General features: G+C 43.8%; 1 long non-coding RNA gene across 1 annotated transcript; it reads right to left on the minus strand.

Moving 5' to 3' along the window:
- Nucleotides 1-56,058: 56,058 nt before the first annotated feature.
- On the minus strand, nt 56,059-189,460 carry LOC146817948 (uncharacterized). Its single transcript, XR_014963036.1, has 3 exons — nt 189,378-189,460; nt 127,053-127,163; nt 56,059-56,188 (listed from the first exon to the last, which is right to left on the minus strand). It is a non-coding gene; the product is annotated as an uncharacterized LOC146817948 (long non-coding RNA).
- Nucleotides 189,461-288,358: the final 98,898 nt, after the last annotated feature.

Raw genomic sequence — 288,358 nt, forward strand, 5'->3', positions numbered from 1 at the left:
GAACCTGGAACAGACAATCTGCCAAGGCAGAGACAGCTTTGTATTGGTGTGAGGTGCTTCACAAACCAGTGACCTTACTAGCATGGTCTGCAGGCGCAAATGTAAGGCTAGATAATTGGCTAATGTTTTTGTAAATCACTTCCCACTCTGCCTACGATATCAATAGGCTAGAAAATTGAGAAGAGAAGAACATGGCGAAATTCAATGTTTACTGGGGGAAGGAAAGTCCCGGCAGGATAGTGGGTCCATTTAAATGCATGTTCATTCTAAAGAGTTTTCAGATAAATCAGGGGGGAAAACTATTGTAGTCTGGCGGAATGTATGTTTTGGCCCTGAAATTTGATGCTTGCATTACATATTTTTATACCTAATTTGTACTCATAGCAGTTGGGAAGGAAGTTCCTCTTTTCATTTGTTTTACTAGGGTATTTTGTTCAGTGAAAAGACTGCTTTAACATTTCCTTCGGAGCTTCCAGGGAAAAGTTAAGCTATGTACAGTTTACTCCTCCTTCGAAACTTTAAGGCACGGGTTGTTTAAAAATGATGGTGCCTGGAGGCCTTAGGTAGAAGGGAAAATGAGTCTTTAGTCTGCTAAATCCTAAAGTGGAGGGACGTCGTGTGTGTGCGTGTGTGCGTGTGTGTGTGTGTGTGTGGGTGTGTGGGCGCGCACGCTCGTGTGGATGCTGGTGCACGTGCATGCTTGTGTCTATCTATACAGCACATTCTTTGCAGAATGAAACAGTTCTCATCAGAGTTATCTAAACAAACCACACACAGTCTTAATGCCAAAAGCACAAACATTGTGGTAGCTCTCACACGAACCAGCAAGGACATTTGCACAGGATTGTTTGCCTACAATAAGCCCTCACATTATGTTAGATCTAGAATTTGCATCTCATTTAATTTTCAATTTTCATTTAACAGTAAAATACTGACTAATTTTCAATTAGTAAATCTCCTGCCCTCCAAATAGTTCAGTCTTCACCGAAGCACTTTAGCTTCAATTACACCTCTTTAGAGGAACTGAACCTTGTTAGGTGTTGTGAGTGCTGTAGAACAAATGAAATGGTAAAATAGTAAATGCCCAAATTCCTCCTACAGCAAGAGAGCCTCCCCTCTAAATGAAAGTTCATGATCTATTTGCAAATGAGAACATATACCAGATGCGGTTACATTTCCATTTCATGTAGAATTTATCGCAAGGTGCCTTCATCAGGAGAGGAGTTGGCCGAACGGCTAGGGCGGTCGACCTCAAATCTGGGGAACTGGGAGTCTCGGCAATGACGCTGAACATCCTGTGATTCTGAGTAAATAAGTTAGGGGCATATTATCAAGAAACGGCGTTAAAATTATCGCCGCTTTAGCGGCAGAAAACTGCCGCTAAAGCGGTGATAATGGGGCGATAATTTTAACGCCAATCTCCCCGTGCCTAACAAAAATGAGTGTCCTCATGTAACGCAACTGGTGCTATGTAAAGCGCTTTGATACACAATACCGTGTCAAGTTCGCGTTATATAAAAGAATAAAACTCCATAAAAAAAGAAAAATCGTATGCAGTATCTCAGTGTATTGTGAACTGAGCTAGGCACAACTAAACCTGAACTCCGGGGAGGGGGGGAGGCAGAGCCAACACTTCACACAATGAGCAGGGCTATCCTTAGAGCCAGCACAAAAACGTAGAGTGACAAATTGTGCATTTTAAACATATTGGGCAAACCCAATGAGATCACAACAAATATGTTTTAGTGGATTTGACAATGTTTATGTGCTACAGATAGAGATCTTTCAAAAGAGAAATAAGTGATTTGATAACTAACATGTAGCTTCTTCTGATTTCAGTACAAAGCACTTTAGAACCGGTTTTCCAAAAGTTAGCTCACCACACTACCCTTTTTTAACAAAGGGAAAAAAGAGCTCATGAAATATTTTTTATTCCATCTGTAGAAAGACACTTTTGCTTGATTGTACCAAAGGGTCGTTTTCAGTCTGCTCATCAGGATATTTCAAAATATGCTTATTTGAGGCCGTAAAAATTTACTTGTCTCAGAATATTAAACTTACTGATTTCAGGATGTGTGAATGGCAATTCTCAAATTTGATTTTGCATGCATCTTCCCTTCCTCCTGAGATTGAGTAAGTGAGTGCCAATCAGCTGGCAACATTACCACCTGTTAATTACTGTGCTAGGAATATGCGATATTCTAAATAAAAAAATAAATAGTTGTTGGCTCCCCACATTGGGCAGTTCTCATGAGATGGTTGAGCTACCAATATGCAGGAATGCACAAGGCCTAAAGAACTGGGAAAATAGTAGTTGCCTTGAAATAACTTTGCAGCAAATGGTGTTCGAGCATGCAAAGGATGCACGCATTCCTTCAAGCTTCAGAACACAAAGAGAGTGTGGCTGATGAGCAATGACTTGCAAAGAGGACACAGCAACAGGGACAGAAATAGCGCCTCTTAACACGATATGGTATAATAACGACCATATTTTTGAAACCGTCTAAAGCCCACAGCCATACAGCGTCAAATCCACTGAAATATTGATGTTGTTAAATCCTGCAAGGGCAATGCAACATTTGTTATGTATTTCTCCAAAATCCATTTGAGAAGAATGACTATTATTGGTTGTTGCTAAATATCTGTACAGATTAGAGCAATTAGGTAGGCCTGGGAAGAGAAAGGGACAACCTTGAATGGGGCATAAGTGAGACACAAGGCAAAATACACGGTCACCAGCAGTGTAACAAGTAGTGCACAAAGTAGTGTTTTCATTGTGCAATGATTTTACATTGGGGAAATCATTTATACACAACCTCAGAGTGATGCTGCTTTTGACATACCTAGGTTTAAATTGACAGCAGAATAAGGTTTCAGAAGTATTTTGCTGCCAAACTTCACTGATTCAAAGGGGTAGAGCACAGTGAAGCAATGCTTCGACAGCACTCCAGAAAAAAAACACACAAGACATATATCGCAAAGCAAATTCTACATCTGTCTTATAATGCACACTGAAAAACTGATTTTAAAGGTGTTTGCTTTAGGTGGCGGAGGTATGCCTATTTTTTTAGATATAAATGATATGTTCTGGCTTCACATAGCTGAGCTATCTCTTAGTCTACCCGTGAAGCTCAAGCCCTTCCTTGTGGCCTCCACAAACGCAAACGGAACTATTTGTGCCGGACTTGAGAAGGGAACTTGGCAGGAGAACTAATCTGGTCCCTGTACCCCACCCACACTCCATTGTGGGGGCTGAACTTGTGACTTTGACCCAGTCTAGCATGAGCAGATGATCACAAGTGGTACTTTGTGCTTTTAAGGCCTATTTTTTCTAAATCATTTAAAATTGGATTTCTCTGATTCTATTGACTGGATGTTGTCACTCTAGTATTATTTTACTCATTAAAATGTTCACAGTTTTTCTAAATTGGTTTGGAAATTTTCTTGTGCTTAGCTTTCACTTTATTACTGTTTGTGTGCTGCATAAATACTTTATACATTGCCTCCAAATCAAGCCTGACTGCTTTTGTGCCAAGCTATGAGAGGGTTAAACATAGATTAATTTTGTGAGTTTTGTTGTTTACCCTTACACGGATTATGGTTGTTGCCTGAATGGGGCTTCCACCCCCTCAACTAATAACTTGATTTCTTGCAGAGGGCATTCCAAATAGAGGAAGCAACAAAAGAGAGGGAATATGCCCCTAATGCCCACTGCTCCCCAGAGCCTTTCTAAATTGGGAAGAGCCAAAAGGAAGAGATGGCTTATACGTGGAAGCAAACACATAAGCAGCATATGGGTTTCATTATAGGCTCTGTGGGCAAAGCAGAGTACATTATATTGGATCCTTTTAGAAACAGGCTACAAGTGCATCTTACTGCAAGCCTCGAAGAACCAATCACATTTCTTAAAATTCATAACAAGTCACACTGCCATATTCTGAACTCCTTAAAAATACAAACATGATATCCTGTAGGGATCAATCATATAATCAACTTTAGTCACAGTTAAATATTCACTTTTACACTAGGTGAATATAACTATTCAAACAAAGCACTTTATTCACCTATAACTGATAGTCCTTGTAGTATTTCCACTTTACAAGCAAATCCTTGAGAGCACAGGTAGAAATACACAAATATTTTATCAAACCCATCACCACTAAACAAAAACACTAAATGGAAGCTAAAAATACTTTGAAAAATTGTCTCCTTCCTTCCTTATAAACAATCAGGCATGTGGTTCCACCCTTTACTCATTGTGCGATCCACTTGGGGGTAGTCTTAAAACAAACACAGATATGGTACCCTCTCTTTGCTGAAGAGTCTGTTTAATTCCTTAGATGCTTAGATTTGTCAAATGTCTCCACCTATAATTCTTCTCAATGTGTTTTGGCCGGTCTTAATTCACAGGCCTCTTCAAGACTATGATGACCAAAGACCTGAGCACCTAGAAGACATGCCACCTAGCTAGGTCAGCAAACGAGTGCACAGGGCCAGGGAAGACTCTATAGAATGAAAATCAAGCATAGAGACTGCAGGAACCTTTCTCCTTGTATTATGCAAGGCTCAAGAGCCACACAAGTCCGAGGAATAACTCTCCTTTTCGGATGCATCTTGGCTGCTGAGTATGTGCAATCCGTATTACACGCAGGTCCTGGGACTTGTTTCAATCAGAGATAGTGCTGCTTTGCATATCACATTTCCTGGAAAAGCAGCTTGGTCTCTGATTGAAACAAGTCAAATCAAAAAGTTCAGGCCGAACACGAAATAGGGCGGATCGGATACAAGACCAACCATGTCCCGCTGAAAAAGTACCTTGTTGCACCATGGATGGGGCCCAATGTGTGGAGTAGAGAGGCGATGCATCATCGTCGATCCCTCTGGATGTAGGTGAAGCGTTGGTTCCGAGCCACACAAATGCAGATGCTTTGTCATCAACTCCTTCAGTTGTAGGTGAAACGATGGTGATGCGATGTTTTCATCCTTGAGGCAGTGGCGATGCGTCTGCTTTGAGGTTGGTTCTGACAGGCGCAATGACGGAAAATTTTTGGTGGAAACAGCACAGAAAGCCCCTTTCAACGGGCCCAGGACTGGAATGGCACCACTTGGCAATGCAAGACTCACTGTTGGCAATGTCCAGGTGCTGTAGCAGGGTTGTTGGAAGTATTTGATGTCTCTGAAACATCGGAAAAGGAGGCAAGCCAGCAAGCCCTTGAACTCATTTTGGTTCTGGGGTGTAGAGATGCTGGTCCCGTCCTTCTCACTCCAAGGCAAGGAGGGCAACAGGCAGTAGGACATACACAGCAGAGCAGAGCAGGAGTCCAGCAAGGTCCAGATGAGTCCAACAGTGACAGTCCTTTTTCAGCAGCACAGCATTTTTTCTTCCTGGCACAGTATCCTTAGATCCAGAAGGGTACTGAGTTGGTGGTGTCAGAGGTCCAGTACTTATACCAAGGTGTGCCTTTGAAGTGGGGGGGCTTTAATGAGAGTCCTTTGAAGTACACAGGGTCCTTGCCCTTCCTGCCCTGGCTCCAGACTCACTACAGGGGGAATGCAGAGCTCTGTATAGAGACAGACACAGCCTATTAAGGTGTAAGCATAAGCTCCTTCTTCCCATCTGACCCAGGATGGTCCGTCAGGGTGTGGATGGCCCATCAGTCACACCTAAGCTTTGTTTGTGGCTGCCAGGAAGCAATGTACAAAGCCCAGCTGTCACCCACCCCAGATGTGTATTCAGAGACAGGCAGAAAACACGGAATGGTTAAAGTAAGAAAACGCCAACTTTCTAAAAGTGGAATTTTGAGACTTGCAACTTAAAATCCAACTTTATCACAAGTTGTGATTTTAAATTAAGCCCAAGACATCAAACTTGAAAAGTCTATCTGTGCCCAATACCCAATTGGAAATTACACTTATAAATGTCATAAGGTCATTTCACTGTTAACCTATGGGAGAGATAGGCCTTGTCGAAGTGAAAAACTAATGCAGGAGTTGTTCACCACCAGGAAATGTAAATTTAAAAGTATATGTCCATCTTTTTAAATATACTGCACCCTGCCCTTGGGGGTGTACGGGACCTGACTTGTATGTAATAACAAGTAAGGTTTGGGCATGACAATACGGTTAACGTGCCAGGTCGACATGGCAGTTTAAAACTGCATACACAGGCTCTGCAGTGGCAGGCCTGATACATGTTCAAAGGTTTTCTTAAGTGGGTGGCACAATCAGTGCTGCCAACCCACTATTAGAATTTAATTTACGGGCCCTGGGCACATGCAGTGCACTTTACTAGGGACTTATAAGCTAATTCAATATGCCACTTGTTGATACGCCAATGTTACCACCTTTTAGAAAGAGAGCAAATGCACTTTAGCACAGGTTAGCAGTGGTAAACTGCCCAAAGTCCTAAAGCCAGCAAAATATTAAGTGAGCAAAATAGAATGTCAGAAGGCAAACCATACCAAGGATTCCAGGTCTAACAATTAGAATAATTGTTAACAAATGATGAGATAATTATGTTTTTTCTGATTCTCTTTAAATAGTGCCTAATCTTATGAAGGGGTTTAAATGATTAAGAAAATGAAACAAAGGAATATGTCTTTCAGCTATCCACTTTGGTCCGTTAAATGGTTAGGAAAGTGCTATACAAATTTCAACACAATATAATATCACTGCCTCTGTCCATTACCCCTTGATGGAATATTGCATTCTCTGACTTTTGTTGAAACTAAAATGTGGTGAAGTACCCATGGTTCTGTATTTTTAAAAGTGATGAGATGTGATAATGGTACATTTCTTCCCTGTTGAGCTACCCCCAGGCACTTTAAACATCCCACCATGGCTATGAGTACAAGTTGCACTGTATTGGCAGGGTGCAAACACAACACCAGTGGCTTTCCAGTACTGTGCAGTGAAAATCCACCAGTACCATGCAACTATGAATTAAATACCACAGAATGGGAATCACAAGGGGGACCTGGATTTACCAGGTAGTACTTGTCAGGGTATTCCTTTTTCCATGGGGACTGATGCATACATTTAACACCTGCTCTTAGAAGGTGTCAAAAGTGTTCAGGGCTGCTGTAGTAAAAGTGTGTTGGGGAAGATAGTAAGGTGGGGTTGGGGTGAGGGGGTGAGGAGGGTGAATGAAACAGTGGAGAATGTTGGTTGGCGGAGGGGAGAATCTAAGGCAGCGTTTCCACTGTGACTTGTGTGAGATTTGAGCAGAGATCATGGAAGATGCACGCTTTTGCCACATTGATTTTACCTGCTGGATTTTCCAGCCAAAAAAGTAGGGTTAGTTTTTTCTGCAACCAGTAAATCAAGGGGCAGGAATGGTTGATCTCTTATAATTGTGTGAAACAGAATTCCACGGTGGAATTCTGCTCCACACAGTTCTCAGTTGAGCCCATGTCTTTTATGGATACTCTGCAAGTAAGGCTGATTAGGCAGAGAAAGTGTGACACAATGAGGTACGAGAAGAAATAAAAAAAGAAAAACACTGCCTCTTCTACCTGAAGCTAAATATTGAATTACCTCAGCAGTAGGAGCTATTGGGAACTCTGTTCCCATTCATTTTGTTAAAAAAAAACAAGTGGACCTTCATGTATTTCTGACTGAAAAGGAAGGGAGAGGATCTTCTATTCTGTGAAGCCATCGCAGATGCAGACAGCGAAAGATAAAACAAGCCTTCTTGCCAGGGTGTCTGCCACCTGAAAGAAATGGAAATGTGTGCAATTGGTTACTCAACAAATCAGAAGTTTGCTTGTGAACCAGTATAAGCTTTAATTTAAATAGATTCCATCGCTTAGGTCATCCAAAGTCCTTTACCGGTAGAAAAGACACTGTTAAAGTTTTCATCGATTCTCGTGCCTATTGGTGTGTCACACTTCCCCTGCCTAATCAGCCCACTTACAAGGTGTCCATAGAAGACATGGGCCAGATTGGGAACAATGCAGAGTGGAATTTCAATGTGCAATTCTGTTCCGCACAGTTATAGGAGGTCAAGTGTTCCTGCACCCGGATTTACTTGGTGCACGAACAACTTACCTTATTTTACCAGACGGAAAATCCATCAGGTAAAATCACTGTGGGAAAAGTATACATTGCAGCGCCAACCTCTTTCATGACCTCTGCTCAAACCTCACACAAGCCACAGTGGAAGCATTGCATTACATGCTCCCACCTGCAGCCAGCCAACTTCCTCATGCCCTTTCCCGACCACACCTTGCTACAGGTGAGTCAAATGTACGTTTGTTTGAGAGGTAATGTGCTGGTATCGGTTGAGTTCTGGGGTATGTTCTTCTAAGGGAATCTTATGAACAGAGGTTTGCACTAGGCACACTATAATTGCGTATTACGAAACTGTGTATTTTTAACACACATTTTTATCTTAAACACGTTTGACCAGATGTATGAAGCAATGATTTCAAAATCCTGGTAGAAATTTGTGACCAGTAGTTTTGAACCCACTCAAGAATTTTGATAACCAACCTATTTACTAATAGGTTGGATCGCAAAATGCTGATTCCTAGTGGGTCAAAAATGTACCTACCTCATAATAGTAATAAGGTAGGTTGCAATTTGCAACCCACTAGTAACCTCAGGCTTCACAGGAATGTTGGCCTGCTGGGTTCAGCAGACCGCCATGTCTGTGATTATTTTTTAAATTAATATATTTTTTCTCCTCGTTTTCCTTAAAGGAAAACTGGATGTGTTAAAAATAATAAATAAAAATGTAGTTACAATATTTAAGATTAAGCAGCGGTCCATTCGGCCACTGCATTGTCTTATAAAATATTTTTTTCATCATTCTCAAAGAAGGGGTCTCTTGTAGACTCCTTCCCGTTTGCGAATGGCTTACCACTACATGTTTGAATTTGGTAAAGTATTAATGTTTTGCGACCAGACATACTTTTCCGATTCCGTATTTGTTATGTTAAAAGTTATGTTAAAAGAATTTGTATAGCACTCGTACACCATATGGTTTCATGGCGCTTATAGAAGAGGTGATCCGCTGCTCATAAGATCGTTCATTCGTAGACCTGAGAGAACAGCCAGGTTTTTAATTGCCTCTTAAAATAAGAGTAGGATGAAGAAGATCTAATGTTGGAAGGGAGTGCGTTCCAAAAATAGGGGGCCAATTCCGCAAAGGGGGATCCACCAGTTATTTTCTGCTTGAAGGAGGGAATGGCTAATGGAGACTGGTGGGAGGACCGAAGGGTCTGGACAGGGACATACCTCTGGATAAGATTGGAGATAAATTCCGGGCATGTGCCATAGAGCGATTTAAATATCAGGCATCCAACCTTGAATTTGCAGCACTGGGTTACTGGAAGCCAGTGCAGTCTCCTCATAAGGGGAGTGACATGGTGCCATCGTGGCTGATGATAAATAAGTCTTGCTGCCTGATTTTGCACTAGTTTCAGTCTTCTCATTGAGTACCCTGGAAGGCCAAAGTAAGTGGAGTTGGCGTAGTCGAGGTGTGAAATTACCAAGGACAGAATAACTTGGATAACCGCTTCCATTGTGAGGAATCTACTGATTTTCCTGATCTTACGGAGTTGCAAAAAGCAGGTAAAGACCACTTTTCCGATCTAGGTTTTTATCGAGATGTCTCTATCGATTGTGATACCAAGGGTCTTGGCTGAAGAAGAGGGGAGTGGGGACACTCCCAACTCGACTGGCCGGAAGTTCAAAGTCCAAGTGTTTCAAGAGCCACCAGTTAGGATCAGCTCTGTTTTATCAGGGTTTCATTCTAAGTGATTTTTAATCATGCAATTGTGGATGTATAACATAGTGCTCTGAAAATTCAAATTGGAGGCAGGAGTATTATCAATGGTGAAAATCAGTTGCAGATTATCTGCATAGTTGAAGATGCGCACCTTGCCTTCCCCCAGGGACTGAATAAGTGGAAGAAGATACAAATTGAACAGTGGGGAGACTGGGAGGAACCTTGCGGGACCCCACAAGTTAGTTTAACTCTTGGAGCCCTGTATTGGGACAGAAGGACAGATTGTTAGCGATCGTCTAGACAGGGCGTCAGCCATTAAAGGGCGGCTCCCTGATCCCCCTGCGTCCCTGACACGGTAACATTTTATAGTGGACCGTGTCAAAGGCCGCCAAGAGATCAAGGAACACTAATGCCTTGGTGGTTCCTTTATCAGCCTCTTTCTTTATTTCCTCCAGTACACTCACAATTAACATCTCAGTAGAGTGGGAGGGGCGAAAGCCTGCTTGGCGGGATGTAAGAAGTGGGATTGTTCTATAAAGAGCAAAAGCAGTTAGCCACATGGGCTTCTAGCACTTTTGCCAGGTAAGAAGGTAGGAGGGATATGGCCGGTTCGGGATATGCTATAAAGATTTCTCTTGAAATATGTGGAGGGGGAACTGTCAGCTAGAGAGCCTGATTTTCCTTTGGTTAAAAGGTCAGGGAGGGATTCTTTGCTAATGGCTGAAAACTAAAGTAACGAGTAAGGATTTCTGTGTGTCACATCCTAATTATCAGAGATTGGGTGATCCGGAATGCTAGCTTTGATGGAACTGATTTTATCGATGAAGAAAGTATTCAGGGAATCACACAGTGCCTGGGTGGGGGTTAGTTTAGCAGTGATTCTGTCTGGATTGGCCAGCTCATTCACAATCACAAATTTATCTTTAGATTTATTTGTTGAAGTCAGAATCTTGTTCGGAAAATGAGATGTTTTAGTTTGAAGAATGGATTTTTTATATTGCTTAGATGAGTTTGAAAAATATCTTTTTATCAGGACTGTAATTCCATCTCCAAGTGCGTTCAGCCTGATGTAGAGGCAATTTTTGAGTTTTCAAGTCACCAGAAAACCACCTCTGGGCATCATGACACCTGGCCATTTTACCTTTCTTCAGGGGGGCAAAGGTGTTACTGGCAGCTCTCAGCCAGGATCTAATGCCTTCTTCACTTAGATTATTAGAGGACTGATGTGTAGGTGCAGTGGATTTCAACGAGTTACAGAAGGCACTGATGATAATATGGTTCCAGGACCGTGTCATCAGACTCTTTTTAACAGAGGGTTTGGTCATGATCAAAATATAAAGAGAGAAGGTCAAGAGAAAATGATCGGGCCAGGTGCAAGGGGATACCGTCAGATTGGACACAGTAAGATTGGTGGTACAAATTTGTTCAAGAATATGAACTTTTATATGAGTGGGCATTGTCACATGTTGTATCAAATTCATCCCATTAAGGACATCGGTCATTTCTGTTGAGTGTGGGCCGCAGAATTCGTTATTGACCCAATAGTTGAAGTCCCCGATTAACAATATTTTGGCATGGAGGATTACGCCAATAGTTGGGGGAACAGTGGCATGTTGTGAGGGGGTCTATACAGCAATACACAATTCAAGGGGGTAAAAGGGGAGTCACATTTAATGGCAAGGCAGTCCACAGAAGTGATGTCTATCACTGTTAAAGTAGTGAACTTCAACTCTTGGCGAATTATGGCCGCTACCCCCCCTCAGTTTTCCCTAGAGGCTGGTTGGCCTGGATAATTTAATAGTGGCTAGGAAGAGCAGCAAGAATGTCCTAAGTGGGCTCCAGGATCAGCCACGTTTCAGTAAGCAGAAGTATATGTGGTTTGGTAAAGTCTAAGAGGTGAAATATTTCCAATTGATGCTTCACAATGGACCGAGTATTCAAGTATACCAAAGTTAGGTCTTAGGCCCTGTTTTCATGAGTATACTTCTTCTGTGTGGGGTTTCCCTTAAGGGGAGGCAAGTTAAGTTCCGGGCGATTGTTCCTGGGGTTCATGATCCTCAGGTTGGTAAGTCAAGCTTGGATCTCAGGGTTAAGTGAATAGTCTTAGAGTATTGTTGTTTGAGTTGAGATGCAGAGTAAGTAAAAATTGGGCATGGTGGATCGCCCGTCGCGACGGACAGGCGCCGACAGGCGCGGACGTGCTTGCAACCGGCATTGGATGTCCAGAAGCATCCTGTTTTCCTTTAAGGAAAACTGTCTGTGTTTAACCCTCTGTGTGCTCATGACGAGCTGGACTCGTCATGGCACACAGTCGTCGTGTGCTGATGACGAGTCCAGCTCGTCATGACACCCACCCACAGGGGAAGCGCTGGCGCTCCCCCCGTGGGCGGTCGATCTGGGTTTCTTAATCGGGGAAGGCAGGGGAAGACCTTCCCCTGCCTCTACCCGCCCCCTTTTCCGCGTCATCAATGACGTCACCGCGTGAGGTGCACTGACGTCATTGGAGGTTTCCCTTTCATCACCGACGCGCAGGAAGCAATTTGCTTGCTGCGCGTCGGCGTAGAAGAGGTAAGTTTTGGGGCTGGGGAGGGGGGGATTTTTCAAAAGAGACATCGAGGGAAAGGAAAGGGTTTTCCTTTCCCTCGATGCCTCTTTTGTGCATTCCTGCTGCATGATCGTGCGATCGTGCAGCAGGACTGCCCACTAGATGGCAGGGATTTGTTTTTAAAGGGACAATTCCTTACTGTTTGGGGGGAGTGGCCCCTTAGGCAAGGGTCGCTCCCCCTTTTGGGGGCAATAATTTGTGGCTTTGTCTGCCCCCCTGGGGGGGTACAGATTTTTTTTTTTTTTTTAATCGGCCCACTGGGCAATTATAACAGATGTAGTGGGGAGTGGCCCCTTGGGCAAGGGTCACTCCCCTTTGAGTGCCATTTTTTTGAGGCCATATATGTTTGTTTTGTTTGGGGGAGCGGCCCCTTGGGCAAGAGTCACTCCCCTTTGGGGGCTTATGATTTTGGCTGTCTGCCCCCATGGGGGGGGGGGGGCAGATTTCACCATTTTTAGGTTGAGCATTCAAGACCTCTTGTATATTCTTTAGTATTTACTTATATGTTTTTATGGTTTGTGGGCTTTGGAGATCAGCCCTAGGACTTGTCTACTTCCGCTTAGGGACTTTTTTTCTGATCAACTGACTCTATTTAACTTTCTTGATAGAAAACAACCAGCAGAGGTCAGTAAAATACTAGAATCACTTCAGCATTCTCTAGTTTTCAGTCCATAGAAATTGTCTTCCACGAGCACCCATAGAAAAGAATATTTTTTTAAAATCTTGTATTGCCAGTGATATGACCACTGAAGGCCCAGATTTTATATTAAACACAGAGCATTGGACTATACCATTTCCCGCTGAAAGGCAATTTTTCTCCCCGACCCACCAGGGATTTTTTGGTGGAGCGTGGCCCCTTGGGCATGGGTTGCTCCCATTTGGTGAGCATTAATTTGGCTGTTTCTGCCACCCTGAGGGACAGATCGGTTGATTTGTTTTCTTGTGGGGCCACTAGGCCACCCAGGTTTTTTTTATGTTGGGGAGCGGCCCCTTGGACAAGGGTCGCTCCCCTTTATGGGTTGGATGATTGTGGTAATTTCTGTCCTCTTTGGGTGGCAGAATAGCAGTATGATTTTAGGCCCATCTGCCCTCAAGGGGGGCAGAAGCCACTAAACACCTGTTTTTTTGGGGGGGGTTTGGGAGTGGCCTCAAGGGCAAGGGCTGCTCTCCATTTACGGGGGTGAATATTTTATTTATACTCTTAGGCCCACCTACCCCTTAGCTTGGCTGGTGGATTGTGTGTGGACTGGTGCATTATTTGCATATGTAATTGTAATGTTTTTTTCTCCTTTTTATTCTAGTGTAAAGCTTTTGATTCCTGTTTGCGATTTCGACAGTGGTGTTCTGCAATTTTGCGTAGTTGCATTTTTTTGGTAAAAAAAAAATATTTTTGTTGTATTTTCTCCAAATGAGTATTTTTGTCATGTATGAATGAATTTTTTTGTAAATGGTGTCACAATGGCAGCTTATTTAGTTAGTGTTTTGCGCATGGAATTTTTGCGATGTGTTTTGCATTGTCTTATGTGTAAATGTCTTTTCTCTTTCTTTTTTAGTGGGATATTGTTGATCCATACTGTGTCTGTGCAGAGTAGGTGGTGGTGAATGTATCTGCTTCTGGCAAGTGAGTGGTGTCGTTTTGGAGTATATAGGTATTTCTGATAAAGGTGCATTTTGTTTATTACTTATTTTGCAAAGTGTTTGTTGTTGTTGACTTGTTTGACAAGTTATTTTTATTAGTAAGCAGTATGGCTAGCTGTAGAATGACTGCTCAGCAGGTGGTTGGTATGCTTCTTGAATCTTCCTCTGAGCAGGATTATGAGACTGACAGTGCGTCTGAGGGAGAGGAGGGAGGGGAAGATTCAGGCAGTGAGCTTTCTCTCCACATGGAATCATCTGATGATGAAGGTACTCTCAGTGCAGATGAAGCTACTCTCAGTGCGGATGAAGTGCCTGTTTTAGTGGAGGATACTGCTGTGCCAATGGTGCAAGAGGCATCTGGATTGCAGCCTGAGGCTGCTAGGCTTCCTAATGGAAGTGCTGGACTCTGGGTTGATCCAAACATAGTGCAGCCGGTGTTGCCTGCCTTTAGTGGTGATGCAGGGTATAGAGTGGATTGTGACATTTTTTTGCCTATACAGTTTTTTAAGCTGTTTATGGATGATGTATTTTTGGGTGAGATGGTTGAGCAGACTAATTTGTATGTTGAACAGTTTTTGAGGGACAACAGTGACAAACTTAGGCTCCACTCTAGATCTACCCGCTGGACTCCCACAAATTTGGAAGAGATTAAGAAGTTTTTGGGTTTTACTTTATTGATGGGTTTGATAAGGAAGCCGTCCATGGCTTCATATTGGTCTACCAGTCCCTTGATGGCAACGGCCATATTTCCTGCAGTTATGACTTGTGATCGGTATTTACTTTTGCTACAGATGCTGCATTTTGTTGATAATTCTTTGGCGTTGCCACGAGATCACCCTGAATGTGCCGTCTTTTTTAAGATTCGGCCTGTTCTGGATCACTTTGTAGATCGATTTTCAGAGATCTATACTCCAGGGAAAGAAATATCTATTGATGAGTCTTTGGTCTTGTTCAAGGGCCGTTTGGTTTTTAGGCAGTACATCCCTAGCAAGAGGGCACGCTATGGAATTAAGCTGTATATGTTGTCTGAGAGTAGGACAGGATATGTTTTTAATTTCCGTGTGTACACTGGTAGGGATTCCACTATTGACCCCCCTGGTTGTCCGTCCACTTTTGGAGTTTCTGAGAAAATTGCGTGGGATCTTGCTAGAGGACTGTTTAACAGGGGCCACCATGTGTACCTTGATAACTTCTACACTGCTGTGCAATTGTTTAAGGAATTGTTCAAAGTGAACACTTTTGCTTGTGGCACAATCCGCTCTAACCGTAAAGGTTATCCAAAAGAGCTTGATTGCAGAAAACTTCAGAGGGGACAGTGCAGTTCCTTGCGTAGTAATGAACTACTAGCTGTGAAATTTGTGGACAGGAGGGATGTGTACATGCTGACTACCATCCATGATGAGAGTACATCACCTGTGGCTGTTTGGTGCCAGATTTCTAAAGTGCGCAAACCTGTGTGCATTTTAGAATACAATAAGCACATGGGTGGTGTTGATAGAGTAGGTCAGAGGTTGCAACCTTACACTGCTATTCGTAAGGCTTACGTTTGGTATAAGAAGTTGGCCATCCATCTCTTTAATTTAGCAACTTTCAATGCTTTTGTTGTGTTCAAGGAGCGTTCTCCCACATCAAAGTTGACTTTTGTTCAGTTTCAGCAATCTGTGATAGGCAGCCTTGTTGTTGTGGAACAGGCAAGTGTTCCTAGAGTTGGAGTGGTGGAGGATGTGGTTCGAATGAAAGATCGCCACTTTCCTGATTACATTCCTCCCACATTCTCAAAAGACTTTCCCACTAGGAGATGTAGAGTCTGTTGGCAAAGACGTACGCTGAAGGAGACTCGTATGTACTGCCCGAGAGTCCTTCTAACCCTGAGCTGTGTGTCTCTGCTTGTTTTAGAGCGTACCACATGCATTAGAATTTTTGGGAGCATCCATGAGTGGTAAAGTGAACTGCCTGGTCTGTATTCTTTAAAAAAATTGATTCTGTTTCAAGGTTGGCATTAGTGCAATGTATTTAGTTTCAGATTTTGTGTTAGTAGATTTGTATCTATTTGCAATTTGTTTGTGTTTTTATTTTTGTCTAAAAAAAATCCTAAATGTGATGGTGGTGTGTGTAGGCTGGTGCTTGGCTGGTGGTGTGTGTGGACTGGCGCTTGGCTGGCGGTGTGCGTGGACTGGGGCTGGGCTGGCAGTGTGCGTGGCCTGGCGCTTGGCTGGCAGTGTGCGTGGACTGGTGCTTGGCTGGTGGTGTGCATGGACTGGCGCTTGGCTGGTGGTGTGCGTGGATTGGCGCTTGGCTGGCAGTGTGTGTGGATTGGCGCTTGGCTGGCAGTGTGCGTGGATTGGCGCTTGGCTGGTGGTGTGCGTGGATTGGCATTTGGCTGGCAGTGTGCGTGGATTGGCGCTTGGCTGGCGGTGTGCGTCGACTGGCGCTCGGCTGGCGGTGTGTGAGTAGTGACTTGCTGCTGATCACTACACACACTGCTAGCTGAGTGCCACTCCACGCAATCCATCAGCTTGTGTGGTTGCTGTGTCAGGAATGTGGGCTTGTGAAAGTGATGGGCCCTTGAATGGCGCTGTCTGCTGGTGTGAGTGTTGTAATGTGATGGGCCCGCGGCTGGCGGTGTGAATGGTTTTGTATGTGTCACACATATGAAAGGTGTATGAATGGCCTGTAAAGAGGTTGGTGCCTTGTCGTGGCTTTACAGCTCACGAGCTGTGAGTCAATGGTTCAGTTTCTCGCCCTTTCAATTATTAACAGTGCATTTAATTTTTGTGAAATCGCTTGCTAATACAATTGTATATACTGAACCATCACTCACCCTCGTGCCAAATCCAACCAGTATGTGTGTGTGCTAGAGGATTAGATGGCTGTGCAGTAATATTTGTCTTTCTAAAGCAGGGTGTACCTTGTCTCTTTTTGTGAATGTTGTAATGTGTTGTTTTTGTGCCTGGTGGTGTGAATGGTCTTGTGTGTATCACGTATGAAAGGTGTGTGAATGGCCTGTAAAGCGGTTGGTGCCTTGCCGTGGTTTTACAGCTCACAAGCTGCGAGTCACTGGTTCGGTTTTTTGTCCATTGAATTATTGGCAGTGCATTTCATTTTTTTGAAATCTCTTGTTAAAACAATTTTATATACTGAACCATCACTCACCCTCGTGCCAAATCCAACCAGTATGTGTGTGTGTGTCTGAGGAATAGATGGCTGTGCAGGAATCTTTGTCTTTTTAGTCTCTCTGCCAAGGTGTACATTCCATCTAAGAATAACCTACCAACTGTAGATATTGTCGTAAACCCATGGGAGTTCATGGTGATGTCTCTCTTGTGAATTCAAACAAGTTATTTTATCCACAATGTCCTGCAAACCTCAAAATGTCTGTCACATTTTCTTTGCAATATTGTGCCGAAATTCTCACGCTGTAGAAATAAACAACTAATTATGTCAAAACAATCTGGTTTTGCAAGGGGGGGTCACCTGTGTTTTTGGTCCTGTGCTCGGTGGCCATCTAGGGAAACCTAACAAACCCACACATTTCTGAAAACTAGACACCCGGGGGCTTCCTGGGAGGTATGGCTTGCATGGATTCCCCAACGTTTCCTTACCCAGAATCCCATGCAAACCTCATTTTTAGCTTAAAAAAATACTTCTTTCACACATTTTTGTGTGGGAAAGTTGTGGCATCACCGGGCTCACACAAATTTCCCACCACTCAGCGTTCCCCCAGGTCTCCCAGTAAAAATGGTGCCTCACTTGTGTGGGAGGCCCAAGTACCCGCGACAGGGGGAAAATGTGTTTTTTTAACAATTGTTTATGTTTGCAAGGAATTCTGGGTAACAGAACTTGGTGGGAGGCAGCTAAGTCACCCCATCCTGGATTCCCCTGGGTGTCTATTTTTCAAAAATGTATAGGTTTGCTAGCTTTGCCTAGGTGCCGGCAGACCTATGGTTCAAAAACTACAGCTAGGCACTTTGCCAAAAAAGGGTAATTTTTGACTGCGAAATTGAGGTGTGACCATGTTGTGTTTTGCACCGTTTCCTGTCGTGGGCACTAGGCCGACCCACACAAATGAGGTACCATTATTATCGTAAGATTTTGGGGAACACGGGGTGTGTGGAAATTTGTGGATCCACGCAGATTCCAGAACTTTCCATCACAGAAATGTGGAGAAAATGTGTGGTTTTTTTTACAATTATTTAGGTTTGCAAGGGATTCTGGGTAACAGAACCTGGTGGGAGGCAGTCAAGTCACCCCATCCTGGATTCCCCTGGGTGTCTATGTTTCAAAAATGTATAAGTTTGCTAGGATTCCCTAGGTGCTGGCAGAGCTAGGGTTCACAAACTACAGCTAGGCACCTTGCCAAAAAAGGGTAATTTTTCACTGCGAAATTGAGGTGTGACCACGTTGCTTTTGTGCCGTTTCCTGTCGCGGGCACTAGGCCGACCCGCACAAGTGAGGTACCATTTTTCTCGTAAGACTTTGGGGAACGCGGGGTGGGTGGAAATTCGTGGATCCACACAGATTCCAGAACTTTCCACCACAGAAATGTGGGGAAAATTTGTTCTTTTTGGATAATACTTTAGGTTTGCCAGGGATTCTGGGTAACAGACACTGGTGGGAGGCAGTCAAGTTACCCCATCCTGGATTCCCCTGGGTGTCTAGTTTTTGAAAATGTATAGGTTTGCTAGGTTTCCTGTTAGACCTGGCACCATTGGCATGGGTCTCCCTTCTATTTTTGCAGTTGCTCATGTGTTTTTGCTGGTGTTAGATGCTTTGGGCACTGTGCCACTGCTGTCCAGTGCCACAATGCAAGTGCTCCCTACAGTAAATGAATGTATTGATTAGCGATTCCATGATTGACTGATTTGGTTTACTTGTCAGACCCTAGTATAGTGCACTGAGTGTGCCCAGGGCTTGTATATCCAAATGCTGCTGGTGGGCTTGCAGCACTGGTTGTGCCACCCACAGAAGCAACCTTGTAAAATGTGGCTAAGGTCTGCCATTGCAGAGCCTGCGTGCCGTCTGGCTCTGTCATGCTGACTGGGCAAGTGCACCCACTTGCCAGTCCCTAAACCTTCCCTTAACTTCAGATCAGACACCCCTATGGTAGGCCCAAGGGCAGGGTGCATTGTAAGTATAAGGTAGGACATGCTCTGATGTGTGTGGCCTGTCCTAATAGTGAATTATAGCCATTTTCGTTTTTCACTTTTGCAAGGCTACCTGTTCTCCATAGGCCAGAATGGCCTGTTAGATTATTACATGTTTATAATCTTAACTGACTCAGAGAACATGGTAGAAATTCGAGTTTAGTATGCCTGAACTCAAAATGATAAAATACATCTTTTAGTGAAGGTGGTTTTAACATTCTGTGTTTGAAAATACCACTTTTAGAAAGTAGGTATTTTCTTGCCTAAACGTTCAAGCCTGCCTCTGCTAGGTTGTGTATTCCCTTGTCTGGTTTCTGCGAGTGACAGGGCTGGAGGATTCCAAGAGACAGGATGAGTCAACCCAGCGGTGAATAGGGAGATCTGCATCTAGATGAGAGGGAGGGGTTAAACCTGAACCTTGAATAGGGCTGTGCCTGCCTTCCACAATGCTGGCTCCACCTCCTGGGGAGCGGCTGATGTCTCTGCCCTGCACAGTGAATGAAGAGAAGGAATCCTGTCAACAAAGTGCTCCAGGGCTGTACTTGCCTTCCACAATGCTGGCTCCACCTCCTGTGGGGCGTCTGATGTTTCTGCCCTACACGTTGAAAGGAAAGGAGAAGCCTGGTAAACAGAGTGCTCAGGAACTGGTTCGGAATGGGCAAAGGCCCATCTCCCCTTAAAGAACAAAGGATTTTGGGGTATAAGTAGTGGGACCCTGATCCCAAGAATTTAGATGACTTTACTGAGGAGCAGAACCTGAAGAAACTGAGGAGAGACTAGCCTTAAGCTGAAGTGCTGCTTGGGGGATTGGCCTGCAGTGGTTTGCCTGACTGCCAAAGGAAGGAGAAGAGACTTTGTGTGCTTATTTCAACTTGTAAAGGATCTCCAAGGGCTTGGAACAGAGCTTGCCTCCTGCTGAAGTCTCAGGGACAACCGACTTCAACCCCCAGCTCCCCAGATTTATTTGGAAGTGCCTGCTGCTGTTTTGGGCCTTCTGAGGGACTGCGTGTTGCAAGGAGCTGAAAGCGCGACTCAACGAAGCCGAAGCGTGCCGCTGCCGTCGCACTTCTACAAACAAGGGTGTCGTCGCTGGAGTTGTCGCACTGCAGCGCATCGAGAGAAGCGTCTCGCAACGAAGAGGAAGCGTGTCGTCGTAGCTGTTGCTGTCGTTGCACTTCTGAACAAGGGTGTCGCCGCTGGAACTGTCACATTGCACCGCATCGAGGAAAGCGCCTCGCATCCCAAGAGAAGCGCGCCGCCGTCGGAGCTGCTGCCGTCGCATTTCTGAACAAGGATGTCGCCGCTGTAGTTGTCGCATTGTGCGGAAGCTTCACGCAGACTGGGAGAAGAGTGTCGCAGCTGAAGCTGTTGCCGTCGCACTTCTGAACAAGGGTTGTCGCCGCTGCAGTCCACGCATCGAACCGAGAACTTCTCGCATCCCCGGAGAAGCGTGCCACATCTGGAAGATCTTCACGTCTTTATTTCTTTGCACCAGAACTTTGCCGCATTTCCATCGCTGCGACAATGCTTGTCGTGGAAGCGCAACGCATCGTAAGGTATATTGACGCAAAGTGTCGCTGTTAAGAACTGAACTGAACTAAGCTAAAAACTACCATCTTAAAGTGATAGTATTGTGTATTTTTGTCGTTTATGGTCTTGTGGTAAATCTATATATAGTTTTTTTTTTATATAAAACCTGTGTGGTGTCCATTTGTAGTGTTGTCACTGGATTACTGTATGTGGTCACAAATGCTATACACACTGCCTCTGAGATAAGCCTGTCTGTTCGTGCCAAGCTACCAAGGGGGTGAGCAGGGGTTATTTTAGGAGCGTATCCCCCTTACCCTGACTAGAGGCAGGGGTCCCTATTTGTCACAAGTACCTACCTGTGCCAACTAGAGACCCCTGAATCTAACATTTCCCAAGGTGCCCGCAGAGCTAGGGTTAAAAAACAACAGCTAGGCACTTTGCCAAAAAAGGATCGTTTTTCACTGCGAAATTGAGGTGTGACTACGTTGCATTTTGCGCTGTTTCCTGTTGCGGGCACTAGGTCGACCCACACAAGTGAGGTACGATTTTTCTTGGAAGACTTTGGGGACCGCGGCGTTGGTGGAAATTTGTGGATCCACGCAGATTCCAGTACTTTCCACCACAGAAATGTGGGGAAAATGTGTTTTTTTGGACAATTTTGTAGGTTTGCAAGGGATTCTGGGTAACAGAACCTGGTGAGAGGCAGCTAAGTCACCCCATCCTGGATTTCCCTCTGTGTCTTGTTTTAAAAAATGTATAGGTTTTCTATGTTTCCGTAGGTCCCGGCAGACCTATGGTTCAAAAACGACAGCCAGGCACTTTGCCAAAAAAGGGTCAATTTTCACTGCGAAATTGAGGTGTGACCAGGTTGCGTTTTGCACCGTTTCCTGTCGCGGACACTAGGCCGGCCCACACAAGTGAGGTACAATTTTTCTCGTGACTTTGGGGAACGCGGGTTGCATGGAAATTTGTGGATCCACGCAGATTACAGAACTTTCCACCACAGAAATGTGGGGAAAATGTGTTTTTTTTGTCAATTTTTTAGGTTTGCAAGGGATTCTGGGTAACAGAACCTAGTGGGAGGCAGTCAAGTCACCACATCCTGGATTCCCCAGGGTGTCTAGTTTTCAAAAATGTATAGGTTTGGTAGGTTTCCCTAGGTGCCGGCAGAGCTAGGGTTCAAAAACTACAGCTAAGCACTTTATCAAAAAAGGGTCATTTTTCACTGCGAAATTGAGGTGTGACCACGTTGCGTTTTGCGCCGTTTCCTGTCACGGACACCAGGCCGACTCACACAAGTGAGGTACCACTTTTCTTGGAAGACTTTGGGGAATGCGGGGTGGGTGGAAATTTGGGGATCCACGCAGATTCCAGAACTTTCCACCACAGAAATGTGGGGGAAATGTGTTTTTTTTACAATTGTTTAGGTTTGCAAGGGATTCTGGGTAACAGAACCTGGTGGGAGGCAGTCAAGTCACCCCATCCTGGATTCCCCTTTGTGTCTAGTTTTCAAAAATGTATAGGTTTGCTACGTTTCCCTAGGTGCCGGCAGAGCTAGTGTTAAAAAACTACAGCTAGACACTTTGCAAAAAAAGGGTACATTTTCATTGTGAAAATGTGGTGTGTTCACGTTAGATTTTGAGCCATTTCTTGTCGTGGGCACTAAGCCTACCCACACAAGTGAGGTACTATTTTTATCGGGAGACTTAGGGTAATTCAGATTTGTAACGCAACTGTTATTACCTATTGATTTTTGATGCATTTCTTCCTTTCAAATGAAAGACATTGTGTAAAAAAGAAGTCATTTTGAAAAATTACTGATATTTCTCATGCTAGTATGAGTATTCCTAATTTCGAAAATGTGCAAATATGTACTATTTCTAAACTCTATAATTTGTTCCCATTTCAGAAATACATGGTGTCTTTCATACCGATTTTTCCATGTATAAATTTTCCCATAATAATTGCTATATACCCGGAACATAATAAAAAACCATTGCAAATTACTGCTCAGTTTTTGACTCTGGGTTCGTCAGGCTCTTGGTGAACCACAAGTCCTATATATCCCCACAACCAGGAAGGTCCAGCTGATGTAATGGTATATTGTTTCAAAGAGCTGTCATACTTAGAAGAAGTTACAGGTGAAAACGTTTACACAAAAGGCTGTTTTTTTCAACACATTTTTTGGATCTGCACAAATGACCCCTTTCTGAATTCAGAATGTTATCTACTTTTCCAAAATGTATAGCTTTCCAGGATCCATTATCGCTTTCACACCCATTTCTACCATTAACTGGAAGGTGGTTGAAAGCACAAAAAAGCAAAAATAGGCTATGTCCCAGAAAAATGCCAAAACTGTGTAAAAAATGTCGGTGTTCTGACAAAAGTCTGTCATTCCCTAAAAGCTGTGATTTCAGCCCCACAAACCCTTTTTTGATACCATTTGCAGAGAAAAACCCAGACGCTTTCCTTTGCGGACCGTTTTTCCTATTTTTCCAAAAAATAAAATTAAATTTGTTGTATTTTGGCTAATTTCTGGGACCCCTCCAGGGGAATCCACAAACCCTGGGTACCTTTAGAATTCCCATGATTTTGGAAGAAAAAGATGCAAATTTGGCATGGATACCTTATGTGGTCAAAAAGTTACAGGGGCCTAAGCGCGCACTACCCCAAATAGCCACCAAAAGGCTAGGCACAGGGGGGGGGAAAGGCCTAGCAGCGAAGGGGTTAAAAAAAAAGATTGCTTTTTTTTTTTAAAGCAATCACATACATGTGCTAGCTGGGATAGCAGTAAATAGTAGAGGGTCACATATTGCGACCCACCTCATTAATATTCATGAGGTAGGCCTATTTTAATCCACTACAAATTGCTAATGAGAGTTTCTTACATTAGGAATAACAATTTCCTAATTGCAATTAACAAAAAAAAGTAATTAGAAAATCACTATTCCTAACTTTCGTACATCTCGCCCAGTGTGTGCCCTGCTCGCTGCAGCAAAGTGGGCTAAAATGGATGACAGGTATGGCTTGGGGGTGCAGGTAAACCTCTTTTAGGCCAATGGGTGTTTTGCACCTGTGATTGCTGTGACTGTGTCCGTCTGCCTTTATGCTGTTTTGCTGGTGAATGTCTTTCACAGAGTTCTATTGTCCTGTGATTATTTCCTACAAGGATTACTATTCCAGCAATGTGTAATGTGTTTAACTTCTATTCACTTTCATTTATTAGTGCTGAGAAGTGATATCATTTTATTTTCCTGAGTTGAGCACGTACAGGCTAATCGTCTGACTAACATGGTCATTTGGACCCTGGTGGATTTCTCAAAGCTACCACCGACATGTTGGTGCAACCTTTGTAAAGCTGAATACTGGCAATAATTTTTCAGCTTCAGAATTACAAAACTAAAGCAACCATTTGTTTCTGAAAAAGAAAAAAAACTACATTTCCTCGATGCAACATGAAGTTTCCTCCATGTAGGTAGAGGCATTGAGCATTTTTCATACACGGATCCATGGTATCTCGAATAGCCACCTTGGGCAGGAAAAGTGTATATTGCACGGCCTACTCAAAATAGGGGTGGGCTTGAGAAATGCGGACCCATTTATCCGGAAGTGAATGACCTGCCAAGCTGAAACTCTGCCGTTGGAACCCTAGCAATTCCCTTGTTTCTCAATGAGGTGGGGAACTGAGGGTTTGACCAGTCACGGCCGGCATGGCTCACAGGTGAGGTGGCAGGGGGTCGCGCGGGGTGTTAATTTAAAAGTAATTATTTAAAAACATTAAACTTACCTTTCCGCCGGCCGGGTGCCGTGTCTTCACTGCTCCTGCTCTCCTGCTCTTCTGCTCTCCTGCCTCAGGCAGGAACAGGAAGCTGTCAGCCAGGCTCTTTTCCCTAGGTCAATCACAGCGCTGTAAGCAGTGTTGTGATTAGTCGGGACGCCCCCCACACAGCGGCTTATGGACAGGTCATCTTCTCCATGCAGGCTGCAATGCATGGAGAAGGGCAGAGTGAGCATGACTGGTTTGGGCAGCTCCAGGGGGCCCACCAAACAGTCTTTGCACACTCTGGAGTGGGCAGGCACACCACTCCTCCCCTGCTGCGGTTGCAGAGCAACCCAGCCCACCCTCCCACCCTCCCATTTTATGTTATTACCAAACATAAAATGGTAATTACTGGAAGCTATTACCATTTTATGTTTCTGCTTCTCGGACAGTGAGAAAGTAGTGGGGCGATGCTCCTCCGCCCTAGTGGAGGAGCCGCCCCTGGGTTTGACTGTCCACGAGTCACGCTGATTGATGGGGGGATGCCACATCACCAAACAATAGATGAACCCCTTAGTTTCCAGTTTTTTGGGGAGTTATTGTATACTGTGTAGTCATCTACTCCTAATACTTTTCCTCAATATGATCTCTGTGAAAAATCAGAACATTGACTTTCTGCTTCAGCCCTCCGTACTTGATTTTGCTTGATCCGATACACTAAACACAGTTTGAACAGTAGTTAAAGACAGATGTTTATAATTTCCCTTGTTGAATGGTTCCCATGCCAACAAAAATTAGAACAGTTACAGGTAAATAAGTGACTAGGCACACAATCTTCTCATCGACTGTCCAGTATGTCCACAAATTTGGCAACCTCAGTAAAGTCATAACATCCATAAGCTGCATACAAAAATTGTAAGTGTAGTACTTTATTGAAAAAAAGTATCTGTATGGAAATAATTGAACAGCCAGAGTGAGAAAACTGCCAAATTGGCAATCTTACTTTCAAGAGCTATTTTAATTCCATATATACTTTGGCTTTTATCAGCAATCAGGAAGGAAAATCCCCAGGCAAAAGGATGAATGGAGGTTCGATCAGTGTTCAGCTCAGTGGAATCACTTTCCAGTTTTTAAGTTTTCATGAAAAGCCTTTTATGCCTTTTAGTGAATAACCTACCGCTGTGAGTAAGACGGTGAAACACTTCGAATGGCATTTGGGATAATTTACAATTGCACCTGTGCAGAAATCACCGCTGTTATAGATATGGTGCACCGACTATCACAGTGTGTGAATGCCAAACAGTGTCTACAAACTCATTGTGCAATCTGTGTGAAATACATATCATTTGACAACATATTATTGCAATAATAATAGTGTTATTGTGGTTCAAAGAGCAGCCTGTGCAATTTTGTAACTGCACCATGCTTTATAAAAATTCCAATCAACACTTTTGAGTATATCTAAATGTGCCCTTTACTGTATTTAAATTGTTTCAAGGTGACACTTCTATCCAATCACAATGGGTATTAATTTTACCAGTTTCAGAAATTTTGTGTAAACCTAAATGAGATATAGCAACATTTATAGCAAGTCAGTAATTTTATAAACATTTTAATATTAAAAGCATGCTTTTGGAATTGAAGCATCAATCTGTTCCGAGAGAGAGTGAAGCACACACAAAGGAGGAAAAGCTGATAGTACCACCACAGGCTAGCACAAAATGATGAGACTACCAACAACATAGATGAATGAGCCCCCACCCCAAAGACTCCTATATTTCATAGATATTCATAGGCTTTAGGCTCTATAGGGGCCACTCTGCAACACAGGGGCCTGCATTATTCCCCTGTGTCCTGCTCTCTGTTGAATTAGGGGGCAGCGTGAATAAAGGCACAAGTATTTTTGGGGGATGGTTTTGTATAGTGTGAACGTGGCTCATGGGCATTAGCACTGTACACGAGCACCAGATTACATTACACAAGGTAAGATTTATTTTTTATAGGGCATGGGGAGATTAAGTAATTTTCCCAGCATCATAGGATGCAGTGCAGATGACGGTATTCGAACCTGGTACCACAGTTCCAAAGTAGGCAGTGTTGGCTGATAGGCCATATCTCCTCCCCAACTTGTCTTTCTATCTTGTGTAAATCAATGGGTAAGGACTACACTTTGCATCCATCACACACCTCACCAATACCATCTCCTACTTCATTATGCCTCTTTTTTTCTGGCGATGTCCACCCTGCCATTGGCAGGAAAATTATTATGCGTCAACTAATATTGCGAACACTGAGGAAGGAGTTTTGGAGAAAAAACTGCAAATTTTCTGATGTAACATTATATTGGGGATGAAGAGCTTTTCCACAACTAATAATCTAGAACCTAAAACAGATACCACATTCAGACAGTAACTGACACATGAAATAATTGGACTCAAAGACATGGACTCAACAGCATACTGTTAGATCACTTTGTGTATCAGTGTAACCTTTATTAAGTCAACTTGTGGACTTTTCAGTATTGATATGGTTGAAGATAATTCATCTTTTTATAATTGTCTCCCCATTTTAATGCTTTGAGTGTATGGCGTTTTTCTTTACCTTTGCAGAGCCTGCTTCTCCAAAGAAGCACAGTCAGATAATATCCAAATCCTGAATTTGAGCTTCAGTTGCTTTTAAAATTGCCCATTTGAACCAAGACTGGTTTATCACCTCAAAACACTCCAAGGCTATTTAAAACTCCCACATGTGTTATTGTCACACTCAAGAGATTAAAAGAAACTCATATGTGGGTCAATCGTGGGTAGACATATGCTCCTGTGGGAGGAATGCTGAAGAGAGCTGTCAGAACATTTGACAAAACCTATGATGTGAACGGCCTCCCGCCTAGCCTGTAAGAGTGAGGCATCATGCTTTGAAAAGCAATTGCATACAGTTTGACCAAGATCATGTTCTGCGTGGTCTTCAGGTCAGCCATTCAGGATGAGTGAGGTCTGACACCCAGTTATAGAATTCATGGCATGTGCAGATGCTAAAAATATTTGTTTGAGGTGTATTTCCATATGAATTAGGTGTGGATATCTACGACCAAAGGACAAGTACCCAAAATCAGCATTTTGACTCAGCTTGCACAGCAATTGGTTTAGCACCTGAGTGCCTCCAACCTCATTTAAATTTATAAATACCGGGTATCTTACACAATAGAGACATTGAAAAATCACTATATGAGCATGCTTTTGAGTGAAGGGGCTTTAAAAGAATTTAACAATGTATGTACCAATGTGCACAACTGTCGTGCTTGCCGCGACCCCTCTGACGGATGCCGTGGGGACAGAGAGATTCTGGCATAAAGTTGACATCACCAAGGAAAAGAAGCTGCTTGAAGTTCTAATGTTCATGCCTGCCTTGACCGCTGCGCCTGTTTGCCGGTCTCCAGCCTCCAGCTCGGTGCCCGTGCTGGAGCGAGGTTTTCCCTAAGAAACGTATACCTCCTCCATTTCATCATTTTTAATTAATATGAATAATTGATTAACATTAATAGTATTAATTATTTGCTGTGGGTTTAATTAATCAACATTACTAATTAGAAAATACACGCGGGAATCGCATTTGCATGGCTTGATTGATACGTAAACTAATTTTGTACGCATACTAATATCAGATATTTAGAATTTGAATGTTTAATGTTGCTTTTTTGATGTGATTTGTGAATCGTGCTTTAAATTGTGAGTATAAACTGCAATGCGTGTTGCTTTTGCTAGATAAATACACACACATAGTGGGTTTAGTGAGGAAATAACATTTTGATAGTCATTTCCATTTTCCATGCGTGCTATGGTAATGCAAAATCGACTTGCCCTTGACATTCTTTTGGCAAAAGAGGGTGGAGTCTGTGGAATGCTGGAAGTTCAACATTGTTGTACTTACATTCCAGATGAAAGTAAAGATCTAAAAGTTTATATTAAAAATATTACTGAATTGCACGATGAACTTGTACCACTGGAGGTTGAAGATGTATGGACAAAAATGGGAAAGAAAATAGCTGCTATTAAAAATTTCTTAGCTAAAATAGGTAGTACCGTTATAGGTAAAATTCTGTTTCCGTTAACATGTGTGATAGTTGCAGTATTAGTGATAATATTAGGGTGTATGTGTTGCAGGAAAAAGAAAACAAATAATAAAATAAAAAGAGATAAACTTAAGAGAAAAGGAAAGGATCCAGAAAATGATTTTGAAGAAATAGCTTTAGATGAGTGGAAAGATAATATGTACAAGAAAGCAAAAAGAGATGATTATGAAGAAACTGAATTTTGAGCTATGAGTAAGAAGTCATTTCAAATCTTCGTAAAAGGATACTAAATTTGGGTGTTTTGTGGTGATAAAATCACCAAAGGGGGGATTGCTGGAGCGAGGTTTTCCCTAAGAAACGTATACCTCCTCCATTTCATCATTTTTAATTAACATGAATAATTGATTAACATTAATAGTATTAATTGTTTGCTGTGGGTTTAATTAATCAACATTACTAATTAGAAAATACACGCGGGAATCGCATTTGCATGGCTTGATTGATACGTAAACTAATTTCGTACGCATACTAATATCAGATATTTAGAATTTGAATGTTTAATGTTGCTTTTGTGATGTGATTTGTGAATCGTGCTTTAAATTGTGAGTATAAACTTCAATGCGTGTTTCTTTTGCTAGATAAATACACACACATAGTGGGTTTAGTGAGGGAATAACATTTTGATAGTCATTTCCATGTATTAATTACGTTTTATGTTTCTTTGCTTAAGTTGACCTTTCTGGAGTGGCGACAAAATGGCTGCCATCCCTATTCTGACGCCCCGACAAGACAGAGAAGTCACTGAGTGAAGTGCGCCTGCGCTAAAAAAAGAGCAACAATAACCTCGTCCTGACCCCAGGCAGACTGTATCCGTGAAGGTCATCCTGGGAGGAGCGCCAAGAACCAAACAAAGGATTTACTTAAACTATGAACTATTATACTTGACACGACCCTGCATGGGAATAAAACATGCCCTGAATGGACTAGAAACTGTTACAAATGTACTCAAAAATTGAGAAGCTGCATCTAATGCAACATTTGATGTATGAGAAGCAGGAAGAATGGTCCTGGTTAACCAATTAAAATTGTTTTGTAACATGTATTGAAACATTTGCCAATAAAAATGTATTATAAAAGTAGACTAGAGAGGGTAGGAGCTTAGCTTACTTCTTCGCACCCCATCACTTTACCAGATAGCCTGACGTTATGCTGACGGAGAGGACGGTGACACTGCTGGACAGCTGCTGCCAGAGACTCTGATGGACTGATCAGATGCCCAATTAATTAGCGAACTGATTCTTTGATTTATGGGCATAGAGACGAAAGATCTGAAATTGACATAGAGGACGACATTTAGCCAGATTAGGTAAATATGCGAACCAAAATATTGAATGCTATATGTTTTCCTTATGCTTAAAATTAGATAAACATATTGTTTGCATTTAAAGAACTGTGTCGGGTTATTATTTGAAGTATTTCAATGTATATTGTTTAGAAGAATTAAGGGTTGCTATTCCCAGCAACTGGCTGATCCATGGCCAATAGTATGGGAGGAACTGCTAGGTTATCATGTATTGAGATCCTGGTAAGGTAGGGAGGTATAGGTAAACTTGTCGATACTCATCAGGTGATTGGTGCAATCTTCCTCCCATTTGCAGCGAATGGAATAAAGAAAAGACTCCCCTCTCTCGAGGACCATTGATGAATGATTGGTGTTATGGGCCCCACCAGTGAATGAGTGAATGAAATGTGGTCCGGTCTGTAGCGAGGGGATTTGTGGTATTCAGCACTGGAGCAGTTTTCTTGGTAGCAGAATGATGGTTAGCTATTGTTTTGGGTTTAGCGACGAATGCTTGTAAATAGCTTATTGATTATTGATTGGTATTGATTTATGTACTAACACTCTATGTTGAGTTGCATCGAGTTATATGTTGTTTGCACGGCTTCTGGGATGTAGGAAGTCGGAAGTTTAACAGTTCTGTAGTAGAGCAGAGGCAGATGCTGCTCTTGGGAAAGACGGGAGTGTTGTAGCCCTGTAGGTACACAGGGGAAACGTGTGACAAGAGAAGTTGCACGGCGCATTGTCTGGGTTCGATTCGGTGACATCGTCGTGTGTTGCCAATAGAGACATTTTCTGTGTGAGAGAAGTGCGTATGATAGCGAAGGTTACCTGTGAAATTTTGGTCTTTAAGTACCAGGAAACCAATTGGCATACCGATAACGCTTATCACTGAAAAGGTAGCAGGTGTTCTCTGAGCTTGGTAGAAGGACAAAGTAGAGGGAAGCACTGCTTTGTTAACGAGTGTCATAATTCTGTAGTAGGACAGACTGTTCGCTGTTCTCAGGAAAGACAGGATTCTGTGCGTATGTACTACATTTTCATGTATGAACGAGTGTGAATGAAAAGGCATTTGGGTTGATTGCGAAACTCTAGGTTATTTCTAAAATACCAGAGGAACAATTAGCTAATGCTTGCTAGAAGGGTGAAGTAGAGGGATGTGCTACTTTATCAACGGAAGTAACGATTCCGTAGTAGGGCAGAGGTAAGCGCTGCTCTCGGGACAGACGGAATTCTTGTGAGAAAGGTCCTTTGCTGTTCTTTGGTTAGCGAAGCAGACAATGGAGATGTTTTAGTGTTGTTACTAATCGAATCGTAAAAAGTTACAGTAAGAGTTCACGGAGCGGTCTTGTAAAGGAGGGGTAGACGAGAGCAGAGCAGAGCGAGTTGCCGCAGCGGCTGCTGACGTCAGAACGACCGCGCTGGGATTGGATAGTAGGTTAGAGGCGTAAAACCCTCCGGATTGGTGCGTTAGTGTAAAGCCGCGCTAGGAGTGGGAGAAAACAGAGTGACGTAAACGCTCCCTCATTGGTGCGTTAGTGTGAGTCGCGCTGAGACTGGAGGATTGTGCTAGTGACGTAAACACTCCTGATTGGTGCGTTAGTAAGAGTCGCGCTGTAAGTGGACAGAATAGTGGTACCATTGTAAGAAGACTAAACGGTATACGTAAAACGAGAAAATGTTTTACCAACCACCAGAAAAGAAGAAGTCGTGGTTTGGGAAAATTAAAAGATGGTTCAAGAAAGATAAAGTAGTTGAGACTAGGGAAGGACAGTTACTTCCTCTACCGAAAACCCCCACATCTGCAATGATTGCGAAATATGGGTATCATACTTGTATTTGGTTAGACAATTGGGTAAAATACACCAAGGACGATGGAGTCCTGGCGTTTCCATAACATGGTTCCTTTAATTTGGCTGTCTTGAGGAATCTCCGAGACAAGATGATGAACTTAGAACCGAGACCTAGACCGACACAGTTTGAGGCATTGACGGAATGGGAAGATGAAATGCATGAACGAGAGAAACAGAGAAGTGGTAGGGGTTACCGATATATGTTCGGTAGATCATACGGACATGAGACACATGACGACAGGATGAAAAGGTGGCGAAAGTATGACTGATGGTATGTATTCCGTGAGAATGATAGGAGAGAATGAAGGGAGAAAATGTACTGAGAAAAGGCGGAATACGAATTCGAGTGGGTATGAAGTGAATGAATCAGAAGATGATGTTCTTGATGAAGTGTTTTACAAAAATCCACCACCGTATCGACCAGAACCAGAGGCATTGACACCAAGTGCCCCAATGAGAGAAACATTACGAATAATTAAAACAGAGACCATGTCACCAGAATTAGGGAAAAGTAACTCTGCAAGAGAGATAGAAAAACAGACAGGAAGTAGGGTAAATGATGAGAATTCAGTAGAACTAGCCAAAACTACCCTAGAATTAACTGAGAAAATAAGAGAATTGACCAAGAATCTAGAAGCTGTAACCGTTCCAGTAACGATAGGTCCAGTAATGCCCATATTTGAGAAACAAAAAGATACTGAACATTGTTTGACCGTGCCATACAGAAGCCAAAATACAATTGAGAATACTGAACGGAGTCAAATTGACAATCCGTGGGGACCGACAATGAATATGTTTGAACCGAATGTTTCAACTAATCCATTTGTAAATCAGATTTACACTGAAAAGAGCAGAATGACAATGGAAACATTATTAGAACCACAAAAGGCCCCAGAACAAAATAATGTAAATAATTCAGTGGGACCTTCCGTAGATGAGTTAAATGAATGGATCAGAGAATTACAGAAAAAGGATCAAGAATCCCAGTCAATAGATGTGGCAAATTTACGAATGGTATTGGAAGAATTAATAGTAGGAACCATCCCTACTGAGAAATTGAAAAATTACCAGGATGAGGAATTGTTGTTTCTTTGTAAGAGTGCAACCTGGAGAGCGAAAAACCTGCATGAAAGATTAGAGGAAATTGCGAATGAAATGGGAGTAGATTTTGACAAAGTTAAAGCACTGCAAAAATCCTATCAAGTTGATTTCACTGAGAAGGATATAGAGAACATGAATACCGCAGGTAGGATAGGTCAAATTAAAGACATAATTGGTTTATTGAGAAAATGGGGAGATGTTGAGAGATGGAGAAGCAAGTGGTGTAAAAGACATGATAATATCACAGAAAAGACATTTCCAGCATTTCCTGTTAGACAGAAAGAAAAGGTGATGACAGAATACCCCATGAGAGAGATTCCAGGGGGAGGGTATGTTCATGTTCCATGGACAAGGCAGGACATTTTGTCTTTCACAAATGACTTCCCTTGACTACGTGAAAAGCCCGCCGAGTGGTACCGGCAGGTAGACAGATTTGTAAAATTGGCAAAGGTATTATGGATAGATTTGAATAGTCTATTCGATATAATAGTACCAGCAGATTTGTGGACAGAGTGCAAGCTAATGATAAATTGGCCCACTCAAGGGTATCCTAGGGACCCTAAGACAGGAGCTCCAGATCCAGAGGTAATGAAGAAATATGAGCAGGTTATGGCATTCCTGAAAAATAAGGTACCCCCTAAAGAAACCGATTGGGTAAAAATTGACAGGACCCAACAGGAAAGCAAGGAGTCAGTACATGCATATTATGAGAGACTAATTCAGGCTTTTAAACAGTTCAGTGGAGACGAGAACCTGAGTGATAAAGACTTGAGCCATTTCGTATACAGGTTTGTATATGGTTTACGCCCAGAAATTGGTGATATGATAAAGCAGCATACAGTTGATTGGCAAAATAAGAAAATAGATGAAGTTTTGAGACATGCAAAATATTTCAGTGATGAGATTGAAGCAAAACAACGAAAGCTGAAAGAAAAGGCGATGTGGGCACAAGTAAAGGTAGCCGAACGACAGGAAGCTCAATTGGTAGAACAAGCGAACAATCCAGGAGTGAGACCCCGATATGGTACAGGGAAAGGGAAAAGTAATATAGAAGAAGCCAAAAAGAAATTCCCATGTCACAATTGCGGTGAGTTAGGGCATTGGAAATCCGAGTGTAAGAACCCTCCAAATACTAGTATTTAAAATCGATCGTTGAATCCACAGGTGCGGAAAGAGGTGGGTGGTCAACTGCAGCAACAGCAGCAGGTGGTTACTTCCTAGAACCAGGTGCCAAAACCACCTTTTCCACAGAACAGAAACTCACAGTAGTATAGTAAAGAATCTGGATTCTACAATGAAGAACAGGTAAATAAACCATCAAAAGCTCGCACTGTTTCGCAGTATTGGCTGCAACATGATGAGAGTGATTCGGAAATGGATTATTGACGGTGCCGAAGGGAGGAAGAAGAGTGCGTACTTGGCGCAACTCTAGAAGTAGACCTGACAGGACCATTTGTAGATGGGAAGATTAATGATGATAACATTATTTTCCTAGTGGACACTGGCGCTACTCGATCTACTGTTAGATCAACAGATGTTAAGAACCTTCCTCTTTCGGATGAAACAATCCAAGTAGTTGGTGTATCCAACCAACAGCTAAAAACACATCTTACAGAACCTGTAAAGGTTAGTATCGGGAAATTTTCTGACATGCACCGATTTGTGGTGTGTGACACCAGTCCTGTGAACTTGCTAGGTAGGGACCTGCTGTGCAAGATGAACTGCACTATATTTTGTACTTTAGATGGAATAGCTTTTGAAACACCAGATGAGGATGTATTGTACAAAATGACCATAGCTAACAGAGAATGTGAAACTGTTGGAACATATGCAGTATTTAATCCAGATGAATTGCCCAGAGAATTGAAACTGTCTGTTAAAGCAGAGGTTTGGGATTTTACCGGAGAAGATGTAGGGCTAATGAGAAACGTAGACCCAGTAAAAATTACTGTCAAAGATGGAGTTGGTTATCCAAACATTCCTCAGTACAGATTGACACCTGAAATAATTGAAGGAGTAACTCCAATAATTGAGAAAATGATCAAGCAAGGAATTCTGAGAGAAATATTGAGCAGTCCATGTAATTCACCCATTTTTTTTTTTTACAAAGGGACGGTGCACCAAAGAAAAGTCTTTTCAAATATTCCAATTGTTGTTCTTTTATTCTTATTCAACTCTTAGAGATATCAGATGTATAAAATAAAAAAATGGGCTTCATCTTTAGCCTAGATATAAACGCTATGCTCACTTGGTTATTAGAAATTTATTATTTTTTTTTTTATCGGTTTAACAAACCGTTATATCATTCCAAAATGGCGCCTATATGTTCGGGAACTCTGTCTTGATATCGTAATGTCATTCCAAATGCTACCGAGGCGTTCACATTATTCCTCCAGATATAATCTTACTTTATACACCTTTGTAAATAATATAAAAGAATGGGCTTCACTTTTAGCCTAGATCAGACGTTGTGTTCATTTGGTTTTCATAAATTTCTATCGGCTTATCACACCCGTATACCATTCCAAAATGGCGCCTATATGTTTGGAAATTCTGTTTCAATATCGTAATACCTTTTCAAATACTTCCGGGTTCCTTCACCTGACATGAGGGTTGGGCTTACTTAAGAGGCTCGACCAATGAGGCATGGTTTCGCCGCTAACTTGAGGAAGCGCCCGTTTCAAAGGTAAGACGAGAATTATGTAGTGTACTTAGAAAATAACAAACTAATGCGATACCTTTGGGGCTGTGGATGGAAAATTAACGCGATTTTTCCATGTCAAACGGATGAAATAGGTGTTGTTTGTAAAATTATCGGGGACAGAACTTCAACGCAATATTCCTATGTTAAACGGTTGAGATAGGTGTTCTTTGTAGATTTGGGGTCATGTCTTTTTACGCGACAAGAACCGCTGAAAGTCGATTTACAGAGATAGTTTGTTTTTTATGGCGGGATTTAGGTGACTTTTTTGGAGGTAATATGGGGTGAATTTACTCATTGTACAATTTTGATCATAGCGTCTGAATTATCGTGAGGAAAAACTGACGGCTTTCTTCTTTTAAGTATAATTACGGAGGAATCTTATAAAGATGGTCAATGTGAAAAGGAATACTTACAGTCTACTTACAGTCTATAATTTGTTGCATACTACCGCTGCGTCAAAAACATTAGGAACCTGGTTTTTGTCTCTGCTGTTTCCAACAGACAGATATGTTATACGATAGTATCGGTTTTTAGGTTATGGATAAATGCATGATGGGAGATATAGGCTGTCGCATCCGTTAATAGTGGGTCAGAATATTAATATTAGGATATGAGATTAAGAATGAGTGTTTGTGATATGATATGAGATTGAGAATGGGTATTTATGATATTTTCCGTTTCGTTTTTAGAAAAATGGAGCCTACACATTGGTCTTAAATATACAACAACAGGGTTGATCTATTTTTACTCACGCTATCTATGGACTAAACTAAGAGTCCGATCTCTATTTGAACTAACCGGTGATGTACATAGGATCTTAATTGTACATACACCTTTCAGCTACCAGGAGAGGTAAGGTGTTTCTCGCTTTCCTATGGAAATATCTTGTTACCCGCGTTTTTCCTTTGATTCCAATCTATCATGCCCACAAGAGGCTATAATAATTTAACAATTCATTCTTACTAGGTTACATGCCATTTTTTATGAACAAGCATACCAATTGGAAGTCGACCACCTTTGAAATCCCTGGAGGTCGTTTCTTAAAAACAATCTATGGTAAGAATTGGCACATGAAAATATTTTCCTCTATTTGGGTGGTAATCATATGAATCACTGCTATTTGGTACCTATAAAGACCCTTTTTATCATAAACCTATTAGTTCACTTACAGATGAGGTTCCTAGACATATAAATATTAAACTGAACTTTCTGCCTAGAGTATTGGACTACATACATACTTAGGCAGGATATACATGTGTTTTTGGAAAGTTTTAACTCTTGTTTTGTATGTATATCTGACTAATATGTCGAAATTTTGAATATTGTCTGTGATGTATTTATACGTGAAATTCATTTTGTATGTTCTCTGTTGTTTCTTCATTATTTGTATAGAAACATATAGTAATGTCACTTTTTTATGTATTAGTAATAATGTAGTTTGTTGTGTTTTATGTTGTACATGATGTGTTTTATACATATATATGTTTGTATTTGTATTTATTCACAGCCCTGACGAAGTTCGTAAAGAACGAAACGCGTTGGCTGAGTCTGATATCTCTAAGAGTTGAATAAGAATAAAAGAACAACAATTGGAATATTTGAAAAGACTTTTCTTTGGTGCACCGTCCCTTTGTAAAAAAGTTTGTATATCTGGTTCCCAGTAGAGCATAAGTACGGCTCGCTCTGGACGTGTTTTTGCACCTACTAAAAATTTGTATACTGATTTTGGATTTGATGTGCTCAACATTGGTCAGCCGTACGGTTTCTTTTGTTTATATTCCATGTAATTCACCCATAATGGGCCTGAAAAAGCCAAATGGGAAATTCAGAATAGTGCAAGACCTGAGAAAGGTAAACAAGATCGTTGCACCATGCTGTCCTATTGTGCCAAATCCATCAGTGATTTTGTATCAGATTCCCCATGATGCAGAATGGTATACAGTAATTGATTTGTGCCATGCGTTCTTTTCCATTCCATTGCATCAAGACAGTCAGCAAATTTTTGCATTTCGGTTTGGAGACCGTATTTTGGCATGATGCCGAATCCCACAGGGATATACAGAAAGCCCCTCAATATTTAATCAATTGTTGAAAAAGTCATTAGAAAGTCTGCAAATGCCCGAGAGTTCAGTACTAGTGCAGTATATCGACGACCTCCTTGTGGCGTCGAAAACTCGTGAAGCTTGTGAGGTAGACACTATAGCCTTACTAAATCACCTGGCAGATGGAGGATTAAAAGTGTCCCCAGCCAAACTGCAGTATTGTAAGAAGGAAGTACAGTATTTGGGACTTAACATTGAAAAAGGATTGAGGAAAATAACAATAGACAGAATCAGAATCATAAAAGGAATGAGAGCCCCCATGACTCAAAGAGAAGTGAGAATGTTTCTGGGAATGGTAAGGTACTGCCGCCAGTGGATCAGCAACTTTTCGCTGATCGCAAAACCTCTGGTACGGCTAACAAGGAGTGATGTAAAAGATCCCCTTGAATTAAACAAGGAAGAATTGGCAGCATTCAAACGATTGAAAGATGGATTGTGTGAAGCCCCAGCATTGGGTATGCCTGATTATGAAAAAGAATTTGAGCTATATTGCAGTGAAAGAAATGGATGTGCACTTTCTGTGTTAATCCAGAAGCATGGAAGATTGAGGAGACCGATTGCATATTACTCATCGATGCTTGACCCAGTAGCTGTAGGCTTACCTGGATGTCTGAAAGCAGTGGCTGCAACATGTCGAAGTTTGGAGCAGAGTGAAGGAATCGTGATGGGATATCCTTTGAAAGTATTTGTACCTCATGATGTGGCGATTCTTTTAACAAGGAGTTGTACACAGTATATGACACATAGTCAGCTGACTAAGTATGAGAAAGTCATATTAGGTGCAACGAATGTGAGCCTTGCAAGATGTGTGAATGTGAATCCAGCAACGTTGTTACCTGATGGTGAGAATGTGGAAGTGAGAGATGAAGCAGATCATGATTGTTTGGATGTGCTTGAGTATTGTACGAAACCACGACCAGACATAAAAGATGTACCTTTGGCCGAAAATGAGTATGTAATGTTTGTTGATGGGTCATGTTTGAGAACAGATGAAGGAGTGTTGAGTGCAGCATATGCAGTATGTACGGTTTCCACAGTGATGGAAGCATCCTATCTGAAAGGAGTGAAATCTGCCCAAGTAGCAGAGTTAGTAGCTCTGACTCGAGCATGCAAAATTGGGAAAGGTGTGAGAGTGACTGTGATAACTGACAGCCAGTATGGCTTCGGAGTTGTCCACGATTTTGGCCAATTGTGGCTGCAAAGAGGTTTCCTGACCTCAAGTGGAACTCCTATAAAGAATGCTGAAGTGGTTGGGAAATTGATTGAGGCGATACAGCTGCCTAAACAATTGGCTGTGGTGAAATGTGCTGCCCATAACCAAGGGGAGGATTATGTTACTGTCGGCAATCGTTATGCCAATGACATGGCACAGTATTGTGCTAGAAATCATTATTCAGTCAATCGGGCAAAGGAGAAAGAAATGACTTCTTATTCCTTAATGTTTACTAACGTTGTAGGGACATGGGAAGAAGTGAGGCAATTGCAGGAGGAATCAGGAGATGAGGAAACAAGGCAGTGGGTCAAAGCAGGATGTGCACCAAGGGAAAAGGATCATGTGTGGGTCTATCGAGATGGAAGACCAGTCATGCCTGATAGCATGTTGTCTACCATGGCACGGATGTATCATGGCCAGGGACACATAGGGAGAGATGCTATGATCAGGTCATTTAAGCAGACCTGGTACAACCAAAAATTCAGAATCATATCAGAGAGCCTATGTCAGAGGTGTTTAATTTGTCAGCAGTACAATCCTGGGAGAAAGACAGTGGTGAGCCTGGGAACTATAGGTCGAGAAGGAGGGCCTTTTACCAGAATGCAAATAGATTTCATTGAGATGCCAACATGTAACAGATTAAGGTACGTCCTGGTCATAGTCTGCCTATTCTCCAGGTGGGTGGAAGCATACCCGACAAGGAGAAATGATGGATTGACAGTAGCAAAGCTGCTTTTGAGGGAATTTATCCCCAGGTTCGGGTTCCCAGTGACTCCTGAATCAGACAGAGGAGGGTATTTCTATAATGAGATTGTAAAATTGGTCAGTGAAGCATTGAATGTACAACAGAAACTGCACTGTGCCTACCGACCAGAGGCTTCTGGTGTGGTTGAGCAAATGAATGGTACAATCAAGAACAGAATTGGGAAAATGTGTTTGGCCACAGGAATGAAATGGCCTGATGTCTTGCCTCTAGTTTTGATGACCATATGTGCAACCCCAGATAGAACTACAGGGCTAAGTCCTCATGAAATAATCATGGGACGTGCGATGAGGTATGCATACATACCAGTCAACAAGCTGATGACAATTTCTGATGACATGGTGTTGGAGTACTGTAAAGGCCTGGCTGACGCAGTTCATTCTGTGTTTCATCAGTTTGGAGCGGATGCCACCACCCTTGAAAAGAAGCAAGCCCATGATTTAAGCCCAGGAGATTGGGTGAGGATAAAGGTCCACAGAAGAAGAAACTGTTTGGTTCCCAGGTGGGGAAAACCAAGACAAGTCATTCTGACCACGACGACAGCTGTGAAGTGTGCTGGATTGAAAAACTGTATCCATGCCAGCCACACCCTGAGAATACCAAATCCAGTGGATTGCAAGGAGAAAGAGTACTATGACGAATCAGAGTCAAGTACTGAATCAGATCACGAAGAACCAAAGACACGTGAAAATCCTGAAAGGGGGGAAAACGAACCAAAGCAGATTCTGGTCCCCAGAAGTGTCTCTCTGAGAAGAAGATTGCAGATTTCTGAAAGCTCAGATTCTGAAGTAGAGCAGAGAAAGAAAGGTCCCAGTAAAGAACCTAAAAAGAAAGAAGGAAAAGACAAAGAAGAAGCAGTAAAAGAAAGTCAAAGGGAACGGATCCCAGATGAAATTTTGAGAGAAATTCCACCTGAACTAATAGATTTGAATGAAGAAGGGACAGTTACAGAGAGAGAGGGACAGATTGCGGAAGACCCCCGAGGAGGTGTAGGGAACTGCAACATCCAGCTAGGTGAAGGGACAAGTAGTCAGCAGGAAGATTGCGTGCCGGAGATCCGAGGAGGGAAAGAAGTAGGGAAACCAGAACAAGTGGTGGATAAAGAAACTGGTGAAAAGGAAAAGCAAGTTGGGACAGAATCAGAAGAAAGTGGGAACGAAATACCTGAAGGTCGAGTTCTGAGAAAGAGAGCTTGGAGAGAAGAAAAGAATGAAAAGAATGTTAAAGAAAGTAAAGTGAGAAAAACTGTAAAACCAGAAGTTTGGCCGGACAAAATAAAAAGACTAAGATATCGACTGTCTCGAGTGAAATCACCCAGAGCTGAACAGGTGAATGAAGTCACAAGTCAGGAAAAATCAAAGGAGAAAGAAACAGTTGTAACAAAAGAATCTGGAAGAACAAGAAAACCTAACCAGAAGTATAAGTCGCCGGAATGGACGTATGTGGCCCTGCCTGAAGAATCCCAAGAGGCAGATAGTCAAGGAAATCCAGAGGAGGCTTTACTGAAAGTGGTTAAAGAAGAAGAAGAATCAGAAATCCTGAGAGTTCTCTTGTCCGACATTGGAGAAGAAGAAGCGGAGATTCAGGAAATTCTGTATCCTGATTGGGTGAAGGAGGCAAAGGATGATGAGATGCCAAACTGAATAATCAAAGAAGCTGTTGATGTGGAGAGCGATAATAAAAGAGAAAAAGTAGAAAACTAGTAGAACCAAGTAGGAGCTGAGAAGCTTTGGGGTAGAAACTGGTCACAAAGTAGAAGAGGCTAAGTCAAAAGACACGGTCTATTTTAGAAAATGGCTAACACAGATGGTAGTAAAAGTAGATGTACATTCATGAAAAGATGGTGTAAAACATGTTGCTGTTGTACAGGATAATTAATGCTTTTATGGAGCATCCTAGCTCTTGTAATATCATTTAAAGTCACAATAGATACAATAGAAGGAAATGGTCAAAACAAAACTAACATAGGTAAAATTTCAAAGGTAGTAACGACTGTAGCAACAAACATTAATTTGCATAAAGATAGGTCTATTAATGATTTCTCTAATAATGTATTTTCAAAATTATTGTATGAATATGTAAAGACTATGGATGTAAGGGACTGCTACATCTGCATGCAGTTACCTGCTTCTGTGACAGAGGGAGTGACTTATCATCACCTTCCAGCTACTTATGGAATAACATGTAGTGTAATAGCTAGTTTGTTTTATGAGATTGGGAAACTAGAGTATTATTTTTCAGATGTAGATAACATTTTTGCATTAGTGCCTGCTAATAATAAGTTGAATAAGGTAAGACCTGCAAAGGTTTTAGGTGAATGTTTCCTAGAGACTAGTGAACCAACATTAGAAGCTGTGTTTAAATATAATTTGACATGCAGTTTGCAGAAAGAAGAAAAGACATTTTTGAATATGGTTGAGGAAAGAAGGCATAAGATGCACAAAAAGGAAACAGAAGGAAAGGTTGAGAAAACAGCTTGGGACATAGAAATGGAGAAACACCCGACAAAAGGAGAGTCAACACCAACGATAGCTTTAGACAGGCATCAGAAAGGAAAACTTTGTATAAGAAGGAATCAAACTGCATATGATAACTTGTTTGTAGGTAACAGTGAGTGCCATGATACATACCAAATCATGGGTGGATGGGGATTCAAAGGTGGAAGAGATCCGGTATTTCCTGGAATATATATTTATCTGTGGGAACAGGGCATATTATCGTTTGCCAGACCATTGGTATGGCACATGTTATGTAGGCCTGGTATTTCCAAAAATCTTTCACATGGACAGAGAAGATGGTGTAAATAGTTTAAATAGTCATTTAGCGCGAAGAAAGAGAGAATCTTGGGCAGAAATTGTGGGTGACATCTTTTGTGCATTGATACCGGCTGTGGGAATAACTCTGAATGCAAATAAAATTAGAAGATTATCTACAGTAGTGGATCGCTTGTCAACAAGCACTGCTCATGGATTCTTATTGGTAAATACTGAAATGGTTGCCATGCGTGCTATGGTAATGCAAAATCGACTTGCCCTTGACATTCTTTTGGCAAAAGAGGGTGGAGTCTGTGGAATGCTGAAAGTTCAACATTGTTGCACTTACATTCCAGATGAAAGTAAAGATCTAAAAGTTACCTCCTCCATTTCATAATTTTTAATTAACATGAATACTTGATTAACATTAATAGTATTAATTGTTTGCTGTGGGTTTAATTAATCAACATTACTAATTAGAAAATACACGCGGGAATCGCATTTGCATGGCTTGATTGATATGTAAACTAATTTCGTACGCATACTAATATCAGATATTTCGAATTTAAATGTTTAATGTTGCTTTTGTGATGTGATTTGTGAATCATGCTTTAAATTGTGAATATAAACTTCAATGCGTGTTGCTTTTGCTAGATAAATACACACACATAGTGGGTTTAGTGAGGGAATAACATTTTGATAGTCATTTCCATGTATTAATTACGTTTTATGTTTCTTTGCTTAAGTTGACCTTTCTGGAGTGGCCACAAAATGGCTGCCATCCCTATTCTGACGCCCCGACAAGACAGAGAAGTAACTGAGTGAAGTGCGCCTGCGCTAAAAGATGAGCAACAATAACCTCGTCCTGACCCCAGGCAGACTGTATCCGTGAAGGTCATCCTGGGAGGAGCGCCAAGCACCAAACAAAGGATTTACTTAAACTATGAACTATTATACTTGATGACACAAAGGACACGACCCTGCATGGGAATAAAACATGCCCTGAATGGACTAGAAACTGTTACAAATGTACTCAAAAATTGAGAAGCTGCATCTAATGCAACATTTGATGTATGAGAAGCAGGAAGAATGGTCCTGGTTAACCAATTAAAATTGTTTTGTAACATGTATTGAAACATTTGCCGATAAAAATGTATTATAAAAGTAGACTAGAGAGGGTAGGAGCTTAGCTTACTTCTTCGCACCCCATCACTTTACCAGATGGCCTGACGTTATGCTGACGGAGAGGACGGTGACACTGCTGGACAGCTGCTGCCAGAGACTCTGATGGACTGATCAGATGCCCAATTAATTAGCGAACTGATTCTTTGATTTATGGGCATAGAGATGAAAGATCTGAAATTGACATAGAGGACGACATTTAGCCAGATTAGGTAAATATGCGAACCAAAATATTGAATGCTATATATTTTCCTTATGCTTAAAATTAGATAAACATATTGTTTGCATTTAAAGAACTGTGTCGGGTTATTATTTGAAGTATTTCAATGTATATTGTTTAGAAGAATTAAGGGTTGCTATTCCCAGCAACTGGCTGATCCATGGCCAATAGTATGGGAGGAACTGCTAGGTTATCATGTATTGAGATCCTGGTGAGGTAGGGAGGTATAGGTAAACTTGTCGATACTCATCAGGTGATTGGTGCAATCTTTCTCCCATTTCCAGCGCATGGAATAAAGAAAAGACTACCCTCACTCGAGGACCATTGATGAATGATTGGTGTTATGGGCCCCACCAGTGAATGAGTGAATGAAATGTGGTCCGGTCTGTAGCGAGGGGATTTGTGGTATTCAGCGCTGGAGCACCCGTTGTCAGGGTTTGAGCCAGCAGCCTGTCCCTGCGCCGCTGCTCTACCCCTGCAGTTCACCCATTTGTTGGTTTGCTAGAGCCCCCCCCCCCTGTTCCTCATTGTCGCCTTGCGTACCTGGACTTAGTGTAAGTTTGTTTTTTTCTAGTTTTTGGACCTCCCTGTGTGCCTGCTCTGTTTTTCCGAATGCTGCCCCTGTGGCCCCGCCCCCTGATCAGGTCCGCTCCCGCCCCCTACCTCTGAACCCACCCTCCTCCCCTTCATATGGCGACTGCTGTGTGGGGAGCGCGTGTGACTCCTTGACCACTGGGTCAAGGCCAGCACTCTCCCCAGCAGCTCAGCCTGTTTGCCGGTCTCCAGCCTCCAGCTTGGTGCCCGCTGTCAGGGTTCGATCCAGCAGCCCGTCCCAGCGCCGCTGCTCTACCCTTGCAGTTTGCAAATTTTTAGGTCTGCTAGAGCTCCCCGTGTCCCTCATCGTCGCCTTGCATGCCTGGATTCTGTGCCCATTTTTTGTCTTTGTTTTTCTCCTGTTTTTGACTTAGTGAAAGTTTGTTTGTTTCTAGTTTTTTGACCTCCCTGTGGGCCTGCGCTGTTTTTCCTGCCGCTGCTGCCCCTGCAGCCCCACCCCCTCGATCTGGCCCACTCCCGCCCCTTCCTCTGATCCCACTCCCCTCCCCTGCGCGGTTGAGCAGTGGAAGCGTGCAGCAGGTGTGACGCTGGCGTGCCGCTGGCGAGCCTAAGTCAAGTCTGTCCATGCCTGGACTGCGCCCAGTGCCAGACCCCCTGGCGAGCGCAACAACCCCCGACGCCGCTACGACGCTAACACCCTCCACACACTCAACACCGGCTGACACTCCACCTGCTTCCAGGCCACCCTGAAGCTCACCTACGGGCCTTTCACCTGCCGTAACTGCAGCTATACCAGCCAGCGCACACATGCACGTCCTGCCTATCCCACCAAAGCAAACCACAACCATCTCAGATGCATACTACTCAACACCCGCTCAGTCCACAAACACGCTGTCGAACTCTGGGACCTACTTGACTCATCCTGCCCGGACGTCGCCTTCCTGATGGAGACCTGGATGAATGCCTCCTCAGCCCCGGACATAGCCATAGCCATCCCGGATGGCTACAAGATCACCCGCAGGGACTGAATCAACAAACCAGGAGGAGGAATTGCCATCGTCCACAGGAACACCATCAGAATTTCGACCAACACCGAAGATTCCCTCAGCATGGCCGAACACCTACACTTCCAAATCCACATAGATCACAACATCACCCTCAGAGGAACCCTCATCTACAGACCGCCGGGACCCCGAACACAGTTCAGCAACTCCATAACCGACCTCATCAGCACACACGCCCTCGCCTCCACAGACTACATCCTCCTCGGAGACCTGAACTTCCACCTCGAGAACGCAAACGACAGCAACTCCACAACCTTGATCAACAACTTCACCAACCTTGGACTCAGACAGCTCTTCACGACACCCACCCACCACGCCGGACACACCCTCGACCCCATCTTCTCCACCACCAATCACGTCACCTTCAGCCACACCACCGAACTCCATTGGACCGACCACCACTGCATCCACTTCTCCTTCAAGAAACACACTGCGCACAACCAACCGCAACGAAACCCACACCGCAGCTGGAATAAAGTCACCGAAGACCAACTTATCACCACTGAGCCCAAGGCCCTCCACCGAGCCCTCCGACACCAACACAGCAGTCCACAACTTCAGACAATGGATTGACAACTGCCCTAACACCCTTGCCCCGAACCAGGAAACCCTCAAACAGGCGCACCAACACGAGAGCCATCTGGTTCAACGCCGACCTCCAGACTTCCAAGCAAACCTGCCGAAGACTCGAGAAGCAGTGGCACCACGACCAGACACCAGACAACCACGCAGCCCTCAAGAACGCCAAATGCAAGCACCACCAACTCATCCGATCCACCAAAAGGCTCTTTCCAGGAACGCATCTACAACAACGCACACAACAGCAAAAAGATCTTTAACATCGTGAAAGAACTCGCCACCCCCAGCTCCAGCTCCAGTGACATTCCACCATCCCAAGAACTCTGCGACTCCCTGGCCACCTTCTTCTACCGCAAGATCGCAGACATACATGACAGCTTCGAAACCCAGACACCGATGACAGAGGCTGACATCCCCCCACGACTCAACACCCACCAAACACACCGACCTCCTGCCCTCCTGGAACAACATCAACGACAAAGACACTGTCAAAATCATGAGCATCATCCATTCCGGCTCACCTTCCGACCCCTGCCCTCACTACATCTTCAACAAAGCTAACTCCATCATCGCACCTCACCTCTGGAAGATCATCAAGAGCTCCTTAGAGACCGCTACTTTCCCAGAGAGCTGGAAACACGCTGAGATCGACGCCCTACTCAAAAAACCCAAGGCGGACTCAAAGGACCTCAAGAACTTTCGACCCATCTCCCTGCTCCCATTCCCGGTGAAAGTTATTGAGAAGACCGCCAACAGACAACTGGTTCACTTTTTTGAAGAGAACAACATCCTGGACTCCGTCCAATCTGGCTTTTGAAGCAATCACAGCACCAAAATCACCCTTATCGCCGCCACTGACATAAGGGCCATGCTGGACAACGGCAAAACCGTGGCCCTCATCCTCCTGGACCTCTTGGCCGCCTTCGACACCGTCTGCCACCACACCCTGCGCACACGCCTCCACGACGCAGGGATCCGCGACAAAACCCTGAACTGGATCACCTCCTTCCTCACCTGCAGAACCCAGAGAGTCCGCCTCTTCCATTCCGATCCTAAGCCACCACAATCACCTGCGGCGCACCTCTCACAAACATCGTCCGAGCGCACCACCTCAACATCATCTCGTATGACGACGGCAGCCAGCTGATCCTCTCCCTCACCAAGGACCCAGCCACCGCCAAATCCAACCTCCACGAGGTAATGAAGGCCGTCGCAGACTGGATGAAGACCAGCCGCCTGAAACTGAACTCTGATAAGATGGAGGTCCTCATCCTCGGCTCCACCCCCTCCGCATGGGATGACTCTTGGTGGCCTACCGCCCTGGGAGCTGCACCCACACCCACCAATCACGCACGCAACCTGGGGTTCATCCTGGACTCATCGCTCTCAATGACCCAGCAAGTCAACGCTGTCTCCTCCTCCTGCTTCAACTCCCCCTGCATGCTCCACAAGATCTACAGATGGATCACCACCGAAACCAGAAAGACGGTCACCCAAGCCATCATCAGCAGCCGGCTGGACTACGGCAACACCCTCTATGCAGGAACCCACGACCAAACTCCAGAAAAGACTACAATGCATACAAAACGCCTCCACATGCCTCATCCTCGGAATCCCCCGCCGCAACCAGATCACCGCCCAACCGAGTGACCTGCACTGGCTTCCAGTAAACAAGAGGATCACCTTCAAGCTTCTCACCTATGCACACAAAGCACTCCAAAACCACGGTCCAGCATACCGCAACAAACGACTCACCTTCTACACCAAGAACCGCCAGCTTCGCTCCGCTGACCTCGCCACTGTCCTGCGCATCCGCCGAACGACCACCGGTGGCAGATCATTCTCCCACCTCACCGCCAAGACATAGAACACCCCCCCACTCACCTGCGACAGACCCAGGACCTGCTGACCTTCAGGAGACTTCTCAAGACCTGACTGTTCGATCAGTAGCTGCCTCCTCTTCCCCCTCCCCTCTAGCACCTTGAGACCCTCACAGGTGAGTAGCGCACTATACAAATGTTTTGATTGATTGATTGATTGCAGCCTCCTGGCGTCAGACCACTTACTTTCATTTCCAGGTCACAAATCACGCTGCGATTCAGTGTCTTTGTTGGCTTCTCCTGTGGCATATCCCGCTCCTGCTTCAGTTCCCAACATACCTACAAGGGCGATAAAGGGTGAAAACAAGGACAAACTAAAAATTGAAGTTGGCATACATATTGGTGGTAAAGCATGCTACGCTTATGTGATGTATAACACTGGTTTAAAAAGCTGAACTTATCTGCTTTTAGACCTCTGTGTTGAGAGTCCTCCTGTTTGATTCATGGTAGTGTTAAACTAATGGACAAAAGTAAACCCCGTAAATCACTTGTTTTCTGAAAAATTAAGAAAAAAGTTCATAGATGTTTTTCTAAGGATCTATACCTTTTTGTATTTAGTTTTTTTACATTAAAGATTTGACTAGACAATATTTGCGAGTGGGTATTGTATCTATGTTTTCTTTTCCTACATATCTAGTCTGTAGTTGAGCCTTCTATTAGTCACTTGCAGCATAAAGTTACTAGGGATGTGTAACTCCCACACATATATATTATTAATATTTAAGGATTTGTAAAGCGCCTGGTGACCCGAAGGCATCCCCGCGCTGTCAGAGCTGAGTCAGTCAGGAGGGGAGGGGAAACTTACTTTGGGAAGAGCAGAGTTTTAAGATGTTTGCGGAAACGCAGGTGGCAGGGTTCCAGTCGCAGTCTGCGGGGAAGGGAGTTCCAGCGATTGGACGCCTTGACGGAGAAACGACGGCCTCCGGAGCGCACCCTCCTAAACCTGGGAACAGTCACCAGGCCTTCATTGTCCGAGCGCAAAGATCTCTGAGCTTTGTAAGGGGTTATCATGTCTCCCAGGATCAGAGGACCTTGTCCGTAGAGGAGCTTGTGTGTAATGCACATTGCCTTAAACTCGATCCTTTCTCGGACTGGTAGCCAATGCAGAGCCTTAAGCGCAGGTCTGGCAGAGGTTCTGGGGGGGAGACCCATCAGCATCCGGGCTGCTGCGTTTTGGGTTTGTTGAAGCTTGCCCAGAGTGGCTTCTGGGGCTCCTAAATAGACAGCATTGCTGAAGTCCAAACATAGTGTCTGGAGAGTTTACATTTCCTGTTGCCACCTAACCCTTTACCTCTCTATTTACTTCGATAGAATGCATATTACTCCAGTATGTGCAGTCTTTTACCTACATAAACGGAACAGTGGATCTTCTCAGGTATTCTTACACTATGAATAAGTCAAATAAACACACTCTATTCACTGCCTAACTATTATTAGAAGAGTAATTGATTCCCTCTTTCTTTTCTGTTTTACTCAGGAAGCAGATAAGCTATATCTGGGTATCATGTGCATCTCTGCACTGTCTCCGTGGGACCTGCACCATTTCTCTTCCCATCCCCTCTTCCCCCATTTCACCTAGATTTGCTTTGACCACTGTTTGGTTGTCTGGGTGGTGGGTGAAGTTGGGACCTTACCTCGTGGAATTCCTATAACTCCTGCAGAAAATATGGTGGGATCTGACAGAATGCCAAGCCCATGTCGAATTTCTGCCTGAGCGATATGGAAGACCCCAACGTCACACTAGTTGACTTTGCACACATGATAAGCAGCTTACAAAAGGAGACTCAAGCCCTTACTCTTTGGGTAGACACACTACAGCATGGAAGCACCCCCAACTCTACCCCTGGGACTAGTCAGGGGTTTTTGGGAGCACCTTTTTCCTAGTCTATCCTCCTGGGACAGGGGCTCCCTTTATTCATTTCACTACTCCTCCATCCATTTCTTTGCCCCCACCTGAATGGTTCACGAGGGACCCCACGAGATTTGCAACATTCATTAACTAGTGTCAACTGCATTTTATGTACAAGGCTTCGTGTTTCTCTACTAACCAAGCTATGGCATCTTTTATTTTGATCATATTTAGGTGGTGCGGCCACTACACAGTCAATTCTATTAGTAGAATGTAATGATCCTCTGTTGTATGATGATAATGTTTTCAAGAATGAGTTGAGGAGACTTTGGACAGGCATTCATTCATGCAGTTAGTATATACTGAGTTGTTGAATTTGAGGCAAGGAACCAAGGATCTCATGATATACATCCCTATCTTTAATAGCTTAGTAGCAGAGGATGGCTAGCCGGAAGACAAATGTAGTGCCTTATTTTAAAGAGGATTAAAAGATGATTTAAAAGACCTGTGGTCCAAGTAGTGGAACCTCCCACATCTTGCAGTGGTGTCATTGACATAGTTGTAAAACTAGATCATAGCTGTAGAGAGAAAGGGTGTACTGAGAGCAGAATGTTCATTTCTAAAGAGAAAAATGCTGAACCTGAAAGACCGTAAGGATAAGCTGAACCAATGCAAATCAGTAGTGTGCGTGGTCACTTAAGTGATGAGGAGTGTCAAATGCACCGCAATAAGAAACTTTGCAGAAAGCAGGGCCATTTCCTAAGAGACTGTCCTGTAAAACCAAACAAAAGAGGGGACTTGGGAAAGTAGTACTCCTGAAGCCTGTTGAGACACGGGTTTTGGATAGTTCAGCTCTCATAGTCTCATAAACCTTAACTCACATTTCTTCTTTGCCTCCTCTCCAAAACTTCTTTGTATATACTCACATTTTATGGGAGGATCATTCCACATACGTACATATAATGATTGACTCTGGTGTTATGGGAACGTTTACAGACCTGCAGCTAGCCAAGCATTTGGGTATTACTTTTTTCCCTAAAGATTGTATAGACAAAGTAAAAATCATTGAAGGTAGTACCTTCAAGTCAGGTCCTATCACCTATTTTACTGCTGATCTCTGCCTCATACAGAACTCCCATGTGATGTTCATCAGATTCAACCTTATCCGAGCTCCCCAGTTCAAGGCAATACTTGGTATTCCTTGGCTTATGAAACACAATCCAGACATAGATTGGAGGAAATTCTCCATCTTCTTTCGTTCTGATTTTTGTAAACACATTGTAGACAGAAAGATGTACCCCAGAAAGAGATAATGGTTGTAACTGAATCTCTTATCCCTACTTTACCACCATGTTATCAAGACTTAGCAGAAGTATTTGATAAAAAATTAAGGCCTCTGTCCTCCCTCCTCATCAACCATATGACTGTCGAATCAGCATGGTACCAGGAGCTCACATTCCGTGCAGCAGAATATATGCTTTGACGGAAAAAGAAAACATACACCTCCAGGAATATTTTGATGAAATGCTTAGCATTGGTTTTATTAGACTTCTCATTCACCAGCTTCCTCCTCTCTGGTTTTGTATCAAAGAAGGAGGGTGGTCTTCATACTTGCTTTGACTATCGATCAATCAATGAAGTTACAATAAAAAAACGATATCCTTTGCCAATAACACATTTTCTGCTTGTTCAAGTGAAAGCAGCACTAATCTTTACAAAGCTATATTTACGGGGGCATACCATTTGGTACAAGTGCAGGAGGGAGATGAATTGAATACTGCTTTCCATACCAAACTCAGGCTGAATGAGTACTTGGTCATATCCTTCGGCATTTGCAATGCACCAGCCACCTTCCAGTTTTTAATTAATGAAGTTCTATGGGAAAATCTGGATGTCTGTGCAATTGCTTACATTGATAACATCCTTATCTATTCCTCTTCTGTTGCTAAACATACAAACCATATCAGACCCATTTTAGAGAAGTTAAAGGACAATAGAGTCTATGTGAAGGTGGTGAAATGCGAATTTCCTGTACCCAGTGTTCCTGTCTTAGGGTTTGTGTTGTGCACAGAAGAAATAAGCATGGATTTGCAAAGGGTATCGGCAGTCGCAAAATGGACTTTTCACTTGGTTAAAGAGTACAACGCTTCTTGGATTTTGCTATCTTTTGTAGGAGCTTCATTGACAATGTTCTGCATTGGACTCTACCATTACTAAACTTCTGCTCAAGGGAATGAAGTTCCAATGAACTATAGAAGCAGAAAAGTCCTTTCAACATCTTGAAGCAGCCTTCACTAGTTTCCCTATATTGAAACACCCTGCCCCTTAACAACTGTTCATTGTAGAGGCGGATGATTCTCTGGTAGCTGTGGGGGGAGTGTTGCCCCAAAGAGACAAGGAGTTCAGTCAGGTGCATCCTGTAACATTATTTTCCCACAAATGGAGTCCCACAGAGCAGAACTATTCTGTTGGTGATAGAGAGTTGCTGTCCATCAAAAAGGCTTTTGAGGAATGATGGCATTACCTATTGGGAACCCTACACAGGGTTACAGTCCTCACAGATATCTGCAGTTTCTGAAGTCAGCAGGAGCTTTGTCTATGAGACAATTGTGTTTGACTCAGTTTTGGGTGATTTTGATCTTGTTATCCAGATTCAGTAGGGTAGGAAGCACAGGAAAGCTGACGCTCTCTCTCGTTTGGGGTATGACTCCCTCGAAACTCCTAAATAACATCATCCCATAATTTCCAAGGAGCATATTTTAGGGACCTTGTATTCTGAATTAGAGTTCACTAACAATATTTTACACGTTCAACAATCTAAAGAGGTAGAGGACATTGCACAAACACATAATGGACACCTGGGTACAAAATCTGTTGTATGCTCAGGGTGGTTTATTTGTTCCCACAGTTTCATTACAACAACAGGCTCTAAAATGGTGCCATTCCCATATACTGGCCATCCAGGGGGAAAAAAGACCATAGACCATCTTAGATGTCATTTTTGGTGGCCCACTCTTTTTACTGACACTAAACACTACATACAAAAATGTCATACATGTGAACAAAGCAAATATTCACGTCAGGCACCTGCAGGCCTGCTCACTGATCTGCCCACTCGTTCTGCTCCATGGTATACTATTTCTAAGGATCATATTGTGGAACTGCCAAAAACAGAACAGGGATTTACCACCATCCTTGTGGTGGTTGACATGTTAACAAAGATGTCCCATGTATTCTTATGAAAGGACTACCAGCTTCTAAAGACTTGTCCCTTGTGTTTTTACAGTACATTGTTTGTCTACATGGCCCTCCGTCTAATATTATTGCAGACCAGGGTTCTCAATTTGTTTTGAAATTTTGAAGGGAGTTGAGTACCATATTACGGTTGATATCCTCCTATCCTCTAGCCAGCACCCTGAGACACATGGCCAAACCAAAAGGGTGAACAAGTGCCTTGAATAATATCTGCGGTGTCAATTGTTGCATTTGTCTTCAGATTTGTACACATATATATGACCTGCTTACTTTGCTTTTAACAATGGCATGCATTCTTTTACCACGTTTTCCCCTTTCTGTAGTAACTCTGCCTCTCATCCTCATCTTTTGCTTCTGCAATCGTCTCTCACCACAATCATTCCTGCTGCTCAAGACTTAGGTGCCGATTACGATCCTGGAAAAATGTTCCCCGTACGACTCGTATCCGGTCTTTTTACCATACGAATCGTACAAGTGCCGTACAAACTGGCAAGTACGATTCGCATGGGAAAAACTCCATACGAGTCGCATTGGGAATAATTCCCCACACGTCCTCGGGTCGGAAAATGTGTCCGACACTTCCCCGGACGAGTTACCGTACAAACGTGAAAAGTGAAGTCCGACCGCGCAAGTACGATCCATCCCGTGCGTCCGATGTCACAACCTTATGGAAAAAACACCGTCCGCACCGAACTCCCATTGCAACCATGGAGACATGTGCCCGCATACGCGCAGAACCACCCCCCCAGCCCCCGTACGTACGCGCCGAACCACCCCCCCAGCCCCCGTACGTACGTGCCTAACCACCCCCCAGCCCCTGTGAGTACGCGCCGAACCCCCGTGTATGTACACCCGTGTACGTGTCGTACCCCCCCGTGTATGTACACCCGTGTACGTGTCGAACCCCCCGTGTATGTACACCCGTGTACGTTCGAGTCGTACCCCCACCCGTGTATGTATGGTGCGTACCCCCAGCGCAACGCACCATACATACACGGGTGGGGGTACGACTCGAACGTACATGGGTGTACATACACGGGGGTTCGACACGTACACGGGTGTACATACACGGGGGGTTTGACACGTACACGGGTGTACATACACGGGGGTTCGACACGTACACGGGTGTACATACACGGGGGGGTTCTACACGTACACGGGTGTTCATACACAGGGGTTCGACACGTACACGGGTGTACATACACGGGGGGTTCAGCGCGTACTCACGGGGGCTGGGGGGGTGGTTAGGCGCGTACTCACGGGGGCTGGGGGGGTGGCTAGGTGCGTACTCACGGGGGCTGGGGGGGGTACGGCGCGTACCAGGCCCCCTATTCTGGTCGTTTCGCGGCGTACTTCGCTTTTCCTGCACTTTTTGGGTTCCGTGAAAATATTGCCGTCCGGACTGCTGTCGGGTCGAATCGTACTTCCTGGGTCGTGAAACGCTGCCTGAAAGCGTCCCGACGTCACGTCGGAGCATTCCCGGATCACATTCGTATGTATATTTTCGTCGGACGGTGTTTTTTACGATTCGTACGGAAATGGTGTTTCCGTGCGAATCGTACTTCCATGTTTGTAAAGTTTTACAACCGGGTACGAGTCGGATGGAGAAAACGTTCCGACCGACGGTTCGTACCCGGTTTTTCCAGGATCGTAATCGGCACCCGAGTGGATTACATCCATGATGTGCAAAGGACCGCTCAGGTCAACCTAGACAACGCCAAAGCTGTGCACAAAAAACATGTGGATATCCATTGTTGCCTCAGACCTGACTATTCCATTGGAGCTATGGTATGGCTATCCACTCACAACATTGCTTTGAAAGGGATAAGAAAATTCAAGCCTCGTTTCATTGGGCCATATAAAATCATCAAGAAGATTAACCCTGATGCCATGAAACTAGAGCTACCCACCACATTGCACATACACCCTGTCTTTCATGATTCTCTTCTGAAAACTATTACACCTGGTACACAATGCACAGCTAAGCGTTTACCTGTGCTAGTAAATGATGACCCAGAATTTGAGCTGGAAGCTATTTTGGATACCAGAAGGATACAGCACAGACTTCAATACCTGGTTCATTGGAAAGGGTATGGTCCCGATGACTATACTTGGGAGCCTGCTGGTCACCTCTATACTCCCTGCTAATTCAACAGTTGCTACAGAAGCCTAAACCTGTTAAAAGGGTATCATTGGGGAGGTGTACTGTCGTGCCTGCCGTAACGCCTCAGCCAGATGCAGTTGGGGCGGAGCAATCCTGGCATGTAGCCGACCTCAGTGGGCAGGAAGCTGCTTGGTGTTCTAGTGTTCGTGCCTGCAGCTTCCTACCGTCAGACCCATTACCTTTCATTTTCAGCTCACAAATTATGGTGCAAATCGGCATCTTCATTGTCTTCTCCATCAGTTTTCCTTGGCTCATTCTTGGCGTTTTCAGCCTTTGGCATATCCCACTTCTGCTTCAGTTCCCAAGATACCTACAAGGATAATAAAGGAGAAAACAAGGACAATCAAAAAATCAAAGTCAACGTACATACTGGTGGTAATGCATGCTGCACTTGTGTGATACATACCACTGGTTAAAAAGCTGAACTTATCTGATTTTAGACCTCTGTGTTGACAGTCCTCCTGTTTGATTCATGGTGGTGTTAAACCTATGTAAATCATTTGTTTCTGCAAAGTTAAGAAATAAGTACATAGATATTTTTCTAAGGCTCTACACCTTTTTGAATTTAGTTTATTGACCCTAAAGACTTGACTAGAAGATATTTACAAATTGATATTTTATTTTTGTTTACTTTTCCCACATATCTAGTTTCTAGTTGAGTCTTCTATATGTCATTCACAGAATAAAGTTACTAGATATGTGTAACTCTCACACAAATATATATAGTATCTGGGGAGTTTAAATTTCTTGTTGCCACAAAACCTTTTCACTCGATATTTACTTCCTTAGAGTATATATCACTTCAGTATATGCAGTCCTTTACCTACATAAACATAAGAGGGGATTTACTGAGGTATTCTTACACTAGGAATAAGTCATATAAACACATTATATAAGCTGCCTAACAATTAGTACCAGAGTCATTCATTCCCTCTTTCTTTTCTGTTTTGCTTAGGAAGCGGATATAGTTTAGCTGGGTAACACTTACATCTCTGCACTGTCTCTGTGGGACCTGCGTTCTTTCTCTTCTCATCCCCTTTGCTCCCATTTCACCTGGATTGGCTTTGACCACTGTTGGGCTGTCTGGGTGGTGAATAAATTTGGGAGCTTACCTCATGGAACTCCTATCGCTTCTGCAGAATATAGGGTGAGAATTGACAACACTCCTTAGCAGCTCATGGATTCCTTAGACCGTACAGAATTACAGAATTAGCAGATATACATTTGTATTCATAACAACTTTAGTTGGTTTTAGTGAACCATAAAAGTCACACGTAAAAAATCTATAAAATGCATGAAAAACAGAAAACTAGCAAAAAGCTGTGTAGCATAATTGAAATTCATAAAAGCACATCAAGGCTGTCCAATCAAGTCAATAGACGTTTTTTATCATTATTCAGAGACAATGAAACTATTATCATTCGGAGATATATAAATATGCAAATTTAAGAGAGGCATGTAAAAAATTTCGGACACAACACAGAACCATAAATCATTCTTTAAAATTCATAATGCCTTTTGACAGAAACCGGACAGATAGAACAAGAAGATAATCAATCAGGTAATTACAAGTTACTGTGGTACAAGACTTTCCTAAATAACACATGTATTCAGCATAACAAACAACCCTATAAATAAGACATTCTAAAAAAGTGTATAGTGTCTTTTCAAAGTGCCAAGCAGATAGTTATAAGATTGTTCAAGTATTTCCTGGTTTTCTTTGATACAGGGCTAAATAAATCAGGTACAACTTAAGATTTTCAGACACAACATTCCACCTTATGAACAAACAATTTTAAATTGCATAATGCTTTTTGAAAGTGCTGGAAAAATGTAAAATCCTCCAAAGGTTGCAGATGATGAGATTGGTCAAACTAAGAGATTCAGACTCAATACACAATCTTAAAAAGAAGCAGGCGTTTTCCAACTAACCTCCTTAAGCGAATTGCGACAGAAATAAATCTATATATCATTTCGCAGATATATTCTGTTTGAAGTAGTCGAAGGTGGAGCAAAGCTGGCCTACATTTTCTAATGTTCAATGCCCTCAAAAGTAGTAAAATGAATTCCCTTCGTGGTTTATTATATAGCTGACAGAAAAAGAGGAAATGCAGCATATTCTGACTTGAATTACAGTCACAGGGGCCGGGATCAAGATGGACAACGTTATATATATTACTGGGGTACAACACCAATAAATATGTGGTGCAAAGTCTGAATTAAGGGTGAGTGGAATTTGGGAAAGTGCCTTTCGCAAAATATCGCGAAACGGCAAAAATTCTCCGCGATCACACGAAATTTCACGTGATCGCGGAGATTTCGTGCTGATTAATCATGCCAGAATTAATCCTGCCCTGTATATTTATCCAAGAAGATGCCACCGTTTTGTGCAATACCTCTACTCAACTGGAGTGCTTTCTACTGGCTAATCAGTAAGTGCTACCTCGTTGGGTAAATACATGTATAGTGCTTTTCCTACACTACAGCTGCGTAAAGGGCCAGAAGAGTTGTCTCCAGCGACCATGTGTGTCTGTAACTTTGCCACCGTGCCGATGGGCACCGGGGTCTCTCGAGTGAGCTGTCCATCATAGTGGGGAAAGGGTGGGAAGACGTTGCACACCGCCAGTGTTTGGGGCGGGGCTTCTATGCAGTTCACATGCATCTTGTTTATAAAGGGTCAGAGACCGACCAGAGCAGCAGATGAGAAGGCAGAACCTCCTGGTGTCAGGAACTACACAGGGATTGCGCTCGAGAAACCCATAGATGTACAGATCTCCATCAATGATTACAGCAAATTGCTGACGGTAGATATGGGGAGAAAGCACACCTGCCTAGCCTCCACCGTGCGCAAGAATCTTTTGTGCTGATTAATGCGTTACTGAATTTGACCTTCAACTCGGGCACCTACTTTATTTATATCTGTAAGTGCTTCCTGAGGTTTAAAATGACAGGAGCATCGCGCCAGAATGAATCCTGCCCTGCATATTTCCGTTCCCTCGCGGATCGCGGAAGTTTCGTCATTTTCGCGTTCCGTGCGGAACGCGAAAATGTCTAAATTTCGCAATTTCCGCGAGCGGAATGGAAATTGTAGCCCACCCTTAGTCTGAATCTGATAAGATAAAACGTTTTAGGATGGCTAAACGGGTACAGAAGATATGTCTCAATTCCTTCTGTAGTAACCATGGGTAGATAATTGGCTACTGCTTTTTGCTGAACTCCGCATATTCTCTGCGCTCACTTGAAGTGTTTAAAAAAAACTCTTTTTAGTTGAAGTTTCATAACTGAGGTAATAAGATGGGGATCAATAAAACAGTCCTGCCTCCCCAAAATGGCCAGCTGGGTCTTAACATAGCTAAGCCACGGTATTTTGTGTGCATGATCACAATTTAGATAATCTTGGATTATCGCACAATTAAGGACCGGTTCTTCATTTGCATAAATCGAGCGCCTTAACATGATTGGGGCACTATGTATTCTATCTGCCTGGGGGGTTAGCCCCAGTTCCTTAAAACATATAGGGGCCGATTCCAATCCGGGTCGGAAAACACTCCGACCGAGTCGGATCCGGAGTGTTTTCCGACCGAGCTGAACCCTACAGTCCGACCGATCGGACTCGGTTCGGTCGGACTCCCATAGAAGTCAATGGGAGCCATTTGTACGACGCGTACATGCGCTCCCATTGACTGAATGGGTATGTCTCGAACAAGTGCACCCCCTACAGTGGGTACGCGTCGGTGCCATCCGCACTGTACACGCCTGTGTTGGGGAGACCCATAGGTCTCCCCCTGTGTCCGAGTCGTAGGGCTGCAGGTGTCAGTGGGTCCGACGCGGACCCCCGAAGTCCGACTCCGGGAGCTTTTGCGAGCCAGACACAGGCTGTCCGACGCGTGCATCGTACTGGCTCGGTTGTAAATCGCATCCATTGCACGCCACGGTTAGCTTCCGACCGAGACATACGGAGCGGTTCGGACCCGGAAACGACTCGGTCGGTGAATATCACGTAGCTCGCATCGTACTTGCTCGCTCGTACAGCTGTATGAGTTGGCCGGAAAACACGCGTACGGCTCGTAGTTTTTCCAGCGGGATCGCGTTCGGTGCCCTTTCGACCCGGATCGGAATCGGCCCCATAATAGAAGGCAAGCTGGGGGTACAGACATTATTCTTCTATGAAAGACATTTTCAGTAGTTTTTAAAATTGATGAATTACAGAATCCCCACACCCCAACACCGTACAAAATCACAGCACAGCATCAAGCGTTATAGATGTTAATGAGGGTCTTGAAAAGTCTAAAGCCAAGTTTCCTAGAGAACCTGAATAGGGCTTCAAGCGTTCTGTCAAAGCTCCTTGAGCCTTTATGGTCGAATGGGATACCTAGGTAGGAAAAATTTAAAACCTGGAATAATTTTTCATTGTTAATGAAACAAGGTTTTTTTTTTTTTTTACAATGAACTTTCCCCACCACCATAACATGTGTTAGTCTTTAGGCCCAGCTCGCTCATCAATTCATTAAATCTATTGACAAGGGTTTGCTAACCCACACCTGTTCTTGAGATTAATACGCAATCATCTGCATATAATAGTGCGGGAGATTTCTCTGCCCCACCCTTGGCATGTCAATCACCCCTTCATTCAAGAAACTCTCCAGATCATTTATATACAAACAGAACAGGAAAGAATTTAGCGCACACCCCTGTCGGACGCCTCTGTTGACCGGGGATGATACTTCTCTGTCCGCCCCATATCTCACTCTGCCTGACATGTCACTATGCATCTGTGCTAAAAGTGAACCAGGGTAGCATCTATGTCCATTCCCAACATCTTTTGCCATAATCTCCCTCTCACCACGCAATCAAAGGCCGATGTCAGGTCCATGAAGCCCAAATATAGATTAGTGTTTTTTGCCACAGTATATTTACTTATTACTAGGTGGAGATTGAGGCATTTCTCCAGAGTGCCCAGGCCTCTGCTAAAACCATACTGGATGTCTGAAAATGTCCCTTTTCCCGCAATCCAGATTTCAAGGCAGCACATAGTGTCGATCAATGATATTGGGCGATAACATTTAAGGCTCAACCTATCTCTCTTTAAAACATTTTTTGTAAATGTTTCCTTTTTCCCCAGGATTGATATCTGCATCCAAGGGCACAAGGCCACAAAACAGTATGTCACCTACTGTTGCTTCTGAAATTGCCCACTGAATTAGGGTTAATTACCTGAGGCTGGCTCCTCTTTGAAACCCACATATGCCCGGTAATCTTACTGTCAAGAGACCAAAGGAACACAGCACGTGTTGGTCAATTCAGTGTTTGGACAAAATATTGAGTTGCAAATATGGACAGACAAGAATATAGGGTTTAAAATATTGTGACATGGAAATATCAGTGTCAAGAATATCAATGTCAAGAATATCGATCTAAAGGTAAGTAATATTGATTTTTAAAATATAGAAGTCATTAATATCGTTTGCAAAAAATATAGTTGTTTAAAATATAATTTTTAATTAGTCTTATGTATTTTAGAATTTAATTTAAACAAATGTGATGTGATTTTTTTGTATGTGTTTTTTATGATTTTTAAAATATGTGTTAGAATTTTTGCAGTTATTAAATTTATTTAAATACATTTTGTGTTTTTTAGTTCCATAGCAGGTTGTGGGTTTTTAGGGGAATACGGTGGGAATTAATTTAATTCTAATAAATTAATGATTATTTTTTAATTAATACTATTTATTTGATTGATATTTAATTGTGTTAATTGTGCTTTAAATATTTTGGGGATAAAGGTTATGTGTGGTTTGTGGGCTATAGGGGTAAAGGGTGGGAAGTAATTTATTTTTTAATTAATTAATAATTATTTGGTCATTAGGATTAATAATTATTTGATAATTAATTATGTTAATCGTGTGAATTTGTTTTAGGTGCAGGTTGTGGGGTTATAGAAGGGACTGCTCTAGACTGGATTGCGTCCTACCTTTGCTACAGAACTAATGTCATCCGTTCCAAACCCCACCTTTCCCGTCCAAACCGTACTTCCCAAAAGCAGGGATCCCTCAAGGCTCAAATATCTTGCCTATGCTGTTCAACATCTACATGAAGTCATAACCGCCACTGATCAATCAATTTCACCTCACATGCTATAACTATGCAGATGACATGCAAATACTCCTTTAACTGCAAAGGCATTGGAAACTCACAAATGTTCAGTTTTCTCAGAGCCGTGGATCAATGGATGAGGTGGAGCTGTCTCAAATTCTCACAAGTGGCTATTGGAAACTTTATGACACACTTGCTGCGTGGCCTGATGATCTGGGAACACTGCCTAAAATATCAAAGGAAGTAAGAAACCTCAAAATGGCCATGGACTCCAAGCTATTGATGAATGCCCAAGTGGACAAACCAGCAAGATCAAGCTTTGTTACTATAAAAACTAAGTACGAATCTTCCCCCATTTGAGATTTTCACACAAGGTCCAGGCTACCATCTCCCTTGTTTTGTCCAAACTCGATTACACCATTAGCCTCTACCACAGATCACCTTCAACGACCATGAAAAGACTACAACGTATTCGGAACTTGGCTGCCAGACTACTCTTACATATAAAACCTCAAGACCACACCCCCCCATCCTTGAAAGCCCTGCATTGGTTACCGGTTGCCAGAAGATCCACGTTCAAGCTGAATTGTAGTGATACATGGAACAGGCCCCTCTTCAACAGGTGGCTCATCATTCTCTGTTCATGCAGCCAACCTATGGAACTCTTTACCCCCAACATAGGATTCACAGATAACCACCTTATCTTCAGAAAACTACTCAAGAATTGGCTCTTCCCCCTAACCACTAAATGCAAACAGATAGAAATATTATTCTATGTTTTAACATGTATATGAGTGACTGCGTAAACAAGTACATCGTTTTATCATGACTATTTATCTACAATTGCTTCATTATTGATCTACAAAAATATTAGATATAATAAATAAAACTAATTTAAAGTACACTTGAAAGCCAGAGTTTACAAGAAGTCCAGATTGCTGATTATTAGGGACCTCACTGCAATCCGTCTCAGGCAGCACATTTGACAGCGCGCTCATGCCTTTACGTGTTTTCGCTGTTGCCCCCTCAATGATATCCGCATTCAGCTGGTTTTTGGCCTTGCTCGACAAAAACAGGGCAGGAATACTGCACTTACCACCATCTCCATTGTCCGTCCGTTTTTCTTGTGGATTTTCTATCTCCTTTGTATTGCCATTTTTTGTACTTCCCAGAGGCTGGGCGATTTTCCCCAGAAGCGTTGTTTCGACGGGTGTGCGTGTTCTTCCTCGAGCTGCCTTCAGGCGCATTGTGCCTGAGCTCGTGAGCTACTTAGGCTTCCTTGCTCTGCCCCAATGCCAAACCTTCCTTGCTCCGCACACCGCAACGAGGGAAAGCCGCCAGCAGAGACCCGCGGATCGCCGTGTTCTACTCCAGACGACCGCAGTCAGAAGGGGATAACCTCCCGAGCCGCTGGTGAGTCGCGTAATTTTTCCCCGGTAGATTTAACCACAGCTTCACGGCGTAGGTTCAGGGGGGAGAGTTATGTTTGGGAGTGTTCAGCTCATCGGCCGCCTCGTGGCTGCCATCTTGCCTCCTCGGGTAGCTCTTCTTGTAAATAATTTAACAAATGCCATCCCATGTATCCCATGCACAACAGATACTGTGTCCAGTGAAGGTCCAGTGGGGTCACCTGCTATTGAAATTCCCTCATTGGGGGTAAAAGGAATGGCCTCATTGAATACAGGGAAAGTAAAAATGGTAGATGGTGATGGCAACCAGACCATAGATAGAGCAACTGAACAACCTCTTGGGGTAGATGGGGGCAATACCCTGCAAATCCCAGCTAAAGAAATTGATTCTGCTGATTTTTTCTCCCTCTCCGACCCTTTGGACTCGTCAGGCAATGAGGATGATTTGGAGTTTAAAATGGGATCCATGAGGGCATCAGCCAGTAGTCATTCAAGCAACACTAGAACTGCCCTTCGGACAGTCCGAAAAAATATTGGCCATCTAGATAAAGACAATATGGATGAAGGAGATAAAGGGGACAGCGGGGATGGCGCCTCACCATGGGACTGTTCCTTTTCAGCTTCCTTTTCAGCTGGGACAGGAGGAAATGTAAATGTCACAGTGGAGGAAAGGGAACCTGAAGAGATGTCACTGAATGTGATATATGAGACCATCATGACTCACAGGGAGGAAACTCATCTGGAGAGTCAAAGGACTCAAGGAGCATATCGCAAACTCCAAAATTCAATAAGGCGGATAGAAAAAACTTGCTCTGAGTTTGCGGAAAGAGTCACAGAAACGGAAACTCGGATCTCTAAGATTGAGGATGAGCTCGTAGCTCAAAGAACAATGATGGAATTGGCGCAGACATCAAAGGACGACATATCATGGAAGGTTACAGATCTTGAAAATCGCCTACGGCGTAATAATTTAAGAATTTTGGGGGTGGCGGAAGGGGTTGAAGGCCAAGACACAAAAACATTTGTGGTATATGTGTTTTCAGAAGCCTTTCCAGAGTTGGCACAGTGGGATTGGAATCAAGAAATCCAAAGAGCACATAGATTTCCATTTGCTCAGCGAGTGAGACCGGGACAAGATTTGAGCAGACCCAGAGCAATATTGATATCTGTTAATAACTATCCTGCCCAGCAGGCTGTGTATGAGTTAGCACGACCGGATAGAAAAAGAAAAGGGAAAGGATCGGAGTTTTTTGTGAGGCCGGACTTCTGCCACCAGACAGTGGAGAAACGTTGGCAGTTGAGGCAGTTCATCAATCCGTTTCAAAGCAAGGGAGCTCAAGCTTTCTTATTGAACCCAGCCACATTAAAGGTTATTTACAAGGAACAGACACGTTTTTTTACGTCGGAAGTGAAAGCCAACGAACATTTGCAATCCATTGTCTTGGTCTATCAGGGATAGGCATAGGCGAAATTTAAAGCTTCTCCTTTTTTCTTTTTCTTTTTCCCTAAAAAAAAAAAGTATATGACATCCTGTAATCTCCTGGTAGCATTTAATGCATACGGACCTAAAAGTATACAACATACTGTTATATACGGATAGCCTTTAATGTACTAAGACCTTTTTTAAGGTATTATTTGTTGTTTTTGATGTTTTTGTGATTTGTGTGTGATTTAGGGGTATTCACAGGTATATGTTACCAGGGTATATATAAATAGTGATATAAAGAGGTAAAAGATCTAAAGAAACAGGGCTCACAGTTCATAACTTAAAGGTCGTTTCTTATACCCGTAGGCTCACGGTATGAAATTAATACTAGTCCAGTAACTGTTATTTTGTTAGACTTATGGGGGGAGGGGTGTGGGAGAATTCAGTTGTCCATTACCGGGACCATTGGTCCTAAAGCCTTGTTACAGGGAGGGTGGGGGGGTTGTAACCATTTTTTCTGGTTACCATGGGGGGAGGGAATGGTTTGGGAATGGGTGGAGGGTAAAACAGGAGATGCAACTCACAATATTTTGAAGATGAGGATGAGAATATGGATAAGGAGATCAGGAGATAAGGTCATCAAAAGGAGAGGCATGGAAACAACTTCTGATGGGGGATAAAAAGAAGCAGGGCAATTTATGGATATGTTCTTTTAATGTGCGTGGGTTGAATAACAATTTGAAACAGCAAAAAGTAGCTGCGGAAATACAAATGATGCAGCGGATTTAGTTTGTCTCCAAGAGACTCATATCTCATGGGATAAGCGGAAGGTTCTAGGAGAATTGCGGTTTATAGTACTTGCCTGTACACGACAGTCCACCACTACTCGGGGAGTAGCTATTTTAGCAAAAAGGGAGATACAAAGCACTGGTCGAACAATGGTCGATAACCAAGGCCATTGGGTAATCACGGACTGTAAGAGGGGGTATCTAACTTTTACTGTTTGTTCAGTGTATGGGTCTAATTTGGACGAAGCCCTAGTGCTAGAAGGCCTTAATTTAGAGTTATCTTTATGGCCTACCCCTCTGATACTATATGGGGACTTCAATATTCACCTAAATCGGCATGACCTTCAGAATGGATGGGAAAGCTATACGGACAGGAAACCAAGAGTTTTCAAGGGGTTACAACATTTGGTGGAGGATCATAGTTTGAAAGATGGATGGTCTACATTACAGATAACAGACCCAGGCTTTACCTTTTTTTCTTATCCTCACAATAGAGCGGTAAGATTAGATTATTTTTTTATACCACCAGAATTATTAACGGGTGCCAGCATACAAGTTTACCCAACAATCACATCAGATCACGGACCATTAGTGATAGATATCCCAATCCACTGTAATGGTAATGCTTCTTTACGGAGATCTTTTTCGTTTGACCGTAAACTCATAAAAGATATTAATTACTTAAATCATATGAAAGATTGGATTCGGCAATTCCTGGAAATCAATCAGAACTTGACTTCACAACCATTTGTTTGGGATGCACTAAAAGCAGGGTTTAGGGTGGAAACGCTGAGCTATGGGCTCCATAAGCAGAGACAACTTAAAGCTGAGGTACAAGATCTCTATGGGAAGCTTAGGTTGGCAGAGATAGAATTGATGCAAAAGATTGCAACGGGGGGGATATTGTCCAGTCACAAGCAGAGGTCGCTCGATGTAAAGCAAGAATCAACCTTCACTGGAGTAGAGAAATTGCCTTAAAATATAACCAGTTTAAGGGAGAGAGATATGAATTTGGTTAAACTACTGGGCGGTGCTTGGCACAAAGGTTAAGGTCTAAAGAGGTGGCACAGAGAATTTTAAGGATGAGGAATACACAAGGTAATGTAGTGGAAACCCCACAGGAAATACTTGAAACTTTTCACTCGTTTTACAAAGAGTTATATACAGAGGATAATCAAGGAGATGAGTTTTGTAGATACATTCTTTAAAGATATAGATTGTGTCAAACTGGGACAAACAGAGCCACAGATTTTAGATGAATCTATCACCATGGAAGAATTAGAAACGGCAATAAATAATCTTAATAATGGTTAAGCTGCGGGTCCAGACAAGTTACCCCTGGAAGTATATAAAACATTTTTTCAGGAATTAAAAGTTGAATTACTGACCACCCTGCAACAGGCACAGATTGGGGCAGCTCCCGCATCATGGGAAGAAGCAATTATTATTGTTTTAAGAAAGAAGGATAAACCACCAGAGCTCCCAGGGTCATATCGGCCAATTTCTTTACTAAACGCCGATGGCCGAAGGGAAGATATATACAAAACTTTTGGCTACTCGCCTGGCTAATGTTATCACCCCATTAGTATCTCTGAGACAGGTTTATACCTATGAGGGGACGGTAAATCACATTAATAGGGTAGTAGCTTGCTAGATAAGGCTAGCGTACAGGACACCGCCTTCGGGTTAATCTTACTAGATGCTGAGAAAGCTTTTGATCGTGTGTCGTGGAGCTTTCTCTGGGGGACTTTGCAATGTATGGGGTTTGGCCCTGGCTTTGTTCAGGCAATTCAAGCTGTATACAAGAGCCCTAAAGCTCGAGTCTGCATCAGTGGGGTAGAGTCGGCACCGGTGTATATAACAAGAGGAACGAGGCAGGGTTGTCCGTGTTCCCCACTATTATTCGCTTTATATATAAACCCATTCTTAACCATGTTAGAACGCAACCCGAGAATTAAAGCGGTTGAATGTGGATCGGAACAACTGAGAGTATTAGCATATGCGGATGACGTGGCGGTGGTAACATCAGACCCAGTCTCAGCAATCCCAGAGATTGAATTAATGGCACATAAATTTGGAACGATTTCTGGATACAAGCTCAATGCATCTAGAACACAAATATTACGCACTAACCAGACCCCAGAGTGACAGATGAAGTTAGTTATCTCTGGATTAAAATCAGGGTATGCCTGGAAGAATTGGTTAAAATTAATTGGAATGCTATCCTTTCGAGTGTTAAGAAGCAATTAGATAAAATGGAATGTTTATACCTTACAATGGTGGGAAGATGCAATGTTTTAAAGATGGTAATCTTACCTAAAGTTTTATATTACTTTAGGTCTGTCCCATTGGAATTATCTAAGGTGCAGCTACAGCAACTACACAATCGTGTTGTATGAGATTTCTATGGGCCCAAGGGAAATCCCAAAGGGCGATGCACTATATGTCCTTAACAAAAGAGAAAGGTGGATGGGCGGTACCTGATTTCACATTGTACTATTACACATGTATTTTGCAAAACATCAGGATAATGCTTACTGGCGAAGGCATTATTAACCCTGCAGAACACCCCTCCATATATCAGATGGTATATGGGGCAGAAGTAAGAAATTGTTTGTTTAAAAAATTAGACTATAACTATTTTAAGAGGACGCACTTTAAGATAGCAATTGCTGCCTACGAGGTTTGGAGAGCAGTGCGGAAAAAGCTACAAATTGAGGGGCTCTGTTTCTACACTCCAATAAATTCACCCATCTTACTCCCTACTGTCTTCACTGACAGAGTAGCTCAGATATGGAAGGATAAGGGAATTATATCTATAGGTAAATTATATAAGGCTGGAGATCTGCTCTCCTTTCAGATGTTAGCTGATGAATTTAAACTCCGTCAGACGGAATTTTTTTAATTTCTACAGATGAGGGACTTTCCGTTGAAAAAACAAAGGATAATAGAGCCATGTTTATTGGTTGAGGCTGTGAGACAGGAAAAACGAATAGGGGTAATTTATAGATGTCTTTTGGACATACAGAGAGATGATTTGGAAACTCAAAACATAAGATGGAGAAATAGATTGGGAGAGAAGGAAATACACATAGAACAATCAATCGCTATGGCAGGGAGAATTTGAATATCAGCCAATTTAAGAACACAACATTTTAAAACCATCTTTGATCTATATCATACCCCTGCTAAGATGTTGAAATGGGGGGGCTCAATGATGGGAAATGTTTTAGATGTGGGATGGATGGGGCTAATATTATGCATATTTTTTTACATGTAGGAAACTGACTCAACTTTTGGACCATTTTGAAAGGTTTCTCTCAGAAATCACAGGAGTTAAAATTAAAATTACATTGTCTGTTATGTTAATGGGTATGGGGGGATGTAAGGGAAGGACAATCGGCTTTGGATTTTAGATACTTAATCTTCATAGCAGTGGCAGTAGCCCGGCTTTGCATAGCTTCTTTATGGCTTCAAAAAGAGGTTCCAACTTTTGAAATGTGGAGAGCTAAATTTTTGGTTATTTTCAATCTGGAGTATAGTTTATATTAAGCCTGGGCGTTGAACTATGCTCCGTTCGCGGAGCTTGCGAAGTTTAGCAACTTCGCGATTCGCGTAGAGCGCGAAGTTGCAGATTGCTACGCAATCTAGCGCGTAGCGTAGTAGTTTTGCTTCCTCGCGCGCTCAATATTCATTCTCGCACGCGCGGTAACGTCTTACCGTGATTCTGCGATCGCCAACTTGCTTTTCTGTCTGTTCGCGAGCGCCACGAGATATGTAATATGGCTGCCCAAGCCCGCGAGAGTGTGCGAACGCGAACACGTGATTCGGGCGCGCGAGCTGACTTCCGGCGGCTGTCTTGGTAAGATCGCGATCCCGAACATGCAAAAACTACAATCTGGCGAAGAATATCTCTCGAGCTTCATAAAACCTTCTCTAAAATGATCATTTTGCTCAGAAAAACTCCTCAGATTGTAATTTTGCTGTAGTCTTTTGTGTAAGGAGGAGTCCTCTAATTTTTTTAACTCTTTTTTTCAAGGGGAAGGAAGTGTCCCTGAGTCTACAACTTCCTGTTCCTGTCCAGCAGGCTCCTCCCAGTGCTTTGTGCATGTGCTGGTCACTTTCATTTGGATTTGGAGCTGGAAGGATCACTTTTTGTGTCTGTCTGCTGCATCATACCATTGGATTGGATTTATTTGAGGACTATTTGATTTGAGATTTAATTTACTACAAGTAAGTTGGAGAATTGGTGTGTTTGTTTCATTTGGGCTTGTTTGTACCTACATTTTTCTGGGATTTTCATTGTTTTTTAAAAGTATTGTTGTGGTGAGTGGCCTGTACTTTCAATAGGGGCCTAGTTGTTTTTCTCTGCAATTTCAGCCAGTAGGGTACCCATGGGTCCATGTTTCGTGGTGTCTGTAGAATTTTCAACATCATGTAGGGCATGGATGGCATAGGATTGAAATGCTAAATGTGGCTGTGGTGTATTTCACTGTTGGTGTGTGTGTGTGTGAAATACCTTTGTTGGATGTGTGTGCTTGATGTGTAACTTCTTTCCAATCCTTTCGTAGCCCTGTTGATTTTCATTTTTGTATTAAAGCTGTGTTGTTTAGCAGGCCTCCTTTGTCCGGTCATATATTATAGGCCTGCTTCAGTTCATTGTTTTCCATGGCCTGTTGTGACTGTGAGTGCCCATGTGGCTTGTGGCAATTTTGTGGTGGTAGTTTAGTAGTGTGTGCTTCTTTTTCCATAAAGGCCTGCATTTCTTTTCTTTGTTCCCCTTGGCTTATGCTTGTTGTTGTTATGTCCTCCTGGCCATGTGTGTGGCGGCCATTTTGTGAAGGCAGGCATTGTGCTTTTGCCATAGGCTTACATTGACTGTTCCAAGCTTGTGGCCTAGTCTGCCAGTAGGCCCAGAGGTAGTCAGCCTCAAATCTTTGGTGCGTTATTTAAATTTACAGTTTGTGTTGTCTGTTGATTTTTTTTTACACCGTGTATGGCTTTGGATTTCATTGCAAAAGGTGTTTTTTGGGGTGGAATAGCAGTTTTTGGGTGTGTGTTAAATGAATAGGGCTTTTTAGCCAGTAGGTAACCCTAGGGATTCAGCTCGCGTACTTTCGGTAACTCTGCACAGCGCGACAACGCGGACTTACAGTTTTCGTCATTTTCGCGCTCTCAATATGCGTGTTCACGCACGCGATAAAGCCTTTTTGTACAGTTCGCGATCCCGAACACGCAGCATTTGCAATCTGGCAAACAATATCTCACGAGCAACATAAATCCTTCTCGAAAACGCTGATTTTGTGCATTTTGCTAAAAAAACTCCTCAGGTTGTCATTCAGCTGTAGGTTTGGAGCACGGAGAAGCTTTTATTTTTTTCAAAATATTTTTATGAGAGGAAGTAAGTTCCACAGACACTACAACTTTCTGTTCCTGTCCTTTGTAATAACTTTTTGGTTATTATTGTGGTGGGTGGCCTGAGCATGTGTGTGGCGGACATTTTAGGAAGGCAGGCATTGTGCTTTTGCCATAGGCGTACATTGACTGTCTTCCATTTCTTGTTGTTGTGGGTGTGTGGCGGCCATTTTGTGGAGCCATCCAAGCAGTGTGCTTGCTTTTGCCATTCTGTTCCAAGCTTGTGGCCTAGTCTGCCAGTACACCCAGAGGTAGTCATCCTCAAATCTTTGGTGCAATTCAATTCAATTCAAATAGACTTTATTCGGATTTCAACAAACCATCCATAAAAGCACAAACACAGAAATTTTAAAATACACATTAAATATTACAATTTTGGGCCGTTGCTTATTACATATAAGAATATAATTTATAAAAACAGCAATGGAAACACAAATAACCTACTGACTGGGCTGTGCAAAAGAGGCCATCGTACAACAGTATATATGGTTATACATAGAAAATTAGCTCATAAATTTATGATGGCAAAACTAGTATAATATATTAAATTTCAGCAAGACATGCTTTAAAGTGCAAAGTAAATGTCTAAGCAAAACTAATCAATTTTCAACGACCTGCGTGAGCATACAATAGCTTTAAGAAAGCTACTAACTCTAAAAATTAATTCATCTGATCCTAGCATTAAAAAGTGTCTATAGGCAAGGTTGTGGTTAGACAAGTCATATTTCTTACAATATGGTATTAGATAGTGTCTTGTAAATTTCATATAAAAACCACAGCCGAAAATGAAATGGGGCATACTCTGGGTTCCACCGCGGTCACAAGGACAATGTAGTTTTTCCGGGTTTTTAATATAACCCAGTGGAAAGCAGATGAGGTTTATAATGCTCCTATCCCTGAATCTAAATAATAGAAATCTGGTCCATCTACCCAGTTTTTTACATAATAATAGAAATCTGGTCCATCTACCCAGTTTTTGGTGCATTATTTAAATTTACATTTTGTGTTGTGTGTTGAATTATTTTTTTACACCGTGTATGGCTTTGGATTTCATTGCAAAAGGTGTTTTTTGGGGTGGGATAGCAGTTTTTGGGTGTGTGTTAAATAAATAGGGCTTTTCAGCCAGTAGGTAACCCTAGGGATTCAGCTTGCGTACTTTCGGTAACTCTGCACAGTGCGACAACGCGGACTTACAGTTTTCAGCATTTTCGCGCTCCCAATATGCGTGTTCGCGCACGCGATAAAGCCTTTTTGTACAGTTCGCGATCCCGAACATGCAGCATTTGTAATCTGGCAAACAATATCTCGCGAGCAACATATATCCTTCTCGAAAACGCTGATTTTGTGCATTTTGCTAAAAAAACTCCTTAGGTTGTCATTCAGCTGTAGTTTTGGAGCACGGAGAAGCTTTTATTTAATAAAAAATACTTTTGAGAGAGGAAGTAAGTCCCACAGAGACTACAACTTCCTGTTCCTGTCCTTTGTAATCACTTTTTGGTTATTATTTTGGTGGGTGGGCTGAGCATGTGTGGCGGCCATTTTGTGGAGGCAGGCATTGTGCTTTTGCAATAGGCCTGCATTGTCTGTCTTGTATTCCTGACCTTTTCTTGTTTTTGTGAGTGGCCTGGCCATCTGGTGGCGGCCATTTTGTGGTACCAGCCACTGTGCTTTTTCCATAGGCCTCCAAGCTTGTGACCTAGTCGTACAGTAGGCCCAGGGGTACTACTCATCAATCATCACGGGTGCATGGAATTTAAACAACTGTTGTTGTGTTGTGCGTTAAATTTCAACATCATGTATGGCTTTGGATTGAATTGTAAAATGTGGCCTTTACTTTTTTTCGGGGGTAGATTTCACTTTTTGGGTTTTGTAAATAAATGCCTTTAGTTTTTATGTGTATATGTTCGTTGTTGTTGCTCCCTGATGCTGCATCCATCCCATAAGATGCACACATTTTTATTTAGGGCAAACAGGCTAGACTACATTTATGTTTTTGTTCTTTGCTATTTTTCTTCCTGAGTGTACACAGTACAAATACACCAGGATCCCTGGCCTTGTCAGTCTCTTTAATGGCTGGCTATACTGTTGTTGTTCACTGACTTCATAAAATGTAATAATTGTGACCACCCACCAGACACTAAGAAGTTATATATTATATTATTGATCTTTTGACTGATGTTCTTCTGGCTTTTTTGCTTTTAGGTGCACAAAAGACAGAGGAGGTGTGTCATCATCATCCACCGTTGTGGTGCCAGACCGACGTCCTGTTGCTGTACGCGACATGACGTGTGAGTGACCTGACCAGGCATCTCTGCAGCTTGTGCAACTGAGTGCTGTTTTGACATCTGAAGAAGATGCCCCCAAAGAAAGCAGGTAGCAGGTCCTCCGGTACCAAGAAAGTTGCCATGGAGAAGAAGGAACAGAAGAAGAAGGAAGTGTTACTTAAGTCTGGTGTGCCTCCCAAAACCTTTTCTGGGACACCAAAAATGATGCCTGCAGCAGCGGTGTCGGGGGGCCAAGCTGGGGGCAGCACCTCCACATCAGTGGGCCCAACCCACCAATCCAGGCCCAAGCAGATGAGTGTGGAAGAGGTAGCCAGCCTTATGGTGGAATGCAGTGATGTTGAGCCTGAACTAAACTTATCGCTATCTCAAAGTAGTACACAATCAACGCAGGAGGGAACACAGCAGATAAGTGGTCAACAGCCGCAACCACCACCTGCAATAGTAGCTGTAGTTCCTCCCAAAGTAGGGGCAGTTCAGGAAATTGAGCCTCATGCAGAGGAAGAAGAGGAAGCCACTCCTTTAGAAGTTCCATTGGCTTCCAAATCCCCAGCAAGGAAAAGGAGGGTTAGTACATCAAGTTCTTCACCAAGCCCCCCTTCTGATGATCTAGATGCCACTTGGAAGCCACAAACTGAGTCTGAGAGGGAAACACGTCACAAGAGCAGGCATGGGAAAAGGAAGGTTCCAGAAAGCCTTACACTTATGGAGGTTGATATAGAAGAGCAGGAGGATGATGATGATGATGAGCCAGTCATCACGAACATCACTCCCGGGCCTGAGGAGATGGAGACCAACATTTTTACACTATCCAAAATGGCTGCAAGGGATGTAGCACGCATACCTCCAACACAGGTAACACCAACACGACCTCCAGCTTCCATATTTACATTAGCAAAGGGCCGGCAGCGTCCTACATCCAGCACAAGCACCACCTCAGCAGAAGTAGGTAGTGGTACTGCACAGAGTCAAATTCAACACACACCCTCCAGTTCATCCGGCATTGGAAGTGGGAGTGGCACCTCCAGCAGGAGACAAAAGTTAAGCTCCCCAGTGTGGGACTTCATTACGGTTAGCGGAAAGGAGGAGAACATTGCTATATGCTCCATTTGTCATACCTCTGTTAGTCGTGGTAAGCTTGGTACAAACTATGGTACCGGAGGCCAAATGACCCATCTGAAAAAACACCACGCAATCCAGTGGGAGGAGCACCTTAGTCGCATGAAAAACACTGGAACCATTGCTGTTGGGCATAAACGAGTAGAAAGTCCGCTCACGGTGGAACAGGAAGAAGAGGGAGACATTCTCTGTGGTAGTGGTACACAAAGTAGCCCTGTCCCCAACATTGCAGTGGTAACGCCCACATCCTCAGCCACATCTCATTGGCACAAGAGTAAGAGTCAGCCTGAGACACCAAGGAGTACTGCTGGCCCAAAAAGTGCGACGTTGACCACAGGAAGGAATACCATGCATCCTACCATTCTTAGCATGTTTAGTAGGCCGGAGGGGCAGTACGAATGCAACCACCCAATAGCACGTGTGTACAATGCAAAGCTGGCTAAAATGTTAGCACTGGACCTTCTCCCTTTTTTTTTGTTGAAGGGGTGGGTTTTCTTGAATTTGTGACCGCCATCTGCTCAAAATGGAAAGTTCCCAGCCGCTACTATTTCGCAAGAGTTGCTGTTCCAGCACTACATCACGACGTGCTGGAATTGCTTGGAAAAGCCTTAAAACAGAGTGCTGTTCAGAATATACACCTGACAACAGACATGTGGACCAGTTGCCAAGCCACTGATTACATGTGCATCACTGCACACTGGGTCTTTTTTTCGGGTGTTAAAGATAAGATATCTGGAGGTGTTGTTGACACCGCTGAGATTTTTAAAGACACTCGCAAAAATGCAACTGTAGCCATGTTTGCTATGGAGAAATCTCATACTGCTGCAAAAATTTTGGATGAGTTTAACAGCAAGGTGTTTGAGTGGCTGCGACCAAGAGGGCTTACCATTGGTTTTGTTGCCACGGACAATGGCAGTAATGTAGTTGGGGCCATGAATGATGGTGGCTATTTCAGGGTGCCATGTTTGGCACACTGCATTAACATTGTTGTTCAAGACTTTCTGAAAAATGAAAGCAAAGTCAACAGCTTACTGACCACCTGCAGAAGAATATGCACACTTTTCAACCATTCTTTTAAAGCCCGGAAGCAGCTGAGGGTCATTCAACGTGAGCATAAAATGCCAGTCAAAGCACTCATCCAGGAGGTGCCAACACGTTGGAACTCAACGTATTACATGCTTGAGCGTCTGTTTGAGCAGTACATACCACTTAATGCTTATGTCATGAAAAGGTCAGGGGATCCTACTGTGAAAGGCATGACAGTTGAGATGGCCCAATGGGACCTCGTCAAATGCCTGACAGAGATGCTACTTCCTTTTGAGGTCTTCACACGTGAAGTGAGCAGGGAGGACTGTACTATGGGCCAAGCTATCCCATTGTTGTACATGCTAGAGCTAGAGCTGAAGGAGGTGTCAGAAATGTACGCAGGTGTGGATGACAAAGTAGACGCATATTATTTGGCAGACACCTTAGTCGCTCGCTTATCTGACAATATAAGGATTCAAAATAACATTGTGTCACATCCACATTACATTACTGCCTCAATTTTCGATCCACGTTACAAATTATTGCTGCGCAGTAATGAAGTAATTCCGTTTTCAGAAGTGGATGTTGCCCAGTACAAAACTTTGATAGCTGAGGAAGCCACTGACTTTGAAAACGAAAGGATCTTAATTAGAGGCCCGCCCCCCCCAGGGCAGAAAAAGTACTGCAGGGCATCCAGAGTCAAGTTCTACTTCAGAGGCCGAGAGCAGTGCGTTTGCCTCCCAGCAGTCAACAACACTGCCAGCAATCACATCAACAGCACCAACAGGATCATCAGGCACATTTAAAAAAACGGCAGGTGATTGGTTTCTACGGAAAGGGTTTTGTACGTCCATGACTGATGCAAAGGCAAAAGAGGCCAAGCAAATCGGAGCACCCCTGAACATTGAGCGGATGTTTCAGGCCTATATAGATGACACAATAAAGGTCTTCATGGAGCAAAGCCCATTGGTGTATTGGTATGGGAAAATAAGCCAATGGCCAGTGCTCAGCTGGCTGGCGATAAAGTATGTGGCTTGCCCTGTTGCAAGTGTCTCTTCAGAGCGTGTTTTCAGTGCTGCTGGTGCCATTGTTACTGTCAAAAGGACCAGTCTCTCGCCCAAAAGCGTTGAGAGGTTAACCATGATCAAAATGAATCAACACTTTATACCACCGGAGTACATAATACGTGAATCACAGCAGGAAGAGGAGAGCGACTTCGATGACATAAGTAGTGGGTTGTTAGACGTACTTCTGTCCGAACCACCAGAGTTTGAGGATGAGCTCCTCTTCCCTGACAATTAGGCTTTCAAATTGTTCTCCCTTCCTTTATTTGTGTGTGACTGTGTATCTGTTTTTCTGGTTCAAAATCACAGCAAATCCATCAACAGTCTCCTCTTTTTATTTCCCTATTGGAGTTGCACGTCTGTGCATAACTGTCCACTCAACTCCTCAGGGTCCTGCTCCATCTTCCTTACTCTCCCTAAGTACATTTCAAGCAAGCCAGACATTGGATGGAGATGGAAAATAGTACAATACATGTTGCCTCTAACAGTCCCCCCATAAGAAGTGAAACGTGACTCCAGCTATATTCCGTTTTGTTTCCAAGCCGAAAGAAATTCATCACTGACTGTCAGAAGGCTAGGCAGGCATCAGATCTGTCAGCCAAAGAGAACAGCAAGACAGGTAATGAGTGATTATTGTGAATGATGGCATGCATTGCATTGGATGCTGGCTGACTCCGAATAATTGTGCATGAAGTAGAACTATACTAGTTTATCGACAAAGTAAAAGTGACTCAGGTGTGGTGACAGTTAATGTTTCCTTGTTGTTTAATAATAACCACATTGTACTCCTACCACTGCAGGTGCCGGCCAATATCCGTTGCAATTTTGTAATATGGAATATATTATAAACTAAATCAGTCACTACAGACTGAGTTGGTGTTGGAGAATACGTACCACACGGTCATCATCATCATGCTGCTGAGCATGCTATCTTTGCACACAGTCAGTTGGATCGGAGAAAATTGATGGAATAACTGCGTTTCATGGGCTGACTTAAAAGGTAAACAGTTTGAACAAGAACCACAGCAGACCTAGGCTAGATGTCCGTGTAGTGGTGTGGACTGGAGTAGAGTGTAGTAGTATGAGGGACAGTGGCGCATTGATTTAGTCACTTCATTTGGAAAATGCTAGGTTGCTCCAGTGCATATGACATTTCTCTGGCTCGGTCAAAATGTAAGTAAGGGGTAGGGTGCCTGGCCTGTGCCACGGTTCTCATGTTCTGTGGCTGTGCTGGCTCCTGAGTCCTGTCCCGTTGTTGTTGTAGCTTAATGCTGTAGAGTAGACACTATGTATCCTATCCAAGCTGCCTCAGTCTGAAAGTGTTCTCTCCAGAGTCTTGTCTTCTCGTCTTGCACTCCACTGTAATTGAGTTTATTGTTTTAAATGCAGTAATTTTTCAATACCCCATTTGTTTTTCCATCTACACTTACAGGCCGGCCTTTAACCTGTGCTATAGTGGGAGAAACGACTCACACTTACCTTACAAATCCGCATTAAGCAGGCAGTGGTACCCAAGATTGATGTGCGGATTGTCCATGGAAGGGAGGACCAAGAGGAATGACGAGAATGATGAAACTCCACATTTGGACCAGGATAATACAGTAACTTTAGTATCATTCATCATTCGTCTTTAAATTTATTTGATTGGTTTTTTCTCTTCAATCATTACGACTGTGTGTTGTGGTTTGTTTGGTAATGGATCCCTACAACTATTTTTTAATTTGCTATGCTAGCTTGAAAAATAAAAGTAAGCCCGGTACAGCATGTAATTTGGTTCGGTCTGATCTCTGAGGGCGGCAGACAGGCAAGGCAAATTTCAATTTCTTCCCTGTACTGTCTTATTGGGTAATAGTAGTTATAGTAAGTACAACTCATTATCATTAACCATCAAGTTCTCTTCCTCAGCATGCATGCATTTGCTTTTTCTCACTTTATACTTTGATTTCTTTGATAATGGATCATGGTCGTCTTACAAGATTGTGTTTTACTTTTGTTGTGTACATGCATACTGTCTGTTTTTCTTTCTCAAACCTTTCCCAAAACCCCACTTCCCATCCATTCATCAATCCCTAACCCTCTTCCCCCGGGCTGTGTGATTTATATTGAGGTGTGATGTGATGACTACATTAAATGTACACCAACAATTGATCACACGCTTGCTGGGGCAGATGTGGTGAAAGCAACACTAATTGAATTTCAACTAAGGCAGGGCAAGGATTTTCTTCTGCTTGCCCACCCATGCTGTAGTTTACTTTGTGTTCTGTTCTACTACTCCTCCCACAGTCTCTCAGTCAAGTGACTTTCTCTTTCTTTTTTCAAATGCTATTGCCAGTGTCTACTACTACCACCACAATAATGGCATCTTCACCGTTAATTTGGGAAACCAACCATGCAGCCATCAGTGTGCCGAACTTTATCATCAATCACAGGTAAGATAAGTTTGGTGGGAGGTATGGACTAGGAGGAGAGACTGACAGTACTATTATGACAATTAAAAATAACTCAGTGAGGGGTACTGCATCTATCAGTTTGTGTGTTACAAAATCGGCAGATCTTTTAAATCAAACACTGGCTGTGGGCATGCAGCAGCACGGAAACAAAGTAACAAACCATGTAACTTAGATTGAATTTGGAAAACTGCAACCCACCACAAAACATTAGCACCGTATAAGTAAATAGTATAAAATTTAATATCCCCTAACAAAAATAAACTATCCCACTCTGACCTAACCCACCCCCCTCCCTAACCCCAACCAATGTCCAAAACGAAACGAAAGTCCATGAGTCCCAATGTCCGAACGAGTCCCCAACGCCCAAAAACCCACCCACCAACAAAAGGAATTTAAAAGGGGCAAATGACGAGTTCCCCTATTGTCGGCGGGCCTTCAGGTGTTTGTCCACCAGGATCTTTACCCGCTCCTCTAGGTTCTCCTCTAAGCGGGCCATCCGGCGGAGCAGCTGGCGGCGAAATGCCCTGCAGTTACATGCAGGGTGGGGGGCAGCAGTGCTTGAAATGGAGGCACGGCGGCAGGCGGCTGCTGGACCACGGCGCCGTGAAACTGGAGGCAGGGCCTGACTGGGGCCCGGGGCATTGGAGGAGGCTGCAGCTGCAGCCGCCTCCTCCTCCTCCTCTGCCTGAGCCACCAGCCGGCGATAATGTTCGCAGATGGCCTCCAGTTTATGGCACCGGGCCCTAGCGGCCAACTCCTTCTGAGATGGTTTTGTGGATGTGGAAGGAGTATCTATATCAAGAAAGAAAAAGAACATGCTGTAGCCAATACTCTTAGCAAAACAGAAACACTAAAATCATTCTACACATAGTGTCACAGTATCACTAGCAAGCACAGTTCATAACATTTGTGATTTGGTGGTAAGTATCTCTACTCCTACTTCCTTGGACTCTAACATTTGTGGGAGATTCTGACATTATAAATATAATCGTACTAGTATGTACTCCGGTACACCAGTCGTGTTGTTTTTATCTGTAGTTTAGCTCAATTACATAACCTTGTTGTAGCCGGCATGCCAGCTCAGACAGCTAAGCTAAGCTTGCACCCAAGAGAAACAGATATGAGCCACATGATGCAGACTCACGTTAGTTTTATTTACTACTACTGTCTGCAGGTGGGGAAGCTCATATTTTTGTATGACGACTTACGGCCATTGGCACTGGCCATACTCTGTTTGTAGACTGTTACATGAGGGCAAATGCACAATTTCACTTACACCCTGCCCTGGGTACTACAAAAAGGCTGATTATTTATCTGATCCAATGATCATTGCTTATATTCATATTATAGATGCTAATACGATACGACATCAGGTCAGTAGCGGTCGGTGGTGGGAGTGCTGCTGGGTGGTGACGTGGGAAGGTGCAGGGTGGGGATAGTAAACTATGGATTAAGGACAATCACAGGTAATTAAACAATACATAAAAAAAATAATTGTTGCACGCACTGCATCACATTCGGCGGTGCAGTGCGCACATTGAAAATAATTTTATTTATTTTTATGTTGATTACCTGTATTTGGCCGTAATACACAGTTTACTCGCCAGTGCCACCCACCTGTCCCCTCCCCATGTCACCGCCCGCCAGCACTCCCACCACCAACCGCTACTGCAGAGGGTACTTTGCTTTCATTGATTGTGTAACCAATAACCATAAACAACAGATAGGCCACCCTTTGCAGGCTGGCTGACCCAATCGAAAATACATTAATAATAATAGGTAGGGAGTGGCCCCCAGAGTGGGAGGAAGGGGCTTCCGCTTGATAATATATATATATATATATAAATATTTATGACGTGCTTGCAAACTACTGCAAGTCTACTGTATTCTGATAATACTACCTATATTCCCCTACACTTTGCTACTGTCGCGCAGTTTCTTTTACATTTTCTTCAAAGTAAGAATCTCCAGTGACACTTTCCACCTATACTGTCTATTGATGATAGTACATCCAGGCATACATCCATTAAAGTAAACGTTTATCCTTCTTTTTTATATATCTCATACTTAGTTGGTTTCACCAACAACCGCCCATGCTACCGCTCCTTCCTTGCTTGCCTTGGCTTTGAGTTTGAATTTGAACCAAACAACGCTGATTCTTGCTATCTAGCACTATCCACCCATACTGTGTCGCCCACCCAGGAAGGCATTCTCTTTCACCTTCCACCCATCCTTCAACAACCCATGCATCTGATCTGATTACTATCAGCCACCTATGCATGCTTCCAACAACATATCCTTCTCTGCCAGTCAGTCATATTATTTATCTCGCCCGTCCTTCCACCCTTAGTTCTTTCCCTCTTTGTTCAACACATCCATCAAGGTCATCTGATCTGAGTTTGTCTTCTCCATAAAACCTTCACAGCTGATTTTGGAGTCAAATAGAAGAGGCCATTGGTTACTCAACTCACGCTGCTAATGCTAAGTAAAGGGTGTCTTCTTCAACCGTTGTATAATGTTCACTACAACTTAATAAGTCGCACAGTTCAGTGAAATAGTGAACACACTTCCATCTAGCAGTAATGTCAAGAAGTAATGAATATAACTTACCGCCGCCGGCCACTGCTGCTGGCTCCCCCCCTGTCTCTCCTGCAGGTGCCGCCAGTTCTCCTACCCCCTCCGGAATGGCCGCATCGCCGCTGGCCCCGCCGGCACTGGTGGATGGTAGTGTGCCTAGAAAAAAACATCACAACTTTTTAGATGCCTGGAAACCTCCCCCTATTTTAAGTGTTCACTTGGAACATTGAAAAACAAGTTAATACTACATACATCAGCACTAGACAGTAAGTACAGTCAGTAGACAGACACTAGTAGTGATATTGGCGCATATTTAATTATACCTGCCAGCTTATTGACATGTGCAGTAGATGCCTTTGAGGCCACTTGACTGTTGCGTACAAGTGAAGAGGTCGAAAAACAACCCACTTATTGAGTTTGTTTAGTCCATATTTCTTAGCCATCACATACATGTTGCACTTTTTGCCATGATTGCGAAATGCTTGCATTCACCAGTATACTATCTAACGGCTAACGCGCAGCATTTTTCTCATATAATAGGCGGAAGATTCCCTTCTACAAACCAGAGATTTACAGAGCATATTATGATGCAAGATGATGTAACCAGTATTTCTACGTTCTACGGTGAGGGGTCTTCCAGAATTCAAAAGATCTTGGCTCTTGTTCTTGTTGTCATGCACTTGTAAATGTTTACTGTTTTAATCTTTGGCTTTTTGCTGGCTTATTGACTATGGCTGTAGTAAATTAAATTTCATATTAACGATGTACAGAGTTTGATACTTGTTTCAAATAAACCTTTTGAACTTACACATAGACTCTGTGGTATTTGGTGTGGTGGGGTGGACTTACACAAGTGAGTGAGCAAAATGGTGTTATTTTGTTCTGGGTTGTCTGTCTCAGTCATCATCAACATTGTGTATCTTCTTCGTGGGGCGGTCGGGAGTGGGACCCTATTGTGAGACACTATAGCTAGTCGGTCAGGGGATCGTGGGTTCTTCGGACTGAGGTGTGATCAGTAAGGTCCAACCTCCCATCAGCAACAGCCTATTTTGTTGTGCATAGTTCTGTATGTGGCTCTGCAGAATCACTAGACGATAGTAGTATCATGTACTATCCGATCAAAAATACTAGTCAAATATCTGGTTGGCCATTTTGTTTGTGGTAATTGTCAAAGCCTCAACATTGAGAAGACTTGAAGAGGACAACCCAAAGTGGCTAGAGCTATTGGTCAATCAGAGTTTTATTATTCCAAAGAAAACCTTCTATAAAGAGTGGGGAACTGTGCAAGCTTCGCTACAGACAGAGTAATAATAGTAATAATAGTAATAGTAATAGTAGTAGTAGTAGTAGTACAGAGAGTCATAGCAGAGGCAGTTAGAAGCAACTTAGTTAGAGACAGGGATAAACAGAATTTGGAAACAGATATTTAAGGTCAAAGACGTAAGCTTTTGTAAAAAATAGAATTAGAAGGTGGAACCATAATTTATAGTTCGGAAAAAAAAGATGCAGTAAGAGTTGGGGAAATATAAATGTCAATATAACCACTGGAGGACTTACTGGGGCCAGCAGCAGGAGCCTCGGTAGAGGAGCGGTCCTGTAGTTCCCCCGCCGACTCCGACCCCGTCTTCTTGCCCCTGGGTGGTGCTGATGATCATGTAAAATATAATAAAGAAAGAGACAAACATTAAGGAGTGCTGTGAAACAAATAATAATAAATCATTTTGGAAAAATAAGTCAAACAACATTTTAGGAAACAACAATTGCAATAAAATTGACCTATCTAATCAGATGGATCGACTACTGGCTTCTTCCTGTATTCACGGATCGTCTACTTATTTATGAACACTCCAGTGTTCCATAATCATTCTGATTACAATACGAAGCCTAGTAAGTAAGTACCACCTGACCTACACCACCTATTCCAGACGGGCCAATTGTTCACTAAGTCTGCATTTCCATTTTTTTCAGCCATCAAATGCATAGATGAGATGGAGGACACATGCATACATTAGTGCATACATACATACAACAAATTGTGGGTTGGTTGCATGATTCTGATCTAGTTCTGCTACTGACTGACCATGCTAAGCCTACCACTCACTAAACAAAGTACAAAAGGTTCGACGGAGGACTGGGGTAAGCAGCACTCAGTGACAGAGGAGGCGTCACGCAGACCGCATAAAACAATTATTAACTAATACTAACAAACTAAATCTAGTATCCAATATCCATCCACCACTATTTCACAGTACGACATTGGAAGGACTAGAGTCTCTCTAGCAAATCGCATTACCTAACTTCAGTTCTGTAAAATAAACTCTTACATAATCAGCATCAGCACAAGCTAGCAAACTAAGTTGCAAACAAGTAAGAGTACCACCGAGCACCTGGGTCCTTAAATCAAAGAACAATTTGCTTTTTGGAACGTAATTTACCAGCAACGCTTGGCACGCAGCAGTAATCTTGTTGTTCATCAAATTTAATGTACACAATAAGTTACTCACCAAGCCCGACGACCTCGACACCTAGCAGGTCCAACAGGTCCTGCTCCCGGTCCAGGATGTCGGACCACCGGTGGGCTAGCTGATTGTGGGTGCGCCGGACCCCAGAGCACCGGAACACGGCCCGGCGCACCTTCGCCCACCGACGGTGCCGCTCCTGGGTAGCGGAGCCGGGCCTGCCGCTTGCTGCCAAGGTCAAGGGGAGGTGGCGCTGGATGCAAAAAACAAGGGCGGCCACCTCCTCCTCCCCGAACAGTTGCCGGGCCTGCACCCCTGCAGGACGCATTCTGCCGCAAGGCAGGCGGCCCTTCTCTGCTCCTGCAGGTCCCTTGGCCATGGTTCTGGGGTGGGTGGGAGGCGGAAAAGAAAAGTTAGAAGGGGAAAAAAAAGTTAGGGGGAAGAAGATAGAAAGAACTTTATAAAAGTAACAAAAACACAGTAAAAGTAGAAATAAAATGTAAAATATAAACTTAGGCAAAGAGAGAGATAGATAATAACTAAAAAAAAGTCAGAAAAAATGCTTTAAAGACAAAGGATAGCAAAGATAAAGGGAGGATACAAAAGTCGGCCCAGAACCATAGCATAGAGTGAAAAACAAGATGGCCACGCCCATTTGCGACCGTGTGGGTAAGTTTGCGCGATATTTCTCGCGAACATGTACTATTCATCGCGAACATGTAAAATGCGCTCCCGAACACGTCAATGCACATCGCAAACATGCTATCCGCAACCCAGAACAGGAAATAGGCATCGCGAGCGGGCGGGACAATTGAAAAACAAGATGGCCGCGCCCATTGTCGACCGCCTAGGTAAGATCGCGAGATATATCTCCCGAGCATGATAACAGCTCCCCGAACACGCTCACCGCGCTCCCGAACAAGAAAAAGCCATCGCGAACGGGCGCACCAAGCAACTACGCAAGTTTGCGAAGCTACGCGAAGGTCGCGTAGTGCAAGTACATCTTCGCGAAGCTTCGCGGAGCGCGGCTTCGCAAACTATGCCCAGGGTTAGTTTATATGCGTTGAAGGGGATACAGAAACAGAAACTTGGATTGTCAATTTGGGGTCCAATGATTGAATACATGAAGGAATAATATGAAAACAATGTTGTTCTGCCCATCCTCTCTTTTTCTTTTTTCTCTCCTATTTTCTTTTCTTTTTTTTCTTTTATTTATTTTATTCTTTATTTTTTATAATTAGTCTTTCTCCCTTTCTTGTATTTCCCGTGCGCATGTGAGGTATCTTGTCATAAGGAATTGTAAGTTAACCTCGGTAGGAATAATTGGAGTTTTATTTATTTTGGATTCTATATTATATGTGTGTATATGAAATGTGAGATTGCATCAATAAAAAAAAGAAAAAAAAAGAAAGCCAGAGTTTATTTAATGCATCTTTAATCTACATATACTACCTTCCTTTGTGCATCTATATACCTCCCATGTACTTATGGATCTACATCTGTATTACTTTTGGATTTATATATGTACTACTCTTTCCAATGAACTACCCTATTTCTCACCCTATACCTCTATCAATATATCCATAACCTCCACTCTCTCATTCATCCCAAACCTTAAATCCCATACCACTAGCATGATCCCCAAAATAACCCTCTCAAGACTCTTCCCAACTCCACTCCTCCTTGCATCATCTCATACCTCTTTTTACTATTCCGATCCGCCAAAACAAACCTTTCTAAACCCTCCCTCTGACTCTTCCCCCTTCACCTCCCTTTTACTCATCCCATGCCTCATCCTACTTCTATGAGCTCCAAAACAAACAAAAAAATCCTTCCCTTCTATCCCTCCACTATCCTTTTCAATCCAAATAACTGACTAACATGTCCACCACTCAAATTACTTTCATATTTCACTATACTAATTCACCACTAACCCTTACTTGCCGAAAAAGTACTTCAACACCTCATCAGGGGTAGCAAGTGCTACATAAATGACAACCTTTTTACCTCCTTTACCCCTTCGCTATACTTCTCAATCCAAACAACTGACTAACGTATCCACCACTCAAATTACTTTCCTATTACACTATACTAATTCAACACTAACATTGTATGGGTTACAGAGTAGCATGCTACTTGCCGAAAAAGCACTTCAACACCCCATCAGGGGTAGCAAGCGCTATATAAATGCAAGCCTTTTTCCCTTCTCTATCCCTCCACTATCCTTCTCAATCCAAATAACTCTGTAACATATCCACCACTCAAATTAATTTCATATTTTCACCATACTAATTCACCACTAATCATTTATGGGTTCCGGAGTAGCAGGTTACTCTCTGAAAAGGCGCTTTGATGCCTCGTCAGGGGTGGTAAGCGCTATATAAATGCAATTACAATTATAATTACAATTACTGTTGCACTCACTGGAGTGGGAATAGTAATTTTTACCCCTCAGCTATCCAACACTTTCCCTACTGTTACATTTATTGGAGTGGGAATAGTCATTTGTAGCCCTCCGCTATCTAACACTTTCCCTATTATTGCACTCACTGGAGTGGAAATAGTAATTTCTACACCTCCGCTGTCTAACACTTTCCCTACTGTTGCACTGACTGGAGTGGGAATAGTAAATTGTGCCCCTCCCCAATCTAACACTTGTCCTACTGTTGTAGTGATTTGAGAGGGAATAGTAAATGTGTCCCTTTGCACTCACACAGTTTTGCTACTGTTGTGCTGGCTTGAATGGGTACAGTAAATATTACTTAACCACAATCAAACGCTTTTACTACTGTTGCATTTATTGGAGGGCGAATTATACATTTTAACCAGTTTTATTATTTTTGCATTGCTTGAAGTGGGTGTAGTAATTTTTTTATATATTAATTTCACTAGTTTGCGTAGTTTAGTATAAATTGTAGTGGGAACCGTATATGTATTACATTTTATATTTTATAATTTAGTTTATGCTGTTATAATATATATTTTAAGTGGATAAATGTTTCATTTAATGATAACAGTTTGTTTTTTAAATAATTTATGTTCATGATATATATATATATATAAATATATTCATTTTTATATTATTTTTAAGTTTTAATATAAATGAAAGTTATTATTTTTGACAATTTTTTTTGTACGTTGATATATTTAAATATATTCTAATTACTATACCTACGTGTTTAACCTTTTTTAATTAAGTTTATTTGTTATATTTGTTAAGATATATATTAAATCTATATTTTTTTAATTCCTTTTACTATTTAATATATTTATTATTTAATATTTTATTTTATATGTATTTAAATATCAATATTTTATACAACTATATTTACATCGATATTTATTTCTCAATATTTTTGTACTTACCATTATAAGTATAGAATGACGATATTTTTGACATCGATATTTTGGTCATGATATTTTTGTATGGCGATATTTTGATTGTCGATCTTTTGTCAGTGTACCTGTCAATTCTGGGGAAGAATAAGTCTCTGCCCAAGGAGGCTTAATTGAAATCTTATGGCTTGGAAATATTTGCAGAAAATCTGATAAGCTTAATATTCTGCCCAGACCCCATGGACAGCCAATCAAAACAAGTAAGTTCTGGTATCAAGCAATTGAACCCTAAGAAATGCAGGTACGGTAAATCTACAGTTGCAGTAATGTCTCACAAAGATTCAGGGTTTGACATTTGAGGCTAAAAGACAGGTACCACAAACCAACATTTGTGCTTCGGTTACTTTTAGTTCTGAAATGCTAATCCTGCACTTCACCCAATGTATCACTTATATGCATATCAAACAGATTAATATTCAAAGAGGCTTGCTATCCCTCTACTCAGATGACCTAGGAAAACATAAATGCTGTCAAAACATATGCAGGTATGCATTCTTGTGCTAAGGAGGATAAACCTTTAGGGGGATATTCTCAAGAACGTTTGATAAGTATCGCAAAATTAGCTTAACGCAACTTTGCACATCGCAGTCTATCACGGCAAAACAACACCGTGTTAATGTTGTATCCTTAATACGGCAGCACCCTGCGATAGTCTCATGATTATGCTCCAAATGACGCGTTAAAATCAACGCGATGCGGAAAAAATGCGAAACCCCAACGCGAAAAAAGTGGCAATGTGGCCAAACACGATACAATAAATCAGTGATAACCAGAGACAGGCCTGCAATTCCCACGCTTCATGCGTGAAAAAGCACCATAAGAGCATCGAAAAACACAAACAAAATAAATTCAACTGCATAGCACCTTGGAGGAACCAGGAGCAAGCACAGAGGACGACCAGACCCACACAAGCCCCCAGGAGGACCAGCCTGGGACCTTGGGGTCACAGAAGGCCAAGGAGAAGAAGACGAGGAAGGCGAGGTTCAGTCCGCAGGAAAACAGGATCATCATCGCGGAGGTGATAGAACAACACCAACAACTGTTCGACACCCCCAATTTGCCATTGGCAAATAAAAATGTAATATGACAGTCTATCCTGGACAAGTTGAATGCAGTCGGAGGGAGGAGGAGGACAATTGGCGAGCTCAAGAGGCACTGGAATGATGCAAAGCGCAAAACCAAGAGGAAACTCGCTGACAACTATCAGGCAGCAATGCAGACTGGAGGTAGCAGTCCAGCGGAACACCAGGAGCTGAATGAGAGGAGGGACCGGTCTCCACAGTCATCAGTGGGGAGACGGTGGCAGGAGTCGGGGGTCCGGACACTGCTCGACGTGACTGGACACAACAGCAGCAGGGTGAGTACCGAACAGGAACTAGGGATCGGGGGAAATGGGCACAATGGTACGGATGCACAATTAAGTACAGCACACCCACAATGACTCTGAACCATGTACCTGATCCCCTAGGCACACTGCAGCACGCACACATAGCAAACACAGCACATCACCATCGACAACAATGTGGTACAAAGTGCAACACTTTAACCACAGAACAGAGGAGACAACTGGTTTCGCTTGTGCATAGAAACTGGCCAATCACATCTGGTATAGCAGGAAAGTGTGAAATGAAAATGTACGTATACAACCTCACATCCTTCATGTAGTTCAAATGTCCACAGTTCCGCATCAAATAGTCAGCTCCTCCCAAACAGTCACAATGTACGTTGTCATGCACTCAGTATGTAAACTTGAACAGTGCGCCAACATACACGTCAATACTATGTTGAACTGCATCTCCACTTCACATTGCACAGGGACAATCAACACCTCCTGCAGAGCAGACCAGACAACTCATCAGTGATGATGAAGAGGACATCCACACCTTGGACAACGATACCCTACAACAGCTCATGGACATCTACGGCAAACCACCTCTAGGAGCAGGGCAGCCCAGCTGCATCCAGGAGACCCCACCCCCTGCACAGACCACACAGCAGGAAGCACCCATCACCACAGCTGGATCCCAGAACCACACGGAAGAACACATGGCATTCCAAGGACAGGTGATACACTGCCAGGAGGAGGTGGCTGAACAGGTGCGGTGGGGTTTGAACTCATGGCAGCCAAACTAGATGACATACGTGTGTGTCTAAGTCACATCAGGGACCACTTACACTCCCTAATGGACACCCACAGTTCGCTCCATGATGTCCAACAATCCATGCCCGACATCGTTGGAGTCATGACTATGAGACCAGAACAACTGTCTGGTCAGAGCATCCTCAGCGATGTCAGCCGAGAGTTGGCACAAATGCTGAGGACAATGGAGAACATGGATAGGAGGCATGCGGAAAGAATTGCTGCCACGGATGCACACCAGCGAAGACTTCTTGGAATATTCCATGCCCTGCAGATCCTCATCATTGCATTGCTGCCACTAAGGCAGTAGCAAATTAATGCTGCTGATACTGCTACACACACATCTCCAGCCCCTGATGTCTCAGTGGCACACAGTACTGTAGACCAAACACCAGCACCCACATGTCAGCCAGATGACACGGAGGATAACATTGCGGGTGAATCAACCTTTGCATTAAGAAGGAGGCATTAGCATTCATCTCCGCTACATGCCCTGTTTCAGCTTCATTCTGCCCTTCGCATCATGCCTGTAACAACACCTCCCACTGTCCAGAGGAACACTCTGCTACACTCACCTTGGACCTCGACATGCAGAGCCAAATTTTGTTTGTTTACCAATGACACAGCAATCAGACTGCAGACTGTACTCTTCATCTTCCGATGTACCGGTCAAGCCCTAAAGGACTCTGGCTGGCCCTCCACTGGTCTACAAAGTGATGTGCGGTTTGCATGGCCATGTACTATTCCAGCTCCCGCACTCCACCTAATATGAACTAAACATTCAAAATGCACACAGATGTCTCATGTCCATGATAGACCAAGTATGTAAGTATGGATGAATGTAGTGACATTTATTGCAGAAAAAGGCACACCCTGGGAAATTACAACAATGCGCATGTTTGACCGTGACCCACATGGACAATGAGATGACTGGGAAGGTGTGCACTAGCAGTGGCCCCATTGCCATGCAACTGCGCAAATTCACACCTTTGACCCACGCAATGTTTGAAATAGTGCTGTTTATGAAATGTCAAAGTCGTTGGCAGGCCTGAAGTAGTGTCCCCATCACATTCGTCAACAGTAAATCTCTCTGCATGCCTACATGTGTATTCTCCCTCCAGCAGTATTTCAGATTGAGGTACGTTGCCAAGCGCCGCTGTTCACTCACCTTGCACAGGTGTGTGTCAACCAGCGTTGTTGTCCTCTTATGTATTCTGAGTCCAGGCGAATGCAGCCGTGTCCACTGTTGTCGTGGGATATGTGAACAGTTCTCCAGGATGCAACAAGGTGTTGGGACCTGTGCAATGGGCCGGACAGGAGTGCTGCATCCACCCCCTTACACCAATGTGCATCACAGCCCAATAGGGGAGTGTCTCAATGTGGTCACCGCACACGAGGAGTTGTGCAGTCTCCCATGCCCGGCTGCAAGCATGTATGCTAAGGATCTAGGCATCCCATGAACGGGTATCATGGTGACACTCCTGGGCGTAGGCCAATAGGGGGTGCACACACATTTCAGGATCCAGTTCAGCAACCGTCATGTTGGATAGGCAGACATCCATGAGCCACTTGAATATGCTTGATCGACAATGCAACACAGGCTGAAAGCAGGTGACGTTGGCAAGGCGGAAGCTTAGCCGGTGACTGATGCACAACACTGCCAGCGGCAGTTCCCCCAACAAATGCAGCATTCGGTCAAGGTACAGTCCTACCTACGTGAGGGGGGTTTTGCATGTGCCCGGGATGTCCTGCCATTGCGTTGGTGGCTCTCAAAGAACCAGCACACTTCTGACCTGCGTCAGTTATGTGGATGATATGCCACTGCTCGGAACAATGGGTCGTATGAGTGTGCAACGTTTGGACGTATGTGTTGTTGTGTATGTAAGTGTCAAGGGCATTCCATGACAGAGGACCTCGAGCAAGGACATCTGTGTGTGGGGTGTGGATACGTTGGACTATCATTACCGCTGTGCATAGTGTGGGAGTCGTCATCATCTGCCATGGAGGTGCAGATGTCCTTCCGCATTCTGTATTGGGACAAAGGAGCTTCCATCCCTAATGTTTGTCTGACTACTACCTGCATTCTGAAAATATGATGTGTCTCTTGCGCTGCAATTGATGCGAGGCCTTATGCTTATGGTGCACCAATAGCGATACACACACAACAGTTGGCATGTATGAGCCAAGACCCAGAGAGGTCTTGTGCTCCTTGTACAATCCCTTTGTGCGCGTCCACACTCCGTGTGGATGCAACATTGTCAGTGGCGGGCCGTGTGGTGCCGACACTGCAACGGAGACACACGCATCAGTTTCTTTCCTGTGCAGCCCAGATATGGACCACGCCCATAGGCCACGGATAATTATTTACACCCCTACGCTGGCCTGGCATACGCCGAGCCAGCCCACTCGGCATATGTATAAAGGGGACGACGACAACGCAACGCGTCCCAGTTCTTCCCCACTGCCTGAGGTGACATGGCTACGTGCGTCTGGCATATCACGGGACTTAATCATAGAGGGTCCATGAATTGCGTTGCACAGAATTGCTGCCACCGGATACACTGTGTTCGGCAGGGGCCTACCGCCATGTGACGGTGACTTTCCGTGCTGAGCGGGTGTGCAGCCTGCAATGATGCCCCATCCTGGCGGACCGGACTGGTAAGGGTTAGTGTGATCCCTGCTGGACCACAGTGTAGGCCTTAGCCAGCGGTCAGCGCAGGCCTACCGCCACGTGGTGTTGCCTTGCGGTTCCCAGAGTTAGTGGCACCTGTAGGGCTGAGCAGGTGTGCAGCCTGCGATGATGAGGTGTGCACTGATGTTATCTCTGTCATTGCAAAATCAAGACCCAGAATCAAGTGTGCCACCTGGTGGACCGCAGAGCAGGGCTGCATGATGTGGAGGCTGCTAAGGTTGCGGGCCCCGGGCTTTGAGCTTGCACCAGCACGTGGTGGGCCCTCTTGGAGACACGCCGGTGGCAGAAGGTGAGCAGTGAGGCCTGGGTGCGCAGGGACGTGCAATTATCGATGGGCGGTGGGAAGGGCTGGGGTGCATCAGCCTTTGTGCACAGGGGCGGGCAAGCTATGGTGCCGTTTGCAATGAGGTGTACTCTGCCATCATTAACTCCAGGCTCTGTTTCAGATAAGGGACTGGGTGGACTGCAGTGTATGCTGGCACGTGGTTGGGGACACACTGGTGGCAGCAGGTGAGCAGGAAGGCCTGGGTGTGCAGGGGCGGAACTGTCTATCTCACTCTCTTTCTTACACCCTCTCTCTCTCCCTCTCTTTCTTTCCCTGTCTCTCTCTCCCTCTGTTACTCTCTCTCTCTCTCCCTCTCTTTCTTTCACTGTCTCTCTCTCCCTCTGTTAGTCTCTCTCTCTTTCCCGCTCTTTCTTTCTCTGTCTCTCTCTTCCTCTGTTTCTCTCTCCACTTCTCCCTCTCTCCCCCTTTCTCTCTCTTTCTCTCTCTTTCACTCTCTCTCTCTCCATTTTTTTCTCTCTCTCTCTGTCCTCTGATGAGCGCATGACACACCTTCTTATCTTGTTTTTTGTCTTGCAGGCTGTGACTTACAGATTGTCCAGACATGCCCGCCATGACTCTTCAGAATAGTTGTATTGGGTTTATTTTGAAATAAATATTGGTTTTTGGAAATAAACGATGAATGATTGATTCTCCTTTCTCTGGCCACACATGACAGTTGATTGTTGTGTTTGTGCGACATCAGGCAAATTGTTTTGTTAATGAATTTGTAAGGTTGATGTACAATATCTTTTACCGGGGGTGCCTGGGTAGGGCCCAGGGGGGGTGATGAGCCGGGGGTGGTGGCGGTGGGAGTTGTGGCCCTTCTGGGTGTCCGAGCTGCATGATCAGTTGGTCCATGGCATCTGTTGTTCTTCTGGTGTGGCGGTAGGCTGGGTGCATGTTCTCTTACGACTTAACACCAGGTCGGAGCAGGTGTTAAATCCCTGCTGCTAACGTGCCTTATCGCATGTTTAGGGATGTTATCACCGATCTTGTTGGTTGTTGTGAATATTACGAAGTGGTGTTGTTGCGGCTTTTTGCACGGGAACGTCTACTCTGCATATCATTAGCGTTAGTTGCAGGTATCATCCGTGGCGATAATTTCAGCGGCGGCTATTGCAGGTAAACTGGTGTTATCGGCTGTTAGCGCCAGCTTGTGAATGGTGCGATAAATTTATCAAAACACACAAGATGATGGACGGAATGTTGCACATTGGCAAAACATTCACCCCCAGTCACAGATGTGGCAGTTCGGGCTGGACTGTTCCTATGAGGCACAGGGTCAAGACTGATTTGCATATACTCACTACGCCACTGGAGTCAAGCTATCCTAGCTGAAGAGGGGTGAAATCCCGAAACCAGTCCTAGGATGCTTGATTCGGGTCCAGGGAAGACATGGCTTGGCAGTTCGGGCTGGACTGTTCCCATGAGGCACAGGGTCAAGACTGATAGCTATGTCTGAACTCGGGTGGCGCGGTGAGCAAAATAACGATGGATTAAACCCAGATCTGTGACTGGGGTGAATGTTTTGCCAATGTGCAACATTACGTCCATCAACTTGTGAGTTTTGCTGTTTGCCCTATGTGGGAAGGGTATGCCCAGACGTGGGTCCCGTGCTCACTACGCCACTGGAGTCAAGCTATTCTGGCTGAAGAGGGGTGAAACCCCGAAACCGGTCCTAGAATGCTTGATTCCGGTCCAGGGAAGACATGGCTTGGCAGTTCGGTCTGGCCTGTTCCCATGAGGCACAGGGTCTAAACTGATTTGCATATAGCCATGTCTGAACTGGGGTGGCGTGGTGAGAAAAATAACGATGGATTAAACCCAGATCTGTGACTGGGGGTGAATGTTTTGCCAATGTGCAACATTCCGCCCATCATCTTTTGTGTTTTGCTGCTTGCCCTATGTGGGAAGGGTATGCCCAGACGTGGGTCCCATGCTCACTACGCCACTGGAGTCAAGCTATCCTGGCTGAAGAGGGGTGAAACCCTGAAACCGGTCCTAGGATGCTTGATTCTGGTCCAGGGAAGACATGGCTTGGCAGTTCGGGCTGGACTGTTCCCATGAGGCAGAGGGTCAAGACTGATTTACATATTGCCATGTCTGAACTGGGGTGGCATGGTGAGCAAAATAACGATGGATTAAACCCAGATATGTGACTGGGAGTGAATGTTTTGCCAATGTGCAACATTCCCTCCATCATCTTGTGTGTTTTGCTGTTTTCCCTATGTGGGAAGGGTATGCCCAGGCGTGGGTCCCATGCTCACTACGCCACTGGAGTCAAGCTATCCTGGCTGAAGAGGGGTGAAACCCCAAAACCGGTCCTAGGATGCTTGATTCTGGTCCAGGGAAGACATGGCTTGGTAGTTCAGGCTGGACTGTTCCCATGAGGCACAGGGTCAAGACTGATTTGCATATAGCCATGTCTGAACTGGGGTGGCGTGATGAGCAAAATAACGATGGATTAAACCCAGATCTGTGACTGGGGGTGAATGTGTTTCCAATGTGCAACATTCCGTCCATCATCTTGTGTGTTTTGCTGTTTGCCCTATGTGGTAAGGGTATGCCCAGACGTGGGTCCCATGCTCACTACGCCACTGGAGTCAAGCTATCCTGGCTGAAGAGGGGTGAAATCCCGAAACCAGTCCTAGGATGCTTGATTCTGGTCCAGGGAAGACATGGCTTGGCAGTTCGGGCTGGACTGTTCCCATGAGGCACAGGGTCTAAACTGATTTGCATATAGCCATGTCTGAACTGGGGTGGAATGGTGAGCAAAATAACGATGGATTAAACCCAGATCTGTGACTGGGGGTGAATGTTTTGCCAATGTGCAACATTCCGTCCATCAACTTGGGTGTTTTGCTGCTTGCCCTATGTGGGAAGGGTATACCCAGACGTGGGTCCCATGCTCACTACGCCACTGGAGTCAAGCTATCCTGGCTGAAGAGGGGTGAAACCCCGAAACCGGTCCTAGGATGCTTGATTGTGGTCCAGGGAAGACATGGCTTGGCAGTTCGGGCTGGACTGTTCCCATGAGGCAGAGGGTCAAGACTGATTTACATATTGCCATGTCTGAACTGGGATGGCATGGTGAGCAAAATAACAATGGATTAAACCCAGATCTGTGACTGGGAGTGAATGTTTTGCCAATGTGCAACATTCCCTCCATCATCTTGTGTGTTTTGCTGTTTTCCCTATGTGGGAAGGGTATGCCCAGGCGTGGGTCCCATGCTCACTACGCCACTGGAGTCAAGCTATCCTGGCTGAAGAGGGGTGAAACCCCGAAACCGGTCCTAGGATGCTTGATTCTGGTCCAGGGAAGACATGGCTTGGCAGTTCGGGCTGGACTGTTCCCATGAGGCATCGGGTCAAGACTGATTTGCATATAGCCATGTCTGAACTGGGGTGGCGTGGTGAGCAAAATAACGATGGATTAAACCCAGATCTGTGACTGGGGGTGAATGTTTTGCCAATATGCAACATTCAGTCCATCATCTTGTGTGTTTTGCTGCGTTCCCTATGTGGGAAGGGTATGCCCACGGGGTCCCGTGCTCACTACGCCACTGGTGTCAAGCTATCCTGGCTGAAGAGGGGTGAAACCCCGAAACCGGTCCTAGGATGCTTGATTCTGGTCCAGGGAAGACATGGCTTGGTAGTTCAGGCTGGACTGTTCCCATGAGGCACAGGGTCAAGACTGATTTGCATATAGCCATGTCTGAACTGGGGTGGCGTGATGAGAAAAATAACGATGGATTAAACCCAGATCTGTGACTGGGGGTGAATGTGTTGCCAATGTGCAACATTCCGTCCATCATCTTGTGTGTTTTGCTGTTTGCCCTATGTGGTAAGGGTATGCCCAGACGTGGGTCCCATGTTCACTAAGCCACTGGAGTCAAGCTATCCTGGCTGAAGAGGGGTGAAACCCCGAAACCGGTCCTAGGATGCTTGATTCTGGTCCAGGGTAGACATGGCTTGGCAGTTCGGGCTGGACTGTTCCCATGAGGCACAGGGTCAAGACTGATTTGCATATTGCCATGTCTGAACTGGGGTGGCATGGTGAGCAAAATATCTATGGATTAAACCCAGATCTGTGACTGGGGGTGAATGTTTTGCCAATGTGCAACATTCCGTCCATCATCTTGTGTGTTTTGCTTTTTTCCCTATGTGGGAAGGGTATGCCCAGACGTGGGTACCGTGCTCACTACACCACTGGAGTCAAGCTATCCTGGCTGAAGAGGGGTGAAACCCCGAAACCGGTCCTAGGATGCTTGATTCTGGTCCAGGGAAGACATGGCTTGGCCGTTCGGGCTGGACTGTTCCCATGAGGCACAGGGTCAAGACTGATTTGCATATAGCCATGTCGGAACTAGGGTGGCATGGTGAGCAAAATAACGATAGATTAAACCCAGATCTGTGACTGGGGGTGAATGTTTTGCCAATGTACAACATTCCGTCCATCATCTTGTGTGTTTTGCTGTTTGCCCTATGTGGGAAGGGTATGCCCAGACGTGGGTCCCATGCTCACTACGCCACTGGAGTCAAGCTATCCTGGCTGAAGAGGGGTGAAACCCCGAAACCGGTCCTAGGATGCTTGATTCTGGTCCAGGGAAGACATGGCTTGGCAGTTCGGGCTGGACTGTTCCCATGAGGCACAGGGTCAAGACTGATTTGCATATAGCCATTTCTGAACTGGGGTGGCGTGGTGAGCAAAATAACGATGGATTAAACCCAGATCTGTGACTGGGGGTGAATGTTTTGCCAATGTGCAACATTCCGTCCATCATCTTGTGTGGTTTGCGATAAATTTATCACCACTTTGACTGTGGAAAAGTGGTGCTAACTCGGCGATAAGTCCTTGAGAATATCCCCCTTGGTTTGGTAACAATGACAGAAAATCTGAAAACTGTCTTGCTCTATGCAGTCTCCTGCCAAGGCATGCAGGGAGAGAGAGGTTACTCAGTGACTGAATCATTAAGAAGTGCACATTTTTAAAACATAGGGCTGGTGTATGTTTTCCAATAGCCCTCTGTATGTCCACTCTGATTTTAAATTCATTCATACCGGTCACCCTAAGGTTGTGGGCTAATGAAAATCATAATATGTGGGCCCTTTACTGAAAAGCAGGGTCCTATGTGTAGGAGCTGGAAGAGAAATGTCGTATTTGGTATGTCATAGAAAAAGAAAAAAATAACATAGTAACAAAGTGCCACCTTCTTGACATTGCCTTTGGCCACTAATAGATCCATTAGATTCTACAGAATTACAAATGATATAGCTTGTTTAGCTTTTCTACGATTCTGGGGTTAGGTGTCCTTATATTAACAAAACATCTTAGGCGGAGATTGTGCCAAATATACTGGTTTTATTACATAGTTGAGTGTGAAGACCACAGTCTCTTGAAAAGTCCACAGACTGTTGGTATTACAACTAGGGGTGGGCGGAATTTGCGAAATTAACTTTCGCAAATTATTGCGAAAATGTTTAAAATTATCGCAAACAAGCGGAAATATCGCGAAGATGCGGAAGTTTTTTCCGGCATGTTCGCGAGATTTTCTGCATGGTTGCGGGTCGCCAACTTACCCATGTGGTTGCTTGCGGGCGCGGCCATCTTGTTTTGAGTTGTCTCGCGGTGCATGATCGCGAGAAGAAAGACGTGATCGCGCGACGCATGACGTCACTGCGGGCGCGAACTGTCGCGAGACAGCGCAAATGGCTAAAAACAATACAACATCTCATGGAGAACGCGACCGGATCAAGAAAACTTGTCGGCGAACGCAGGGATTCAGGTAAGGCGATCGCGCGCGCGCGAGAATGTATTATTTTACAGCGCGAGCAAGAAACAAATTATCGCCAAGCTGCGGAAACCGGAATTTTTGACATTTTCGCGCTCTCCGCGGAACGCGAAAATGTCAAATTATCGCAATTTCCGCGAACGGAACGAAATTTTCGCCCAGGCCTAATTACAACACTCAGAAAATGAGCGGAATTTTTTTTTATACCTAGTTGTTAGAAACTGGATTATTATTTGGTGTGGGCAACTGACAACCGTGTCAGGGTGAGCCCTCTACGGGGCATATTATCAAGAAACGGCGTTAAAATGAGAGAATTCCCATAGAAGCCCATGTTCTGGTCTCAACATGGGCTTCTATTGGAATTCTCACAGGCATATTATCAAGCCCATTATCGCCACTTTAGCGGCAGTTTGCTGCCGCTAAAGTGGAGATAATTTTAACGCCGTGCTTGATGATTTGCCCCCAAGTCACTAAATGAACCTGAGCTCACACCCTGGTAGTTGTAGCAGGCTTAACTTAGAGGCAATGTGAAAGACGTTTTGCAGTACCGAAACAATAATAAAGTCAGAATATCAAACAATCCAAATCACAAACCCAATTTAAAAATAGAGGCAAATTTACTGAACAAAATGGCAACAAAACAAAACGACAAGGAGAATCAAAGATATGAATTGTTAAAGTTTTAAGTCAAAATGGAACCAATGATGGCTGAAAATAAATATTTTGTTTGAGTGCACAACAAAAAAAAAGATTCATGTGTTTGAACTATGCAATAAAAAATTTTGGGGAACAAATCTGGCACAGGAATGGCCAAACATACGATCAGACAATGGGGTACGGAGACGGCGTCATAGGAGGCAATGGTTCAATGACAAAAGGGCGGGAGTGGAGAAAAAAAGACATCACAGGAGCACCAAAGGGAAGGAGGCAGGGTGGGGTTGGAGGAAGCACTGGGCCACAACAGAAGGAGCACGGCCTGGCATATTGAATGTGGAGGAAGACATACAGAGAATGTTTGTCATTGTACAGTGACTGCTCGAATGGATAGACATTTGTACAATTATATACACATATGAAGTCCATTTGTAGACTGCTCACTGTCAGTCCTGCACCAGGATTCCATTCTTGCAGTGTAGACAAGAAATGGTTGAATTAACTTGAGAGCCATTCCCTTAGAAATACAAGTTCAATGAGGATAGTGCTGTGCCTTCGCGTGATGCATGGAGTCTTGCATTTATTCCAACACAAAGTTTACATGCTCAGACTGACACCAGAGAATATCTGTCAACACCTGATCCTAACATTAATTCTTCCAAAAGCACTGCGTGAGCCTGAGGAGTCCTGGCCTACATGGATGGGCCAATGTTAGGCAGGGCCTGCAGATAGCAGATCCAAAGTAATGTGGCCTTCTGCTCATGGGCCATCTTGCTTTGGTCACATACAAGAACCTAGTAGAACCTTTCAGTATGTGCTGGATAATGTACGCATTTTATATACTTTATGCAAGGACTGTAAGTTGTATTAAAACACTGCATTGGTGAGCCTACCATCATTAGTTTGCAGCATGTGCTGTATTGGTGCAATTAGAGACACTACTGGAAGTTCTGTGAGTAAGTGGTAACTTGAAATACCGGCAAGCTCATGGAATCTAGGATAATTGTTTGAAACTTCTAGTCTAAAATACATTAATCAATCAATCAATCAATATGAACTTTATTCGGATAAAAACAACATATCCATAAAAGTACAGCATAAAATATTATACAAAAATTGCTAAAAATGCCAGAATATACACAAATTTTAAAAAGGTCCATTAATCAGGGTGCATAAAGTTACGTATACGCATCACTGTTTTCAAAAATGATCCAACTCTTAAGCATAATTCGTCATCAGTAATAGCTAGTACCTTTTCGTAAGCCACTTTGTAATCCGTAATATGGCGAGACTTAAAATATGGGATCAGGAATTTTTTAGTGGGGGCTGAGTAGTAACTACAAAAGAACAGGAAATGAAGCATTGACTGCCCATGGGTATTATTACATGGACACAGTAATGAGTTAAGGTTATGTGTAAAACCAATGGGGAATGACAGCAAGTATTTCATGGTGTCTGTCCTTAACCTAAAGAACAGGCCCCTTTCCCAACAACTGATTGGTTTAAGGAGGTATATAGGCATAGCAGGGGATACATCTATCTGCATGTATCTAGCAACTGAGGTTTTATTACACTCAGTTGATGCTCGTGCTACTTTATAGGAATCATACAGAGTCTTTTCCACTTTTTTAATATTGACAGAATTGTGTTCAAGTGGAGTTGAAAAGAGATGTTCCATATTTAAGCTACATAGGCTTTTACAGACCCCTGCTAACCACGGTATGTCCATCCCTTTATCACATTTTAGGCAGTCAGTGATTATTTCCCTAGTCAGCTGCGCGGCCGGATTCTTCCAGATTCTTAACCAAAATAGAATAGGGCGAGCCTTGATGAAGTCCTCCACATAAGGTAAATTAAGTTCACTGTGGACAGCATATGTTGAGGAAGAAAAAGGTGCTCCTAGAATCTTACGGCAGAATCTATTCTCTTCACGTTGTATGGGTACACTAACCGTATTCCCCCATACCTCCGCCCCATATGTTACTGTTGGTATGCATTGCAGTCTATACATTTTGATAATGGATGATACAACCTCTATATTCTTTGGCTTAGGTAACCTGAGTATGGTGTTAATAGAGTTAATAAACTTTCGTTTGCAATACGCTATGTGATCATTCCATAGACCATTTGATGCAAAAGTCAGACCAAGATATGGAAAGGTGCGGGTACTCAATAATTGATTAGAGTTTATTGCTATTGTAAGGTTGGAATATTTCTTAGACCCACACGACATTAAAAAGGATTTTTTAAAATTAGTGCACAGATCCAAAGATGCCATAAACTTTACAAAATCTTGGACCAGGCTGCGTAGGGCTTTAGGGGTGCGCCCCATCAGGACTGCATCGTCAGCATATAACAATGCAGGGATTTTGTTACCACCAATTGTTGGGACGTCTTTTGTTGAGATTGTCAATGATTTAGTTAAGCCATTAATATATAAGATGAATAGGAGAGGGGCCAGTACACAGCCTTGTCTAACCCCTCTGCCTACTTCAATAGCTTTGGAGATCTCACCAGCCATACTAATACGCACCCTGGCTTTTAGGTCTCTGTGCAGGTAAGCTAAAAAAGAAACTAAAGATTCATCCAGCCCGAGATCCGACAAGATTTGCCACAATCGCGATCTGTTTACGAAATCAAAGGCCGAGGTAAGGTCCATAAATGCCAGATACATAGGGACTTTCTTGGCTACATTGTATTTACCAATGATTAAGTTAAGGTTGAGGCACTGTTCCACAGTGCCAACCTTACTCCTGAATCCCAGCTGGCATGGATGGAGTACTTTAGAATCCTCAGCCCATGAACTGATCTTGTTAAACAGCACCCTTCCCAAAATTTTAAGGGTGTTGTCAATCAGCGATATTGGCCTGTAGCAACTCGGATTTGAACGGTCGCCCTTCTTAAAAATTGGGACAATAGTGCTACAGGACCAAGTTTCGGGGATGGATGAATTGGTCAAATTGTTAAAAACATTGGTAAGTAATGGCGCCCAAAATTCAGGGTGGCTCTTAATGAGGTCGATAGGAAGACCGTCTGGGCCGGGGGCTTTTCCTCCCAGACTTTGGCTAATTGCTTCTTCGACTTCAGAGAGATCAATCAAGATGTTAGCAGTGTATGTGAGCTCCCTGGGTTCCCAAACAATGGGGGCGGCATAGATTTTACTAAAGTGAGCCTCCCAAACCTCACTGGAAATGTTGCAGCTGATTGGTGTGGATGTGTTTCCCACAAGTTTCATGTCTTTGACAGTTTTCCAGAAGTTTTTACAATTTTTTAGCTCATTAGCACGCACAAGTTGAGTCCAATGATCATTAGTGATCTCCTCCTTCCTGCGTGTAGTAGCCTTCTTGTAATTATTTCTCAGTGTTGACACAAGAAGACTATCTCTAGGTTTAATTTGGAGAGCCTTTCTTAACGCTCTGTTAGCCGCAGAACACTCTGCATCAAACCACCTAGGATCTAGATTTTTATTCGTAAATGGCTTAGACAATATTTTTCTAATACCGTGGCAGAGCTCAGAAAACGCATGGACTACCTCACTATTATTTTCACTATATGTCAGGCATACATTAATTAGGTTATGGTGCGATTTAACCATTGTTTGGAATAATGCATTATTATCGATGCCACGCCACACAAGTCGGAGGTTATCAGTTGATATCGTTATGTCCCTTGCTCCATGCGTGTATTTATACATTGGACGGCGTGTGAAACTTAAAATGGTACTAATGGGATTATGATCACCGTGTATTGTCGGAATTACTTCTGCCTTTAGCACATAATTAGCGAGGGGTGCTGATACAAAGATATAGTCGATGGTAGATGTTGAACCCCGACTTCTGTAGGTTGGTACAGTGCATCCATCAATAGTTGCTATTTCCATGATATCTGAAAAATTCTGCGAGGTTAGGTGGTTCATTAACTGCTCACCTCTCTTACATAAAGTGCTTATAGTGTTAGACCGATTGTCAGAGTTAATAATTCTAGGGAGCCTGACATTAAAGTCTCCACCTAGACATATGCCTTTATTTAGAGCGCCATATTCTCTTTCTAACTTTGAAATAAAATCAAACAACTTAGAAAAGTTCATATTGGGAACATTTTTAAAATCATTGTTATAAAAATTGATTATATATAGAGAGGCCCCCCGGGTATAAAGGGATACTTGGAATGTATCGCTGTTTGTGGGCACAACCCTAGTGCGACCACCTGCCTTGATGTTTATCCAAGTGGAAAGGCCACCAACGGGCCTTCCTGCAATAGGAATGGGGGATAGGATGTTAAAACACTCAAAACCCTCTATAGACAGCTCCTGGGTTGCCCAGGTCTCTTGAAACATTACAATGTCCTGACCACTTATTAGCTCCCTCCAATCTCGTAGGTTTAACTTGGATGCCAAGCCGGCGACGTTCCAACTCAGAATCTTAAGTGTCGAGTCAGCTACCAATATGACCGGGACAACCTGTGAACTAGCCTGAGTATATGTATCAGTCAATGCTGATGATGAAGCATCGCTTAACACTTCCCTTGTTGACAGGGATGGCAGTCAATCTTGACAATCCAGACCTGACAGCGGTGTGAATCTATTATTAATTGGGATAGTGTTACGCGGGTTGGAAGCGAATGCTTCGAAAGTCGGTTTATAAAAATAGCCTAAGGGTAATGCCCATATACCAGTGCTATAACTGGCCTCTTCTCTCTGTGGCGATAGGATAGCTTTTGCCACTGATTGTCTGCGGAAATTAATAATTATACAATCCCCTTTAATAGATTTGGGGGATGTTCCAAGCCATCCTACCCGTCTGACCATAATAATGTTTTCAATTAAAGATGGCCTAAACCGCTTGTGCTTAGATAACCAGTCAACGCATTTGCAGCGTAGTTGCTCCCAAGATTCTTTCTGATCCTGTCTTAGAAAAGGGACGCCAGCCAGAACCACAACGTATGGACAGGCCTCCGGGGGTAAATCAAGTAACTCTTTATTTCCCTCGGTGGGGATGCTAGGATTTAAATCAGTGCCTACATTGTACTGACTATTGTGTTGCGTATTAACTAGACCATCACCACGATGTAAGGGGATGGAAGCATTAATAGGAATTTGCGAGCTATTTGGTGGATTGGCGATGTTGGTCCCAGTTATACTTTTCAGGGGGATTGTGCCCTCTGTAATTCCCGTAATTCCCTTATTGTCTAGACAGGAACGAATTGTATTACATGTCATGCAATCACTAATTCTCTGATTAGTAATGGGGGGAACAAGAGTATTTTGACATTCTGTAGGGATATTAGCAGTGGATTCATTTTGGGCCGAGTTTCTAGTGTTTGCCAAAGTAGGTGACTTATCTACAACAGGGGGAGCAATATCCGTTGATTGAACAATTGACCGTAGATTTGGAACAGACTGAGCAACTGAAGTACATTCTTTCACTACAGCTAGGAGGTTATCAAACAGGGGTTTAACACAATCAGTAATCAAACCAACCAAAATGTTAATGTCAATAGCCCTAGTATGGTTTCCATTGTCCATGGTGATTGGGAGCAAAAAATCAGTCTCAGTCTGAGTTCCAATTGAGTGAGAGCAGGATTTGGGCAATGCGGTATGCATGGTTGGTGGGTCATGCGTTAGAACCTCCACAGATGTTTGATTTGCGGATGAACGAATCCACGAGTTTAAAGTTGTGCGAGTGGAACATGGGCGTAATGGTTGTTTTCTTTTTACACAAGTGGGCTTCCCGGCTTTCCTTTTACGTTTTGCCCCTAGAGGTGGGACATTAGATGATACGTGATTTAGTTCTGGCGAGTCCACTGTAGTAATTTCGCATGCCTCTTCGCAAGCCACAGTAGGAACAGGAACGTTAGTATTACTTGTGGTGATATCAATAGTGTCAATAGGCAAACCTGAGGATAGAATTGATTTCCCTAAGCCAAGGGACAGGCGCCTCTCAGTAAGTTCGATCTCATTACTTACGATACTAACAGCTCTTTCCAGCATGTTCTCAATGCTTGTAGTGGCAGATTTCATAACAGGTGGGATGGTTCGCTTCCCCATTTGTGAAACTGATCAAACTCTCACAATTAGGCAGCTACACAAGTGTGGTATATTAGAGTCAGTGTATTTCGCTCACCTGGTTGTAGACATGAGGATGGCTGGAATAAAAGAGGGGTGGCCCAGCCCAGTCTCCTCCGGTCGAGGACGGGCAAGGACGGGCCCGCCCTTGGCCCGGGCTTCGCCCGGGCGCTGCCCGCGCGCTTCCCGCGCTGCGAGACTGCTGAGGGCCTTAAATGAGTCCCGGGCGCTGCGTGATGACGTTTGCAGCAAGCGCCGGGTGCTAGGAACTCTGGGGGAGGTAGTCTTTTCAGGGCCGTTCCCCTCACGGCGGCGATGTCAAGAGAAAAGTCGAAAATGCCCCCAACGCTGGCCGTTCCCTTCACGGCAGGTTCATGGACAGCAGAGCAACAGTGAGAGTATCAGCGCGTCCCGCGCTGAGAGACTGCTGAGGACCTTAAATGAGTCCCGGGCGCTGCGTGATGACGTTTGCAGCAAGCGCCGGGTGCTAGGAACTCTGGGGGAGGTAGTCTTTTCAGGGCCGTTCCCCTCACGGCGGCGATGTCAAGAGAAAAGTCGAAAATGCCCCCAACGCTGGCCGTTCCCTTCACGGCAGGTTCATGGACAGCAGAGCAACAGTGAGAGTATCAGCGCGTCCCGCGCTGCGAGACTGCTGAGGGCCTTAAATGAGTTCCGGGCGCTGCGTGATGACGTTTGCAGCAAGCGCCGGGTGCTAGGAACTCTGGGGGAGGTAGTCTTTTCAGGGCCGTTCCCCTCACGGCGGCGATGTCAAGAGAAAAGTCGAAAATGCCCCCAACGCTGGCCGTTCCCTTCACGGCAGGTTCATGGACAGCAGAGCAACAGTGAGAGTATCAGCGCGTCCCGCGCTGCGAGACTGCTGAGGGCCTTAAATGAGTCCCGGGCGCTGCGTGATGACGTTTGCAGCAAGCGCCGGGTGCTAGGAACTCTGGGGGAGGTAGTCTTTTCAGGGCCGTTCCCCTCACGGCGGCGATGTCAAGAGAAAAGTCGAAAATGCCCCCAACGCTGGCCGTTCCCTTCACGGCAGGTTCATGGACAGCAGAGCAACAGTGAGAGTATCAGCGCGTCCCGCGCTGCGAGACTGCTGAGGGCCTTAAATGAGTCTCGGGCGCTGCGTGATGACGTTTGCAGCAAGCGCCGGGTGCTAGGAACTCTGGGGGAGGTAGTCTTTTCAGGGCCGTTCCCCTCACGGCGGCGATGTCAAGAGAAAAGTCGAAAATGCCCCCAACGCTGGCCGTTCCCTTCACGGCAGGTTCATGGACAGCAGAGCAACAGTGAAAGTATCAGCGCGTCCCGCACTGCGAGACTGCTGAGGGCCTTAAATGAGTCTCGGGCGCTGCGTGATGACGTTTGCAGCAAGCGCCGGGTGCTAGGAACTCTGGGGGAGGTAGTCTTTTCAGGGCCGTTCCCCTCACGGCGGCGATGTCAAGAGAAAAGTCGAAAATGCCCCCAACGCTGGCCGTTCCCTTCACGGCAGGTTCATGGACAGCAGAGCAACAGTGAGAGTATCAGCGCGTCCCGCGCTGCGAGACTGCTGAGGGCCTTAAATGAGTCTCGGGCGCTGCGTGATGACGTTTGCAGCAAGCGCCGGGTGCTAGGAACTCTGGGGGAGGTAGTCTTTTCAGGGCCGTTCCCCTCACGGCGGCGATGTCAAGAGAAAAGTCGAAAATGCCCCCAACGCTGGCCGTTCCCTTCACGGCAGGTTCATGGACAGCAGAGCAACAGTGAAAGTATCAGCGCGTCCCGCGCTGCGAGACTGCTGAGGGCCTTAAATGAGTCCCGGGCGCTGCGTGATGACGTTTGCAGCAAGCGCCGGGTGCTAGGAACTCTGGGGGAGGTAGTCTTTTCAGGGCCGTTCCCCTCACGGCGGCGATGTCAAGAGAAAAGTCGAAAATGCCCCCAACGCTGGCCGTTCCCTTCACGGCAGGTTCATGGACAGCAGAGCAACAGTGAGAGTATCAGCGCGTCCCCTTAACTGCTGCCCACCTCCCCCAAAGTGCTGAGCCCTTTTTTGGCTATTTGGGGTAGTTCAAGCTTAGGGCTCCATAACTTGGACCCACATAAGGTATACACACCAAATGTGTGTCCTTTTTTTCCAACATCCTGGGGATTCTAAAAGTACTCAGGGTTTGTGGAGTCCCCTGGAAGGGACAGACAAAATATGCAAAATATGGCTACAGTTTGAGGGCCAGATTAATCAATCTTTCACATAGCGCAATGCAACAAGCCACCTTGCTGCGCAGCTCTGCGTGAAAGGGCAGGAATGCACCGTATTGACCATTATACTGCACATTTCTGCCCTTTCTTAGCACTGGCCCATGTATTGCCAACACAGGCACCCTTGGTTCATGGTGCAAGGGTGCCTGTGTTTTAGGCAGGATTGTTTTTGTGCAGGAAGGTACACCTTCCTTCACAAAAACAATCCTGAAAGGCATTTTTCTCTTCCTATGTGTTCTGCAGAATACAGCACACATAGAGGGGAAAAACAAATAGAAATAAAGATCTTTCTTCTCGTTATACTTCACCTGGGAAGGAGTAGCCTTTTCATGCATTTCAAGGTCTGCCACTAATGGTAAATTTAGGAATGGTCAAAATCCATGGGTGGATGTGTGAGAACACCCACGCTCCACCCATGGAATGACTCTCTGCCATAGAGTAATGCACAGTATCAGCTCCCATTGACCATGGTTTGTCCCGTTCCTGTTGCGGCCACTAGTCCCAGTCATCAAGTAGCACATCATTTTTATTGGCACAAAGGGGGTAACACTGAGTGGTAGGATTTTTGTGGATACCTGCGGATTCCAGAAGTTTCCATCAAGACATGTAAAGAAATTGTTGTGATTTCTGGCACATTTTGAGGTTTGTAGGGCATTGTTTGTAAGAAACATCATGAGATCCATGCATAACACACCACCCTGCAATTCTCTGCTTGTCTAGTTTTCAAAAATGTCTGTGGTTCCTAGGTTTCCATGATTTGCGGTGGAGCATGGCCCCAAATCCTGTAGCCACCCCATCACTGATCTCTCCACGCAGCAATTTAGGACCTTTTGTATCAAGATTTCTTGGCCCACCCACACAAGTGAGGTACCATTGTTAATGGAAGATGATGGGTAATAGGACATTTTTGGCTCCCCACAGACCCCAGAAGAGTTTCTCACAGACATGTAAGGAAAGTGTGCGTTTTTAGTCGAAGTTTGCTGTTTTCAGGGCGTTGTGGGTAAGAAATGGTTGTTGGATCCACACAAAGCACACCACCTGGACTCCCCTGGGGGTCTAGTTCATAGAACTGTCTGTGTCTGCAAGGCGTTCCCAAGTGGCAGCCTACCTAAGCTCGACAAGTGCAACCATTTAACATTGGAGGTGGAATGATATTGAAAGTTTGCCATACTTTACTGGCCCATATCTAAAAACTACACCCAAAGGAATCAAATGTCCTCTTGTTTGCCATTGGAATGGGATATCTTAGTCTGCAGGGGGAGCAGAAAGACTGTTGGTGGCTTTAGGGGTGAGGGTGGGATGTATGTTAGGATGGGTAAGACCCACCCAATTATTTTGCTACACATATAAATTCCTGCATTAGAGTGGACTTTCTGGCCCCATGGGCAAATTTGAGCAAACCTCCTGCCTACCTGGGGGAGGGGGGTAAAAAGACTGGTTTGTTCCATTTTTGGGGGTAGCGGTGTGGCCAGTGCCAGAGTGAAACTGCTGCACCACTTTATGCCACAAAGGCAAATTCCCTGGTGTCAGGTGGACTTTTCACCCCCGGAGCATATTTGAGGCAATCTCCCCAATTGGGACAAAACTTCTAGGGGGGCATAAATGCTATTGGGCCAAAGCGTGGAGGAGAGCATGGGCTCATGCCCAGCAGGGCCGCCCCCCCCCCAAATAATACTGCATAAATGTAGTCCCTGGAGTCCGGTGGGTTTTTTGCCCCCAGGAAGGTCAAATTGGGATAATTTCCCCAATCCACCGGGGGGGGGGGTGCTAAAAGACTGTTTGGCTTCTTAATAGGGTGGGGGTATGGCCATCCCCATGGTGGGAAGCCCACACCTCTATATTTTGAAAAATAAACATTCCCTGGGGTCTAGTGGGATTTTTGCCTCCCCGGTGGACAGATTGGGGGTAATCACCTCATCTTCAAAACCTACAATGACAGAAAGACTCTCATTGTACGTTTTTGGGAGGTGGGGGCATGGCCATGCCCATAGTGGGCTGCCCCCAGCCCTGTATTTTAAAAATTGACCCTGGTGTCTAGTATGCTTTCTGCTCCCGGGGGGGGGGGTGAATTGGGGGAATTAACCCATCCATTCCCCGGGGGGGCAGAAATACCATCTCTCTTTTTGTTGGGATGGGGGCCATGGCCACACCCATGGTGGTCAGTCCCCACACCTATATTTAAAAAAAGAAATCCATGGTGTCTAGTGGGTTTTCTGTCTCGAGGGGGTGTAGATTGGTGGTAATCGCCCCCATCTGCCCTCCTGGGGAAAGACTGTCACTGTAGTTTTGGAGGGGTGGGGCAAGGCTATACCCTAAGTGGGCAGCCCCCACCCCTATATTCTTTTTTAAACATAGACTCTGGCGTCTATAGGGCTTTCTGCCCCCTGGGGGCAGACTGGGATAATTACCCTATCCACTCCAGGGAGGGCACAAAGACTATCTCTTTTGTTGGGCTGGGGACATAGCCATGCCCATGGTGGGCAGCCCCACCCTTACATAAAAAAAATCTATGCTGCCTTGTGGGCTTTCTGCCCCTGGGGCGGCAGATCTGGGTTAATTACCCCATCTGCCCCCTGGGTTTAAATATGGAGGTGGGGGAGTACAAGCCCTTGCCCAAGGGGCCGGTCCCTCAAAATCCCTGATGTCTAATATATGGATCCCAGGTTGGGGATCACTTTCCTATGGCGATCCCCAAGCAGGGATTCACTGGGCAGAGATAATATTGGAAAGGGGAGATTCCCCCCTTTCCACCGATATCTCCCCTCTCTCACTCCAATCAGTGCTCAGAGATCTAAGATATACCCCTGAGCACCGATGCACTGAAAGTAAAACGAGCCCTTCAGCTCCTTTTACTTTCACTATAGTGTAATGGCTGCAGCGCACCCTGCACACTGATCGTCATTACAATAAAGATAAAAGGGCTCGGGCTGCTAGGGAAGCTGTTCCTGAGCAACCCAAGATAAAAAGATTATAAAAGAATCACTGGTGTTCTTCACCAGAGGGGCCTTTGTTTACCTCCCTAAATTTAGCAAAGGGCCGTCAGACACACTGAAGACGTACTGCAGGTATCGGCCATTGCCGGATGAACTAATGGAGTTAAGGTTGAAAATGTACTGACATATTTAGTCTGATATGAACTGTCTATGTATTTCATGTTTTATGTTTTTTTAATTGTCAAACTAAGTCCTAAAAGCTTAGCCCTTGTCATTACTTTAACATTGACCTTGACTTGACATTTCTGCATTGCACAGATTCACTATTATACCCCTATTATACCTCCAATCTAAGTCAATTTGGGTGACAGAGTTCATTTTTGTAATGGAATGTTGTGATACCAGTCACTTCCAAAGGTTATCCGTCAGGGTCTTGTGACACAAACATGGCAAAGTAAACTGTCTGCTGAACTGATTGTCCGCCCTCTCTATTCAAAGTTGGGAGAGCTGTCATGTTTTTGCCATCAGAGCCCCACTGCCAACAGCATTGGAAGCCTTGCACAGACAGCCCGACAGACTTGTGGTCTTCAGTGTTAGCACCTCAGACTGTATGCCTTATTTAGAGCAGCAGTTCTGATTACTTTTTTACTGTTCTGGATTGCCAAGAAAAGCTTGTTGGTTCTAAACAGATAAAAGTAAAATGGCCGTCACACACCAGAGGAACAACTGAAGTATATCAGAATCTTTATCAATTTGTTTTTCAAAGAAAACTCCTGATCCCACCTGTCACACTGTGGTCCACCAACTAAATCTCTAAATAAGGTCTAATGTATGAATTGAAAACTTTTTTTCAAACTTCGGCCCTCAATACAAAATGACCAGGTAAATCAGCAGTGTATTTCAACACTAGGATAAAACCAATATCAGGGGATAGGTACTTTCTTGGATCAAAATTCCAGAGGTATGGTGGATTTTTTTTACAACTTAGCTTCCAGAGAGCTCAATCCTGGGGTCTTCTGTCACTGTTACAAGTGAATAGATAGGTAATGAGTGGTTCTTTACCACCGAGAAATAATAAAGTTGATGGTAGGATATAGCTCAAACGTTTTAAGATTTCAGGGAGGTTATATTTGACACAAAACCATTTCTAGGAAACCCCTCCTTTGTCTTTGTGTGAGAGAATAGATAGTGAAGAGAGAACAAGGCAGCAAAACCAGCGTGGATTTTGAAATTCACACAGGGGCCTATTAGGATGGCAGGCGGAATTACGTCCGACCGTCACCCTAGCGGTGCTGGGACCGGCCGCCAGTGGTGCGGCGGTCCAGCACCGGCAATTATGATGCCACCGATACGGTGGCATCCCCCATCCACATCATTGTGGCGGGTGGTGCACACAGCAGCGCCCGCCACAATGCTGTGGCTGCACCTTGTGCATTTGCCTGCACAATGTGACAGGCACCGCACAGTGCCTGCCAGGTTGTGCATGCAAATGCAGGAGCTACCCCCCCCCCTGGGGGCCCGCAACAGGGCCCCACAGTCATACACCACATGCCTTTCCATGACGGCAACGTCGCCATGGAAAGTCACTAATCTGCCTGTATGCTAATATGGATGGCGGAGTCTTCCAGACACCGCCACCATATCCAGCCCCTTTTCCGCCCGGTCGACTTTTCGACCAGGCGGCAAACCGGCGGACGGTCTTTCCTTCCGCCGGGGTCCTCCCCGCGATAGCAATATGGCGGGGGGGAAATGGGTGATGGGCGGTGGCGATCTGCACAACATTATAATAGACCCCAATGTGTTAGCGGGAGGTAGGAACAAAATGGGAAACAGATTGAACCTGACCTCAGACAACGATTAAAATCCGCTGGACTAGATCATACAGTGACATCAGGGATTTTTTTTATTCCAGTGCTGCTCTACAAGGCCTTCATTTATATTTAATTGTAAATGTTCACCTTGTCAAGATGGGATAACCCCAGGTGTAGGTGCTTTACCCAGTGAATCCCTCAAGATTTTCTACTGTTTTCTACACGCATATTTTGGCAGTTTTTACCAGCCAAAATGTTTGCGATGAAGGAAAACTGGCAGTGCATTTTAAAGTTGCATATTATAATCCAAATGCAGATGGCCTAAATGTTTTCAGACTAACAGCTTAATTTAAAGTTGAGCGGTCCGCTCAGGGTAGTAGAAGCGTTTACCAACCCCTTCTGGTATGGCAAGCTTTCTCCCCAGAATTAGTGACTCCTGTCGACCAATTGGGTCATCTCTATCCTGTATACAATGACAGCTGATGAAGAAGTTGAGGAAGGAAGGTGTCACAGGATAAGGGATAATTACTTTGGCTGCAGCATGCGGAGCTGTCTAAATATGACAGACAGTGGATTAAAAAATGTTCTCATGTTTTAATTTCACGTTCATTCCATTGCAAATCCATATTATGTTGCCTGTGTTATATCAGCCTCTGTATATTAGGAATATAAGGTACAGTACACATTTATACACTGACATAGAAATCTTTCAGAAATCTGCAATTTCCTTTTACTGGGTTTTTTGTACCACACAGATTCTAAAGATGTGCGGCTGGGGAAAACACCATTAATTGTAAGGGACCAATACACCATCTCACAGAAATATAATTGAATAGCAAAACACTTCACGGAAAGCATTCTACACAGTTTACTTTATTCCGAAGCAAATCCAATTATACCATGCGCTCAGTAAATAGCTTATTCTTTGAATACATCTCGAGAAGCCGCGAGCGCTTTGCCCATAAAATGGTTCAACACATTCAAAAGCCAGTGGTTTATGTTGTTCGAAATATATTCTTAAACATAACCTTGTGTTTTTTTTTCATTTGCTGACAAGTCTTGTCTGAGCCAAGGGCTTCTTAGACTGTAAGGTGTGAACTGAAATCCGGGAACCAGAATTCCTTCAGACTGGCCTATTCAATGTGTCTGCTGGACTTAAAATCCCACATGCCCCGAGCGGGCGAGACTGGTAGATGGTAGATCAGTGAGATGAATCCTAAAACTCCAACTAAATGCCCGATGCTGGACTGAGAGATAGAAGCAGTCCTGGGAAGTGTTTTAATATCAGTCCAATATTACCCTGACTTAGCCCAGCCAAATCACTGAGTGTATTAATATGTACAAAAATAAAAGAAATGTAAACAAAAAAGAAAAATTAGTGCCAATGCCCAATATTTTTCTCAGGAGGGTGTCGCATCAACCAGTGCCAGCTTGATTATCACAACCTACTGCTAGTACCATATCTACCTGAAAGAGGTTCACTATTGGTGGTTGGTGTAGAGAGTCGTCTGGGCTCTCCTATACATTGTTGCAACCTCCTCAGGGCGGGCTCGTCCCTAGGAGATAAATAAACGCCGGAAGACCGCTCGGGGTCTTCCTGCTACGTATAGTATATCGAGTGGTGTGTGTTTCTTTCAGCGCTGCGCAGGGCCTATAGACACCAGGCTGTGCCGCGCTACAGTTGGGATGTTGGGAAACACCGTTTGTGTCTGGAACAAGCTGCGCTAAGCTGTCTCATCCTTACACATCTAACTGTCTTCTTCAAACCTGTGCAGGAACCTCACTTCCCTCAAGACAACACGCCTCATTCTCCTCTCGCCACTTGCGCAGCATGCAACTATTTCCTCTCTCCACCTGCCTTGCTGGCTCTACCCATATCTAACCTCACTTTCCTCATTGCTTTTTTACTTTATGTGATTCATGTAACACAGCTCTGAGCTCCTCCTTATGCACCCCATTCACAATTCAGCCATCAAAACTCCTCTGTGCTAATCTATCCCCTTTCACCAGACTTCATTCAACCCCAAATATTTCTCTCTTCCCCTCCTCCAGGTGTCTCCCCAAACCTGCATCCTTATTCATATCCCTTAGTTCTGGGTCGTCAAGACTGTGACCTCTGACCTGAGAAATACTGGTGCTTTAAAAGTATTTAAGCATATCAGAAACTGTTACTGAGTAATGTCCACCAGCTGCTTCCCAACAAAGCACACCTCACTCTTCTAAGTCACCCCAGACTCTATGATCCGCTGGGAAAACCTGTTGATAGTCCTTATCGTGGAGAAATGCAGAACCTTCATAGGATCTCCCTTTATCTGTGAAATAGGCTATCTCTCCCTGTGGAGTACACAATGCCTGTCTTTTTTTAAATAAAGGCTTGAAACCCTGGCATTAAAAACAAGCATTTGCAATGCAATGGGTCTCGCCTTTGACACCATATATGTATTTAGCTATGCACCACATTAGCCTGGGTGCTGAAACATCTTCTGTTCTTTAACATGGAGGGAAAGTAAACAACAAACTGCGTGGCATGCCAGTTATGGGAACACCTGGAGAGAAATAGTGCCTTCCAGCGGGAAATGGTATAGTCCAAAGCTCTGTTTTTAATATAAAAGCAGGGCCTTCGGTGGTCATATCACTGAAAATACAAGATTTGAAAACAATATTATTGTCTACGGGTGCTTGTGGAAGACAATTTCTATGGACTGGAATCTAGAGAATGCTAAAGTGATTCTGGTATTTTACTGACCTCTGCTGGTCGTTTTCTATCAAGAAAGTTAAATATAGGCAATTGCAAGAAAAATAAAAAAAAGAAAGTCCTTCAGCTGAAAGCTATTCTGGTATTTTACTGACCTCTGCTGGTCGTTTTCTATCAAGACAGTTAAATAGAGACAGTTGATCAGAAAAAAAAGTCCATACGCGGAAGCAGACAAGTCCTAGGGCTGATCTCTAGAGCCCACAAAGTACATACACATATAAGTATATACTTAAGTATATATGCTAAAATATATACTAAAGTATATACAAGAGGTCTCAAATGCTCGACCTAAAAAGCTAAGTATGCACTCATCCTCTTTTGTGTTCGACTACCTCACCTGTTCCCACCCCAATCAATCACTAAAATCCCAATTCTTCCAACGGACGAGCATATTTTTTTTTTACATATTGAGAGTTTATACATCTAGAGGTGATTTGGTTCATGAAAAAAGTGAAGGATTGAGTGTTGCACCAACTTGTGTGGGTGGTCAATGTAGCATTAGTAGATAAGGAAGGTGTGCCCTCGGGAAAGTGATTCTCATATTTAGCAGTGGCTATTATCAGTTCTGTTAAACAGATTTTCATTTTTTTAGGGGCAGATTGAGTGTTTGGTGGAGAGGGTACTCTTTCACAATACACTCACAACTAGTGGCAAGTTGGATTATGTTCATACTACTCTACTGAAACTTGTTCTACCTAAGGCTCATCGAGTCCTCGCTTCTACAGGTGCCAAGAATACAAAACCTGGTAGTATGGCTGCGTGTGGATTAGAAAGAAAAGGCAGCGTATCATAGGTATGAATGGCAAAGCATTGTTTGCAGTAAAAAAGAGGGTAGTATTCAAGATCTTATGCTTAATGCATATAGGTTTTTCTTGTATGAAGGAATCATCTGGTACTTATCAACTTAAGCTTCACAAGCCAGCAAGTAATCTCCGCTCAGACACACTGTTACTCTTTACAGTTCCTCGTGCTAGCAAATCTATTCTAGGCAGTAAATATCTCTCCTTACGTGGCCCAAAATTGTGGCATGACCTCACTTTAAGGATCAAATCTATCACTGGACATGCTGATCTTAGGAAAGTGCTAAAAGCAAATCCATTGAGTTTTTGATCCAGGTCTTACTGGGCCTTTCTTTATGTGCTGTTATTTTTTAAAGTGCCAAGATGCCTTGTAGGTGAACGTTGTGCTTAATTTATTCCATTTCATTGTAATTTATTTACACCTGTGCCATTTTAGAGACATTTTCATTCACTTTATTGTAGGTAGTTACAAACGGTAAACCTAGTCCCAGCACAGTTGAGTACTGTACATAGAAGCAGGATAAAATGCACAGATGTGAGTATCCAGAAATGTTCACAATTAGAACTTGAGATAGTAAATGTCCAAAAATGCAGAAGAAACACAGTATTGTAGCGAGATGCGGTAGTGCAGAGGAGTGATGGGATACAGTGTGTTCTAATTAGCACCCTTCTGTAAAGGTGTTTTTTTAAGTTTTAGAAAGTTTTATTTATCAATAACAAGAGCAACTTTGAAGAAATTTGATAGGCATACAATGGCACAGAAAACTGTCACGTAATAAAAAATTGAAATATGAAAAAAGAAAGCTTTTTAAGACTTTGCAAAGGGAGAAAGGAAAGGAAGGGGAGTGAAGAAAGATAAGGGGAATATGAAGCAACCATACCAAGAAGGAAATAAAGTCCTCACAAACTGTCAAACAAATGCAAATAACCTAAAGGCATTATATAAAAAAGAAAAGAAAAAAAAGTAATCAAATACCATACAGAGAGGTAAGTACTTATTGTGGTTGTAATTTTCAGATAGGGTGCTAATAGTAGAAGCAGCATTATCATTGTTTTAAAGAAAGTTAGCCAATGGCAACCACAAAGTATGTCTGTTATGAAAACTTAGCACAATTGAGAGGAATAATAAACAGTCTATGATAAATAAAAATTAACGTTTGCGTTGTACTAACCATATCTTATTCTAAAACCTAATATTCCAATTGATCCCTAATTCACTCTCCAAGAGGAGTTCGCCCCTGCACTGTGTTCACACAGGATTCAGAGGTGAAAGAAACTTATAAATTATGGAAGCCTTTGGCTAGGAAGAGAGGAGATGAGACAAATCAGAAGTATGAGGTACAGAGGGCAAAGTATTCTGTAGAGGGAAAACAGCATCTAGGATAGTGTTTATAAGCAATGAAAAATGAGAGTGAAAGGATTATGTACATTGAAATATGTGCCTGAAATGAAAAAACAAAATAGGAGCATACTCATCAAATAACTTTGATATCCAAATGATACCTTTGTTGCACCAGGACCACCAAAACATAGATCTAGTAAGTATTTTAATTAACTTATTGTACCCTATAGGCATGAGTAAGAGGGTAGTCTGGGACAGAAACGTAGGAGGATAGCCTGATCAAAGTGATGATCAAGTATGAATAATGTGGGGAGAGGCTGTAATGGAAGGTTTAGAAGTGAAATAGAGACTCTTCTGTGGGGTGTAATGATGAAGTAACCTTTTCTCAATACCTAACAAAAGAGGATAAAAAGGAGAATCAGATGAAGAAATCCAAAGAGAAGCTTGACATAATACAAATGCTTTATGATACTGACTAAATCTGCAAAGTTTACACCTCTATCTAGTTAAGACCTTTTGAGTAAAAAGAGAGAGATCCTAGCTTTTTAATTCCCACATACAAATTTTGAGAGGATAGAATCTATTTTCTTCAAAATAAGCTTGGGGACACTCACCGGAATCATTGAGATGATATACAGTTAGAGCTGAGAGAGTATAATTTTAATGGAGTCTATACGCCCCCACCAAGAATGAAATAAAGGGTTCCATAATGAGAGTAAATGTTCAACTTTAGCAAAGCGCTCCATAAAGTTGATAGCGACAGAATCTTAAACTGAGTGTATAAACCATTACCTAAATATTTTATTTTACAGGATGACTACTGAAAACCAGAGTTAACAATAGATTGGTTATTGGTATATTTATTTAAGGGGAGAATTTCAGACTTATCCATATTAACTTTATATCCTGAAACCTCAGAAAAGGATGTAATTTCTCTGAGTGGTGCTGACATTGATTCCTCAGTATGAGAAAGGAAAAGAAGAACAACAAGAGCTTATGCTGCTAATTTTAAATGTTGTTCAACATACTCAAAACTCGATATGCACAAATGATGTTGAATACAAGAGAGGAAGGGTTCAAGTGCCAAAACAAATTATAATGGGGAAAGAGGACAGCCCTGACAAACACCTCGCTGAAGAGGAAAGTATGGGGGAACTATACCGTTAACCAACACTGAGTTCCTTAGGGGGTGATATAAGAGTAAAATTAAAAGTAATAATCTTAGGGGCAAATCCATGGCAAGATAAGGTTTCAGCAGAAATTCCCAGTTGATCCTGTCAAAAGCTTTCTCTGCATCAATGGATATTTCTGCTAGCAGCTGTTTGAGAAGAGGAGCTTTACTCATAACATAAAAAAATAAACGTGTGTTGTCTGATGCTAACCTCCCTTTTAGAAATCCTGATTGTTATTTACCAATAACACTTGGAAGGAAGGATTATATGCGAGTAGCTTGAATTTTTGCAAACAATTTATAATCTACATTGACTAGAGAAATAGTCTATCATTTTTAAAATAAGCAGTGTCCTTGAAATCTTTATGTAAGAGAAATTGTGGCTACTTGAAAAGTACCTGATATGGATCCGACTGAGGTAAAAAATTTAAACAAATGTAATAAGGCGGGTAAGAGAATGTTGGAAAAGTGGAGAAACAATTCAGCAGTAAAGTCATCAGGACCAGGTGACTACCCCAGCTTCATTAATGTAATCGCTTGTGCAATTTCTAACAAAGAGAAATCTGTTTATAAAGAATTTAAATTAAATCTACTGGAGTAGTTTAGGGAGTATGTTGCAAATAAGAATCAATGTATATAGATTATGCTGGAGTTTCAGGAGTATACAAAGTTTCATAGAATTGAACAAATTCCTCCAAGATGTCTCCTTAATCAGTGGAACTCCCTGCAAATTGGGCAACAAATCTATCTTAAAATGCTGTTTTGTAACCTCAAGGTAGGTAACTAGCACCTTACCAACTTTATTTAGGCCACCGTAATAGCGAGCACTGCTTTTGAGCAAAATTGAAGAAGCTTCATTAGTCAATATTTCATGAAATTGTAGTTTAGCTTTGAAGAGATCCTGAAGGGCATTATTTGATTTAGAAGTATGGTATTTATGCTCTAGGCTTTATATGGAGGTCAGCAGCATTTTGTGTTCTCTGGATTGTGTCTTATTCTTCTTTGAGAGGTATCCAATGATAAACCCTTGAGCAGCTGTTTTAAAAGTGTCACATAAAAGTTGAGAATTGCTAGGAGATTCATTGATCAAATAGAAGTCAGAGGCAAGCAATAGAATGGACGAGGATAATTGAGAATCTTTTAAGAAGAAATTATTGAACCTCCATCTATGTATATTAGGTTCAGGGGGAACCAAGTCCAAATCTGTGATGAACATGGAATGATCTGAGTAAGTTAGGGCTAATGGTTAATTGAATAATATTTTGGGATAAAGGTTTAAAGACAAATATATGATCCAATCTAGTAAGTGATCCTTGTATATTAGAATACAAAGTATAATCTTGTGAAGTGTGATTACAGGGTCGCCATGAGTCAATCAAAGCACATTGAGAAATGGTGGAATGAACTTGTCTATGCATTTTATGAGGGAAAAACCTGATCGATTATTGCCTGTCAAGAAAAGGGTCCATCAGTTGGCTTCAATCCCCCCTCAAAATAAAATAGCTAATATTGTATTGTAGACATTTTCAGGAAATTGTGGGGCAAAGGGTATAATCGAATTGGGTAGGGTCATAAACATTAAAGACCCTTAAAGGAATTTTGTTAATAAGTAACTTGGCAATAAGCCGTCTGCCCTCATCTTCGTTTTCTTACATAGAAAAATAACCCCATTCTTCTTATAGCCTACCCTACCACAATTGAGTTTTAATGTTTCAGAGTCCTGAAGATGAGTTTCTTGTAGCACAACTAAATCTGGATTAACCTGGCTAAATGAGATAACACACTCTGACATTTTATAGGGTTCATAAAATCCTTTACATTCCACTAAATGTTACTGAATGTAGCAGGTAAAAAACAAATATAAAGGAGCCAGGAGGACTTTCCAAATGGTAAAATATTCAGAAAAGATTAACAAGATAATATAAAAAACAAGAAAAGTACCATGTAGAAAAGAGTATAAATTGTTTGGGGTAAGGGGAGGGAGAAGAGCGGAAAGAAACACAAGAAAAGGAAACAAGAGATAAAACAAATGAAAATAGTACATGTCAAAACTGATGACTTGAAATATAATAAGACATTTTTTAGGAGGGGTGACAACAACACAGATGAAGATGGTACATCTGACAAGGGCCACACATCAACAACGGAAAAGAGCGAAAGAGGATGAGGGAATATCCTATAACTCGTTTATGCCTGTCAGGAGAAAAGAAAATTAGCGTGCAAACATCTTCAGGAAAACTTTCTTATCAAGAGAATCAATATTGAAAGGTGATATAAACGTTATAAAAGTCACTAGCATTTAGAGGGGCCAGCTGTATCCATAGTATCTACCATGCAACAGTGTCTGCATCTTCTGATTTCAGAGGGGTATTCAAACGTAGTAGTTTTGTTTTGGTAAGTGACCTTGAAGAGGCATGGATGAAAGTCGCCGTAATGAGTCGAAAAGTATGGCGCAAAGGACGAAAGATGAGAAAGTCTTTCCATCTGTTTGCTGTAGCATCTGAAACATCCTGTGCAATAAAATCTTTCTGCCGGACCACGCAACCTGTTTCTTAGATTTAGCAACATTGAGTACTTTCAAAAGGTCAGGAAACTCTAAAAATAACATGATCACTCCTCAAAGATTAGTATGTGTAGTAGAAGTAGAAAGACGTTGACACAGTCTGTGCGCCCGCATAATATTTAAGTTTGTGGAGGGAGGTATATCCACTAATTGTGGCAAAACACATGCAAAGAAGGAGACTGGATCTTCTCCCTCCATACCCTCTAGAAGATCAAAAATATGTATATTGTTGCATCTCTATCTGTTTTCTAAATCTTCTGATCACTTTTTTAATTGGACCTCTTTTTCCAAAACTGCTATTTTAGTAGTCTCATTTTGCAAATCACTTTATTCTACCTCAGACACCCTTGTCTCTGTAATAGACCATTTATCAGCTAGTCTTTGAATGTGTTTGTTGGTTTCTTTGACAAAAGGGCAGAGGGCTCTAATTTCCTCCTGTAAAAACTCCATTGAGATAGGAGAGGATGTCCTCTCAGGAGATGGGGGTCCTGTTGGAGTCATTTGTTTGTAGATGAGGCAGTATGACGTTTCCCTGAGGTAAGAGATGCAGACGAAGAGCGAAGAGCAGCAGACTGTGCCATAGCGTTAGAAGGAAAATAATTTTCTGTGAAAGATTCACTAGAGACCAGGTGTCCATTCATAAGTTAAGATGACTGAACTGTGGTAGATCAATGAGGTTTCTTCCAGCTGTCCATGAAAACTACAAGAGAAATTTTGTGCTTTATGTAAGTAGGAGGGTTTTTTAAAGGTACACAACACATAATGACAAATGAAAGAAAGTGCCCCCAATGGAATTAGCAGAGTAAACAGAATTCATGTAAGTTAGCATGTATAGCACCGAACAAAAAGGGTTGCTGCCTCGGGGTGCGTTTGAAGGATCAAAAATGGCAACCGTAATGTGGAGTGTGATATTGCCTGCATGAGACAAGAAGATTAGGTGTCACCAATATATCTTCTGAAACGTTGTTCCCTTCTTACCAGCACCAGGGAAGGAGAGATATAGATTCCCCAGTTATAACAGTGATAAAACTGCATTACCAGCAGCTAAGGACTTTTGAAGCATGGAGCTCCTCCGACAGGCAGCTATGTTAGGTGGCACTCAAGCCATGCCCACTTAAAAGGTGTTTTTTTAAACCTCTACTCAAGGGCACCAATTAATGTGCAAGTTAGAGTTGTAACGGGTAGTCATTCAAGAGTTTCTGCACATAGGGCAAGAAAGTACCTGTAGGGTGCATTATTCATGAGCTTTGTTTCATTTCCAACCTGAACAGAGCCAAGTTCTGAATTGTGCACACATCATTAGGCATGATCACTCTAGAAGCATGGTTTTCAGGTTTACTCAATAAAGTGCTTTATAGCTCACTGAAAACACTCTGATGTAGATTCTGGCAGAGAGAGACAGCCAATGCTGTTCTTTCAACGTAAGAGATCTATGCATGACCTTTCTTTCACTGGTGATTAGCCCAGCCACTATATGCAGGCCAGCTTTGATTGATGTCATTGAGAACTCTGGACAAGTAGTGAGTAGCATGTTGCCTTCACTGTGACTGAATTGTAAACCAGAAGTTTGTAGGAGGTAGGGCTTGATTTTGTGCAAGAATGTCAGTTGAAACAATGCCAATTATGACTTAATATTTATAGGGTCCTTGTCCACACAGAGAGGTCAACTTATTTAATTAGTAAAACATTTATGAGGGAATATGATTTTAGCATTTTTCCTATGTGGGTGTGGCCTGGGGTTAATCTGAAACCAGCTGCTAGTGAATTCAACATTTTTAAACATTTTGTTTAAGGTTATCTTTTTTATGATAACTTCTGAAAAGTGTGGTGTACAGATGATTCAGAAAGCTAAAAGAGCAGACATAATTTAGGAACGTGTTTTTTTTTACCTGTACCTAGGAGTATGGCAGCCTATAGCTATTTGGGGCAGGCATGTTGTCTTAAAGATTAATCATACTCCAATTGCAAGAGTGAAGGCCTATATAAGGCATATCGCGTCATGTCACCAAATACTTGCTCTACATAATGATCACGTTAATCTATGGCTTGTGAGAATAATGTCATTCTTTGGGAGCACCAACAGCAACACATTCCATTGTCCAAGACACATCAAATTCGAACCTAAAAGACAGTTCATAGACAATCAGAGGCGATTAATTCCTTTATTCTACATAAAATGTGTAGATGGAATTTCTACATGTGTTCTGTGATCTAAATGTTTTGGTGGAAGTTTGAAGTCTAGCATGGACCAAATACATCTGTGTTGGTTATTACGGCGATCATGATTCCATGTGTTGCACATGTGGTGAGCTAGTGGCTGTAGCCCCTAATAACATACATTCTGTGTGTTGTTGGGTCTGTTTCAGATAGCACATGCAGCATCCAGACCTCTACAATCACCACACACTCCATGAAGCTATTTTTGCCTTGTAGTAGTTAGATTTCCTCCACTTTGAATGCAAGGCTGCAGATGAAATTCTATTGAGAATTCATATAGTTATTGAAAAGCTTTGGTCATTATGTGGTTCTCCAGTGTACACTGTAAGGTATTGCTATGAGTTAGAACCCCTCATTGTTGTTTTTGATGAGCAGAGTGGTAATATGTGTGTTTTATTTTATAGAAACATTTCTATTCGTTTTTCCTACCTCTTGTTGATGCCCCTGAGATCTTTCTGGTGGATAACTACTACATCACTAATGAATGAATGTGAGAATGTTGCTGGTATTATTAAGATCTATTAGTGTTGAGTTTTGGTTGCATGTGTGTGGCCATAAGAGCTTGGTCTAAACTTGATGCACCAGCATATATTTGCAGCTTACACTTACGGTAGGAAAAAAAGGAATGGAAGGATAGGATCACAAGCAGCATATACAAACCGGAGAACTGTTGTAACATGAGGGTTCATTGGGTTTAGTATTTTGTAAAAAGCTATAACATCTGCAAAGCAAGGGTGGAAGAAGGATGTTGGTATTAGTCAGCATTTTAATTGGTACTGAGTTTTGGTGTCATGCATCAGGCTCATAATGTGTGTTGCAGCCTTGGTACAGTGGAATGTACATGTATCTTATGCTTACAGATGTAAGAAAAGGAGGGTGGGGAAAGGATAGCAAGCAACACATACTAAAGACTTAATAATTCCTGAATGGATTTGGTTAAATCCAGCATTTGGAAATGGCAAGGTTATTATTTCTCTTCTAAATTCTTGATGATTGTGGATGATTTTCATGATCTTTGTGGGTGTATTCCAGTGCTTGCAGAGCTGTACAGAGAAGACGTTACCATCAAGGAAAGTTTTCTGTTATAGAGAGATTATCATTCTAGGGGTCAATTCATCTAAGGTTTCTCATCTTGTTGAATGACTTGAGTTTTGACAGTACAAAAGTTGGTCCAATCCCTATGGATCACCCGGCAAGGTTTAATTCAGCTAAAGAAAGCTCATAAACCTTCAAATAAATGTCACCTAAAATCATTTGTTAAAGCATCAATCAAGGTTTACTTAGTTTGGTGTTCTTCCACTGAATCTTTCAAGCATAGCCTATTTATTTTATGACATCACAAAAAACTACAGGACTATAATGACTGATATGTAAAAAGCATTTGATATGTGCTTCTCAGTACAAAGTCACCCAAGAGTAGTTTTAGCGTATTTGTACTAAGAAGTTTCTGTAATGGGGAGAGGAATAAAAAGTGCATAATGTCTCATTTCAGTTTTTGCAGTAGCTGCAGATACCTATGTTGTAGTAAAGTTATTTTTGTATTTCTCAATTGCCACTGGCAGGATTACCAATTTACATTATATATACAATCTTTCAGCATGAAAGAGCTCTGACCACTCCATATATGTTTTTTTGCATGCACACCCTACAGGGAACTTGTAACAAAGAGCTATTGCAAGAGCAAACAACGTGTTCTTTGCTGTACTGCCACGGGCAACAATAGAGGTTTAACAGAATGTTTGTTTTGAGAGTTTTGTGAATTGTCTGCTCACATGGTGTGTAAGATAAATGTTCATCCTTTTTGCACTGCTTGTTTAATGGCTGTACATCAAATAAGGAGTCTATCACATTTCAGGGCTCTTCAGCAAACCCTACAAGGAGTGTAAATTGGTTGCTGCAGTACACAAACCCGTTGTGAGCAATTACAAGACCTGCAACAGATTGATCTCTATTCCTTGTTCGAAAGGGGCCATTTGAACATTGCTTCAAAAAAATCAATTCACAGCATGATCCCACTGGTGGCTTCCCAACCCCATTTCAATGTCATCCCATCACGCCACAGTAATTAGTATGAATACCAGAATATCAGAATTTCCTCCTACAGTTCTTCTATAACCCAATCAGAAAAGTGTCCTGGTTTGCCCTTGAATTCAAAACCCTTAAACAAAAAGCCAAAACATAAATTCTGTAGCAAAAAAAGCTGAAAATGTCTGAAAGTAAGTGATCCTTTATTCAACAATGGATTAAATACATTTCTTCTTCATCCCTGTGATTAGGCTTTATTTGTGCAGCAGGTAGATGTATTTTGAAATAATCTTAATGTTTTAAATATATGAACACAAGACATCTGGTCCTATGTGACATATGATATATGAGCATTTAATTTAACATATGGCGATGAGTGAAAAACTACAATTTTCAAACTGAGGTATTTCCTTAGAATTTTCACAGTGATAAAGTCAAAACCATTCTCAAATTATTTTCTTTGTTCACAACCCTCAGTTCAGGGAGCAGGTAAATCTAAGATCCATTGTGACCAGTGAGCTAGAACATCTTTTGTGGGGTTCTGACTAAAGGTTCATTCCTTTTTGTCTCACTGAGGGTATGGGGGTTTTTACATTTCTTATAAATACTTTTAAAATACTCTAGTTTGGTCCTATGTTTAATTACTCTCCTGTAATAAGTTGCAATTGGAAAATTTCTGTCCACCTATGCATTGAATTTTGACCTCTTGCAGCAGAATGTAATTCTAGTGATACGTTTTCCAGATTGTCTAGAAATACAAAATGTGTTATTCTAGACCCCCTGTCACAAATACTTAGCTAATGTGCCTACCCGAGTCAGAAAACACAGCTGTACTGCAACCACCCTACAACCCACTGAGCAATATTTGGGTTTGATGTGTTCCAAGTAACGATTAATCCTATGAGGCATTACAGGGATAGTTGAAGGAACCCCAAACCCTCTTTCATTAAAGAATAACACACTCAGGAACAATGCAATATGAGAGAGATATTTTAAAGATTTATTTTAAAATCAAAATCCTACTCTATGCACACACCTTACAGTCATGACAGACTGCAATGATTTACGCAGTATGTGCCAATAGCCAGCTTCCCCACTGCAGGAAAAAGGCCTGTACCCTATGTTAGAATGGGGATTCCTATATCTCAAACGCCAGGTATAATCATTGTACAAACCCCGCCACTGGTCGTATGGACCTTTGTTCGTCCATGACGGGAGTGTACTAGGAGCTATCATTTCTATTAATTTTCATGGATAGTGAAGACCAATTAGGACTTCACAGGAAACGACAAACAGCTTTGAAGTGAGTTTAAAATGAATTTATTATCAAATTAGTTTAACCCGGATCATTATTTCATTAACTATGTAAATGTTAGTCATCATTATTACAGATTTAAATGGTCTAGAAGTTGATACTTGAAAATAAGGCAAACGAGAACATTAAACAAGAATTACAAATAGAATACAAAATATAGGACAAGTGTTTTATAAAGGAAAAACACTAATCTAAATTAAAGAAGGATAGGTTAAGAAGAGCATTTGCTTTAGGCAAGGCATCAGCTTCAGAAAACCAAATTAAGGTTTCTGATGTGACACTAAGAATGCACAGGCATGAAACCTCAGCACTCAGGCTGTGGAGATTACCAGAGGCAGAAGTGTCTTCTCAGCTCAAAGTCAGCAAGCATCCTCTCTGTAAAGGAGTCTGTGTGCACGCTATCTTGTCTAACGAACATGCTACCATAATTCTACATAACACAAATTGCAACATTTCAGCTTGTTCTCACTCACAGGAACCAATCGGTTTTCTCCAAACACTGGGGACAGGTAAACTCCCATATTTCTTATGTTATTGCAATGGTCCATGCGTTGCTACTTCCTTGAATCGTTGCACTGGACAGAATCTCTGGTTCTTACAAGTCACACTTCCTGGCACCTTATTCTACTCCCATTGGGAACCTCACTATAAGTTATATGATACATAACAAATGCTTATTCACTATTTAGTAGAAGGCTTCTGGAAAAGTATAGCATCCGCAGTTGAAAGAAAAAAACGGGAAAAACTTATTGTGCAAAACAACTATGAAAATAAGTGAGCAGGCCTCTTAGCTTTAAACGTGTAAAGTCAACATTCAAAATGGCATTAACATTAGGCTAACTTTGGGGAATATCAGCAACAACCGGTGATAATTATCGCTAAGCGCACTTAGCGCTAGGATAATTATCGCCAGCTAGCGTGGATTTTTATCGCTGAGATAGCGTGCTATTAGCAACGCTTATCTCAAAAGCGATAAAAATCCTCAAGCTAACTGCCTAACTTGAGCTTATCGCTGGAAACCCAGCGATAATCTCACGCAATGTGGCGTTAGCTTGTTGATAGAGCCCCACAAACTTAGCCATGATATCCACCCTCCATAGGATATCATGGCTAAGTCAGTCCTGAAGCAGGTGTAAGGAAAGTAGCGATAACAGGGGTTAACGCTACTTTTCCTGCTGCTATGCTTCATAGCGTGGGGCTCGATGATAGGAGAAATGTTGCTTAGCGACATTTCTCCTGTCATGTCAGGTCAGGAACGCCCACTTTGCATCTCATTAGAGATGCAAAGCTGGGCGTTAGGAATCCCCACGCTAACGCAAGTTTTCACGCGTTAGCGTGAGCTTGCTAATTAGGTGATAAAGTTATCACCGCTTTTCGGCCGAAAATGGCCGCAAAAGCGGCGATAATTCTATCGCCTCGCCTTGCTGATATGCCCCCTAATTCGTTACAACAAGGTAACTCGAGTGTTCGCTTATAATTGCTAAGTGTGGTTACCTACTACAAATGATATGGTAAATATACACGTTACTTAACGTTGTAAATCACACTTTGTTAATGAATGCGTTAAATTTTGCAAATGAAAAATGACACTCCATCACCTATAACTATGAAACAGCTGCCATCCATGTCATGGCCCCATAATATTCGGACATCACTCACCCATGAAAGAAGGAGCGCCACTTTGATTGTACCCCATCACTGCAGAGTACTCTGCAATCAACATCGAAAAATGTGTAGCGCTCCTCTCAGAGAACTTGTGTCAAAAGTCTCCTGCACAGAAAAAAATACCAGCTTAGTCAGAATGATAAACAGAGGAGCAGGATGGCATGTGACTACTTCACTAGGAAACTTCGATCCTGCGCTAAACAATATTCTTTTACAATATGACATTATTCCGAGAGTTTGGTTCGGATCTTAGAAGACAAAGGTTCCTTGGAGGTAGGCGCGGTGTACAGAAAAAGAAATGGAAAGAGTGTTCAAAAGAAAAGAGAGATGAGATCAAAGAAAATGATTGTAAGAAAAGACAGGAGCGAGGAGAGAAAGGTGATGGCGGAAGGTCCATTCAAAAGAAATCTACAGCGAGAATATAAACTAAAGAAAGGAAGCAGAGAAGAGCCTTTTAACTCAAAATCCACTAATACTGCCCTTCCTTTGCTTTCAGATTCTGTACCTAAAGTGCCTGTAAAGTCAATAACTTCCTATGGTTTCACAGAAAAGCAAAGAGATTAAAACACAGCCTTTGCCTCTTTGAAGATGTGAAAGGTAATAAGCGAGCAAGCTGATTCCTCTTTGAGTTTAAAAGCCTGCGCAGTGCTCTGAAAAGGGTGCCAGGAGTGCCGTCAATCTCCTCTCCTTCAACTCGCTGCCAGGGAGATAAATCTCTCTGCAAAATGCCTTTTCTTATAACGTTCATTTTTGTAAATCTAAAGTAACTACAGCGTGAAAAGAAAATGTGTTCAGCGGAAATGAGGTTGTTTTATGGACACTAAAATAATGCAATCCTCAGAGACGCTCCTTAGGGTCAAATTTCAAATTGCAAAACCACTGGGATGCTGAGACATGAAAGAATATTATTGAAGAAAGGTTGCATAAAAGCAAGAAAGGAGCTATCACCTTTTGAAGTCTCAGCCTTCAGAAGCACTTTCAAACCAAAAGGCTCTTGTTTGACGACGGAAAATGTATCAAGAAAGATTAATGCTGACTTAAGTTAATTATGGCTAGAGTGGAACAGATATGATGCGGCTTAATTGAGCAAACACAGATAAAGAAATGCATTCAACATCGCTCGATGACATATAACATTTAACACAGGGTCTAATGACTCAAAGCAGGAGATTCAGAAGCCATGTTGTAAAATGTGGTCCGTTGGCTTAAACGGCCGACTTTGGTGCAGGAAACCAGGGTTCGAGCCTCGAGGTCCCGTCCACATCCTGTGATTCTGGGCAAATCACTTAGGGGCATATTATCAAGACAGGCGATACAATTATCGCCGCTTTAGCGGCAGAAAACTGGCGATAATAGGCTTGATAATATGCTCTATGGAATTCCAATTGAAGCCCATGTTAAATGTCCTTCACATCTAACATGGGCTTGAATTGGAATTCCATAGAGCATATTATCAAGCCCATTATCACCATTTTAGCGGCAGTTTTCTTAAAGTGGCGATAATGTTATCGCCTGTCTTGATAATATGCCCCTTAATCTCCCCGTGCCTGAATGTGTAATGTAAATAGGTGCTCATGTAAAGCGCTCAAATACCTTCGGGTCGAGTTCGCGCTATATAAATATGCAAAAAATAAAAAAACATGGAGATGAGAGATCTGCACCGCCGAAGCAATGCAGAAATACAGGGACGAACCACGGACCCGTTTCAGGCGCTGTGCATTTCTTTTGTGCGTATTCAGCACATATATTAACTCAAAAAAACAGAAGAGATGGTGCATGGCCTCAAGACAGCAGAGGTCAGAACCACAGTGCAGTAATTGTCTCGTTGTGTTTCTGAACTCTGGAGTCTGCAGCCTAGCAATAACTCGGAGGTTTTTTGAATTAATGCATGCTGTGAGGATGTGAACAAGAAAAGTTCAGACCTCTTCTGCGCTGGATCAACTCAGAAAATGGTATCATGATACAACCCCAGAAAGATGTGGACTCAAAATGAAAGACTGCCATTGAATACAGAGACGTCAACCTAAATGTATCAAGAAGTCACACACTACAGGGCAGCAAGTAAAATTAATAAGGAGGGAGCTGCGCAGCACCGTATTTGTGAAGATGTATGTAGGTGTGCGCCAACGCAGATACCCCTTCGCCATAGTGCAAGGGTGTCAGCTTTGTCTGAAGCCTAGATTTTGTACTGGAATGGCTACCTTCCAGCACAAAGTCTACGCTTTAAGGCTTTTCCCACTTTGAATGTGTGCTGTACAATGCAGCCTGTAACAATGGGGAAAAAATGAGGAAAAATGAAAACATTTCTCCTTGTTGCACCAGCCTCTGAAAGGTGTAGAATTTTGGCATAGTTACTGTTAAAAAAGGCCCTTTCTAGGGTGCTTTCCATGCACTCTTTGCTACTCAAGTTCAAGTTCAAGAAGTCTTTATTTCGAAATTTTTCATCATAAAAGACATTTCCATGCTAAAAACCGCAGTTTAAACATACACCAATATAAAATCTGGATTAAAACAGCAATAAGAAATAAATATTTAAAACCTACAGCAAAAGTGGGATAAAATACCATAATTAATTTCTGGGGTATCAAAGCAGATCGTTAGGTAGACCTACCACTATGTCCTGTTTAGCCCTCAGAATCCACACCCAGCCCAAAAATTTCGATACAGCTATGACATTTGGTTCGCTTGTGTCCGTCTTAAGAAGTCTTAGGGCCTCAGCCCCAACCCTTATTTGCATATTACAACAAAGTGGTTTGAGCCATTTGGCCCGAGGAGCTGCATAGACCGGGCATTCAAAGAATATATGGGCAATCGATTCTTTACGTTCTGGGCAACTGCGACAGCTATCAGACTCCTGACCTTTCCATTTTTTTACAAACAGTCTCGTTGGAAGAGAGCCAACCCTTAGCTGGTGGTAGAGTTTTCTATCACTGGGCTTTGTTACTGTATCCCAATAATCTTCTAAGGCGGAAGTAGATTTGAGATCCAGAAACATTCCTGACAAAGATGTAGATGGAATTTGGCAGGCGTGTTTCTGGTAAACTGTTGCCCAGTAGATATTTTTGTAAACTTTTTTGGGGGGAAACAGGTTTTTGACAGGATCTGACCACAGGTTACCCAAGCCCATTGACTCGAGTGTTAATTTGAGTTTTTTAAACCAAGGGATGTTACCCGAACCCAGGATAGATCTTACGTCCATGGTGGCTTTAGCATAGGCCGCTAGTTCGGGGGTGGTCCATAGCCTCCTCCACAGAGCCACTGGCTTAAAGTCCGCTAAGTTGTCTATTGCATGACAGCCTAGATCCATTAAAAGAGGTAACGTGGGGCTAGAGCGGGGAAGGCCTGTCAATTTTCTTAAAAATTTGTTTTGTGCTTTTACCAGAGCAGACAAGTCAGCAAAACCCCAGAGGTCCGCACCATACAAGATCGCGGAACCTATCTTAGCATTGTAAATCTTCATGGCTGGGCCTATCCTCTTTGTCTCAGACTTTCTCTGTTCTCCTATCAAACATCCCGTAAGCTGTGCACACTTGAGCGACAAGGCTTCAATCTGGGGCCTCCAACTCGTTTTACTCTCCAAAACAATCCCAAGGTAGGTCATAATGTTTGTCTGTTCCAACAAGATGTTGTTCATTGTGATTTGGCCGACCGCAGGTCTGCCCTTTGTAAACACCATAAATTTAGTTTTCGAGATGTTGACCTGCAGATCAGGGTCGTGTCAAAATTTCTCAAATGTGGACAGTGCCGCTTGTAGGCCTACCTGAGTTTGTGATAACAGAAGGGTGTCATCCGCAAACATAAGTAGTGGAAACTTAATACCACCCAAAGAGGGGGCATCAGTCGGAAAGGCTGAGTAATACTGCACCACCCTGTTGATGAATAACAAAAACAGGGTTGGTGCTAGTACACAGCCCTGCCTAACACCCCTAGACACTGCAAATCTTTTAGTGACCTGCCCTTGCTTACCCCAATGAACTTGAGCAAAGTTAGCTTCATGCAGCTTAATTACCATGTTCAAGAGTTCCGGGGGCATCCCCAGAGCCTTTAACACCCCCCACAATTTGCCCCTGGGAACTAAGTCGAACGCTGATTTTAGGTCGACAAAGGCAGCGTAGATAGTTCCTCCACCTAAACTAACAACTTTCCAATAGAGCAGTTGGAACCTGAGGACCTGCTCTATTGTACTAGTACAGGACCTGAACCCTGCCTGGAGGGGTGATAATATGTCCTCCAGCTCGATCCAGCTCTGGATTCGTGTCAAAACCATCCTAGCGATGATTTTTTGTATAGCATCAATCAGGCTGATCGGCCGGGAGTTTCCTGGGCTGGTACGTTCCCCCTTCTTATAAATCGGGAGAATCTTGGCTCCACGCCAGGAGTCAGGAATTATGGCCCCCTTTGCTATTGCATTACCCAGATAGACTATATAGGGGACCCAATTTTCTTTGTCGTGCTTAAAAAGATCGGCAGGAACACAATCAATACCTGGTGCCTTACCACTGTGGATCAGTTTTAATGCTGCCTCGACTTCACTGCTTACAAATGTCAAATCTTGGGCGACATCCTTGGAGATGGAAGTGGGAATAAGACTATTTTCGATCGAGTTATCCCCAGAAAACTGAGACCCAAAATGCTCAACCCAGACTTCTCTTGGTACATGATTTGCAGGAACCTGTGAAACAATGTAATTTCCCCATTTAACTATGTGCCAGAACTTAGTTAAATCTCTTTGTTTACTGGCTTCTAAAAGGTCCTGCCAGTGTTGGGTATCCCAATCAAGTTTTGCCTTCTTTTTGGCTTTGTGGTAGTTAAGCCTTGCTATCCTAATGTTGGGGATTATTTTAGTTTTGATAGCAAAGGCCAGTCTACTATAGGATTCTCTGCACAACTTGGTATACCAAGATTTGCACAATGGGTTACCATGGGTCTTTTTAGGTGTATCAGGTTTAGAAAAATACGATCTGAGGTCACTAAAAAGATCATCGTGGAGATTGGATATCTCCCTGTTTATGTCTTCCTGAGTTGGAAGTAGATGCAGAAGCCCCAGAGTCCTAGTTAGCCTATTTGAAATCTCATCCAAGACCTCTGGATCGATGGCAATCCTGGCCCAACGCACCCTACGTAAGTTGTTTGTAAGTAGGGCGTCGGCGGTGGAAACCTTAGCTGTTGGATTGTGTTTGCCACCATTTTTTAACAAAAGGCCCAAAATGAGAGGATTATGGTCACTCTCTGGGCGATCCAGGATCACCATATCGTTTAAAATGGACCAGTACTCGATTTTTATAAGGGCATAATCAATTCTGCTTTTGTATCGCCCATTGTCGAATGTGGCCCTACCCATTTTATCAGATGCAGTCCGCCCATTGGCGACCCTAAAGCCACGCTCGAGACAGAGACCCATCCATTGCAAAGATGATTCTGTCCATCTCTTAATGGGTATAAGATCTAACTGGGGGATGCTCCACACAGCATCCTCCTCTATCATAAGAAATTCCACGTCCGTGTTTAAGGGCTCGAACGAACAATTTAAATCACCTACAATTATTAAATTGCTGTCGGGTCTAAGGGAGTCCAAAAAGGAGTCCAATATTAGAAAGGTGTTGGAACCACGCCCACCAGGCTTAGCTCTATTGTACACATTAATAATATAGAGTTCTGAACCATCAGACTGGTGCAACTTTAGGGCGAGAATATCAGGGTTGTCGACACGTAGTTCTTTAATTTGATGGTTCATAGATTGTTTATTCCAGGTAGTTAAACCCCCTGACGGTCTACCTTTTGTCCCACTGACTGCAACTTTGTGAAAATTTAGGTACCCCATGTGGTGTATTGGTTCTATAGCCCAGGTCTCCTGGAATACCAGAATGTCATGTTTATCCACCAGATCAACCCACTCTACAGTGGAGATTTTACTCTTTAGACCTGCAATATTCCAGGATACCAGGGAGTGCGTATGAGTACCACCACCAGGGGTAGTAAAAGAGAGTGGCAATATCTGATGGAGAACATTAATACCAGACGGATTTGAATTACAACCACCTAATTTAGGATCACTAATGTCCTCAATCATCCATACACCACCAGGTTTCTCCACAACCTGATCGGATGTCCCCAACACGGGGGACATTGTAGGTGGATGGGGGGATATGAGACTCTGGAACCCACAACGGGGACAGCAGGAAGTATAAGATTCTTTTTTAGAGCAGGACATGGGTGCAGAGCGGATGCTTTGGAGGAAGCCGCACAGCTATCCCCCAGAAGTCCCCAATTAGTACTTTTACTAATCTCAATTTGTGACACTGCGTGGGCCACAATCACGTTGACCTTTTGCCAGCCTGCGCTGCCATTACTATTTTTGGAGCCCAGTCAATCAACCCCCTCTAAGCCACTAAGGGACTCAAAACGGTTTACCAGGGGGGGAAGGAAATCCTGCTTTGGAGCAATATCTTGGTATTTAGGTGCTGTGTTCCACCCATAGTGCGTGACAGGAAGATGTGTGTGATGTAAGCTTGGGAAAAAGTAGCTCAGGCTTAAGGATAGGATTCCCACTTTGCCCTGCGTCTCCCAATCATAACAGATGTGCCTAGCCACTCTGGGATCCCTAAAATTGACGATTATACAGTTGCCATTAAGGTCCTTATATCTCCTGCCCAGCCAGCTCACCCTTCTCACGTATAAAATCTCCAAATTTATTCCTTGAGGGAGTGGGCGATTTTTGTTTAGCCAGTATATCACCTTGTTCTTCAATTCCCCATGAGTCTCAGTTTTATCTTGTTGGAGCCCAGGGACTTTAGCCAAAATCACAGTGTAGGGTGCAGATTCAGGGGGAAGGTTAATGCAAGGAAGCTTAGCTCGCTGCACCTCCTCCCCTGATTCACAGTTCTCTCTGGATAATAGTCGACCACCACATACTGTGTGCGTTGGCTTTTTCCTACCTTCTCTATCTTCTCTGGCTGTACCCTCCCTAATGTAACCGATGGAAAGGGTTTGGGTTGTCACATTTATAGAAGGTTTGAGATGTAGTTGGGTCTTTGGGCTAATTGATGTCCCCACGGGAATTCATGTTTCGACACTCTGGGAATCAGTGATCACACTTCTAGTTGATTTTAACCCAGGAGCTCGTAGGAGCTCCACTGTTTTATTAAGAGTTGCAGAGTTTGCCGCTGCGGCACTTTCCAATTTTGCCATTGAGTCGTTTATAAGTTTTACCCTCTCAAATAGGGGAAGCAACATAGATCTTAAAAGTTGCTCTAAAATTTCAAGAATACCATTTGGGGGTTGGTTTTCAGTGTGGCAACATGGCAATAACTTAGATGACGTTATGCCAAAGGCATTATCGGCAGATCTATGATGCGCTTTAGAGATGGGGAATACATTTGGGGTAGTAGTTTTAATTAGCTTTACACCTCTACCCTTTTGTGTCCCTCCTCCTCGCTTTCTATTGCCGGCGGTATGTTTGGGTTGTTTGGTTTTCCCTTTTTTGGGAGAATTTGGTACGCTTATGTGGGACTGGGTGGGAGCAGCAAGTGTGTTTAAAACAGTGGGGCTGTTTGAAAGTGTGGATATGCTCTCAGAAGTCGGGTCGAGAGAATTGCTCATTGGTGTTTTGGTGGAACCACCCACTCCTATTCGCTCCACACGTGAGCCAGAGCCGGTAACATCGAGTGACCGAGATTGCTGTGGGGTAACTGCAGTCATGATCGAACCCAAAGAGGAACGTTTGGACAACAGCTCTAGAGACAGCCTTTTTTCAGTGGATAAAATTTCTTTTTCAAGAACATTAGCAGCTCTGGTAATAAACCGATCCAAGGTTCCAGATACAGACCCCCCCGAAACTGCTTTGTGCAATCTTCCTCCCATTTCTAAGGTGCAACGCCATAGTGAGGGAGTCTTAGATGAAAAAGTTGCAGTGGGGTTGGTGAACACTAGACACCTAGACCAAAAAACAAACACAGAATGGCCAAACGGCTACTGAATTACAAGAACGAATAATATAAAATGTCTCACTGGTCTAGAGGGGTGAAAGAAAGGGGGGTGGTCCAGCCCAGCCACTTCCAGCCCCGGACGGCCACAGACGGCCCGCCCTTTGCCCGGGCTTATCCCGGCACGTCCCGCGCGCGTCCTCGCGGGGCGAGAGACCAGGTGTGGCTTTATGCGCCAGCTAGCGCGTAATCAGGGAAGCGTCCTAACCCAGGGTCACCTGGGAGTTGTAGTTTTGGTGGCTGTCCCGGCCGATCGCCACTTCCGTTGTCCAGGGAGAGGGTGGAGCCAGGCACAGCCTCACGGGCAATTTGGCAGGAGAAACGATGACAGCAGGGGCCCAGCCGAGACACGAACAGCCTCTCAATGCGAGGCCCGGTGAGCAAATAGAAGAGCAAAGGGCTCCGCACCAGGTGTGGCTTTATGCGCCAGCTAGCACGTAATCAGGGAAGCGTCCTAGCCCAGGGACACCTGGGAGCTGTAGTTTTGGTGCTGTCCTGGCCGATCGCCGCTTCCGTTGTCCAGGGAGAGGGCGGAGCCAGGCACAGCCTCACGGGCAATTTGGCAGGAGAAACGATGACAGCAGGGGCCCATCCGAGACACGAACAACCTCTCAATGCGGGCCCGGTGAGTAATTAGAAGAGCAAAGGGCTCCGCACCAGGTGTGGCTTTATGCGCCAGCTACCGCGTAATCAGGGAAGCGTCCTAGCCCAGGGGCACCTGGGAGTTGTAGTTTTGGTGGCTGTCCCAGCCGATCGCCGCTTCCGTTGTCCAGGGAGAGGGCGGAGCCAGGCACAGCCTCACGGGCAATTTGGCAGGAGAAACGATGACAGCAGGGGCCCAGCCGAGACACGAACAACCTCTCAATGCGAGGCCCGGTGAGTAAATAGAAGAGCCACTCACATATGGGCCTGCAGCACTGGTTGTGCCAAACAGTGAGGTAGCTCATTGATCGTACCACAGGTTTGACCTGGTGGGGTCTGTGTGCGCAGGTTACTGTTACTTGGCTTGGCATTCAAAAAGCTACATGCCAAGGTTCTGCATGTCTCTTGCTATATCAAAGTTCTCCCTGGTGACAGGGTGCGGTGATGGGAAGAGGTAGGTCATGTGCCCGTGTGCTTTACCTGCAAGGGTTGTGACTGGCACCTGATGGTGTGTTCAGTACGACGGGCCTGCTTCTCACATTAGATTAGCATGGGGAAATGTAGGGAAAAGCCATTGAACAGTATTTCCTATGTGAAGAAGAGCAGCAGTGTAGTATTTGATATCAATGAGTTTGTCACCAATTCACATCTGGGTGCTGGCAGGACAGCTACATCTGTGAATTCCTGATAGAAGGCCATAAAGTAAGGGAAACTGTGTCCTCTGTCTTTGAAGGGTCTCTCTGGGACAGTTATGAGGGGGTGGAATGGGCACCTGCATTCCAAAGGGCAGAGTCTTGGACCTACTAAAGATAGTGATCATACCTCCCGGGATAGGATGGCAGACAGGAGAAAATTTAGAGAGGGCCTGTGCATTTCAAAGGTGGCCTTTTGAAGTGATCGTATCTTCACATGCCATTGAGGGTATAACTACTGGGGCTCTGTCCATCAAAAGTAGAGACACTTTGGATTTGGAACCCCGCTACACTGATTTGGTGCTGCAACATCAAGAAGTGGAATCATTAGGGCAGGAGGGGCTGCAGCTGGATTATCTGCAGACTTGTGGTGGGCTGGAGCCTGTCATGCTCCAGGAAAAGGAGTATCATTGGGTGGATTTGCCTGGACTTTGCTGGCCTGCAGCGAAATGTCAACTGTCAAATCCTGGGTCCCTAAGTACTCTCCCGGGATCAGTTGGATGGCCTCCTGTCCACAAGATCCCAGGGACACAAATGATCTCCCCATTTTCAAAAGATCATAAGGACCATGCAGGGTGCAGTGGAAGTGGCTGGAAGTGATCATCGGTTGGGACAAGGACGTACACCATCATGACACTGTGCAGAGGACTGTGCTAATAATCAGCAGCCAACCTGAGGTGCCGGGACGTGAGGAGTTAAGGGAGTTAGGGGAAAGCCTGCAACCAAGGTACCCGTGCTTGCAACCAGGGTACCTGTGCTAGCTTGTACTCCGGAGTGTGTGGTGCCCAAGGGGAGTCTTGGGGAACCTGACCATGGAGCTGAGATTGTCTTCGACATCCACATCAGGAAGATGACAGTGCCTGACATTGCGTCTTCCATCTGAGGTCTCTGGCTCTCTCTCCCTGGATTTATGCCACAAGGTGTATTGTTGTTGAGAACCTCATGATGGGGCCCGAGAAGTTTTGTTGGCTGGCTGTCGGGAATTACGGCAGCTTGTACCTCTGCCTGAGGGGAAACATTTCTCCAGACTGCACTAGCTTTCTGGGTCACAACCTTTTGTCTAAGGGGGGATAGTGATCCCGCCCAGATGCAGGTGGTGCTGGGCACCTGAAGGTCTAATACGGATGGACGAAACAAATCAACTGCTTCTTTCCATTTTAGGTGCTTCCAACAATCTAATCAATGTGGCGCCAGCAGGGGCAATGTGTAATGCTGGCTGGTGTAGTTGAGTGACTGAGGGTCTGGGTCATGAGGCGCAGTCAAAGACCTGTGATTGGTTGATCATTGCAACTGTTGGGGGTATGTGATATTGGGAATGCCGTGTTGGATGAAAACCTCTTATTAGGGCATGTATGTTCATGACGTTCTGCTGCTAATGGGCAAGTTCGACATTTGCATATAACTGTAAAGTGTATAAACAATATGCATTCCATTTTGGAAAAAATGTGTGTGTAATACAAAGACTAGGATTTTATACATACGGTGTGGAGTCTTTTTTTGGCATACACAGTGTGTTGTGAGGAAAAGCCTACCTGCTCAATGCCAAGCTACTCAAGGGAGAGCACAGGTTATCGGAAACGTGTATCATACTTATCTAATCTTGGACGGTGAATTCTGACTGGCTCGATGTGTCCCAGCCAGCCTGAAACAAATACCTGTTTACAATACATTGTAGAGAGGGATAGGCGACAAAACCCACGAGTGGATGCTTGGGAAAACCCATGCAACCACACATGGAATACCCCTCCTTGATTGTATGAGAGTAGGGTCTGCTATCCTATGGTCACCCCAAATTTTTGCATTTTGCTTCACTGGTTTTTGACATATTGAGGCTGTGGGCCTGCTAATCAGACCCCCAGCCTGCTGTTCTCTCTGACTAAATTGACATTATGCACCCTAGGTGCATAACCAATTGGAATTGGATCACCCTGTGAGCCCCTGTACCAGTGTACACTAGGTACCCAGGGCATTGGTGTATCTAAGGCCTACCAGGGGCTGAAGCATGTATTATGCCACCCCTGGCCTGGCCTAGCAATTTGACACAACTGGCTGATCACTCAGCTGGGGTAAGTTGGTGTAACCACCTCTTACTTAGGTGTAGTATACCTATACCTAACCTTAAATGGGACACCTGGTAACCTATAAGTCACTCCTATGGCAGGCCTTGACAATCCTGAAGGCAGAGTGCTTGGTTCCATGTGAGATGGTGCTCTGGCATGAGCTGAGCCTGTCTGCAGTGGTCGGAACAGCTTCCTTCCACCGTTTCCAGATATCGTCATACCATTTACTCTTAAGTGCATTATGAACCTCGCGGTTAAATGCTATCTTTGGTTTGGCTGTATCAAAACATGTCGAGTAAGGTGTCATATGAATTGGAATACTAACCCCTCGCCAATTCTGGTGACGGGGTTAGCATTCCACCCTTCTAGAGGGACACGACATGTACAGTACCTGAAACCCGGGTAAAATCAGACATAGCCTCAGCTCCACAAAATGGATGCTGCCACCACAGACACAAATCTGCCCTCCTGCTGCTGGGAGTCCTTCCAGCTTGGGAGACGTGGACAAAGGGTTTCCTGCCAGGGGAGGTGCGTGCACCACCCCAGACAGGATTTTGTGTATTGGTCAGGTAGGGCTTGAATAGAATCAGACATGCCTGAGGCTCACAAGGAGCCTCGGTGCATATGCCAGTTCAAACCGGTCCTGGGGCACACCAGCCCCGGACCTGGGGCAAGCTGGACAAAGGATTGGGGGTGTAACCACCCCCCTTCCTGGTCCCACCCTTAGGGAGGGACCTAGCAGGTAGTCCGGCCCCTAGAATCCGCTTAAAGGTAGGAGCTGTGTCCTAAGACTTCAGATATCCTGGAATCAACTTAACTACAAGAAGAAGACGGGAACTTCGACGCTCTGCTGCACAGAGGACAGAAGGAAATCTCCCCTATGGTCAGGGAGTGACCATCTTGCTAACGCAAGCACCAGCCAGCTACTCGACGTCTGCTTTGCCGCCGCCTCCCGCCGGAGCCCGAGCCCAGAGCCCGACAAGACCTGGACCTCCAGACCTCTCACCGCCCGATCCACAGTCCCTGAAAAGAAGGAACCCGTGGAGGCACCGAGACACGTGGGGCCAGCCATCTTGAAAGACCCACAACAAGCTGCAAGCGCGACAACAGAGGCTCCCTCCAAGTTGTGCTTTGGGTCCTGAGAAGCCAACATCCAAGCAGCATCTGCACAAAAGGTGAGCCCCCCAGCATCTCCACGATCTGCGTGGGGCCCCTCTGCACTTTGCATCTCGACGCGCCTACCCGGTCCCTGGCCCATTGGCCAGTTGCCATTTTGGCGATGAACCTTAAAATCTACGATGCTGGTCTGGTTGCTCCAGACTGGCCCCAGCTGCTCTCCAAAGGAGCAGCCCCTCTGACCTTGCTGGTCAGAACAATCAGCTTTCTTTACTTTCCGCGACTCCTGCCTTTGCCAAGGCTTGTTTGCTTCTTTCGAGTCGTCGACACCGCCGACAGCGAGAGCCGGCGTGGGACAGCTCGTGAACCAACTCCTGGATGTCGTCGACCTTCAGGGACCACGTGGCTGCGGAGACAAGCTACACCTAACCACCTGTTTACACCCGACATCGCCTGGTACCTACCTGGTACCACGCCGGTCACTGGCTAGTGACTGTGAACACTGTCCCCTCTGCTTTCAGGTCTTCTACAACTCCGACCCACCCTTGGATCCACCGCATCTCTTCTGGACCGACCGCCTGCGGCATCTTTGTCATCAGGCTCCACTGAATCGATAGACGAAACCCGACGCACTTCGAGACCTATGCACCCGCTTCCTGTGGGTGAGGTAAAGCTGGCACTCCGGTGCCCAAGTGTAGAGAAACATCTCTAGTGTCTGTGTTTTAAGTCTTAAGTTCGTAGTCCATCCAGAAGACCCTTCTAGCAGTAACTTTTGAACTTTTACGCACCCATTGAAAACCTATGGGAGCCCGCGTGTAACTTTCCTCACTGCACACGCGACCCGTGGACCTCCTGGTCACTAACTGAAGTTAGCTCCTTGTAGGCCCAGTGATTCTAGAGGCCCTAGGCCTTTTCCCTTTCCTGTTCGTGGTACCTATACCACTATTTTAGTATATGGTTTGATCGGCCACCAGGGCCTATCCATATAAAGTGCAACTTCTGTATATTGTAATACTTTCTTGTTTGTGCTCCTGTGCTCATAAAGAGTCTAGGGGATACTTTGAGTAATAAATACATATATATTTTGAATATATATCTGTGTGGTGTCCTTTCATTGGTATAAAGGGGGGTTACATATGGTAAAACAGCCTGCTTAACACGCTTTAACGAGTTTAGCCTCAAAGACTGCTTAGCCTACGCTACCACTAGGGTAGCTAGTCCGAAAAGGTTGACTTACAACCACACCATAAGGGTTGCTTGGCATGGTACAAGGTGGTCACTTTAACTAGTGAACATCATATACCAGACCAACTTCTCACATTGGTGAGCAGCGGTTGGATTTGAGCTTGCTGTGTTTTACCACTGTAATCTCTTTGTTACCAATTTAAAGATCATACAGGTACCTTTAGGTACATATAAAACAAGATTAGATATACTTAAGTTCTACTGAACTTAGTTGTTGTAGAGCAAAGGGAGTAGCACACCCTGACTACAACTACTAGATAGGTTTAGTAGGAAAACCCAAGTGTAGGTAGTTGCAACACATCCACCCACACTTAAGAGCACTGGCTGGGGCAGAGGGGTCCAATGTACCCATCTCTGTCAAGAGTGACCCCCAGAGGGCACCAACCATCTTTGCTACCCTAAATCAAAATGAGCTCAGGCAGTTGGCAAATATCAGGGGCCTTAAACAGCCCAGGAACCCTACCTCTGCTGAACTCAGAGAACTCTTACAGGCTGATGAAGATCAGAGAGCTCTCAAGAAAGCCTCCCAGTTAGACCCCTTAGGGACAGGAACAGGAGGCCCTCCTTCTGAAGATGCCACTGAAGTACCCCTTTCCCACAGTCGCCCCTTAGTTGAGAATCTGACTACAGATGATGAGAATCAGCATAGGGACAGGGATGACAAAGGGGGTGAATCTGACAGTAGTAGCAGTTCAGATGGGAGAGATAGCCCAGTGCCAGGTGCCAGACCTGGCTCAGCTAACTTAAGGCTACTGGGGACTGATAATGGGTTCACCCCATTGGATTTCCCTAGTGGACTTAACCAGGGGTTTGGGAGGCAGAGGAATCACTCAGGTGACTCTAATGCTTCTCATGCCTCTAGAGGCTCTCAAGGTCACTCCAGGAGAAGGATGACCAGCCCTCAGAGGAGGGAGCATGAGGCCAGAATGAAGGAAGCTCAGCTGAGGATCAGGAGACAGGAGCTAGAAGTAGCCCTGATGGAAGAAAAACTGAACAAGGCTAGGCAACCTAGAGAGAGTGGGTCTATACCCACTGGTGGCAGCATTGTCCCTAAGGACAAAGATAGGGTCTTTGACAATAGGAACCTGTCCAAGGTTGTGCCCCCCTACAAAAGTGGGGATGATATCCACAAGTGGATGACTGCTCTTGAGAGAGCCTGCAAAGTGCAGCAGGTTCCTGAAGACCAGTGGGCAGCAATCTTATGGCTCTCCTTTGAAGGTAGAGGCAGAGATAGACTCCTCACTGTTAGGGAGGAGGATGTCAGAAACTACAGAGCCCTGAAGAGTGTCCTAGTTGATGGGTTAGGCTTAACCACTGAACAGTACAGGTTAATGTTCAGAGACACCCAGAAGACACAGACACAGGACTGGTCTGAATACATTGAATGTGCCACTAAGGCTTTGGAGGGTTGGTTGCTGGAAAGTAAGGTATCTGATTATACAGGATTGTACAATTTGATGATGAGAGAACAGGTTTTAAATAACTGTCAGAACCAGCAACTGCATCAACACTTGGTTGACTCAGATCTGACCTCTCCCCAAGAATTGGGAAAGAAGGCAGACAAATGGGTCAGAACCAGGGTTAAGCAAGAGAACCAGAACCAGGGCCAAGGGGGTGATCAGAAGAAAACAGACCAAAAGGGTGGAGATCAGAAATCCAAAGACCAGAAGTCTTCAACAGGGCCCCAAACTAGTACTAACGAGGGTGGGTCCCAACCTAAAGGGAAGAAGAAAGAAGGTCCAAAGAAACCCTGGTGCAAATCTTGCAAGAATACAACTCACTGGACTAGTGATTGTAAGAAGGGTGGAGCCCCCAACACTGTTGCCCCTAAGGCACCTGCTCCCAGTACTACTGTTAGCAGTGTTGGTCCCCAGACAAAGGGTGTAGTGGCAATCACTATGGGAACTGAAGGAGATTCTGACTTAGACAGAACCCTGACACAGGCAGTCTTGATCTGTGATGGGGACATGGATTTGTCCCTGACTGTGAGCCCCAGTAACCTGGGCAAGTACAGACAGACTCCTTTAATAAATGAAAAAGTGGCTCAAGCCTACAGGGACACATGTGCCAGTGTCACTATGGTGACACCAGGCTTTGTGGATCCTGGACAGTACATACCAGGTGAGAATTACCTGGTGACCAATGCCAGCAATGCCACTACTTCACATAGTGTGGCAGTTGTTAACTTCTCATGAGGAGGGGTAACTGGCCTCAAAAGGGTTGTGGTTAGTGCAGACCTCCCAGTAGAATGTTTGTTGGGCAATGACCTAGAGAGTTCTCTATGGTCAGAAGTGGAGTACAGGACACATGCAGAGATGTTAGGTATATCACCACATGTCCTTGCTGTGACCAGGTCACAGGCCAAAAAGTGCCTCACTGAACCACAGGTCTTGGATCCTGGAACAATGGACCAAGCACCTTCCAAGAAGAAGAACAGGAGGGTTAAGGCTGTGCCTTCGCCCCTGCCTCCAAGTGATGATCAGCCTTCCCAGGAGGTTGATCTAGAGAACCCTGAAGGAACTGTCCCTGAAGAGCTTGAACCTGATCAGGTTGAGTTTCTGGGGACAGGGGGACCTTCCAGGGCTGACTTGGGGCAGGCTCAGTTAACCTGTCCATCTCTTGAACCCCTCAGACAGCTGGCTGCTGCTGAGGCTGCTGGGAATGCTCAAGGTACCCATAAAGTGTATTGGGATGATGGGCTCCTTTATTCAGAGGCTAGAGACCCAAAACCTGGTGCAACCAGGAGGTTGGTTATACCTCTGCAATTTAGGGGCTTCCTTCTTACCTTGGCCCATGATATTCCTCTAGCAGGACACTTAGGCCAGAACAAGACCTGGGACAGGCTTGTCCCTCACTTTCACTGGCCTCACATGAATGAAGATACCAAGGAGTTTTGTCGCTCCTGTGTAACCTGCCAAGCCAGTGGCAAATCAGGTGGCACAACAAAGGCCCCCCTAATACCACTACCTGTGGTGGGGGTTCCCATTGAAAGAGTGGGAATAGATATAGTGGGTCCCATGGATCCTCCCACTGCATCTGGGCACAGATTTATACTGGTGGTAGTGGATCATGCCACCAGGTATCCAGAGGCAATTCCCCTTAGGACCACTACAGCTCCTGTTGTGGCCAGGGCCCTGCTGGGAGTATTCTCCAGAGTGGGGTTTCCTATGGAGGTGGTTTCTGACAGAGGTACCAACTTCATGTCAGGATACTTGACAGCTATGTGGAAGGAATGTGGTGTCAACTACAAATTCACCAATCCTTATCACCCACAATGCAATGGGCTTGTTGAGAGATTCAACAAGACCCTAAAGGGTATGATCAAAGGATTACCTGAAAAGCTCAGGCGAAGATGGGAAATCCTTCTACCCTGCCTTCTGTTTGCTTACAGAGAGGTCCCACAAAAAGGAGTTGGCTACAGCCCCTTTGAATTGTTGTTTGGGCACCCTGTGAGAGGCCCACTGTGTTTAGTGAAGGAAGGATGGGAGTTACCTCTCAAAAAGCCTAAACAAGACATAGTGGACTATGTACTTGGTCTCCACTCCAGGATGGCTGAGTATATGGAGAAGGCATCCAAAAACCTTGAGGCAAGCCAGGCCTTACAGAAAGCTTGGCATGACCAAAAGGCTGTCTTGGTTGAGTATCAGCCAGGACAGAAGGTATGGGTGTTGGAGCCAGTGGCCCCAGCAGCACTCCAAGACAAATGGTCTGGACCCCATACAATCCTGGAAAAGAAGGGAGAGGTTACCTACTTGGTGGACCTAGGAACTCCCAGGAGTCCCCACAGGGTACTCCATGTTAACAGGTTAAAAGCATATGTTGACAGGGCAGACATGGGCTTGCTCATGGCTACAGATGAGGGACAGGAGGAAGAGAGTGACCCTCTCCCAGACTTGTTGTCTCAAAACCCTGAAGATGGTTCAGTTGAAGGAGTGACCCTTGGAGGCAACCTCACTGATCATCAGCAGATTGAATGTAGACAGGTTCTACAATCATTTCAGCATATGTTTTCATTGATACCTAGTCAAACTAACTGGTGTACCCATGTGGTGGACACTGGTGACAGTCTGCCTGTGAAGAACAAACTTTACAGACAACCTGACCACGTCAGGGACTGTATAAAGGCTGAGGTACACAAAATGCTGGAACTGGGTGTCATTGAGCCCTCAGAGAGCCCCTGGGCTAGCCCAGTGGTTCTGGTCCCCAAACCGCACAGCAAAGATGGCAAGAGAGAGATGAGGTTCTGTGTGGATTACAGAGGACTCAATGCTGTCACTAGGACAGATGCACATCCTATTCCAAGGGCAGATGAGCTCATAGATAAACTGGCTTCTGCTAAGTTTTTGAGCACATTTGATTTGACAGCTGGCTATTGGCAAATCAGATTAGCTGAGGAGTCTAAGGCCAAAACAGCATTTTCAACCCCAGGTGGGCATTATCAATTTTTGGTGATGCCCTTTGGTCTGAAGAATGCACCTGCCACCTTCCAAAGGTTGGTGAATCAAGTCCTTACTGGGTTGGATGACTTTTGTGCAGCATATCTTGATGACATTGCTGTCTTTAGCTCCACCTGGGAGGATCACCTGATCCACCTGAAGAAGGTACTTGAGGCTCTGCAAAAGGCAGGCCTCACTATCAAGGCTACTAAGTGCCAGATAGGGCAGAGTAAGGTTGTGTATTTGGGCCACCTTGTAGGTGGAGGCCAAGTTCAACCACTGGAGAGTAAGATACAATCCATCAAGGACTGGTCTCCTCCAACCACCCAGACTCAAGTTCGAGCTTTCTTGGGCTTGACTGGGTACTACAGGAAGTTTGTTAAGAACTATGGGTCCATTGTGACTCCTCTTAATGATCTGACATCCAAGAAGATGCCCAAAAAGGTTCAGTGGACAGTAAGCTGTCAAAAGGCATTTGATGACCTGAAGAAGGCCATGTGCTCTGCACCTATCCTGAAAAGTCCTGACTACTCCAAAGAGTTTATTGTCCAAACAGATGCTTCTGAGTTGGGTGTGGGAGCTGTGCCGTCACAACTTAATGTAGATGGTCAAGACCAACCCATTGCTTTTATTAGCAGAAGGTTGACCCCCAGAGAGAAGAATTGGTCAGCTATTGAGAGGGAGGCCTTTGCTGTGGTGTGGGCCCTGAAGAAGCTGAGGCCATACTTGTTTGGCACTCACTTCAAGATTCAGACCGACCATAAGCCCCTCTTATGGCTAAATCAGATGAAGGGTGAAAACCCCAAATTGCTTAGGTGGTCCATTTCCCTACAGGGGATGGACTTTACAGTAGACCACCGGCCAGGTACAGACCATGGGAATGCAGATGGTCTCTCCAGGTACTTCCACTTAGGACATGAAGACGAGACTGGTCAAGGCTAGTTTAATGTCCCTGCGTTTGGGGGGGTTGTGTAGGAGAGTAGGGTCTGCTATCCTATGGTCACCCCAAATTTTTGCTTTTTGCTTCACTGGTTTTTGACATATTGAGGCTGTGGGCCTGCTAATCAGACCCCCAGCCTGCTGTTCTCTCTGACTAAATTGACACTATGCACCCTAGGTGCATAACCAATTGGAATTGGATCACCCTGTGAGCCCCTGTATCAGTGTACACTAGGTACCCAGGGCATTGGTGTATCTAAGGCCTACCAAGGGCTGAAGCATGTATTATGCCACCCCTGGCCTGGCCTAGCAATTTGACACAACTGGCTGATCACTCAGCTGGGGTAAGTTGGTGTAACCACCTCTTACTTAGGTGTAGTATACCTATACCTAACCTTAAATGGCACACCTGGTAACCTATAAGTCACTCCTATGGCAGGCCTTGACAATCCTGAAGGCAGAGTGCTTGGTTCCATGTGAGATGGTGCTCTGGCATGAGCTGAGCCTGTCTGCAGTGGTCGGAACAGCTTCCTTCCACCGTTTCCAGATATCGTCATACCATATACTCTTAAGTGCATTATGAACCTCGCGGTTAAATGCTATCTTTGGTTTGGCTTTATCAAAACATGTCGAGTAAGGTGTCATATGAATTGGAATACTAACCCCTCGCCAATTCTGGCGACGGGGTTAGCATTCCACCCTTCTAGAGGGACACGACATGTACAGTACCTGAAACCCGAGTAATATCAGACATAGCCTCAGCTCCACAAAATGGATGCTGCCACCACAGACACAAGTCTGCCCTCCTGCTGCTGGGAGTCCTTCCAGCTTGGGAGACGTGGACAAAGGGTTTCCTGCCAGGGGAGGTGCGTGCACCACCCCAGACAGGATTTTGTGTATTGGTCAGGTAGGGCTTGAATAGAATCAGACATGCCTGAGGCTCACAAGGAGCCTCGGTGCATATGCCAGTTCAAACCGGTCCTGGGGCACACCAGCCCCAGACCTGGGGCAAGCTGGACAAAGGATTGGGGGTGTAACCACCCCCCTTCCTGGTCCCACCCTTAGGGAGGTACCTAGCAGGTAGTCCGGCCCCTAGAATCCGCTTAAAGGTAGGAGCTGTGTCCTAAGACTTCAGACATCCTGGAATCAACTTAACTACAAGAAGAAGATGGGAACTTCGACGCTCTGCTGCACAGAGGACAGAAGGAAATCTCCCCTATGGTCAGGGAGTGACCATCTTGCTAACGCAAGCACCAACCAGCTACTCGACGTCTGCTTTGCCGCCGCCTCCCGCCGGAGCCCGAGCCCAGAGCCCGACAAGACCTGGACCTCCAGACCTCTCACCGCCCGATCCACAGTCCCTGAAAAGAAGGAACCCGTGGAGGCACCGAGACACGTGGAGCCAGCCATCTTGAAAGACCCACGACAAGCTGCAAGCGCGACAACAGAGGCTCCCTCCAAGTTGTGCTTTGGGTCCTGAGAAGCCAACATCCGAGCAGCATCTGCACAAAAGGTGAGCCCCCAGCATCTCCACGATCTGCGTGGGGCCCCTCTGCACTTTGCATCTCGACGCGCCTGCCCGGTCCCTGGCCCGTTGGCTAGTGGCCATTTTGGCGACGAACCTTGAAATCTATGATGCTGGTCTGGTTGCTCCAGACTGGCCCCAGCTGCTCTTCAAAGGACCAGCCCCTCTGACCTTGCTGGTCAGAACAATCAGCTTTCTTTACTTTCCATGACTCCTGCCTTTGCCAAGGCTTGTTTGCTTCTTTCAAGTCGCCGACACCGCCGACAGCGAGAGCCGGCGTGGGACAGCTCGTGAACCGACTCCTGGACATCGTCGACCTTCAGGGACCACGTGGCTGCGGAGACAAGCTATACCTAACCACATGTTTACACCCGACATCGCCTGGTACCTACCTGGTGCCACGCCGGTCACTGGCTAGTGACTGTGAACACTGTCCCTTCTGCTTTCAGGTCTTCTACAACTCCGACCCACCCTTGGATCCACCGCATCTCTTATGGACCGACCGCCTGCGGCATCTTTGTCATCAGGCTCCACTGAATCAATAGACGAAACCCGACGCACTTCGAGACCTATGCACCCGCTTCCTGTGGGTGAGGTAAAGCTGGCACTCCGGTGCCCAAGTGTAGAGAAACATCTCTAGTGTCTGTGTTTTAAGTCTTAAGTTCGTAGTCCATCCAGAAGACCCTTCTAGCAGTAACTTTTGAACTTTTACGCACCCGTTGAAAACCTATGGGAGCCCGCGTGTAACTTTCCTCACTGCACACGCGACCCGTGGACCTCCTGGTCACTAACTGAAGTTAGCTCCTTGTAGGCCCAGCGATTCTAGAGGCCCTAGGCCTTTTCCCTTTCCTGTTCGTGGTACTTATACCACTATTTTAGTATATGGTTTGATCGGCCACCAGGGCCTATCCATATAAAGTGCAACTTCTGTATATTGTAATACTTTCTTGTTTAACGATGTGTGCTCCTGTGCTCATAAAGAGTCTAGGGGATACTTTGAGTAATAAATACATATATATTTTGAATATATATCTGTGTGGTGTCCTTTCATTGGTATAAAGGGGGGTTAAATATGGTAAAACAGCCTGCTTAACACGCTTTAACGAGTTTAGCCTCAAAGACTGCTTAGCCTACGCTACCACTAGGGCAGCTAGTCCGAAAAGGTTGACTGACAACCACACCATAAGGGTTGCTTGGCATGGTACAAGGTGGTCACTTTAACTAGTGAACATCATATACCAGGCCAACTTCTCACATTGATGCAAAGCAAAGCAGCGCATTGGTCAACTTTGCATTACTTTGGGTTGCTATCCAATGCAAATCATGATTTACATTCGATTGTTAATCCCACCTTAACAGTTTGCATCATCTTTGTGTTGAAAATATAATGCAATCCTGATGCAACATTTGGAATCTAGTCCATCAAACAAGCAGAATGTCTGGGGAGAGTCTGCTCTAAATACAGAATGGGACTCAGTCACACTAGCTAATAGAAAAATGCTGAAAACGAAATGCATCTGGGCCCTTCTGCACCACATTGCGGTAGCTGGTAAGCTGTTTTCTCCTGAACAGTAAATTTGTCCATGGCTTGATGCAACACTCTCTTCTACCATCACTTCTTCATTTATCACCATTGTCCTGCTCCATTTGCTGCTGTAATGAATTCTTTTCCCACTCAGTAATCTAAATTACTCGTTGAGTTGTTCAGACGGGAGAACAAGTTTTGCTATTACCCTGCAAGCAAATTTTTTGACTTTTTTTGCTCTCCTCCACCTGCTTTCTTGATGCCTCATTACGAGCAGGATGGAATTTATAAAAGATAGGAGGTCAAAATGAATGAATGCAGCAGTATTACAGGTCCTGATGAAAGCTGAGCCTACTTATAGGCTATATGGCTGAAACATGTTGACCAATTATTCTACCTCCGCGGTTTAAAAATTTGCAACTGCTGGTGCACGGTATCTTAATCCTGCCCAAGAACGTTCTATAATAAAGTTTTTTTACGTTCTTGAGCTAGTTTTAACCTCACTTACCTTCACATTTTTCAAAAAAATAATTATTTTGTGCTTCGCCCTCACTCACACTTCCAGCTCTACTTTTGTGGATTTAGTATATCCAACGTCACGTTAAAAACATCCCTGAGTTCCTCCCTCTCAGAGAGGGGGTTGTAGCCCCCAGAGGAACTAAGTTTTTCCTTTGGGAGGAGAATCCCAAATGATGAAGCATGTCACCTCTGGTGAGTGAGGGATTTAGTCCTATAAAGGGATATGCCCAAAGATATGTCTACTGGGCCTAGATGTCGGTTCTCTTTTCACTTCTTTGTTTTGATTTAATTTTGTTGTAGTGGTTTTCCACACCCTCTTAGCATTTGATAGACCTCAGGGTTTCGTATTGTTGCTCATCTTGATACTGGGGAATAAACCCTGTGCGGTCTTTAAACTTTCCCTAAGACCCTCCGGCTTTGAACCATATTTTGTTATAGTGCGAAAATAACACGCCACTCAGAATCTGCCAGTATGGTCTCGGCCCCATGAATATGACTCATAATGAGTGCCAGTATGAAGGAGTACAGAGCCATCACCTTGTGTTTTGTTGCCTCCTAGTTACAGCAACTATCTGTTGGACCAGTTGCCTTCTGGCCAGCACCCATGCAACCTGCACAGGCTCACTATTTAAGTTTCTGAGCCTACCTATGTAGCTCTTAGCCCTACTTTTAACGCCACAGTTGAAAATGGAAAGCCTGTCGAAACTGAGCATCGTAATCTCAATGGCAGAAACACCATCCATTAGGACAGGGCCAGTCTCCAACTGATCCAAAGGCTCCTTGAGCCCATCAGAATCCAGCCAGAATGACCGGCCCATTTCAATGCTGACCACCTACATTGAAATTCGGGGATCCGAATTGAAACCGTCAATGTTGGTCGGAAAGTCTCTGATCTGAGGTCTGAGGTTTTCCGACCGACATCAAAACAGGCCCGTAACAGTTTTCAGATTTCGTGAGTACTTTGAGACTTTCAGAGCTGTTGATTTAAGAATTGGTAATAAAAAACTTGTATTTAAAAAGCACAGAATATGTCCAAAATAAAATAAAATGCATCAAGGTCAAGGCAGAGACTTCATCAGAAATGGATACTGAGTCATATTGGCCAAGAGTAAAGCACAAGTGGCACCTAGTGGTATCTAATAGAAATGTAGTCAACAAAGACCTTTCCTACACATTTTTCAGAAGATGTAGATAGGGCTCCATGCCACTGTAGGATTCAGTCATAACATAGTCCCTCAAAGTGGGCATTTTCAGGTTGACTGCTTCTCAGTTCACACTGAATTGTGACATAAATATATTTGTTTTAACATTTGCTCTGTCCCCACAAGCAATCAAATACAGAGAAGTAAAAAAGTCAGTTCAGCCCAGAAATTCCATAATTTCCTCAATATGTCTTAACCATGGGATTTAATTGCCCCGGTCCCATGTCAGACAGTCAGTTATGACCATGGAATTCAGATGAGCCTGCTTATTTTTCCACAATGAAATCCAAAGAAGTAGTGGAGTCAATTTTATGTGGTCCTCAATGCAATTAAGCCACAGCTCTTCATGTGTGTGTGGGCCGTGGATGCATTTTCAATGGCGGGAGTCCCAGCAATCAACCATAAAAGCAATTCTCTTCCTGCCGTAACTTTGAGCAGTTTTCAATAAGGCCAGCTAGCGGCTCCATAGGTCATGACAGTGATGCACTTACATTTAGAGATCTATAAGATAGGTGACACAGGTTTATTCCCCACCTTTCTAGCTAACTCAAAGACAGCCCCAACAGAGTGATAAAAATGGAGACATCTTTGTTAAATGCAGAATAACCAAGAGCTCAGTGTGTCATACGTCACTGCCAACTATGAAAACAGATAATTACTTGCATAATGGGCTTTGCCTTGATGCTAATGGGTCTAACCTTGGATCACTGAGGACCAGAGACCATATAATGTGTTTAGGAAATGTTATACTCCAGATCCAAGTTGTCCATAAACTTAAGAAAACTGTCAATTAGACCTCTAGACTGGTAGGGGTACAAGCAATTAAAACAGCATGGAAAAAACATGGAAACCACCTTGGGTTGGTCCTAGCCATTTAAATCCAGAAAATGATTGAAATACTAGTCTTAATATACACAACAAATATAATGAGGGCAAAGACACAGCCTTGATGAACCCCTCAGGCTAGGTTGATTGGTTCTGATCATTCTTCTTCTGAACCGTACCTCAAAGAGGCAACCACCCCACAAAGTAGGGCAAGTAGAAAGTGCATGATGGAATCCGGTAAACCCATCTGTAGCAAAATGTCCAACAGTTTTGATCAGTTTACCTGATCAGAAGCACTGCTAGGGTCCATAAAGCTAAGGTAAATGGGCCCCTTTTTGAAATTGTGTACTTTTCAATAATTAAATGTAAGTTCAGACACTTTTCCTGGATTACTAGTACCTCCCTGAAACTGTACTGCACCATGTTCATCACATTATTCTCTTTGGCCAATCCTCAATCCTATGAAGAATGATACGCCTCACAACTTTAGCCCCTGAGTCTATAAGAGAGACAGGTATATGGCCTTTTGGGTCTTTTTTATTTCACTCCTCGTAAATTGAGACAATGGAAGCCATCTGCTATGCGGTTGGTATATACTGGTATGAACAGCAGCGTTAGGACGTTGTTTTTTTAGGCTCCCAGAATTCAATATTTAGTTTGCACAGATCCATGAGGACCACATCAGGTCCCTGGGCCTTATGAGATGGACTAACAGCGATAGCATCCACAACCTCTTCAAACGAGAAGTAAGTATTTGACGGAAATATTGGAGGGGCCTCTTGCACAGCATCAGCACCATCCACACCAAAAGAATAAATAAACTAAAATGCTCAAATTAGTATTCAGCACTTATATTGGTGCAGAGGCCGTCTGAGTTATCTCACTTTTTTTTATTGGAATTCCCAATTTTCCAGAAGGATCATGGTCTGTACATGCCGTAACCAGCATTATTTTCAAGTTTCATCCTTCATAGCAGAACTTCCTTTCCCTGATGGTCATCTTGTACGTGGCTATGCGGACTTGATTTCTGGAGATACTTTTCAAGGCACAACACAACCTATTGTTTGCTTATCTACAGTCATTGTTGAACCAACCTGGTTGTGGTCTCTTCTAAATAGGCACTGAACTTAAAAGGGTTGAATAAGTAAAGTTATTATGTTTGGAGGAAGTCTGATGGTAAGTAGAGGGAAAGAAAAAAGGAAGGAAGGGTCCGAGGGAAAGTTTAAAGACCTAGACAGACTCAATCCCCTATTCAGTAAATAATACAACAAGGAGTCTGTCAGTCTAGAAATTGGGCACAGTCACCAAGGAGATAGAGATAAACGTGGAGTATGAAAAAGAGCCTTAGAGTGCTGAATGGTTATATAGGATTTCCATCAATAACCAGTGATTGGTAGGTGTCATCATCTGGATATCCAGCCTTCCCACCACAGTAAATCACTCCATCCTGGAGTGTTATTCGTGGTGTGTTGTTAACCAGAGCATCTGAATAAGGCCCGGGAAGGGGGAAGGAAAGAAGACAGCCAAGCCACTAGCTAAGGCAAGATGTGCAGGTATATACCGAAATGATATATAAACAGTGCAGTGCAGTAAAGTGAAAATGTTAAAAAAGGAGTTGGAGGAAGAAAATAATAGTTTAATGGAAGATATTCCTACCAATCCTTATTTAAAAATGGTGCAGAAACAGCTTCTAACAAATAGGCTGTTTAACAATGTGGTCGACATGTTTCAGCCTGCTTGACCAAATGGTCAAATGGCTTTCGTCAGGACCTTCAAATTATTTATTGCTACTGCAACAATGAATAGTGAAAAAAGGAACAGTGAGTATGTTAAAAAAAATACGACCTTTTGCGGTGTACAACTCCTTCGTGCACTCAGTCTATAAAAGTGAATCTGTGGAAATACGGAAAAAACCAAGGACAACAGAGTAAGGTAAAAACATTGAACATACTCTCACACGAAAAACTGTGACCAAATCTCTAGTGCTTACCTGGTTAGCACGAGAAGTAAACCTCACCTCACCCGGAATCAACTCAGGTTTGAAAGAGGCCCCGCCCTGAAGAATTAGAGAAAGTGCGGGGAAATTGAAAACCTGTGAACCCTAAGGTAGATGATTCACGATTAAAAATTAGACACTACTCAGAATGTCCAACATACGCTCTGTTATGACCTCTATAATGACTTCCCCTGATAGGTATAACAACACCGAGGGTAAAATCTCGATTGTTAGTGTAATGGCGGCTGCGCAAGTGTTCCAGTATAGATGGAACTAGTGATGCGCGATTTCGCCAGTTTAAGTATAGTAGTAAGGCAAAGCGCAAAGCGATTCCTTACCTCTCCGTCGGTACCTCGAAGTAGTTCTGAGCCGTTTGGGAGGTAACCGGCAACTCAGGTCTGCTGTGTTAAAAAACATATGGATGTGTGAAATCACATAGTGATTCGTCAATCAGGAACCAATCGGTTACATTGTTAAAGTTATACTCGCTCGTGGTTTAGCCAATCAATGCCCGGCATATCGCGGGACTGCAAAATGACTACAAAATTACGTCGATGTGCACGGAAGCCGTAGTTCAGTGTTTTTACGGGCCGTGAGCAAGCTTTATCAATCGTTACATGGACATTTAACAATGTCGTAAGTAGACATGCTAGTTAACATCCACCTTGTATCTATAAACCGCTAATCACTAGCCTAGTTTTGTCAGTAGGGGTCCATACAACTGAGTGGAGTAGCTATTAGTGTCCAGTGTTCGTATGAGTGCGGGACAGCATGAAGGCTGGAACGGAAAACAAATGACTGTCTGATCTCGCGGAACTGCAAAATGACTACAAAATGACGTCGATGTGCACGGAAGCCGTAGTTCTGTGTTTATACGGGCCGTGAGCAAGCTTTATCAATCACCATTACATGGACATTTAACAATGTCGTAAGTAGACATGCTAGTTAACATCCACCTTGTATCCATGAACAGCTAATAAATAGCCTAGTTTTGTCAGTTGGGGTACATACAGCTGAGTGGAGTAGCTATTCGTGTCCAGTGTTCATATGGGTGCGGGACAGCATGAAGGCTGGAAAACAAATCACTGTCTGATCATGGACTGGTACAGATGGCTAGTGAACTATATGTATTACAATGAGACCCAAGGAATGTCATCATTTAAACCTTTTCGATCACTGCAAGTTCTAAAAACCCATCGTTGTTCTTTTAGAAACAAATAGCGAGATATGTCGCTGACATGGGATGGGATGAAAGGTTTTTCTAAAACTGTCCACCAGAAATCGTTAGCTTGGTGTTTAGCCTCTTCAAAGTGGCGTGTGAGTCTTGTGTTGGTCTTTTTGCAGCGGAAAGTGCTCTTATGTTCTAGCATCCGCAGTCTGACTTTTCGGGTGGTCATCCCTACATATCGAAGTTTACAGGGACATTCGATCATATAAATTAGATTGTCGCTGTTGCAATTAGTGAAAGTTCTTTGTTCCCATGGTGTATTTGTGCCTATGTCCAATGTTCTGGAATGACTAGTTTGTGGGCATATTGAACAAGTACCGCATGGGTGGTGTCCCTGTACTGCAGGTAGGTCCCATAAGGTGCCAATAGAGCGTGGTCTTTCTTCACGAGGTCTTGTATGGACCAGTTTATCTCTGAGGTTGCTTCCTCGCTTGAGTGAAAATAAGGGTAGTTGTATCTTTTCTTTGCACAAATTCAAGAGGCGCCAATGTTTTTTCACACTCTTCTGGATCCCGTTGGTTAGGGTGCTGAAAGTATGGACGAAAGTCAACCGTTCCAGCGGTGGTTTGGCAACGGGAGGCTCAATCAATGCTTCTCTGTTGTTGTTAGAGGCGCGTTTAAACGCTTTCTTAATCAGAGATTTCGGATATTGCTTGACAATTAGTTGTTCTGTGAGGTTCTTCGCATGCATCTGATATTTGTCAGATGTGGAGCAGTTGCGTCTTACACGCAAAAACTGTCCGTAAGGAAGGTTGTCTCTCAGTGATTTCGGGTGTTGACTGTCATATCTCAGGAGGGAATTTCGAGACATCGGTTTTTTGTACAGTTCACTTTCTAATCCAGTAGGGGTGCTGAAGATGGAAAGATCTAGAAAGGCTAGTCTCTCTTTGTGTGCTTCCACTGTGAACCTCAAGAAGTTATTTCTGGTGTTCAACCAATGTAAAAAGGGGGAAATTGAAGACGAATCTCCACGCCAGATTACAAAGATGTCATCAATGTAGCGCTTCCATAGTCTGATGGAGTCACTGAAAGGATTGTCATCATTGAGCACATGGGTCTGTTCAAAGGAGTGCACATAAAGATTGGCTAGACTGGGAGCAAAAATGCTCCCCATGCTGGTCCCGGAGACCTGCAGGTATATGGTGTCTTCGAATTTGAAATTTTTTTCTTTCATAGCCAAATGTGCAAGCGTCATGATGAAATGTACCGGAGTGATGGTATCCAAGTGTGTATTGTTCAGGATTGAGAAGATGGTTTCAAGTGTCTCGTCCTGAGGGATAGATGTGTATAATGATTCTACATCAAATGATACTAAAAGGTCTCTGTCAGGATCGAAATCAACTGTGGGCAGTAGACGTAGGACATCTTTAGTATCTTGTAGGTATGTTGGCATATCTTTAACCAGAGGCCTCAGGAAATGATCGACAAAAGTGGATAGGGGTTCTAGTAATGACCCTTGTCCCGATATAATGGGTCTTCCTGGTGGTGGCCGTTGGGTTTTGTGAACTTTGGGTAGAGTGTAGAAGTAAGGCATCACAGGATGAGGAGTATGCAGGAATGATGCTTCTTGTGCAGTAATCCAGCCATTTGCTGATGCTTCTTCCACTGCTTCGGTGATGGCTCTCTGTATCCTCATGGTAGGATCTTGTAGGAGAGGTTCATAAAATCTCCTGTCTGCCAGTTGTCTAATGCACTCTTGACGATATGTTTCAGTATCCTGAATGACTACTGCTCCGCCCTTGTCAGCTGGCTTTATTACGATTGTCTGGTCTTCCATAAGTCCTTTCAAAGCCAAGCGCTCTTCCTTGGGTAGATTACAATATTGATCTGATTTTGTCTTGTTCTTACATAAATTTGTAATTTCTTCGGTAACCGCTTGTTCAAAAGTTAAAACTTGTGGAGGTACCTCGTGTAGAGGTGGATTGAAGGTCGACCTATCTTTCAGACCAGTGTTGATTTCCCTAGGTGTGACCAGGGACATATCTTTGTTCTTAAAGTAAAAATGTAATCTTATTTTGCGGAAAAATTTAGCCAAATCACACTGTACTTGGAAATCGTCTCCATGTGTAGTAGTCACAAAACCAAGTCCTTTGTTAAGGATAGATGTCTCTTCAGGTGTCAAGATCTTCTTGCTCAGGTTCAGTACTAAGTCGTCTCGGTACTCGTTCCTGGTTGTGGTTGTCCCCTCTTGGTTTGGCTGCGTGTGCTCATTTGTTGAGGCATTGATGTCGACAGGTTCCAGTGTACCTGTGGTTGTTGCCCTCTTCTTTTTCCTCTGGACCTCCCTCGGCCTGACCCTAAAAAAGGCTGGAAACTAGGGTCCTGTTGCTGTATTGGGAACGGGTTAGGTTGAAAGGGCTGGAACGGTTGTGGGGGAGGGGGGTATCCCCAAGGTGTCGGAGGCCACCATTGTTGGAAATGGGGTGTGTATTGTCCCCTCCAGTTCCTTCTGTTACCTCGGCCTCTATATTGTGGCCTATTAGATTGTGGACCTCCATTATCATTGTCATTATTGTCATCTTCTGAGCTGCTCCCTGAGTAATTAGACCCATATCGGCGTCCTTTGTTGTTAAACTGGGGTGCTACATAGGAGTCACTGGTGTAAGGATATATCACCTCGTGTTTAAATTTAGCTAGGTCTTTTTTAAACTTTTCTATTTTGGTGATCAATATTGAATCTTTAACAAGTTCCTTATTACTTTTATTTGCTTCATCCTGGTTCTTTTTAAAGAGTGTAGCTGTGACAGTGACTTTAATTTGGGCCTCTAAGACCTGTATCTCAAGAAGAATGGTGTCTGCAATGCGTTTGGCTGTGCTGATAATTAAAATGAGCCAATCACGCGTGCAGCGGCACGCTATGAGGGACCAATCTTTCAAAAATCTTTTGTCTTGTAGAAATAGGCGAGGGGCGTTGGTAACGATTAAGCCTGTGGGGGCACAATTTCCCCGTAAGTATTTAGCCATAATGGCACAATGTATCGTTGTCCGTGTATGTGATTTCTTCAATGTTAATATCTGGCTCCAGTCATCAATATTAGTGCCAGGTATAACAAATGTGTTGTCCAATATACTAGGTGTGCTTTCCAATATGGATTGGAGAGTGGAGTCATCATAAGCTAGACCGCTAAGTTCTGCCATGATACGGGACAAAAAAGTGTATGTCTACTCTAAAAGAGGAAGTCAACAACAGAGCAAACAGTGCGGGTTCTTGTCTGATTATAGACTGCCCTTGGCTAGTTAGATCAGCAAGATATTCATGTTTGAACAGGACCCGCAGCCATCAGCTGCACATTAATCAGAAAAAAGGAAGGAAGGGTCCGAGGGAAAGTTTAAAGACCTAGACAGACTCAATCCCCTATTCAGTAAATAATACAACAAGGAGTCTGTCAGTCTAGAAATTGGGCACAGTCACCAAGGAGATAGAGATAAACGTGGAGTATGAAAAAGAGCCTTAGAGTGCTGAATGGTTATATAGGATTTCCATCAATAACCAGTGATTGGTAGGTGTCATCATCTGGATATCCAGCCTTCCCACCACTGTAAATCACTCCATCCTGGAGTGTTATTCGTGGTGTGTTGTTAACCAGAGCATCTGAATAAGGCCCGGGAAGGGGGAAGGAAAGAAGACAGCCAAGCCACTAGCTAAGGCAAGATGTGCAGGTATATACCGAAATGGTATATAAACAGTGCAGTGCAGTAAAGTGAAAATGTTAAAAAAGGAGTTGGAGGAAGAAAATAATAGTTTAATGGAAGATATTCCTACCAATCCTTATTTAAAAATGGTGCAGAAACAGCTTCTAACAAATAGGCTGTTTAACAATGTGGTCGACATGTTTCAGCCTGCTTGACCAAATGGTCAAATGGCTTTCGTCAGGACCTTCAAATTATTTATTGCTACTGCAACAATGAATAGTGAAAAAAGGAACAGTGAGTATGTTAAAAAAAATACGACCTTTTGCGGTGTACAACTCCTTCGTGCACTATAAAAGTGAATCTGTGGAAATACGTCATTTTGTAGTCATTTTGCAGTTCCGCGAGATCAGACAGTCATTTGTTTTCCGTTCCAGCCTTCATGCTGTCCCGCACTCATACGAACACTGGACACTAATAGCTACTCCACACAGTTGTATGGACCCCTACTGACAAAACTAGGCTAGTGATTAGCGGTTTATAGATACAAGGTGGATGTTAACTAGCATGTCTACTTACGACATTGTTAAATGTCCATGTAACGATTGATAAAGCTTGCTCACGGCCCGTAAAAACACTGAACTACGGCTTCCGTGCACATCGACGTAATTTTGTAGTCATTTTGCAGTCCCGCGATATGCCGGGCATTGATTGGCTAAACCACGAGCGAGTATAACTTTAACAATGTAACCGATTGGTTCCTGATTGACGAATCACTATGTGATTTCACACATCCATATGTTTTTTAACACAGCAGACCTGAGTTGCCGGTTACCTCCCAAACGGCTCAGAACTACTTCGAGGTACCGACGGAGAGGTAAGGAATCGCTTTGCGCTTTGCCTTACTACTATACTTAAACTGGCGAAATCGCGCATCGCTAGTTCCATCTATACTGGAACACTTGCGCAGCCGCCATTACACTAACAATCGAGATTTTACCCTCGGTGCTGTTATACCTATCAGGGGAAGTCATTATAGAGGTCATAACAGAGCGTATGTTGGACATTCTGAGTAGTGTCTAATTTTTAATCGTGAATCATCTACCTTAGGGTTCACAGGTTTTCAATTTCCCCGCACTTTCTCTAATTCTTCAGGGCGGGGCCTCTTTCAAACCTGAGTTGATTCCGGGTGAGGTGAGGTTTACTTCTCGTGCTAACCAGGTAAGCTCTAGAGATTTGGTCACAGTTTTTCGTGTGAGAGTATGTTCAATATTTTTACCTTACTCTGTTGTCCTTGGTTTTTTCCGTATTTCCACAGATTCACTTTTATAGACTGAGTGCACGAAGGAGTTGTACACCGCAAAAGGTCGTATTTTTTTTAACATACTCACTGTTCCTTTTTTCACTATTCATTGTTGCAGTAGCAATAAATAATTTGAAGGTCCTGACGAAAGCCATTTGACCATTTGGTCAAGGGGCTGAAACATGTCGACCACATTGTTAAACAGCCTATTTGTTAGAAGCTGTTTCTGCACCATTTTTAAATAAGGATTGGTAGGAATATCTTCCATTAAACTATTATTTTCTTCCTCCAACTCCTTTTTTAACATTTTCACTTTACTGCACTGCACTGTTTATATATCATTTCGGTATATACCTGCACATCTTGCCTTAGCTAGTGGCTTGGCTGTCTTCTTTCCTTCCCCCTTCCCGGGCCTTATTCAGATGCTCTGGTTAACAACACACCACGAATAACACTCCAGGATGGAGTGATTTACAGTGGTGGGAAGGCTGGATATCCAGATGATGACACCTACCAATCACTGGTTATTGATGGAAATCCTATATAACCATTCAGCACTCTAAGGCTCTTTTTCATACTCCACGTTTATCTCTATCTCCTTGGTGACTGTGCCCAATTTCTAGACTGACAGACTCCTTGTTGTATTATTTACTGAATAGGGGATTGAGTCTGTCTAGGTCTTTAAACTTTCCCTCGGACCCTTCCTTCCTTTTTTCTGATTAATGTGCAGCTGATGGTTGCGGGTCCTGTTCAAACATGAATATCTTGCTGATCTAACTAGCCAAGGGCAGTCTATAATCAGACAAGAACCCGCACAGTTTGCTCTGTTGTTGACTTCCTCTTTTAGAGTAGACATACACTTTTTTGTCCCGTATCATGGCAGAACTTAGCGGTCTAGCTTATGATGACTCCACTCTCCAATCCATATTGGAAAGCACACCTAGTATATTGGACAACACATTTGTTATACCTGGCACTAATATTGATGACTGGAGCCAGATATTAACATTGAAGAAATCACATACACGGACAACGATACATGGTGCCATTATGGCTGAATACTTACGGGGAAATTGTGCCCCCACAGGCTTAATCGTTACCAACGCCCCTCGCCTATTTCTACAAGACAAAAGATTTTTGAAAGATTGGTCCCTCATAGCGTGGCGCTGCACGCGTGATTGGCTCATTTTAATTATCAGCACAGCCAAACGCATTGCAGACACCATTCTTCTTGAGATACAGGTCTTAGAGGCCCAAATTAAAGTCACTGTCACAGCTACACTCTTTAAAAAGAACCAGGATGAAGCAAATAAAAGTAATAAGGAACTTAAAGATTCAATATTGATCACCAAAATAGAAAAGTTTAAAAAAGACCTAGCTAAATTTAAACACGAGGTGATATATCCTTACACCAGTGACTCCTATGTAGCACCCCAGTTTAACAACAAAGGACGCCGATATGGGTCTAATTACTCAGGGAGCAGCTCAGAAGATGACAATAATGACAATGATAATGGAGGTCCACAATCTAATAGGCCACAATATAGAGGCCGAGGTAACAGAAGGAACTGGAGGGGACAATACACACCCCATTTCCAACAATGGTGGCCTCCGACACCTTGGGGATACCCCCCTCCCCCACAACCGTTCCAGCCCTTTCAACCTAACCCGTTCCCAATACAGCAACAGGACCCTAGTTTCCAGCCTTTTTTAGGGTCAGGCCGAGGGAGGTCCAGAGGAAAAAGAAGAGGGCAACAACCACAGGTACACTGGAACCTGTCGACATCAATGCCTCAACAAATGAGCACACGCAGCCAAACCAAGAGGGGACAACCACAACCAGGAACGAGTACCGAGACGACTTAGTACTGAACCTGAGCAAGAAGATCTTGTCACCTGAAGAGACATCTATCCTTAACAAAGGACTTGGTTTTGTGACTACTACACATGGAGACGATTTCCAAGTACAGTGTGATTTGGCTAAATTTTTCCGCAAAATAAGATTACATTTTTACTTTAAGAACAAAGATATGTCCCTGGTCACACCTAGGGAAATCAACACTGGTCTGAAAGATAGGTCGACCTTCAATCCACCTCTACACGAGGTACCGCCACAAGTTTTAACTTTTGAACAAGCGGTTACCGAAGAAATTACAAATTTATGTAAGAACAAGACAAAATCAGATCAATATTGTAATCTACCCAAGGAAGAGCGCTTGGCTTTGAAAGGACTTATGGAAGACCAGACAATCGTAATAAAGCCAGCTGACAAGGGCGGAGCAGTAGTCATTCAGGATACTGAAACATATCGTCAAGAGTGCATTAGACAACTGGCAGACAGGAGATTTTATGAACCTCTCCTACAAGATCCTACCATGAGGATACAGAGAGCCATCACCGAAGCAGTGGAAGAAGCATCAGCAAATGGCTGGATTACTGCACAAGAAGCATCATTCCTGCATACTCCTCATCCTGTGATGCCTTACTTCTACACTCTACCCAAAGTTCACAAAATCCAACGGCCACCACCAGGAAGACCCATTATATCGGGACAAGGGTCATTACTAGAACCCCTATCCACTTTTGTCGATCATTTCCTGAGGCCTCTGGTTAAAGATATGCCAACATACCTACAAGATACTAAAGATGTCCTACGTCTACTGCCCACAGTTGATTTCGATCCTGACAGAGACCTTTTAGTATCATTTGATGTAGAATCATTATACACATCTATCCCTCAGGACGAGACACTTGAAACCATCTTCTCAATCCTGAACAATACACACTTGGATACCATCACTCCGGTACATTTCATCATGACGCTTGCACATTTGGCTATGAAAGAAAATGTTTTCAAATTCGAAGACACCATATACCTGCAGGTCTCCGGGACCAGCATGGGGAGCATTTTTGCTCCCAGTCTAGCCAATCTTTATGTGCACTCCTTTGAACAGACCCATGTGCTCAATGATGACAATCCTTTCAGTGACTCCATCAGACTATGGAAGCGCTACATTGATGACATCTTTGTAATCTGGTGTGGAGATTCGTCTTCAATTTCCCCCTTTTTACATTGGTTGAACACCAGAAATAACTTCTTGAGGTTCACAGTGAAAGCACACAAAGAGAGACTAGCCTTTCTAGATCTTTCCATCTTCAGCACCCCTACTGGATTAGAAAGTGAACTGTACAAAAAACCGATGTCTCGAAATTCCCTCCTGAGATATGACAGTCAACACCCGAAATCACTGAGAGACAACCTTCCTTACGGACAGTTTTTGCGTGTAAGACGCAACTGCTCCATATCTGACAAATATCAGATGCATGCGAAGAACCTCACAGAACAACTAATTGTCAAGCAATATCCGAAATCTCTGATTAAGAAAGCGTTTAAACGCGCCTCTAACAACAACAGAGAAGCATTGATTGAGCCTCCCGTTGCCAAAAAACCGCTGGAACGGTTGACTTTCGTCCATACTTTCAGCACCCTAACCAACGGGATCCAGAAGAGTGTGAAAAAACATTGGCGCCTCTTGAATTTGTGCAAAGAAAAGATACAACTACCCTTATTTTCACTCAAGCGAGGAAGCAACCTCAGAGATAAACTGGTCCATACAAGACCTCGTGAAGAAAGACCACGCTCTATTGGCACCTTATGGGACCTACCTGCAGTACAGGGACACCACCCATGCGGTACTTGTTCAATATGCCCACAAACTAGTCATTCCAGAACATTGGACATAGGCACAAATACACCATGGGAACAAAGAACTTTCACTAATTGCAACAGCGACAATCTAATTTATATGATCGAATGTCCCTGTAAACTTCGATATGTAGGGATGACCACCCGAAAAGTCAGACTGCGGATGCTAGAACATAAGAGCACTTTCCGCTGCAAAAAGACCAACACAAGACTCACACGCCACTTTGAAGAGGCTAAACACCAAGCTAACGATTTCTGGTGGACAGTTTTAGAAAAACCTTTCATCCCATCCCATGTCAGCGACATATCTCGCTATTTGTTTCTAAAAGAACAACGATGGGTTTTTAGAACTTGCTGTGATCGAAAAGGTTTAAATGATGACATTCCTTGGGTCTCATTGTAATACATATAGTTCACTAGCCATCTGTACCAGTCCATGATCAGACAGTGATTTGTTTTCCAGCCTTCATGCTGTCCCGCACCCATATGAACACTGGACACGAATAGCTACTCCACTCAGCTGTATGTACCCCAACTGACAAAACTAGGCTATTTATTAGCTGTTCATGGATACAAGGTGGATGTTAACTAGCATGTCTACTTACGACATTGTTAAATGTCCATGTAACGGTGATTGATAAAGCTTGCTCACGGCCCGTATAAACACAGAACTACGGCTTCCGTGCACATCGACGTCATTTTGTAGTCATTTTGCAGTTCCGCGAGATCAGACAGTCATTTGTTTTCCGTTCCAGCCTTCATGCTGTCCCGCACTCATACGAACACTGGACACTAATAGCTACTCCACTCAGTTGTATGGACCCCTACTGACAAAACTAGGCTAGTGATTAGCGGTTTATAGATACAAGGTGGATGTTAACTAGCATGTCTACTTACGACATTGTTAAATGTCCATGTAACGATTGATAAAGCTTGCTCACGGCCCGTAAAAACACTGAACTACGGCTTCCGTGCACATCGACGTCATTTTGTAGTCATTTTGCAGTCCCGCGATATGCCGGGCATTGATTGGCTAAACCACGAGCGAGTATAACTTTAACAATGTAACCGATTGGTTCCTGATTGACGAATCACTATGTGATTTCACACATCCATATGTTTTTTAACACAGCAGACCTGAGTTGCCGGTTACCTCCCAAACGGCTCAGAACTACTTCGAGGTACCGACGGAGAGGTAAGGAATCGCTTTGCGCTTTGCCTTACTACTATACTTAAACTGGCGAAATCGCGCATCGCTAGTTCCATCTATACTGGAACACTTGCGCAGCCGCCATTACACTAACAATCGAGATTTTACCCTCGGTGTTGTTATACCTATCAGGGGAAGTCATTATAGAGGTCATAACAGAGCGTATGTTGGACATTCTGAGTAGTGTCTAATTTTTAATCGTGAATCATCTACCTTAGGGTTCACAGGTTTTCAATTTCCCCGCACTTTCTCTAATTCTTCAGGGCGGGGCCTCTTTCAAACCTGAGTTGATTCCGGGTGAGGTGAGGTTTACTTCTCGTGCTAACCAGGTAAGCACTAGAGATTTGGTCACAGTTTTTCGTGTGAGAGTATGTTCAATGTTTTTACCTTACTCTGTTGTCCTTGGTTTTTTCCGTATTTCCACAGATTCACTTTTATAGACTGAGTGCACGAAGGAGTTGTACTCCGCAAAAGGTCGTATTTTTTTTAACATACTCACTGTTCCTTTTTTCACTATTCATTGTTGCAGTAGCAATAAATAATTTGAAGGTCCTGACGAAAGCCATTTGACCATTTGGTCAAGCAGGCTGAAACATGTCGACCACATTGTTAAACAGCCTATTTGTTAGAAGCTGTTTCTGCACCATTTTTAAATAAGGATTGGTAGGAATATCTTCCATTAAACTATTATTTTCTTCCTCCAACTCCTTTTTTAACATTTTCACTTTACTGCACTGCACTGTTTATATATCATTTCGGTATATACCTGCACATCTTGCCTTAGCTAGTGGCTTGGCTGTCTTCTTTCCTTCCCCCTTCCCGGGCCTTATTCAGATGCTCTGGTTAACAACACACCACGAATAACACTCCAGGATGGAGTGATTTACAGTGGTGGGAAGGCTGGATATCCAGATGATGACACCTACCAATCACTGGTTATTGATGGAAATCCTATATAACCATTCAGCACTCTAAGGCTCTTTTTCATACTCCACGTTTATCTCTATCTCCTTGGTGACTGTGCCCAATTTCTAGACTGACAGACTCCTTGTTGTATTAAGTAGAGGGAAAGATCATTTGCATTGTGGTCACTTCTACAATTTTCAAGCATTCCCCTGGAATGGGCAAACTCATTCATGAGCTTGGATACAAAGATATAATCTATAACTGTACCTTGTCCCCAGTCTGTAAAAGTAGCTCTCTGGTTTGGCCCATGCACCAGGGTTTTAGTCATATTCAGAAGACCAAATTCTAACAAATATCTAAATAACCTGATCCCCCTGACTGTCTGCTCTTAGAATATTTGACATCTTATCCTGAAGTAGGAAAGGATTACCACAGGTTAAGCTAGTTTTAATTTTAGTATTGAAGACCCCCCAAAACAACATTAAAATATATATAAACTGAGAGGTGCATTTTCTGTAAAATAGTTGAAACTTGAAAAGGATATTTATGTCTCCCTCCTTATGTAGCACATTAACTCATTTATATCCGGATGGGTAAAGTCAATCAATATGATCTAGAGCATCACTGTATTCCGTATGATTATGAGCAAACCCCCCACCCCTGAGCTCAGCCATATATAGTATTTATTGTCGGATTGCAAAAACTTTGATATCCATCCCAGACAATGCCCTCCATAAACCAGATTTCTTGAAACATAACAATAGCTTACTTTTCAACAAAGATTAACCAGTCATTATTAGATAACGTGGCCTTTATTCCTGAGGTATTCCATCTCACCAGATTAATAAGTAGCTTGCCCGAGCATACATTTGGGCTAAATTGAACTATATTAGAATCTGAATTAATTTTACTCCCCATTTTGCAGATTGAATTGTTGTTCAGTTAATCTAATTCATTCAGGTTGGCAATCGGGGAAAATCGGTTTGAAACCGTAATGTGTGCAGATTCAATCATGCTAGACCTTTGTGCCAGTGGAACGAGTGGAGGATGTATGACAGATAAGAGGTGTGTATAAAAAAAGCCCAAAGGGAGCAAATTAATACTTGTATGTGTATTAGTGGCAGCTGGATTGTACAAAATTACAGTGGTGGCTGGTGACATTTGAAAGTGGTGAGGCGAAACATTTTAGGATAAGGGTCCTATGGCGAGCGAGCGTGGCGAGCAAGCGTAGCGAGCGAGCCTGACCATTATATGAGGGGTTCTCCACCCAAGAAAATTTTGAAAAAAAGAATGGGCAAATGCTGCATTTTCAAGCAAAGCTGAGAAAGCAAGAAGGTTAATAAGGCAATTGTAAAAGTGTAGCTGCTTATTCAGTATAACCATAGAACTTCAAAACAGACTCTGAGATAACTATGCTGAGTATCTCACAGATTTATGTGTTTATTGATATACCTTTACAAATGAAATCTACGTAGGAAATACAAGTTATTGTGCTTTGTTGGACTGGACACAAAGAGACAGGAAGGAATAAATATACAAAGGTAGTAGGGCACCCTACAAGGCACTGTAAGTCTCATTCAGGGGATGAAGAAATGTTAGGATCAGCTCGGGCAATTGGCAACAGAAAACTTTCTTGGCTGATGCCTTGGGTTACCCTGATCTTGCGGTGACAAAGATGGCACCAAGGAACATACAGATCTGAGAATTTCAGACTTAGGATAAGTAAGAAAAGAACAATAGAGAGCGGTCGGGGAGTGATAGGGAGAGGCACTGTTCCTGAATGGCAGGCGCGACTGACCGGGAGAGGCTGTTATGGAAAGTAAATACTAATAGCAAGACATTATTGCATACAAATCAGGACACTTGGAGGCAACAGGAAATAATCCTTCAACAATGTAACACATAAACACAAGTCAGCAACATCAATAAACAGAGCACCCTGCCAAGACCTTTTGTGACAGCCAGTCAAGGTGTCCTCCTGAAAAAGGCTGAGCCAGTATCATGTCCTGGTGTACAATTGTAATGGATAAGCTCAAGGCAATGGTGACCATGACAATATGTGGTCTGGTGAATGATAAATGTATATAGTGAAAGTATATGTTTACTCCTAATTTACTAGGCGTAAGAAAAACTTGCAAATACAAATATGGCTGTGTTATTCGTGTGTCCTTGTGTAACTATGATTTTTATAACTTTTTACATGTAGCTGTTGTGCCAAAATGCAAGAAAGCATTCAATCACGTTGGTAAAAAAGCACCAATTTAATACACACAGAGCAAGTAGTTCACAAATATAAGTTGTTTTGGAGGGAGCAGCCAGGAAGGGGAGAAACTGCAGATAAAATGCATCTTTGGAGAAAGCAAGACCTTCTGCTGAATGACTGGTGAGTGCTTATGCTGGTTGTTGACAGCCACTGCTCCCTCTGAAAACACCTGCTCTGAAGTCGGCCCTGCCTCCGCCCTGCAGTTTTCCCTCATTTCATTTTTTTCTCTGCTCTGCTCGTTTTCCACAACTGAGAGATTGCATAGTTTAATGTTAAGCATCAGGATCAACCCCGTCATCTTTCAAATGCCCCCAGAACTAAGGGGCATATCATCAAGGACCGGCGATAATTATCGCTAAGCGCACTTAGCGCTAGGATAATTATCGCCAGCTAGCGTGGATTTTTATTGCTGAGATAGCGTGCTATTAGCAACGCTTATCTCAAAAGCGATAAAAATCCTAGCGCTAACTGCCAAACGTGAGATTATCGCTGGAAACCCAGCGATAATCTCACGAAGTTTGGAGTTAGCTTGATGATAGGGCAAGGCAAACTTAGCCATGATATCCACCTTCCATAGGATATCATGGCTAAATCAGTCCTGAAGCAGGCGTAAGGAAAGTAGCGATAACAGGGGTTATCGCTACTTTTCTTGCAGCTATGCTTCATAGCGTGGGGCTTGATGATAGGAGAAATGTCGCTTAGCGACATTTCTCCAGTCATGTCAGAGCAGGAACGCCCACTTTGCATCTCATTAGAGATGCAAAGATGGATGTTCAGAATTCAGGCGTTAATGCAAGGTTTCACGCGATAGCGTGACCTTGCTGATCAGCCGATAAAATTATCGCCGCTGTTCACCCGAAAATGGACGCAAAACCGTCTGTTTTATCGCCTCGTTGCTGATATGCCCCAACATTTTCCGTTAAATGTTTATTGTCAAGTCGGCCGAAACAGATGCCCGCACTCTGGAATGCACAGGCAGGCACTAGGGTTTCACTGAGCCACCTGGGTGCTCATCCCAGATTAACAAGCCAAAAAGCCAAATCGTAAATGTGAAGACGGGCACTAAATAAGCCCTATCGTTTGGGTGAGTCAAATGTAATTATTCACTAAAGGAATGTGAGCAGCGTTGCTATTTCACAGCCTAACCACAGCTAAGTATTAATGCAATTTTATGCAGTGGAATAGCAAAGTTGCTCACGTTCTTTTGAGGGAGTGAGTCTGTGGTGCCTACTTCTCTCACACGACGTGGCTTCTCTTCAGCCCTCCACTCATTCCCAGAGCACTAGATTGGCCCTGTTTAGTTCATGCACTGGGAGAAGGACAGGAAACCCCAGGGAAATTGAGATGTGCGATGTTATGGAGTGTGGCCTCAGCATGACGCAGCTCCTATTGCTTTTTTGTTTGTCTTCTGGTTCTCACATACTTTGGTGAATTATTACTGTTTACATATGACTCGGCCAAAGCAGATGCCTGCATTCCGGAATGCCCAGGCAGGCACTAGGGTGTTATATGGTCCGCTGAGGCACCTGGACCCACATCACAGATTTACAAGCCAAAGCCAAGCCCTTAATGTGATAACTGGCACTAACAAGTCTGCCCGCTAATTTGACTTGGCCGAAGCAGACGGACTCCGGAATGCCCAAGCACCACCGCGCCAGTGTGTTATTTAGTCTTTTGAGCCAGAGCCGTGACCACATCCCATATTTAAAAGCCAAACAGTTACGCAAATGATAAATGTGAAGAAGGTCAGCAAACAGCTCACTGACTTGCCTGTGTGTGGAGTGGAAGCACGATGACGATCGAAGTACGCAGTTCTTTTTCAAACCAAGCAACGCCTACGTGCTGCCTGTCTATCTTCATGCCGCACCGAGGAGACAGAAACACAGCCTCTTCCCACCGCTGTGTGACATCACATGCACACACTCGTACCGCATCTCTCAGTCTATCCAGACACTCCTCCTCCTGTTACAGGAGCGCCTGGATTGGCTGGGGCAGACAACCTCACCGCTCATACTGAGCCCGGGGCTGCGGCGCTTTGAGTCACCCCCGGCTCCAGAATACACTGGTTAAGAGACACTGAGAGGCTTCTGGTGGGCATGTCAGGTAGGCTGGAGAGCTGCAGCAGTCCAATCCCACATGCGCACTTGGACTCTGCTAGTCAGTCTGTTAATAGTGTTAAACCCTGTCCCCTCCTCTGATTTACACTGGCTTCTCCAGGCCCCGCCTCAGCCCTCGATGCTGTAACCGACCACGGCCACGGCAGGTCTTCAATGTAATTCAAAACAGTTTTAGCAGTATTACACTTAATTGAGTTTGGGGTCCAAAATATAAGTGGGTCAACGCCCCCACGCCCTAATGGAGGCACCGCCCCTGCAAAATTAAGTGATGTGCCATGTAGGAGTATTTAAATGTGACAACCACACAGTCCCACCTGAATTGTTTGACACTAGGATCAATTCAGACCACTCTTCGAATGAAAAGTATACTGCTAAAATCACTGAGATGGAAGTCAGTATACTTGAACAGCTCCCACGGCTGATGATAAAGAGGGAACATTTGACATAACCACCTTAGAAGGCCATGATTGCTGGGATAGGAGTTGTGCCTTGCCCCACTTACACTTCAAAGGGCCTGCCTCCAGCACACATGAAGGAACTTGACACTAGTCATTTGTCACCCCAGACTTCTTGGAGCCTTGGCAGGGGAAGGGAAGAACTTACCAGAACTAGACGTGGGGTTAATATATGGAATCCCCCTACTTGAAAGGCTGGCACCAGGTATAAATATTCGACCTCCAGAGCCACTCATCATACACTCCTGAAACTGTGAAAACAATGGAAGAAGGAATGTCTCTCCTCCATGAGGACTGCCCTGCTGCTGCCAGAGGACAGCCCTAATGCTTGAGAACTGCCTTGCTCTCTGAGAAGGAAAACTGGACCTGGCCCTCTCATCCCAGGCCAACTTGAGTTTCTCCGAGGGTCAGTTGGCTGACCTCCTGTCTGAGCTACAACAAGTTCCAGAGGCCTCCCTGCAACTGCCCAGCTGCCCGGCTGCACTGGACATGAACTCTTGAAGTTTTGGCTCTTCCAGACAGCCTATGGGCCCGCTTGCACTGAGACTCAGCTGCCTGCTATGACTGCTACCGCAAAGCATGGGTGAACCTGACTCTTTGTGCTACTACGAAAATGGGACCGGCAATGTGAGGTCTGTACTTTGCGCTACAGCAACAACAGCCGCCAAGGTGAAGCTACCATGACAAACATCCACAATGTGACAGCGATGACTATCTGCAACACTTTCTCTACTCCTCACAGCCTCCTCCACCGAGAATGGAATGCCTCATGCTTGACTTTGAGAGGGTAACTTTTTCAGCTGGACTAACGTGGTCCATCATAGCTTCCTCCCTCTCTGACCACTAACCTAATTTCTCATACCATTTATCAGTAAAGGTACTTGTTGTAATAAAAGGCCAAGGATCGGCATTAGTTTTTCTCCTACCTCTAATTTAATTTAATCAGAAAAGGCTCTAAAAAGTAAATGGATGTAAGAAAGTAATTTAGAATTGGGATAGATGGTTGTTCATCACAAGTAATAAAGTCACTAACATTTTAGGTCCAGGCAAGCATTTAAATAATTTTAACTTGAACTAAACCTCACCTGAGCTATGGCACAGAGCAGACAAGCTTAACTTGGTGAAAATGTGTAAAACACTAAAATGTACCAAAACAGCTAAAAGTCATAAACACAACAAAAAAATATCCCCCTCCTATTTCCAAAAATATAAAAACATTTTTAATAAACTAATATACAACAAAACAACAAAAATTCAATATGAAGAACTGGAGATATGACTTTTAAAACATTGCTAATGGTATCAACAAAGGGTTTGTGGGCTAAAATCACCTTCTTCCCATGTTTCAGGAATAGGGAGACATTTGTCAGAAAACCAAAATTTTCTACACAGTTTAGGACATAGCCTATTTTTCCAATTTGTTTTTGCAATAGTGGATTACAAAAAGCTATACATTTCTGAAATGTAGACAAAATTCTGAATTCAGCAAGGGCTCATTTGTGTAGGTTTTCCTATAGAAAGTAACAGTTGAAATAAAATAATATTGAAATTGAGTTACTAAACAGCCATTCGTGCCTACATTTTCATCCGTAACTTCTTCTAACTATGGCAGATTTTTTAAAGCAATATATTGTCACGTCCACGGGACCCTTTTGGTTGTGGGAACAAATAGGGCTTGTAGGTTCACCAAGAACCCGAGGTAACCACAGTCAATAACTGAGCTGCACATTGAAATGGCTTTTCATTGTGTACCGGGTATACTGCAATTCATTTGGAAAAAAAGATATCAAGTAAACCTATATATTTCTGAAATGGGAGCAAGATATGGAGTTTAGAAGCAGTGTTTATTTGTGCATCTCTGAATTTGTGGGTATCCATATTAGCATGTGAATTAGAGAGTATTTTTCAAAATGACTTTTTTTTATACACACTCTCTTACATTTGGGCACCAGAAACGAATATAAAGACAAATGGTAATACAACTTTTTCTACTATTTTGTGTTTCGCTAAGTCTCCCGGTAAAAATTGCATCTCACTTGTGTGGGTAGGCCTAGTGCCTTTGACAGGAAATGTCCCAAAACACAATGTGGAAGCATTACATTTTTCCACTGAAAACTGACCATTTCTTTACGAGGGGCCCGATTCACAGAACTAACTTAAGACAAAATCCTAAACTTACTACCATTTTGGTATTCACAGAAGGCACTTACTCATTTTAGTATTCACAGAACGCACTTACTCATTTCGGTATTCACAGAAGTTAGGACTCCTAACTTTAGGACTCCTAAATGCCTTCTGTGAATACCAAAAGTCTTAAAGTTAGGAGTTTTCTCAGTTTAGGAGTAGTAAAGTTAGAACTTTACTACTCCTAAACTGAGAAAACTCCTAACTTTAAGACAGGGGCAGACAGAGACAGATAGAGGGAGGGACAGGGGCAGACAGATAGAGGCAGAGACAGACAGAGACAGAGAGACGGAGAGGGAGACAGAGGTTGGGAGACAGGGACAGACAGAGACAGGGACAGACAGGGACAGACAGATAGAGGCAGAGACAGGGACAGACAGATAGAGCCAGAGACTGAGACAGACAGAGACAAAGAGGCAGAGAGACAGAGAGGGAGAGGGAGACGGAGGGAGACGGAGGGAGACAGACAGAGGGAGACAGACAGAGGGAGGGAGAAAGACAGAGGGAGAGAGACAGACAGAGGGAGGGAGACAGAGGGAGGGAGACAGAGTGGGTGAGACAGAGGGAGACAGAGGGAGAGAGAGAGGGAGAGAGGGAGGGAGAGGGAGGGAGATAGAGAGAGAGGGAGGGAGACAGATAGAGAGGGAGGGACAGAGAGAGAGAGAGAGGAAGGGGGCAGATAGACAGAGACAGAGAAAGACAGAGACAGGGGCAGATAGAGACAGATAGAGGCAGGGACAGGGACAGACAGCTAGAGGCAGAGACAGACAGAGAGACGGAGAGGGAGACAGAGGGAGGGAGACAGGGACAGACAGAGACAGGGACAGACAGATAGAGGCAGAGACCGGGACAGATAGAGGCAGAGACTGAGACATACAGAGACAAAGAGGCAGAGAGACAGAGAGGGAGACAGAGAAGGAGAGGGAAACGGAGGGAGATGTAGGGAGACAGAGGGAGAGGGAGATGGAGGAAGAGGGAAACAGAGTGAGGGAGGCAGGGACAGACAGAGACAGGGACAGACAGGGAAAGACAGATAGAGGCAGAGACCGGGACAGACAGATGCAGAGACTGAGACAGACAGAGACAAAGAGGCAGAAGGACAGAGAGGGAGATGGAGAAGGAGAGGGAGACTGAGGGAGATGTAGGGAGACGGAGGGAGACGGAGGGAGACAGAGGGAGAGAGAGGGAGAGGGAGGGAGAGGGAGGGAGGGAGACAGAGGGAGGGAGACAGAGGGTGACGGAGGGAGGGAGAGGGAGGATGACAGAGAGCGAGGGAGACAGAGAGAGACAGAGAGAGGGAGACAGAGGGAGACAGAGAGAGAGGGAGACAGAGGGAGGGAGACAGAGGGAGGCAGAGGGAGACAGAGGGAGGGAGTCAGGGGGAGACAGAGGGATGGAGAGAGAGACAGACAGAGGGACACAGAGGAAGGGAGAGGGAGACAGACAGAGGGACACAGAAAAGGTAGACAGAGGGAGGGAGACAGAGAGAGAGGGAGACAGACAGAGAGAGAGGGAGACAGAGAGAGAGGGGAAGACAAAGAGAGAGGAAGGGAGACAGAGAGAGAGGGAGACAGAGGGAGGAAGACAGAGGGAGAGAGACAGAGGGAGAGAGGCAGAGAGCAACAGACAGAGGGAGACAGACAGAAGGAGACAGACAGAGGGAGGAGGGCGACAGGGGGAGGGAGACAGAGGGAGCGAGACAGATAGAGAGAGACAGAGGGAGACAGAGGGAGACAGACAGACAGAGGGAGAGAGAGGGAGGGAGACAGAGGGAGAGAGAGGGAGGGAGACAGGGGGAGAGAGAGGAAGGGAGACAGAGAGAGGGAGACGGAGAGAGGGAGAGAGGAAGAGAGAGAGAGAGAGAGAGAAAGATGTGTGTATGCTGGGTCTGGTGGCTCAGTGGACGAAGGAGTCTGCTACAGGGGCCTGTGTTCAACCTCATGGTCACAGTTGTTTTTTGCTCTAGCCCCACCCCCCTCCCCCACTGACCCCGTCCCCACCGGTTCGGCCCTCGGCCACAAACCACACTGTAATTTTGCCCCCGAGAGAAGGTTTGTGAGTACCCATGGTCTAGAACTTGAACTCTACCCGTACTCCTGGGGTTGATGGAGGGAGTTGGGGGGAGCAGGGCGTACTGGGTATTATTGGGGACAGGCATATTGGTGGTCAAGCAGGATTTCACAGCACAATGGAAAGCTTCCAGGCCCCCTACACTGGAACTGGAGGATAAGGGTGGACTGGTGCACCTAACAGTAGAAGGCAGTTTACAAAGCATGGGGTTGCCCAGCCAAGTATACCAGAATATGGAGCAGATGGTTTGAAGGGGGGATATTAGCCTACTTTAATTGTACTTCTGAGAGGAGTGTGTTTACATCACTGTATGGGAATAATCATAGTGTCATTGTAATGCATATAATGTCTTTTACACCTTCCAGGTCTTGTACTGACTGCACTGCAACTCTTGTGAAAGTATTAAAAACAATAAAAACATGTTTATCCAGAAAAAAAATGGTACCTCACTTGTGTGAGTAGGTTTAGTGCCCACGACAGAAAACAGCCCAAAACGCAAAATAGACACATCATATTTTTCCACTGAAAACTGATCCTTATTTTGCAATGTAACTAGCTGTGGATTTTATGCCCTAACTCAGCCGGCACTTAGGGAAACCTCTCAAACCTGTACGTTTTGCAAAACTAGACACCCAGAGGAATCCATGATGGGGTGACTTGTGTGGCCCTAGCCAGGGTCTGTTACCCGGAATCCCTTGCAAACCTCACACTTTGTGAAAAAAACTAATTTTCCTCACATTTCTGTGAAGGAAAGCTCTGGAATCTGCGGGTAGCCACAAACTTCAATGTATCCAGCATTTTCCCATGTTTCCCTGTTGTGGAGGCATCAAAATTATCAATCACAAAACAAACTGGTTTTGCAAGGGGGTCACCTGTGTTTTTGGTCATGGTCTCGAAGCCCATCTAGGGAAACCTACCAAATCCAAACATTTCTGAAAACTAGACACCCTGGGAAGTCCAGGAGGGTATGGCTTGCACGGATCCCCCCAATATTTTCTTACCCAGAATCCCCTGCAAACCTCAAATTTAGCTAAACATATACACACATTTATGCATGGGATCACCATGCCTACACAAATTTCCTACCATCCAGCATTCCCCTCGGTCTCTTGAGTAAAATGATCCCTCACTTGCGTGGGTGCCCAAAGCAGAGTCGGTCAAAAAATCTATTAAAAAAACCTGCCCTCTTGGACCATGCTTTTGGCCCTTCCCTGTCGCAGGCACTTGACCCACCCACACAAGTGAGGTATCATTTTACTCAGGAGACAGAGGGGAACGCTGAGTGATAGGAAATTTGTGCTGGTGCAGTGATCCTATGCAGAAATGTGATGAAATGGGATGTTGTTAGATATACATTGAGGGGGAGTTCTCTCCCTGGTGTCTAGTCGTGGATTCTTGCTTGGGGATCGCCCTCTTGCAGCGATCCCCAAGCAAGAATCCTATACAGAACTGTACCGCTAGAAAGGGGAGATTCTCCCCTTTCCAATGATACCTTTCCAGTCAGCCTAGATTCTCAGGGGGCTGAGATAGCCCCACAAGCACTAAAGCAGTGAAACTGAAAGGAGCCAATCGGCTTGTTTCAGTTTCACTTTCAATGTAATGACATCAGTGCACCATGCGTGTGATAGGCATTACATTGAAAGACATAAAAATGCCTTGGGAAGCTCTTCCCTAGCTCCTGTGGGTAAAAAACTGAAAAAGGAAATCCTTCTGCTGTTTACAGCAGTGGGATTTATGGGTGGTGTGCAGAGGATGTAACAGTTATGTCCTTGGCACACCAACGCCATAGTCAAGGACGTAACCGTTACGTCCTCAGCATAGAAAGGGTTAAGGAAAAAAGGCACCAAGAAAATGTCAAGTGCCAAATGGAAGGTACTTTTAGTATGTAACTGGGACACAGACTCAATTTCAGACTGACCGCCATGGAGCGAGGACAGATACACCAAGCAAATTCTTCTCGGGCAAACATTTTAGCTTCTGACTTAGTCTCTGAAATGGAAGCTAATATCCTTCATTGAGGCAAGGTTGCAGACTGTATACAAGGAAGTTCTCTCAAAGCTGGATTGATGTTGGATGAGATCTGTTGGACTTGGCATACTTGGCGTGGTTTGCCCTGACTTATTTCCTTCTGACCTCCTGTTTTGCTGACTTCATTTTTGCTGGTTTTAGTATTCTGGGCACTTTACCAATGCTACCAGTGCTAAAGTGCATGCGCTCTGTACTCTAAACATGGTAACTTTGGCTTATCCACAATTACTTATAAGTCCCTAATAAGGTGCACTCCATATGCCCAGGGCTTGTAAATTAAATGCTACTAGTGAGCCTAATTGTGCAACCCACTTAACTAGCACTTTAAACATGGCACAGGCCTTCCACTGCAGAACCTGTGTTTGCAGTTTAAACTGTCTTGTCGACTTAGCAAGTTAACCTACTTGCCAGGCCTAAACCTTCCTTTTTATTACATTGAAGTCACCCATAAGGTAGGCCCAAGGCAGCCCTAAAGGCATGGTACAGTGTATTTAAAAAAAATAGGGCATGTACCTTAATTAAGGCTTTTCATGTCCTGGTAGTGAAATACTCTTAAATTAATTTTTCACTACTGCTAGGCCCATCTCTCCCATAGGTTAACATGTAGAATGCCTTAGAACATTTGATGTGTAGTGGCCCATTGGGACAAGATAGAAAAATCAAATTGGGTGTCTCTAGACTCACAATTTAAAAACACAACTTATGGTGAAGTTGGTTTTTAAATTGCAGTTCTAAAAATGGCACTTTTAGAAAGTTTGCATTTTCTTACTTAATCCATTTGCTGCCTTCTGACTATCCCTGTAATACGCATCTGGGATGGGTGAGAGCTTGCTTCCTGCATTCTCTCCAGACAGCCACATGCAAGGGCAAAGTAGGTGTGACTGGGAAACCATCTGCATGTTGATGGGTCATCCTGAGGTAGGATGAAAGGGATGAGCTGACACTTGCACCTGAATAGGAGTGTGCCTGTACCCACACAAAGGATTTCATACCCCCCTGTAGTGAGTCTGGGGCCAGGGCAGGAAAGGCAGGCCCTTGTGCACTTTAAAGCATATTTTTGGAGTCTCCCTACTCCAAAGGCCAAATTGGGTATACGTACTGGACCTCTGACACCATGATTTCAGAACATTGCTGGAACTAAGGACATTCTGCCAGGAAGATGAGCTGTTGGCTGTGCTGTAGAAGGGACTGCTACTTTGGTAACAGCCTTGCTGTGTTGGTCTGCTGCCTGCTGCTCCGTGCTTGGGGGTGAGAAAGCATGGATCTGCTCTCTGCATCATTGAACCCAAGCTCTACAAGGGGTTACTGGCTTCCCGTCTGCTTTGATGTCTCGGGGTCTACAGACTTCCCTCAACCCTGCTTCATCTGGTGGACTCTGCCAATTGTGAGTCCTGCCCTGCTGAGAGCTGTCGACCCAGTGCTGGGGCTTGAAACTGGTTTCTGTAGTTTTTTTTCTACAAAAATTAACGCAGTGACAATTTTGCACCAATCAGAACCGATTCAGTGCCCTTTGAAGCTGGCGCTGAAGTGCCTCGAGGACATCCCTATAAAGGGATTACACAACCAAGACAGCTGTCTCTAAAGCATTACACAACCAAGGGCCAATTTTTCTTAAAAACAGCTTAAGCTGGTACTTCCCAGATAGGTCATTATGGTCCGCAGCAGCCAAATGTGCAGTAGTCCCCAGGTTTAAAAGATCTTCCTGGGGTGGAAGAAGTTATGTAATTCGAGCTGCAAAGCCTTGAAACTCTCTTCCCCTGCAAATTAGAGCCATGCCCAATATACTGATGTTTAAGAAGACTTTAAAAACCTGGTTACTCAAAGCAGAATAGCTTAATTCCCCCTCTTGGTTCTTCTTGTTAGTGTCAAAACTAGCACCAAGACGCCAATGGGCATTTGAGCGCCCTTATGAATAAAAAACAAAAAAAACACAGTGCAGCTCAACGATGGCACGGGACCCATCTGCGAGGCTCGGCAACGGCGCAGTGCTTGTATCGTAAGGAGTTTGATGATGACACGGGACCCGAATGCAAGGCTTGACAATGACAAAGCACCTGCATAGCAAGCAGTTCAACACCCATGCGGGACCTGACTGCAAGATTTGATGGCAACTCAGCATCTGCATCGAAAGGGGTTTAACGACGATGCAGGACCAGACTGCGAGGCTCGACACCAACACAGCAACCTGACTGCATGGATTGGAACTGACTCATCTCGTCTTCCAAGCCGACGCTTGCTCCATCCAAGGTACTTTTTCAGCAAGCCATCCGTGGAGTCTGTCCTCCATTGTGGTTGGCCTGAACTTTGGATGTACCCCGGTCCAGAGTGACCTCAAGTAACCCCTAAGCACTATTTGCTTTTAAGCACTATATTGAAGTTTATTCTTTAAAAGTTCATATCTCAAGTTCTAAGAATAGTTTTTTTGTCATTTTGATGTTGTTTTACTCATAAAAATATCTTTATTATTCTAAGCTGGTGTGGAGTCTTTTTGTGGTATTTTCACTGTTACTTTACTTTAAGTGTTGCACAAATACTTTACACATTGCTTCTTATGTTATGACTGCTCTGTGACAAGCTACCAGAGGGTGAGCATAGGTTAATTTACATTGTTTATTTGACTTACCCTGACTAGGATTGTAGTCCCTACTTGTACAGGGAGCAAACCTCTGCCAACTAGAGACCAAATTTCTAATACTGATGATTAGCAGTGAGCATAGAACTTGTGTTTGTGCAGTAGCTTACAGTGATTTGGTGTACAATACTATCCAAATCCAATTTAAATCAAATGCAGCTCATGAAACCCCAGAGAATGAGGATGATAATGAGGACATAGATGATGATGGAGAGCTGGACCATGATTCATTGGGGAATCTGGGAGTGCCTGTGGGATAAGGGGCAACCATCCTGCAAGGAGGAATGGTCCCTCCCAGGGCAGGAATCTGTGTGTCCTCTCAAGGCATGTCCCCAGAGAAGCTTGAGGACAAGAGGGAGGAGAGGAAACTAAAGTTACAACTTGTCAAACTAAAGCGAGAGGCAAAGCATGCCTTAGAGGGAAAAACACTAACTATGGAGATGGAAAACCCCCCAAAAAGAAATGGTGATAGAGGAGAAGAAAATGATGTTGGATCGGTAACTGAGCTTCACAGAGCTAGATTCAAAAGCCGGAAGGGCTGAGTACAGCCTTCATGGTAGCAGTGTTTCTGCAGTGTCCTCTGACAGGAGGGTCCACATACCCAAGGGTCTGGTGTCTGACTTTGTATTGGGAAGCAACAGAGTCAGATGGTTTGAGGCCTACAAAAGTTGCTCTACAGATGCACAAGGTACCTGAGGGAAAGTGGGGAGGTAGTCTGAAGAGGCATATCCAGAGTGAGGGGAGGGACACTCTACTGGCCCTAGAAGGGAGTGACACGACGAGGTATACCCCATGGAGGCACTGAACAGAAGGTTTGGTCTGACTCTAGAGAAGTGCAGACAGAAGTTCAGAGACAGTCAAAAGCTATCCCAACAGACCAGGGTGGATTGTATAGATTCCTTTTGCAAGGCACTGGATGGTTGGGTGAAGGGCAGTGACGTAAAAGATTATCAGGGGCTGTATAACTTGCAACAGAGCACATGTTCAGGTTTTGTTTTTCCAGATCTGTGTCAACACCTTGTTGATAGTGAGCTCGCTAACCCCAAAGATCTTGCTAAGGCAGCAGACATCTGTGTCAGTACAGGGTTCCCACGAAGGTATCTGTAGGATCACTACATGGGTGGGCAGGGTTACTATCAGAAGAAGGGGGACAAAATCAAGAGAAAGGGGTTCTCTAAAGGGCCCCAAACTAGTTCTGAAGGTCAGGGTCCCCATTCTCCTACTGATAAGAAACAGAAATGGTTCCCTGACAATAAATCTACAGGAAGGCTCCTTTGAAGTGTTATGACTGTCAACAAGAAGGACACTATTAAGGGGATCCCTAGTGTCCCAAGTGGGCACAGCACCCCCTACCGGTGGGCAGTCTCTGGGGTTGGCTAGTGTTCTGCTCGGAGAAGAGATTGCCCCAGATAGATTTAGGTAGAGTGTAGAGATTACCCATAGTATCCCTGGTTGACAGAGAGATGGTCCAGAAAACCACCATGCCTGACAATACTAGGAAGTGCTGTCAGTGGGTCACCATCATTGGGCAGAGGGTGGAGGCTCAGAGAGACACAGGAGCCAGGATGACGAACTGTCAGGTGTCATCTAATGTCTTCAGAGCAAGTAGTTCCTAATGTGTTCCACCACATTGTTGCTGCTTACAATCATGAGAGCCACTACCCAGTGGCTCTGGTTCCCTTTGAATGGGGGATCTCAGGTCTACTTAAGGTATTTGTGAGTCCATCCATACCTGTGGATTGTCTGCTTGGTAATCACCTGGAGCATACCATCTGTAAGGAGGTGGAGCTCCAGTTAAACTTGGAGATGATGGGGTTACCTGAGCGGGTGTGCCTAACCACACGACCCATGGCAGCCCAACAGGGTGGTAAAGAGGGCCTGGAGCCTGGAATAATGGCCCGGGTACCTGCCAAAACATAGAAGGGCAAGGGGCACGGGATACCTGCTCCTAAAACTTTCACAGTCTGGCAGGAGTCTGACCCTGAGGGGCACAGAAGATTAATTATGGTCCTGGTGGATCATGCCACCCAGGTACCTGGAAGGTATCCTCCTGAGGAAAGTGACTGCGTCCTTCATGGCCAGGGCACTGAAGTCGATATTTACCTGTGTGGGTTTTCCCAAGAAGGTGGTATCTGACCAGGGTACCAACTTCATGTCCAATTACATGAAGGCCATGTGGAAGGAGTAATGGGTAACCTACAAGTTCACTACTCCTTACCAACCCTAAACTAATGGGTTGGTTGAAAGGTTTAACCGCACCCTCAAAGATATAATTATGGGTCGACGAGAAACTATGAGGCATAAGTGGAATGTCCTCCTGCCATGTCTTTTGTTCATCTACAGCGAGGTACCACATAAGGGGGTTGGCTTCAGCATCTTTGAAATTCTGTATGGGCACCCTGTGGGAGGAACTCCTAGTTTGGTTGAAGAAGGCTGGGAGCAAGCTGCCCCAGGATGTAGTTAGTTACATGCTGATATTCCACAAACAGAGAACCGGCTTCAGGAAAATGGCACATGAGAACCTGGAAGCTAGTCAGGAGAACATGAAATGCTGAAGTGGCCAGAATATCACTTTGGTCACGTTTCAACCTGATCAAAAAGTGTGGATAATGCAGCTAGTCGAGCCCCTGGGCCCTGCAAGACTGATGGCCTGGGCCTTATGAGGTGAAGGAGCGCAAGAGTGATGTCACCTTCCTGGAGTACCTCTAGACTCTTAGGAACCCTTTAAGCATCCTGCATGTGAATCGCCTCAAGCCCCACTTTGAGAGCTCGGAAATGGCCCTGCTCTTGGTTACTGATGATGGGGTGGAAGAGGAGAGTGAACCTCTACCCGACCTCCTTGCCGCTGAGGAGCAGGATGGGTCAGTGGAGAGTGTGAGCCTCTCCCCTACCTTAACCATAGATCAATAGAAGGACTGCCACCAGCGGGAAGAGGTGTGGCGCCGTGGCCAGGGCGACTGACTCCGGAATCTGGGGATCACGGTTCGATCCCCGGCGCCGGCGGCAGATTAGCCCAGCACCATGTGACTCTGGGCAATAGCTTGCTTAATCTTCCCGACGGCCCCCAGCGCCTAGAGACCCTTACGGTTGATTGTTCGCGCTTTACAAATGTGGATTATTATTATTATTGTTGCTGGGGCAGTTTGCCTCTATTTTCTCCTTTATCCCCGGGGTTACTATGTGGTGCACCAATGATATTGACACTGGGGGCAGCATGCCTGTCAAGAACACAATTTGCAGGTTATCTGATAAGGTGAGAGGCAGCATCAAAGAGGAGGACTATAAGATGCTGGTGTTAGGGGTTATTGAGCCCTCAAACAGCCCTTCTTCCTGCCCAGTAGATTTTGGTTCCCAAGTCTTCCTCTCCAGGTGTCAAACCTGAACTTAGTTTCCTAGTGGACTACTGTGGGCTCAATACAGTCATTGAGACTGAGGCACACCTCATCCCGAGAGCTGATGAGCTCATTGATTGGCATAGAGCTGGCAAGTTGCTCAGCATGTTTGACCTAATATCTGAGTACTGGCAGATTGCCTTGACCAAGGGGGCTAAAGAGAGGTCAGCATTTTCAATTCTAGAAGGGCACTTCCAGTTCTGGGTCATGCCTTTTGGTTTAAAGAACGCCCCTGCCACCTTCCAGAGGTTGGTCAATCAGGTCCTGGCTAGGTTGGAGAACTTTAGTGCCACCTACCTAGACAACATTGCGGTCTTCAGCTCCAGTTGGGAGGACTGCTTGTACCACCTCCAAGAAGTGCTTCAGGCTCTTCAGACTGCAGGCCTGACTATCAAGGCCTGCAAGTGGCAGATAGGACAGATCTCTGTTGACTACTTGGGACACTAAGTAGGGGGCTCCAAGGTGCAGCCCTTGAAGCCCAAAATTGACACCATTCTGGCTTGGGACTCTCCAAGACCCAGACAAATGTGAGAGCCTTCTTAGGACTCACCTGCTATTACAAGACATTCATCAAGGGATATAGCACCATTGTTACCCTCTTGACAGAGCTGACTTTCAAGAAGCAGCCACATCAGGTGAGCTGAACAGATGTGGCAGAAAGCCTTTGACACCCTGAAGGAAGCCATGTGCACAGCATCTGTGTTCCAGGCCCCCGACTTATCCCAAGAGTTTTTGTGCAGATGTATGCCTCAGAGCATGGTTTATTGGCTGTGCTCTCACAGCTAAATTAAGTGGGCCTGGTTAAGCCTGTAGCCTTCATTAGTTGGAGGCTACTTCCCAGGGAACAGAGGTAGAGAATAATTGAAAGGGAAGCCCTTGCTGTGGTCTAGGCATGGAAGAAGCTAAGAGCATACCTGTTTGGCACTCACTGCCGGATCCAGAAAGACCACAGGCCCCTCAGATGGTCAATGCAAATGAGGAGTGAGAATCCCAAACTGTTGAAGTGGTCAATTTCCCTACAGGGAATAGATTTTATGACAGAACACCGACCTGACACAGACCATGACAATGCTGATGGTCGCTCCAGGTTCCCCCACCTTAGTGAAGAGAACTCCTAAGGGGTTGGGTAGCTCTCCCCACCTTCAGCTGGGGGAGGGGTGGACACATGTTAGACCAGTCAATCTTTGCATGGTTTCCCCTGACTCTTTGTCTTCTGATCTCCTGTTTTGATGACTTCATTTTTGCTAGCTTTAGGATTCTGGGCACTTAATCACTGCTAACTAGTGCTAAAGTGCTTGAGCTCTATACTCTAAATATGGTAACTTTGGCTTATCCACAATTGGCATATTTATTTTCCCTATAGGGCACTTGTAAAGAGCACTTCGTGTACCCAGGGCTTATAAATTAAATGCTACTATTGGGCCTGCAGCATTGATTGTGCCACCCATTTATGTATTACTTTAAATATGCCCCAGGCCTGCCACTGCAGAGCCTGTGTGTCCAGTTTAAACTGCCATGTCGACCTGGCAAGTTAACTCAGTTGCCAGGCCCAAACCCTCCTTTTAATTACATATAAGTCGAATGCCAATCCAGTCCTGGGACTCGAAAGGGGGTTATGCAGCTGTTTTGCTACAAAAATCGATGCAGTGATGACATTGCGTGGATTAGAACTGATGCAGTGCCCTTCGATGCTGATGCAGCAATGCTTCGAGGACAACCCTGAGCGACTCGACAACAATGCAGGACCCGACTGAGAGGCTCAATGACTACACAGCACCTGTATTGTAAGGAGCTCAAAGCCAACATAGGACCTGACTACGAGGCTTGATGAATATGCATCACCTGCATCGAAAGGGGTTCGACGACAATGTGGAACCCAACTGCGGGGCTTAACACCAACGTATCTACCCGACTGCATGGATAGAAACAAAAGCATTGAGTCTTCGATGCCGATGCTTGCTCCAGAAAAAGTACTTTTTTAGCAGCCCCTGTGTGGGTCCTGTTGCTGATCTGCCATCCATCGTGGTCAGTCTGAATTTTCGATTTACCCAGGTCCAGCACAACCTCAAGTAACCCCTAAGCGCTATTTGCTTTAAAGCACTATATTGCAGTTTATTCATTTAAAATTCATATCTCAAGTTCTACTTATTGCATTTTTGTCGTTTTGGTCTTGATTTAGTCCTAAGTTTTCTTTATTTTACAGGGCTGGTGTGGAGTCTTTTGTGGTGTTGTGACTGTGTTACTATTCTTTAAGTGTTCCAAAAATACTTTATACATTGCCACTTAAATGAAGTTTGACTGCTCTGTGCCACGCTACCAGAGGATGAGCACTGGTTAATTTAGGCTGTGTATTTGACTTACCCTGACAACGATTGTGGTCCCTACTTGGACAGGGTTCAAACCTCTGCCAAATGCAGACCCAAATTCTACCAAGATCCCACTGTGGTTTTTGTCAGGAGAAGCTCCGAGCAGGAAAAGTTCAAATTTCTCACCAAGGGAAGTTCTCTTGTTGGTCGGACACTTTTCATGCCTTCACTCGATCAAGATTCAAGAAGTCCTTCTGTTGTAGCTAAGAACCCTCTAGTAGTACAAGGCTATAGGCTGTACCTGGGAAGGTTGCAGTAAAGTGAGATAACCTGCTGTGAGGGTCCACTGAACAAGTTTTTTGTGTGACAAGAAGCACAGCGCAGGACTAACTTAATATTTTTGCCCAACAAGGACGTGCCATGTGCAGATTGACATGCTTGATTGGTCCTGACGTTTCAGAGGTCCAAACATTTTCTGAGTCCCAACATTTCAGAGATTGTTCCAAAAGGCCAGCTGGACAGTCAACGGTCCCAAGACCTCAGGGACAGTACTTAGGGTTTAGAATTTACTTTAGGAGAGGCTACCCACTGGGCCCGGTCCAGCCCCTATAAACACCTGCACACAAAATAGTTGAGAAGAAATAAAAAGCTTCATTTATAGATATTTCAAGCAAAGATTATTTAACAAATGTTTATTCTAAATTAGTACAGCAGGAATACACTCAAGCTTTAGACACCAAGAACTGTTATATTTATGGACACTTACCTTCTCCAGCTGCAGAAGATGTGACTTACCATCACATCCCACTTTCATATGCTACTACATGTAGCATTTTAGCTATTCTATGTGATAGACAGGAACGTTTTGAATATTATTTTTCCAATTATGATATGATCCTTTCTAAGCTTCTTCTTCAGAAAAGAATGAATCCACATCCGTAGCCAAACTACAAGGACAGCGCATGGTATTTCTTTAGACCCCCTGCAGTCACAGAAACTGTCAAGACATATGAAAATAATTTAACCTGTTTAATGAGACCCTTGCAGCTTGGTTCCAAAGGCAAAGGCATAGTTAGGGTGCCATTACTGGTCCTTCAGGACATACGGGTACAGGAGATCTTGGACTTGGCTCAAAGGACACTACTTCTTCGTATAGGCACCTCACTCTCTGAGTGTGTGAAGCATACACCCAATTAGGTATCCCGGTACACTTAACAGCAGTGTCGGTAATCAGTATAACTTGCTAGGGGCCTTTCCACCTCGGCTCCAGACAAAAACCCAGTCTCCAGGGTTAAGATTGTGGCACTGCTCCTGATGTGGATTGGCAGTAGCAGCTCCAATCTGGTGAAAACCAGAGCGCACCACATCAGCTAATCTTTTGCAGTAATCGAGTATCATGTACCTGTGATGTTTACAAGCACATTTGCAGGCACAGCAGGCATTAAGTAATAGCTTAACCCACGGGAATCTCATGTCTCCTGTCAGAGATGCTTCAAAGACTCATCAATACCAGTGGTAAAGCATCTGGCCATTTCAGAGAAGAAGATGCCCAGACTTTGGGCAAATGAGATTTCAGCGTGTGGTTTAACTGTTGAACTATTCAATATTCTCCATTATGTATTGGAGAACCAGATGATGTCATAAGTCCCCTCTGTCACCACAACTGCCCAAAGACATGAAGCACACCAAAGCCATACTGACTATCCATAAATATAAGCAAAAAGAACAGATGATGGACGGAACGCTTAACAAATCAAACATTCACCCCCAGTCAGAGATCTGGGTTTAGTCTATCATTTTTTTGTTCATCATGCCACCCCATTTTGGAACCAGCCGTATGCAAATCAGTCTTGACCCTGCTCCCCATGGGAACAGTCTAACTCAAACTGCCAGGCCAGGTCTTCCCTGGACTGGAAACAAGCATTCTGGGACCAGTTTCAATATATCACACCTCATCAGCCAGGCTAGCTTGAATCCAGTGGCACAGTGAGCATGGGACCCATATCTGGGCATACCCTGTACACTTAGGGTGACAAAAGCAGAAAGAAGAAATAATGGATGGAATACTGAACAAATCAAACATTTACCCTCATTTACAGATCTGGGATTAACCCATCATTTGTTCGGTCACCATGCCACCCCAGGTTAGAACCAGCCAAATGCAAATTAGTCGTGGCCCTGCTCCTCATGGGAATTGTACTGCCCGAATTGTCAGTCCAAGTCTGCCCTCGACCAAAAACAAGCATCCTGGGACCGGTTTTGGGGTATCACACCTCATCAGCCAGACTGGCCTGAATCTAGTGGCACAGTGAGCACAGGACCAACATCTGTGCATACCCTTCCCACTTGGGGCAATAAAAACAAAAAGAACAGAAGATGGACGGAATGCTGAACAAATCAAACATTATTTCTTTGCTCGCCATGCCATTCTAGTTTGGACCTAGCCATATGCAAATCAGTCTTGACCCTACTCCCCTTGAGTCAAGATTGGAATGGCATGATGAGCAAGAAAACAATGGATTGATCCAGATCTGTGACTGGAGGTGAATGTTTGATTTGTTCAGTGTTTCGTCCATCATCTGTTCTTTTTGTATCTGTAAATATAGTCATGATCATTTGAGCGGAATGATTGCATGCTCTCGTTAGGGTGATCACTGCCGTCACTGGTGCGGAGAATACATCCTTTTACCAAGGAGGCTTCTACCACTTCCTGAATTGTACATACAGCGTGAGCTGCTCTCAAAGTTCCTTCAATGTCTCGTAAACATCAGCCATCCATAAAAATTACATAGTCTGGCTCATCTTTCATTTCTGGCGTTGGTTTGGTGCAGGGAGCCATGTTCAACCTTATCTCCATCAATTTCCCTTTCAGGCAACAGTAACAATGTAGCTGGATTGTGTGTTTGGCACATGTTGAGAATATCATTATCTGCAGCAAGAAATTGTTGTTTTTATTTCGTAACACTGCTCTTTGTGAAATACTGTGTTTTGGTACTGGTGAGCAAAATTGCCACAGAGTTAGGGACGATGTCTGTGCAGTTGCAATAGACACTGCCAATGTCTGAGCTGATAAAACCTGTGACACTGGTGCAAGAACAGTCACAATAGAAACAGAAACACGTGTAGCAATCACTGTAGGGGCTGCTTCAACAGGTGCAGTTGCAATAGGAAGTACTGGAAGTGGTCTCTGGATATGAGAAACATTCGGAGCAACAGGAGCTGTAGCCACTGTAACACTAGTGGTTGTAACACCCTCTGCATTTGTTGTGGGAGGTGGATGTGAGGATAACTAAGCATCTAAAATGTCATTGCTTTCAGTGTCAGTATTCCTTGTAGCCTCCTCGTGAACATTTCTCTGTTTCGGTTCTTTTTAGTCTTTCTGGTGCTATTGGAGAGTTCATTCTATCTACCTCAAATGTTCATTTTTCCTATCCCTGCTGGGTACATTCTATCAACCTCAACTGTGCATTTTCCCCATCCCTGCTGTCCTTTATCCCACTGAGAATCTGTGTAATTTTGTACTTGTCTCTTTGTCCTGTTCTGATACTTTTCTTTCTCTTTGGCATACTTCACAATGGGCAGGTCTATGAGGTGCTTCATTTCATATACTTTTTCTCTTAAATGTTCAATAATCATTAAATCAAAAATACCATATTGTGGAAATCTGAATTGTCTTTAATTTCCAATGATCTTGTACCATTGACAAAGCCACAAATATGTATGAAGCACTACATTTGTCATCCTATAATGAGCTGGTATACGTTCCGGTGGAGCCTCTTCACCTCATACATCCCCTCTCATTAAATATCTTAGAACTTTAAAGCATTTCATGATTGCAAATATTTAACAATAATGAAGCAATAATCGAATTTGGAAAATTCCAATGTTTTTGTTCAGTTTATAATTCCATATACATCAATACCTTCCTCCGATCCTGTCACAATTTTCTTTTTATAAACTTGGCACTTCCTCCAACTCCCATTAGGGCTTCCGGGTATAAATTTAGCCGATGGCGCTGACGCTCTCAGAATAAGCTCAGAGAAGGTAGTGCACACAGCGCTGCTGGTGTCATGCACTCAAAACTTGTTTTATCCTGGTTTTTTTAACAATAACTGTGGGTAGCTTCTAGATTTGTTTTAATTTTATCTGTTTGTTTCCCTGCTGCATGCACTTTAACCTGCTCACCTCTTTCATTGGTCCCCTGTTGCTCCGCTTCCCGGTCCACCGCAGTAGCTAGGCTGCTGTTTGAGTGGACAAAGTTGTTCTTCTTTCCAGGAAGTGGGTTTTTCCCACTTGCCTTGGGCCACTGTACGACGGCCATTTTGGAGGTGAGACGCTCTAGTCTTCCTCCAACTTCCATTAGGGCTCCCGGGTATAAACTTAGCCGATGGCACTGACGGCTCAGAATAAGCTCAGAGAAGGTAGGGCACACTGCGCTGCTGGTGTCATTCGCTCTGATTTTAAATGTGCTCAAAACATCTTTTATCATGTTTTCACCCTGTTTTTTTAACAATTACTGTGGGTAACTTTTAGATTTGTTTAAAGTGTATCTGTTTGTTTCCCTGCTGCATGCACATTAACCTGCTCACGTCTTTCATCGGTCCCCTGTTGCTCCGCCCCCCGGTCCACCGCAGCAGCTAGGCTGCTATTTGAGTGGAGGGAGTTGTTCTTTCTTTCCAGGAAGTGGATTTTTCCCACCTCCCTTGGGCCACTATACCGGGGCCATTTTGGAGGTGAGACGCTCTAGTCTTCCTCCCAGTCCCATTAGGGCTTCCGGGTATAAACTTAGCCGATGGCACTGACGCACTCAGAATAAGCTCAGAGAAGGTAGTGCACACAGCACTGCTGGTGTCACTCGCTCCGATTTTAAACATGCTCAAAACATGGTTTATCCTGTTTTTTTAACAATTACTGTGGGTAACTTTTGGATTTGTTTAAATTGTATCTGTTTGTTTCCCTGCCGCATGCACTTTAACCTGCTGACCTCTTTCATCGGTCCCCTGTTGCCCCGCTCCCTGGTCCACTGCAGCAGCTAGGCTGCTGTTTGAGTGGAGGGAGTTGTTCTTTCTTTCTTTCTAGGAAGTGGGTTTTTCCCACTTCCCTTGGGCCACTATATGATGGCCATTTTGGAGGTGAGACGCTCTAGTCTTCCTCCAACTCCCATTAGGGCCTCTGGGTATATACTTAGCCAATGGCGCTAACGCACAGTGGATGCGTTCAGCAGGCATGCCAAAGGCAAGCCCGATTGAGCCCGTACGCGTCTGGCCGGGGCCAGGGCCCCCTCTGCTGTGTCCCAGTGGAAAGCACGTGCACTCTGGGTTACATGGAGCGAGACTGACCTGCCCTCCCATAGGAATGAATAGGGAATGGATGTGTCCCTGGTAGTTCCTGATGCGTGGGGAGTGCAGGTGCGAGTTTGGTATGTACGGACTTGTGTGATTAAATGCTGCGCGATGATGTGTGCGGTGTCCATGTAGCTAGTGTGGAAGTGCCACTTCTAGGTGCTGGCATAAATGTGCAGTGACTGCCTGTCGCGTGATTGGCTGGCTGAGGTCATGTGACGGGCTAGGGAATCCCCCGAGTCAGGATGGGTCTGCCCCGGTGGTGAATGGAGAGAGCTGCATGTTGATGAGTGGGAGGAGTACACCTGGGACCTGAATAGGGCTGGGCTTTCCCCACATAATGCTGGTTCCGCCCCCTGTGGTGCGACTGATGACCCTGGCCTGTTCTGTGAATAGGGAGAGGGGCTGAGCAAAACAAAGTGCTCAGGAACCAGTTGTATCTGGTTCGCCCCTTCCCTGCACCCTTGAGACAAAGGATTTGGTGTATAAAAGAGGAGCTGTGACCCCATGAAAATGTTCTTGTTCTGACTTGAATCTGCCAGGGGCGCGCTGCTGCTGGGGCTCAGGGGAAGGCTTGCCTCCCTGGGCCCTGCCCAGCCCCTGGATACCTGATGGACTTTGTGGAACCCTTTTTGTTGTTGTCTTGATCTATCAAGGACTGGTGTTGGTCCTGAACATAGCGCCTGGGGAGCGCTTAATTTTAAATCCCCCAGAGAGAGGATCTGGGGCTATGCAGCGTCGCACTGCTGAGAGGGAGAGGGAATCCCCAAACTAGGGATTCCCCCATGATGCCGGCCTTGCGGGAGCCCACCCCGCTTATTTTGGTTGTTTTAGCTGCGCAGGTGCCCACCCTGCGTCTTCGGTTCACGTGGTGGCTTATTACGGGTGCCCACCCCGCGTTCTATTATAAGAAAGTGCCGCGTTGCATTTCACCGCCGCTGGCCGAGGTCCGCAGCATCACTGGTGAGTCCCGCTGGGATTGGCCCCAGCTGCCAGGGATTCCCTCCACGTCATAAAGGGGCCGCGCTGGGATTGGTTCCAGCCGCCCGGAAGTCCCGCTGCGTCATCGTGATACGGCGCCCCCATTGGTCCCGCCTGCTCGAGGCCCGGAGCGTCATTGTTATGCTCCGCTGTGATTGGGCCGGTCGCAGGGGCTGCCCCACGCTTCTGCACCTGAGGCTTGAGCCGGGTGTGTAGTGAGCGCGCGGCTAGCGAGGTACAGAAACTGCTTTTAACTGTTGATTTTATTGAATATTGCTGCTATTACCTTCCCACTGCTAATTTGCACAGCTTCGCTCTGTTGAGCTCATTTGCACAGCTTCTCTTTCTACCGCCGTTGGGAGCTTTGAGGTTAGCGCTCTAGGCTTCCTCATAGGCCCCTACTTAAGGACGCTGCCTACGCGAGCGCGCCCAATGACACCTGAGACTTGAGCCTGGTGTATAGTGAGCGCGCGGCTAGCGAGGTACAGAAACTGCTTTTAACTGTTGTTTTTATTGAATATTGCTGCTATTACCTTCCCACTGCTAATTTGCACAGCTTCGCTCTGTTGAGCTCATTTGCACAGCTTCTCTTTCTACCGCCGTGCAAGGCGGAGCCGCCATCTTGGGAGCTTTGAGGTTAGCGCTCTAGGCTTCCTCATTGGCCCCTACTTAAGGACGCTGCCTACGCGAGCGCGCCCAATGAAACCTGAGGCTTGAGCCGGGTGTATAGTGAGCGCGCGGCTAGCGAGGTACAGAAACTGCTTTTAACTGTTGTTTTTATTGAATATTGCTGCTATTACCTTCCCACTGCTAATTTGCACAGCTTCGCTCTGTTGAGCTCATTTGCACAGCTTCTCTTTCTACCGCCGTTGCAAGGCGGAGCCGCCATCTTGGGAGCTTTGAGGTTAGCGCTCTAGGCTTCCTCATTGGCCCCTACTTAAGGACGATGCCTACGCGAGTCCGCGGCCGGCCGGGGGCAGGGGCCATGACCCCTGGCCGATATAGGTCAGTAATTTGCTGGAGCGCGCAGCAACTTCGAGCTTTCTGTCCGGCTTTCTCTAAAGCCTGTCTCCATAGTCTTAAGGCGGAAGACACTACCAACTGTAAGGGGTGTCAGTATAACTGGCTATATAGATCTACGATTAAGGCTGAGAATAGTAGGCTTACATGCGGACTACTTAATACTAGATCTATGCGGAAGCATAGTCTCGATATATACGAGCTGCTCATAGATATGAAACTTGACCTCCTATTTCTTACTGAGACTTGGCTTGACCCCAATTCTGAACCGGATATAGTCGCTTCTCTTCCCGCTGGCTATGCCATACTACGACTGGACAGAACTGTGGGTAGAGGTGGTGGAATAGCTATAATTTTTAAGAAGCCACTATGTTGTCAACTTGAACCTCTCGCTATCGCTGACAGCGAGACAGGAGCCTTTTCCATTAAGGTTAACGATGGTAACACGGTGAAGGGCTTCTTGGTCTATCGTGCTCCTGGTCCTTTTACCCACTTTACTACCAGTCTAATCGAAGGTATAACGGAAGCCGCTTTGCGCAGGGACAAGTTTATGCTCTTAGGTGACCTTAACATCCATTTGGATGACCAACAGGATAAAGGAGCCACTGACTTTTGTCAGCAATTACACCCCCTTCAATTACGCACCAGATCCAAGGCCCGACCCACCAAAAGGGCCACTTATTGGACCCTATCTTTGTCAACTGGGAAGGCATTGAAGTTAAGGCCCCCATTCCTGTCCCTTGGTCTGACCACTTCTTAGTGCCTTTTACTATTAATATCCCTGCCAGTAATATCCAGAAGCCTACCAACTCTAAATATTTGAGCCGTAGATGGACTACTTTTTCTAAATCTAAATTCGATACTGCTCTGACTAAAGGCGGCAGACTAGGAGGTGAGGATGCCCCGACTGCATCAGATAGACTAGAAGGTCGCATTATTAATGCTTTAGATGACATAGCCCCTCTCTATCACAAACATCCTTGTAGTAGACGCCAGAGGTCTGCCCCCTGGTATAGTGATAAACTTCGCCTAGCGAAAGCGGAGTGCAAACAACTAGAAAGACAGTGGAGGATGGCTTACCTCGATCAAGCAAAACAGAGGTATATAGATAAACGTAGAGAATATCATAGTTTGATTAGGCGTGCTAAAACAATTTATTTTTCAGGTAGGATAGGAGAAGCTAATAACTCTACCAAGGAGCTATTTAAAATTTACAAGGAAATCTCTCTCTGTGGCTCATCTGTTGACCCGTCCTCGATCTCAGAGGAAACCTGCAACCGCATTGCTACCTTCTTTTATGACAAAGTGGCCACCATCTATTCCACTTTCTCAGGGGGGAAAAATAAGGGAACAGAGTTCATTGAGAGCATATTGATCGATGTGGGTGCTAATAGCCTTGACAACTTTCTCACCCCATCCCCTGACGAGCTGCAGAAGGTATGTTGCTCCATTAAGTCAGGATCCCCCCGTGATCCTGCATCACCCAAACTTCTTGGAGAGAGTATTGAGACCCTTGATCCCTATATTAGAGATGTTCTGGATCTTTCCTTCAAATCTGGCACCGTACCCAAAAGCTGGAAGCAGGCTGTAGTACTCCCGCTTCAAAAAAAACCTAATCTTAGTTGGGACAGGCTGGATAATCTCCATCCTATTTCACTCCTCCCCTACCTGGCCAAAGTGGCAGAAAAGGTGGCAAATCTTCAACTTTTGCGGAGAAAGCCAACTTGCTCCATTCAACTCAGTTTGGTTTTCGTGCACGCCATTCTACGGAGTCCGCACTGCACATGGCCACTGAGACCATTAGGCAAGGAGCCGATGAGGGGCATACTATAGCCCTCATTTTACTTGACCTAAGTGCAGCCTTTGACACTGTAGCACATTTCACCTTGCTACAGTGTCTTAACAAAGGGGGAGTTACCGGGTTAGCACTGAGGTGGATCCAATCTTTCCTGACTGACAGGGGCTTTCAGGTCAGACAGGGAGAATACTACTCTTGTGTGTTTAATCTTGATCAAGGGGTCCCTCAGGGCTCTGCCCTCAGCCCCACCCTGTTTAACCTTTATGTCTCCCCTGTAGCCACCATTGTGGAAAGTTATGGCATCCAACTAGTGTCATATGCAGATGACACACAGATGGTCATCTCGCTGTCACGGGCACCTGATGTTGCGGCATCCATCTTCAGTGCTTGCATGCAGGAGCTTGCTTCCTGGATGTCTGACAACTGCCTGAAGCTGAATGGGTCCAAAACTGAAGTGCTCGTGGTAGGAGGTGGACCGAATGTGTGGTCCTCGACATGGTGGCCAGCATGCCTGGGCTCCACTCCTGTGCCTTGTCAACAGGCCAAAAATCTTGGGGTGATGTTTGACTCCGACCTATCATTTGCTCCCTAGATTGATAGGGTTGTCGGAATGTGCTTCGGTATGCTCAAGAGTCTAAGGAAGATCCTGGACCTACTTCCTGTTGGTGCCAGGCAGACTCTTGTGCATGCCTTGGTCACATCTAGACTCGATTACTCTAACCTCCTCTACCTGGGAATAACAGCTAGAAGCCTCAATCGTCTCCAGGTACTTCAAAATGCCACAGCCCGGCTGGTGCTGAGGCTTCCGAGAAGAACGGCTTCTAAAGCTGCTTTGAAGTCCCTACATTGGCTTCCGGTCAGAGAAAGGATTACCTTCAAAGCACTTTGCATGTGTCACCGTATTCTCAGGGGCTGGGCGCCCGCTCCCCTACTCAACCTCATCACCCCCTACAGACCGGAGCGGATGCTCAGATCCTCTGGCACCGGACTGGTAGTCGTCCCTAAAAACCATAAAGCTCGTATGGGGGGGAGATCTTTCAGGTTTCTTGCAGCCAAGAGCTGGAATATGCTTCCGATGGAGCTGCGTCTCGAACTTTCAGAGGCTAAGTTCCGCAGAGCGCTTAAAACTCACCTCTTTCGCTCAGCATTGATGTAGCCTCCTTGCTCTAGCCACCTCACATTTCTTCCTCAGCGCGGGGACACGCCGGGGTGCGTAACCATGCGCTTTATAAAATCCCATAATAATAATAATAATAACTGCGCCGGAGGCCGGGGAGCAGTGAGAAGCCCCGGGTGCAGAGCGACGCCAGGAGATCACCGCCGTCTTGAGAGCCCGGTAAGTGTGGGCCTCTCCGTTGTGTGGTGCCAGGAAGGCACCGAGTCGGAGCGGCCCCGTCTGATAGTGGGCCGCTCCAAGGCTAGGCAGGTGTGCTTTCTAGCCCATGGGGCTCCAACGAGGCTGGCGTGATTATTTCAGAGTCTACTAGGCTCCAACGGGGGCATAATGCATTTTCGAGCCTGCGTGGCTCCGACGAAGGGCCGCGTCTGTTTCAAGAGCCCGAGTGGGTCCCCCAGTGGCCATGACCTGTTTCTTAGCGCCAGTGCGCTCCATTGTGTTTTGGGGCATTGTTTGTTTCAGAGCGCTAGTGCGCTCCAACGCGGGGCATATTTGTTTAGAGCCCAGTGAGGCTCCAACGAAGCGGGCATTCTTTATTTAGAGTCCAGAGTGGACTCCAACTCCGGCCAATATGGTTATTTCAGAGCCCTGAGTGGCTCCAGCACGTGTGCCAGTTTGTTCTCTGAGCCTAGATGGCTCCAACGGTTGGCGCATATAACTTTCAGGAGCCAGTGTGCTCCAGGGGACATGGTGGGTGCAGAGCCTAGGTGGCTCCAACATTCTTGGATACTATTAGCCTTCCACAGCTGCGCAGCACTTAGTGCCAGCTGCAGCGTTTAGGCCCTGTTATGGTCCCCAGCTGCCCAGCAAGTAGTGGGCAGCTGCTACGTTTAGGTTCTGGTGCGACCTGGACCCTAATGTGATGGAGGTATTATTGCGATTCATGCTAATGTGATTGGGTGTTAGGAAATGTACAGTGTAGTATGTTTTGAGCATCCTCTGTTCATGCTTTTGGTGCTAGGAAATGTACTGTGTATAGCATGTTTTGCGCACCCTGTGTCTTGTACCTCTAAATGTGGTCAGTTCTGCCTAGGAGGTTGTTTTACCTGTCTAGGTTGATGTTAGGGAGATTGTACTTCCCTGTGTTATGTACGCCCCTAGTGTAGGTATACGTAGGTGGTTAGGTCTAATGCGTTAGCCCAAGGAGAAATTGCATAATGTGTTTATGCCCCTGTGATGGATGCAGGATAGGTTTTATACCTGATGCTAGTGTGATGACGCTGAGGTCATTATTGCGCCAGTAGTTACTGCTTGTGTTCTACAGTGCTAATTTGTGTTATGTTCTACATGTACACTTGGTGATTTGTGCTAATTCTGACAGTGGCCCATGTGGCCCTGTCCCGTGTAAATAGTCCCTTGTAAAATTCTGCCCAGTGCCAGTTGGCACAGTGTAAATTGTGTGAATATTATCTAATGTGTTTTGGTATAATACAAAGGCTATTTTTATATAATACCTTGTGTGGAGTTTCTTTTGTGGTGGGCCTTGGGTGTTGTTGCTGGGTGCGCGCGCAAACGCTTTACACATTGCCTCCGGGATAAGCCTGACTGCTCGTGCCAAGCTACCAAGGGGGTGAGCAGGGGTTATCTTTGGCGTGTAACTCCCCAGCCCTGACTAGAGTGGTGGTTTCTGCCTGTGTTTGGCGCAAGCCCTAGCCAACCAGAAATTCCATTTCTAACACTCATGAGATTGAGATGTCTCCTAGTAAGAATTGCCTTCACTCCATTCGTCCACTTATAGACATTTTGACTTGTTCTCAATGTTCTTATACTTTACCTCCACCTTGAAAAAATACATTGTTCACATTCTGAGGGCCAGACTATTCTTCTCATTAATCATCCCTCCTGTGCCTCCTGTCCTCTCGGTGAGAAACTCACTATCAATTTTCTAATATTGCAAAACAAATGCCTATTCACTAACTAACAGAAGGCTTCTGGAAAGTTACAACGTCTACAGCAAAAGAGATAAAAACATCTAGTGGAAAATAATGGTTTAACGTGGAAAACAGGCCTTTGTTAATGCATTATTTTCAGTTAACGTGACATCGGCAGGTGAACTTAAATCAGCACTTATTTTTTAATAAAATAAAATACGAACTCAAAACAACAAATCACCCCACCCCACTCTCCCACCCATCCCTACCCAAAACCAAGCAGGGAAGAACCCCCAAACAATCCTGCTGAATGTGACATGAGTAAACATTGCATGGATAGCAAATTCACTTATAACTAACATTTCAACCAGATATAACCGGGTAGATGTGTAATCACACTAGGGGCGAGGCAGCGCCACGCGGCCCGCCCAGTTATGTAGAATCACAAACTTAACAATTATGCATGAGCCCTTCCTGCAAGAAAGTGTGAAAGAAGGAAAGCTTGTTTATGTGAAAATCCAGGGACATTAATCATTCTGCGAAAACAGTTCACCACTAGCTCCTGATCTGCTGGGTGATGGAGAGACTCTGGCTGGTTCTTTGGCCAAGCCGCTGGAAGCACTTTATAGTCCTGGCAGAAGGCCTGGGCCGCCACAAGGGTATCGAATACTCTGGACCTGCCATCCACATGGAGGCATGTCGGATATAGCATGCCATAGCGCAGGCCCAGATTTCAGAGTGTGGCCTTCACGCCAGTTAACTTTCTCCTAGCATCCTGAACCATTGCAGTGAAGTCTGGGAAGAGTGTCAACCTTGACCCCTTCCAGTCTGTGTCCCCGTTCTCCCTGGCAAGTCTTAGCACTGTGTCCCAATCTCAAAAGATCAGCAGTCTGGCGATTATAGGCCCGGGGGGACAACCCCAGTTTAGGTCTGGGTCTGGGTCTGGATCCAAGAGAGGAAGGTGGGGGTGAAAAATTCCCTGCTGAATAAATCCATCAGCAATTTTTAGACAAAAATGTCCATTCTCCCCACATTGGTGGACTTCAGGACACCTAAAATGCAAATATTGTTGCGCCTACTGCGCGCTTCCAAGTCCTCGTTTGTCATTGTCACAGTTTTAATTATTTTTTCCATCTGGTCAAGTCTTTTTGTGGACTGCGCTGCACCATCTTCCAAGTCCGACACCCTCCCCTTGACAATATCCAGTCGCCGCTCATGTGTGTCCAGCTTAGCCCCCCTAGTATCCAACCATTTTTCAAGGGCTTCAAAGCGCCCATCCAGTGCTCTGAAACCCTTTTCTAAGCTCTTACATCAGGGCCTCTGAGCTGGACAAGGTAGTGTTGGAGGTGGGGCCCTCTGTTCCACCCTTCACCATATTTGCTGCCGACTCCACAGGCGCAGTGTCAGGGTGGCCGAAATGCAGCACGTGCTGTTTCGGGTCTTTGCGGCCCATATCCCAGGACACTGACACCGTTGCAAACTCCAGCCTCCCGAGAACCACAATTAGAAGGCGTACACAAGGCAGCGGTGAAGGGGAATGGGGATCGGTCCAATCTATGGCGCCTCACAATGGAGGACAAGACTGCCACCGCAGGCAAGAGGCAGCCACGAGTACACCAGCACCCAGTGGCCCTTGATCAATGAAGCACGCTGTACGGGGCCGTCCCATTTATGCCACAGGAAGAGGGGGCCACACTCCCACCAGCCGACGCTGTTGCAGTCCCAAGGTGCAGGCCTCACATGGAGGGGGGGCAGCTGGCCAAGGGGACGAATCTCTAAAAGCACAAGTCGGCGCCCGACAGTGCAACAAATGTCCCCTTAATATTCCTGCACGATGCTCCTGCCCCTCTGGACAGGCCACGGCCGACTCCAAACCCCGGCTGAAAAAAGAAATAGTCCCCAGTACTCACTCGCAATATGGCACCCCACAGGCCGCAGGGGGATGGCGAGCCGGTCTGTTCATAAAGCACGGGAGGCCACAAACGCTCGCACTCCGTCCAGCAAGCCGGACCGCAGGCGTACATGTTCAAAGTAGCAGGGACCCTCATAGGCGCACACGCCAGCACGTCCTCAGGAGCAGCCGTCAAATCCAGGCCGGGAGCCCTGCCACCGGCTTCGTGCCTCACAGGCCAAGGCGGACCAAGGCCGCCTCTCTCGCTCTCAGCCTCCTCTGCTTGCACCCTGGAGCTACCAGGGTTGTGGCGTTTCGGCAGAACTCAAATTTCGCCCATATTATACAGGATGAAGGCCCGATTAATGCTGGGCTAAGCAGCGGAGCTTCAATGCTGCGCGACCATCTTGCTCGGTAGCCCGGCCAGGCCCCCCTCGGAGGCATATCATTACGTATAATTGCCTACTGAAAAATATGCATTTATCATATGTGCTATTAAAACATAGGCTTTTGCACGTTTATATCAAAAAACATATTTGTTTGGAAATTAAATGTGCTTTTGCACAAGCAAACAATATAATATAACTCATGCCTCTTGATCTGTGTGTTCAAGTAACATTTTGTTAGGTGGTCCATGTATATGAATACTCGAATGTCTGCATGAGTAGCTGTTTATCTGCTGGACTGTGTGTAGGTGGCTGGAGGTATCTTGGTCTGTGTGTGCATTGGTATCTGTAAGTGTGTTCTGTCTGCATATGTGGGTTGTATGATGGAACCACGCATTCCGTTGTAATGCATACCATTACTACGAGACAGTTACAATGTGAATACCATTACCACACATATGCCTTTACCATGCATGCCTTTACAACACATTTTGTTGTAAAGACATGTATGGTAATGGCATATGAATAGTAATTGTTTTTCTGGACACTGGTGCAATCCCCTTGGCCCCCAGCCCTTACAAATAAACCAGCCCCAAAACAGAGTCCTAAAACCGGAGACCAACACATCCGTCCCTGCACCAACCTCTATAAAAACAAGCATTTGCAATGCAATAGGTCTCGCATTCTAAAAGTGTGAGCAGTTGGCATTGCTAATAATAATGCAACACTAGCTATTGGCATTGTAAATGATAATGGCATTTATTTATGTGTTTGTTTTATAAAATAGATAAAAAAGGCATTGTCATGAACAATGCCAATAGCTTAAACTTTTGCTAATGCGAGACCTATTGCATTGCAAATGCTTGTCTTTGTTTGCTGGAGTTATCCACAATCGTCGGCCCACGCACCCTTGTCATTGACATCATCAGATACGTCATCCTCAATGGAGATCACCCAAATACTGATTTTAATATAATTTCTCTTTGGGCTTTTAAACGTGTGTCTGTCTGCTGGGGAATGTAGATATTTATTTTTCCTACTATAATGTTATGAGTGCACATTGGAATTACTGTCTGCAGGCCTGCGGTGTTGGTGCCAACGTGAGAAACATTTAAAGTGTCACAACGCGTTTGTAGATCGCCTCAATGTTGGCAATCTTTATTACAGCTGGGATTTTGGTGTTTTTTTTTAGGTCTGCACAAATGTGTTTTTTTTCCAACCTTTGCAAAAGTTTGTAGCAACGTTCAATGAGATACACCAACTCGAAGTGGGACACCAACACGTTCTACTTTTTTCACTCAATTAAAGATTTATAAAGTGCAACAAATCACCTGTGAGGGTCTCAAGGAGCTAGAATGGCCAGTTGCTTGGTGGTCATCTGCAATCTTCAAATTGACAAAATCTTCAGCAAAGTTCTGAAGTTGAACATCCACACCATAATAATCCACATTTGTAAAGCGTGAACAATCACCCGTAAGGGTTTCTAGGCGCTGGGGGCCGTCGGGAAGATGAAGCAAGCTATTGCCCAGAGTCACATGGTGCTGGGCTAATCTGCCGCCGGTGATCGAACCGTGATCCCCAGATTCCGGAGTCAGTCGCCCTGGCCGCGGCGCCACACCTCTTCCCTTCCCATAAGAACGCCCTCACTACATAATTTGTCTATCGCACTCTGTGACAACTATTTAAAGGGGCCCCATTTCCATACTTCCACTGGGGGATCATCGAATGTCAGCATAAACTCTGGCCTTTCTCACACACATTTGGGAACTGGCTTTGGCATTAAGCCAAACCCTGCTTACAATTATACCGCTGCAACTACATTAGGTGCACTCTCCTTATCTTGTATTACAAGGAGTGATACTTGCATCCCACACTTCTGTGATGTAACTTTCACCACGTGCAACCACACTGGTCTCCAAGATTTGCTATATTTCCATGCTACGCGCCCACCTATGTTCACACAGTAACTATATGCTGTATATGACTAAGAGGTTGTAAGAGAAGTCATCGGAGATGCCATCAAAGATGTCATTTAACACGAAATGATTGATGTAATGTGAGGTAATAAGCAATGCATGGCAGGGCTGCAAGTTTTGGTTAGCTCAGTGAACTATAACTGCTGAATTTCAGTGTTTTTTGTTTTTAAATGTTAGTTTTATTTTGACATCTAATTATGACATCACTTTAACCTTTCTTTTTTATGTGAATCAATATATAGTGTGTATGTGTATATCTATATACATGTAATTGCACATGGATTAGTTTTAAAATACACACTAAAGTTACATAACAGGGATTCATTAACAGCGTCTCGCGCACATCTGCCTTTTAAAGAAAGCTCGGTTGGCTAGTGCACCTGTTGTAGAACTGTACGAGTCAGTTTAATCAGAGTTGCTGGGCAGACACATTACTTTAACCCGTCCACGTGTACGTAAATGGCTACATTTCTTGCATTCTGGTACTTGTAATTTTTCCTGGTACCATATGTGTCGGAATGGAAAGGTCGTACTGGACGAGGTATTCACACCTGGCCTGGTACATAATCCCAAGTGGCCCCTTGGCCAGACCAGCCCAGTCATGGCTCTTTAGGCAACATTTGTGTACTGATATACTGGACCGATTCATACAATGTTAAATGGGAAACTACCAGCCCCAGAATGCAACATCCCGTTGACTAATAAGGCATGGCTGATGAAAGGAGTCGGGCATGACGTGGGGCTGCGGGACAGCTAAGCCAGTATTACAACTCGAGATCTTTGCACTAAGTTTGGTCACAAAAGCTTCCGTCAGAGCAGCTCGCGGGCACTCGAGGGTTACACCGCATGGTGAAAACAAGTTCTATTTGCTGCTCTGTGCCCGGGGTCCCTGCTGCTGCCCACTGGTCTGGCAGTGCCCCGAGTGCGCTCTGCATTATTTGCCTTGCTGGCACTGCGTCAGTCCGTGCCAAGCCCACAGCAGAGGCCGTCTCAAAGGTCAGGAAGTCCGCCGACCGCGCCCCGTCTGGAGTAGTGCCTGGAAGCGTTTAGTAATGAACAAGTGAGCTGTTCCCGCCTCGCAGCTTCTCCCGCGTCTCCTCCCACTGCTCAATAATAAATGCGAGAGTTGCCGACTTCGGAACGGAGAAACTAAGGAGCATATTAACAAGCCAGGCGAGAAAATTATCGCCGCTTTAGTGGCAGAAAACTGCTGCTAAAACGGCGATAATGGGCTTGATAATATGCTCTATGGAATTCCAATTGAAGCCTATGTTAAATGTGAATGACATCTAACATGGGCTTCAATTCGAATTCCATAGAGCATATTATCAAGCCTATTATCGCCGCTTTAGCGGCAGTTTTCTGCCGCTAAAGCGGCGATAATTTTATCGCCTGGCTTGTTAATATGCCCCCAAGTTTGAGCCTCTGCGTCCGTTCAACATCCTGTGATTCTGGGCAAATCACTTCAAACTCAGGTGCCTGCCATAAATGAATGTGTCTGCAAGTGGTGCTCCGGAAAAGCACGGTGTAGATGGTTAAGTGCTGGTGCTGAGCACAGGAAACCACCGACTCAAATTAAGCACTGCTTAAAAAGAAAAGCGAGAATAGCTCTTGCAACTGACCTCTGTACAACCGGCCGGCGGCTGTTTGCGTGTAGCATGTGGGCCCTAATGCGAACTCGAGTTGGGGCCACTCGTGTTTCATCCTTCAGAACTCCTTAAATGGATGCCATTGATTTGAGCAGCAGCGCCAATAAGGATGCAGCAATTTAGCCCGTGGTCATCGGCTTTTCTTTGTGAGAGACCCCAGGGCTTGTAAGGGGTTGGATTGTTCCACTTTATTGAAAACCTAATTTTAGCAGTCAATGAGCCCTGGGTCGTGCTTGGCACTTTTAGCTAGTATCGAGTATTAATTAGTAAATGCGTGACTACAGGTCCCAGAATGCAAAGGGCTAACTGAATAAAAACGAAAGCTGGCTGATGGATCCATGGCCGCTATAAACAGTGCAGTAGGCCTATATTTTGGGGGACAATACACCACTGCAACACTACCTGCATTGTGTTTCAGAAGAACTGCAGTCTGTGCAGCCGCTGCACGATCTAAGCAGGCCTCAGAAGAGAGCCTTTCCAGGCTAGGCAGTGGCAGGAACAGAGTTAATCACCACAAGTGTAGAGTGCATTTCTAGAAATAGTTCCAAAATATGTTGAGACAGACACGAGAAATGCAGCCAGTCTTCTTTTCGTGCATTGCTATTTTACTGTTCAATGTCTTCCTAAACAAGACAGGGTCTGAGAGAGTGAGTCTCAGACAAACGCCACAGTCCACAGTTCAGGAAAGAAGAGGGATTGGCGGGTGGAGAGACGGGAGGACGAGAGAACAAAGAGAGATAGAGAAGGGGGCAGAGAGAGTAGAGGCACGAAGAACAAGAAGGGCAGAACAAGAAGGGCTGGGCGAGAAGGGAGGGGGGAATGCCAGCAACAGAGGAGCCCGCGAAAGTGAAAGTGATCATGATTACGATCGCTACGGAGGAAAGACACATGGCGCTGCGCGCGTGCACGTTCACGTGCACTGTAGCTTTAGGCCACGGCAGCACTTTGAGAAGCCCACATATAAAATGTCTCTTCGAGCCTTTGGCTCGCGAACCTAAAAACAGGCGTCAGCCGTGAGCCCTAAAACCGGCCAATAGGGCAACCCTCCACGCCCTCCCCCTCCCCCCCCGCACCCAGCCCTAAAAAAACCCAACAAAAAACAGTCCTGAGCCCTAAAGCCGGTCCCACCGTGGCGCTAGCGCTGAAACCTTCACGCCCTTGTGTGCAATCCCTCTTAGCTCCATGGGGATGAGTCCGTACCAGTTTCGGTTATTCGAGGCTGATGCACATGCTTTTTTTTTTTTAACGGCAGACGTCACCGGTTTCTTCTTCTGAGGTAACCGCACTGATTGACAGTACCATGCATATGCCCTTCCCACCTGTACCCCGCATATGCCCTTCCCACCTCTACTCCGCATATTCCATTCCCACCTGTACCCCGCTTATGCCCTTACCGTTCAATACCTTTACGACGTAATTCGTTTCAAAGGCAAGCATGGTAAAGGCTATGCCTGGTAACGGCTATGTGTGGTAAAAAGCATGTAGTAAAAGCTATGTGTGGTAACAGCCACGTTGTAATGGCTGTTTCCCAATGATATAACATATAGGTGTCATCTATGTTTCTGCCAATGTGTGCAAAGATGTAGTGTGACTGCATGTGTGTTTATTCGGTATGCAGGTTAAACCTATTAATTTCACTTGTCCCTGTTTTTGTTATTACTCTATATAAAACTCTTTCGCTCTCTTCCCTCTGAACGGTGTTTACAGCATCATGTGGGCAGAGAGGACAAAAGGCAAACCTTTTTAATAAATCACTTACAACTGACTAATGTGCTTGCAATAGTGGCATTGCATATTTTAATTGCATTCTTGCCTTTTTATAAAATGTCATTTAAAGTCAGCAAGACTAATATGACTTCACACGCTTTCCATCACCACCAGCGTGGCAGCGTCCCATGACCCATAGACTAGAAATTTCAAGTCAACAAACCACGAAAAGACATAATTCTGCCACGGGAGAACAAACAATAACAGAAGGTCGAGGAAGAATGCTCATTGCAAAAGGTCTGCCGTAAATCGTACACTTGCAGGATGGCGAAAATGGAAGCCATGGCTCTGCTGCGGCGAGCTGTTGTGCGGAAAGGTTTCGCGGGGTGCTAAAGGTCGGATATGGGGTGAGCAGTGATTGCAGGAGTTCAGTGCGAAGGGAAAGGAAGCCAGATAGAAATGAGCAACGTTCTTTCACGCTTGTTCACGGTTTGTCTGTTCAGAGGTTTGTTTTAATTTGTAACCATTTTCGTTTGTTTGAATTTGAGTTTTTTCAATAAATGTGTGGAGTTTTGCATTTTGGCCTAGTCACTTTAATTTCAGAAATCACAGTGAGGAAGGATGGGAAATTCTACTGACAGGCCTGAGGCTCTTTTGCTGGTTAACCCTCTTTCCTGCTTCTCTAGCAGCAAATTGAAAATATAGACAGCTTTGTGGATCCTGAAGACTTAGGGCCTCATGTAGGTAAATAAATTTTACCGGTTCATAAATACCGAGCCGTACCGAATCGGTAAATTAGAATCTGTAAGTTATATGTAGGTAAAAATTCGGTAACAGTTACCGATTCGGTAACATTCGGTAATCACGAATCGGAATTCACCGAATCGGTAAATACCGAGGTGGTATTTACCGAATCGGAAAATACCGAGGTGGAAGTTACCGAATCGCAAAATACCGAGGTGGTAGTTACCGATTCGGAAAATACCGAGGTGGTAGTTACCGATTCGGAAAATACCGATTCGGTATGTACGGAGTCGGTAAAGAAAATCACATGACTTGACGAAACAGCGAATCCAGTGCAACGACAGCCCACCCAACCTGGAACTGCCCACACCCAGGCAGGTGTACTCAATTAGCCGAAGTGGCCACACCCAGGCAGGTGGACATAATTAGCCGACCCTGGAGAGGCTTGGAGTGCAGAGGAGAGGCAGGGAGCAGTTGCATGTGCGAGCGGGTAAACGAACAGCATGTCCAGCCAGAGAACACAGAAAGACGGAGGGGAAAGGAGGAGGAAGCTGAAATTTAGCCCCAAGGAACTCCAGGTGCTGGTGGAGGAGGTCGTGAAGCAGCACCAGAAGCTGTTCGGCAGGCAATCCCTGCAAGTGCCTGAGGTGGAAAAGCGCAACATATGGCTGGCCATCCAGGCGCAGGTCAATGCTGTGGGAGTGACCCACAGGGACATTGAGGTCCTCAAAAAGCGCTGGTATGACCTGAGGATTGTCACCAAGAGGAAGATGGGCGACATCCAGAAGGAGGCCAGCCAGACCGGAGGTGGAACCAACAGGGCACCTGCCCTCACCGAACTGGAGGAGCTGGTGGCGGCCACAATCGAGCAAGAGAGCGTCGTGGGTCTTGGGGACGCCGACAGCTCTGCCAGAGCCGCAACACACCAAGGTAAGACGAAAGCACAGCAATGTATCCCCCCCTACCCCATCCCACATCCCCCAAATGTGAAACGAGAATCACACTGCAGTCCACACGTGTCAGTGCAGACAGGCAATGCATTTCGGGAGATGTAGTCAGGGCAACACTAACCATGACGTAAATGTTACAGGGCAACAAGGCATGTCACGCACTCGAGGCACAAGGAGACAGGGGACATGTTGGAATGTGAAATTATTTATTGTGCCGCTTGCAATGCAGCCCTTCGGGGACACTGAGCCAATGTTGTATTTCTGTCCACAGATGTGACATCATGCAGGACAGGGCATGCTGCAGGAGAGACTGCACCACGGCAACATCAAACACCTCCAGCCAGCACAAGTACAGACCGGGGAGCAGGCCCACTGGCAGCCGCACCACCAACACAGCCAGCATCGCCGCACACAGAGCCAGCATCACCTCACCGTGAGCCAGCATCACCACCACCAGAGCCAGCCTCGCCACTCATGTTCGATTCACCGGCCACATCTCCGCTTGCATGCGTGAGACAGAGGAGGCGTCCAGCAGCCAGGCTACGAGCCTTGGACACCTCGTCAGACGACAGCATGGGCCCTGAAGACCGCACCGGGCCCCAGGAAGGGAGCCATGCCACTGTGCCCCACACCTCACAGGCAGCACAGACGGAAACAAGAGGGCGCCGCAGGTCGCGTGTCCAGAGTCCACCAGCACCCACTGACGGCCATGGTGTCTTCTTTGGGCTCGAGGGCCAAATGTTAAAGCAACAGCGCCTGCAATCAAAGGCAGTCATGTCAGTCCAGAGGCACATGCGGGTGATGAAGACAAGCATAGTCAACATGGACACAAACATTGGCGGCATGGCTGCGGGCATTCGGGACATGTCCCAGTCTATCCAGCAGTTGTGCAGCAAATTAGATGCTGACATCGAAGCACGGCGCCGGGAACGCCAGAGAAGGGACACTACCAGCAGGGCACTCAACCGTCTGGCAACTGCCACTTCCCTACTGTGCCGGCGCTCTGTGACGATGCAGGAGGGCCTAACACAGTGCTGCAGCGACCTGTCTCGGGGGATGGTGCAGGTGACAAGTGCACTAGGGGTGCTATTGACGAGTCAGGCGTCGACAACTGCTGCAGGGGATCCTGCGGAGAGCATCGACACCACCAGCAGCATCACACCCCCCGTCCCAGAAACACGCAGGAGCAGCAGGCGGCTTGGGGTTGGCTCTAGTGAGGATGCACAGGCCGTGCAATCCACCACTGCAGCGCGTATGCGCAAACATTGATGTCGCCCTGCCTAGCCACTTCACAATGGGTGACGTAACCCTGGACATACTCCTTGTATAGATGATATATTGCCAGATTGGCCTGATCATGTGTTCATGGCGTGGTGCCACATTAAACTACGTCATGACTGCTCACAACTCGCTGTGTCCCCTTACTTACTCAGAAATAGTTGGATGTGATCTCTGCCCGTCTCTCTCTCCCATCGATTGCAGTTGGCACTCTAGCTGCGTTGCCCTCTGGCTGGCCTGACTCATCCTCGTTGTCCTCAAAATATGTTAGTTCCACATCTGTACCTTTTTTCGTGGCAAGGTTGTGCAGCATTGCACAAGTGGCAATGATCTTGCAGCAGGTGATGGGTTTGTACTGGCGTGCGCCTCCGCTCTTGTGCAGGCAGCGGAACCTGCTCTTCAGTAGTCCAAACGTGCGCTCCACCACATTGCGTGTTGTTTTGTGTGCCACGTTGTATCGTCTCTCACTCTGGGTAGCTGGGTGTAGGTAGGGAGTGAGGATGAATGACCGGCATGCATATGCACTGTCGCCTGGATGGGTGAAAGGGAACCATCAGTAACATGCCTCTATACACTATGTTTGCATGTTTCAAGGGGCGTCACTGTTACTTACCTAGCAGGTATCCCTCTCCGAATTCTCCGGCACTCAGTCGTGTGTAAATCCCACTATTCTGGAAGATGTAAGAGTCGTGGGTGCTCCCAGGAAACTTTGCAACAATATCTGTGATGATGTTCCCTGCATCACAGATCACCTGCACGTTGATGGAGTGGGTGGACTTCCTGTTCCTGTAGATGTGCTCTGTATCTGCTGGTGGACAGATTGGGATGTGGGTACCATCAATACAGCCGAGGACATGGGGGAACTGTGCCATGTGATAAAAGTCAGTTTTTGTTTTCTGCAGTGCAGCCTGTGAGTTCGGGAAGCTTATGTAGTGGTGCATTCTCTGCATCATGGCATCCAGGAACTTCCTGAAGAAACGGGACAGGCAACTTTGGGATACCCCACCCACCGCAGCTATCACCACCTGATAACTGCCGGATGCCAACAGATGTAGGCTGCAGAGCACCTGCACATGTGGGGGTATGGCGTGCGCCCTTCTAACTGGCTGGTCCAGGAGTGGGTGTAGGTCCCTGATTAAGTCCATGATGGTTTCGGGGTGTAGCCTGTACCTCTCATGTATCTCTGCATCAGTCAGCTGGAATAGTGTGATGCGCTGTCTGTAGATTTGTTCCTCCCGTCGCCACACCCTCAGTCCTGCTGCCTGTAGACGTAGGCGCCTTGCAATGACGTACATAGCGGCCATGTTGTCCACGCTGTTGAATTTTGGGTTTGCTTTTATCCATTGTTGATGGTTACCACCTGCTTTTAGTCCGTGTTAATTACCGACTCTTAATTACCGATTTTAATGGATTTCTTAATTACCGACTGCTCCTACATGTCATTTTAAATTTTTACCACTTCATATTTACCACTTCATGTTTACCGATTCGTTAATTCTGTATTCGGTAAGTATGAATCGGTATTTTAGAATTCGGTAACTATGAATCGGTATTTACCGCCTCATATTTACCGAAAAGTGGTTTTTGGACTCCTACATCTCACTTGTCTGTATACCGGTCGGTAACGGCATATTTACCGAAAATCGGCCGTTACCGACCGGTATTTCGCTACCTACATGAGGCCCTTAATGCGAAGTTAACACAGGACTGGGGCACACGAACTCTGTTCTATGGAGACGTACAAATGCAACTACAATATGCAGTTTTCTTTAAAAAAAAATAAAAAAGGTGGTATACACCATACAGTAAATCATAGCAAGAATTTGTCTGCTTGCACTTATTGCTTAAGCATTCAAAGTGCGAGATTATCTGAAAATAATTGATGCGACGTATAATACAGATATCAGCATAGACACAACGCTAAGAGAAAATGTAAATGGAGCCCTTAAGAAGTCTGTGTGGATGAAACGCATTGGCTATGGTTACTGGTTTTACGAAACTTATAATAGAAGAAGAATACGAACAAAAAACTTTCGTCCGAATTTTCTAATGAAGATTTTGAATTATATGCACCATGTGTATGATATGCTAAAAAGAATTGTGCTGAACTATCGAGAATACAAAAAATAAGGGTGCTGAACCATTACATCACGTTTATATATAGCATAGTGTACATATAACAAACTACAGCCCAGGTTTATCATCTAATCAAAGTTTGCGTGCAAACATCTTTTTTGGCGCCAAAAGATGACATGAGCACTACACCGAATTCCCATTGCGCTACAGTGTGCAGGAACCTATTTAAGTTATGTGAAACCTTGGTAATGAAACGGGAGCAGCACAAAAATCTATATGTTGTCAGGCAAAGTCGGATTAACTAAAATAGCGTGACATATATTTGCTGGAAAACTGAATGTCAAAGGAAACCAAGTGCAAAGAAATGCCAAGAGGCATTAACCGTTATATTCCTACATGCAAGTTGTGTAATTAGTTATGCCCACCCCTAATCAGCGCCAAACTCTTCCTACATCTGGAACTGCACAATATTTTACCATTTGCCAAGCACAGCACTGCTCATTTTCACTTAGCAGTTTACTGCAATATTCTTAATACATATTGATCCACATCTCCATTGCAGTTTCAGAAACCAAATTATGTCATCTAGCCACTCCCGGCAAAGACCACTCTTCAACAACTCTGGCTAGGTGCACATCTTCCTCTTCTAAGCTCCTTAGTAGCGGAACTTTATGTTGTTGCATTCATTTTGTGTTCATATTTTTATTATGTTAGTACAACATTTATGGGTACATTGACTATTCGTATTGTGTGATGGGATTTCACTTTAGCTTTTAAATTTATTAGCTGCTGCAAGTCCTCAAAATTTTTTTTCTTTTTTTCTTACATTGTTTGTCCTTTTTTGCCCCGAGACAGAGTAGGCAGGTGTGCCCAGAGAGCGAGAGGGTGCCATATTCAAAGAGAAATGGCACTCTCCTCCCCTCTCCTTAAAGCCAGTGCTGATTTCAACTGCTGTGTGCCAAGCACACACCTTAGCGCTGCTGTAGCGCCACTGGGCCCATTTACTTTTGATATTAATCCTTCCCTGGTACTATACTTCAGAGTCATTTACTTGGTCCTCTGATGGATCTTGTACCGTGTCAAGAGGGGTTGGACATAGGGGATCCAATCCAGTTATCCCTTGAGGACCAGGAATTGGATAACTTACTTAAAAGCTCATAAGTAGATTCATGTATATTACTGTCAATACTACACTATACAGGTTCAGAATTATTACTGCTAGACACAATCCCCTGAAGAAATTTTGGCAGGCTAGGATCATACAAACAAGTAATTCAGTTAAAGCTATGCAAAATAATAACATTATACCTGTTGACTAGAATCCTCTTTACAGAATTCCCATCCCTCATTAAGACTATGGAAATGCACAATCAATTATTGGAGGCCAGTCATAGAGAGACAGAACCAGGATTTTAAATGGTTAGAACATATCAGTAAATTTAAGTGTACAGAATAATCTGATTTATCGTTCTTGACCCATCAATTACCAAAGTTCTATAAGGAGAGTTCAGGAAATGGCATGAATCATATCAGCTAAAATATGCTCTACCATGGGGGAAAGAAGTCTGAGAATAGCGCACACAGCGTATGCACCAGCTAGGAGAGTGCGCAAGTCCGAAAGTTGTCTCCCGGTTTGATAGGAAGCAATCCTCATGGGAAAGGTGGCAAAAAGAATGCGCCAAAATGAATGACACCGCTGGATTGCCGGCTGCGCTGACATGCTCGCACCCCTCCGTCACCCCATCAAACAACATCCCCTGAAGGCCACCTGGTTCACCACCGACCTCTAAGAAGCCAGGTGCTCCTGCAGACACCTTGAGAAGCTCTGGCAGAACAAAAACAACAGCGAAGACCAGAACAACTACAGAAACGCCATGAACGAATACCACCAGCACATACGAGCCACAAAGTGGACCTTCATCAAGAAAAAAATCCACACCAACGCAAGTAACAAAAAATAACTCTTCAACATCATACAGCAGTTCACCAAACCCCCCAGCGAAGCCACGGACGTCACTCCTTCTCAGGACCTCTGGAACAAGCTCAGCTCCTACTTCCACATGAAAATCAAGGCCCTCTACGACAACTTCAGTGAACAGAACCTGGACACTGCGCCCCTCCCCACCACCAACATCCAGCCGACCATCACCGCCTGCAAATCTGCCACCACTGAGGACACCTCCACGACCATGAAGAACACCCACTCAGGAGCCCCCACGGACCCCTGCCCCCTGCACATCTAACACAAAGCTGCCGCCGCCATAGCACCCGAACTAGGCCAGACCATCAACGCCTCCCTCGATTCCGGCATCTTCCCTGATGACTAGAAGCGGGCAGAGGTCAAGCCCCTCCTCAAGAAACCCTCGGCTGACCCGACAGACCTGATGAACTACCGGCCCATCTCTCTCCTTCCCTTCGCAGCCAAAGTCACCAAGAGATTCATCAACACCCAACTGGCCACCTTCATCGAAGAGAATGCCATCCTCGACGTCTCCCAGTCTGGATTTCGCAACAACCACGGCACAGAGACCGCCCTCCTTGCCGCCACCGATGACATCCGCATGCTACTTGACCAAGGCCACAACGTGGCCCTCATCCTACTAGGCCGCTCCGCAGCCTTCTACACCGTTTCCCACCGGACTCTTGCAGCCAGACTCCACAACGCCGGTATATAGTGAAATGCCCTTAAATGGATCCGCTCCTTTCTCTCCGGCAGAACCCAAAGAATCAGACTCCCTCCATTCCTCTCCGAACCTACTGAGATCAACTGTTGAGTACCCCAAGGATCATCGCTCAGCCCCACGCTCTTCAACATCTACATGGCCCCCCTCACAGCCACCGTCAGACAGCATGGGCTCAGCATAGTATCCCATGCCGATGACACCCAGCTCATCCTCTTTCTCACGAAGAACCCCAAAGACATCAGACTGAGCTTACAAGAAGGAATGAAAGATGTCGCAGCCAGGATGAGTAACAGCTGCATACAATTGAACTCGGAGAACACTGAGGCCCTCGTCTTCTGACCCTCCCCCGCTGCATGGGACAGCTCCTGGTGGCCCCCTGCCTTCGGAAACCCACCCACCCCGATGAACCACGCCAGAAACCTCTGCATCATTCTAGACTCCTCCGTCACATTAACCTGCTAGATCAACGCCGTCACCTCCACCTGTTTCAACTCCATCTGCATCCTCCGCAAGACCTTCAAGTGGATTCCCCAGAAAGCAGAAGGACCATCACCCACGCGCTCATAACCAGCAGATTGGACTACGGCAATGCCCTCTACGCCGGAATCAACAAAACCCTGCTACACAAGCTCCAAACCATACAGAACACCACAGCCAGACTCGTCCTCGGAACCCCACAACACGAGCACATGACCCAGCACCTATGAGACCTCTACTGGCTCCCCATCGAGAAGAGAGTGACCTTCAAGCTACTCACCCACACCTACAAATCCCTCCACAACATCGGACCCAAATACCTCAACAAAAGAGTCTCTTTCCACGTACCCAAAAGAAACCTCCGCTCCGCCAACCTTGCCCTGGCAGAGACCTCACGCATCCGCAGAACAAGAGCAGGCAGAAGAGCCTTCTCCTATATCGCAACAAAGACCTGGAACGAGCTCCCTGTCAACATCAGAAGCTCCCCCACCCTGCACACCTTCAGGGAGTGCCTAAAGACCTGGCTCTTTGACTGATCCGGTGTTGCACCCCCCCAGAGCCTTGAGACCCTCACGGGTGAGTAGCGCGCTTTATAAACCTCTGATTGATTGATTGATTGATTGATGTGTAAGTGTGAATGCAGTCCGATCATCAATCGAATGGATAATATAATTTCCCAGTTCCTGGGTGGCACCCCCTGGGTCACCTCATCAGACTAGACCATTCAGACCATTGGTCAGTTAGTATAGGATGATTGTCATGTAACATAAAGAAGACACATTTTTATAGGAAAAAGGTAGAAATCATAATGTAAGTTGCCGAAGTATTGAAAATGTATTTTTAGAAACAATCAGCTTTCTGTAAAGGCACATGAGTTAGTTGAAAAGGTCAATTTCTCACAGCAGATGTTCCCATTGTATCGATTTGATTGTGAATAGTACTGTTATGTGCATGGGAACGTGTTTTAGGAAGCACAGTTTCATTCCACACTGCAATTGTATGAGACCTTCTCATGCAAACAGAATCGAGCACGAGAAAGAAAATGCAAGCCTAACATGAATATTAGCTCACGCTGCCTGGCTCTTAACAGACAACTCCATACAACTCCATACAGATGGTAGGGTAAAAGTGAGCTCCCAGCTCCCCAGAAGTCCTCCATACTGCGGCAACATACTGCAACTACCGCGGGCTGGTGCAACTTCAGTCTTGCCGATCTCTGATATTAAGTACCGGTGTCAAACACTAAGAACTAAGCAATAACAGACCTAAGGACTCAATCGGCCTGGGAGGCGCAGCTGCCATAAATAACATATAGAAAGAGTACTTACTCACAGCTTTGACTCCTCCTTCGCTGACTAGGGAAATCTTCAACAAAGGGCACAGTGGCAAAGCTAGGCTCCACTGAAGACCCCGAAAACAGACTTTAAGCTCTCTGAAAGGCCCAAAACTCCTCTACTAGTGGTGTTCAAAGAGGTTGTGCTTAAGCTGATGAGCTGTAAAGTGAAAGGAAACACCCCCAAAATATTTAAAAAAGGACTGGAAAACAATGCGTTCAAGAAATTTTACGCAGGTGCAGCTTCAAATTTATCATCAACCGCAAAAGACACCAAAAGACAAAAAACTAAGATGTTGTATCCTCAATCAGGAAGACGAGGAAAACAGCTGTTGCTCCCAAACATGGGAGAACAAGAGGACATCAATCAGTAAATACTCTGACTCTGGCAAAAAATAGCAATAAAGGCAATAGTAGAGATATTAGAGACTACCTTAGCTCGACAACTAAGACAACTCAGGGCCAAAGCAAGCAGACAACATCTAAACTAAGGAAAATCTAATAAGACCATCTCTTCCATTTCCCCTGTCCCCAGAAATAATTATCTTAGGAAAAGAGCTAATAGCACCACAATTGGGCCAGGATACATCTTCAAGGAAATTGTGAGACAAGTCGACAAGATGAATCCTTAAAGGAAAAATCATACATAGATAAAAATCAGGTGCTCAAGCAACAAGAAATCTAGAGGGGAAAGCCAACAGGGTGGTGCGAAACTGGTACCTTTAGACCTTCGAGAAGACTGGGACCCTTATATAAATCAGCATCTAAACAAACTGTCATCAATATGTATCTCCTCAAGCTGCTCAAAGAGTCCTGGAAGCACGTCAACCAGTTTAATAAGTCTGCTGCTCATGACAAAGGCCATTCGCAACCAACTTGATAGTAATAACGCAGAGGAATTACCCAGTCTCAGCCTACGACCTGTACAGAAAAATCCCCGCTAGGGGTCCTCAATCCTTTGTTTCCAATAAATAATACATGTGATAACCATAAAACAGCTATGGTCCAACAACAGCCACCAGAAACCCTAAAAAGTGAATGATGCTTGCTAGCAAGCTGATGCTCAAACCTCCCAACTCGTGCTTCCACCCTCAGGACAACGAGCCTCCAAAAATACAATCATCTGCTCATAAGGTTGAGAACCTTTCGCATAACCACCAATAAATTATTGAGTTCAATGGCAAACGCGGTGCACATGCATGCCGACAAGTAGGGTGTTCAGATAAATATACTTCACTTGGTAGCTGGCTTCCTATCTGGAATTGACACCAAACTTGATTAATTAAATTCCTTGATACATAGTGCTGTGGTTAGACCAGTACAGCCTTAAATACATAAGGAATGCAACTGCAGCCCTATACTATAGAAGCTAGAAATGTTACAATAAATAATGAGCTCCCTAATCGATGACCTGAAGAGAGAGGAAAATAGACAACCAAATATAATCACTCCATCGCCCCAGCAAATATATAATCCACATCAAATCTTGCCAAAATCAAATAAAGAACACTTTAAACCTGAGTGAGGGCCCTTGGGGCAAAACTTTGCAACCTAAATGCGAAAGAAGAGCTACTAATCTGACATCAACTACTGAAGTAATAAACAGCCCAAAATTATTTCCTTTGGAAGGCCAGCAACTATCCAGGAAAAGTAAGAAAAAAATTTAAAAAACTGAATCGGACCAAGAAAATAGACTAGTCAATTTGTTGTGGAACCTAGAAATAATTGCAATACAATTTCTGTGAATGGACTGTTATTGAAATTTTTCCGTAGAAAACGATGGTGAAGAGTCTACCACTCTATCATGACTCGTTAATCCAATATGGCAGATTTTTCAAAATGGCTGCCCATTATTAGAAGTATAGGGTATAACTGTTTATATGCCCATGTGTGGTATCATTTAATATGTTTTTAGGGACGGGAAAGTCAAAAATAATATCAAAAATTGTTTCTGATGACCATAATATCAAATTATCGTGGGATATGTCAGCTACACAAAGTTTGTATAATTTTTTCGTTGACTTATATGACAAAGTGTGAAGGAACGTAAATATTACAATTAACGTTTGAAATAAAAAGTTTGCTATTGTTTGTGTTTTGTTTTGTAACTTTGTTGTTATTGTTTGTTTTTTTGTAAATCAAAAATGTTTCATTTATTTGTTACAGGATCTTGCGAGTTGCTGTGAGATACAGTGAAAATGGACGTAGAAAAGTGTTTCATTTGTGATGTGGTGTTTCAAGAGGATGACGATGTATCTGTACTCACTGAAAGAGGAGTGACTGGAATTCAAAAAACATGCAAGGAGAGAAAAATATCTAAGTTTCACGTCTGTGTAATGATGAATGGGCAGACAAAGTTAAGAGACGTATCAAAAATGTGTCTGATTTACATGCTGTAGATGCATGCTACCACAAACAGTGTTACGTCAATTTTTATACTGAAAAATTCATTCCCGGGCAGCTCACTGATAACCCTCCAATCTCTTCAGGTCGACCAGAGGACTCAGTTCACCAGGAAACTTTTCTTCAAGTAGTTAAATACATGGAGGCAAATGATGAAGAACAAACTACTCATGTATTGCAAGAGTACCACAGTCATAGCCATGAATATGTTGAAGAGGATCGAAACAATCTCCTTATGGCAGCTGCTGAAATAATAAGAAATGATATTAAAGACATCCCTGTAGAACCAGAAACATATCCACCCATTGAAAACATGAGTAATGTTGACTATAATGTGAGCTATATTCCTGATTCGTTAAGGCTCTTATTATCAGTTTTTGTTACTGATAAAACCAACAGAGAGAGAAAAGTAGCTTCTATAGGACAGGCAATTATGCAAGCTGTGCGCCAACGAGTCTTAGTTGCACCATTGCTGTTAGGGCTGGCAGTTCAATTACATGACAACACAAGCTCGAGATTTGTAGTTGAAGCAGTAAATCATATGGGATTCTGCAGCTCCTATTCCGAAGTTCTTCGTTTTGAACGTTCAGCTGCAGCAGAAAGAGGTAATACTATACCTGTCCTGTGGAACCTTCTGAATGTCCTCCGAAATTCGTTCAATATGCAGCTGATAATGTTGATCACAATATTATTACAATAGATGGCCATGGTACTTTTCATGGGATGGGCATGTATCATCTGTCATCTTTCTGTCAATGATTAACATGGATCCAACAAATGAGACGTTTATTCTCTCAACACTGTTTTTTGTTTCTGACCATGCCAAGAGATACAGCCAGACCCCTATTATAACATTCAACCAGCCTCTTTTCCACAAAGCACTTAGCATCATAGCCAATGGATCACAGGATAGTCCTTTGAAGAAGGTCATTCTGAGACTAGGAGGCCTGCACACAATCATGAGTTTTCTTGGATGCATCGGTTTTTTGATGAGTGGAGCAGGCTTGGTTGATATACTTGAGATCATATATGCAGGAAATGCTGTAAAGCACATGCTTTCTAGTAAAGCTATTGCAAGAGCAATTAGTGGTCATCTTATTGTTTCATCAGTTTTCAACACGATTTTAGCAACGCAAGCCCTAGATGATAACGACGATTTACAGGCATTGTTTAATAATCTTCTTAAGGGGGAGCTTTCTGTTGAGGATGTTACACATAATGCTGTTGTCGAAATTGCAACCAAACTGCTGAAGGCCAAAGATGAACTTAAATTGTACAGGACTCCTCGACTTTGGTTGCAATATTTGGAAATGGTCAACATCCTGAAACAATTCTTAAAAGCTGAAAGAACAGGCATCTACATCTTGCAATGGTAAAGGAGATGCTACCTTTTTTTGCAGCATGTGGCCATAATTTATATGCCAGTTCTGCACGACTGTATTATGAGAGAATGGTTGAGCTTGAATTTGGAGCTCCTGATGTATACACAGCATTTACAAATGGTCTGCATGTTGTCCGAAGAAGTGATAGGTTTTGGGGTGGCCTTTCCACTGATTTGGTAATTGAACAAGTTCTAATGAAGAATATAAAAGGATTCGGCAGAATGACCCATGGAAAAGGTATGACAGAACAGCAGCAGCTTGTCTGGGTTATGTCACGCCCTATTTGTGCCCATTTGAATGAATGCATGCAGGACTTTGCTTCAGTGAAGCATGCAGCAAGTGAGCAACATGTTACTATGACCAGTTCAAGAATTTAACGTGATAAAGGAGATAAACAGAAAGTACTGGTATATGTAGAACTGCTCAATGTTTTTGAGCGAGACAGCAACCTGCGTAACATTGTCACAGGTGTTACTTATGGCAGTGATGTTAATCCTGAAATTGCAGAAGAAATTGGAAATAGAATTCTTGATGAGATGACGGACAAAAAAGTCTCTGAGTTCTCTTTCAGAAAAAGCAACCAGTTGAAGGTAATGAAATCAGTTCAATCTGTTAAATTGAAAGAAGAAACTATTGTTATGGATCCTGAACTATTGTTTCAGCGCTTGTTGCTTTGTGCTCAGACTAGTGGTGTGGATTTGCAGGAGGTGTTTCGTTATGAGCTTTGCTCATACCCAGTTAGTTTATTCAATAAGCATGGACTTATGAGGGAATCTGGGAAGTCGCAGCTTGCCAATTATATTAAAGAGCAAGTACCAGCCATTGCTCACATGCCCGAAAATATGCAGTTCGTCATTGATGGTGGGTGGTTACTACATCGCCTTCCCTGGAGTCCCAATCAGACATTCTATGAGCTACTTTGTGCCTATGAGAGATATGTGCTAACAAAGTATGGCCAGGCAATAATAGTATTCGACGGATATGGAGATACGTTTTCTACAAAATCAGAAGCCCATCTAAAAAGAAACAGAGGTATTGTAGGATCTAAAGTAAATTTCATAACTTCTACCTCCATCGCCATCCAGAAACAATTATTTCTGAGCAATAATGAAAATAAACAAGCCTTCATTGATCAATTATCGCAAAAGTTACAAGAAGCTGGGTGTAAAACAAAGCAAGCTCATAGTGATGCAGACTTCATGGTCGTTTTGGAGGCTATTGAGTTGGCCAAAACTCATCCTACAGCCATTGTTGGCGAGGGCACCGATCTTCTCATAATACTCCTTCATCATTTTCAAGAAAGCCAATTTGATATTTTCCTTTGCCCAGAACCTAAGAAATCTTCCAAAAACATAACTTTGTATGATATTAGGAAATTAGCAAAAGCTTTAGGTAATGACGTCTGCTCTCACATCTTATTTGCTCACGCCGTATTAGGATGTGATATCACCTCCAAACCATTTGGATTAGGAAAATGTGACCCCATAAAGTTGCTAAATCAGGCAGCTTCAAAGAAAGTGCTGCCGTATTCCAAACTTCACAAAAATCAACAGAAGAAATAGAAAATGCTGGTCTTAATGCTATTATAGAGTTGTATGGAGGAATAACAGGAGACAGCACACTACATGATATGAGACTTCGAACTTTCACTTCAAAGGCAATAAAATCAACAATACATGTGAAACCGGAAGTCTTGCCTCCTACAGAGGATGCCTGCAAATTTCATTCACTCAGAGTATATCATAAGGTGCAGCAGTGGATGGGTAGTCATATGGATCCATTACAGTGGGATTTGAAGTGAAAGATGGAAGATTGGCTCCCATTAGAATGAGTCAAGCACCAGCACCAGATCATTTATTAAAATTTGTGAAATGTGGCTGTAGCAAGAGTCAATGTGCGTCTCTGCAATGTATATGCAAAAGACAGGGAATAGTGTGCACAGATGCGTGCACGAATTGTCGAGGAATAAGCTGTTGCAATTCCATGGAAGTGGACATGGACAATGACTGAAATCATACTATTCTTATACTGAGGAGTGCTGTTTGAATTTATCTCTTTAACAATTTTCATTTGTCAGTGTCATATTGAGAGGTGCTATATTATCTAGTTGAAATTTGTTTATCCTTTTCAAATGGTGTTAAAAAAATGTAAATAAAAAAAATGTCAAAACTATATTTGGCATATTAACATATAATTATCGTTGTTTATTGTAGAAATCCCAATTTGATATTATGGTAATCCAAAACAATTTATGATGTTATTTTTGACTTTCCCGTCCCTAAAAACATATTAAATGATACCACACATGGGCATATAAACAGTTATACCCTATATCTCTAATAATGGGCAGCCATTTTGAAAAATCTGCCATTTTGAATTAACGCGTCATGATAGAGTGGTAGACTTTTCACCATCGTTTTCTACGGAAAAATTTCAATAACAATCCACTCACAGAAATTGTATTGCAATTAGTTCAAGGTTAGCCAATTTTTTTAATTAATTTGACTAGACTAAAAGGAGGATGGCTCTTGATTGTACTGGTATTAGAGTGGAGACAAGAAAAGTACAGCGCAAACAGAGCTTCCCTTTCACCAAAGCAATCTAGGAATAGTGGCAGATCAACTGATAGGTTTCAAAAGGGCATCACAGGACAAAAGTGCCACAGTATCTCATGCATCTGAGCAGATTAGCAAAGAGCAAAGTTTACACCAAAAATCTGCAGAAAATGAATGATGTACAGAAACAAGAATTGGTAAGAACTTGGAAAAAAAAATATAGGGGTGAATCCATCACCAAAGAAAGTCCATAGACCTGAGGGCCTCAAAGAGAACCTCCTGACTCCTGAAAAGTCCAAAGAGCTACTAAAAGGAAGGGTGCACACTCCGTATTATGCCCCAGTTAGGATCGAAGGGGGCAATCAGAATGAAACCGGCATCCACCAAGTGACACCATACGAAGTAAAAGGAGAAGGTAGCAAACTAAAACCAGCCACAGAAGAGACTGCTACCCAAGTAAATCAAATGGACTTGTCGGGAATAAACCAAAATGAGAGGGCATCACATGCTTCCCGAGCAAGTCATGATAGATCACAGCACCCTCAAGGTAAAGCAAGTGGAGAGGAACCACTCCATCTAGTAGTAGTCCTAACAATATTTTTTTCCTATTTGTCATTGAAGTTTTTCAACAATTGAGGGGGTGGCCATGGGTGCTTGCTTCTCCCCCAGCTACCCTTGTTTACATGAGGGCTGGTGGGAGGAGCAGGGGTTAGTATGAGGGACTTTGTCTCTCATTTTGATCTTCTGCAACCTCCGCCTCTCTTGCTGCAAAAGCGTGTTTTGCACATTAACTCTGCACATATGCGACTACTTGCACAACATTCTATTTAAAAAATCATTTTTAGCCCAATTTTAACCCGTTTTATTTTAACTAAATGTACGCTACCTGCCTCATTTCTGCCTGATAGTCCGTGTTCCTCTGTTGTTGTTCGGCGCTCGACCCTAGCGGACCCGGAAGTTAGGCGGGTCCACATTGCACCTGGGGTTGACGCGCCAGTTCTCTGTTGCCGGATGCACATAAAAGGCGCGCTGGGGCATACGTGCAGCGGGCGCGCCAGAGGCGCGCCGAAGGTGCGCCAAAGGCAAGGCCGTCGGCGTCCGGAGCGCGCTCAGCACCAGGACCCCTGCCATTTTCGAGGTAACTACCTATAATAGAGAACAGCGGATGGATCTGGACAGGACTCTGTGTAAAGCCCATGAGTTGGCTCTACCTAACAGACATATAGAAAGATGGACTAGTAAATGTGCTTATCAGGTCAGATGGGATAGAGAGGGAGGTACTGATTTGGGCGGTAAACAGATTATCACAGGGACAGATATCTCGCTAGACAAGGCAGGTGTAGCCTGCGCAGAAGACACCTCTAGACATAACTCTCAGACAGAGAGTAAGATTGGCCAGTCCCAAACCTTACGATGTATTCTTTTGAATGTTCGTTCTCTACATAAAAACAAGTATCAGATTGCAGATATGATTGAAAATACCTCCCCAGATTTAATTTTTTTGACCGAGACCTGGACCGATAGTACTCCTGGTCCTGACTGGAATACAGCTCTAGCTAATGGCTATGTGGTTACCGCACAAGATAGAATAGGCAAGAGGGGTGGAGGGATAGCGATTGTTCATCAAGCTCATTTAAAGCTACGAGTTGAAACTTATTTAGACTTACCGGCAGAGGCACTTTATTTTACCATCTATTCAGGGAACTTCTTTAAGTTTCAAGGCCTATTTGTCTATCGCCCACCTGGGCCCAAGACTTCCTTTTCACAAGCGTTAATGAATCACCTAGAATCCAGGATGGACCCCCATCCTTTTATTCTTCATGGTGATTTCAATTACTATTTGGAACTTACGAATCATCTAGACTCAGCCAAGCGGCTTGAGAACCTGGCAGCTCTAGGCTTTAACCAAGTAGTTAACAGTTCCACCCATCGAATGGGCCATACCTTAGATGGCATTTTTGTCAACAATATAGAGTTGGAGCTGGTCAATATCATTGCTCTTCCCTGGTCTGATCACAGCGCAATCCATTTTAATATCAAATCAGGACTACCAATACCTCCACTTTGTCCAAAGCAGGCAAAGGTAAAGATTAGACAATGGTCTAAGGTCTGTGCTGATAGGCTAATTACTGCACTTGGTCACTCACATCCTACGTTTAGTAAGGATAATTCGGAGGCGGTTCAGCTCTTCAACGAATGGTTGGCGACAGCAGTCGACGAAGTAGCACCTGAAAAGCTGCTATCCGTTAGGAGATCTAAGCCGTCCGCCCCCTGGTATAGTAGGGAACTTAAGGCCCTAAATATTGCCTGCAGAAGGGCTGAGTGCATTTGGAGGGTGGACTATAGTGCCGAGAATAAAACTAGGTATAACTGTGCCTTATCACTATATAGAAATGCAATAATTGCAGCAAAGAGTTCATTCTATGCAACAAGGATTAGGGAAGCAGGGAATTTGACTAAAGAGCTCTTCAAAACAATAACTGCACTCTCAAAACCACCTCAGGATAACACATTTCTGCCTGACCAAGCAATGTGCGAAAAAATTGCCTCCTTTTTTCAGGAAAAGGTTCAGCTAATCTACAAAGATTTTATAAATTCGCACCCGGACCTGGAGAAGCATGGGCAATCACTGATAAATAGAACTACGAGTCATCCTGGTCTAAGAAAATTTCCATCAATAACGAGAGTAGAAACTTGCAGACTGATTACCCTAACTGAATCTGGTTCCCCTAAAGACCCCTGCTCCCCTTCAATCCTGCACCTCGCTGCTGATGTAATTGCAGGTGAACTAGCACCTTTAATCAATCAAGTACTGGAGTCCGGTAGCTACCCTTCAAGCTGGAAGATAGCTACGATTAGACCACTGCTAAAGAAAGCCACATTGGATCCCCACGTACCGAAGAATTACCGCTGCACTACCTATTGCAGCCAAAATTCTGGAGAGAGTGGTTAACAGATCTTTGATGGACTATTTAGACTCTCATAATCTGTTGGACTCTACTCAGCATGGCTTTCGGGCACAACATTCAACTGAGTCAGCACTACTTATGGCAGCAGAGGAGATTCGCAGCATAGTTGATAAGGGAGGCAGGGCGATCCTTGTTCTGTTAGATCTGTCGGCTGCCTTCGACACCGTTAACCATACGGTGTTGATACAAAGGCTACAGGAGATTGGCATTGAGGGTTCAGCGCTGTCCCTTCTCTCTTCTTTCTTGGAAGGAAGGGAGCAAAGCCTACACTGGGATGGCCTACAGTCTGACAGCTTTCATCTTCCATGTGGGGTTCCGCAGGGCTCAGCGTTGTCACCTACGCTGTTTAATTTCTATTTGACTCCTCTGGCCAGACTCATCAGGAAGCATGGCTTTGCCTTAGTCTCATATGCGGAGGATTCCCAGCTCATAATTTCCACTGTTAAGCAATCTAACGACACGGCTCTTAAATTTCACAGCTGCCTGTCAGAAATTATGACCTGGATGCATGAGAGCTTCTTGAAGATTAACACTGAAAAGACAGAGATCATCGACTTTGGCCAGGGGAATCCCCTGTGGAACAACTCCTGGTGGCCTTCTAGGGCCGGTGAGTGTCCCTGTCCCGTGCCCTAGGTGAGAAACCTGGGCGTGCTGTTTGACTGTCAGTGAAACTTCTCAGCCCATGTTAACAGCCTTGTATCATCCTGCTTTTTTCTAATAAGGACCTTGCGCAAGATATTTCCCTTTATTACGCCAGAGTTGCGCAAGACCGTCGTGGTGGCGCTTGTGTTATCCAAGTTGGATTACTGTAACGCCTTACTGTTAGGGATAAACAAGGCGCAGCTAAAAAGGTTGCAGGCTCTGCAAAATGCTGCGGCAAGATTACTTCTGGACATTCCCAGAGATCAATCGGTCTCTGCGGGAATTAAAACCCTACATTGGCTCCCCGTCCAACAACGGATAGATTTTAAGGCCATATGCTTGGTCCATAAGGCTGTTTTTGGAGGTGGAGCCAAGGATATCCAGAAAATATTGATCCCTTACACTCCTAGCTGTGTGCTAAGATCCAGCACTCGGAGCCTCATCCAGATCAGCAGGATTAGGAAAGCTAGATGGGGAGGCAGAGCCTTTTCAGTCCGTGCTGCTGGACTTTGGAACAGGCTTCCTTGCTCGCTAAAATTAGTAGATAACCATCAACGCTTCAGGAAAGTTTTAAAAACTTCCAGGAAGATCACATTTGAAGACTGTGTTCCCTTTCTGTACTTACCAGCGCCAAGACGCTTCGGCATTCGAGCGCTATATAAGAACTATATCCTATCCTATCCTATGGTAGACCACCAGATGGATTGGGAGGAACGTGTGGTGTGCTGGTTGTAATACATAGGCAATGTTTTTATTATTTGGAAATGGTCACCATTAAGTGTGGATGAATTTGTGAGAAAAATCAATGTAAATACAATTAATTTGGAATTTACATCACATATTAATGCACAAACATTTGAATTTTTGGATGTTCAGGTTTTTTTTTAACAATACCACAATTGAGTCCAAATTGCATCGTAAAATCGCAGCCGGCAATTCTATACTCTATGCATCCAGTTTTCATCCCAGACACATTAAGGATAGCATTCCATATGGAAAAATGCTCTGACTACTTAGGATATGTAGTCGGGGAAGTGACCGACTTGAATGTCAGAACGAGGCCAAACAGAGGTTTATCAAACGCGGTTGCTCAACTAACACCATCTCGCGGGAGATTAACAGAGCCAACAAAGAAACTAGGGAAACTGTTCTATTCAAAGAAAAGTTTAACACCCAGAGAAAACAAAATTGTGAATCTAGCCAGACAAGGGATGAGACTAACATCGAACAATTACCACATTTAACAAACAAGAAAGGCAAATTAGGTCTATCTTAAACAAACAATGGCCAATAGTGCTAACTGATGCTACATTAGGTCCAATACACCCTAAAAACCGTCCATCACTTTCCATTTAGCATATACAATAAGTAGTGCTCTGGTCAAAAGTAGCCCAGAAGTAAAACCAACCAGCAATTGGCTTTCATCTAGAAAAGGATTTTTTAAATGCAGTTCGTGCAGGGCATATCGCTTTGGAGTGAACACGACGCAATACCACATGCCATTCAATGCAAGACCAATAAAGCTTGAGAAGCTGTATACCCGCAAAACAGATTTTGCAGTGTTCGTTTTTTAATGCATGTGTAAACTGCGCTATGTGGGAAGCACTAAGCTACAGGTATATGTGAGGATTTTACAACATTTGAGGGCTATAGTGAACTCAGTTCACTCGTATCTTGTAGCTCGCCACTTCAAGCAGTTCCATAGTAATAATCTGAATTGCTTGAGCTATTTTGCCATAGGTGATATCCCTAACCTAAGGTGAGGTGAAAACAGGGAAAATTTGCTTCGCCAATTGTGAACCCAGTAAATCCGTGAGCTAGATACCAAATCCACTAATGAGCTTAACATTAGTTAAGATTTTCATAACTTTCTTCAATTTCAATGTTTTCCCTTTCCGAGTAGCATATACTGATTTTTGATCTGTACTCATTTTGAGATGCACTAAATATATAGGATTAATTATTTGCACTGCTGGATAACTTCTAGTAACTTAATTATATTTAAAAGGGGGGACCTTAGATATCAAAAATTGTGATTTTTCCAATCACACATGCAGAGTTTACACTGCAGAAGTCGGGCTACACAGAGTAGCTCTGTAGCCATGTTTGCAAGGCAACTGTAGTAGGTGGCACAATAGGTGCCGAAGTGCACAAGAGGCATCTAAAAGCTCGAGCGCCTCTGGAGAAAGGACTGGGCTAATGATAGCAAAAACGAATATAGATCTGCCTTGAAGCACTACAAAACCTGTATAAAAAACACCCAGGCAACCTTCTTCGAGGGAAAAATACTAGCTGCTGCTAACTCTGCCAAAGAGACCTATCGCATCGTGCGTCTCCTCACGAAAACCCCAGATCCACTGCCCACAAAATCAACAATATCCTTAAAACCCTCCCCACCCCCAACACCTCCCAACTCCCTGCGATCCTTCTCTCTGGCTCGGAGGCCCCATGCCTCGAAGCATTCTCCCAGGTGACCACAGAACTGTTCCTGACCACCCTACAATCAGTGAAGAGTGGGGCCCCATCAGATCCAGCTCCCATGAGCAAACTAAAACTGGTCGCCTCCACTGTTGCCCCCCCCTACACCAACCTCATTAATGCGTCGTTTGTACTTGGCACAGTCCCAACCAACTGGAAAAAAGCCACAGTCCGGGCACTTCTCAAAAAACCCCACCTCGATCCCACTGACCTGTCTAACTTTAGACCTATCTCTCTTCTGCTGGCCATCAGCAAAGTGGCCGAGAGAATCGTCAACCACCAACTATCTCTTTTCTTGGAATCCAACGACCTCCTGTGCCAATCCCAGACAGGGTTCAGACCAGGACAGGGAACGGACACCGCACTCCTAGCCGTAGTCGAAGAGGCAAGAACCATCATAGACGCAGGAGGATCAGTGGCAGTGATCCTCCTAGATCTGAGTGCCGCCTTCGACACGGTGGACCATGCCATCCTCATCCACTGTCTCAGCATGGCAGGTATCTCCGGCACCGCCCTGTCCTGGATCAAATCCTTCTTGGAAGGCAGAACCTTCCAGGTGTCCGACGGCACAGTTAACTCCAGTGCTCTCCCTCTCCAGTGTGGGGTCCCCCAGGGCTCCTCCTTGAGCCCCACACTTTTTAACGTATACATGTCTCCCCTCGAAGACATCGTAACTCCATTCGGCATAAAAACAGTCATGTATGCCGACGATACACAGCTGGTAGTCTCCGTAAATCAGTCGACCAAAAGTCTGGACAACCTGTCATCATGCCTCGAGAATATCTTTCAATGGATGTGCGAATTGCACCTGAAACTAAACGGAGAAAAATCTGAGATCCTTCTTCTGGGAAACCCACGCAAACTCCCCCCATCCCTCTCCTGGCCACTCTGTATGGGATCACCCCCTACCCCCAAGTCCGAAGTCAAAAGCCTAGGTATCTGGTTGGACCAAGACCTCAACTTTAAAGCCCATGCCAGAAAAACCGCCGACACATGCTTTGGCCTTATTCAGACAGCGCGAAAAATCCTCCACTTAATCCCCTTTCAGTCCAGGAAACTACTCATGCAGGGGCTAGTTAACTCCAGACTGGACTACGGAAATGCCCTCTATTTAGGGGCTCCCGCATCGGTCATCAACAGACTGCAATGCGCCCAAAACGCCGCCGCCAGACTCCTGACCGGGACCAAATCTAGATGCTCTGTCAAACCAGCCCTCAGATCCCTACACTGACTCCCGATTAAGGAAAGGATCACCTTTAAGACCCTCTGCATCACACACTAAATACTACAAGGCAGAGGCCCGCCGATTCTGAGATCTCTCGTCAAATCGCATCATTCGAACAGACAACTCAGATCAGACTCCCTATCCCTGGCTAGCGTCCCCAGAATAAGAAAGACCCGTTCCGGGGGACGACTGTTTTCTTACAATGCTCCAAAGCTGTGGAACTCCCTCCCACTCTCCATTCGAAGAGAACACAACCTACTTGCCTTTCGTAGGCAACTAAAAACGTGGCTCTTCCCATAACCCAACACTACTACTCGCCCCCCCCCCCGAAGCTACTGGTTGACTGTCAGCGCTTGGACGCCCTACGGTAGCTATGCGTTTTACAAATCTGCATTCAAATTCAAACTCCCAAGCCCTTGGTGCACTTGCTGCACCATATATTAGGACCTTACAGGCAAGTTAAACCTACCAATCTGGAATAAGCTAATTTAGCCATATTTAAATGGGAAGCATGCTGACTTTTCTCCTGATTAGCAGTTTGAAATTGAAATTAGCAAAACCGTGTAATTTCATAGGTGGCACCTGCCAGGACAATTATTTATGACTATGCCCTAAATGTTCCACCACAAGTTGTTAGAAAATGACCTATTTCCCAAACCTCAAGAGAACAAAAGGCAGAGAATGGAGATCTGAGAGACAAGCTACACCTAAATATTCTCAGATGTAGTCATTACACTCTGAATGACCACACAGCGAAGAAGAATTTATTCTGTATGAGAATCATAATGATAACAAAATAATGATGATATTCTGCAATATCAATAACCTACTGACATTGACATAAAGTAGCATTTGGCTATTTAATGATAAATTTAAATCAGGCTCCCCATACCTTAGCCAAATTTGATACAATTAATGTCAGTACCAAAATAATGATATACCATTAGTATTTGCCCTCCTCCCTAAAAAAACAACTACTATCATGAATATATACCTATTGTTGTGTAGTTCCTATAAATCTATATAGGATCTGCAAGTTTAGAGAACATAAACTGCGGGATTGGTGTCCAGACTGATTCCAGACACCGCAATAGTTTCTGGCCACTATCGAACATGACAACCCTGTCCCATCAGGGATAATGGTAACAGTACAGTACGGGGAAGTTTTCAATAAGCATTTATTGAACCAGCATCATTCTAGTGTAAAATGTGGGTGCTGAAACAACCATAAGAGAGAAACAGCTATAAATGATTATAAGTACCAATAGAGTAAAAAGATGGTAGATCTCTACCATAGTGCTAAAACAATAAATATATGCAAGCATATAAATACATGATGGTAATAATGCGTACTCCTACGATGCAACCCTAACTAAATGTACCTGAATGTACCTAGCATGTATGTATGTGTGTAGCCAAGAATCCCCCAAGGATAAAACCAACCCCATTACCTAGTGTGAGAGAATGCAGGACCCCGTTTTGGTCTTGAGATGCACACCCCGCGAGGGATGTCAGAATACTGCATGTTGAATGTCTGCGTGAAGAAACCTCAGCGCCTTGCATCAGTGTGTCAGCATGGAAGTCTTTCCCCTCTGCCTGCCTCAGCAAAGATATGGTGCAGAAGATGGTTATCCTGCGGTGATTCTGAGAATCCTCATTCATAATAAATGAGGCTAGTTTTCTAGGAAAACCATACAAATTTTTATGCAGCACCTAACTAGGTAAAAGTTCAATACTAAAAACTGTCATGTAGTACAATGGCAGGGAAATGTAGGTAAAAGGTGAGGTGACTACCCTGACCCATACTGGAGAACATTACAAAACACTATCATACATCAGAAAATGAAGAATGATGCCCCTCCAAAAATCATAATGGACTTTTAACCCTCAGTGATCAATACAAACAGAAACAATATGCAAATTATTGAATAAGTAAGACATATAATAAAACATTGATCAAATGTGATTAAACAGATGGCAAGAGAGGTATTAGGTAAACCTAGCTATGCTTACCAACATAACTGAAAAAAGAAGGATGTATTTTCCAACATTTTACAATAAAGATAGACCATATAACCTCACACATCAAAAATCACAAACAAGACATGCTGGTCTAGGGAATTAGGCCCAAGTATATAGTTATTGTAAAGCAACTCTAGGCCTGTATAGAAGACATGTGGCTCTACATATTGCAAATGCTCTTGCAAAAGACTTACTAGACTCAACCATCCATCTGTTTCCATTGCCAAGACACATCTCAGTGCACTGGTTGCAGAGAGTAGGAGGTAGTGGCACTGGGCTAATGGGTAGGTAATGCAGAACTAGCAAAAATTAAAGGGCCATGTTAAGGTACATTACATTCCAAGCCTATGGATTATCAATATAATATTTGTTGAGTACATGGTACATACATTTAGACAATACAGAGATATGGGTTATTCACAAAGATAGGCTTAAACATGATTAAAGCTGCATGTGAAAATGTACTCTTACACTTTATAGGAACTGTACTACTTTAGACCATTCATCATTTATGTGATTAGATTTACTAAAAGGTGTAGGCTTACATTTCTAAAAAAGGACTAGGCAAAATCTCAATTATTCTAGTGTAATTCATGACATTTCTGAAATGTTACATTACGCTTGTTATTACAAATTCACAAATTTACTCTATAATACCCCATCACGTAATTAGATGCAATTCGCAGTAACAATATCCTTCAAAATGGAACAGCAGACGTAGCTCTTGTTCACGATTTTTTTGTTGTTTGTTCAAAATTCATAAATGTATCAAAAATTGATGGAAGACTAATTTTGCGCTAAAACATAGTGTTGAATGACAGATTTGCTTTTAACTTAATTTTGAACTTTATTTCATAATTAAAAGAAAGGAAATTATTTGAATTTAACATACCTCTAGTCTCCACCCCTTGAAATCAGATGGTGAAGCCTAATTTATGAACGTAAATTTACTACTTGCAACTTTTCACACATAGGCAGAGATGCCTGCCATAGGGCAGAGATCTCCTTCAGGTTAATTATATATACAAATGAAAAAGTTCACAAAAAGTATTTAAAAAAGTAAATACATATTAAAATGCATTTTTAGGAGGGAACCTTTAGTTATTGTTTATAATAAGGTGCTTTTAACAATGAACAAGGATTACACCCATTAAAACCCACTAAATCTATATGTAGGATAAAAAACATTACATGTATCATTATATCATTAAAACATGATTGATTTTCACAAGCAAAGTGAACCTGTGAGAAAGCAGCCAACTGCATAGAATGTTTCATGATCTTCAAACTGTTGTAAAAACAATCTGAGCAACTCTAAATTTGCTAAAATTATTTTTCCATAGCAGAGGCAGTAAATATCAAATATCAAAGATAGTGCTTGCAAAAAAAGACAAAGTGCAAGAGGGTCTGAGGGGGCTGCTTGTCGCATGGGCAGGTACACGTGTCAGAGGGAGCAAATTGCCCTTGCGGTAAACACAGCAGCCATCTAAAGTACCCTAATCTAAAACGGGTCACCAACTTTCATTCCCATGTGCACTGAACAAAAATCTGGTAAGGAACAACCCCTGAGGTCGTCTAGAGGAGGCAAAATTCTCTGACATTAAATAATAGTTATTTTAAATGTAGAGCAAAATAAAAATGCTACAGCACTATAAGCTGAAGCATAATAATTAATTTAAATATAATGATTTAAATTTAATTCATTGTTTTATAGATTTAATAAAAACCCACCTACAGTAAAATTGTTATATTTATTTAGTATATATTAATTTGAATTATTTCAATGTTTTAAACAAATAGTTACATTTATTTATAATTTTATTTATAAATTAAAAATGATTATACAAATATGTTTGAATAAAATAGCACTCCCCGATCCCTCCCACATTTACTTCTAAAAACGCATTCCAACATCAGCTACATTTTGTAGCACATTGCTAGTACTATTGCAGCACTACTGAATGCACTACAAAAAGCTGAGAATAGGCTCTACTACTAGTATGTGGGCAACTTGGTATAAAATATAATTACACAAAGGACAAGTTTTTGGAAATATAGAAAGAGGCAAGGTATAAGTCTGTGTTTTTGGTTGAGAAACCTTCAGAAAAATGCTCTGTTTGCTGCTGTGCTGCAACTGATACTACTGCTCCAGTAGATGCTATCAATGAACCGGGAATAGGGACTGCTTAAAGCAAGTAGGCATAAAGATTACTCTATTTACTAATAACTCTGAAAACATTTTAGATTGCAAAAAGCTGTTTATGAGAGAGAAGAATGAGATGTGTACCTATATATGGGGGTAATGTGACATGAGTGTGGATTAGGGTAGTACATTTCAAATAGATGGGATGTTTTCTTACCTGCCTTATCTGGAATAGGAAGGTTATAAAGCAGATCTGGGTGCATGGAGGAGAGGATATGCTCTTTGAGAGAGATGAGTAAGAGATGAGCCCAGGTTAGCCTTTGCCATCTGTAGCATGAATAATGTACCCCTTCCCTTGCCTCCATCATCCTGCCACATTTTCTTGAGGTTCCCCTTATTGCGTACCTCTAACCTGATGCATTGGCAGAATATGCCAGCTCCTGCCACATTGTTCCCTTATCAACATCAATGAGTTTTTGAGCAGGCATAGAGTGTAGTCCCCTGTAATGATTAGCAGCAAAGTTAACTACAAAGCTTGCCCCATCTTCTGTGAAGTTTCTTTTCCTCTTGATTGCTGTGATTTCCATCCTGGAGACCGGAATGGTTCCTGATGTTTGAAGGGTAACATAGTCCAAGGGTAAGAGGAAAAAGCCTGGGGTTGGGGTCCTATTTATATGTTTGGAGTGTTAATGTGTGTCTGGTATTTGTAACTGAGAACAGGTCTATGATGTTTCTTTACTCCTCCCATTCACAGTTCTATGCCTCAACAGGAATAATTGTTATCCCTGTGTCTCTGTGCGCCTGTGGCAGAAATCTCCACCTCTGTGGTAGAGGTCACCCCAAATAGGTGTATAGTAGAAATTCAACCATAAAGTTAATAGTAGTAACTTTGCTTCCGTAACTTCTGTCGTTGGAGGCAACACCCCAGTCTGTGTGGGGTGGAGGCTCATAACTGTTACAACATGAAGATTTCAAACAAGAACTTGTGAAGATCAGCAGTGCAGAGCTTTCCACCCCAGTGAAGGTGCAAAATCCATGCATGAGGAGATACTAGCATGAAGGTTTACCCTTGTGAATAGGCCCATAAGTATTTTCATAGGCCCAGATCACTTTTATACATTAGTGTGATGATGGGAGGTGCTTTCTGGGGATGAGTAGTTACAAGCCTACAACTCCTGAAGAAATCAAACTTTTAGGGATAAAACATTCAAAATAGATAGTAAATGAAATCCAAGAAATTGGTTGCTTCTTTTAACTATGGCATATTTAAGATAAGAGGACCAGGTGTTCTGGACAACCCACTGATGCATGTTATGTTATATACATTTGTGTATTTTTACAGTATTTTCACCTATTACTATAGCACTTAAGTGACTACTTAATCTGGGTACCCTTTTCAAATTCATAGTATGCTGGTGTTTACACAGTTAAATATAAAGGGAAAGAGAGAGAGACAGGGAGCGAGTAAGGGTAATTTGAAGTTATGCATGTGTTTTTATAAGTGCAGGAGCGAGGGAGTGGATGAGTGTGTCTGTCTGATGACAGAAATTGGTTTCTTTTTGTGAGAAGTGGCAGCTATTTAACAGAAATGCAATTGCCCTGGCTTATGCTCACATTGCTGTATATTTACTTAGTAGTGTTCATGAAACCACAGTGTCCCTGCTTTCAGAAAGACTGCCAGTGTACGTTATCCCTCTCAGCCTCTCTCCACACCATTGTACCTTGAATATATATGCATATCATCAAGGTACGTAGATATGAAACTAAGTATACTATATTTATACTTAGCTATATATACTTACCTTTGCTGCAAATGTTTATAGCACAATATTTACAATACAATATTCTGGTGATATACCCTGTATCCACTGAGAATCTGCAAAGAGCAACAGGGGTAGGTTCATAAAACCTGTCCCAGCTTCTGAAAATGGCTGGAGCTTCCAGACTTATGAGAAGATGGGAGATGGCTGGAGATGATTCATTCTTTTACTAACCCTGCTGCCCTCTCCAGCTACTTATTTGCAGCCCAGGAGTCTTGACCTGCTGGTTTCTATATCCATTGTTTCTAGATTTATGTCCTGATGCAGAAATGTTACTTATTCAGAAGCAGTCACAGCAGAGGATGCAGGGTAAGTACACAATGTGTCCAATGTGGTTCTGTGTGGGTTTGTACATGTGTCAGAGTATGCGAGAGTACGTTTGAGTGTGTGTGTGTGTGCGTGTGTGTGTGTGTGTGTGTGAGAGAGAGAGAGAGACAGAGAGAGTAGTAGTAGTAGCAGTAGTATTGTTTATTGTTTCAATGAACTAAAATTATTAACAAAAGTAAAAAGGCTGGATGGAGCGAACTCAGTCCAGACACTTTTTTTGAGTTTAGATAAAACATAATCATTTCATTTAACAAAACTGTTAATCATATATTTGACATAATCATTTCTTTAAACCATTCTAATGGTTTCTACTTTAAGAAAAGATGGGACCGCAAGATCAAGACTACAGTTTGTCTCTAGTCTTTAACTGAGTCATTATATAGCAGAACTTTCACCTTGTGGGCAAATTTTGCTAATCTTGCTAGTTCCATTGGGATCTCTAGCTTGAAGAGAAGTTTCATGGCGTCTGTGCAGGTGCGTATCCCATATTTTAAAAACAAGCGTTTCAATAAAATGCGACGTTCATGATTCAAACGGTGACATATGCAGACTATGTGGGCCATGGACTCCTCATGCTGATGGCACAATCTGCAAGCAGTGACTACCTCTAATGTTTTTCAACGGCTGTTGATGTCTTTTATCGGTAGTACCATCAGTCTCACAGACAGGATTTGCTTTAAGATTGACTTGTTCAAGGCAGAATCAAGGTATGACTGGCTCATTTTATCGTGGAAGGAACTGGATAATAGCCTGATCTTGCTACTGAAGGATTCTAGTTCCTTCAAGTCCTCTTCCTTTGATAGCAATCTAACTTGTTTCTATAAAATGTTTTTTAAAATTCCAGATTGATAAATAAAATCCTGCCAATTGGACATGTCAAGGTGCAATTCAGTGCAAGCAGTTAGAAGGCCATTTGCCCATGTGTTGTAATTTTTCACGAAAATTTCCTTTAAGATTGCCTTCATTGTGTTTGGGGGGGCAGCACAAACCCCTCGATAATAATGAAAAAACGATGCCCAATGTTCATAGCACTGTTTAATTAGCCCAAATTCAAGACGTACAAAGGTGTTCCGAGCATGGGCAGGGATGTGAAAGATCTGTTTAAATGGCCGGCAATTGGCGCGTTCCATGATGTTAATTGATGCCGTGGGAAATGCTAGTTGGCCGTATGTAATTGTCGGGAGTAGCTTGGCTCTTAGAGACAGAGAGATAGAGAGAGAGAGAGGGAGAGAGACAGGGAGAGTGACTGAGAGTCAGAATAAGTGACAATGACTAGCAGTGAGTTAGAGTGACTGATAATTTGAGTGAAAGTGAGTGAGTGAGACTGAGTGAGAATGAGTGAGTGTGAGGAAGTGAAAATACATGATAGAGTGTGAATGAGTGAGTGAGTGAGTGAGTATTTGAATGAGGGAATGAGTGAGAGAGTGAGTGTGAAAGTGATTGGGAGTGTTTGAGAGGGATTGAGTGTGAGTGAAGAAGTGTGAATGAGAGTGCTGTTGAGTGTGATCGTAAGTGAGATTGTGAGAGTTAGCTTGAGTTAAAGAGGGTGTGAGAGAGAAAGTGAAAGGGCGTGTGTGCATGAGCGTGCATGCGTGAGTGGGTATGAGTAACTGGGATTGAGCAAAAGTGAGTGGAAGAGAGTGTAGCAGAGTCAGAGAGAGTCAGTGTGAGTTAGCATGAGAGAGTGAGCGACAAAGTGTGTGATGGAGAATGCATGAGTGCAAGTGACTGTGTGTTAGTTTATATGTTACTGAGTGAGCAAACGTGAGCGTATACTAGTGTGTGTCTTGCTTATGAGTGGTCCTGGCATGCTGGAGGTAATTCTTAGTTTATGGAGCCACCTATAGAGGTAACCTATTGATGGTAATTCTTGCCATAAATTGCAGGCCCTGGAACACTGGAGGTAATTCTTGGAACATGAGGTCACCTGTGGCAAAATATGAATGCTGTCATACTGGAGGTAATTATTGGTCTATGATGGAGGTCACCCATGGCGTATGGATAGGCCCTTTTGTCAATTGGGTGGGTCCATCTCAAAATACTAATCTGGGCATATTATAGGTAATTTTTGACATTTGCAGCACATGTGGCACACATGGGAAGTGTGCGGCATTTATGGCAAAATTCTGGCATGGGAGGATTGTTGGTCACTTTTTGCATGATTAAATCCCAGGGTAAATAGGGCTACTGAAAACAAAATTATGGTCCTTGCCTACCGAAGGTATAATTTTCTTACACAGGCAGCCCTGGTGAATTTTGAAAATAATTGTGTCAACGCCTGAGTAGCATCAGGCTTCTTTGTCACAACATGAAAAGTAAACACTGGAATATTTCATGAGTGCTCTTTCAGAGCCTATGGCTTTTTATTAAGTTTAGTGCTTTAAAATGCATTTTTTGATGATATTTTTTCAACATAGTCAGGGAGATAAACCCCTGCCCTAAAGTCTCGTAGAACAAGTGGGGCCTTGCTCACTTGCTAGAATGCAGGGCAAGTATTTCATCCCAACATTTTTAAAGATTCCAAGTCCCTAGAGCCGTTCAAATGATGAAAAGGAAAGGTCTTTCTTTAGAAGCATATGAGGCTCAAGAGAGTTCCAAGAAGCAATGCCTCCTCCCTCCTCTTTGTGTGTCTGACCCAGCCAGCTGCAGTGATGTATGTACCACTGGAGCCCAGAAGCTGAAATTTACCGCACTCTGGGCTTGATGTATGAAATTTCAATTTGCAAAGAGTAGTCACAAATTGTACTTTTACTTTTTGCAAAGTGGCCTAAAAACTTTTGCAAATTGACCTATATACTAGAAGGTCAGTTCACAAAATCTGAATCCTAGTGGGTCTCAATAAGACCTACTTCGTTAATATTGATGTGGTAGGCCAGAAATTACAGCCCACTACGAATGGATGCCATCACATGAACAGTGGCCTGCTAGAGTCAGCCGACCACCATGCACCATGTCTCTGATCACATTTAAATATATTGCACTTTTTTCAAATGTAGCCTGTTTACCTTAAGGAAACGTGTTTGAATTTAAAAAGAAACATTTATTTAGTGTAAGATTGTTAGAGGGCTGGCAGCGGTTCCCTGGACCACTGTCTAGTCTTCAACAAACGTTTTTTTTTTTGCATTCAGAAAGCTGAAGGAGTTTTACGGGGAACTTTCTTTTTTGTGATTGTGCTCCCACCCAAAGGCAGGCATCTACAACTTTTCAAAATTTTACAACCAGATTTCAGTTGCAAATCTTTAATACATACGATAATTAATTGATATTTGGAAGAGATGTTCTAATCATGCCCCTTCCAAATAGCAATTCCTTTTTCAACCCATTTTACAAGTGAGAAACCTGTTACCGAATGTCAAAATAAGTTTAGTATGTTTAAAAAAAAAGCCATTTTGTAAACGCAGGGGGTCTTTTTGCGACTCACAGATTTTGTGACTGCAAAAGTACTTTGTTGATCAGTATATGGTCTGTATAACCGCTAAACTCTTCTGTAATTAGAATATTCATGAATTTTATGAAAACATATCAATGGCGTTTATAGGCTACACTGTTTTGCTAGAAGTGCTTGAAGTACAGTCACTGGCTCACTGATTAGTGTGCCTTTAGATATTGATCGTTCATTAATCTGTCAGCAGAACTTCCATTTCCCTTAACAATGTGCCAGAATCCCGTGCTAATTAGCCCCGACTTGTGCTCCAAGCATGGCATGTCACTTGCTGAACCTAGTGACGCGCTAAGACTGAAAAGCGCTAGGGCAAAGCATCTTAGTTTAACATCGCTTAATTATTCTAAATGGTGATAATTAATAACCGAGTGCCCTGTAGTAGAGCATTCACTTCTCAGGCCAAGTGTAATTTTTGTCCATAATTCAAAATTATTTATGTCTCAAGGAACTCAACGCCTAGATGTAAGCTGAAACTGCAAAGTTTATCACTCAAAACTCAGAGGGGCAGATTTACAAGCCACGTGCGCCACATTTGCGCCGCCGTTGCGTCACTTCTGTGACGCAGCGGCGGCATAAACCATGCGCCATATTGCGCCCTATTTACAACGTGACGTATCTAGGGAGATGCGTCACGTTTTAAAGCCCTGCGCCACATGAAACCTGCTTCAGGTTTAATGTGGCCGTTCCGTCGCAGGAACGCCTCGTAAACATGCCTGAGTGAAAACTGCAAGATTTCACTCAGTCACTTTTCCAACGCCGCTGTGTCAAAACCTTGCGCCTGCTTGAAGCAGGTGTAAGACGAGACGCACCATGTTGAGGATAGGCCAGGTTGGAACAGTGCTGGAGTTGCGTCGCGCCCGCGGCACAACTCCAGCACTGCGCCAACCTTACGCCAGCATATGCGACACGCATCTGTTTATCCTTGCGCAATGTAAATGCGGCGCATCTGTGGTGGCGCAAGGGTAAACTTGCGTCATGCATCTTTCCTGGCGCATCCCTGATGATTTGCAGGGATGCGCCAGGAAACGTAAATCTGCCCCATATTATTTAGCCAATTGTTAAAAAGAAACTACAAAAATAAATTGCTTGCACCTGTATGCATAGGTAGACCCCATCTTCAATGTCACGTTTGTTTTTATACATTACCTTCCATTCACAAGTGGCTTAAGCTTTACTCCAGTTTCCCTGTTCACGGCAAACTCTGCATTTCAATAATTTAGAAGAAAAAATCTTCTATTGCATCATTGTTGATGCCTAAGGGGAAATGAAACTGAAGTGGATTAGGCCCGGGCACTGCGAGATCAAAGCTTTTCCGATATCAGACAGGAGGCAGGAAGCAAACAGTAATAGGAAGTCAAATATTAGCAAAACCAGCGTTGCTAAAATGGCCAATTGTACATCATCAATCAGCCGTGTTCCTGAGAGCTTCGTTGCTCATATTTAACAGTCAGCAAAGATTAGGGCGAATCCAATGCCTGTCCTATAGCAGCAGCCGTTTAAAAGTGCTCCCTTGACAGCAGAATTAAAAAAAGAGCTCAAGATGAAGGCACATAGCTTTTTTTTAAAGTGCTTTATGTGTCATCTCGTGAAAAATTATGTTCAGCCAGGAAATGTCACAGATCGTATTTTCCTGTGAGGCAATTGGCCTGCGCTTCCGAGTGACTCGTGCTTGATAAAATAATGTCGGTAAAAACAGATATGTCGCGGGGTGACATTTCAGTTTCCCGGCAGTCCTCGGGAGCAGAGGTCCAGATGATTTGTCTCTAACTGGTAAAACATATTGTACCAGTAAAAGAGTGCGCGTGGTCTGTTTATCTGGAGGCTCAGCATGAAGTAACACTATTTTACAGTCCGCCCTCTTTCTAGAATGTTCCTTCTTTTGAAGTGTGTGGGTATTTAGCCTTTACAGCGCTGCCTTAACCATGTATGACCTTTCTTTCCTACACAGCCTCAACTACTCAGATAAGTTCCACGCTGGTAAGCGCGTAGTGTCGGTTTTTACCTTTGCGGCGAGTCTTTTACAGTACTTTATCACGCAGGAATGTTTTTTTTTAAATTACATAATTTGTTTTGTTAGTTTGTTTTAAAGTTTAGGGGTGGGTAGAGTCAATTCAATTCAATTCAATAAGCTTTATTTGGAAAAAATGTGGAAACCATAAAAGCAGATGTATTTATACAGATTCAATGCCCAAATTCATTAAGAACAGCCAGCAATCAATTAGAGTTTGCAAATTTCATTAAAACATCGTACAATTCCCAGCAAATTAAACTTAAAATAGATGTCACAACATAAAATCTAATCTCAACTCTCTTTGTGTAATAGACTCATAGCAGCATTTCATGAACAATTGTTTAAAATAGACAATTCTAAAGTTCAAGAACAAGTCACATGGAGGTAGAAAGTGAAAAGTGCTCTATTAGTATTCCCGTCTCATGGTCATGGGGAAACTGGTCGCAGTTCCAAATTCATTAAAAGCGGCAAAACATTCAATTACAGTTCAAAATTTAATTAAAACATCATACTTTTCCTAGCATTAATTGAACTTAAAATAAATGTTGCAGCATAAAAACAAATCTCAGGTTCTCTTAGCGTGAACAGTAGGCTCATAGCAGCATTAGTGGTTTTGGCGCTATATTTCTTGAACAGTGGTTTAAGATAAGCGATTCTAAAATTCAGGTACAGGTCACATAGAAGTAAGAAGTGCAAGGTGCTCTGCTTAGTATGTCCATCACATGGGCACGGGGAGGCTGGTCGCTGTACACACTTTTGGTCATTTTAGCCCGGACATTAGACATTTCACGGTTCCATTTCCCGTCACAGGAAAAAGATAAACCTAGATAACAAAAATTACCTACATTTTGCTCTTTATTGCCATCAATAAAAAAGGATTTCATATTCCTGGGTTTCGAACCACAGACCATTGTGTATGTTTTGGCCTTGTTAATCAACAGCTTCCTCCTGCTAATAAAATCTGCGAACCCATCATTTAACCTCTGAAGGCCTACCGGTGTTCTGGATAGGAGCACAGCGTCGTCCGCATAAAGCAGGACTGGAACATCCTGGCCCTCAGCTTGGGGGGAGTCCGCCTGTATCATTCTAAGTACTGCGTCTACTTCATTAATAAATAGGGTAAAAAGCAATGGTGCTAAGACGCAGCCTTGGCGGATACCACGTTTTACATTAAAATTTGGGGGGCATTCGCCCATTTGGCCATACCGTACTTTAGTCGATAGTTTCTCGTACAGCCTGGCTAAAAAGTAAATGATGGGCTCCGGGGCAAATCAAAAGCGATGTTAAGATCAGCAAAACATAAAAAGAGCCGTCCCTGTTTAGCACATGTGTATTTTCCAATTAAAAGCTCTAAATTAATACACTGTTCTATTGTGACCAGCTCCTGTCTAAAACCATATTGGGCCTGTGACAATATACCATTATCCGCAACCCACTCTTCCAGTCTTACTAGTAAAACCCTACTCATGATCTTTACTGAAGAGTCAAGTAAGAACATTTGCCGATAGTTCTTGGCCTCTGATTCATTACCCTTTTTATAAATGGGGATAATAACAGGTTCACCCCAGGTAGTCGGAGATCCCTCTGTTACTGCAGCATTAAAAAGTCTTGTTAGTATCGGGCCCCATAGTTCAGGGACAGTTTTATATACATCGATGGGTACAACATCCGGGCCTGGTGCTTTTCCCCCTTTGCTGCTTCCGATACCCAACTCAACCTCATCAAGGGTGATATTTAGAGGAATGACGGGCCATTTGCTTAGGTTAGCAGGATCATTTATAACTGTATAGCATGGGTTAAATATGCTAGTGAAGTGTGCCACCCACTCCTCGCAGCTGACATGGCACAGAAGTTCTGGGAAGGATTCGTTTTTAAGGAATGTCGAGTTCACAGTTTCCCAGAACAACTTATTATTAGATGAGTCTGCCGCCAGCGCAAGATTATCCCATGCCTCCTGTTGGAGTTCCCTCTTCTTGCGTTTTAAGTTAGACTTATATACTAATCTTAGTTCTTGCACTAACGCCTTATCCCTGGGTCTGATGGAGAGTGCTAGTTTCAACTGATTCAGTGAGTCGGTACAGGAATTATTAAACTAACCCCTGATCTGCGTATGTTTCCTGCGTGGTGGTGCAGTAAATAATTTAGAAATTGAATCATTGATTGTGCTAAAATTAATCAGTATCTTGGCTGGTTCGACCTCAACTTCTAAACTATCTTAAATCTCTTTACCACATTCTAGGACAATATTTTTTAATATTTCACCTGAGTTAGTACCTTTCCATCTAATTCTAGTGCTGTTTGGTCTGCACGGGGCAATATTACCGATAGCAGTATGTTGTACTACTGATTTATTCCCCCACACAAGCAATGGCAAGATAATACAGTTGTGGTCACTCAGAGACAAATCGTCAATCCATGGGGTAGAACAGAGATTTACAATATTGGCAGATACTATTACATGATCAATAATACTATTTGCATTTCTTCCAGTAAAGGTTGGAATCTCCCTCCCGCACCCATCCCATGCACATTGCATAATGTCGAGATCAAATTTCGCCAGGACGGTATTTAGGGTGTCTCCATAGCTGTTATGTGGGAAATGTATGCAGTCATCCCCTTCGTCATTCTGAAACCCACAAACGTTTGTCATAGACAGAGGACAAATTGGAATATTAAATTCTCCAATCCATACAATAGCAAAATTTGTATTTTCAGCAGTGACCAGGTTATCGAGTTCCAACTTTAAATCAGTGACTACATTATGGCGAGTTGAAGCAAATATATTATTATAAAAGTCAATCAATAAAACATTCTGGCCGTTCTTATGGTGTAGCCAAAGTAGCTGCGAATGGTACCCTACATTAATAACACTTTTGACTCTCAGGGGCAAATTATTTTTCAAAAGGATTAACAACCCACCCTTCGCTCTACCAGACATTGAGGGGGTTGCTGGTAAATCATAAGAGGTGAATCCTTCAAAATAAACATTATCGATACTCCAGGTTTCCTGTAAACAAATTATGTCATGTGTATTAATAAACTCCGTCCAACCTAACATATCCTTTTTTCTTGCCAGTCCGGCTATATTCCAGGTGACAATGGTATAGCCGCAGGCTAAGGGGTTTCCTGAACTATCAATGGGTTGGTCATTAGTTCTGCTACTGGCTGCTCCCTTACTAGTACAGGAAAGCAATACGGGGGGTTTTAGGGTCTTTACCGTTATTTGCCCTATATTTTCATCTAGGTTGACCCCTACGCTTGCAACTAACTGCTTTCCTAATGAATGTGATAAATGTGAGGCAGGCATATTTATGTCCCTAGATGAATACTTGGGCATAATTAGATTATCCATGGCCTTGTTATGCACACTGCAGATAGCCCTATGTCCGTCAACCTAGTACCACCCCCCCCCTCAGGCAGACGGGCAATGTCCTGTCAATCATTAGCATCAAGTGTGCTAAGTGGTGAGAATCTATTAAATGTAGGTAAACCAAAATGCGGCTGAGGTAGCACTACTGATTTAATTCTACACAGCACCTGATCCCCTCCCATATTGGGTGAAGGTCTTAGATGTCTATAAAGAAGCCGAGGGGCAAAAGTGATACAATGCAATCTTTATGCAGGTATGTAGCTGCTCTTTCCAGAGAGGTTCGGGCCCAGTTAGGATTCTTAAAGTTAATAATAATGCAGTCACCATGCAATGATTTTCTTAAGGGCCCAATCCAGTTCACTCTTCTAGTCAAGAGTATCTGGTCAGCACGACCCACAGGAAAACCACAATTTTGGTTTAACCAGTGCACCACTTTATTTTTTGAAGTGTCATGCTTTTCCTTTTGGCCCGACTCTAGTGGTGGTACGTTTGCCAAAACTGCCATGTATGGACAGCATTCTGGGGGTAAGTTAATCGGCAAATCAGCTCGTCCCTCTTGCTCCTCCCACTCCTTGGGTTTATTAGGGGCCTGTGCTGACTCTACACTTACAATCCTATCTCCTCTGTTGTAGCAGGGATATCTACTCTGTGTCGCTTTCTGCCTGGGGCCTATTGAGGTCGTATTGGCAACTAAAATGGGTGCTTGGTTGTTGATACCTTGGCCCTCGCCGTTCCTGTTCAGGTTATTGGAGTTGCTTGGAATACTAGATATTGTATTTGCTGTAGCATTGGTTATACCTAGTTTAGGATGCTCACAATGTCCCCCCTGTGGCCCATTCACATTCTCCCTTGGGTGGTCTCTGATATGTTTTAGTATGTTGCTAAGTTTAGTGACTTTTCCATTAAGTTTATCTAGTTTATCATGTAGTGGTTTAATAGATACCTCCAATTTTTGTGTCAGAAGAGCTACAATATAATTAGCTTGCTCGTCGGACAGGGGTCCTGAGTCGGGGAGCTTCTCAGATGCCTTGACAATAGAATTCGATAGAGGGCCTTTTTTACTTTTACTAATGGTCCCTGTTTTCGCTTGGTTTTTCCTACAGCTCCTTTTCCTTTTCGGGGTCGGTGAACCGCTAGGAGATGGTGATCGCAGTATCTCAGATGGCAAAGGTAAATCTGGACCAGGAACAGAGGTCCCAGAATTCACAAGGGGGGTGAATTCTTGCTCGTTACTTAGGGTGGCCTCTATTTCCTACCCCGCTATTTCCTCTATCACTGTACCTACACCTAGTGAGAGGCGGCGCTCCGCCCTGTCTATTTCAACATTGATGGCGCTGACCGCCTTTACTAGGTAGGCATCAATAGTAGAGCAAGATGAGTCAGCTGCAGTTTTAGGGGTTTCTAGTAATTTACATTTCGGCATCCTTATAATTAGTAATATGCCACAAGATCCAAGGACAAGGACAGCAAATGAGACCTGAATTATTCCCTGCGGTGTACAGATTGCGATCAGTACAACCGCTGGGAACTAAATGCCAACTGAATAAAATGCAAAATACGTACAATTATATCGCAGGGCCTAAGGTAGTGAGGTAGTAAGATTGCGATATTAGTACCATAAAGTGCTAAGTGCCAGTGATGTAAAGTGCATAAAGTGCCAAAAGCTGCCAGATGCAGAAGATACAGATACCATGGCCGGAAGGCCAAGGATAAAAGGAAGGCTGGGCACAAATATAAAAGGTAAATACTATACAATCGAGTTAAAAAACAACCAACTCATGTTAAACATCTGAATATATGTACTGTTAATAAACGATCCAAGCACACATCCCAAATACTGGTAGGCTGCACAAACCTTAGTTTAGTCTCTTGATTATCTTGCTTATTGGTTGACCAAGTGTAAAAAAGGATATAATAATAACACAGTCTCTAAAGAGAGGAGTACTCACACTAACGACTTAAAAGAGATGTGGTACGACATTGATTGTCTCACCGTTATTCAGTCCTTTGAAGGAATTGAAGGCATTCTGCAAGGGTGGCGCTCAGTTCACTCTAAGAAGTTATTCAGGCTATTGCTCGGGTACGAAATTCAAAGGTCAAATAAAGTGGCCCTGCCCTGCCATGATCTGGCGCGGACGGGCGCACCTGCCCTTTGCCCGGGCACGCCCGCGCGCGTCCCGTGCTGCGGGAGGGCCGCTGTCTTATTATCGCACCCCCGGCGCGATGTCAGCTGCGGGAGAGCATGTGCCTCTGGGAAATGTAGTTGTTGGGCCATTCCTCTCACGGCCAGGGATTGAAGAGACCAGCCGTTCACCTCAAGGCGGCAGCAGACGCTGCACTGCTGGAGCGGGTAGTACAACATTTTGTATACCGCCCCATTCTGCATGTTTATATTAATCCGAATAATCAATTAATTGTAATATTATTAATCTGTTTGATAACTCACCAACTATATTAACAAGAGAATTACACGTGGAAATTGCACTTTGCATGGCTATATTAATTGTGAATTAATTTGTGTACGCATATTAATAGTAGAAAATTCGAATATTATATGTTATATGTTGCTTTAAGTGATGTATTTGTGATTTGTGCTTTATTCAGTGAGTATAAACCCTCTGAATGTTGCTTCTGCTAGATAAATACACACACATATGGGTATTAGCAAGGGGATAACATTTTATTAGTCATTTCTATGTTTTAATTACGTTTTTGTGTTTCTTTTGCTTAAGTTGACAATTTCGGCCTAAACAAGATGGCTGAACGAGACGTTAAACGTGACTGCCCTGACAACACGAGGCTCTGGGGGAAGTGCGCATGTGTCACCGCCAGCAACAGTGGCCTGGCCCTGACCCCGGGAGAACATGTACCCTCCAAGGTCGTTCCGGGAACCCATCCAAAAGAAAGGACAATGCTTGATTTAAAAACCGGAACAGGCAAGTTGGATGACTTCATTATCCGACACCCTGAGAATTGTTCCCCGCAAGTCAAAGTTGACCAATAAGAACTCTCTAAACCCCGATCTTGATACATTTTGTTATTATTTTCATTATAAAAGTAGGTTGGGAATTAGGGTAGTAACGCTACAGTCTACACTATGACGGATCACGCTCTTCTTTGACGAACCCGATTTCCTGACGATTATGCTGACGAAGAGGATGGTGACACTGCTGGACAGCTGTTATCCTGAATCTATGAGAGACTGAATTGCGGCCTAAACTTTGCTGAATAAATTCTCTTTGACTGACTGACTTAGAGGACGACTTTAGCCAGAATAGGTAAATATGATGCTCTAAAATGCAAATGATGATTTCTAACATTTCTTTCAATATTTCTTAGATAAAGAATAATTGATTAATTGACAAATGTGTTGTGTCGATTATTTGAAGAAGAAGATTAAGAGAAAAGTAATAGAACAAAGGTAGACAAGTTAATCATCAATTACCAATCCAACTAAATGATCTAACTCCGTATGGGAGGGATATCTTAGGTTAAATGTCAATGTGTTTAGGGTAAAAGTAAATGTATTCCTCTCATGTCGTTGAGAAACGTATTTTCCCATAGAAAACAGGTCAATCGAGTATATTGGTGTTATGGGCCCCACCAATGAATGTATGTGAGTGAATTGGATGCCGAGGTAGTTGGTCTGTGCTGAAGGGGAATTTGATGTTCTGCGCTGCATCAGTTTTCTGGTAGCAAGACAATGGTTTTTATTGTTTTGGTTTGGTGAATATTGCTTGTAAATAGCTTATTGATTATTGGTTATTGATATTGGTTTATGTACTAACACTCTATGTTGAGTCGTGTTGAGTTTTATATTGTTGGCACGGCTTCTGGGATGGAGAAAATCGGAAGTTTGTAACGGTTCCGTAGTAGAGCAGAGGTAAGCGCTGTTCTCGGGAAAGATGGGATTGTTGTTATCCTGTAGGTACACAGGAGAAAACGTGTGACGATTGAAGTTGCACGACGCATTGTCTGGGTTCGATTCGGTGACATCGCCGTGTGTTGCCATTAGAGACATTTACTGTGTGAGAGAAGTGTGTATGATAGTGAAGGTTACCTGTGAAATTCTGGTCTTAGGTACCAGGGATCCAACTGGCATTCCGATAATGCTTATCACTGGAAAGGTAATAGGTATTCTCTGAGCTTGCTAGAAGGACAAAGTAGAGGGAAGCGCTGCTTTGTTAACGTATGTCATAATTCTGTAGTCGGACAGACTGTTCGCTGTTGTCGGGAAAGACAGGATTCTGTGTGAATGTACTACATTTTCTAGTGTGAAAGTGTGTGAACGAAATAGCATTTTGGTTAATTGCGAAACTCTGGGTTTATTTCTCAGGAGCATTGGGTCTCCAACTATGTGTCTTAAATACTAGAGAAACAGTTAGCTAATGCTTGTTAGGAGGGTGAAGTAGAGGGATGTGCTACTTTATCAACGGAAGTAATGATTCCGTAGTAGGGCAGAGGTAAGCGCTGCTCTCGGCAAAGACGGAATTCTCGTGAGAAAGGTCTATTGCTATTCTTTGGTTAGTGAAGCGGACAATGGAGACGTTTTTATGTTGTTACTAACAGAATCGTAGAAAGTGAAACAAAAACTTACTGAGCAGATTTGTAAAGGAGGGGTAGACAGGAGCAGGAGCTGCCGCAGCGGCTGCTGACATCAGAACGACCGCGCTGGGATAGGACAGTCGGTCAGAACTGCAAAACGCTCTGGATTGGTGCGATAGTGTGCGCCGCGCTAGGAGTGGAGAAATACAGGCTGACGTAAAACTTTCCCTATTGGTGCGTAGTGTGAGTCGCGCTGGGATTTGAGGACTGTGACAATGACGTAGACGCTCCGGATTGGTGCGTTAGTGTGAGTCGCGCTGCGATTGGACAGAGTAGCAGTACAGTTGTAGGGAGAAACTAGTGAGACACAAAAAAGAAAGAAAAATGTATTTCAATTCAATTTCAATTTAGCTTTATTCGATAATTACTATCATAAAAGCTTTCACAGCCATAAAAGCAGTATTATACATATCAAAAATGGTGATAGTTAAAAAGATATATAAAAGTTTAAAAGACAAACTGTGGCACCAGTGAATAAAACAACAATTCATAAAAGGCAAGTTCCCATTAAAAACGAATTATTGGTGTCAACAGGGGATCTGCCTGGCATAGTTCGTTCCTTACCCTCTTACACAAAAAAGTAGATTCAAATTTGTTGGATAGCAGCATTGACTAATTTTGTAGCTTTGACAATGGCTTTCATTCAAATGATCCAAGCACAGCCCAAAAATTTAGCAACTCCACACACAAAGACTGGCCTGGACGCATCAGATCTCAAGATGCGAAGTGCAACTTGATGGTTCCTTGTTCTTAGCTGGACACAAATGGGTTTAAGCCATTTAGACCTGGCCTGCCGATAAGCCGGACATGCAAATAGGCAGTGAGCTATAGTTTCATTCAGGGCATAGCAACACGGACAGCTGGAAGAAAGATTTTTTGCTGGGTCCCTTTTGGCAACTGTAGCATTAAGGTGCAAAGACCCAAACCGAAAAAGTGTGTACAGCTTTCTGTCCGTAGTGACTCGAATGAAGTCAAAATAGGGTTCCAAATGGCCAACTTGTTTGTGCTGTAAGAAATCCTCTGATAGTTTCCCATGCCTCGGGTAGCACAGGAGCCGTTGGTGTATCCAGTTCCAATAGATCTTTTTAGCTCAGCCTTAGATGGCTGTGCTTGGTTCCCCCATGCATCAGCTAAACCCAGAGACAATAAGAGTTCCTTAAGTTCGTTGACCCATTTTATCCTTCTACCCGTGTCCACAGAAATCAATTCGCTGAGTCTTGCCGCATAGTGTGATAGCTCAGGGGTGGATCTTAGTCTTGCCCAATACAGAAGGGGACGTAATCTAACTGTATTGCTCACCCTGTGCCTCCCCATATCGAGGAACAGAGGTGTTAAAGGAGTGCATTGGGGGACAGAGATCAAGTCTCTTAAGAACTTGTTCTCTGACTTTTGGATCTCTGCTGTTTGCTCAAACCCCCAGAGTTCCGCTCCATAAGTTGCTGAACTTACTGCCTTTCCCTCATATACGACCAGGACAGGGGAGACCAGTCTAGAGTTGGACAGGCGCTGCTCTCTTAAAATTGCCCCTGCTGCTCTTTTATGATTTAGGAGCATCTTACTCAGATGGGGTCCCCATGACAATTTATCCGATAGCCTCATCCCCAGATAATCAAAGCAGTGAACTTGCTCAAGATATGAACCATTAAGGATGAGTTTGGGTCTAAACTGTTTTCCAGGATCAAAAGCCATACATTTTGTTTTGGAGATGTTAATAGTTAGGCCCCTTTGTGTACAGAAAACCTGGAAGCGAGTAAGCAGTGTTTGGAGACCCATAGGGGATTTGGAGATCAAGAGAGTGTCGTCAGCAAAGAGAAGAGTGGCTATTTTTTCCCCCGCCAGGGCTAGTGCATCAGCTGGAATATGGCTCAAAAAATCCACCACACCATTCACATACAGCGAAAATAGTGTGGGGGCCAGAACACAGCCCTGGCGGACTCCTCTCCTTACTGGGATACTCTCTGTAGTCTGTCCTTGATCTCCCCATCTAATTTTTGCGGAATTGTCATCATGAAGACGAACTAGAAGGGAGAGAATGTAAGGGGGAATTCTCATGTCTTGCAAGACGGCCCACAGCTTAGCGCGCGGGACTAGATCAAGTGCCATCTTGAGGTCAATGAAAGCGAGATATAAACTCCCCTTTGCAATGACTACCACTTTCCAGCAGAGTAATAATATATAATAAGAAAGACTTGGTCTATTGTACTAGTGGCTTTCCTGAAGCCCGCTTGGCATTTAGATGGAATTCCCCCTTCCTCCATCCAAAGATGGATTCTATTGAGGAGAGTACGCCCTACCACTTTCTGCATGCAATCTACAAGGCTGACGGGCCTATAATTGGCAGGGTCTTAGCGATCACCTTTCTTAAAAATGGGGATAACATCCGCTTGTTTCCAGGATGGGGGGACTTCGCCACCCTCTAGGAGGCTATTGATCAGATGCTGAATATATTTGGCCCATCTACCTGGTTCCAAGCGTAACAGATCGCCCGGAATGCCATCTGGTCCTGCGGCTTTAGCTGGTACGATGCTATTAATGGCACTTACAACCTCATCCAGACTAAAAGAAATTGTAGGGTCCGGGATAGGTAGGTACTGGGTAACCCTGCTGGGCACTCGTTCTCCCTCCGCGTCATCAGCATATAGATTAGAAAAATGATCCCACCAATTCTGGCTATCTATATGGTTTGGAATTGTAACAGTACCTGCCCTATTTTTGATGCTAATTAGTGACCAGAAGGAAGCAGGGTTTCTCTCAGTTGCCGCTAATTTCAGCTCGTCCCAGTGTGCCTCCTCCCAAGCACGTTTAGCTAATGTCAAGGTTAAGTTGTAGTCTTTCCTCGCTAATTTGACCCTAATGCTATTTTTCGCTTTGACAGCAGCTATTAGTGCTTTTCTTTTCTCTTTGCAGAGTCCAGTAAACCAGGGGTTGAGATTATTTTTTTGGGGTTTCCTTTTGCCTGAGCTGGTGCTTCCTAGAAACTGTTCCGCAATCAAGGAAATAGTTTCCTGGTGGATTATAGAAATCTTACCCCTCGTCTGAGTCGAAGCCATAGCTTCCTCAAGATCTCTAGTTTTTTCATCTAATATTGTAGAGATAAGAGAGATCTTCTTTTCATCTGCTAGTACTCTAGGCCACCTTAGCCGCCTACCACAATTAGAGGGTACTACCTCTCTAGAGAAAAAGGAGTCCGCAGAACATTCAGGTATTTTAGACAGCGGAGCAGCCCAACGATTCTGCAAGATTAAAGTTAGAGGATTATGGTCGCTATCTACAGTGGAACTGACCTCCATGTCAGCTAGATTCTCCCAAAGGCGTAAGTCCAGCAAGATGTAATCGATACGAGAGGGACATGACAGCTTGTTGAAGGTGTTCGCCCCCTTAAGATCTGACACAGTTCTTCCATTTACGGCTCTTAGGCCGTATTCCAAAGTAAGGGCGTTCACCTGTAATACAATCTCAGTCCATTTTTTAATTGGGGCCAGGGATAGCGGGGGTACTCCCCATCTATTGTCCTCTTCAACTAGATTCAAGGGGTCCTCGTTGCCCAGGGGCTCAAATGTACAATTGAAGTCCCCGGCTATGATGGTTTTTGAGGTGGGTGGACAGTTAGCTAGGAGGAGTTCTAAATCACTCAAGATGGTCAATATCCTGCCACTCACTGTTCCCCTAATGTAAACATTGAAGAGGTTAAGGGATTCTCCTTTTTTTGGGACCTTGATGGATAACCACAGAATGTCATGGCTATTACTAACTTTAGGAGTAATAGACCACCCCAAATCGAGGTTAATCCATATTAGGAGACCTCCGAGGGTCTTTCTTTGCCACTAGAAATTGCAGGAATAAAATAGGTGGCATATCCAGAAATGAAGAGCGCTTCCATACTCCATGTCTCCTGAAAGACACAGACGTCATGTGTACCCACAAACTCGACCCATGACGGTGTATTCATATTTTTCTTAAGGCCTGCTATATATATATTCCAGGACAGTATTTTCAATTTACTCGTCGAGGGTAATCTAACAGAATTAATTAAGTTGGGCTGGACATGTGATAACTGGCAAGGTGGAGATTTTAAATTGCGTAAGGGGAAAGTGCCCTGGGCAATAAGTCCTAAACTGTTTGTGTTCTTGGCTAAAAAGGGCGCTAAAAGTCAATCATTTTTATCAAGGGAAGATAAGGAAAGCGCTCCTGCCTTTAATGTTGAATTGTGGGATGTCACTATCCATCGCCTGAACTGAAATGTATTACGATCCACCAGAAAAGGAGAAAAAGACATAGTTTGGTAAAATTAAGAAGTGGTTTAAGAAGGACAAACCGGTCAAAACTAGGGAAGGACAGTTACTTCCTCCACGAAAACCCCTGCATCCTTAATGATTGTAAAATATGGATATCACACCTGAATTTGGTTGGACAACTGGGTTAAGTATACGAAGGAGGACGGAGTGTTAGCTTTTCCAGAACATGGTTCTTTTAATTTGGCTGTTTTGAGAAATTTGAGAGAGAGAATGATGAATTTAGAACCGAGACCTAGACCGACTCAATTTGAGGCTTTGACGGAATGGGAAGACGAAATGCATGACCGAGAAAGACAGAGAAATGGTAGAGGATATAGGTACTTGTTTGGTAGATCGTACGGACATGAGATGCATGATGATCGAATGAGGAGGTGGCGGAATGCGAGTATGACTGAGGGTTTGTTTCCTGTAAGACGTGCAGGAGAGAATGAAGGACGAAAGTGTGTAGAAAAGAGGCATAATGTGGAGACGAAAGGGTATGGAGGGAATGAGTCCGAGGATGATGTTCTTGATGATATGTTCTATAAGAATCCACCACCATACCGACCAGAACCAGAAATATTAACTCCAAGTGCCCCAATGAAAGAAACAGTACGAAGATTTGAGAAGAAACAATCCTATTAGAGAGGTAGAAAAGAAGTCTGGAGGGAAATTGGATGGAGAAAATTCAGCAGAATTAGCAAAAACAACCCTAGAATTAACAGAGGAAATAAGAGAATTGACTAAGAATCTGGAAGCAGTAACTGTACCAGTAACGATAGGTCCAGTAATGCCTATTTTTGACAAACAAAAAGACAGTGAACATTGTTTGACAGTCCCTTATAAAAGTAATAAACCGGTTGAACAACCAAGAGTGAGTCAGAGTGAGAATCCATGGAGACAGACTATGAGTATGATTGAACCGAATTTTTCAAACAACCCGTTTGTAGGTCAGAACTGTGCAGAAAAACGTATGACAATGATAGAGACCATGACAGAAACACAAAAAGATTTTGGACAAAGTAATGTAGAGAAGCCAGTAGGACCATCTACAGAGGAGTTGAGTGAATGGTTGAGAAGCTTGCAAAAGAAAGACAAAAAATCTCAGTCAATAGATGTAGCAAAATTACGAATGGTACTGGAAGAATTAATAGTAGGAACTATACCAACAGAGAAGTTAAAAACTTACCAAGATGAGGAATTGTTATTTCTGTGCAAAAGTGTAATATGGAGAGCGAAAAATCTTCATGAAAGATTAGAAGAAGTGGCAAATGAGATAGGTATTGATATTGAAAAGGTAAAAGCGTTACAGAAACCCTATCGAGTAGATTTCACTGAAAAAGACATTGAAAAAAATGAATACCACAGGATGAATAGGTCAGATTAAGGATATAATTATTTTGTTGAGAAAATGGGGAGATGTGGACAAATGGAAGAGCAGATGGTATCGTAGGCAAGACGAAGTTCCAGACAAAACGTTTTCAGCCGATCCTATGAGAGAAAAAGAGAAGGTTGTGACAGAATACACTATGAGAGAGATTCCAGGAGGAGGATATGTGCATGTCCCATGGACTAGACTATTTTGTCATTTACGAATGACTTCCCTCGACTGCGTGAAAAGCCCATCGGGTGGTATAGACAGGTGGACAGATTTGTGAAATTATCCAAAATATTGTGAATTGATTTGAATAGCCTGTTTGATATAATTGTACCAGCAGATCTATGGACAGAATGCAAAATAGTAATAGATTGGCCGACACAGGAATACCCAAGGGATCCAAAGACAGGAGCTCCAGACCATGAGGTAATGAAGAAATACGAACAGGTTATGGCATTCATGAAGAACAAAGTACCCCCTAAGGAGACAGATTGGGTGAAAATTGACAGAACACACCAAGAAAGCAAAGAATCAATACATGCCTATTATGAGAGGTTACTTTTAGCCTTTAAACAATTCTGTGGAGATGAAAATTTGAGTGACAAGGATTTGAGTCATTTCGTATACAGGTTTGTATATGGTCTTCGTCCAGGAATTAGTGAAATGATCAAACAGCATACGGTAGATTGGCAAAACAAGAAAATAGACGAAGTATTGAGACATGCTAAATATTTCAGTGATGAAATTGAAGCAAAACAGCGAAAACTAAAAGAGAAGGCAATGTGGGCACAGGTAAAAGTAGCAGAGAGACAGGAAGCACAATTAGTGGAACAAGCAGGGTCAAAACAAATATTTAATCCTGGGAAAAATAAAGGGAATATTGAGGAAGCTAAAAAGAAATTTCCGTGTCATAATTGCGGTAGGATAGGGCATTGGAAATCCATGTGTAAGAATCCACCAAGTACTAATGATGAGAATTCATCCTTGAATCCACAGGTGCAGAATGAGGTGAGTGGTCAACAGCAACGACAACAGAAGGGTGTAACACAACAGAATCAGGTGCCAAAACCACCTTTTCCGCGGAACAAAAATTGCCAGAAGTATAGAAAGGAGAATGGATTCTACAACAAAGAACAGGTAAATAAGCCGCAACGCGCTAGAGCTGCTTCGCAGTATTGGCTGCAACGCGATGAAAGCGATTCAGAAGAGGGTTATTGACGGTGCCGAAGGGAGGAAGAGGAGTGCGTACTTGGCGCAACTCTAGAAGTAGACCAGACAGGCCCCTTTGTAGATGGAAAAGTTAATAATGAAAATATTACTTTCCTAGTTGATACTGGTGCTACTCGATCAACTGTTTGATCAGCTGATGTTAAGAATCTTCCTTTCTAGGATGAAACGATCCAAGTAGTTGGGGTCTCCAACAGACAGATTAAAACTTACCTTACAGAACCAGTGAAAGTTAGTATAGGGAAATTTTCTGAAATGCACAGATTCGTAGTGTGTGACACTAGTCCTGTGAACTTGTTAGGTAGGGATTTATTGTGCAAGATGAATTGCACTATATTTTGTACTCCAGATGGAATAGCCTTTGAAACACCAGATGATGATGTGTTGTATAAAATGACATTGGCAAACAGAGAGAAAGAGGTTACAGGAACATATGCTGTATTCAACCCTGACGAACTACCAAAAGAATTGAAACAATCAGTAAAAGCAGAAATTTGGGACTTCACAGGAGAAGATGTAGGATTGATGAGGAATATAGATCCAGTAAAGATAACTGTAAAAGAAGGAGTAAGTTATCCACATGTCCCACAATATAAATTGACTCCTGAAATAATCGAAGGAGTTACTCCTGTGATTGAGAAAATGATATGGCAAGGAATTTTGAGAGAAATAATGAGTAGCCCATGTAATGGGACTGAAAAAGCCTAGTGGGAAGTTCAGAATAGTGCAAGATCTGAGAAAGATAAACAAAATTGTTGTACCATGTTGTCGCATTGTACCGAATCCATCTGTGACTTTATATCAGATTCCTTAAGACGCAGAATGGTACACAGTGATTAATATGTGCCATGCATTCTTTTCCATCCCATTGCACCATGACAGTCAGCAAATTTTTGCATTTCGTTTCGGCAAGCGTATTTTGGCGTGGTGCCGAATTCCACAGGGGTATGCAGAAAGTCCCTCGGTATTCAATCAGTTATTGAAAGAGTCTTTGGAGAGTCTAGAAATGCCTGAAAATTCAGTACTAGTCTAATATATTGTTGACCTACTGGTGGCATCAAAAACTCGTGAAGCTTGTGAGGTAGACACAGTAGCCTTGCTAAATCATTTGGCAGATGGAGGACTAAAAGTATCACCATCAAAATTACAATTTTGTAAAAGATAAGTTCAATATTTGGGACACAGCATTGAGAAAGGACACAGGAAAATAACCATAGATAGAATCAGGATCATAAAAAGAATGAGTCCACCAATGACCCAAAGAGAAGTGAGAACGTTTCTGGGAATGGTTGGATATTGTCGTCAATGGATAGGAAATTTCTCACTGATTGCAAAACCTTTGGTACGACTGACAAGAAGCGATGTGAGAGATCCGATTGATCTGAACAAAGAGGAGTTGACAGTGTTCAAGAAGTTGAGAGAAGGATTATGTGACGCGCCAGTGTTAGGTATGCCTGACTATGATAAGGAGTTCGAGTTGTATTGCAGTGAGAGAAATGGATGTGCACTCTCTGTTCTAGTACAGAAGCATGGAAAACTGAGGAAACCAATTGCATATTTTTCATCCATGTTGGACCCAGTAGCTGTAGCCCTTCCTGGGTGTCTGAAAGCAGTAGCTGCTACATGTCGAAGTTTGGAACAGAGTGAAGGAATTGTGATGGGGTATCCTGTGAAAGTGTTTGTGCCTCATGATGTGGCGATTCTTTTAACAAGGAGTCGTACTCAGTATATGACGCACAGCTGACTGACTAAGTATGAAAAGGTCATTTTGGGCGCAACAAATGTGAGATGCGTGAATGTGAATCCTTCAACATTGTTACCTGATGTAGAGCATGTGGAGGTAAGAGATGAAGCAGATCATGATTGTTTGGATGCACTTGATTTTTGTAAAAAACCAAGGCCTGACATAAAAGATGACCCTTTACCAGAAAGTGACTATGTCATGTTTGTTGATGGATCTTGTTTGAAAACAGATGATGGAGTGCTAAGTGCAGCATATGCAGTATGTACAGTTGCAGCAGTGATGGAAGCATCCTATTTGAAAGGAGTAAGGTCGGCCCAAGTAGCTGAACTTATCGCCCTGACCAGAGCATGTAAAATTGGGAAAAGTGTGAGAGTGACTGTGATAACTGATAGCCAGTATGGCTACGGGGTGGTCCATGATTTTGGCCAAATTTGGCTGCAAAGAGGTTTCCTGACCTCAAGTGGAACTCCCATTAAGAATGCTGAAGTGGTTGGAAGGTTGCTTGAGGCAATACAGCTGCCCAGGCAACTGGCTGTGGTAAAATGTGCTGCTCATAGTCGCAGTGGTGATTATATTGCCACTGGAAATAAGTTTGCCAATGACATGGCACAGTATTGTGCACAAAATCAGAATTCAATCAATCGGGCAAAGGAAAAGGAAACGATTTCTTGTTTCCCAATGTTTACTAACACTGTGGGAACATGGGATGAGGTAAGACAATTGCAGGAAGAGGCAGGAGAAGAAGAAGTAAAACAGTGGGTAAAAGCAGGATGTGCACCAAGAGAGAAAGATCATGTGTGGTTCTATCGAGATGGAAGACCAGTTATGCCTGATAGCATGATGTCTGCCATGGCACGGATGTATCATGGACAGGGACATATAGGGAGAGACGCCATGATTAGGTCTTTTAAACAGACTTGGTATAATGCCAAGTTTAGGCTTGTGGCAGAAAGTATTTGTCAAAGATGTCTAATTTGTCAACAGTACAATCCAGGAAGAAAGACAGTGGTGAGTCTAGGAACAATAGGTCGAGAGGGAGGACCTTTCACCAGAATACAAGTAGATTTCAATGAGATGCCTCCATGTAACAGATTGAGGTATGTTTTGGTGATGGTGTGTCTTTTCTCCAGGTGGGTAGAAGCGTTCCCAACAAGAAGAAATGATGGAATGACGGTGGCAAAATTATTGTTGAGGGAATTTATATATAGGTTTAGATTCCCAGTAACAATTGAACAGACAGAGTAGGGCATTTCCATAATGAGATCATAAAATTGATTTGTGAAGCATTGAATGTACAACAAAAACTGCATTGTGCCTATCGACCAGAGGCTTCTGGTGTAGTAGAACAAATTAATGGTACTATCAAAAACAGAATAGGGAAAATGTGTTTAGCCACAGGTATGAAATGGCCTGATGTCTTGCCTCTAGTACTCATGACTATTAGATCAATACCAGACAGAACAACTGGTTTGAGTCCTCATGAAATCCTCATGGGACGCACAATGAGACATGTATTTATACCAGTCAACAAGCTGATGACAATAACTGATGACATGGTATTGGAATACTGTAAAAGCCTGGCTGACGCAGTTCATTCTGTGTTTCATCAGGTTGGAGCGGATGCCACCACTCTTGAAAAGAAGCCAGCTCATGATCTAAGCCCAGGGGACTGGGTAAGGATAAAAGTACACAGAAGAAGAAACTGTTTGGTTCCCAGGTGGGGAAATCCAAGGCAAGTCATCTTAACTACAACAACAGCTGTGAAGTGTGCTGGACTGAAGAACTGGATCCATGCAAGTCATACTTTGAGAATTCCAAATCCAGTGGATTGTAAAGAGAAAGAGTATTTTGATGAATCAGAATCCAGTACTGAGTCGGATGACGGAGAGCGAAAAGTTAAAGAAGAAGAAAACTCTGAAAGGGGGCAGATATATCTAAGGTTAACTTTGGTCCCCAGAAGTAACTCCCTGAGGAAAAGATTACAGATTTCTGAATCCAGTTCAGACTCAGAGACAGAACAAAGAGCCCATTCATCCAAGAAAGAACAAAGGAAGAACAAAGAAAAGGACAGTGAAGAGACATTAAAAGAAATCTGTGAGAAGGAAGTACCAGATGAAAGATTGAGAGAAATTCCACCTGAAACAACATCTTTAGATGAACAGGTGCCAGATACAGAGAGAGAGGGAAAGATTATTGCAGAAGACCCCCGAGGAAGTGTAGGGAACTCCAACATCCAGTTAGAAGCAGGGACAAGTAGTCAGCAGGAAGATTGCGTGACGGAGATTCGAGGAGGGACAGAAGTAGGGAAAACAAAAGAGGTGGAAAAAGAACTCGTTGAAGGTAAAAAGCAAGTCGAAACAGAGTCTGAGGAAAGCGAAGATGAAATACCAGAAGGCCGAGTTCTGAGAAAGAGAGCTTGGAGAACTGAAGAGAATGATAAAGGGAGTAAACTGAAAAGAGCGGCCAAAGATGAGGTGTGGCCAAACAAAATAAAAAGACTGAGATATCGACTGACACGTGTAAATTCGCCAAGAGCTGAACAAGTGAATGAAGTAACGAGTCAGGAAAAATCGAAAGAAGAAGAACAGACAGTAGTCAAAGAAAACAAACGAACAAGAAAACCTAACCAGAAGTATAAATCACCGGAATAGACATATGTGGCCCTGCCTGAAGTGAAGGAAGAGGCAGATAGCCAAGAAAATCCAGAGGTGATTGTACCGGAAGTGGTTGAGGAAGACGAAGAATCGGAAATCCTGAGAGTTATCTTGTCCGATATTGGAGAAGAAGCGGATGTTCAGGACAACCTGTATGTTGAAAACAAAGGGAAGGTGAAAGATGATGAGATGCCAAACTGAATTACGACAAGAAAAATAACTGATGGAAAAACAATAAAATACTGAAAAAGACAAAAACTGGTAGAACCACGTAGGTGCTTAGAAGCCTAGGGTTAGAAACTAGTCGTGAAGTAAAAGAGGCTTAGTCAAAAGACACGGCTCATTTTAGAAAGACGGCAAACATAGAAAGTAGCAAAAGTAGATAGATGTACCTTTCTTAGAAGATGGTGCAAAATGTGTTGTTGTTGTACAGGATTATTAATGCTTCTTTGGAGTATTCTTCCTCTACTAATTTCATTTAAAGTTACTGTAGATACATTAGAAGGACATAGTGATAACATAACTAATATAGGGAAAGTTCAAAAGGTAGTTCCAACTAGAATAGATAAAAACTATTTACATAAATACAGGTCAATAACAGATTTTTCTAACAATATGTTTGCAAAGTTGTTGTATGAATATGTAAAAACTATGGACGTAAGGGATTGCTACGTATGTATGCAATTACCTGCATCTGTATCTGAAGGAGTGACTTATCATCACCTTCCTATGGAATAACATGTAGTGAAATAGCTAGTTTGTTTTATCAAACAGGTAAATTAGAGTATTATTTCTCAGATGTAGATACTATATTTTCACAAGTACCAGCAATTAACAAACTAAACAAAGTAAAACCTGCAAAAGTATTAGGTGAGCTTTTCTTAGAGACAAATGAACTAACGTTAGAATATATATTTAGAAATAACTTGACTTGCAGTTTAAAGAAAGAGGAGAAGACATTTTTGGATATGGTTGAAGAAAGGAGATTGAAAATGCAAAGGAAGGCTTCAGAAGGGAATGTGGAGAAAACGGTTTGGGAGGTAGAAACGGAGAAACATTTAAGAGGAGAATCGAGTCGAACTATGGCTTTAGATTGGCCTCAGAAAGGGAAATTATGTATAAGAAGGAATCAGACGGCGTATGACAATTATTTTCTAGGGAATAGTGAGTGCCATGATACATACCGAATCATGGGAGGATGGGGATTTAAAGGTGGAAGAGATCCAGTCTTTCCAGGACTGTATTTCATTTATGGGAACAGGGCATATTATCGTTTGCCAGACCATTGGTATGGCACATGTTATGTTGGCCTGGTTTTTCCAAAGATTTTTCACATGGATAGAGGAGAAGATGGTCCAAATACCACTCTAAAGCGCTTTTCGGCACCAAGACAGAGAGATGGACACCTTCTTCTTTGGTTGATACTGCAGCCGCAGTGACGTTTTATTTAACTCATCGATTCAGTGCAAAAGTCGGGAAGACGCGTTTCGGCCAACGTATTTATACATAGAAGGAAACTCTACGATCGTCATAATTGGCTAATAGCTGATGACATGATAATAGACATAGTAAAAATAACTTACAAAACTTTTGATTGTTTTAACAAAAAGAATTCATTCGTGAAATTTCTCGAGTGTATCTTAATGTGCAAATACATATGATACAATACTTGGTTTAACTGATATTCAGTCTTAGTGTCCGCATGGCCGAAACAACATAATAAGCACAAAAACGGGTTAATCCCACTAAAATTGCGCTATATGTTATTATTTACTGGGAACTAAATTGGAATTAGGTATAGAAAGTTCCTCTACACATGTACTTATTTACAATCGTAGTCAATGCATAGTAAAGCATAAAGCATAATATATTAACATATGGCTTTCAATATTCACAATAAATTGACGACCATTTTGGATTCTCAGTACAAATACTTTGATTGAACCAAATTTTTCCATAGAGCACTCGATAGAACACACCTGGAGAATTCATATGTAACATTTATAAAGTCTATTAGAGCCTAACACATCTGTTCTATGAACAATGGACAATGTTGAGAAACCCTAAAGTGCTAACCGTGTAAAGTGCAATCTATTTGTTTAATCAAAAAAGCTTTTTTGTGTATAGATAAAGTTTCCTAAACCAAATAAAGTGAAAACAATGAAAAAAATGAGATGAAAGCAGCGGACACATCTTCAGCAAAAACTACCATCGAAAATGAATCACATTACATCAGTATGTAAACTCAAGAGACATTGAGAAGCAAAGGAACCAATGGACTATATTAAGATACAGATGGTTTCCTAGGTAAAAATAAACAGAAATGGAAAGTGATTCTTCACAGTAAATCCTATTAGAATTGGGAGTATTTACAAAAAATGATATAAATCTTCACATAAATTTAGACCTCTTGGAGCCTTAGAATCCAATTCAATTATGTATTTTGTTTCCAATTGTCTCAATTGCTTTTCGCGGTTACCCCCTTGTTTATTCATTGGGACATTGTCTATAACAAAATATTGAAGAACATTGAGTTTGTTATCATGTTCTGATTTTATATGACGAGCCACGGGGTAAGAGGGATCAGAATTTACTATGGCCCGTAAGTGCTGTAAAATGCGCACATACACCTGCAGTTTGGTACTACCGACGTAGCGTAATCCACAAACACATTGTAAAATGTATACAACATAGTCCGTACAGCATGTGTAATGTCCTCTGATGTTAATAGAAGAATCAGAGAATGGAGTACAGTAGGATTTGGTATTAATACCAAATTTACACGCCCTACATGTACTGCACTTATAAAAACCCTTTTTAGGGGATAGCCAGATGCTTTTTGTGTCTAATTCTGGGCTCGTTTTAACTAAATCACTCCGCACGGAATGTGCCTTGCGGTAAGTGAAGTTGGGCGGTATTGGCAATGTTTGGGAAAGCACCGTGTCAATTAAAACTATGGGCCATTGAGACTTGATAATGGAACAAATGACATTGGCCTGCCTGCTATATGTAGAAACAAATCTGCAAGTTGTTTTGTCTTGATTGATTTCACTATTACTGCTCGATTTTGAACTTAATGGACCCAAAGTATTGGTATTGGGGCCTGGTATAGTGAGTAACAGAATTTGTCTGTCTTTGCTGTTTGCCTTGCTTAGAGCCTTGTCTAGTTTGTTGGCTTGATATCCTCTATGTAGAAACCTGATTTTAGCTGCTTCCTGGGCTATCAGTAATTTTTCTTCGTTGCTACAGGCTCTACCAATTCTCAAAAATTCCCTGTAGGGGAGGCTGGATATAGTATGGTGAGGATGAAAGCTAGTGGCGTGAAGCAAGGTATTGCCCGCAGTTGACTTCCTGTATAAGCATGTTTCAATAGAATTGTTTTGAATATAGACAGTAACATCCAAAAAATTAACTGTCACCGGGTCTATATGTGAGGTAAAGTTCAAATTTAAGTCATTACAGTTGATCACTCTTACAAAGTCTTCAGCCTGTTGCAATGTACCATCCCAAATAATGAATATATCATCAATATATCTCCACATTGCTATAACATGTCTATCGTACAGATCCCTGTGGTAGCCCATGAGGACATGCTCCTCCCACCAGCCCACATGTAAACATGCGTAGCTGGGAGAGAAGCATGCCCCCATCGCCACGCCTTGTTTTTGTCTGTAAATCTGCCCATCAAACATAAACATGTTATTATATAAACACCAATGAATCATCTTATGTAGAATTTCATTATGTCTATACATTGAAATACAGCGTTTCTTTAAAAAGTAATCCACTGCAGACAACCCATCATGATGCCTAATGCTGGTATATAAAGACGAAATGTCTAAGGTCATCAACATATAATCCTCGGACCATCGGATGGAATTCAATTTAAACAGAAAATCCTTAGTGTCTCTAATATAAGTGGACAAACCAACAACATGTTCCTGCAGATAATAATCCACATAACGTGAAGTATTCTCAAAAATACTATCTTTTGCTGAAATAATAGGCCGACCCGGCACTGGATCAACTTGTTTATGTATTTTTGGAATAAGATAGAATGTGGGCAGGACAGGAAATTCTTTATGTAAAAAAATCATCTCATCCTTAGTGATCAAACCCTCCCTTTTCCAACAGTTAAGGTCTTCTTTAAAATCTTTATTGATTTTTCTGAAATTTGCAGCATTGGAAAGTTCATAGCACTCTGCATCATTGATATGTCTATATGCCTCCTCCCTGTACTGTTTCTTGCCCCACAAGACGATATTGCCTCCTTTGTCCGCGTTGTTGATAACAACCGAAGAATTGGATTTTAATTTATCCATGAGTTGGAAGTAATCATGATTTTTTCTAGAATTATCATTCATCTTGGTTTTTCTAGTTTTGACATATAGTTTTTTAAGTTCGTCAGTGATGCGTTCGTGAAAAATGTCTAGCGCATCGCGGGGCATAATAGGGACAAATGTAGAAGGTGCCTTGAATGGACTATTACCAGGGGCCGCTAAATTAATGCCTTCAGTATCAGCAATCTCTTGTGTGTTCAGTGTAAAGTCCATTCTATCAGTCGATTCATGGAGTAAAGAATGTAACGTTGACAAAGTGGAAAGTCCTTGAACTGTTAATACAGGTTGAGTTACTTTAGTAGACTTGTCTGGCACCAATTTACCATGATTTTTGATGGTATAAAATTTGGATAGTTTAAGTTTTCGTATGACTTTATAAACGTCAACCCTTGTTTCAACATAATTGAAATTGCTTTCAGGGCAATAACTCAATCCTAAAGCTAGTAGTTGTTTTTCAGCTAGATTGAGTTGGATGTCAGTGAGGTTGACAATGGTTTGATCGAGATTTTCGGGTGTTATTGCCAATTTTTCTTTCTCCTCTGCTGTCCTCTGCCTTTTGCGTTTGTTGCATTTCCGCCTTTCGCGCCTTCGCCGATTTCTGCTGTTGAATTTCGCTGACTTGATTTCTCGGTCGTAAGGACATTTTCCTCTGTTCCCTCATAAAATCCATTTCTTCCGCTAGAGATAAGGGCCCCAAGTTGTTTCTGTTATTGCCATCAGTGAAACCACTTCGGTCAGAGTCTGTATCGCTGAGTACGTTACTAATGTCAGAAGTGGAAGATAGAAGGGTAACTGAAGTACTGGCAATATTTGGTATTGGTCTAGGCACTTGTGCGATTCCTTTCTGTTTTTTAACATAGTCGTACTTTCGAGCAAACATAAACACTTGGCCCTGTTCGTAGTCGTTCTTATCTCTGGCAAATTTAAATGCTTTTCTGGCCTTGATTATTGCCTCTTGTTTGTTTAATCGGGCAGACATATCCGAAATGCTTTTTTCAATGAGATCTTGGTTACTGGGCATCCTGAGTTTTTCTATTTCTTGTTGAATCCGCGAAATCTCACAAATGTTAACATCCCTGTCAATTTTAGCATATTTCACTAGTAAACAAACAAGGCGCATTGACGCTTCTAAATTGCTATCAGCCCATTCTTTAAGTAGTAACGGGTTGGGGCTTTCAAAGCTGGGTGCCAGCATGATTCTGAGTCCCCTAGGCACTCGTCCAACTTTGTTGTATTTTTCCAAAGATTTAATTTCCCACCATTTGGTAAGTTCACTTCGTTTATGTTTTTCCAACGCCTTCAGTAAGATCTTTAAATCAGACCCTTGCGCTGTGTCTGCTGATGTCTGATTACTGTTAGTGGTTATTCTAGGCAAATTGCTAAAGAGTTCATCCGCTGCCTTCTCTCTCTCTTGCAATGCCTCATCCGACATTGCACCAAATCGTTAATGATGATTGATTCACACAACAAGGAGAGTGAATAAGTCCCTCCTTTAGCTCTGCAGATTGCAACACCTCCCCTCCTGCAATATATGGCGATAAATATAATCTCGACTTACTGCAGCTGATCTGGGTCTTCGTACAAGTTCTCCGACCCCGTCACGGTCACAGGCGAGAAAGACAAAAACGCCGTCTAAAGCCAACAAGCAGGGGGCTGTCCATAACAAAGCTTCTGTAGAGCTACCAATCCAAGGGCTTGGAACATGAACAGCCAACTTGTGGGGAGGGGTCAAGCCAATCTTCCGCGGGTAAATCCAAATACCACTCTAAAGCGCTTTTCGGCACCAAGACAGAGAGATGGACACCTTCTTCTTTGGTTGATACTGCAGCCGCAGTGACGTTTTATTTAAATCATCGATTCAGTGCAAAAGTCGGGAAGACGCGTTTCGGCCAACTGGGTGGCCTTGCTCACATGAGCGCGTCACAAGAGAGTGACGTATTTATACATAGAAGGAAACTCTATGATCGTCATAATTGGCTAATAGCTGATGACATGATAATAGACATAGTAAAAATAACTTACAAAACTTTTGATTGTTTTAACATAAAGAATTCATTCGTGTAATTTCTTGAGTGTATCTTAATGTGCAAATACATATGATACAATACTTGGTTTAACTGATATTCGGTCTTAGTGTCCGCATGGCCGAAACAACATAATAAGCACAACAACGGGTTAATCCCACTAAAATTGCGCTATATGTTATTATTTACTGGGAACTAAATTGGAATTAGGTATAGAAAGTTCCTCTACACATGTACTTATTTACAATTGTAGTCAATACATAGTAAAGCATAAAGCATAATATATTAACATATGGCTTTCAATATTCACAATAAATTGACGACCATTTTGGATTCTCAGGAGAAGATGGTGTACATAGTTTAGGCAGTTATTTAGCACGTAGTAAGAGAGAATTTTTGGGCTGAAATTGTGGGTGACATTTTTGGAGCACTGATACCCGCAGTGGGAATATCTCTGAATGCGAACAAAATTAGAAAACTTTCGACAGTAGTGGATCGCTTGTCAACAAGCACCGCTGGAGGATTCTTATTGGTAAATACTGAAATGGTTGCCATGTGCGCTATGGTAATGCAAAATCGACTTGCCCTTGATATTTTATTGGCAAAAGAGGGTGGAGTCTGTGGAATGCTGAAAGTTCAACATTGTTGTACTTACATTTCTGACGAAAGTAAAGATTTGAAAATTTATATTAAGAATATTACAGAATTGCATGACAAAATTGTACCACTGGAGGTTGAAGGTGTTTGGGAGAAGATTGGTAAGAAAATATCAGCTATTAAAGACTTTGTAGTAAAACTAGGTAGTACATTTATAGGTAAGATATTATTTCCATTAACTTGTGTGGTTTCTTTAGTATTAATAATTAGACTAGGTTGTATTTGTTGTAGAAATAATAAAAACCAGAAAAGAATAAAAAGAGAAAACTTAAGGAGAAGGGATAAGAAACAAGAAAGAGAATTTGAAGAAATAGAACTGGAAGAGTTAAAGGATAGCATGTATAAAACAGCAAAAAGAGAAGAAACAGGGGTAACTGAAATATGAATGATACAAGAAATCAATTCGAAATTTCCATAAAAGGGTTACAAAATTTTACATTAGTGTGGTGATATAATCACCAAAGGGGGGATTGCTGGAGCGGGTAGTACAACATTTTGTATACCCCCCACTTTAGGAAGCATCTTCTGTTGACTTTTTATTAAATTCCATTTTAGCATTAATGAGGGCCTTTAAGCAATCTTCTGAGTGCGATGTATAGTATGAATGTTGTAATGCTTTAATGTCTTGAAGGAGATCTATAGTGATCTTACGTGCAACTTTTCGTTTCCCTGCTACGTAACTTAAAATAAAATCTCTTGCTGAAGCCTTAAAGGCATCCCAGATGGTTGCAAAAGATAGGGAATCTGTATTATTTCTCTCAAAGTAATCCTTGGAAAAAGAGGTAAAAGCTGCAGTCAACCTGGAGTCTAGGAGGAGTGCATTATTCAAACATCATCTTCTGGAAGCATTAGTTCTAGGGAGTATATCAAAGCCAATTGAGACAGGTGCATGATCCGATAGGAGAATTGGGCCAATTTCTGCATGTGTAAGGGATTGCGAAATGTTATGAGATACAAAAACGTAGTCAATTCTTGATTGTGTATGATGGGTTGAGGAATAGAAGGAGTATTCTCTAGTGGTCAGGTTGCAGAGGTGCCAAGCATCAAGCAATTTATGTTGATGTATAGTGTGTGTAAAAGATTTATGTGATTTGTTGGGGACGAAGAGTACTTTAGAATTTCTGTCACAGAAGGGGTCCAACACTTGGTTACAGTCTCCAGCCATAATAAAATTATCCTCAATGCATTGGGAAATATGCTTAGCTAAAGCAGGCCAAAAGGAAGTGTCACCGCCAGTAGGCGCATAAACATTAAGGAGAGAAACTCGAACACCTTTAAGTGATAATTTAACAATGAGTCATCTGCCATCAACATCTGATTCTTGCAATATCGACGTCACTGGTAGAGATTTATCGCATAAAATCGTCACTCCGTTTCGTTTACCATCCCCTGGGGAAAAATATACTTCACCCACCCAACCCCTTTTTAATTTCCAAGATTCAATATCTGAAGGTGGGTTTCTTGTAAGAAAACAATATCAGCATTTAACTTAGCCAGATGTGACAAAACTCTCTGTCTCTTGATAGGAGAGTTAAGTCCCCTAATGGTTCATGAAATTAATTTAAGCGACATGAGATATTAAGATGGAGTGAGAAAAACAATAAAAAGTAACAATCCAATTCAATAAGATGGAAAAGTCAACAGTAGAATAAACTGAGTTTGCAATATAAAAGTCCAATTCGTTACAAAAATACTGTAAAGCATTAGGAGAAATAAAAGAAAAAAGAAAAAGCGAAATGAGTTCGAGATATTGAGAAATACAGAGAATATTTAAGCAAAAGCAAAAATGATAGGAGAGAATAGTCACAAAAGAGGAACTGAGTGAGAAAAGGAATAGAGGGAGTGTTGCAAAATACAGAACAAGAGACAAAACGAATAATAACCCTGTAAAAGAGGAACATGAAGGTGAGTGAAGATACAAAGACCACCATAATAGAAATAGAGGGAAAACTGTAAGACATAACCAAAAACAAAAGACAAAACAAAAAACATACTTACAATGAGGGAACATGAAAGGGTGGGTGGAACCACATGGAACAAGCGGAACTTCGGGTAAGGACCGGAACAGCTGAGGAAGGTACACGCATATTATAAACATCACTATTTAGGCGAAGGATAAAAGGAAAAAACCAAAGGATAAAGAAGTTTAGTAAGGGAAATAACATTAATATAAGAAATGGAACAGCAAACTTAAAAATCACTAAAGCTAAGTAACAGTAACCATAATTTCAAAGGCTATATGTAACCCTAAAAGTATAGTAGGCATTCAACTCTGAAGAACCTGCAAACAAATTGAAGTGAAATCATGCATGTGAGGATACAAAAAAGTCAAGTAACATGTGAGGAAGAAGGCCCTGAAGAGTCCATGTGACCCAGCTTGTTTGAATTTATGAAGCTTTGCAGTCGGACAGGATCTTCGTAAGAAGACGTTCTGTTATTGAATGTGACTTTGAATACAAAAGGGTGGGAGAGACCATATCTTGCTCCCATGGCACGAAGATCAGATCTCATGTTGAGGAAAGCTTTGCGCCAAGCTGCTGTAACTCTAGAATAATCCTGCGCAAAAAATAATGTAGACACAGACCATGAAATCCGTTGAATGGCCTTAGCATCCGCCAAAACTTTCAGTAGATCTGTGTATTCTAACAAATAGAGGATAACTCCTCTGGGTCTAAATATAAATTATAAATGCGTAGATTGTTTCTCCTATTGCGATTTTCTAAGTCCTCAACCTGCTTTTGGAGAGTTGAAACTTGCGACTGTAAGAAAGAAACAGTTTTGGAAGTTTCGTCCAAGGCTGAAACCTTATGTTCCACCGCTGAGAATCTGGTATCAAGTTGTGACCAACTATCAGAGAGTATTTGCAGTTTGGAGTTGGATTCCTCCATAAAGGGTCTGAGAGCTCTTATTTCCTGCAACAACAGATCCATGGATACTGGGGAATCTGGCTTGGGTGGAGATGGAGGGTCCTACTTTAGGCGTTTTACGTTTGGTGCAGACCGCGTTTAATCCATCATGATGTTGCCACCCTCAGACTCAAGAGATCTAGAATCCTCCAATTTCGAGAGCTCTGAAAAAAGCTTTGAATTCTTAATAAAAATACGTTTTGGTTTGGATGTAGTAAAAGAAGAACCTTTCGTTCTGACCATCAAATATTGAGTCAGCAAGCTAAAAGTCTCGTGTCTGTTCAGAGCAGTACAACAAAAGAGCCAGGTAAATTAGGCACGCAATGAAAAGAAATTACTAGTTATGCTACATTCCAAGGAAGACCTAGCATCCTCATGCATCACAGATTACTACATCCACCATTGTGAACAGATTATACTGCAATTGGGGTGCAAATTGACCTCATATTGAATATAGAAGCATTCCGGTTACATTGTTCATGCTGGTAAAATTAGAAAGCTGAAGGGTTGTCTTGAGATGACATATATGGAAAGCAATGCGTCTATATAGTCAGGTTGCTCATTTCTCCTCAACATTCCTCTGAGAGAAATCTCACGCATCAGCTAAAATGGCGCCCTTAATCACACCGGTTCAGAAATAAAAGGGTTACAGAAGAAAGCAAAGTTGTTTCCATATTACAAGGAGCCTGCAAGAAAGTAGTAATAAGGTCGCAATATGAGGAGTTTTGGATGCTGTCAAGATTAGGGTATGCTCGTCTGAGAAGGAAAAAGGTGAGCGTTGCCGCCGCGCATTCCAAAATCAAAATGGCGGCCGCGATATCGCGAACCCTCCTCTAAACGTCTTCCTTCAAATGCTTCTTGGTTTAGGTATATTAATGCACGAAAATGTGCGCGGCCAGCTCAGGGGACCTTCACATACCGGCGCCGCTTGTTTGCTTTGCGCTGCATGGTCTTTATGCGTGTCTTCTCTTCTTCGGGTCCGGAGCCTCACGGGATTGCCACCATGTCCTCTGGGCGCCAACCCACGCCCCGCCGTTTGATGAATCTTCACACAACTTTACAACATTTTTTTTAATCCACCTCAGCTCCCTCCTGGAATGCTTCGAGGTGGACTGTCAAATTTGGCAAAAAGGTGGATCTTGGTCCAGAAAGTGCGCTTTTTGTGATCTTCAGAGGAGATCTGATTGGCTACCATCACTTCAACAATTATATGGCTCCAGCCATTTTAAGACTCAGGACTCAGTCCTGAGTCCTGAAAAAAAGTGAAAAAAGATATAGGGGCAGGGTAGGAATACCCTTGCCCCCAAAGGCCTGGTGAAGGAGTCCTCGAGGGACCCCCCCTCCCCCCCCCCCCCCCCCCTCCGGGCCTAAAAGCTTTTTGCAAAGGAGCTGCTAAGCGGCAGCAATTTTAAAAAAATGACAGTCTCCTATATTAAAAAAATAAACACCCCTGGTGTGGGTAAGGGCCACACATTTCATTATTGGGGGTGTGGCCCTTCTCCCCAATTCTCTGTGGAGGGGACTACGCAGTCCCTTCCCAGAGCCTGAAATTTTCCCGGATACCCCTTACCCAACCTAAATCAAAAATAAGTTGAGGAGGGCATGCAGCCCTCTCCCAGGCCCTCCTCCCCGAGGGCCCACATTAAAACAAAGGAGATGGGCATGCAGCCCCCTCCCAAAGCCTGAAAAGGTCCCTAGACCCCATTCCTTTGGGTTCAATACAAAATAATGTGGCGGAGTGTGGTCCCCCTCCTGAGCCTCAAAATGCCCCAATGCCCCAATCCCATTGGTCTGATTTACTCACTGTGTCCCAGGAAGCCCCCCCTCTAGAACACAATAGATTCCCTGACCACTAGAGTGCCAGCAGGGAGCACTTGTCTACTCCCACTCAGTGGGAGCTTTAAAATTACTTCCATCAGGTATGATTAGACATTTGTTTCCCTGCCTGCACTCTTGCTAGGAGGGAAACTCAGATTGCTCCCACCTGGCAGAGCAGGGAAAAACACCTGCTTCTGCCAGGTGGCAGCAATGCTGCCTTTCATTGTATCCAAGATGGGTGCATGAGGGGAGCCGGCAGGGCCGCAGAAGCTCTGGGGCTCACCCCACAGCCTTTAGCATAGTGTCCTGTGGTTTCCCTGGACGGGAACCTGGGCACCGCCCTAAGGCCCCAGGGGATAGGCCACTGTTGGCTCTGGGTGGGTAGCCTCCTACCTCCCCTTAATAAATGCAAACAACTCTGGGGGGTGGAGTCCTCAAGGTCCTAAAGGTATGAGAAGAGGGGAAGCATGGCCCCCCTTCCATTTAAAAAAGCCTCTGGGGATGGGGTCCCAGGACCCGAAAGGCTCGGGTAGGGGGCACGCTCCCCCCCATTAAAAATAAAAAGGCCCCTGGGATGGTTTCCCTGAGTCCCTAAAAGCTCGGGGAGGGGATTTTACGCTCCCCATAAAAATGAATATTGGGTTCCCTGGGGCTTGCAAAGGCTTGGGGAGGGGGGCCGGATGCCCCTCTCCCCTTAAAAAAACCAATATGGCACTGGGGGCTGGGGTTCCTAGGGCCTGTAAAGAGTCCTGGCAGGGGATCCAGTGGGGTAGCAGGGGCCATGGGGTCCCCCATAGCCCTTTTGGTTGTTTGCAGCCAGGTCCTGTGTTCACCCCCTCACTGTGCATGGACGAATGGCATGTATATTGTTGTGTATGTTGGTTGCCCACATGTTGGAGGCAGGGTCTGGCTGCAGGCATGTTATTGGTGTTTTACGTTAAAAAACTCCTAGAAATTCACTGAAAAAGCGGAGATTAAAGTGATGTCATATTTAGAAATTGTAATTATATCTTACTTCACTTAATATATGTATATTACAGAGTTTGCAGTAGCCCCTCCCTAACTATAGTTAGGGTTAAGAGAGAGAGGAGTATCTTAGATTTCTGTCCTTTAATAACCTGGCACCCGTTTGACAAATCTCAGCGAAACTTTGCAGAGCTGTTGCATCCATTACATTGTTGGAGGATTTCAGGTTTCACAGTGTTTGGTCAAGGCGGTGCAAAGAAAAATAGGGGTCCCAAAACAATGCTTCAAATCCAATGCATTTTACATACACTTGTGTATTTCACTTTGCAGCAAAACAGCTGAATGGTTTGTAATGAAATTTCTAAGCAATGTACATTAGATTATGTAGATGATTCTTTTTGCTATTGCAAGTGATATTATGAAGTGGATATGAAGTTATTAGGGCCAACAACTTAGTGATATCTTGTAGCAAAATACTATTAAAAGTAGCAAAGAAGCCCAAAAAATAAACTAGACTTCATATGTAAAGTCTCAGATTTACTACATGAACAACTGAAAGACCCATTCATGGTTACATGCTAATGGAAACCTGCACACAAATATATACCAAATAGTATACATCTTAATCTACATACATTTTCTGGTCCAACAAGCCAACCCAAAAAGATCTTTCTTATGCACCCCTGTGCAACAAAATATAAAATTGTCCAAGTAGTGAGCCACGTAAACTACTTTTTGGAGGGCATGATAATTGGCCACTAGGAAAAAATATATAATTTACATTTTTATAATAATAACAATGATTACCTTTCTTTGACTTCAGCTTTCATATGCAGAACAATCTGACTAAAAGTTGCAGGGAAGCCCACACAATAAACTAGACTGCATATGTAAAGTTTCAGATTTTCTAAATGAACAGATAGAAGATACATTTATAGTCACATGATTAGGACCAATAAACAAATACATAACAAATGCAATAGATAAAAATAGAGTTCTTATTAAATTTGATTGCCACTCTGTAGTTATAATTAGTATTCCCAAGGATAGGAATTCCTCGGATTTTAGCTCTCTAAAAACTTTCCATCCATTTGACAAATCACCCAAAAACCTTCCAGACCTATAGCATTTTGTACATTTTGAGATGATGTAAATGTTTGTGGTAAATCATTAAAGGGGTGCAAAAATAAAAGGGGGTCCCAAAACATATTTTCCACCAATGCATTTTCCATAGACTATTATATTGGTTGTAGCTAGGCCTGGGCTAAAATTCCGTTCCACTCGCGGAAATTGCGATAATTTGACATTTTCGCGTTCCGCGGAGAGCGCGAAAATGTCAAAATTTCTGCAATCTGCATTTTACTGGAAATGTTTTGCTTGCTCGCGCTGTCAAATAATACATTCCTGTGTGCGCGCGATCGCCTTACCTGAATCCCCGCGCTCGCCGACAAGTTTTCCCGATCCGGTCGCGTTCTCCACGAGATGTTGGATTGTTGGCAGCCATTTGCGCTGTCTCGCGACAGTTCGCGCCCGCAGTAATGTCATTCGTCGCGCGATCACGTCTTTCTTTTCGCGATCATGCACCGCGAGACAAGTGAAAACAAGATGGCCGCGCCCGTGAGCAACCGCATGGGTAAGTTGGTGAGCCGCGACCACGCAGAAAATACCGCGAACGGGTGGGAAAAAAACTTCTGCATCTTCGCGATATTTCCTCGTGTTTGCGTAGATTTTTAACATTTTCGCGATAATTTGCGAAAGTGAATTTTCGCAAATTCCGCCCACCCCTAGTTGTAGCGCAAAAATGAATGAATTAATTTACATGAAATTTGGCAGGATTATACATTATGGTTCCGAGAGGATGCTTTGTGGGGGCTGCAGTTAAATAGGTTAAGTATTTTAAGTGATAAGGCATTTAAATATAGTGATGACATTAACCGAAGTGCGTTTGTGGAATTTCGCAACATTTCTTGAAACTACCATGGTACATTGCCATAAACTTATTTAAAAATATACAAAAAAATAAATACATCTCTCTACCTATTACTACTTTAATAAAGTGGTAATAGGTAGGGACCTACTACTTACCTATATGTAAGGCCCTAACACTAAACACAGCCAAAGTGTAGTAATAACAATTAAACTGTAGAAATAACTGCATTATCATTCTCTAAAAACAGCCATTACCCAATTATATACTGGCCTGTCCTCGCCATGTACCACAGTACACTGCAAAGTTATCACGGTACACCATGACCCAAAATATTACTAAGTCCTAGCTGTATTATTGGTTTGCAGTACCCTTGCATCACACATGGTATCACATGTGCAACACAATACTTAAATCAGATTCACAAAGCAACGCAAGGCTACCATAGGTGGCCCTGAGTTAATTGGTAAATCAGGAGAAACACAAGGCAGCGTAATTCACTGTTTTGCACTATTCTGCACACCATAATGTACATTGCTTTTAAAGTTCACATACATCCGTATGCCACGCCACTATGCGGTATTTCACTCTACGCCACTCCACTCTATGTCTCTCCACTAGATGAGACTCCACTCTACAACACTCCACTTTATGCTATTACACTTTATGCAACACCACTGAAGGCTACTACACTCTACACTCCTACCCTGTGTGCACCTCCACTTTACATCACTCCAGGCAACATCACACAACTGTATGTCAATCCACTGGATGCTACTCCACTATACGCTGTTCCACGCTACGCCATTCTACTGTGCACCACTCTGCTCTGCTCCATTCCACTGTATGCCACTCCACTGTACACTACTCGAATCTGCGCCACTCCAATGTATGGTATTCCACTCTATGGCACTTCATTCTACGCTATTCGATTGGATGCCTTTCCAATGTATGCCGGTCCACTGTATGCTATTACACTCCACCCCACACCACTGTATGTTACTCCAGTCTACACCACTTAATTTTACACCATTCCACTGTACGCTACTCCACTATACACTATTACACTGTACTCCACTCCACTGTGCAACACTCCTCTCTACAGCGCTCCACTCTACGTTATTACACTGCACACAACTCCACTTTACGCCAGCCTACTCTATGCTATTACAGTGTATGCAAATCCACTCTGCACCTCTTTAGTGAATTCCACTCCACTAAATGCCACTCCGCTATATGCTACTCCAGTATATGCTATTCCTCTCTATGCCATTCCACTGTATGATACTCCACTCTATGCTATTCCACTGTATCCCACTCCACTGCATGACACAGCACTCTACACCACTCCAGTGTATGCACCCAACTCTACCACACTCCATTCTACGCTATTCCATTGGACTCCACTCCACTGTATGCTATTACACTCTACCCTATTCCAGTGTATGCCATTCCAGTCTGAGATACTTTCCTGGATGCCGCTGCACTATATGCTACTCCACTATACGCTATTCCAGTTTATGCCAATCTACTGTACACCACTCCACTCTGCACTATTCCACTGTATGCCACTATACGCTACTCCACTCTACACCACTCCACTCTGTACCACTTCATTTTACGCTAGTCCATTGGATGCCACTCCATTCTTTGCCACTCCACTATATGCTGTTTCACTCTACCCCACTCCACTGTACACCACTCCTGTCTACATCACTCCACTGTACGGCACTCCACTCTATACTTTTGCACTCTACCCCACCTCACAATACACCACTCCAATCTACACAACTTCACTATTCACCACTCCACTGTAAGCTACTACACTATATGCTAATATTACACTTTACACCACACCACTGTCCACTACTACACAATACGCTATTACACTCTACACCACTTCACTGTATGCCACTACGCTACTGACCTCTATGCTATTACACTTTATGTCACTCCACTGTAAGCTATTCCACTCTACGCCACTCAAGTGTACTCTGCTCCACTCTATATGACTCCACTCTACAAAACTCTACTACAGTCTATGCCACCCTACTAGACTCTAGTCCACTTTATGCCCGTACACTCCACTTTCCAAATTGGCTCTTAACTCTATGACTGTACACTCCATTGTGCAACACTCTACTCCACTCTATGACAGTTCTAACAATGTACGACACATCACTCCACTTTAGTGTATGGGACACCACTCCAATTAATAACAGTTTCCTCAACTCTGTGCTATATCACTTCAATGTCTATTACCCCACTCTCTGCTAATTTATTGTACCGTACTCCATTCTGTGCCACTCCACTGTACACCACTCTACCCTATTCCACTCCACTCTTCTAGACTCTGCCGTAAAGTATTCCACTGTATGCTCTTCCACTGTATTATACTCCACTTTATGATAATTCACTCTATGCCACTACAGTGTAGCCCACTCCACTCTATGCTGCTCCATTGTATGACACTCTCCTCCAGTGTATATAACTCCACTCTATGAAGGTCTATCACCCTTCATGGCACTCTACGACATTCTACTCCACTGTATCCCCACACAATCCACTGTCCAACTCTATACTCCACTATATTCCCTCTATGCAACACTCTATTACACTATACGACACTTTTCTATATGACACAGCACTCCACTCTACTGTTCAAGACCCCACTCCAATTTATAGCAGCTTAGTACCTACACTACACCAGTACACTCCACCCCATGCCATTCTACTCTATTAGACACGGTACACTCTATTGTACTTTACTCCACATCATAGGCACCACTGCACTGTACGAGACTTTACCTTAGTTAATGTTGTCTGGTTAGTGAGCTGAAAAGACTGTGTAACGAGGTCCGCTACTTATAATAATTAATATTAATATATATTAATTTGAAGATGGTGCATAAATTGTAATTGAAATTTATAACTATAGCTTTAGAATTTTGAAAGTGTCTGTAGTTTAAACTTGGTTTGTACAGGGAAAATAAACTTTCCTAACTATAACCAAGCTTTAACCTTTGTATATGTGTGTGTATATATTTATATGGAATTATGAAGCTTCCAAACAAATTTCGTATGGATTATTGCCCATGAACTTGTGACTGTCATTAGAACACCATGCGGCATTATGGGAGTGGTAGTCTTTTCGAGGGTTGAGATTGTTCACCGGGAGGTGGGCATTTGAGCCGTAAATGCACGTAATGGGTGTAAATTGACTCTGCGGTGTGACTGTAATTATCCACCTCTCACTGCCATGTGTGGTGAAGAGTCATATCTCAGCAATCATTCTTGGGTACTTGGTAATTTGTGAATTTCTACAATTCAGTTTACAGGTTAAATGCCAGTTGACTGTTATTAGCTGTGGCAATTTTATAAGCTCAACATGTCTCTAATTCAACATGTGACAGTTACAGCACAATTTTTATGCACTTGCATTACATTGTGTTTTTTATGTGATGGGCATCTTTTTAAGAGAGATTGTCGCTCTTTTTTTATGAATGTTAGAGATGTTCCCTCTACAGGCTGGTGATAGAATCCACTTGCTCACACGTTCAGAAGTGTATTATGGCCTATTGATGTGATAAACACAAACTGTCGATGCACTATGCTATAATAGGCATTCACATATTACTGCATTTTGTGTTTAATACCTACATTTTCATTTGGTGATTTCACTGGCCTCAGTCTTTTTTGCTACTAACATGTCTGCACATGACAAAATGTAAAAGTATTTCATCTATGTCTATTAGGGCGTCAAGGGGGGAAGCACTACAATTACTCTCAGGTGCAGGGCGCCTAACAGATTGACAAAGGATTCTGTGAAGCCGAAACGTGTCTCATTGTCCGCGGAGTCGAGCGAGACCCAAGGAAATAAAGAAAGCCAGATCCAACTTCCTCGAGTACGTGCCTTCTTCTTTGTTGATATGGGATGGTGTGTATATATATATATATATATATATATAGTTATATATATATATATTACCTACTGGCAGTCGCCAGTAGGTAGTTATAGTTAGGACCGATTTTCCATAGGAAATCCGCAACTTTCTATTTGGAAGAACGTTGGCGCCGATTGACGAAACTTTGCGAAATTTTCCAAACTTTTGGCCAGCTCCAGTCCGCTCCTATCCTGAAAATTTCACGGTGATTCGTCAAGCGGGGGCCTAGAAAAATGGGGGTCCCAAAACGCGTTTCCCCCATGCATTTTCCCATAGGACCTGTTGACGCATCTACAGCCCGAACTGCTGAACGGAATTACACCAAATTTGGCTAAGAGGTAGTCCTCAGTTCAGACTCGTGCCTTTTGCTTAAATGGTGTAAATCCGTTCAGTAGTTGCTGAGAAAATTAAAGTTAAAAAGATAGACATATCTGGGCGGAGCCTAACCACACATCTCATCGTGAGATCTGATTGGCTGCCAGTACTTCATCCAAGAAGTGTTGGCAGCCATCTTGGGACCAATATACATAATAGCACCTCATTAAAAAGCATTGCAGTTAATAGAAGGTTTTAAGACTTTAGTTACATTATAAATCATTTGTTGATGGTACCATACTTATTTTAGGATTTTAGGAATTATGGTGTGTTCTAAGGTGATTTTACCATGTGAAAAAGCCTTCTGCTGTGATATCATGAATCATGTTTGAGAGAAAACTATTTTCTCATGCTTTTCCCACAGTGGTTTGGAAGGTGATCTATAAGCTAAACTGAGAGCATATTTTCTGTAAATTCACATTATCTTTCTCAGTCATGTGAGAATGAAGTCTGACATTCTCAGTAAAACATGTACATCCAACAAGGGCGGAGACTGTCAGTTGATTCCTTTGTGTTCTACTGCAGCTTCCCAGACTGTTCTAAAGAACAACTAGAGCGCTAACAGTCCTACTTATGACAAACGTATTGCACACCTGAAGCCATCTTGATTGGAATAAAGTGGTAACTCTTAAAACATTTAATTTAAAAAGGAACAAAATGAGGGGGCTCATTTTCCCATAGAAAGTATGATTAGTGCTGCAGAAAGAAAAATTAGGGCACATTTTGAGTGACTTCTCAAATCCTCTTCAATTTCATTAAAAAATTCTGACATGCAGACTGAAACATGCACTTTCAATACCCGCAGTAGACTTCCCTGGTGAGCAGTAGCTTTACTACAGTGATCTAATAAGCAACTAGAGTGCTAACATTCTGAATTTATGGCAAATGTGTGAAACATCTGAATGCCTTCTTGATGGAATCAAAGTAAAAAACTGAAAGTATTTTCTACTGAGGAGACTGTAGTAAATGAGCAAAATTAGGAAACATCATAACAAATAAGTCTCCCAAAATGGCCACCAGAGACAAAAGAGCCCAAATGTAGCCCAAATATCACCCAGATGTAGCCCAAGTATAGCCCAATGACAGAATGTCCCAGAGTGTTCTTACGAACAACTAGAGCGCTAACAGTCTTACTTATGACAAAAGTATGGCACACCTGAAGCCATCTTGATTGGAATAAAGTGGTAACACTTAAAACATTTAATTTACAAAGGAACAAAATGAGGGGGTTCATTTTGCCATAGAAATTATGATTAGTGCTGCAGAAAGAAAAATTAGGGCACATTTTGACTTCTCAAATCCTCTTCTATTTCATAAAAAAATTCTGACATGCAGACTGAAACATGCACTTTGAATACCAGCAGCAGACTTCCATGGTGAGCAGTAGCTTTACTACAGTGATCTAATGAGCAACTAGAGTGCTAACATTCAGAATTTATGGCAAATGTGTGACACATCTGAATGCCTTCTTGATGGAACCAAAGTAAAAAACTGAAAGTATTTCCTACTGAGGAGACTGCAGTAAATGAGGAAATTACGAAACTTCATAACAAATAAATCTCCCAAGATGGCCACCAGAGACAAAAGAGCCCAAATGTAGCCCAAATATCACCCAGATGTAACCCAAGTATAGCCCAATGACAGAATGTCCCAGAGTGTTCTAACGAACAACTAGAGCGCTAACAGTCTTACTTATGACAAAAGAATGGCACACCTGAAGCCATCTTGATTGGAATAAACTGGTAACACTTAAAACATTTAATTTAAAAAGGAACACAATGAGGGGGTTCATTTTCCCATAGAAATTATGATGAGTGCTGAAGAAAGAAAAATTAGGGCACATTTTGAGTGACTTCTCAAATCCTCTTCTGTTTCATTAAAAAATTCTGATATGCAGACTGAAACATGCACTTTTAATACCAGCAGCAGACTTCCGTGGTGAGCAGTAGCTTTACTACAGTGATCTAATGAGCAACTAGAGTGCTAACATTCAGAATTTATGGCAAATGTGTGACATATCTGAATACCTTCTTGATGGAATCAAAGTAAAAAACTGAAAGCATTTCCTACTGAGGAGACTGCAGTAAATGAGGAAATTAGGAAACTTCATAACAAATAAATCTCCCAAGATGGCCACCAGAGACAAAAGAGCCCAAATGCAGCACAAATATCACCCAGATTTAGCCCACATGTAGCCCAATGACAGAAGTGTTCAAAACACTTATTTTTTGTGTATTTGCAGTTTTATATAGTGCAGACTTGTTAGGTATTGGAGTGCTTTACATGAGCATTGGTTACATCACACAAGATCAAATTCATTTTGGTTGTAGACATGGGGAGATTAAGTGATTTGGCCAGAATCACAGAATGTTGATCTGAAGCAGAAACTCCAACCTGGTTCCCCAGTTGCAAAGTCTGCAGCTCTGGAAGTAACACCACATCCTTTCCCCTAGGTGTAACATTTAATCAAGTGGTCAACTGGATAAAAAACATAAAGATTACAAATAGTTTAAAAGTTCTTAGTCGCTATTTGAAAACTCAGAAAATATGGCCTCATTTTAGTTTTTTAGAGCACTAACCATAATTTTGATGCAAATAAGACCCTCTCATATATGTAATTTCTAAAGGAAATACTCTAGGTATTACAGTATTGATTACATCAAGATGACGTCAGGCGTTCCACACTTTTGTAATAAATATAGAATGTTAGCAATCTAGTTGTTCATTGGGATACTGTTGAGAGGCAGAGGCCAGGGGCACTGACTCTGAAAATTGAAGGCAGGTAGGAGAGTGCAGAGGCAACAATTTGACCACACTGGGCAGGCAGGAAGGGCAGTGGCAGCACAACAGACTATGGAGGGCAGTGGAAAGGGGGGCAGGGGCAACAAACCAACAATACAGGACTGGCAAGAGAGGCTGTGGCAATATAACAGACCATTGTGGGCAGAAGGAAGAGGCAGTGGTAGTACAACCATACATGCCAAAAGACCCGTTTCAGTCAGGAAACGTCCAATGTAAGCTCAAATGGGCTTTATTTGATCTGTCTCCTGTCTACAATCTCCTATTTTTCAATGTAACTCAAAGGGGAAAATCAATACCCCAGTTTTTTTTTCAAAATCTCCCTCTTACCAAGTTTAGAATGTTCGCAAGTATGGTACATTGCATCATGGTAGGCAGGAGGAATTGGGGTAGGGACATGGACTCGGATAACAGAGGACAGGAGGGACATGGAGAGGTGCACCAAACTGACCCTACAGGGCAGGCCTCAGGGTTTGCAGCAGCACAATACACCACACAGCGCATGCAGGACGGGAGTGCAGCACAACAATCCATAAAAAGCAATAGGGAGGGGACAGGACCATGCACATGGACAACAGAGAACAGAGGGGAAAGAGGCACTGGTAGCTAGCTGACCATAATGGACAGACAGGAGAGAAAGCTGCAGCATAACAGACCATAAAGGGCAGGAGGGACGGGTTAGAGGCATTACAATGGAACAGACAAGCCAGGAGGGAGGGAATAGGGGTCTGCACATGGAAACAGAGGGCTGGGGGCAAGGGGGCAGGGCAGGAGCAGCAAGATGACCATGGAGGTCAGGCAGGATGGGCACTAGAAACAAGACACACCATGGAGAGCAACAATGAGACTATGATGGCATACACACAGACCATGGAGGGAAGGTGGGGGGGGGTCAGGGGCAGCTAGCTGACCACAGAGGGAAGGTGGGAGGGGCCATGGCAGCACAGAAAACCATGCATGGCAAGCAGGAGGGTTAGTGGCAGCACAATGGCTATGATGGGCAAGAAGGAGGGTGCAGGGGCATGCACAAAGGACCATGGAGGATAGAAGGGAGGGTCAGGACCTGGGCACAGACAAGAGAGTTCAGGGGAAGGGGCCTCACAACAGACCGTGCGGGGCAGGCAGGAGGAGCAGTTGCAGCACAACATACCAGAGAGGGCAGAAGGGTGTGGCAGTAAAATGGACCATGGAGGACAGGAGGAAGGGGATAGGGACTTGGCATGTGGAGAGGCAGGGTGGAGGTGGCGGGGACAGGTTACAGTCATCTGACAATGCTAGGCAGGTGGGAGGGGAGTGGCAGCTCAACAGAACACTCAGAGTAGATAGGAGTGGCAGGTTCATGGAACTGAGATTCTACACTGCTCAGTGGGAAGGGTGCCTTTTACCCTTCCTTCCAATTTTTGGCCTCTCCCTCTAGATACCCCTTTGGTTCCAGTAAAGACTGCTCGCAATTTGGGTGTCTGCCTTAATGAGAATCTAAGTCTGGAGTCACATGTCAACAAGGTAGCTTCAAACTGTTATCTGATCATGAGAGGTTTACGTAGGGTTTTGCCCCTTCTTCCCTCTCATGTACGAGGTACAGTAGTCCGATGCACAATCCTTAGTCGCCTGGACTACTGTAATGCCTTGTTGCTCGCCTCCCCTACATATCTGATTCAGAGACTTCAACGAATCCAGGCTGCTGCCGCAAAGCTTGCTCTTCTTAGACCGCGCTTCTCCTCCAGCACTAGGGCCCTGTCCGAATTACACTGGCTGCCCGTGCATCAGAGAATTTTGTTTAAATCTCTGTGTGTAGTTTTTAAGGCTCTTCATGGCTTTGGCCCTATACCACTGCAGAATCTCTTCAGTTGGTATACACCTACGCGCATGCTGCGCTCCTCTTCAGCTAGGCTGGCCTTGACTCCCAAAACAACGAGAGTCACCCTGGGAGGCCGTGCCTTTAGCGCTGCGGCTGCACGCTTATGGAATGGCCTCCCTGTGGAGCTACGACTGGTCCGGGATCTGACCCTTTCCCGCAGACAGCTGAAAACTTGGCTATTCCCCAGAACTTAATCCTTAGCTCCTCACTGTCTCCTTTCTCACTCTGTCTTTCAGCGCCAGGATGCCCGTTGGGTTGCAGCGCGCTCTACAAATATAAATACATACATACATACATGATGGGCAAAAAGGATGGAGCAGGGGCATGCACAAAGACATTGGAGGGCAGGGGGAAGGAGAATAGGGGCAGCAAGCTAAGCACAGAGGCTAAGCAGGAGGTCAATGATGGGCCATAGAATTGGGCAATGGAGGGCAGGAGGAGTGGACTGGTTCATTATGCTAAATGGAGGGCAGTGACAGCACATCAGACCATGCATGGCAGGAGGGAGGAGGCTAGTCCATGGATTCAGACAATAGAGGATAGGGAGGAGGTGGATGGGGCAGCAAGCTGACTGTTCAGAGAAGGTGGGTATTAGGAACTTTATTGTTTTTAAAATGTGTGTCTGTGTGAACTACTTAAAATATGAACAAGTATGCAGCATAATCTCACTTTTATTCAGGAAGAAGAGGACGTTTGTGACTGTGACTCCGGGCTCACTTGGCAGAAACACCCCCTGACCTTCCACCCCCCCATCGCAAAATGTAATGCCCGTGAAAAGGGTAGGTGGACGCAGTGTTATATAGAACATAGTCCTGAGAGCACGATTGAAAATGAAAACTAGATATAGTATATGGTATAAACTATGCACCAAAAAGTGTGATATAAGATGAACCGGGGCGTGAAATATAATATGCAATACATTGTGCGCAGTGACAGATTCATTGGAGAGCGCGAGATAGCACAGGCACTAGCGCGTGCTATGCGATATGCGCCTTGGAGTGTAATATGCACAGGGCAGTGTTGTGTAACCTAACTAGTCTCTAAAGTTGTAATATAAAATATGTGCTGGGGAGTGTAACGTTGCATATGCACAGTGACAAAGATATGGATCCCAGATTGTAATATGTATAGCATAGCACTGTGCGTTATAACATAGGCATCGAGGAAGGCACGTTAAATGGGGCAATATAACCCGTGCGAAGGCAAGTGTAGCATGACATATTCACGGGGTGGTGTTATAGTGCACATGGGCTAGAGAGTGTCATAGCATACGCACTAGCTGGTGGAATACAACACAGAGGTGTGAGGCACTCGGCGGGCACTGGTGGGTGTAACACAGCATTGGGCTCAGCCAGGAGCACGCTGTGACTCTCAAGTGAGGTTAGTCTCCTTTCCAGAGAGTAAAATAAAAAGTATTACACATCCAGCGGTGAATGTGTATTTTATTAACCGTGAGGGGGATTTCTTGCATAGTTTGGTAGAATTTTTGTTGAATCCCCTTTGAATGGCTTGGTGTGCGTGTATATTAAATGTGCCAGTCAATAGCTACCCATGTTTGTATAAATAAACAACAAGGGTGTCTACTTGGAGAGTACCCACCGGCGGGGGCACCGGGATTAGTCACGTTAGGGCGTCAGACACGTCAGAGCTTCACTAGCGGTGTAAATACATTCCATGTGGATTCATTCTATGCATAGTCGCCTTTTAATGAATATCACGAAAATAGTCATGGTGATAGGAACGTACGGTTTGTCCAGCATGTCCTAGGTGTTTCTATAAGTATATATGTTTTTAAAATAATAAAAAACAAAGGCCGGCCCCGGGGGATGGGGTCCCCGGGGCCATAAGTGGCCTGAGGAGGGGGGCAACGCAACCCCCTCCTAAAGATTTTTTTTTAAAAAGGCCATGACCCGGGGGTTGGGGTCCCCGGGGCCGATTAAGGCCTTTTGAGGCCCAAATTCATTTTTTTCAACAAAAAAAATTAGGGTGCAGGCCCTGGGTGATGGGTCCCCAGGGCCAGTAAATTATAAAAAGAAGGGGGGCCACACAGCCCTCCTTCTTAAAAAAATAAAATAAATAAAAGACCGGCATCGCGCCGGAGGCCACGCCCCCTGCTTGCAGCACTCTGCAAACGCGCCCCCTGGCCAGTTATAAGTTGGGGAATTAATTCCCCTTCAATACTGAGGGTCCCTGAGGGCCAACTAGCCCAACAGGTATCTCCAGTATGCGCCAGGGAGCTGCGTTGCAGACAGGTGTTCTGAGGCCAAGCCCCTTTTTACACCTCTATGCAATGCGGCTCTGTGGCGCTTACTGGAGCTACCTAGTGGGCTTGTTTGACCCTAGGGACCCTTAGGATTCAAGGGGACTTAATCTCTCAACTTAGAACGGCCACAGGGCGCGTTTACACAGTGGTGAAGGGAGGGGACGGAGCCTGAGGTGACGTGTGCAAACACACCCTGTGGCGCGTTTTAAGTTGGGGAAATAATTCCCTTTCAATCCTGAGGGACCCTGGGGGCCAACTAGCCCACCAGGTGCTTCCAGTAAGCGCCACTGCTCTGCGTTGCAGAGAGGTGATGCAGGCCGTGCCCCTTTTTACACCTCTCTGCAATGTCGCTTACTGGACGTACCTAGTGAGCTATTTTGCCCCTAGGGATCCTCAGGATTCAAGGGGACTTAATCTCCCAACTTAAAAAACGGCCACAGGGCATGTTTAAACAGTGGGGAAGGGAGGGGACGGGGCTTGAGGTAACGTGTGCAAACACACCCTATGGCGCGTTAAGTTGGGGAAATAATTCCCCTTCAATCCTGAGGGCCCCTGGGGGCTAACTAGCCCACCAGGTGCTTCCATTAAGCGCCACTGAGCTGCGTTGCAGAGAGGTGGTCCAGGCCGTGCCACTTTTTACACCTCTCTGCAACGCAGCTCTGTGGCACTTACTGGAGGTACCTAGTGGGCTAGTTGGACCCGAGGGACCCTCAGGATTCAAATGAACTTAATCTCCCAACTAAAAACGGCCACAGGGCGTGTTTACACAGTGGTGAAGAGAGGGGACGGGGCCTGAGTTAACGTGTGCAAACAAGCCCTGTGGCGCGTTTTAAGTTGGGGAAATAATTCCCCTTCAATCCTGAGGGACCCTGGGGCCCAACTAGCCCACCAGGTGCTTCCAGTAAGCACCACTGCGCTGCGTTGCAGAGAGGTGGTCTAGGCCGTGCCCCTTTTTACATCTCTCTGCAATGCAGCTCTGTGGCGCTTACTGGAGGTACCTAGTGGTCTAGTTGGACCCTAGGGACCCTCAGGATTCAAGGGGACTTAATCTCCCAACTTAAAATGGCCACAGGGCGTGTTTACACAGTGGGGAAGTGAGGGGACGGGGCCTGAGGTGACGTGTGCAAACACGCCCTGTGGCGCGTTTTAAGAGGTAGTTTAATCCCCTGCCCTATTATATACTAGGGGCTTACAGAGGAGGTCATGCTGATCACAGGGGGACCCCAACGCATAGTGTTCCCTAGTGTATGTAGGTGTTTTCACTGTATTCTGAGTGTCTTTTAACATAGCACTGGCTCTAGAACTGGTTAGTCACACACAGTTACCACCAGAATCCGTCTGAAAAAGTTGAGGGTACAGGATGATTTTGCAACAAGGCTTCTTTCTGCTCTTCTGTTTGTTCTTTCTGCACGTTATCCTTCTTCCTGCACTTTTCTTCGTCTTTGAGGACTTCTGTTGCTTCTTTCTGCATTTCTTTTTTTTCTTTCTGTGCGTTTTTTCTTCTTTCTTCACATGTCCTATCTCTGTAGGCATAGTTAGAAATTAGCATTTAAAAAACCTTTGAAATTCACAGAAAAAAATAATGGTTTCAGGCACGTTATAGTTAGGAATTAGCATTTAAAAAACTTAGAAATTCACTGAAAAAAACATAGGTTTCAGGGGCGTTATAGTTAGCTGGACTTTTCACTCGTACAAAACCATTGAAATTCTCTTGTTATAGTTAGTTCAGCTAACTATAACTCGCGCGCCCGCAATGCACTGCTGATGACGTCACATATTACATCACTCATGACATGGTCAGTGACATCACTCATGACATCACTGATGACATCTCAAATGACATCACTGAGGTCATCATCCTTGTGATAGAGTGGCAGACCTCCTCTCCCCCTAATATAACCTTTGATACACACATTCAAAAATAGAAACTAAAATGTTCAAAACAATGGACATACCAATATCAGTTACAACAACCTATTCAGTAATTCTAAGATCCACATACACATCCACTTATTCACCAACAGTCCTATACAGTCACTCATACTTGTACTCACTCATCATATGTACTCATACACCTATACATCCTGTTACACAACGCCACTCATCCATAGTTACTCACACACATAGTCACTCATGCTAATAAAGAATCAAACATCCATTTACTTGCATATACAGTTATACTCACACCACCACACTTACTTCTACAGAAACTTACACATACTTAGTCTTTTAAACAATCACTTATAGAAACACATACTTATTCATACAGGAACTCTTTAAATCTCTCACTCTCACATATACTCACTTATATACACCAATAGTCACATATACTAGTTTAAAACATATGTAGTTACTCATAAAGACACTATTGAGACAGTCATTCCCTCACTAACACACCCATGCACACACTCATCCACCCATACAGTCCTGCACTCATGCTGTCTTCAACACATACAAACAGTGAGTCACTCATTCATGCACCTATGCACTACGTAATACCCCCCACCGAACCATACAGACACTCAGACACTCATACTGATACTCAAAAAACCAACTAATAACCTATATAGACACTCATGTAGCTACTCACCAACCCATGCAGCCACTTATACACAAAGTGAGAGACTGATACAGATATTTACATATTTAAACAATACTCACTAAGCCATGTATTCACTAAGATACACTTAATCAGTCAGTTATACAATCAATTTTTCAAAAACAAATCATCCATTTAGACACTTAGATAGCCATTTATTCTTCCATCGACCTTGAGATATACATATATAAAACATATGTAATTTTCAGAAAAACACACATTCACTGGATGATGTCATCAGTGATGTCATCAGTGATGTCATTTGAGATGTCATCAGTGATGTCATGAGTGTTTTCACTGACCATGTCATGAGTGATGTAATATGTGACGTCATCAGCAGTGCATTGCGGGCACGCGAGCTATAGGTAGCTGAACTAACCATAACGGGGGAATTTCAATGGTTTTGTATGAGTGAAAAGTCCAGCTAACTATAACGCCCCTGAAACCTATGATTTTTTCAGTGAATTTCTAAGGTTTTTTAAATGCTAATTCCTAACTATAACGTGCCTGAAACCTATGGTTTTTTCAGTGAATATATATATATATATATATATATATATATATATATATATATATATATATATATATATATATATATATATATATATATATATATTCACTGAAAAAACCATAGGTTTCACACATGTTATAGTTAGCGGAAATTTTACTGATAAAAAAC

Source organism: Triturus cristatus, chromosome 6 (genome assembly GCF_964204655.1).
Source record: "Triturus cristatus chromosome 6, aTriCri1.1, whole genome shotgun sequence".
Taxonomy (NCBI): domain Eukaryota; kingdom Metazoa; phylum Chordata; class Amphibia; order Caudata; family Salamandridae; genus Triturus; species Triturus cristatus.